General features: G+C 46.3%; 12 protein-coding genes and 2 long non-coding RNA genes across 23 annotated transcripts in view; 7 read left to right on the top strand and 7 right to left on the bottom strand.

The window, feature by feature from the left end:
- The window catches only part of LOC146208413 (uncharacterized), a 3,758-nt gene extending 2,051 nt beyond the window's left edge, over window positions 1-1,707 (bottom strand). Inside the window, exon 1 of the mRNA XM_084593451.1 lies at window positions 1-1,707. This exon is cut by the window's left edge and continues 2,051 nt beyond it. Within this exon, the coding sequence (XP_084449577.1) occupies window positions 1-114 (114 nt within the window). The 5' untranslated portion in view covers window positions 115-1,707.
- Window positions 1-51,637, bottom strand: part of LOC146208411 (uncharacterized) — a 76,088-nt gene extending 24,451 nt beyond the window's left edge. For 2 of the 4 annotated variants that reach the window (XM_084593483.1, XM_084593492.1), the window contains exons 1-2: window positions 51,036-51,637; window positions 40,062-40,291 (exon numbers count right to left, since the gene is read on the bottom strand). In XM_084593483.1, coding sequence (XP_084449609.1) covers window positions 40,062-40,291; window positions 51,036-51,099 — 294 coding nt within the window. In that variant the 5' untranslated portion in view covers window positions 51,100-51,637. The remainder of the gene's footprint in view (window positions 1-40,061; window positions 40,292-51,035) is intronic. The other 2 variants (XM_084593501.1, XM_084593519.1) reach the window with 2 other exon arrangements.
- LOC146208412 (uncharacterized) lies at window positions 9,425-12,920 on the bottom strand. The gene has a single exon (XM_084587269.1). It carries the CDS (start codon window positions 12,278-12,280, stop codon window positions 10,130-10,132), a length of 2,151 nt encoding a protein of 716 aa, XP_084443395.1. The 5' UTR covers window positions 12,281-12,920; the 3' UTR covers window positions 9,425-10,129.
- Window positions 51,638-63,311: 11,674 nt separating the features above from the next.
- On the bottom strand, window positions 63,312-80,648 carry ATPsynO (ATP synthase subunit O, mitochondrial). The gene is made up of 8 exons (XM_084593395.1): window positions 80,506-80,648; window positions 80,141-80,188; window positions 79,597-79,707; window positions 74,782-74,854; window positions 74,054-74,113; window positions 72,839-72,951; window positions 65,481-65,567; window positions 63,312-63,610 (listed from the first exon to the last, which is right to left on the bottom strand). Exons 1-8 carry the CDS (start codon window positions 80,533-80,535, stop codon window positions 63,497-63,499), a joined length of 636 nt encoding a protein of 211 aa, XP_084449521.1. The 5' UTR covers window positions 80,536-80,648; the 3' UTR covers window positions 63,312-63,496.
- Window positions 80,649-80,762: 114 nt separating this feature from the next.
- Window positions 80,763-83,714, top strand: mRpS6 (mitochondrial ribosomal protein S6). The gene is made up of 3 exons (XM_084593428.1): window positions 80,763-80,960; window positions 81,064-81,203; window positions 83,339-83,714. Exons 1-3 carry the CDS (start codon window positions 80,916-80,918, stop codon window positions 83,580-83,582), a joined length of 429 nt encoding a protein of 142 aa, XP_084449554.1. The 5' UTR covers window positions 80,763-80,915; the 3' UTR covers window positions 83,583-83,714.
- Window positions 83,715-92,587: 8,873 nt separating this feature from the next.
- Chd64 (transgelin calponin-3) lies at window positions 92,588-150,748 on the bottom strand. 2 transcript variants are annotated; one of them, XM_084593416.1, is made up of 4 exons: window positions 150,701-150,748; window positions 96,254-96,390; window positions 94,158-94,368; window positions 92,588-93,370 (listed from the first exon to the last, which is right to left on the bottom strand). In XM_084593416.1, the coding sequence occupies exons 1-4, from the start codon at window positions 150,731-150,733 to the stop codon at window positions 93,200-93,202; spliced, it is 552 nt and encodes a 183-aa protein (XP_084449542.1). In that variant the 5' UTR covers window positions 150,734-150,748; the 3' UTR covers window positions 92,588-93,199. The 2 variants fall into 2 exon arrangements, with proteins under 2 accessions (XP_084449542.1, XP_084449533.1); XM_084593407.1 differs by lacking the exon at window positions 150,701-150,748 and adding an exon at window positions 124,618-124,860.
- On the top strand, window positions 124,922-129,731 carry LOC146208408 (uncharacterized). Of its 3 annotated transcripts, none has more exons than XM_084593370.1 (2): window positions 124,922-125,043; window positions 126,517-129,731. In XM_084593370.1, exon 2 carries the CDS (start codon window positions 126,527-126,529, stop codon window positions 129,434-129,436), a length of 2,910 nt encoding a protein of 969 aa, XP_084449496.1. In that variant the 5' UTR covers window positions 124,922-125,043; window positions 126,517-126,526; the 3' UTR covers window positions 129,437-129,731. The 3 variants fall into 3 exon arrangements, with proteins under 3 accessions (XP_084449496.1, XP_084449480.1, XP_084449487.1); XM_084593354.1 differs by lacking the exon at window positions 124,922-125,043 and adding an exon at window positions 125,928-126,054; XM_084593361.1 differs by lacking the exon at window positions 124,922-125,043 and adding an exon at window positions 126,044-126,166.
- Window positions 132,130-147,112, top strand: LOC146208407 (uncharacterized). Its single transcript, XM_084593342.1, has 2 exons — window positions 132,130-132,298; window positions 142,537-147,112. The coding sequence occupies exon 2, from the start codon at window positions 142,566-142,568 to the stop codon at window positions 145,470-145,472; it is 2,907 nt and encodes a 968-aa protein (XP_084449468.1). The 5' UTR covers window positions 132,130-132,298; window positions 142,537-142,565; the 3' UTR covers window positions 145,473-147,112.
- LOC146208401 (uncharacterized) lies at window positions 150,725-224,302 on the bottom strand. Of its 2 annotated transcripts, XR_014704944.1 has the most exons (4): window positions 224,125-224,302; window positions 153,889-153,999; window positions 152,488-152,561; window positions 150,725-150,771 (listed from the first exon to the last, which is right to left on the bottom strand). It is a non-coding gene; the product is annotated as an uncharacterized LOC146208401 (long non-coding RNA). The 2 variants fall into 2 exon arrangements; XR_014704950.1 differs by lacking the exons at window positions 150,725-150,771; window positions 152,488-152,561; window positions 224,125-224,302 and adding exons at window positions 150,812-152,140; window positions 156,378-156,714.
- On the top strand, window positions 155,932-162,649 carry LOC146208405 (uncharacterized). The gene is made up of 2 exons (XM_084593381.1): window positions 155,932-156,152; window positions 159,666-162,649. Exon 2 carries the CDS (start codon window positions 159,669-159,671, stop codon window positions 161,685-161,687), a length of 2,019 nt encoding a protein of 672 aa, XP_084449507.1. The 5' UTR covers window positions 155,932-156,152; window positions 159,666-159,668; the 3' UTR covers window positions 161,688-162,649.
- LOC146208404 (uncharacterized) lies at window positions 164,928-171,798 on the top strand. Its single transcript, XM_084593332.1, has 3 exons — window positions 164,928-165,125; window positions 165,206-165,323; window positions 169,535-171,798. The coding sequence occupies exon 3, from the start codon at window positions 169,564-169,566 to the stop codon at window positions 171,091-171,093; it is 1,530 nt and encodes a 509-aa protein (XP_084449458.1). The 5' UTR covers window positions 164,928-165,125; window positions 165,206-165,323; window positions 169,535-169,563; the 3' UTR covers window positions 171,094-171,798.
- LOC146208402 (uncharacterized) lies at window positions 174,964-220,489 on the top strand. Of its 2 annotated transcripts, none has more exons than XM_084593318.1 (2): window positions 174,964-175,376; window positions 218,210-220,489. In XM_084593318.1, the coding sequence occupies exon 2, from the start codon at window positions 218,241-218,243 to the stop codon at window positions 220,290-220,292; it is 2,052 nt and encodes a 683-aa protein (XP_084449444.1). In that variant the 5' UTR covers window positions 174,964-175,376; window positions 218,210-218,240; the 3' UTR covers window positions 220,293-220,489. The 2 variants fall into 2 exon arrangements, with proteins under 2 accessions (XP_084449444.1, XP_084449435.1); XM_084593309.1 differs by lacking the exon at window positions 174,964-175,376 and adding an exon at window positions 214,468-214,605.
- LOC146208403 (uncharacterized) lies at window positions 182,959-204,229 on the bottom strand. 2 transcript variants are annotated; one of them, XR_014703378.1, is made up of 4 exons: window positions 203,418-204,229; window positions 202,968-203,068; window positions 196,140-196,251; window positions 182,959-183,030 (listed from the first exon to the last, which is right to left on the bottom strand). It is a non-coding gene; the product is annotated as an uncharacterized LOC146208403 (long non-coding RNA). The 2 variants fall into 2 exon arrangements; XR_014703379.1 differs by lacking the exon at window positions 203,418-204,229 and adding an exon at window positions 203,190-203,400.
- Window positions 224,303-280,959: 56,657 nt separating the features above from the next.
- Window positions 280,960-283,431, top strand: LOC146208400 (larval cuticle protein 16/17-like). Its single transcript, XM_084578482.1, has 2 exons — window positions 280,960-281,010; window positions 283,027-283,431. Exons 1-2 carry the CDS (start codon window positions 280,960-280,962, stop codon window positions 283,429-283,431), a joined length of 456 nt encoding a protein of 151 aa, XP_084434608.1.
- Window positions 283,432-288,358: the final 4,927 nt, after the last annotated feature.

Raw genomic sequence — 288,358 nt, 5'->3', positions numbered from 1 at the left:
GTTGTACTCTGCAATGCGTTGAGCCAGCTGGCATACCGGTGTTCCTTCGCTTCTGGTGCAAGGCAAGACAAATGGCGGGTGCGTTCGGGGTATCCATAGTGGTGGAGCTGTCATGATGCGTTCAGCGAGGACTACTGCTGTTTTCCGCAAATCGCCGATTCAAATGATGAGCAGGTCTCCCTTCAAGGCTGCGGAAGAAAATATCACAAGGTGTAATGATCCCCTGGGCGCAACTACAGAAGGAAGATGTGTGAGGTTACCACAATGAACAAGAATAAAAACAAATGAAGCCCAGATAGCCCAGAGAGCAATAAGCGCTTCCTTGAAGCTAACGCCGTGCAGATTGAGACTCTGAAAACGATATAACGCCTCCCGGGAAATTAAGAATGCCAAAAGCAGATCCTTAATAAAAGCTATGCCATATCACTTTGAACGTTACTGAGGCGATGGGTCACGTTTTCAAATGAATGTGTCAATAATATAGCCAACCGGAACATTTATGCAGTTCATAGAGTATTATTGTCTTTGGTTGAAGGTGATTGATATTTAGATTATTATCAATATTTTCATAGGTTCTCAAGCTAGGGCTATCGGCTGTTGACAAGAGGGCCGTGGATTTGGATTGCACATCATTCGTTGAAACTTGCGGCTTTATTCTCAAAAATTAGTAAAAATTATTTTAGCTATGCAGGGTGTATAACGCCAGTTATGCTATACAGTAGCTAATGGTTCGATCATAGGCCATATATACAGGAATGCGTGGCAAGAATAAGCGAAATGAAATAATGACACCATTATAATCTTAAGCGAAATTTTATGCGAATGGGCCGAGACATTTGCTGAGAGCTTAAGGTCGAATATATCATGCGAGCTTTGCACAGTTGCACCACTTATTTAAGATGAAGGCCTTTCAGGCTCATGTAACGAAATCCCATGTGCGAGAGTTGTGTGGGAGATTCCGCGAGATGTGTTTGCAATCCGGCCCGAACTTGCACGCGCCCCAAGGATCGAAAGCCACGCGGCAGGAGCGATGTAGTGCCGTCCAAACACACTTGCCGGAGAACGTGTGACAGATACTGCGATTTTTTTTTTCCCTGTAAACCAATTATATTGCGACGGGTATTGCGCCAAACGTCCAGGCAACACCCTGAGCCTAGAGGACTGCCCAAGTCCGAGAGCGGTCCGAGGAGCGATCTGAGCGCGGTTCCAGGCAACCAACTTCGTCGTCTACGGCAACCAGCAACCACTTCATCGTGTACGCCAACTAGCCACTGATTGTCTCCGCTTCGTCGTCAACTATAGTTTGTATCACTGCCCCCCTCCTCTGTAGCATCGACTCGATGCGATGCGGTGCTACTAGGAAGAAGTTAGCGAAAGGGTACACAAAAGTGTTACAAGGACCCAGCGGCGTTGACGAAAAGTTCAGTCATGCACGATCATGATAGCGCTTCAGCCGAACCACGTGCACGACTTCAGGACGCTGTGGCCTTTGGGATGGAGCTGGGGCTAAGGGAACTACGGCGTAGGTGACTTCACTGATAAGGCGAACAATCTCATAAGGGCCGAAGTATCGGCGTAGTAACTTTTCAGATAGGCCGCGATGACGAACAGGTGTCTACACCCACACGAAGTCGCCCAGCTCGTAAGTGATGATTCTTCGGCCGAGGCTATACCGAGCAGCATCATTGGCCTGTTGTCGATGGTTTCTGAGGCGTGCTAGTTGCCGCGCTTCCTCAGCACGCTGAAAAAAGATGTTGGCGTCAAGTCTGGCGTCAGAGCCGCATGAAGGACCAACTGGCATCATGGCATCCAACGGCGTGCTCACTTGGCGACCGAAGACAAGCTGGAACGGGGTCAGTCGCGTCGTCTCTTGAGCGGCGGTATTGTACGCGAAAGTTATATAGGGCAAAATCGAATCCCAGATGCGATGTTCTGCATCCACATACATAGAAATCATGTCGGTGAGGGTGCGATTGAGGCGCTCCACCAGCCCGTTGGTCTGAGGGTGATACGCCGTCGCACGTCGATGGCTATAGTATGAGTCAGAGTCATTACCACCCGGATTAGGCGAGCCGTAAAAGCTGTTCCACGGTCAGTGATTACCACGGTGGGGGCGCCATGACGTAGGACGATGTTATGAACGAAAAATTGCGCAACTTCGGCTGCAGTACCTTTAACAAGGCACGCGGTCTCTGCGTACCGTGTTAGGTAGTCTGTCGCGACGATTACCCAACGGCTGCCAGACGAGGACTTCGGAAAAGGACCGAGAAGACACATACCCACTTGATGGAAAGGGGTCTTCAACGGAGCGACAGGCTGAAGCAATCCAGCGGGTTTCAACGGCGGAGACTTCTTACGTTGGCAGTCACGACATGGGCGTACATAGGCCCGCACCGATGGGAGTAACCTGGGCCAATAATACTTTTGACGAATTCGTGCAAGTGTACGGCTGACCCCCAGGTGGCCGGCGGTGGGATCATCATGACAGGTACTCTATATATCTGGGCGCAACTCGGAGGGCACAACAAGGAGAAACGTCTCTTCACTGTTAGTAAAATTTCGCTTGTAGAGCACGTTACCGCGCAAAGTGAACGTTTGAAGCCCACGATGAAAAACACGGGGGATACGGGCGTCGACGCCCTGCAGGTAGTCGACGAGTGGCGCTAACTCTGGGTCCATTCTCTGCAGCTGCGCCATTTGGGTTGTACTAAAAGCCCCCAGAAAGGAAAAATCACCGGCCGTTTCTTCTAGACATATGGCGATGGGCGAGCGCGACTCCGTCCTGATTTGTATACGACTGTTACATCATACTCTTGTAATCTAAGGATCCATCTAGCCAATCGTCCTGAGGGGTCTCTGAGGCTCGCGAGCCAGCATAATGAATGGTGGTCGCTTATAACGCGGAAAGGTCGGCCGTAGAGGTATGGTCGGAACTTGGTGAGGGCCCATATTACCGCCAGACATTCTTTCTCAGTTGTTGAATAGTTGGTTTCGGAGCGGGTAAGTGTTCGGCTCGCGTAAGCGATGACCCGTTCTGCACCGTCTTGCCACTGAATTAGTACTTCACCAACCCCAACGTTGCTGGTATCAGTGTGGACGTCAGTTGCGGCGTTTTCATCAAAATGGCCTAGTATCGGGGGATTCTGTAGGCGGCTGCGAAGCTCAAGGAAAGCGGCCTCTTGTTCACTTCCCCACAGAAACGGCGTGTCATCTCGAGTCAGTGTGGTTAACGGTTCCACGATGTGCGAAAAGTCTCGTACAAAGTGTCTGTAATAGGAGTACAAACCTAAGAACCGTCGGACAGCTTTCTTGTTAGTCGGGTGCGGAAAACCAGAAACGGCAGCTGTCTTTTCAGGGTCCGGGCGAACACCTTTTGCGCTGACCACGTGACCAAGGAAGCGAAGTTTCTCAAAGCCGAAGTGATATTTCTCCGGTTTGATTGTCAGGTTGGCGTCTCGGAGAGCTTTTAACACAGGGCGTAGCTGTTCTAGGTGTTGGTCGAAGGTGGTCGAAAATATGACGACATCGTCCAGGTAAACCAAACACGACTGCCACTCCAAACCGGACACAACGGTATCCATCATGCGTTGGAACGTGGCCGGTGCCGAGCATAGGCCGAACGGTAGCACCTTAAACTCATACCATCGGGTATTACGAAAGCCGTCTTCTCCCGGTCTCTCTCATCCACCTGTATTTGCCAGTACCCACTTTTTAGGTCCAGCAACAAGAAGTATCGGGCATCTCGCAGTCGATCGAGTGCGTCGTCTATGCGGGGAAGTGGGTAAACGTCCTTTTTAGTGACGAGATTAAGTTTTCTGTAATCGACACAGAACCGCAGAGTTATGTCCTTCTTTCTGACGAGAACAATCGACGAAGCCCACGGGCTTGTAGACGGCTCAATGACATCGTCGGCAAGCATTTCGGTGACCTGTCTCTGAATTGCTGCTCGTTCCGTTGGAGAAACGCAGTATGGGCGTTGGCATACGGGGTGCGTGGTCTCGTCTGTTATTATATGGTGCTTGGCGACCGGAGTTCGGCCCACTTTAAAGACGTGGCGAAGCAGTCTGCAAACTCTGCCAAGACATCTGAAAGCAGATCCTTCTGAGCCGGCGATAACTCGGTGTTTATTTTGACAGGTGGCAGAACGTGACGAGGTCCAGTATCGTCTTGAAGGGCTCCTTCCACGGTGCACAAATGTGGACACTCTGGGACGTCTTGGAGGAAGGAGATTACTGTGCCTTTGACGAGGTGCTGAAATTCGTTCGAAAAGTTGGGGAGCAGAACGGTAGTGCAGCCATCCCGTAGGTGGACGAGACTTCGGGCAACAATGAGACCCCTCTTAAGCAGCAGCGGGATATGACCCTCCGCCATGTCCGCAAAGTCATGAAATAGGTCATTCTGCACACGCATCAGGACACTGCACCGTGGTGGCACCGTGGTGGCACCGTGACATCATCCTCCACAATACGCAGAGCATGGCTACAAGGATCGCGGGTGTCGAAGCGTGCCACTGCCCGTTTAGTCGAAAATGTGACTCGCGCCTCGTGTAGGTCGATCACAGCACCGTTTGGCTGCAGAAAGTCTAGCCCCAGGATCAAATCTCTCGAACAGTCGCGCAAGACGACGAATTCCCCGACGTAGACGAAACCGCGGATGCCAATTCGAGCTGTGCACCTTCCGGCGGGGCTAATGAGGTGACCTCCAGCCGTGCGATTGCTAGGGCCCAACCATGGCGTCACAATTTTGCTCAATTCCTGGGCGAAGGCGTGGCTCATCACTGAATAGCCTGCACCAGTATCGAGTAAAGCGATCGTGTCAGTTCCGTCAAGTGTCACGCACAAAGAAGTAGCGCGTCGGATGCTGTCGCTACCCTGCCCCTGTAAGAAATCAGCGTTTCGGTGTATCGGCGGCGGAGGAACTTCAGTTTTTTCGACAGCAGCAGCCTTGCCTCCGGAGACCGTTGGAATTAGTTTTCCCGGCGTGGACTGGGAGAACGCCGCTCAGTATGGCTGACGTCTCTGCGAGGGCATGGGGAACGGTACCACATCGGAGATGACGATCCTTAGTCATAGCACCTGTATCTCCCAGGCCTCTGACGGGCCGACAGAAGAGCTTCAATTTCGGGCAGCCGTTCGCCGTTTCGTGGACAGGGCGCATCGGGTCCGAAGCCGCGAAGTCCCACTCGGCGATGTGGGCATGCACGGTGAAGGTGACCGGCCTCCCCGCAGTGGTCGCAGATTGGCCTGCGGTCCCACGTAAGCCGCACGTCCGACTTGCGAGGGCGTGGAACAGGCGCCACAGCTTGAGCCGATGCGTCATACGGACTGACGTGGCTAACCACCGGTGTCGGGTCAATAGGACCACAGGCAGCTCCTTGACGCGCAACGGACGCGTACGTTCGTTTGTTGTCGACCCATGGAGGCATGGTAGCGACAGGATCGTACGCAGCTGCCTGACGAACAAAGGATGTGTGCGTGGGCATTTCATCGACGCGCTGCAGTACGTTGCTGACCAGGATTTCATGAGCAGCCTGGCGTATCTCTGACGACTTCGGTCAGTAATGTCACTGGCGCAATCTGAGGCAGACGGTGTTCCTCCCGAACAACCGACCGAGTGAAGTCACGTAAGGCGTCCGCACCGCCTCCATGGCAAGACGAAAAAACATCTGGGGCCAGGCTGCTGACATCTTGGTTGTACTGCCGGGTCCGTTGTTGGAGTGTCGTTTCCATGGTCGTTGCCTCCGCGAGGAAGTGCAGCTTCAGCTTTCTCGCGGCGGTCGGCGTTGGGGAAGGTGGTCAGAAGTTCACGGCAACACGCTTGCCAGGCGGTAAGGGCGCCCATTCAAACCACGTATGCGCAGACCCTTCTAGGGCAAAGTAAGCATTATTGAGCTTACGCTCCACTCCAGCCGTTGCACCGAGCCACTCGCTCGAAGGTCGCCAGCAAATCCTTAGCGTCTTCGAAGGCGTCGCCGTGAAAAGATGGTGGTGTTCGCGGGGGGGTGGCAGAGGATCGGAGCTGAGAGCCTGGGATCAGTGGTCATGTCGAGGTGGTTCGAGAGTTGCGGCTGCGTCATCCTCGTAGGGGTGGGAAGGGGCCCAATCTCAGGCGACTGTCCGCGGAGGCGGCGACTGAGTCGCTAGTGGACCGAAGTCGGATCCGTCGTGAAGCGTGTAAACGTGAGAAAGCGTACCCAGCGCACTCCACCAGACTGTAACGGGTATTGCGCTAAACGTCCAGGCAACGCCCTGAGCCTCCAAGAGGAAACGCCCTGGCCCTAAGGGCTGGAACGGTATGTCAGCGCCGCTTGCGACGGGGGATAGCCTGCCACTGAATTATTGTTGTAGGTAGTCATTGCACCCGCCACCGCTTAGGTGGCGGACGACGGCTGTTGCGGCGCGCGTCTTTCTCTCCCTCTTCTTTTTCTTCTCTACTTTCTCTCCTCTGTCCGCCCGAGACATCGGAGGTAACTCAGCTACAGAGCCAGTAGCACGCCCGTGCATATTCTTTTCCTTCTTCCTACAACCACAACAGGCAGCGGAGGTGGCTCAGTTACAGAGCCAGTAGCAGGCCCGTGCATTTTCCTTTCCTCCTTCCTACACCCACAACAACAGCTACAGAGCCAGTAGCAGGCCCGTGCATTTTCTGTTCTTCCTTCAGTCGCAACAACAACAAGAGTTGCGTGCACTGATTATAAGAGGAGCAGTGACGCGGCAAGACTAGTAGGAAGAGTACGCAGAAAGATAAATCACATTACGGAGGCATCGTGAGATGCTTCATGAATCAAGTCTGAATTCCGCGAGCAATACGCATAAACGAGATAGCGGTGCTGTCAGCACAGTGGCTTTCCGTATACTAAACAGATTACAAAGATTTCCGTCCAAGAGCCGAGAATTCAAACAATATAGAATTTTTACAATAAAGAATTTTTCACGAGACGTGCAGCACGCAACCACGTTGCAGGATGCGTGGGTGTGTGTGCGACTGATAGCAGCCATAGCTATCTTCTAACGGCTAACACTTCGCAGTATCTCTATCTAGTTCTATTCTTCATGCGAGCACTAAATAGGGGATATTTATGCTTCCAGAATGCTACATCTAAAGCACATGTGTGGCAAAACCTGCATATACAATTCCAGGAGTGCGATTACGTGCAGCAATTTATAATATATGTTTACCGCTTCTACTACGCATGGGCCGCGTCGATGACGGTTTCAAGCTAAGAAACTGTGTCGAGAAGAGGTATGAGCAACTCACAAATTTTGGCACCTCCAGCATAACGCTTTTCGCACCACAGCCGACCAACGTTGACCCGGGATGCTTCTTTTTTCTCACTGGCTCGCAGCGCATGCCCTGCATGGTCACTTCCTTGTCTTCAGTCAACGGCACAAATGGCCGGCAAACTATGTACTGTTGCGACGCGGCTAAAAAATATCGTTCAATGCTGACAATAAATGTTTTCCAATCCAAATTTTTGAGCACTAATTTTGCCGCCTAATGGAGTGTGTACAGTTAAAATTCGCTACATGAAACTTATAGGGCGCGTGAAAAAATTGTGGGTGCGAAAATTTCATCAGCCACAAAACCCTGTCAGATTGGACTACGTATTCTAAAATGTGAATTATTTACGAACATGTCTGTCAGGTAATTCTGCTTAGCGTATCTTTTTTTTTTTTCTGCCATGAGCTCAGTGGTACGATTTTCACACTCTATGAACAATTACGTCACAATGTCAGTCGTGGTACAAATAAAACTGCAAATCATATTAAACGTGTGCATAACATTTAGTTACGACAATAGTGCGACAAGATCCGTTTTTATTGTGATGTTGGTTCGAAACAGAACGGCAGCAGCTGCATCTGTCTTGTGCCAAAGCAGCCAATCAAACAGTCACCGCCAGCAAACAACGACGGTCTTCATTCTTTTTAAATTGGTTCACAGGAAGGGAAATGCACTGTATCTGTCACAACTGTGTCTGTGGACACCTGAACCGTGGTCTTCATTTGTCTTTGAATGCGTGGGTCTGTAGCGGCATAGTTATTAGAAAGTATTTCTTTGATGAAAAAGTTTCGTAGAATCAGCGTTCGTTGTAGCGACGTTCGACTGTATTTCTCAATATAGGGAGACGGGGGGCGAATGTGGTGAAAGGTGGCAGTTGCTGGCCCTGCAGGGCTGGGACGGTAGGTCAACGCCGCTTGCGGCGGGGGCTAGCCAGCCAGATCTGTTGTAGGCCGTCATTGCACCCGCCCCTGCTTCGGTGGTGGACGACGGCTGTAGTTACGGCGCGCGTCTTTCTTTCTCTCCCTCTTTTTTTCTTCTCTATTTTCTCTTCTGTCCATACGAGACAGCGGAATTACTCCGTAGCCTTCCACTACGGCTCCAGTTTCTCTCTTTCCACTTTCACTCCCACCTTCCTACCTTCCCTTACGGCGCGGTTGAGGTGTCCACAGAAAACAAGTGAGACAGTCACCGCGCCTTTCCCTTCCTATAAATTAATCAATCAATCAGGTGGCTCAGCTACAGAGCTAGTAGCAAGCCCGTGCATTTTATTTTCCTTCTTCCTACAGCCGCAACAATAACAATATAGGGACTCTCATACGCTCTCTACGCAAAACAAGAAAAACGAGAAAAGTAAAGAAATTGCAGATGGGTATTATCATCATACAGTATAATCCTGTATCAAACGGCTTCCATAGCGATGGCGTCACGTTTAACGCAATAGCGGTTAGACGACCACTCTTAAAAAGAAATATGTCATTCTCGACGTTATCGTTGTCCGTGTTATAAAGAAAACACCGACATGTCTGGCTGCTGCGAGGCAGCAAACGCGACATGGCACGGCATTGATTAACCGCAGGGTTGCGCAACGTCATGAGGGCATAATATGGATGCAGTTGCCAATTCATTTGCGATGGGAATCGAACATATTACCAGTCATCTTGAGACAGACCCGCTAGTCATAGGTAATGCATGCAGGCTAAAGGGGACTTTAAAATATGCCGGGTGTTTTATTGCGAAAGCAATACTACGCCAGGTCTATCCACTCGTCGCTGCGTGCCGTGTCCGTGTGCTTATTGAAGAAGAAGAAGAAGAAGAAGAAGAAGAAGAAGAAGAAGAAGAAGAAGAAGAAGAAGAAGAAGAAGAAGAAGAAGAAGAAGAAGAAGAAGAAGAAGAAGAAGAAGAAGAAGAAGAAGAAGAAGAAGAAGAAGAAGAAGAAGAAGAAGAAGAAGAAGAAGAAGAAGAAGAAGAAGAAGAAGAAGAAGAAGAAGAAGAAGAAGAAGAAGAAGAAGAAGAAGAAGAAGAAGAAGAAGAAGAAGAAGAAGAAGAAGAAGAAGAAGAAGAAGAAGAAGAAGAAGAAGAAGAAGAAGAAGAAGAAGAAGAAGAAGAAGAAGAAGAAGAAGAAGAAGAAGAAGCAGCAGCGCGGGTATGAAAAAGTAAACAATTGGCCAGTGCGACGTACGGGCTGCCGTACATCGATAGTCGTTTATGTATGACACGAAATGATCTGCACACACTTCGTATTTGCCCGGACTGCTGTGACTGCCACATCTGTTGGTGCAGGCAATCCGTCTTCGCAGGCGATATTCCGATCGCTCCTTGGTTCTGTCGAATTCGTGCAAGCATACCTTCTTTTTTTTAACCCGCAGTCGTCTTTTCTGGACTTCAGCATTTGCACTTTAGTTTGCGTTCGTAGGGTGCAGCCCACGACTGCACAGTAAAACGTCGCTTTGGAACTATTTGCGCGGCCCGTTGCACAGTCGACTGCTACACTGTATACAGGAAAATGGCGGACTAGAAAATAATACCCAGAAAGCATAGAGCTCTCAGCGTTCGTACAAGCTCCCTATAAGGAGTCATAGCAGCCAGAGTATTGATGCCTTATGGTTTAGCAATGACAAACTTGATAAATACAATCATACTGGCAGCAATATCAAGCCTCACCTTATATTGATTAAACATGAAATTACATGCGAGTATTAATTACGAACATTTACTGCAAGGCTTTGCTTTGTTCCCAACATCACTACCATTCGCAAGTTTAAACAGTGACGTCCCAAAAAGGTGCCAACTTTATGCAGCTATGCATCTTCGTACCACCCTCCTTATCAAAGCTGGTTGGGATAAAGTTTTATTGGCAATCAGCTTTCACGACGTCAGCCACCTTGAGGAACTTCCTAATGTGCAACCAGCATTCGCAGTCCAGTTCGTCTAGTTGCGGTGCACCGTCAGGTAGGCAGCTGCATTCCACCCGCTTTCTCACTACACCTGTCAACTTCATATACTCTTCCAAGCCTGTCAGGCACGGAAGGAGCAGGGCACTTCGGATCATCGCCTTCGCCTGATCGGCTTCCACACCAGCACTTTCCTGGACAGTGCTCAGAACGCTGGGGTGTCCGGACACTAGCTCGATGGCCTGTGCACAGTAATCACTGTGGTCGCCCAAAACGAATCGAGCGCCTCTTGCGACGAGACTGGCGTTCCGTGCTGTTACTTTCCGGATGGCCCGTAGCTCCGGGTGGCGCCACCTGTACACAGGGATGTCTACACGAAGCAGGCTGTAATTCTTCTCGATACCCAACGAGAACATGTTGAGAAAGGTATTATTGATTTCCAAGCGGCGCGCCTGGAACGATAGCTCGGTGAGCGATTGGCTCTTGATGATGACGCTTGCAAAAAGTGTAGACTTCACTGCGCTCAGTGCTAAATATCCTACTTCAATTTTTGCGAGACTTGTGTTCGTTGACAATGCGTCAACCAGGGGCCCGTCGGCGCAAGGATCTTGCTGCTGATAATCGCTATGAAATAAATCCTCGAAGGCGACCACCTTTACGTTCTTCAGTGTGCGTGCTTCCGCAATGTATGCTGCAATGGCGGCTTGAGCCTGAGTGAGGAGACGGCGTTCCACACGCATGCGCAGCGAAACCACGTGGGTACACGACGACAGCGCCACTAAGGTGCCAAGGAAAAGCTCAGTGAGGTTCGGGCTCAAGAAGCTGATAGTCAGGGACGTCAGTTCAGGGCACTCGGGCAGCACAGAATATGCCCTGGCATCCACGTTGTAATCTTCAATGCGCACTATTTTGGCCAAGCGGGATTTTCGAATGATGGTGCATATCTCTTTGATATCAGCACAAGATGGAAGGTAGGTAATTGTCACGTCCTTCAGGGTGTTGTTGAGCGCCAGGGCATGGAAGAAGGCGCAGCATTCATCGTTCGAACGTCCTACAAGGTCTAGGGTAAGCTTCGATAGCGTGGTATTTCCTTGCAGCCCCAAGAGCCAGGGATCAATGCTAGAAGCCACATTTCCAAGAAAAATAGTGATTGGGTCCAGCACAGGGGGGAAGGTTCGACGCTTTGGACACGTGATCTTTAAATTACGCAGGCTGCTGCTCTTAGCGATTATCTGCGCTAATAAGGCGTTCTTCTGAGCGGAGTAAATAGAGTAAATTTCGGTTTGAATGGCAAGCTTACTCAGCGTTTTCGCTGAAAGGACGGCTGTCACGAAGGACCGCAGTCCACTCACAGGAATCAGCTGTGACATGATTATAGTGAGCACCTTGAGCACAGATCCTTCCTTGCCCAAGTAGGCGACGAAGCAGTCGAGGAGGGCACTACTGTTCGATGTGAATACAGACGCTCCGACGGTCAGATCGCTGATGGTGTTACTCTGCAGCAGCGTATCGAAGAAGCGTTGGGCTAACTCATTACTCATCTTGAGAGCTCCAACATCCAGTACAGTAAGTGAGGTTCGGCTTTGCTGCTTCGAAGCTTCGAACGGTAGCATACTGATGAAAGATGCGCAGCTTCGCCGGAATGCAGCATTATTCTTGTCCGAGGCGCTGGCAAGCTTCCTCAAGACTTTGACCAGATTTTCTTCCCAGTACGGGATGCAAGGAATATACGAGATTGTCAGTTTTCGTAAGGTACACCTGTTTTGGAGTATGCTGAGCAGAAGAGGGTTTATACCCAGTATAAAATTCAGCTCTATGGACATGATGCACCGATGCAGCGTGATTACATCGTTTAATAGAGCGATAGCGAAGATTTCGCGCTCATTCTGCTCTTGTAGCCACACCTCTGTGAGTCGCATGCCCGGTGGACTAACAATGGCCAGTTCGCCCACGCCTTCTTCTCTTATTTCAAGGCCAATGTGCCACAACAGATCGTTGTACTCTGCAATGTGTTGAGCCAGATGGCATACCGGTGTTCCTTCGCTTCTGGTGCAGGGCAAGAGAAATGGCGGGCGCTTTCGGGGTATCCATAGTGGTGGAGCTGTCATGATGTGTTCAGCGAGGACTACTGCTTCTTACCGCAGACTTTCGATTCATGTGATGAGCAGCTCTCTCTTCAAGACTGCGGGAGAAAAGATTACAAGGTTTAATGCTCGCCTGGCAGCAACAGCTGAAGGAAAAGATGTGCGAGATTACCACAGTGAACAACAATAAAAAGAAATGGAGCCCATGGGCGGTAGGCCGGAGAGCAATAAGCGCCTCTTTGAAGTTAACACCACGCAGACTGAGAACCTGAAAACGATATAAAGCATCCAGAAAACTTAGAACGCCAAGAGCAGATATCTCCTCACATTTTTAACAAAAACTATGTCATATCACACTGACCCTTACTTAGGCGATCGGTCACGTTTGCAAATGAGTTCGTGAAGGATATAGCGAACCGGAACCTTTATACAGTTCGTACATTACTATATTTAAATGATCTTTAATTGAAGGCGATTGATTTTTCAAATTAATATCAATGTTTTCAACGGCTCCCAATTAAGGTAGCTCTCGGCTGTTGAGAAGAGGATCGTGAATTTGGATTGCACGTCATTCGTTGAAATTGCTGCTTCATTCTCAAAGATTACAATTACAACAAATATTTTATCTAGCCAATTGTACAACTCCATTTATGTTATACAGTAGCGAAAGAGGTGCAGCGGTGGCGTAGCGGTAGAACATCCGCCTCGCATGCAAGAGGACCGGGGCTCAAATCCCGGTGCCACGCAATTCTCCACCGGATGAAAAAAAAAAAATCCGCGTGTTGATGGAATTGCATAAACAGGTTTGGGGTGCGACCTGATGCCGGTGAACACCTCCGGCAACGCACTCCCTCACCAGAACAGGAGTTGGCCACCCTGGTGCAGTAATTGGCCGCAACCTCCTATGATTAGCTCCATAAAACCCCGGCCCTCAGTCACCAGCGGCTGCGGAACAACTGACCACGGCGGTCAGACCTGTGACGCAGCAGGGGGTGCTAAGAAAGTCTGGCTCCGCTGGACAGGCCGCCATTGGAAACTGACCCTGGCAACGTTTAATGCTAGAACCCTAGCTAGTGAAGCTAGCTTAGCAGTGCTGTTAGAGGAACTAGAGGGCATGAAATGGGATGTCATATGGCTTAGTGAGGGTAGGAGGCCGAATGAGGCATATACTGTACTGAAAGATGGGCATGTACTGTGTTATCGAGGCTTACCAGAGAGGCGACAACTAGGAGTAGGTTTCCTTGTCAATAAGTATATAGCGGGTAATATAGATGAATTCTATAGTAATAATGAGAGGGTTGCAGGCATCGTAATTCGGCTTAATAAGCGGTATAAACTGAAGGTTGTACAGGCCTATGCACCTACATGTAGTTATGATGACCAGGCAGTTGAAAGCTTCTACGAAGATGTAGAATCGGCAATGCGAAAAGTAAAGACGCAGTATGCTGTACTAATGGGCGATTTCAATGCCAAGGTAGGGAAAAAACAGGCAGGAGACAAGGTAGTAGGTGACTATGGCATTGGTTCTAGAAATAGCAGGGGGGAGTTACTAGTTGAGTTTGCAGAGCGCAATAACTTACGAATCATGAATACCTTCTTCAGCAAACGGAAGAACCGGAAATGGACATGGAAAAGTCCTAACGGAGAGACTAAAAATGAAATCGACTTCATAATGTGTTCAACCCCCGCCATTATGCAAGATGTAGAGGTAATCGGGAAAGTGCGATGCAGTGACACAGGATGGTGAGGTCCCGAATTAGCCTAAATCTGAAGAAGGAACGCAACAGATTAGTAAGAAAGAAACCCATCAACGAATTAGCGGTGAGGGGGAGGGCAGAAGAGTTCAGGATCTCGCTACAGAATAGGTTTTCAGCTCTAACTGAGGATGGCGACATTACCCTAGAGGCAAGGAACAATAATTTCAGAGATATCATTACTGAGTGCGCGGTAGAAGTAGGCGGTAGGATAGTTAGAGAGGATACCGGTAAGCTGTCTAAGGAGACGAAAGATTTGATTAAGAAACGCCAGAGTATGAAAGCTTCCAATCCCAACAGACCAGATCCAATTGGCCGAGATATCGAAGCTAATCAATAAGCGCAAGGTGGCCGATATTAGGAAGTATAACATGGAGAAAATTGAGCATGCTGTAAAGAACGGGGGAAGCCTTAAAGCGGTAAAGAAGAAATTGGGCATAGGCAAAAACCAGATGTATGCGATAAGGGACAAGGCGGGCAACGTCATCACTAATATGGAAAAGATAGTCAAAGTAGCCGAGGAGTTCTATACAGATCTCTACAGTAGCCAAAGTAGTCAGGACCGTAATGAGATTGGCGGTAGGGAAAAACAGTCAGACGTTCCCCCAGTGACGAAGGACGAGGTCAAGAAAGCACTAGAAACTATGAAAAGGGGGAAATCAGCTGGAGAGGATCAGATAACTACAGATTTGCTGAAAGACGGGGGGGGGGGGGGGGGGGGGGGGGGGGGGGGGATATCGTGCTAGAAAAACTGGCCACCCTGTATACGCAGTGCCTGGTGTCATCGACGGTACCGGAACCATGGAAGAATGCAAACATTATCCTCATTCACAAGAAAGGGGACTCTAAGGACCTTAAAAATTACAGACCAATCAGCTTACTGTCTGTTACGTATAAGGTATTTACTAAGGTAATCGCTAATAGAATCAGGACAACCTTAGACTGCAATCAAGCAAAGGATCAAGCAGGGTTTCGGAAACGGTACTCTACTATCGATCATATCCATACCATCAATCAGGTGATAGAAAAATGCTCGGAATATAACCAGCCCTTATACATAGCATTCATTGATTACGAAAAAGCATTTGACTCAGTTGAAACCTCGGCGGTGATGCAGGCATTGCGAAATCAGGGGGTAGACGAGCCATACGTGAAAGTGCTGGAAGATATATATAGCGGCTGCACAGCAAAAATAGTTCTGCATAAAGAAAGTAACAAAATTCCAATAAAGAGAGGTGTTAGGCAAGGAGACACAATCTCCCCAGTACTATTCACAGCTTGTTTAGAGGAAGTATTCAGAGACTTGGAATGGGAGCAGTTAGGGATAAGGGTAGATGGAGAATACCTCAGTAATCTGCGATTTGCTGATGACATTGCCTTGCTAAGCAACTCGGGGGATGAACTGCAAATAATGATTGATGACCTAGACAGGAAAAGTAGAAAGGTAGGCTTGAAAATCAATATGCAGAAGACTAAGGTAATGTTCAACAGCCTCGGGAAGGAACAGCAGTTTACATTAGGTAGCGAAATACTGGAAGTAGTAGGCGAATATGTCTACTTAGGACAGGTAGTAACCGCAGACCCGGACCACGAAAAGGAAATAACAAGAAGAATACGATTGGGATGGAGCGCATTTGGCAAGCACTCGCAGATTATGACTAGCAGCTTACCGGTATCGCTCAAGAGGAAAGTATACAACAGTTGCATCTTGCCTGTACTCACCTATGGGGCTGAAACGTGGAGGCTAACCAAGAGAGTTCTACTTAAGTTGAGGACAACCCAGAGGGCTATGGAACGAAAAATGGTAGGGGTAACATTAAGAGATAGAAAGCGTGCAGAGTGGCTCAGAGAAATAACTCGAGTTACCGACATTCTAGTAGAAATTAAGAAGAAGAAATGGACATGGGCAGGACATGTAGTGCGAAGAGAGGATAACCGATGGTCGCTGAGGGTAACAAACTGGATTCCAAGGTAAGGAAAGCGTAGCAGGGGGCGGCAGAAAGTTAGGTGGGCGGATGAGATTAACAAGTTCGCAGGGGTCAAGTGGATGCAGCTAGCACAGAACCGGGTTAAGTGGAGAAATATGGGAGAGGCCTTCGCCCTGCAGTGGGTATAATCAGGCTGATGATGATGATGATGATGATGATGATGATGATGATGATGATGATGATGATGATGATGTAGCGAAAGGTTCGATTACACGCCATATATGCAGGAATACGTCGTCCGAATAAGCAAAATGCACTGAAACCTTTATAATCTTAACATGTGCTGAGGACAGAAAGTCGACTATATCAGATCATTAACTGAAACTTTGTAATTTTGAAACTGACAAAATATTGAATGTGGGGAACGCTGTTACATAATAAATTTAGCAAGTAGTAATTTTACTCAATTGCCTGCTTCATGATAAACTTGTAACTGTGTTTATTTTCTTTTAATTGCCGTCATGTTATAGCTTTATTTTTGCTTGCCATGCGGCATTGAGTAGTATATAGGCAAGCGATTAATTACCGCATCAGCACTTGCGTTTCACTGCTGTTTTCAGCGAGCCATAAATTTGCTGGGCAAGTCAGTAAAACAAACTTGCAATTTTTTTTCCTGCGTTCCAATCAGCCCGGCTATCTCTATATTTCTGCGGTTCCCACTTGTTGTGTTTGAAGAATAATGCGTGAATCTAGGTTCACAACATGAACTTATATTACATGCAGTAGTTGTGAGGGAAGTACGGACAACGCTCTCAGGAGAAAAAAAAAATATTTTGTTCAGCCATCTCCCCTGTTTCAGTGCAGAAACCACAGCACATCGACAACGATTGTGCTCCCGTCCGGAAATTTTGGACATTTCCTGGAAAATATATTTTGACTAATTATTATTTCACGCAGTGTACAGCTTAACGATAACAATCAGTGGATGCGCAGATATTCCCTCGGCAGGCTTTTAGGTTTTGGTTGCTGGGCCTTATTAGTTAACTGTGGTAGTCTTGATTCCTCCTCCTTTGCACAGGAAATACTTCATAAGTAACCTTTTGCTGTCCACCGGAGCCTGAATCCATTTTTTGCTAATATATTCGTGTAAGTGTTTTGATGTGATTCTGTTTCCTCTCTTCTACTTTTCAAAAACACTACCGATTCATTTCTCAAAGAATATTTATCTCCCCGATGCGAGTGCAGGAAGTACTCTTAGACGAAATTTTTCGCCAAGCAGCAGACGCCGAGACCATGTCTGGGCGCTCAGCTCATGTTCAAACACGTCGCTTCTCTCCCCTTGGCACGGCTCGCCTCCAGTGCACCGGTGCCTTGCAAAGAAGTATCCAAATTTTGTGAAGGAGGCGCTCGCCGGAGAAGTTTGGCGTCCGGCTGAATTTCTGGGCGGCTTTGGCCGGGCACCCCCATCAGCATGCACATAACAGTTCTTTACTACAGCTCATGGCCCATGTCACAAAACATAAAAGTGACATAGGGCCCTGGACTTAGGAATAATATATTTTGGTTTATATCAATGCTGCGCATGATTTGTGTGCGCAGAGTCTGCTCAGCCGCAGTCGCCGTTTGATGGAGACCCGTGCGTGCTGACGCGATTGTCAGCGCTGCGTATTCCCTAAGACCTATTCGTCACACGTCAGGCAGTTGCTGTAACCTGGTGAACGAGACCAGAGTCTTCATCCTTAAAGGAGAACTGGAAGCGGCTCCACGTAGGGTGACGAAAAGTCAATAAAACTAATACATATTTAATCACGGTACGACAGAGACAAATATAGTCTGGTACCACGCTCCTCCTATGAAAATGTCACGAGCCAGGCCGGCTCGGTCGTTCAGCTTTATTGTCACTTTGGAGTTATAGACACCTCAGGAAAGGATGAAAACAAGGAAGACTTCCCGCGGCCATTGATGGCATTCCGCTGCATGTCGTAACGATGTGAAGTTACGATACATTAACGTTATGTTACGACTAAGTAACGTGTGGAAACTCGGACGAAAAGTGGAAATCGAATAATAGATAGGGCCGCCGGGATGGTGCGAGAGCGAGATTAAAAACTGCCTCGTAAATCGTTAGCTCGCTTTTGAGGATCTGTGCGCATCATGCATGCTCAATGGCATTTCCTCTACGTGATCAACGAGTTTCGCAGGCAATTTCTTTCACCTCTTTCAGGGAACCCATAGTAGCACTGCTTTCATCAAGAGTGATGGTGTGGCACTCTTGGTAGAAAACACTATCAAAGCTTTTGCAATCCAGCAAATTGATAAGCATAAAAGCGATTCCTTGAAGCTTTCCTGTTGGGGCACTTCTTTGTTGTTGTTTTCTGTCTATCGGGCGCCCGATTCGACGCCGCATTTTCGGAAGAATGGCTGACACTATGAATCAGTTTGGCCATCGCGATGTGCATCTGGTGGGCGACTTGGAACTACCAGAAATAGATTGGGATTACATCTTTCCGGATCTAGGCCTAGATATAATAATTGGTTCACAGGAAAGGAAAGACGCTGTATATGTCACATTTGTTCTGCGGACACCTGATTGATTTATAGGAAGGGAAAGGCGCGGTAACTGTCTCACTTGTTTGCTGTAGACACCTCAACCGCGCCGTAAGGGAAGGGAGGAAGGTGGGAGTGAAAGTGCCTCCGCTGCCTCATGCGGACAGAAGAGAAAATAGAGAAGAAAAGAAGAAGAAGAGAGAGAAAGACGTGCGCCGCAACCACAGCCGTCGTCCACCACCGAAACGGTGGCGGGTGCAATGACGGCCTACAACAGAAAAATTCTGTGGCAGGCTGGCCCCCCGCCGCAAACGGCGGGGACCTACCTGTCCCAGCCCCATAAGGACACCTGAACCGAGCCGTAAGGGAAGGGAGGAAGGTGAGAGTGAAGGCGGAACGCCGGGGTGGTGCAGTGGTAAGACGCCTGACTACTGTGCGGGAGTACCCGGGTTCGAACCCGAACTCGGCGGCTGCGTTTCGATGGAGGCGAAACGAAGAGGCGTCCGTGTGCTGTGCGATGTCAGCGCACGTTAAAGATCCCCAGGTGGTCCAGAATTACTCCGTAGCCCTCCACTACGGCTTCTCTTTCTCTCTTTCCACTTTTACTCCCACCTTCATCCCTTTACTTACGGCGCGGTTGAGGTGTCCACAGAAAATAAGTGAGTCAGTTACCGCGCCTTTCCCTTCCTATAAATCAATCAGAAAGAGAGAAAAGGGTGCCGTAGTGGAGGGCGCAGGAATAATTTCTACAACCTGGGGATCTTTAACGTGCACTGACATCGAACAGCACACGGATGCTATACCTAGTTTCGCCTCCATCGAAATGCAGCCGCCGGCGGTCGGGATAGAATTCAGGTACTCCGGCACAGTAGTCGGGCGTCTTACCACTGCGCTACCGCGGCGGGGTGTGGGTATTTTTTGGAACTGTGATTGTGGGATTTGTGTGTTCAGCCACGACATACAAGTCGACCATATTTCAGTTTTAGCTTCTCAATACCATGTAACAACATACCAGCTAGTTGATGATTAGTATTATAATGTTATAACTGCGAGAAAGAACAGTAGATAGTGGCTCAATGTTGCGCGTGGCACCATCATAGCATGAAGCATATTAGGAAGAAACTATTGCTGACTACACGTCTTAACTATCGGATAATGGGCTGTCAAGTATTGTTTAGTTTCCATCTGACCGCGGCCACTCCCTGTGGCTCACCGCACTCAGTCGTGCAAAATTCGCACGTGGTTGGAGAGGAATCAGTTCCGAACGATGTGCGCTGATTTTAAGAGGGGCAATGATACAGCGAAACAAGTACGAAGGGCATAAAGAGAGCGGAAAATCACATTCAGGAGGCGTGAAAAGCTTGATGACTAACGTCTGACACCCATGATAAATACGCGTCAATGAAACATAAATGCTGTCAGCACACTGCGAAGCTTTCCTTACAAACGCCCCGTTGAAACAATAAATAACTTAAATAAGCAGTTTTTTCAAGAAAATTGAAGAACGCAACCACCTTGCAGGATGGATAAGCACAAATGTGAATAGTCACAGCCATAGCTGCTAGCAGCTAACCCTTCTTCTCAACATCCTCTTTCTAGTTCTGTTCTGTAGATGTCCTCTAAAACGGAGATCTCAACCACTAGCTTCAATGTCTAACATCTAGGCTACAAGTCTGGCAAACACTGTCGCTACAATTTCAGGCGTGTGAAATTCTTCGCAATTTGTCAGAAAGTCGCTACCGCCAATAATTCAAAAGGGCCGTGTCGATGACGATCTTAAGAAACGGGGTCGAAAAGAGACATGAGCAACTCACAGGTTTGGCACCTACAACGTGGCGTTCTTCAGACTGAGGCTAACGATCTTCTTCTTTTCCTTCTTCTTCTTCTGGGAGATTGGCCAGAGTTCATTGCAGGTGTAAGAATCGAATTCATGATGTCGATTTAGACTATACGATAAATAACTTATCAATTACGAATTAATGTTGCTAAAATATATTTGGAAAAATTTTGAGGGGATATAAATAGAATTCAAGGAACGAAGGATTGAGCAAAAAATGCAATTTATGTTTGTAAATATAATACAGACTGGTCAGCGACAACAAACAGATCTTCCGATAGCAATAGCTAGGGGGAACTCACACGGCGGTTTTAGGGCATACCCTTTGACAGTGCGCCGAAGGAGAGAAGGACAAGAACTAGAAGAGAAAGGGGGGGGGGAGGGGGGGAGGGGTAAACGGCAGTCCTAGGCGAGCAAGAGGAATTTCTAAATAATTTCTTCCTTGAGTAGCATACCTGCGGCAGGAGAGGATATAATGCTGAATGGTTTCGACGTCTAACGTGACGCACAAAGATTCGACGGCGTGAATCCATAGCAACGTGAATAAATAATGATGCAAGGAATTCTACAACGCATGATCGTCATAGAGACCTCACATTTCCTCGAGTTAGAACACCGGACATTCCAATGGAAATTTAAATGCTCGAAATCTGTAGCAGCGAGTAGTGTGGCTCAGGGCTTAAAGAGTGTAATATTTGAAACCGTTCAAAACGTGATATATTTAGCAAACTAGTTTTCGGTACAACATTGGCAACATATATGTTGAGAGCTGAATTTGCTAAAACATCGGCCATTATATCAGAAGTAATGCCACTGTGCCCTGGAACCCACTAAAAACACATTTTCTGTAAATGTAAGGGAAGGAAAAAGACGTACGTTTGGGCTCTCCAGGGCTGATAAGACTGACAGACAGTCAGAGAGCATGATTTTGTGGGTAACATTACAGGGAACATTTTGAAGGGTCAAACCAATTGCAAGTAATTCAACAGTAAATATTGATGTGTAATCTGGGATTGATGCTGAGAAACTCCAATCGAGTGACTGGGAATATAGTATACCTATTGCTGTTTTTTCACCCCATTGGGAGGCATCTGTGAAAATAGCTGCGTGTCGTTGATACTGTAACAGATAATCTTCCAGGTGCCCATTTATTACAGTAGGTGTCATGTGCTTAGAATGATGGCAGCGAGTGGTCAAAGAAAAGTGCAGAAGTAGCTTGGACATAACACGTCTTACTGAGCAAAGCGAAAATGCAATTTTGGACAACAAAGACTGAGTAAACACAAACTGTGGTTGCTTATACTGTGGCCAATAATTATCAAAAATCTGAGCTCGGTGTGTAATAAAAATAGGATAAACCATTCCAGGCAGAGGCTGAAGTGCTCGTAAAAACGTTCTCACAGTGAGAAGCTTAAAACGCGAGTTCAAGTGTCGTACACAGGCCTCTAAATAGAGGATTGCATATGAAACTGATTTTGCATATCCAGGTAGAACGAAAGGAAGAAGATGGTTTACACGGTATGAAGGAGCCCTGAACAAGGGTAAACGAGGTACGCCTCAGTTCGCAGGTCGAGCCAACGTTTCGACAAGTGGACTTGTCTTCGTTTGGGCAAAGATAAGTCCACTTGTCGAAACGTTGGCTCGACCTGCGAACTGAGGCGTACCTCGTTTACCCTTGTTCAGTGCTCCTTCATACTGATTTTGCATATGAAACGTATGAAACACAAACATAGTCGTAAAGCGCGCCTCTCCAGAAGCAAAAAAGGGCGTAGAGAAAATAACGCAACCCAACTCCAGAATTGGTCTCACGCAAGTCTTATAGAAAAACAAAGAAGTATCTCTGCGCATACCGAATTTCTTGTGACTAATTCTAAACAGGCGGCCATGGGCTTGCTTTATATTAATTGATTTTGAAGTGAGGCCGCCAATCTAATAGGGAGCGGTATAATACACCCAAGCATTTTAAGGATACAAAATGAGGGATTTGTGAACCGCAATGCACAAGGGAGATATTAAAGAGGGCATGCCGGTGGGAAAACGAGTACTGAGGATTTTTTCAAGTTAAGAATTAATCTTATCTTACCCAGCCAAACTTCAAGGATGTTCAAGTAGGCTTGCAATAACTAGTATAAAAAATGAACGTCTTTCGCGGAAGAGAAAAAGGCAATATCATCCGCATACACATACAGCTTTATATTAGGATGACAGGAGGATCCCTCACTAAAATATTAAAAAGTAATGGAGACAGCACCTATCGCTGAGGCACACCTCTAGTTCGGTAATAAATTTCAGTAGTAAATGAACCTCTAGTGCAGAAAAAATTCCTGTCCCTTAAGAATTCTATTAGCCATCCAATAAAATGTAAAAACTTGCCTAATTTCATCAATTTTATTCGATAGTATAAAGGGTTATACACTGTCATATGATTTGGCGATATGCAAAGTGACCAATGCCAAGACCTCTTTCTTCTCCATCGCAATCCCAATTCTACTCTCCAAGTCTATAGGGCCATTTTTTAACATACCCCAGGCACACCAGTGTAGCAAATCTCATACCTCTAAAGTATTCTTGAAACACTATGCTCCGTTTCATACATCAGGTGCAACGCAGCGACAGCTACGCAAGTAGTCCGCAAGAAAAAAAACAGGAGGCGTATCACTACGCGCTCATTCTGTAGGTGAGTGGTTCCTGCCGAAACGGGCTCTATTCCGAGCATACACGTTTGCAATAACATGCTTCGCATGCTTAGACATCTTCACAGAGCGGATATTATAGAAAAAATGCGCACCAAAGAACCATCTTCTCAAAAAGAGATGCGCAGCGCGGAGGGCACAGCCAGCGCCATCTGGTGGCACAGCTAGCAAGGTTGCGGGGCAGCAAAACGCGGCACGAACAAAAACGACATAAAAAAGCATACAAATTAGCCGAATCCGACCTTTTCTCCCTAAAAACGGTGCTTTTTACGAAGTTGATGGCAAATGTAAAATGTATGAAGCTTGCAGACAAAGCAACTATTATTTTCTCTCGTCAAGAGCAGGCACTATTTTTTATCGCGGATGCGGAGAGCGCGAACAAGAGCTGTAGCTTTGGTAGTGTTGCACTTGATGTATGAAACGGAGTATAGTGAGCTGATCTAGGTTTAAAAAATGGCCCTTATATAAGCTGTCCAAGTCGAACACCCTCGAAGAAACCCTATCTGTACCTCACTAAAGGCATTCAGGTCCGTAACATGGGTAGTGAGGCGCCTGTGAACTATGCCTTCCATAAGTTTCACACGTTTGACGGAGGAATCGGCCGAATATTATTAAAATCATGATGAAAACGTTTATTGAGTGCAGCAATGCAGCAAAGACTTGAGTGAAGAGAATGCTGATTGGATCCCTAGTCCGGGACACCGTTGGCAAAAGCCACCGTCCTTGCTCTTTCGACGCGGGCAGCCTCCCAGCCCTCCCACGTTGCCTGATTTACTAGGTTATAGAAAATTGGAAAATGAAGTGGGGGAAGGGAGGAAGGGGGGAGGGGGGCTGCACGGTAATAATATTGCTTTAAGTGTTTTTGTTTAAACTTCTCCTAGAATTTCATTAAAGCTGATTTTACCCCTTCCGTGATATTATAATCGGAAATTGTCGCAGGGTCTTCACACAAAATCTCGGAGCTTCTTTCTTGAGAATCGAATTTTGGGTGGTACATCTTCAGTCCATACCCGGGGCGTCTCTATGTCTTTGTTTTTCAGCGTTACACAGGAGTTTGAACTTTTGTCTTTGAAGTTCAAGAACTTTACAACTATTGGACGAATGTGGTCTTTCCATATTGTGCTACATTGTGGGCTCGTTCAATTTCCCGCCTTGCGGTCCTGTAAGACTCGACGCTCTGCATTCGACCAGCATCTCCTAAATCGCACACCTGCCGTGGCGGTGGGTCTTCGGAAAACGGGCAGTCAAATTTCACGAAGTCAAGGCTTCGCTGTCATTGCTCGATGGCATCATAGATTGATAACCTGTCGTACCTTCCGCAAGGTGCCGCAACATCCCCTTATCAGAGTGGCAGCGCCAGCTGCGGCTCGCTCGCAAACATGCGTCCACATCAGTGACAAAGTCACGAACAGAAGTTATAATAGGCAAGATCCGAAGGGCAGGCAGTTATGGGAAGATTTTCACGAATTAAACCTCACCCTGCAGACAGACTCTGGCTGCCCGACGAGGGTGGGAAACAGTGTGAGCAAATACACAACCCCAGACTTAACATTTACCAAAAACATAGAGGAGCTTAGGTGGAAGAACACAGAGCTCAACTTTGGAAGCGATCATTACGTCCTCGAAATAACGCTTAAACGGGGAGTCAAAGTAAGACGAGAAAAGATCATCAGCGCAATCGAATGGGAGAAATTCAGACAAATTAGGGAATCTGCAAACATGGACGAAAATATTGAAAATATCGACGATTGGGCAGAAACCCTCATGCACCACGTTAAATCCGCTACCATTACCCTAGAGGGGGACGATGCGCCGAAAACAGTCGACAGGAAACTCCTACACATGTGGTAAGCAAAAAAAAGGTATGGAAAGACGCCTCCGGTGTCAGAGATGGAACCGAAACCTAAGGCGAAAAATAGCCAGGCACAATAAGAAAATTGAGGATTATGCACTTAAACTCTGCGAGCAAAACTGGTGTAACAAGTGCGATGAAATGGAAGGCAATATGAGCCTTTCAAAGACGTGGAGCCTGCTACGATATCTTCTTAATCCCAACAGTTTGAAAACAAAGTCAAACACAACAATAGCAAAGGCAAGACACGCGCTCGAGGGGACTGACGCGGAATTAATAACTAAACTCGTAGACACATATGTCGGCGATGCAACATCCCTCCCTCTTAGGCAATACGCGGGCCCACCGAACGAGGCCCTCGACGCGCCCATCTCAGAAGCGGAAGTTAGAGCCGAAATCCTGAGTTTAAAGACGCGATCAGCTCCCGGCTCCGATGGAATAACAAATAAAATGCTACGAAACCTAGACGACGCTTCCATAACGGCACTCACCAACTACATGCAAGAAGTATGGAGTAGCGGTCATCTTCCCCAGCAGTGGAAAACTGCCAACGTTGTGCTAATTCCAAAACCTGGCAAGCCCCCGAAATTGGAAAACCTCAGACCTATTTCTCTAACCTCATGCATTGGAAAGCTTATGGAACGCGTAATCCAAACAAGGCTAACTAATTTCATGGAGAAAGACGACCTGTGGCCGCACGAGATGGTCGGGTTCCGACCGGGCCTGTGCACACAGGATGTAATGCTCCGATTACAACATGACATAATTGACTTGAAATCCAGAGACGCGAAGGTAATTTTAGCACTAGATCTAACAAAAGCATTTGACAACGTAAAACACCAGGCAATTCTCGCGGGACTACAGGAATTAGGAGTCGGCGAGAGGACATATAATTACGTAATGGATTTCCTGACAAACAGGACGTTGAAACTAAAGTTTCAGGGCCTAGAATCTCCCACTGTCCACCTGGGAAGTAAAGGAACTCCGCAAGGCTCGGTGCTCTCCCCCTTCCTTTTTAACGTGGTGATAAGAGGCCTTCCCGCCGCTCTTAAAGTCATAAACGACCTGAAGTTCAGCATTTACGCGGACGACGTTAATCTCTGGATGAACAATGGCAGAGATGGCAGCATAGAGGAACGCCTACAGGCGGCGGCGGACGCCATTGTGTCCTACGCGGCCGAAAAGGGTCTTTCGTGCTCTCCGCAAAAATCAGAACTTTTCATATATAATCCAAAATCAATGAGGTGCAAGGGCGACTTTAACGTAGAAATTAAGGTCGACGGCAAAACCGTACCAAGAGTCCAGCAAATCAGAATCCTCGGACTTTTTATTCAAGAGGACGGGTATAACGACGGAACGATAAAAAAACTCACTACCTACGCGAGGCAAGTAACAGGAATATTTAGGAGGATTGCATTCAAAGGCAGAGGCCTCAAAGAGAGAAGCCTCTTGAGACTGATGCAGGCGTACATAATAAGTCGAATATGCTATGCCACACCGTTCCTGAACATCAAGACCAATGAAAAAGATAAGATAGACGCACTCATCAGGCGTTGCGTCAAGAGAGCGCTGGGTCTACCCATCTCCTCTTCTACGGAACGCCTGATAGAAATGGGAGTGCATAATAGCTGGACGGAACTTGCTAAAGCGGTGAGAATAGCCCAACATGAAAGATTAAGTAGGTCGAGCGCGGGTCGAACCATCTTAGAATGGGTGGGTCGAAAAATAGATAGGGGCACAGCCGACAAAATTGCCCTACCACCACAATGTCGCGAGAACATCATTGTCCGTCCTCTCCCCCGCAGCATGCACCCAGTATACCACAAGGAGAGACGGAAGAAGAGAGCAGAAGCACTGGTTAAAAGTGCAAAAGAATTCAGAGTAAAAGAAGTTGCCTACGTAGACGCTGCCAGCGGCCGATCAGGGGCGGCAGTCGCCGCGGTAGTCGATGGTAGCGGCGCACCAGTCGTCTCCGCCACCATCCGAAGCAGAAACATAGACACGGCTGAAGAGGTCGCAATAGCGCTCGCTTGCGTCGGAACGAAGGCTATAGATTGATCTTTAGCGACAGTAAAACTGCTCTCTGGAATATCGGAAAAGGCAGGGTCTCGCAAGAAGCCGCCCGAATTCTAAAAGCTGCAACTAAAATCTATCGCAAAATCACCCTAATTTGGGTCCCAGCACACACGTCCGTCCCCGGCAACGAGGCGGCCCATGATTTAGCCCGAGATCTCTACTTCCGGGCAAACGCGGAGCCGCCCGACTGCCAGGCGATGGACGAACGTTTGCAAACCTATAAAGAAATAATCGAAAATTATAGATTAGGAAGACGTCTGATGCCGCCACCGGATCCTAGCTTAAATAATAAAGAGGTCATAGCCTGGCGGCGATTACAAGCCGGAAATTTCCCGAACCCTGTCTGGTTGTTTCACACCCAGATAGATGAGAGAAAAAACGATAAATGTAAAGCCTGCGAAGCAAGGGGGAGCCTCGACCATATACTTTGGGAATGCCCTAAGTCTCCGGGCGCTAGGGACAACATTAAAAGTAGAGAAGCCTGGGTAACCCTGCTGCGAAGCGACGTCCCCGCTGACCAGCAGAAAGCCGTCCGCCTGGCGGCTGAGGCCGCGAATAACCAATGTATATTCGCCAGTCCTTAGTCGCGGAGGTTCCAGCCCCCGTTCCTCAGGCCTGCGTGCCAGGAGCGGGGAGTAGGGGGCCTCCTAAATCGGTGGAAATTAAAGCTTTAATCAATCAATCAATTCTCTTGGCGCCTTGCGCATGAGCTTTGATTTAATTCAAGTTCCTTTTTTTTTTCCTTCCTTATTGTTATTTTTTTCGTATTGTAAGAAGTGAAATCGTGTCCTGTGATGAGAAAGCCTTCAGCAATAGAAATAAGCCCCCAATTGACAAAAGTCAGAAAATCACCGGAGTTGCCGTTTAAATGCCTAACCACGCAAGGTGAACGGAAAAATCCCAACATGCCAAACGTCACCGAGATGCGAGTACACATGGGGCTCAGAAAAACATGGTGCCGAAACTCACCAGCACTTACGTAAATTACGAGTGCCGTTGCGAAAACATCTATCCTTTGTAGGCGCTTTAAGGGTTACCTACAACACCGACGAGAACGCCTCTTGCAGTGACGCGAGCTCCTACGGAGGCCGCCTGCATAAGGAAGTTTGCCGAGGATTTTATTGTCGAACCCTGACTCTCAAGTTTTATCTCATGGTTCGGTGGTTATGGATCCGCATTCAAGAAACGAAAACTTGTATGTTGTGTTTTGTAACATATATGCATGTAAAGGTTTCAAATACTGTTCTTTAGTCCTTTGTCCCCACACAAGAATTCTATTCTGCGTCCGGTTATTGCAGCAACATTCTTGCCCCCACCACAGACAGCTGAAATACTTTTCCCGCGTCCGTTATTTAGATAAACTGAAAATTCGAAATCCCTAAATATGTATTTTTGATATTGACGAGAAAGTTGTGCGAGAAAATTAGAGCGAGAACTTATGATACTGTCGCGGAGTGGTGACAAGGCCGTAGACACCAAAAGAAGACACAGGCTTGATGGCACTGAAATTAACTCTTTATTGGGCTGACTTGCGCCCGCAAAAGAACCAAGCAACTCGGCGGCGGCGATAGCAACAAACGTGCTCGTCGATCGTCGAGTAAAGAATACCCGTCGCACTTGTCAACGCTCAATTTAAAGGCTGCTCAGAACAATCTAGATTACGTCGGAAACTGCTACTTGCACAACCTGGAACATTGTAGAAACATACGCGAGTGATTGGAATCTTCCAGACAGATCTCGGTGCATCTTGCGTGACAACGAAACTGATAAAGGTGCGTCTCGCGGCATCGAGCATTAACAAAGAATACAGAACTGATATGCGATCCAGAATCAGAGTGATAAGGCCCCATGCCGGCGGCTGCCAAAAAACAAGAAATACAATTTTGGGGCAATATGCTGGATGACTACATCAAGATTATAAATCACAGAAAGTTTCCTCTTTTCATAACAAATCTGCTTTAATTTTTTTTCTAGCGAACAACACTAAATATTTTTGCCTTTTATTTGCTATTGAAAGGGGTAGGAATGAGCTTGCTTCCGCGCAAACTTGTTGTTGTTGTGGCTCTAGGAAGAAGGAAAAGAAAATGCACGGGCCCGCTACTGGCTCTGTTGCCGCGCCACCTCCGCTGCCTCCTGCGGACAGGAGAGAGAAAGTAGAGAAAAAAAGAAAAAGAACAGAGAGAAAAAGAGAAAGGCGCCTGCCCGCAACAGCCGTCGTCCACCACCTAAGCGGTGGCGGGTGCAATGACGGCCTACAACACATAAAAATCGGTGGCTGACTAGCCCCTCCCCCCCCCCCCCGCAAGCGGCGTTGGCCCACCGTGCCAGCCCCATAGAGTCAGAAATAGCCACCCTTTACCTCCGCCCCAAACTTGTTATACTCGGGGAAAACTTTCTGTGTGCTGTGCGATGTCAGCGCACGTTAAAGATCCCCAGGTGGTCGAAATTACTCCGTAGCCCTCCACTACGGCTCCTCTTTCTCCCTTTCCACTTTCACTCCCACCTTTCTCCCTTCCCTTACGGCGCGGTTGCGGTGTCCACAGAAATCAAGTGAGACAGTTACCGCGCCTTTCCCTTCCTATAAATAAATCAGTAACTTTCTGTGGCAATGTGGTGGAAGCTATGGAGCCGAAACGCACCAGTTCGCTCCGCAAAAGAATATAGCGCCGCCAGATATGCCGCAAGTGATGCTCTGGAATGTTATACCATTACGGAAATATTAACCTTATTATTGTATCAAGCTTACACTGAAGTATTAGCCAATACAGCGGGAGTTTATTACGCAGCGTTAATGTCGATTACTGCGCGGCCAGAATCTCGCAAAGCGCAAGCAGCGTACGCGGGGTCGGGTGGGATGCGTCTACCGCTTTTCCCCGCCCATTTCTGCGCGCGTTCGAAACGCGCGTCTATTTTTGACAGACGCTTCCGAAACACAACGCTGCCATGGTTAAACGCACAACTACTCATGGGTCGCAGCACAAGGACGACACTGAAGATGACAGCAAGCCTATTACAACCAGAAATAATAATCGTTACCAGTAAGGGACGAGGAAGAAGGTAAAGAACAATCTTCTATATTTACAGACATTCCAAACGTTGCCAGCCCTAAAAGAAGGGTGAGATGTGACTGTCCGACCTACTCGTAGCTGACCACGGTCAAAGGAACCGTGACAAAAAAAAAAAAATGTCGATCAAGACCATACGTGGTCAGCGTGGGATAGAGCGTTCTGAGGAGGAACTACGCGATTATTTGAAGCGCATAAAATAATGCAACCGGCAACTGAGATGAACAATAGGAACGATAGTCCAATGAAAGAAATACAGAAACAGGGGGAAAGCGAAAAATCAAACTGAAAAACATAAAACCCAGCAGCGCGAAGATGTGACTCATATGCCGGCACGATCCCAAAGGGCAAGAATGTTCCCGAATAAGAGGGTACTTGAGAGCATCTTTAGCGCTCAAGACCATTTCATTTTTGGTCAACTGAAAGAACTCGATGACAGGTGCACCCGAATAAAAAATTCTTAGGCCAATTTTTCGGCCCATAATCCAGCCGAAAAGTTCCGGAGCGGCCGCGCCGTTGCCAAGTGGCGCTTGTGGAAATCGCCCGTCTCCCGTAATTGCGCTGGTTTTCAATGAGCCGAGTCCTCTCACGCGAGGCGATGCGACCGTTAGGGATAACTGCTCCTCCCCTCCGTCCTTTCTTCCAGGGCGCCCGATCACTGGGCCGATCATGAGTCCACTGCTGGCAGCAGAGGCTCGGCTTGGAACCAGTAATGCGTCCGCGCTTCAATAAGTGCGGCTATTCGAGCTGCCGCCCGTTAATGATTCGATTATGATGGTCCCGTAACGGCTCGCGACTCGCGAGTGTTTCACCGTGTGCGATACACATCCGCTCTGAGCTACGCACCATATCGTCATTTCCGGCTCGCACTCGTATCCCGTGAAAGTTGATCGTAACGAAGGCCTCTTTATGAATATTGCCATCCATCAGGTGTTAGTTACCATTAGTCTATGGCGTACGGTATCCGTCAGTAGTGGGAACACTACTGGGATGTGATCAAATGAGAATTCAGACATTGAAACCGACAATTCTGAATATTGCGTGGACTTCGTCACTGCTAACAGCAGAGAACAAGGCGCCGGGATGAGCAAAGGGGACAAAGGCAGACTAAGTCAAGACATGGACAATTAGGTACCCGCTATACGGGCGCGAGCGGGAAAAGAACTCGAAAAGGCCTTAATGGCCAAGCAAGCATGAGGGGACGTCAGGGCGCGGCAGCTTGGAAAAAGCTGGAACGCGGAAAGAGGCGGAGTGGCAGGAAGAAAGTAGAGCAAAGGAACAAAATGTTTAATAAGAGCAATTCGCCTCTACCGACGAGAGACACCATATTGGTTCCAGCGCAAGAAGTAGAAATTGTCGGTTCAAGAATGCCCGGCGAGTCAACCACAGACATGACAAGTTTAGAAATCAATTTTTTCCCAGAAATTCATACGTGCTGGAGCAGAATGCAAGTGCTACCCGTATCGAGTGAAATGGCAGTTCTCCAAGGTCTATCTACAACCGGGACTCAGTTGGGACATATGCCGATGCTCCGGAGCAAAGGTCTTTACAGATTTCGGCACCCAGAACCTCGAAGAAAAGCACGGAAGTGCTGGTAGGAAACGCGATATCTTCGAAAGAGGCTACATCAACCGGACAAAGGATGGAAACAAAGAGGGAAAAAAGGCCAAATACCAGACGCTGCAATGTAACCAGAAAACTACAAAAACGGCGGTAGGAGACAGGGGAAGACCAAGAACGAAACAAAAAGCCAACAAGAGCCAAAGGCAACTCTGAACAAAATGGAAAGATGGCTTGGCTCTGAAGGACACGAAGGCAATGACAGCCTAACCAACGATCCCAAAGGACAAAAATGCTCCCGAAGAGACTTTCATTGCAATGACTATCCCTACTGAGAGATCTCTGAAGATGGCGTGAGAGGTCACAAGTGTTTTATCTTTTTTTTTTTTTTTTCAGGTAAATAAAGTACACGAAGAAACAAAGAACAAATGGGTCCACAAAGAGCCCACCCGCAACTTGACAATGCGTGCCCAAAGCTGTTGCCCACTGCTACCCAGTGAACAAAACAACCAAGGCAGTGGAGGCTTCTAGAGCACTGTGTATTACATGTCTACAAATTGCTCTCAATAAACTGTTTTAAAAGCATAAGGCTATACAAAAAACACTGAATAGAGTGTGTCTCGCTTTGTTTTGGTGCTTTAAATACAGCAGACTCTCATTAGGATGAATTCGGTCAAGACAAGTTCTAAGATATGATGAAGCCAGACTGGTTATTTGCCCAGATTGGTTTAAAGGTGGTTTTTGTGACTATTCGAGTCAAATATGAAAGCTCTTTAAAAAGTGTTCCTGTCGACCGCTTGCAACAGATTCGGGTTATACATCGCCGTGCGCAAACCTCCCTGCTGACATCAGTGGGGCTCATTGCCTGCTCATTGAACCCTCCCAAGTTATGCAGACGAGGCGTGGCTCCAGATGTTCCGTACTATAGAGCTAGCTTAAATCATTTTTCTGTCGCAGAGAGGATTGATCACTTGCCTAATGCTCCTGTCCGTTTTATAACTTTTATGGATAGGTATTGGTTAGCGCACGGTACTTAAAAGGCTCTTGGGGAGAGGGGGGGGGGGGGGGGGGACGTGGTACTTTGCAAAATAGATTTGTATTTCTTGTTCTACTTGTACAAAACTTTATGTGCTTGTTAGAAATCATACAACGACTGTTCTTGCTAAATTTCATGATTATATGTCCAATTATTTTGTTTTTAGATCTAGCATTTCTTCCTTGGCTCTTGTACAATGCCTGCAAAGTAGTGGTCTCTCTAATAAGAATCGAATATGTTCGTTATTCGTTTGATAATCAAACGACTGATTTTTGAAATATCCGATTATTCGAAAATATACCCAACACATCGAAAGTTTTCGATTTCACTGCAGCCTCCCCCGCACTGCGCGCTTCACCGCAGTGCTTGACCGCATCGGCTGTGCAGTGAAGCATTCTCAAAACGCGACGGGGCTGTTTAGTGCAGGGCTTTCCCAACAGCGTGCATAAAGCGAGGGACTTAACGAAACCGGAAAAACAATGCTCTTACTTCAGTGTCATCTCAAACGCAGACATCCATCGTACAGGTGTTCATCATATAAAATTACTGTGATGGAAACTGTTTTTGTAGCGAGAGCTACATTGGCCACAGTCTCACCATTTCGTCGTGCCTGTCCATGCCTGTACGAAAAGCGAAGAAAAAGAAAAAAAAGAAGAAGAAAAAGAAGGCAAAAACCTCTGTAGTTAGAGGCACCGACAACAGCGATTTTCTAGGGCAGAAGGTTTCTTCGAACGTTGTGATGGCGGTGTTCTCTGAAGTTCGACATAGAGACAATGTCATATACCACTAGAAGTCTTCTACACTCAAATGAGAATGGCCAACGAATATATTAAGTGATTCCCCTATGGCATTCCCTCTCCTTTTTCACGGCCGCCTGTGCCGACACAACATTGAGGCACAAGTACAGGATATGCACAACGAAATAGGGGCATCCCTATATTGTACTTGAACGATTCGATGGCATCCGTCACCTTGTAATCCTCCTAAGTGCATCCTTCGCAGCGAAATCGCAGCACAATTTCTGTCGACGTCGTAAATATTTTTCAGTTCTAGTCTATTTTCTGCAAATTGTTGAAGTCAGCAGGGCTGTTTCGTGGACTAGTTGATGGGGTTTGCTCATTTTCTATTTCTCTTTATTGGAGCGCTTTCTTCTGTATATATGCTTCCGTGTTCCAAATGAAATCCAGTAGCAAGTTAGTGCTTTGCCCCGTGCTTCTATCACGTCCCTGTCTTTTTTTTTTTTTTTTGCGCTTCAGGCTTCGCCAATCCAGCGAGATCGTCGTCTGAAGAGCCACATCTGCTGGCATGCCACGTCGGGCTCTGTTCACCGCTCAAAGTGGGCCCATACTTTTCATTTTTTTAAGTTTCTCACAAGAAGTTGCAAGTATTTCAGGAACCGAACAGTCAAGCTGTTATGTTTGCTGTTAGCATCTCTCGCGTAGAAACTAACGCCTGCATGAACGCCGGAGCGAAAATACTGCTGCTACGTCTTTTCACGTCTGTCATCATGGATATTGCGTTCTACTGCATCAACCTTCGTCGCGTGTCATGAATGTTCGTGGCAATAAAAGTCAAACTGTTCAGCATTCCTTCAATGTCAGATCGAAGTACCTGCTAACCGCTAGCCCTAACTTCAAACGGAAGGGAAACGCTGCTTGGCCATTTTAGGATCCTTCCTCGGGAGGCTACTCCGCTGCTCGATACAAGTCGTCACCATGTATACGTTTCAAGCTCGAAAGTAGGCCATTTTTTAATGTTACCGGCCTGGGAAGCTGAAGAAATGGCACTTCCGACGTTTCTTTTTTTTTTTTGTTGTTGTTTTTTTTTGTTTTTTGTTTTTTCGGTATATGCTCTCCGAATTCATTTATGCAACGTCCGGATCGCCCGGAAATTCCAATAAAACAATGAATACAGAGGCATTCGAACTTCGACTGTCAGGCGTCCACCGAGAGCAAGAAAGCTACTTTACACGCATACGCTTCTGGCAATGCAACCCGAATAATTTACTTCGTCCGCGTTGCATCTCAGACTGAGACTACATCTACTTCGTCAGACGTCTACAAGGCAACTGGTGCTTCGATGGAATAAAACAATCAGTACACCGACAAAAGTAGTGACGGAGTGAAGACGCTTTCATAAAAGAAAATAGCAACCAGGCGAGTCAATTTCAGGATATATCGCCGTTTTACGTGACAGCACTTACGTGACGTCATCACTTGCTTTACGTGACATGCGACTAAGCGTCTCCGAAAGAAAGGCTGTGAGATCGTTTCGTGACGGTATCTTCTTTGATAATTCGAGAAAGATTTTTTATTTTTGTAAAGATCCAATGTCACCTTTGCGACCTTACTTTCCAATATGAACAGGCTATCCATGACTCAAGAATTTCTAACACCTGTTCAACCCATAAGGCAAAAGCTCATCCAATTTCACCCCAAATGGCAATGCCAAGGCAATTTTGCCCTTCCTTCCCTCCACAAGAACTAATTTACCAACGACAGCTTGTACCCAAATACCAAGATTCCCAGACTATACGCCAAAACTGCACAACTCGCGACAAGCCTCTCCGAGTTATCGTCCGCGCCAAAATGTAGTGCCGTCTCAAAGGCGGCTACAACAACCCGCAAGACCGCCTGCTGCAGGAATTGTTTCTAATAGAAATCCGACACGAAAAAAAAAAAAGAAAGAAACGTAATTGCAAGGCATTTAAAATTTCAAGAACAGAGTTCAAGACAGAAACTGCGGTTCAACCAGGCACAGATCCGCCGCATTAACTTGCCCTGCACAAGGCGAGAGATGACGTGCTATTTGTATGGGAAAACAGGACATTTTACGTCTGCGCGCAAGTAACGCCAAGTAGTTCAAGAGATACAGGGGCAATAACATATCAATACAAAGAAATTCAAGCCAATGAAGAAGCAACGGCATCTTTCATGAGATGCATCCCGTACCTTTCACTCGTACTCGGGAATCGGAGGACAATTTGTGGATGCGCCCTGCGCTCGCGCCTGTTGCAAATGACAGCCAAGGAGGCAGAGCCTCGCGGAGACCAGCAAGACCGAATCCTGGTTTTCCTCTTGGACTCCCGCAGCAGTTTTAAAGATGTTTACGTCATCGAACAGCGCGACTCAATGGACCTCACACAGGACAACGTCCTTCTACCTTCCTTTTAAGAGATTCCACGGAGATTGAAACATTCTTGCCACGGTGCAGGTATGTTATTGAATCTACATCATGTACGCGCGTAATTTTTTTTTTTTTTTTTTTTCAGGGAGCAGTACAAAGTGATTCCAACAGCCAGTGGTGATTGAGTCGGATTCCCAGCAGACCACTGGCCAGGGAACGAAGGTTATTCACCATTCACGCTAACTCTGCCGTCGTGTGCCGTCCTTCGTTGCCGCCGCCTGTGTTCTCATTCATAATCTGTGAGTGAGAATTGGCGTTACTGCATCTTGATAATTTTGTTGTCACGAATAGGTATGGTTGTATAAATGTTTGAACAAATTCCAATTATTTTCAGTGTGTACAAAGGGAGAATGTGCAATGTTTTAAACTTGTGTATTTCATGTGGAAAAACGACCATTTTATTATGTTGTGTGTATCTCTGTATTGAAATGTATTTCTAAATTGTCAAGTTTCTTTGTTCGTTGTACTTGTGTTAAGAAAAATTATGTCAATGCACAGTCGTCAGCAAAAGTGGTATACAACACTCAGTCGGTGGCGGAGCTCTGGAAAACTTCATTCCAAGTTCATTTAGCAACAGCTATTTGAGATTGAGGCAATAGTGATGGTGCCCCATTTTATCCACATGCATGTGTCGCTATCGCTGTCCCTGACGCTGTCGACAGATGGCATTTCAAGGCAGTTTTCACGAGCAGTGTCAGCGGCTGAGTGTTGTATACCACTTTTGCTCACGACTGTACCTGTTATTCATCTTCTGTTTCTCCCCAGCGAAGGGAGAAAATGCTACATCGCACATGTACTGTCTTATCTGTTTCACTTTCGGCTTTGTCCAGTTCCTGTTCCTGTTTCATGCATCGTACTCGTACTTCTGTCTTTGTACTAGATTACTGGGATGTCTGGTCACCTGAACCGAGCGCATATATACGGCGCTCACCCACTAAACACCATCTATCGACATGGACTCTTGACAACTGACTCTCGGCCCCCTTGCTTCACGGCTGCTACTGCTAACAGAATGGGGTTGGTTAAACTGAGCGAGACGCTGATTGAACGGGCTTTTTGGTTAAACCACCATGTTGACATTGCTCAACATAGTTGCCAACAGAACATCCACATTGGGCTGTGGGTTGCATACATTGGAGATACGAAACACCCAGGCTAGCGACCCCCTTCCTACATCGACGTTCTGCCTGTCGGCACGCTGCCAGCACATCATCCACCGCCCGTGAGAGCGAGGCGCATAGGCGCCGCGTGCAGCACCTCGAGCCAGGCGTCGAAGAGGAGGGCGCATCAAGCAAGCCCACCCTAAAGTCCCTGAATAAACTTTTTATTGGGGGAGAAAAGGGGGGGGGGGGGGGGGGGGGGCTTTGGCCTACTCTCACATGTCTCTCCCTAGGCCAGTGTCACGAAATCGGCGCACATTTCTACTGAGTAAGAGCGGCGTGAGAGAAGCGCGAGAGAAGCGCGAGTAAGAGCGGCGTGAAAGAAGCGCGCGCGCGGCATCGCACGAGAGTTCCAGAATGCTGGAAAAACGTCTCTTTCTACGCGCGAGGGGAGACCGTAGCCTTGCACGCATCGGCGTCACCCCAACCTCATCACCTGGCGGCGACGGTGACTCAATTTTGCTAGTCCTTTTGAGAAAGTTCTGCCGCGCCCAACCAACGACGACGCGCGGCTCGGCGGGAGGGAGAGAGGACGGTAAAGAGCGAAAGTTAAGTGTTGTGTTGTGTTGGGTTTGTGCGCGCCGGCTTTGGCGCGTTGTAACAGACAGATACGGCGCAACCTAGATCGCGTCACTTGTGCCAGGCAGCCAGTGAGTGCGAGTGTTGCAGCGATTGTTTCTGTGCTACTGCTACTGCTCTGCTCCCGGGGTCAACCCGCTGTTCGGCAAACCTGCGAGATATGCGAGAGAGCTGCACTGGTCTACAGGACGCCTCATCGTGACTCTTCAGACGTCGGTCGCAACAGTACCCGGTGAACAATTTGGTGTTTGTTTGACTCTCTCGTGTATTTATCAATGTTGTAGAGCCTCTATGTTATTGAAAGCCTCTTTACTTGCATGCTTTACAGTATCTTTCTGTGAACCTGTCTGTGTATTTTAAGTGCTAGTGTAAATTCCTCTGTATCGTCTCTTGCTGTACATAAAACCTATTATGTTTGTCATTTCTGACTCCAGCCCTTGAACCGGCGAAAGCTAGGCACCAAACGGCCACCACCTTCTGTCACTACAGGTTGCTGAATTCCGGTAGAACTTGCCACGGAATTCGAGTGCATCTCCTTTGAGCGCGTGGATCAGCTTTTTCATTGCCATCAATCCCAACATGGCCTGGGATCCAGCAGAACCAAATGTTATATTTCCAAGATTTAATTTTAATTACGTTATGAATTATGTTTCCTAATAAGGTTTCTTACATTTTGGCTTTTATGGCTATGAGCAGGCTCTAAGAGTCAGTGTAGATGATGTTTTTGATTTTCTCTTTCATTATTTGTTCTACAGCAACCGATACTGTGTAACACTCAGCCGTGAAAATTGAGGCGCACTGTGGCAGACATATCGCTTTTTCATTTTGGTCCTGAGCTACTGCGATTCCTACCTGTGGTTCAGTTTTGGAGCCATCTGTATAAAATTCGGTGCAGGCATCGTATTTTTCTTTAGCGAAATACTCTTGTAGTATGTGCTCATGTGGTGTCTGTTTTTTGTGCAAGTGTGCTAGTGAGAAGTCGCATACAGCAAGTAGGTTGTACCATGGCGGCAGGGGGTCATTTCTGGATGCAATATTAGGAAGAGTCCAGTACTGCTAACCCTTTGCATTTATCTTCAAAACGGAATATCAAGGGCTTGATAAAATGTGGTTTATTATAGAATATGGTGTTAGATGGTCATCTAGTGACAATGGAGTAGCAGAGATGTTTCGGCAGGGAACGTATTTTTAAGACACATGTGCTCATCAGTGCAGTTCTGCGATCCATTAGAGATGGTTCATTTGATTCTACATACAGACTGGTTACAGGGGATGTTCTATACGCTCCAGATAAGCGCAGACCGAGTTTATGAACAGGATCGAGTCGTTTTAAGTATGATGGCCTTACTGAGCCATACACTATGCACCCATAGTCTAATTTAGAGCGCACTAGCGAACGATAAATATGCAGAAAGTACTCTCGGTCAGAATCCCAGCATTTTTTTAGAAAATTTTTAAGACAGTAAGTGTTTGGCAGCTTTTTTCTTTAGGCTGTTTATATGTGGCAAAAATGTAAGCTTTTTCATCAAAAATGACGCCTAAAAATTTCTGTTCTTATTTAACAGGGAGTGTTGTTTGGTTCAGGTGCAATTTAGGTTCAATTTGTAAGCCCCGTTTTAGTGAGAACAGAAGGGCTACTGTTTTTTTGCGGGGAGAACTTGAAACCATTGTTTTCTGCTCAAGCGGAGAGCTTGTTTATGGTCATCTGTATTTACCATTCACAGGTTGGTACACGGGAGGAAGTGCATGCAATTTGAAGGTCATCTACATAAACGGAATACATGATAGATTTGTGGATCACTTTCGCTGGGGAATTCATTTTTATTACAAAAAGTTTTGGACTTAAGATGCATCCCTGGGGTGCACCATTTCCTTTGATGAATGTCATAGAGTAAGTTGTGCTTAGACGGACTCTGAATGCACGGTTAGCTAGGAAGGTGCTCAACCAGTTCAGCACCCTGCCGCGAATACATAAGTATGCTAGGTCACGGAGGATACCAAACTTCCACGCGGTATCATAGGCCTTCTCCAAGTCGAAGACCCAGACACAATGTTGATTGTGCATGAACGCCTCCCAGATTGTGTTTTCTAAGCGGATAAGATGATCACTTGTTGAGCACGCTCTTCTAAAACCACTCTGATGTATATCCAGAAGTTGACGGGTTTCAAGAACAAAAGTTAGTCTAATATGTTTAAATGCTTTAAAATGATTTAGCGATATAGCTTGTTATATTAGTCTGTAACTGTCAGGGCTTAATTGTAGGGGGCTTTCCGGGTTTCAAAAACGGTACTATTATGGCTGTTTTACATGCCAAATTGTATTTTAAAATTTCAACAGGGCCTCTATGGCAGCTTCAGGGAGGTGCGCAAGCATAGCATATTGTACGTTGTCTGAGCCTGGAGCTCTTTGTTGTATCCTTATTTCTTGTTTCAGTTTCGTTTCTTTCAGTGTACATATCGCCATCGTCATTCAATATGATTCCCTATATAAGTGGCTTCACTGTGACAAATAGAGAAGGGTTTTTTGCATACTGCGCTTGCGTGGTCCCGTGTCATGCGTCTGGTCTGAATCAGACACCACATATTGGCGACGAGGATCAGTATCGGAGCCATGTCACTCGGGTGTTTCCCAGCACCGCCCCCTTTCTTGCCTGCACCCGGTGACCCGGCTGTGCCTTGGCAGCAGTGGAAACGCGTATTCCTGAATTTCCTGGAGGCCATTGGCGGCGATGAACTGAAGCCGAAGATGAACTGAAGGCATACTGCGAAAAAAAAAAAAAGGCAAAAAGGCAAAAATAGCTTTTTGATGAGCGACGGTCGTTGCTGGAACGCGTCTAAACTAGTTCGGGTTCCCTGCAATCAATCGCAGACAACAGAACAATGGGCATGGGAATTGCCTCATCACTGCTCGGGTACCGCTGGGCCTGAAAGCCGCGCAGACGCTGAACAGGGTGAATTGTTGCGATTGCCGGAAACAAGGGCTGAAGTTAATGAAGAAGTGGTTGCTCCTTTAGAGGATTCAGTGGAGCAACCTTTGCGTCGCAGCACTAGGGTACGCCGACCTGTAGAAAGATTTGGGTTTTCTTTACCTGAGAGTAAGTGTTAAGTTCGTGTTATTTTGGTTGTTGCAAATTACTATGTTGTATTTTTCAAGCGGGAGGCGATGTTCTATTCTTATTTCTTGTTCCAGTTTCGTTTCTTTCAGTGTACATATCGTCATCGTCATTCAATATGATTCCCTATATAAGTGGCTTCACTGTGACGAATAGAGGAGAGAGAGGAGAGAAAATGAAGTATAATCTCCGGTGAACTTTCGAACCTGTTCCCACATTTTCTTTGCAGGGATTGAGCTGTTAATGGATGATACATAATTATGCCACGAGGTTTTCTGGGCACTTCGCCGGACGTACCGTGCTCTGGCTCTTGCCATTTTAAAGGTAATCAGGTTGTCTGTAGTTGGGTATCGCCGGAGGATGCCCCACGCTTTGTTGTTTCTTTTCTACTTTTCACTCCTCCGTCCACCATACCTAGTGCTTTTTCCTTGCGTGTCGGAATGTTTATGGAATAGCTACTAAAGCGGCTGATATAATGCACGTAGAAAACCTTTCGTTTATTTCGCCTACTGTTAATTCTTCAGAGTATACTTTTTCTAGTGCAGCGTTTGTTATAAAAACCGACCAATCAGCGAGATGATGCTTCCAACGCTGTGGCCTTGTTGAGATTATTGGTATACAGGATGATAATTTTAGAATGGTGGGTAAATGGTCACTACCCCTAGGGTCATCTAAAACATCCCAGCTAAAATCATTGAAAATGGAAGGTGATCAAAAGGCTAGATAAAGACAGGTCATTTTGCCCGAGCGGGGGACAGGATAATATTTGAGACCTTGGCAATGTTTTTTTCTCTCTCTGCTGTCCACAATAACAACGTAAAACTATATTCGCACCGACGGGCTGCGTGCACTTTCTCCCAGTCCATTGTCCAGACAGCAAGCTATCAGGTTAAAACCGAGCAATACATCAACACCGTATCTCTCTTTGAAAAATCGTGCATTATTCGTATTGTCCATATTAACCGGGATGATAACAATGAAACATAATTATTTCAAATAGCTGATGACCAATTACAGTAGATACCTAAGGTCGCGCTCAAGCTGGAACCGGTGGCACATTAATTGTCCAGAGCGCCACTTGCGCACTCATGACATTTTTGTTACATAGCTGACAAGTTATGAATGCAATTTAGAAGACTGTGCAGATGACAGCCCTAAATTCAGGAACGTTGACATTGTTTGATCTGCTTTATTTGTCAACATGCAGAGTTTTTTAGGTAGTAAATGCGCTAGAGGGAAGTTACTGGCACTGCGATCGGCAGCGACATGAGGTGTAAGCAAAAACGCAGCGTGAATACACAGCGCCAAGCGACGCTGCCTTCGAAACGATTCTTCGCGTGTGCGTAGAAATAGTTTGGCTTAGGCCTGGAGGCTAGTTAAACATTTTTGCAGCCGATTACTGCTGGAATCACCCGGCTAAAAACTGCATTGGCTTCCTTCGCCGTGACCTCAATAGCACGCGGCTGCGGTGGGTGGCTGTAGTGAATGATTACGTTAAATGAAAACGAGAAAGCACGATGTATAAGGAAAAATAACAGTCAACACTGTTCAACTCCCAGGCCTATATGCTAGCGCATTAAATGAGGACGATTTGAATGTCTGGAAGTGTTTTCATATGGCTACTCTTTTTATGGGATCGGCAACTATAAGGAACTAGGTATTTCTAGCTCACTGTACCTGCAACTTAACTGACAGAGTTTCATCGAATAAGAAGAACTCATTGTTTTAGTTATTTGTAACTTTCGCCTAAAGTGCGCTGCCAAAGTGTTCTATCCTGCTCAATAAAAGACGCTTCGCGTCTGTTTCATCCTACGGTCACGTTAAGGTCATTCACATGAAGGCTTTTCAGAATGCTCTCATTTTGTTCTCTTTGCTCTCTAGAAGAGGTACATGAGCGCAAACACAATGTTCTCCACAATCGTTTCCAACGAAATTTATGCGATCTGCTGACATTTTTTTAATATAATTGGAACATTTTATTCAAATGCACGTCATCTTATTCTGCTTGTTTTGCACCATTCATAGCCGAATCCATTTTGGGGCACTATACTCTATATGCCATATATACCATGCATGAATATCCTGCTCGATGTGAGCTAGGTTGCACGTGGATATTTAATTCATTCGTCAGGTCCTAATGACATAAAAGAAAATTAAATATTCGGAGAAATAATGCTGCGTGACTTTGCCGGAATCCTAACGATGTTTACTCGCTTTCCAGGACCGGTGATGACGAGTCACTCGTAGAAGCTCACGAAAGTGAGAACAGAAATGCTACCTCACAAGTTAAGGCCATTTCGGCAATATCGCACTGGAGTGAGCGCTCAAGGTAACTACAGTTACCTTCGCAACAGGTTTTCTGTCCTTTCCTGTACGAACATATGCACGGGGCAGTACTGCGGGTGAATGGAATGTCACAGCGAGGCTTTTGCTGCCTTCGATGAAGACCATAGGCATACGGAATATCGCTTCAAAACTTATGCACTTGATAGCATATACAACAAAACATGCACGAGCTGCCGGCTTTTGTTGTTGCACTCTTCTTCGTGCGGCCGAAAAGCAAGCACGAAAATTAGTTGCAAACGAACTGAACTAGTTTCAATGCAGAAGTGCAACGCACGTTAGCTGTGAAGACAATCCGTCGCCAAAGGGTCTACTTGTAACGCTTGACGCCGCTGCCCTTCGCTCTCATATTTATCTGACTGCAAGAAACATGTAAAAACAGGTGCCTTTTTTTTTTTTTTTTTTTTTTGTGCCTCGTGGGCGTCCACAGTTTGCAGGAATGTCGGGAATTAGGCTTGAAAACAGCAAGCGCCTAGCATCCACTGCAGACGACGCGGGCTTTTGCCCACACCCCGAAAATCACTATACTGTCGCCAACACCACCGCATCTCCACTGACGTCACGGGCTGACGCTTGTCTATAGGATCTAAGTGCACGCAGCTTATGCTTTGCCAAGGATGCACTGCGTCCAGAGGCGCTGCATGCGAGCCCTCATCACTGACGGGAAGCTCGCCATGTTCTCGGATGGGGCCTTCGAGGCCCGAGGGCCTTTTCTTTCTCATTTTCCTCCCTTCATCTCTCTTGGGATCAGTGTATAAAAATGTCACTCGTGTATCTCTTTTCTCCTCATCGTTATCGTATAGCATCAATGTGATCTTGCGCTTTCACTGCCTGTCTTCCGTCATACCCTAATAGATCTTTCCTGGGGTATAACTGACGATGGAAAAAAGCGCAGCTAAAATCTCTATATACTGGAGCTCAGTACAATTGCAAAGGTAGAAATGAAAACGCACATACATGTGAAATAACAACGGAACAAAAAATGATAGCGAAGAAGCGGAGTTGACAAATAACAACAACGTATTGAAGAGTAAAGCAGCCTCGCGCACCACAAAAGAGCTTAACTGACTTCCATCTTTCTTGGCCAAGAACCACCCTTGATAGTGTGCCAGACTGACTAATCATTACGCAGAATACAGATAATCACAGATGACTGCATTGATGAGGACTCTACAATGTAGAATTAAATAGACAAAGGGAATCTATCATTCGAAATAACTGAATAACTGAGTTACTTTAATGGCATTTCTGGATTGCGTTTTAAGGAATTGCGAACGCCTAGATAAGTTGACCAAACAAGCAGAAAATTGGCTGAAACGCGAAACGCATAATAGCTGAAAGGGGCCCCTTGTTTGTGTGTTTAGTTGGGAGTTTAATGGCGCAAGGGCAACTAGGACCAAATAGCCACAAAACGATGTTTAACTCGTGTGTGATGTGCTGGATGTGATGGAAGATTGATTCGCTGTGTGTCAATACCGACAATAAAACTCCAAATAAACTTCAAATGGAAGCTAATAGATGGAGCTTGGCACGAACAAGAGGGCGAGGAGTTTCCTCCCATACCGTGCTTGGTTACGACGCGCTCTTGTCAGTGCCAGGTTACCCTTCCAACTAGTTACCCAGAATGAAAGTATTAAAATTTCATATACTAATTCAAATTTCGGTTGCATGTAAATAACGCACGCCGTCATCAAATGGTGTCACACCTAACAGAACCTGATGATGAAATAATATGCGATAGTCATAAAATTTTCTGAAATGACTGCGACCATGGCTTTTATAAAATAGGCATGTTTAATGAATATGGGCCCCTGATAATGGGACGCTATGGTTGTAGTAGTCCGATCGCTATGTCCCTGAAAGCAAGTAGGTGTGTGTGAGATGCGTGTACCCTCGTAATCGTGACTGCATATGGTTTCACAAAATTGTGTTTGTGATGGAAATACTAGCATTTTCTTGTTCGCGGTTCCGTTCCAGCCTTCATATGGAAGTCACGTTCCTTTATTTTTTTATAGCCTTGATGGGGGAAAGGGGCCTCTATAATCTGAAATTATAGGGACGAGTGGTTTAAAGGGAGGAAAGACTTCACGCATAATCGAAATGCTAAACTACAGCAATGTTTAGTGTCAGAAATATGGATCACTTATGAAAGCAGAGTATGCACATGGTATGCAACACGGTGCATATGCATGAACTTGCTGTAGTGTAAACAAACTAGGCGCATGTAGCTGTCTGTATACGTAAGCGCACGAGCTACACACAAGTCGGCAGGATCTCTCCGCAAGTGCCGATAATGTCGTGTAAAGCAAAACATTAAATATCTGCTTGAAAGAGTAACAACTTTTTTCCCTTGCTGATTGTTCAGGTAGCTGTTTTATTGTAAGGAAGACCATGCAGGAACTCATAGTGAAGTGTAGTTGTGTGAACGAAATGTACCTTGAAGGTTCTGAATAAGTTGAAAGCTCTCCAAGAAAGTTTCCGTTGTATGCTGGAATAATAACCAGCTGTCGAGCAAGATTCTTTGTCACGAGCCAAAATTAAAAAAAAAAATGGCTGCGCACGAACTTTAGAAACTATAGCGAATTGAAAGAAATTTATTTCACTAGAAATAAATATTGCGTGTAAGCCAGGTAAAAAGCTATAAAAGCAGCATGCGATGCCCTTGCCTCCTTGCTCATAAAGAAGCATAACGTCGGAGAGCAAATAAAGAAATAAGACGGAATGGCGAAAAATAATACAAAATACAATATCTCTCAAGCATGGTACGTAATTCCATTGATGAAACTGTGGATATGTAATTGTGTCTGGAAATGTCTCATTTCAAACCGTCGGTGATGAGTATTTAAACATCTGCTATGCCCAGTTTGTTTGGCATGTGAAGACTTTTCAGTGTTCCGATTATTTGACGTGATTAATACCATCCATCGCTAAATGGTGGCAAAACGTTTAGTAATGAAGAGATGGGGACAAGCGTGGCAGGAAGCACACATTTATAGTTGAATGAAGGCTGAGCTGTCCAAAGGTTTCGTTTGGTCACGCTGTACACTTGCAGCACTGTCGGAAGCAAATGCGGCGTTTGCCACGTGTCAACTTCGACAAAGCTACATCCTCGACCCCACTACAGCCATACTTGGTGAGAGTTAGCCGACAGGGGGACAGCAGCCGTGTGAAGTCTTCTCGTCTCGATAAGTCTATCGAAAACGCAGAAAACTTGACGCTGCGATGCAGCGCAGTCGACACTTCCGACAGTTGCAGTGTGGCTGGCAAAATATATGCAGCGTCTACGAAAGAAATTTTGCACGACCTTTAACTAACATCATTCCAGATGTCATCGCCAGCCGAATGCACTACTGCAAGTGCAAGCACACCTGCAAAGAGAGAGAGAAAAAAAAAAGGATATAGGCAACCTGCTGTAGACACACAAGCGTACCGCATTCTTGCATACTCACCGTAGCGGCAAAGTAAGCACGCCGGACTCCCGAAAAGCTCGGGAAATAAGCCTGGCGCAGCGAAGTTGGAAACGAAATGTGTCTACCCACCTTGGCTGCGGCGGAAGCACGCTGTGCCGCAGACCGCAGGCAGCGTCCGTTCTTCAGAGTTGCTGGACGGGGTGGCGAGAATTTCCGAGCGCCGTGTGCGGCCGCAAACCATATGTCGGTCAAAGTCACGTGTGCGCCCGGAAGTCCGGTGACTCGACATAGTGGCTTGGTAGCAACGGCGTTCGGAACGAGTTTTTTTGCTCAGTGACGCAAGCGGCAGCGGGCTCGCATAACCCCCCTTGAGGCAGCGAGCAAAGCTGGGTATAGGCCCTGTAGTGTTTTGCGCCAATCGTACATGACACGACACAACCCCAGGCGACGTTCAAGTTCAACCTCCAAAGATGCCCCGAGTCGCGCTGCCTAAAACCCGAAGCCCGGGAGCTTGTAAAGCCGGAGGAAGACAAAAAGGAAGAGCTGAGTGCGTGCCGCGAGTGGAGTCTTTGTGAATGCGGATGCCAGAGAATAAACCGCTCAGTTTTAGCAGAGTGTCGTCGTTATGGATTAACTCTGAGGACGACAACAACCAAGATGAGATACCCAAAGTGGACCAATAACGACGCAGCATAGCGACGGCACCACACTTCAAGACAGACGACTGGGCGTTGTGACACACCCGAGATAGAACAAAGAAACCCCTGCTTCTCAAGTCAGACCAATATAAGCATGGAGGTGCATTACTGCTTTTTATCCGCACGCAGACTGTGTCACTGACCCAGCGTTGGAAGCGATGCTATTCGAAATTCGATCACCCCACTGCTGTTAAGATGACAGCAGAAGGACAACGATGCTGCTGCTTCTTGCCGGAAAGATTTTCTACGTCTTTCTGCCACCGTTCAAAGACTAAACGACCATTTTTCACCAGGGAAGAGCATAGTCTTCGAGCCTCTCGTGTACCACTAAGCGAAGCAGAAGGAAAACGAAACAATCGATCAGTTTCACGTACGTGTAGGACAGCTGGCAGCCAGGTGCTGTTTCGTTGAGCAGGATGTAAAAAGTCCATCGGAAATTAGAGGAGGCACTGGATGATCGAGGCTAAGGAGAATCACTCTTCGAGAGTCGGAGACCCGCACTGAACCGCTTTGCTTAGCGAGGGACGCAGCCTAGAGAACGCCAAAAAAAAAGCTACCGGTACAGAAAAACATACGACAGTAGCGGTTAGGAAGGTAGTCCCAAATAAGAAGCAGCTGGCACAACCGCCAGCAGAAAAAGAAAATGCACAGAAGAAACCCTGATCGTGATGTAGAGGACAGCGCTCACATGCTGGAGTAAAAATAAATGTCCAGCATGGGGATCCGCCTATCAACACAGGAAGAAAAATGATTGTGCTCAATTGAGTATATCGCAGAGGTTATAGAGCGAAGACTCCAATGGACTAGACAACACACCTGAAAACGAGATCCAGTGCATAAAGGGCAAGGAGTGCAAGTTCCCTACAACAGTACTACATAGGACTCGATGTACTCAAGGTGGAATTCTGCTTAGACTCGGGAGCCGGAATTGGTGTGACTGGCGGGAAGGCTTGGAGGAACCTCCTGGAGTATGAGGAGAAACGAGCATACATCTCGCGTCATACGGAGTGAGTGCAGTCTTTACGGTGTTAGGAGTCTTCAGGGGCAAATATGAAATCCAGAGAGAAGTACAGTTGAAATGAAGCTTTACGTCATCCAAAGGGAGCAAACAGTGAGCTGCGAAACTTCATAGTACCCGTTTCATACAAGCTCTAAACGGAGTTGTCAACAACTCTCGTGTGAACTCTGAGAAAGAATTCCCAAACCTCTTCAAGGTATCGGAAAAACTGAAAACTTGCATTAAGCACGAAATCAAGGCAGGCTTGAGACCAGTAGCCCGCCCACACAGGAGCATCCATTTCAAATTACGAAATTGAGTGAAGGAAGGTCTAAAGGCTAGAACAACTCGACATAAGGCAGCAACAGGACCGACCACGTGGGTTTCTCCAATAGCGGTAGTCTCAAAAAGTGATCCAGGTGCAGGTAAGATGTGCATGGACATACTGGAGCCAAACGTTGCCATAAAACGAGAAAGACGCGTCACGCCGACGGCGGAAGACATCAGTACCCTCTATGATGCAAAGTGCCTCTCGAAGTCACGGCCGAATGAGGGCAACCACCAACTAGAGGTTCGCGAGACGCCGTGACAGATTACTGCGTTCGGAACTCACTGCAAACTGGGAAGATGCAACAGTTCCCTTTGAAGTAAACGCAGCATCTGAAATTTTCGAAGACTCCAACAGACTCCATTTGACGAAGAGGAGATCAACAATATAAGCGATGATGTTTTAGTGTCCGGACGTTCTATCTAAGAGTACTTGTGCTAATATCATAGAAAGAAGCCGGACTGACCTTGAATAAGTGGGAGATCGCGACTAGAGTAAAGTGCTTCGAACACACATTCTTCGAGCGAGGCATCAACACCAGGCCTTGGCTAGGTGGAGGCAGTCAAGCGCATCATTGGTTCAAAGAATCGCTCGGAAATTCGAAGCTTGGGGATGGTGAACTACTGTGGCCGATTCATCCCACAGTCGGATCAGATCGTAGAACTACTTCTGGATCTCACTAAAAAAAAAAAAAAGAATACATATTTCATTGGACCAGCAATTAAGATGGGGCTTTGAATTGGCTGCCAGCCATTCTCTCCGCTACTGCGACAAAGAAACCTGCCTCATCACAGATGCAGAGCTAGAGGAATAGGCGCAGTGCAGATTCAAAAGAGTAAAAAAAAATGCAGTATACTGTTACATTATAGTAGAGCGTTGACTCCTACAGAAAGGTGCTATCCTCAGATTTATAAGTAAATGTTGGCTATGGTATTGGCGCCAGAGGATTTTTTTTTTTTTTTCTTTTTTACTGTACCCGCCTGGAGGAGCTTTTACATTTGAGACGGACCGTAAAACTCTCTTTACCCTCAAAATCCCCAGTGAAAAACTATCAGCCAGACTACTTACAAAGTGGAGCTCAAATTAGGAAAAGACAGCCTGGCAGCCTATTTGTCAAGACATTTAAAAAATAACAGCACCCCCCCCCCCCCCCCCCCAAAAAAAAAAAAAAAAAAAAAAAAAAACAGGCTGTAAATCCATTCAAGAGTATGCACTGTTTTCAACATGTCAATTGTACCCAAAGTCATGACAATTAAGTGGAAAAGGCCTACGAGGATGGTGAGCTGATGCAGCAGCTAAAAAGTGCCGCCCAGGAGGAAGACAAGAAGACAGCAGACAAAAAAACACCTACCCTGAAGCCTTTCCCCATATTCGTCAAAAGCTGACGGTAACCGACGATGCCACTTTTAGAGGAACTCAATTAGTCCTCCCATTTAGACAGGGCACTTGAGAGTTCCACAGTCCTCGCAGCATGGAACGTCGACTGTCAAAATTTTGGCAAGTTTTATGAACAATTCAGGGACCGGCACTCCTGGATGCTGTGCAGTCTCCAACGGTAGGCCAATTATTCGACCTATTACCGAGTTAGAAATTTCCGGAGCAACCACACTGCTGCAAAGTGGGGAGACCAAAGGACGGCGATGAAAGCCATGAAGGGCCATGAACGCGGAGGCGTCAGCTGCCAGGCCAAAGCCAAACCGACTGGGAAATTGCTCTCAAGTCCTAACGGGAGCGAAAACACTTCAAAGCAGGATCAAACGATGATTTGAAAATCAAAACGACGATTGTGGTGACTGTGACGACTGCGCCGCCGCAAATGACAGGGAGCAAGGATCCTGCCCGAGGAAAAGAACGAAGGCCTAGGCATGTCGAGACGCATGGATACCATCATGCAGGAGGCACGAGTATAAGAGTAAAAAATAAAAATGTCCAAAAGGACAGAATGGATAAGCTGACAGCCGCCGAAGCCAGAGGGGTGATAGCTCGGAAAAGGTCGCACCATGGATCTGGACCCAGAAGACAGCAGGAAGGCCGAGGAAAAGAAAAAGAATCCTCCTCTACCGAAGAGCGACATCAAATTCATCATGAAGTCCGAGCAGGATTTGAAGCTAAGCCAATACTCAATTGTGATAATGGATAAATCAATCCAAGAATCAGGAGAATAAATGGAGACTGATCCTCATCAGAGACAGTGACGGTCTTGAAGCAAAAACGAGAATTGACAGAGGAGGCAGTTGCAAAATCAACACACATACGGTGCACCTGAGGACGTCATTCGGGGAGTCGTGCAAGGAGAGAATAAGCTCGTTCAGCTCAACTTTAACCGAATTTCGTACTTTTGGATTAATGCCAAAGTCACTACAGGTCCCATTTTGCTAGCTGGCTCACCTACACCTTCCTGCCTACAGTGCGAGCTAGGCCTAAAGCTAATGCGCGCCAAGTATGCTTGCTCACCGCGCTTCCGTCACGGAGAAAAAACCCGATGACGATGATCCAGGAAGCCTCTGCGTGCTGTTAGTTGACTTTTATGCAATGCTCGCATAAATTGAGCTAAATTTACACCAATAGCCGAAAAGAGGTTTCCAGGAACACAAGTCGCCCTCGCCGCAAAGCTCACCTTCGATGCCGATGAGCCTGGCTAGCGATATTCCTCGGTAGTCGCAGGTCCGTCCGTCAGTCATAGATGGAAAGGCATTTAGGCGACTCGGGAGCACGGCCACAAAGTTAGGTTCACCACCACGTTAGGCATTACACTACAAAGTTCGGCACACCACCACCACAAAGGTACAGAAGCAGTCACCGGTCGGAAACTTCCATGTGTATAGCCGCTGCCCAGTCAATTCAAACGGCAGTGCGAAGTCCTCTCATAGCGGCTGAATCGAGGCCGACTGAGGCGTATTGTTGGTTTCAGGGCAGCGGTATCCAACAGGGAAGAAAAATACTTCAGCTTTGAACACAAGTCTAACCAACTGCTGCGAAAACAGTGCAGCGTCGTTTCCTGGTCTCTCCGGCAATTTGAAAACTTCTGCAGGGGCTGCCACTGCATACGTACGCCAAGGAAATAATTATTCCTGAGCATAAGTTGCCCTCTAGTCTTCAAGTGCGCAGTAGCCTACTCCTGACGCCCTGCAGCTAGTATGGCGATAATCAGTTCCCCTGGCTCTACGTCCAGCGCCGCAACGATCAGCGGGGCTTCTGAAGGGAATGCTGTCTTTTCATCCGCTAAGCCCGACCACTTGCGCATGCGTGTTGCTGTCGCAGACAGATTCAGACAGATCTTTTTCTTTCTTTTTAAAGGCGCCTGTCTTTTCTGCGTTATCAGCGGCCGACATTGGCGCTGGCCGCGACAGTGACAGTGCACACCGCCACGCCGCTGCTCTTGTGAAGAGGCGGCCGCAGTCGCGTTTCTAAGGGCCAGACTGTGCTTTGTCTGTTTCTTGCGTGGCACGACTAAGCAATATCAAGATCTTGCTTTTGATAAGCGCTCCGCTTCGTCGTGTCCGTTTCATGCAGGTGCGCGCGTTTATCTTTCTTGCCTCCAGTAGTCGCATGCAAGCTAAAAAGGGCTAGGGCATAAGATGTTCGAGCAGTCTCCGAGCCCTCGACGTTTTGCGCATTAAAATTTTCGGTTTCGTGGCGCCAGGATGCACCTTCTAGTGAGTTTTAATCGCAAGCATTAATTGTAACATAATTTAATATGATCTTGAATGTTGTGTAGCATGCCGCTCAGCATCAGCACCAAGTGATGTCAAGGTGCGAGGAACCCAAACCAGGAAGGCATATATATTGCCACGAACCTTCTCATCTTTATTTGTTGCTGCTGGCAGCCGCCTGCGTGCGGCCTTATAACTGTTCATGCAGCACATAAAGCTCTTGGGATTGTTTGCTTATTTAGGCTTGGTGTCGCCGAGATGTAGCTTTTATCGTTTTCTTTGTCTTTCAAGGTGCTCCGACATGTAGCTGTTCCTAGACACTAGCCGCCCGCGTCTGTTTCCACAACGTTCCAGGTTTTTTTTTTTTTAGTCACCTTTTGCGTCTTTATTCAGATGTTTCTGCGACAACTCTAAATTGAGAGCTGACAAGTGCAAAGGTCATTCGTGCTGGTAGGATATTAGGAGCATCCCCAAAGGTGGAGTAGATTTGTAATAAGGAACTAATTACTGATTAACATCCACACAAGCGCAGCCATACAGCTACAAAAGAAAGATGTTCTACTTCGTACTTCGACGGCCGGCAAGCCCGTTTTCTGGTACCGTCAACGCCAAATTGCTTCGTTATGTTGCGGGCGCAAGACAGCCCAATCAAATGTTTATTTTAGTGAAATGCCAGGGTTTTTTATTGTTGCCTACGGCCTTGTGACTGCCATGTGACAATAGAAAGATTTAGCATACCGTGATCCGCGATCCGCCACCGTGACCCTCTACCACTCGTGGGTGGGGCGCACATGCTGATTGGCTCCGATGCGGCAGGTCTGTGTGCCGACATCAAGTATGTGGCGCCATCTATCGGCATCAAAGTGATCTGCGCATGCGCAGTGGAACGCGCGGTGGCGGATCACAGCAGCGGATCGCGGATCACGGTGTGCTAAATCTCTCTAATATGATGTCAACTGACCGTACTTTGATGTCTGCGGCTGTCAAACGTAAGCAAGGATGGCGCGAAGGGCTTGCTGAGGAAAGCAAATGGGGGGAGGCTTGAAGGACATATTTCGCTATTGAGCACATTTTTCAATGTGGGGTAGCTTCAGCGAACAGCGTAGTGCACCTAACAAATTTCCACCGAGTACCGAATTCCTACCACTCATCGATTTACATCGGCCTGCAGATAGTGAGCGCCTTCGCCGCTTCGGTTACTTACTACTACAACTGTTAGCTTTCAGAAAATCCCCCGTCCACAGTGGTGAAGAGGTAAAATCGATCGTCTCCTACGCCCAGGAATGCGGGATCGAATCCGGCCTGCGGCGGCCGGTTTTCGATGAAGGCGGAAATCAAGGCGTACCCGTGTGCTGTACGATGTCAGTGCGCATTAAAGAACCACAGGTGATCGAATTTTCCGGAGCCCTCCACTACAGCGTCCCTTACAGCTTGAGTCGCTTTGGGACGTTAAACCCGATGAATCAACCGAACGAAACTTCGGTGATTGAGATGAATTCTGGTTGATGACCCAGTAGATTACAACCCTTGCCAGCAGGCCCACACGTTAGCGGATATAACGGTCACAAAGAGAAAGAGTGAGAGACAGAGAGAGAAATAAGCAGATAAATTTCGATGCTTTCTCATTTTCAATGCTTGAGTTTTTGCGTCCTTCTTTTTGGCCATGTTTTGCTTGAGAGGTTAATTTAGGAGGTATTATTTATTGCTTACAAATACCTCTATTTCTGCTAATACGCCTAGCTACAGCGCTGTAAAGCAGTATATGAACAGCAATGTATAGGACACAGAAAACATTGGCAAGAGGTTTGATCACTTTTGCATCACACCCAATCTGCCCAACTATCTGCACTTCCTAGAAATTCCTTGCACGTACATTCACAAGATTCACAAGATGGACCGTTGGTCCACGGTTCCTGAATCCCGTGTTCACCTCGTTACTATGCGACGTCCGCTGTCGGCCCGCGGATCGGTCAGACGAGAAATTTCAAGCCTCTTTTACCCGGCTACGTTTCCTTGGAGGCGAAACGGAGAGGCGTCCGTGTGCTGTGCGATGTCAGTGCACGTTAAAGAACCCCAAAGAACCCGTCGAAATTTCCGGAGTCCTCCACTACGACGTCTCTCGTAGCCTGAGTCGCTTTGGGACGTTAAACCCCGCAAACCAAACCAAACCAGCGGGAAGTAGCGGCGACCCGCGACTGTGCGCGTCAGGTCTAATTGCAGCCAGTACACACTTCGAAACGCTTTGGCTGGCGTAAATTGTCTCCCGCTCTCAGTGTGATCGTTTTGTTTGTGCCGAACAGCGTTTTATGGCACAGTATTTGTGCATATTGCAGTGCATGCCCGAGAATGACGCGTGACCTGATGAATTATTTCATTGCTCTTGTTGAGCTATTCCCACTTATAGGATGCCTGCCATAACGATCATTTGGAGAACCAGAACAAGCAGTTTTTATGGCAAAGGTAAGAGATCGATGGAGTAACGTTGGGCGAACTGCTCCCGACTATCGCGCCGAAGCCGGCTGAATTCCGTAAGACAGAATTGGTTTGTAGGGTAGGTTTTGGGCACCGCAATCCCACACCCAGTCTTTCATCGAGATCGACATTTTGGGGCATACTGTAGGCAAATAGCCTGTCGTCTTCTTCATGGCTAGGACAAGTGTCATTGCAGCCAAACGCCACTTATACCGCCTCATTAGTATGTTACAACATTGAAAAGTCGCTAATCTCCACATTGGGTCGTTTAAACAGAGGTCAAATGACAGCGAACATTGAGCTGTCCTTGGGGACTGCTGCTTCTTCGCCCATGCAGCAAACCACCATTGTCCATCAAGTGACCAAATGAAGGCTGGAGGGAAATTGCTGTCATCGCTGCAGCACTTCCTTCGCAAGGAGTTTCCAGGTGAGGCCGCCATATTGAGCCAGAAATACAATGAATTGGTTTCTTGCTAAACGTGTTATATTGAGCGAATCCCGGATTATATGAGAGCGCGCTTTTACTGGCGTCGTTTCGTTTAGAGGTCTAGCTGGCACAACACCTGAACAGCAATCTATTTTGAATAGAAGGTGAGCATAGTGTAAGACGCAAGACAGCACATTGTTGCACTGAACCGTAGCTGAACTGAAAGTAGGTGCTGGGGTTCGCATCATATATTCTTGTGTGGCATATGCAGATGCCTGCTTGAAGATGTAAGATGTTCGGATCCTCTTGTAAGGGATTCGGATTGTGCAGCATGCGATGTGGACATGTGCTTTACATTTGAGAGCGACGTGGGAAATAAGCGAGCAGATGTAACTATCACCCATTTCAAGCAAATGTGCAAGGACGTCATAATAAATCTGAGTTAAAATATATGTTGTGGCCCATAGGACTCCAACCACCTAAGCGCCTTCTAAAATATGGTCAGAAATTTGAAAGGTACCACGTCGTTACTGATGTCAAGCCTCGAACCTGCGGCAAAGTGAAGCTCACCAGATTCACCCACCACCTCAGCGGTCTTGAATGCGACTTGAGCGTCGGCAGCGCGCTGGTACGTACCGCACGACATCCTGTCTGTAATTCAGGCTCACTGTTCTCGTTGAACGGACATAAAGAATAAATTAAGAATTGGCATGGATTGGTGGACTACCACTTTTGGGTGACAAATAGGAAAGATCACCGGAGAACTGGCATCTTAAAAACTAATTTTGTATCGTTGCCACCAGCCATTTCTCTAGGTGCATATGTTGGTGATATCGGGCACATGTGTTGCATAATACTTAAAACGAAGGATTATAGGCTGGAATACTCGGTAATTGCTGTATAGGCAGTGTTAGCACGCTTTCTTCACATAACAAATATAAAAACGAGCCTAGGAAAATTGAGCCAACATTCGATATTCACCAGCATCAATATATGTAGCGCAAGGAAAACGTTTAACACTTTTAATTGCAAATTTGTGAATATTAGAGGGTTACGCTCCTACTGCTGCTATACTCTGAGATAAGACTGAGTTGCTTACCTTTGGTTCCTTCTCTTACTTTACCAACTGGGAATCTCATCGAGATGCTTCTCGACATTTGCTTCCAGTATAGTTTCAAAAAAAAAAAAAAAAAAAAAAAAAAAAAAAAAAAAAAAGCATAGGGAGTCTATTTTCGCTTCCTCTACATTCGATGTTGATGGATATTAAAGGCGCAAGGGCGTCTCGGGCCAAAGCCTCTACATTTCTCAATTCTAGGCATATCACAATTCAGAAGGCTGCGGAAGGCTATACCACGGCCGCTCGATGGAAGCGCACTAGGTGCGGCCTGCTAAGTCGCCCGAAACCGGCGGGAGGCGCCTACTTCCCGTCGCCACCGTTCGGGGACAGCCGTGCGCGGAGAGCTGCTCCTGGCTGCGCTTTCAGGGAGGCGTCGGCGTGGTAGAAGCCTTTCATTTTAAGGATATAAGAGCTCCGCTTCACACAATTAGGCAACACGAATTAGTATATAATGTCATGTCTAGTGTGACCATGTCAGCACTTAGCGCTTGCTCGGCAACGATGTATACGGTGGGTCAAGGCCACTCGATTGGAGAGCTCGCAATACCGTGAAAATCTAATGAAAATAATGACAATCTCACCTTGCTGTGAACAACTCCAAGCTGTTCAGCTGCCATGGTAGCCTAATGTTTAACCACTTAACTACGTCGCGAATTCCGTGTGTCATTTTCATACCATTTACTCATTCCTGCATACAACTTTCATACACAAATTGATGTCAACCTGTTCTAAGCAGACAGCGCTATCCAATAAAAATATATTGTCCTACTGTAAACAACCTCTGTGAAAATGCGACATGTAACCAACCTTTCTATCTCATTCTGAGAAATGTTACGTTGGAAATATGAAGATGTTTATTAGGTTAAATCTACATGATAACTTGGGATCTTCGACTCAGTTGGAGACCTTAAATTTTTTGCGCCAGAAGGCTATCCGTCATTGCTTCCCGCATTTTGCATTTTTGAGCCCTGTTACAACTAAGCGCGCTTCATACAGCCGGTCTGCCTCAAGCTTGCTACGTATATGTGCCGAAAGTTTTTATTACTATTTTTATTGGCTTCTCGCAAACCCGTACAATTTTTGCTGGTTTGTAATTTTCAATGGAAGAACGCGCATCGAATGTTCCTGTTGTGAAACTCTTAGCAGCGATCTCAACAATGTTCACGCTTCAGAGCGCAACTGCAGCCGAGATTCAGCGAGCAGCCGAGTACGCTTATTAAGTGGCCACACAAAAAAAGGAAGAAAATTACCAATCGCAGATAGGAAAGCCTTTCATGAGAGCGGTTTACGCCATAGCCATAAATGTCGCTCGACTGTTGAGTTGACATTTCCAGCTCAGCTCGCCATCAGTGGGTGCCGCAACTTAACAATATCTTGCATAGCGCCTCAGCATGGGCACGATCATTGTTTTCCTAGATTAGCTGCGGGTACTGTGTACAGTGAGAAAACAATGATAAAATCAAAAGTTTACACAGCTTGCTACTTCGCCGGACCTTTTCAGACTTCATCATCCGGTTAATGAAGGTGCTCGTAAGCTGACAAAGCTTGATTACTTCCTTTGCGGGGTACATCAAGCCTCCATTGTCCTTTGTTTTCATCAACCTGTAACTGGTCCAGTTGACTCATATTTCCTGGAACAGACATGCCGCCTCAAAACCATTACCTAATATCGCATAAATTAAGCAACAACCTGGTAGTGATAAACAAAACTTGGAGTTCCTAAATCTCCTTGCAAAGCCTTGTTAGAGTACCCGCTCTTTGCTACCTGCTTATTCACCGTATCCCGTAATTGCTGCCTCTGTCGCATATCATTAGAATGCAGCCTTAAGCCACCGCATTATACGAAATAGCACCCTACACATAGAAGCCCCTCTTTACTGAAGCCGTACGAACGTGCCCTATAGGAGTATAGTGTGCCTGACTTGGGATCTAAGGGTCCGACTTTCAATAATTCCCATTTCACCCTTACATCTTATTGACCCTCTCTGATTTGGCAGCTCCTGCCACGTTGAACATGTCGTGTTCTCATTGCGCCAAAGGTGTCTGGCCATATCACCAACGAACGTGCCTCTTTCAAGAGAGGTATTTTTCCTACTTTCCGCCGACAAAGCTGGCGCCGAATTTTCTGTGGAACGTGGATTTTCAGTTTATCGCGTCGACTCAAACAGTCTCAAGAGCATAAACAAATGTTGTATGCACAGGCTCCTTCCTTTGCTTGCAAGGCCACTCAGACTAGCGCGCGGCAAAATTTAGAACAAATTGTATGCTTATATTAAAAAAAAACGCTTCGTATCGTTTTCTGATATGTCCTCGCAACATAACCTGCCAGAAAAGCTTCTGGTGCTACTTCATCGTGTTCATCTGCTCCACAACACATCGTTAAAAATTCTAGTTCACTGGCCAGCTCCCTGGTAACCAAATAGGTTAAACAACGTGACGGGAACACAGGAAAAGAGGACGACACAACTAGCGCGGTTGTGCCGCCCTCTTCTCCTGTGTTCCCGTCACGTTGTTCGCACTGTTAACCTATAATTAATCACCAACAAGTCCAATCTGCTGTCTCTTCTAGCAAATTCAATGGCAGCTGATAGGGTATTATGCTTCAGCATCTGGACTTTTTAACCTCAGCGCCACTTTCATTTCAGAGGTAGCGAGTGCATTTCCACTCCTCGCTACTGCCTTTGTCTGAAGCGAGCTCAGCAGATAAAATTTGATGGTCTCTTAGATGTCTCTTAAGCGGAGGATGGCGAAAGCCTACCCTTGTCCTATCATTTGCCTCTCGTCGTTTGTCACAGTTCGTCATTTCAAGTCGTCGTTTGATATATTGGTCGTTTCCCAGTCATGATGAGTCTGCCTGCGTAGTCATTGTAGCTCTTACCACTCATAACTAAGCAGGTTGCTCATTTAAAATCAGCAGTGGTCATTACATGTCAAAATTTCACATATTGGTCATTTCACAGTCATTAGCAGTAATAATGAATCATGCCTAGTTATTATAGTCATTACCACACATCGCTAAGCACTTGTACTCATTTCTAATCAGTTGCGGTCATTACAAATCATTTTAGTCATTATTACCCATTATTAGTCATTAGCATTAGTCATTACTTCTATCAATGTCTATTTAAAACTTTTATTGATTACCTATCACCATCAATCATTTTCATTCTTAATCTCCCTCCTTGCACGTCCGCTTTTGCGACTGACACACCAGTGCACAGATGCGACGCAGCCACAGCTTCTGCGCACAGATTTTCACTCCGTGAGCCTAGAGCGGCTTTCGCCTTAAAAAACAAACGCATCCCGTCTCAACGTTAACGTGCTTGCACACACGCACACTAAAAAGTTTGCATTTACACGCAGACACGAGGCGAACGCGTCCAGAAAGGAAGCAAACCGCGCGCTCAGAGCAGGCGACCCCGGCAGCGACGTGTCCCCGAACAGTGGCGCCCTCAGCAGAAATTGCGGGCGCAACTGTAAACTCCCCAAGGACGCGCTTGTCCATTGACGGCGGCGCGACGCAGCAGGCCGCACCCAGTGCGCTTCCATCGAGCGGCCGTGGCTATACTTTCGGTATATTTCCACACTGTTCCTTTCCCACCGAATTTATCCAATTTTTACCTTCTGTGTTTCCACCTGTTGCTTAACGCTCTTTATTTCTTCGTCCTTGTGACCAGCATACGTACTAGTTCTTTTCCTCCACTGTGAGTCAACGCTTTTTAGGTATAGGTATTTAAACGCTTTAGCTGCCCATCTGTTGCTGTTTCCTCAGGCGTTCCTCATAAAATATTTTACTCTGAGCTTCCCGTACTTCGAAAGATGCCCAGCCCATATCTCTCTGTACCGCCTCATTGGTGGTTTTGCCGTGGGCACCCAGTGCTAATCGTCCCACGGCTCTGATTTACTTCTAATGTCGACTGTACCTCTGATTTTAGGCACAAAACCGCATTTCCGAAAGTAAGCCCGGGCACCATAATTCTTTTACAAATACCCCTCAAAACTTCATACCTGTTGTATCCCCACAATGCCCTATGCTTCATTATCCTGGCATTTCTTTGCACTTTTGCCTTAAGTGATTGCTGATGCTTTTCAATGTATGCTAATCCTTCGTTTACCCATACCCTGAGATATTTATATTCTGCGAGGACATACCGTGGCGCCACCTCTCAGAAGCGCCCGCCTAGTGGGATAATGCGCGTTGAATTGCTACTGTAGGATGCTTTCCTATGCAGTTCAGTTGCGCGTTAGCATTACGTTCATTTATTTTTATTATACACCTCGGTCTGGCCTTGTAGAAGCTTATTTTGAGGTATGAGACCCGCTCGTTTGGCAAAAGAACACTTTACCGAATCAGTCATCGACACGAACCGGCTGCAGCATTTCTGCTGTTAAAAAAAAATAATAAATAAATAAACGTTACTACACAACCAGTCAGATGTAAGCAGTCAGTGCACAGATAATGGGATATGACTGTCAGGAGCCTGACAGGTGCTGAGCGCCTTCGCATAGCGCAAACGGAAGCGGCACCGGCCTGCTCCCTTGACTGTAGGGATGACATCGATTAATGTTTTAGCAAGTGTGAAGACGTAAGTACGTTCCACGCAGCGAATTCTTGCGCACTGATTACCGTCACTCTTGGTTAGAGCGGACATTTGTTTTCCTCGCGCACGGGTGTTTTTTCTTTTTTCTTTTTTTTTTACGCATATCTCGATCAGCATATTATACCATGCATACAATGCTCTATATTTCGTTTATCCACGGACTCCGCCATTTGAAATTACTACAGTACTGGAAACGCTGCCTGAGACAACTCACTTTGCATACCGCTGCCCGCGGCGGCAGAATCTTTGTTCACTCCAGTGAAACTTTCGTGTCAACGCGTTCATTTAGAATAATTCGAGACCTTCTGGCCTTCGCATGATCCCTCCTTTCCTTTGGAGGGTACTTCTCCATGAAGAAGCCAGCATCTTTCCCATCCTTCCAGCAATAGTATCGTTGGCTTCACAAGTGATAAGCGCAAATTAAAACGCGCGCGCGCCGTTTTTTCTGCCACTCATCTCTATGGACGAAATCTCATTCGCTGAAATGTCTGCTGCGCACATCACGAGAATGATCGCTCGGTGATTTTCCCATTCAAATTTTGATCAAGGAAGGTTCAGCGAGCTTATGTTTCGGGTAGCAATGGGAGCTTGCGCAGGGTTCCGTTGCTTACGTCCGGGTACAGAGAAGTAACGGACCGTAGCCAGTCGAGGAAATGGTGCGGCAAGATCGGAGGATCACGTTCGACGAACTCTGGCATAGGTTTCTGGCGTTTCTAGAAGCACTACTCGTAAGATTTTGCAAAGTTGAAATATCGGAAAGTGTGCGCAAGAACGGTTTCGCGAATGCTCACAGCAGACCATCAACGGCAACGCGTTGATTCCTCCCGCGAATTTCTTCGTATTTATGGAGATGAAAAGGAGATTCCATTGTTAAAAGTGACGAAACCTGCAGGCATTCCACTTCACACCTGAGACCAAGAATAACGTGAGTTCCGGCATTTCTCTTCACCCACGCCGCGAAAATTATAGCGAACACAGTCAGCCGGCAAAGTCATGGCAACTGTCTTTTGGGATGCATGGCGGCGAGCTGGTATGACATGGGCATACAAAAACTGCCCCAAAATCTGCAAAAATGCTGACCGGAACGGCGATTATATGGATGGTCTGCCTTTTAAGTGATTTGTAAATTGCTTAAAATAAAAACTTCTTTCAGTTTATAAAAGAACTAGAGACCTTCACGAGATGGCTCTCGTAGTATGTACTTTTGGAAGTGCAGACTATTCCTTCCCAAATTCTGGAGGGCACTTCACTTTGCAAGCCTTCCTGTTGCTCTAATGCCTTTCAAGCACTCTTACATGCGTCACCCTCAGATGCTGACACTTGTCTGAAATGTCCTCGTAGTCATCTTCTATGGCACATGTGCCATTTACTTGTGCGAGAATTGCAGTCTGTAAGCTCCTTGGGAGCATACAAGATCCACATCTGCAGATACGAATTCCTCAAGAGATTCTGCTACCTCTGCAGTCTCTTATGCTCACCCAAGCTTCATCTTCAAGGAAGCTTTCCACAGTATCCATATTTGGGCCCTCCTTACATCATGTCACTACATTTAAAGCCTGCTTGTCTGAAACAGCTTTTCACAGCTTCACTTCTTCAGGCCATTCCAGACACTTAAAATCACCTGAACAACCAACTTCTCATCAATTACTATTGTACAGCCTCGCTGCCTGTCGAGCAACAGGCTTCTGCCAACCTTGTTTTGTACAGCAACTTGACAGAGTGCATAATGCCTTTGTCTATTGGTTGAAGGTAGGTCACTGAGTTTGGATGAAAAAAATAACTTTGGTGCTGCAAGAAGTATTGTCCACAAAGAGAAAGACATGAGGATTCTGAGCTTTCATCTTGTGATCAAATTTTAACAGCGAGGAGTTAAAAATGATGGATGTCATTCATGCATTTAAATTTGCTTTGTAGGGGACAGTAATGCGATGCCAGTGGCTGAAACAATGAGGTCGTTTTCATTTTCCAATTGTGGGGAAGCGCTCCTTCTCAATTCCTGACATATTGCAACAAAAAGAATGCTGATATGCAACAGAATTTAGCTAAGGGAATCTGAAATTCATCATGTACGAGTGGGTACGCTTCAGCTGCATTGACCGAGCACAACTGGGTTGTCTCTCTTCTAAATAGTGAACAATTTACTTTACGAACCTGAAAAAGTTGTCCTTAACAGTCTCTTGTATGCAACGTTGTTAACATGGCAAACATAGAAAAACCAACCAAACCATTTTCAAATGACTCTTATAACCGAGTGTCTCTTGTAACGAGATTTACCTGTATTAAATATATGCCTACCTGAAAAGAAAAAAAAAAAAATAGTGAACAGCTAATTTTTTTTGTAATGTCATAGCAAAGGCGTGCAAATGGTTGTCCAGCATCCCATGAAAGAACATTCAGGTGAAAACGCAGATTACAAGCATGGGTACAGATTTCTCGCTAGCAGCAACGTCGGCTTTTTATGTGTCAGGCCCAGCCAGGCCACGGGCAGCCAGTGCCCACAGAAAACACAGCAGAATGCCAAAGACATGCTCATGCATTTCTAACCTTACTTACCCCCTTGGCGACAACTGAGCAATAAACAACTCGTTCATCACCCACTAACTCTATACACCACAGAAAACGCTTACACCAAACAATAAATAAACTTTATAGGAAATCAGAACAACGTTTCAGGCAGTCATCGTGTTTTGTATTCACTCTACTCAGCAACACCACTTGCGACATCACTGGGCAAAAGGTTTCCGTGTCGACTTGGAACATATCTCCACTTGTCAGGTCTGAAGTTCGAACAAGAATCTAAACCTATGTTCAAACCGCCTGCTTCAGGAGGCCAGTGTATGTCTTGACCTTGGTCGCAATGGACATGTCAACAAACTTGTCGCCTATGCTGACAATCATGCCACCCATGATGTTGGGGTCCACCTGCAAAAGTGCATGCCACATCCGTCAAGACATCAAAGGGTACAGCTGCTGGTCAAAAGTAACGAAACACAGAAATCATTGGGTAGCCCCACGGGGGAAAAACTCCAGAGATCATATTCGACCACTTTATCCTGTACCAGCATGCACTGCTTCGGTTTGGTTTGTGGGGCTCAATCTCCCAAAGCGACTCAGGCGATCAAACACGGTGCAGTGGAAGGTTCAGGAAATTTCGACCACCTGCAGTGCTTTAATGTCCCCTGACATTGCACAGCACACTGGCGCCTTGCTTTTCACCCCCATCGAAATGATGGCAGCCGCCACGCGCGATTCGATCCCGCATCCTTGGGCACAGAAGTCAAGTGGCCCAGCCACCGCACCACCATGGTGGGGCAGTATTTATTTGTTAATTACAATTAATTACCAGATACAGTACAGCCTAAGAACAATGTACACATAGCAATCAATTTTACAAAGTATTTCAAGCCCCGAGTTTGACAAGTTACAAGCAAACCAAAACAGTGTACACATGAACCTCAAACCCACAAAATATTCAGCTGTAGAGGTCGCAATCAAAGCAAAAGTGTAGGTTCGCAAAGTGCCGCAGCACAAGATGCAAGATGTCTCCGGGGTGAAATGGACGCTGGGGAGTGAGCCGCCAGCAGCCTTGGAAACCGGAAATGCTGGACGCATTCAATTTTGCACACTAATCTGAGTTCCAAACTCCTGAGTAGTGGTGAATGGAACCGGTTTTTGCAGTGTGCCCAAGCAGCTGTCTCAACGTTTTCTCTGAATGTAGGAACGAAAATCTGGCCGAGGCAAAGAATTTTGGTGCGAGAACAGCTAGGCATATACATCAACCTCTCCCCACCCCCCCCCTTCGTTCATCCATCAATCATCAACGAAAACATGCGGTCAGGCGCGATCATGATGTCGGCCTTTCTTTCATTCCCTCAAGAAGCCATTTTCTATCATGCGTGTTCCATTGATTTGTGGCAGTGGACGGTGCAGGCCCTAATCGCTGCATCATAAAGCGAACATACTGAACACCAGGTTTGCATAGCCGTATGAGCTGAGCAAGCTGGCACTCCTGTCAAGAGCACAGGCAAGCTCGCCCCCCACTCCTCACCACCCATACACCCACTGCAGGACCTAACGTCTAAATACAGACAAGCTCTGATGTTACCGCTGGGCATCATCTTGGAGCACTGCTAAGAAATGCGCTGTGGATGGCAACAGCGATCCACAGCGCAACACGGAGGGATGCGTTAATGGCTATCACTTTTTTTTTTTTCAAATTCTCAGCGGCAAAAGTTCTGAGTGAGTTCATTACGAGACTAAATACAGTAATCGAGGCGCCTGCTAACCCTCTATACCATGCGCACCAATAGTAAACTATGTAGGTCAACGTTGCGCTCTAACGTTGGGATGCTACAGCATATCAAGCATAAGCATTGCTTTGCGGTGCAACTTCGCGGCTCCACGGTGCAGTTGCTTCATTAGCTGGCTGCAAAATTGGGATCGAGCATTCCAACAAAGCACCAAAAACCTTCCAATTAACTGGGCTAATATAGACTGCCATTTCGAATTGAGCGGTTAAATTTACACAAGAAATTACGGGACCACAGAAATTCTTGAAATTATACAGAACTTCAAATTGCGCGAGTTTTAATTATTGAGGTTTTACTGTACAGTGCAGAACTGGATTTATCCCAGCAAGCAAATCACGGCTCTACAGTATGAACCCTTGCGTAGAGTTCTCATGCTGTCGCCCTGTGTCTCCCTCTGTCCACTTATTTGCTGCACCTTGAGGGAAGGAAGTTCCATAAGCAGTAAGCAGACTCATGCACAGGTAAAAGGACACAACGGTTACCTTCTTGGTGAGTAGGAGCACTTCTCCCTTCTTGAGGAATGCCTTCAGTGCTGTTTCAAGCTCCTTTTCCATGGTGGCATCCAGGGGCTGAAACAACAGAGCCAGATACTCATCCCCAAGTGCCCAGAGATGAAACGGCACACCTACAGACAATGGCATCTAACCAATTAAACCACACTAGCCTCTGCACTGCAGTGCGACAGGTACGTCAGATAAGCTTAGATAAGAGGACAATTGTCTGCGAGGTGAAATGGACGCTGGTGAGACGGAGCAGCCAGCGTCCTTGGTAACCGCAGGTGCCAGGGGCATTCAATCTTGCACACTATTCTGAATTCCAAACTCCTCATTGGTGGTGAATGGAATCGGTTTATGTAGTGTGCCCAGCTAGCTCTCAGCATTTGTTCCAGGCTGTTACTACTTGAACAGCACAGACATCAAGATATACACAGAAAAATAACATCTTCAGCCAAGTTTTTTCTTTTTTACTTGCTCATTCATTTGTCCAGCAGTTCTCATTCACAATAAAGGACAAAATTAAAAAAAAAAAAGGAGCGGGTAGGGGGGAGTGGCAGACCATGATTCCCAGCACCCTGTGTAAAGCTCGACACAATAGTGAACAAAATCAGCTTTTTGACATTTCACTACACCTAACAAGTTGCCCGTCGAAATTCTTGACTTTATAATGTCATCTGATATTTAGCTTCTTTAAGCAAAAATAAAAGCTTCAACAGTGGACTACCTTTTGTCACAAAGTGAGAGTTCAGAGTGCCAGTAACTGCAGAATTACTTGTGCCCAACTAAGGCCTGGCTTTTTTCGACAGACCTCTCGTGATCCTCAACCAAACCACTGACACAAACACATTCTTGACTTTACAGGGCCTGTCCACGTCCTCCTCTCTGTTTACCCTAAATCATGCCACTTGCCCAGCACTCCTCAATGTGTCAGTCACTGACTGGCATGACGCATTTGCCCCTCGCTTCCACTGTCTTGTCAATGCAATGCATTGACAATTTGCCTTCCGTGCCTCGTTTTTCATGGAGCAACACGACCAGCAGTCGTATTTTTCAGGTGTGACCCCGGAAGAGCGAACAAGTGGCATAACCAGCACGTGACACTGAAGGAAAACTCACCAGTCAGTGGCAATAGGTGGAGGAAAGCGCTTACATTCACATTTCCCAAAAACGAAGCTCACAAGCAGTGCCCCAAACGAATTTTGTACCAAGTGTGTACTTCAAAATGAGTAACTGAGCTTTCAAGACATTAAATGGAGCAAGGTAAAACTGACATGATTGCTTAGTTAACTTCGGATGTGGTTACAAATTTATAGTGCACAGTGCTGCTGAAGTAGCGTAGCAGCTTGTAGCATTCACCATCATCATCAGCAGCCTGAATATACCCACTGCAGGGCGAAAGCCTCTCCCATATTTCTCCAATTAACCCAGTTCTGTGCTAGCTGCATCCACTTGACCCCTTAACCTCATCCGCCTACCTAACTTTCTGCCGCCCCCTGCTAAGTTTACCTTCCCTTGGAATCCAGTTTGTTACCCTAAGCGACCATCGGTTATCCTCTCTTTGCACTACATGTCCTGCCCATGCCCATTTCTTCTTGATTTCCACTAGAATGTCAGTAACTTGAGTTATTTCTCTGATCCACTATGCACGCTTCTTATCTCTTAATGTTATCCCTACCATTTTTCGTTCCATAGCCCTTTGCGTTATCCTCAACCTAAGTACAGTCGCCGACAGATTATTCGGACCTCACGGGGACCGCCGAAAAATCCTAATAAACAAGTCCGAAAAAACAAAATCAGAAAAAAAAAAATGAAGAAAACTATTTTTATGCACTGGCATGCCCTATGCACTTATTCAGGCCCCGCAATTGACTGGAAAAATTCGTGAATACGCTGCTGGACGCTCCTCCGTTTGCGAGCAATCAGATCGGCTTGAATCTCGGAAAGGGTCGTGCTGTCACTGTAGGCAGCTGCAAGCATCGTCACCGCATTCACAAGGTCCGCGTGCGACGGCAGCAGAACAGGTGGTGCATCGTCCTCTGACTCAGATTCGTCGTCAGGCGGGACAGCAGACACCTGACGAATTATCTCGTCATCGTCCAGCTCCGCGCATGTGAGTGCTGCACTGTCGGCATTTGAAAAGTTCTCAAAGGTGACTGCGTCTGGGATCACCCTGCCGCCACTGCGCAAGTCTTGCAGCACATGTTCGCTATCTGTGGGAAGCATGTCGGACAGGAGATCCTGGGCCGCGGCATCCGCTTCACGAACTCCAACAAATCCAGCATGCCGAAAGCAGTTTCGGAGTGTGGCTGCAGTCACTGCCTTCCAGGCGTCAGCAAGCATGCTGATCGCCGACAGCAGAGTTACAGCATACTGCTTGCCGGCGTCAATGCACAGAACCATGCGGCTCAGCAAGCGTGCTCTGTATAGCACCTTCAAATTTTTAATCACACCCTGGTCCATGGGTTGAAGGACGCTCGTTGTGTTTGGTAGCAGGAATTCCAACTGAATGGATTTTAAGTCATCAATGTGGCCATGTGCACTGCAATTGTCCACAAAGAGTAACACCTTGCGATTTTGGGCCTTGAATTTCCAGTCCAGCTTGCGTACATAGGCAGCGAAAAGATGCTGCGTAATCCAAGCTTTCGAGTTGGCTTCATTATACACGGGCAATGTTTTTACCCCCTTGAAGCATCTCGGGCTCTTTGATTTCCCAATCCCAAGAATCGGGAACTTTTCGTTTCCCGACATGTTGCTGCCAACCATCACTGTGACCCGGTATTTGCTATGCCTTCCGCCGTGGCAGGGGTCGCCAGACACGAACAGCGTCTTCTCGAGTAACATCTTATAAAAAAGGCCTGTTTCATCACAACTGAAGACATCAGGCGAAAATCGGTCCAGCAGCGACTCCAGTCTGTCAGAGCGGTAATTTGTTACAAGAGACTGGTCCACGGCACCACTCTCACCGCACATCTTTTTGAAAGTGAGGTCGTACCTCTTCTTAAAATTACGGAGCCAGCCATCGCTAAACTTAAAGCCTTTGATGTTCATTCACAGTGCGAGGGACTCCGCCTTTTGTTTCAGAAGATCGCCAGACACTGGCATCCTCTTTGAAACTGTCGCACACAGCCACATGTGGAGCGCTTCTTCGAGCTTCGGGTGGCTGCCCTCTCTGAAATTTTTTCTTTCCAGCAGTGAAGAAGACTTCAATGATTTGTTCAAAATTTTCATTTTGTTTTTCATATAGTCCAACACAGTCCGCTTCGAGATGCCGAACGCCCGGGCAACTTCGCTCTGCAGGCGGCCATTCTGCACTTGATGGATCACGGCGATCTTCTTCGCCATTGTCATCATTGCGTATTTGCCGAGCTTCTTAGCTGAATTCCCCGGCGCTGACTGCCCCGATGTTGGTGCCATTCCCGTGTGCTTCGATGGTCTCACTGCTAGGCGAACACAACACACAAGGAACACAAATAGAATGAACACTGCACACTATAACTACACCGCACGCCGTCACAAAGAAGAAAGAAGAGACGACCGGGCCAGCGGCAATTGGATTTGACCTGGATATGGATGGGCCAGACCGAAACTAGCCATTGTGCCGGAACACACAAAAACGATGATGATGAGCGGACTCCGCTCCTACCGCCACCTCTTGGGGTGGTAAGGAGGCTCATTCCAAAACCGAAATGGTGCTTCATGCTTCGGTCAGCGTCAGTGTGGGTAGCTGCTGTCGATCGAGTTGGCTCGAGTAGGGTCCGAAAAATCAAATGAGAGGTTGCGAAGTGTCTGAAATTTCGGTATTTGTTATGCATTACGGTATGGGAAAGGTGACGGTGCCGCGAAGCAGTCCGAATAATCGAGTATGTCCGAATTTTTGGAGTCCGAAAAATCAGTCGGCGACTGTAGAACCCTCTTGGTTAGCCTCCACGTTTCAGCCCCATAGGTAGTACAAGATGCAACTGTTGCATGCTTTCCTCTTAAGCGATACTAGTAAGCTGCTAGTCATAATCTGCGAGTGCTTGCCAAATGCGCTCTATCCCAATCTTATTCTTGTTATTTCCTTTTCATGGTCCGGATCTGCGGTTACTACCTGTCCTAAGTAGACATATTCGCCTACTACTTCCAGTACTTCGCTACCTAATGTAAACTGCTGTTCCTTCCCAAGGCAGTTGAGCATTACCTTAGCCTTCTGCATATTAATTTTCAAGCCTACCTTCCTACTTTTCCTGTTTAGGTTATTAATCATTCTTTGCAGTTCATCTCCTGAGTTACTTAGCAAGGCAATGTCATCCGCAAATCGCAGATTACTGAGGTATTCTCCATCTACCCTTATCCCTAACTGCTCCCATTCCAAGCCTCTGAATACTTCCTCTAAGCAAGCTGTGAATAGTACTGGGGAGAACATGTCTCCTTGCCTAACACCTTTCTTCATGGGAATTTTGTTACTTTCTTTCTGTTACTTTCTTCTGTTACTGTAACTATGGTTGCTATGCACCCTCTATATGTACCTTCCAGCACTTTCACGTACGGCTCATCTGCCCTTCGATTTCGCAATGCCTGCATCACCGCCGAGGTTTCTACTGAGTCAAATGCTTTCTCGTAATCAATGAATGCTATGTATAAGGGCTGGTTATATTCCGAACATTCTCCTATCACCTGGTTGATGGTATTAGTAGCATTAGTAGCGTTCTAAAACTGTAAAGAAAAAAAAAAGGAAAAAAAAAAGCATTCAGGCTAAGTGGCTGGTACCGTCAATGAGGTTTCAGCAAGACAGTGCAAGAGCGTTCTGAAGGAATGCAGAGTAAGCTGGCTAAACGAATAAAATCAAAGGCTTTAAGGGGGATGAGGGGATCGGAGCAAACATTATTTTTTTGACTGAGAGAGATGACATTTGGCAGGCTGGCTTGAAATAGCATCAAACCAAAAGCTACAAAGTTTCAAATGATAGCTTCAGTAGTTTTTATTTCATCACTATTTATATGCTAGTCACATGTTGCTTGCTCGTGGAAAGCCTAGCATGACAGCAAAGTGGGCTACGGGTCTGCAAATGTTCTCAATACTTACTAAGAAGTATGGTCTAAATCAAGATTCTCCTTATTTTTATACTTTTCTGCTCTTTTCCTAACTGATTCAGTGTGCATCTTCTCTTTTATGTTTAACATATCATGCTCTGATTACTCTAATAAAAATGGTGAACCTAAACGGCAAATCTGAGGCTGTCTTGACGCAATGCCAAGCTTTCTACAAGCAAGGTGATAAGCTCAAAACGAAGTTTATAGAAAACAAGCTTGAAAGTTTTAAACTGGCAAGCTCTATCTAAAATGCTCCTGCACTGTAATAATTTGGTGTCTCTGGCAGCAGGCGATTTCTTAACCCTTTGTCCCTTCAAGAGATGGGCTTTGTGTGCCTTCTTAATTGGCTGGGAGTCTATTCTTCTGGAGGAGCGGAAATGGCATCTTCCTGTGAGTCAGTCAGCGCGAACTTGCACTCTGTTGCTGAAACTGCGTGCAGCGATTTGCAAACACTCAATGCTGCTTGAAGCAATAAAACGCAGTTTCCGCGAGTAATGCAGTAATGACAGTCGTGAAGGCTGATGCAAGTCACACGGGAAGAAATTTAAGAGAACATTACAAGAGCTTCCACGAATGCATCCCCACCACCAACCCCTGCGCCGCGGTGTCATCATTGAGGCCACAGCAGACGCTGCTCACATGTGCCATTTTCAGCCCGATCGCACGCTCTTTGTGGGCCATGCCAATGACAACGAAGGGCATAACATTACCGCTGCTACTCCGGTTGACAATGGTGAACAAATGGCTAAGCTAGACTGTCCACGACCTTGAAGCATCTTCTACGCACACGAAAATCCAGTTGGTTGCAACAGCAATGCCTGCATGTGTATGCATCATGCTGAAAAACAATCACCACAGTATAGCTGGTAACTATTTTCATCAAAAAAAAAAAATAAAAAAACGAACATTTGGACTCCAAAGAGATTGAGAGATTAGTCTTGAAAACGTCCATGTTCCTACGAAGCGCGCAACGATTCCTGAATGAAGCCAAAAATATTGAGCAAGTCTGAATTATTGAAGTCCAAAAAATTAGTCGGCCAATTTACTGCTTCAGAACGCTGGAAAACTAATCCGCACAGGCATACTTGTGCTCGCACATGCCAAAGATAGCCTCACAACCGTGCAAGTTCTTTGCAACCAGCGATATCGTTGAGACGAGCAAATCCAGAAGTCACCTGTAGGCCTCCCAATAGCTTGCTGCCGCTGTTGCTACGCGTTAGGCCGACGTGCAATCGATGTTTCAGAGCAATTGAGAGTACCAAGAAATAGCCACGGAATGCTCTCGGCGCTTCAGAAAAAGTCGCTTGAGCGGAGCGGCTTATCTAAAGCAGAAGTTGCGACGTTTGACACACCGAAGTGATCACTTTTGCATAATGAGCAACAAGCCACCATTCAAGGGGCTGTCAAAAATAGGGCCTTCGCTTCAAACTGAGTACAAGATGAGGACAACGCCATATGAAGAACTAGAAAAGCATCTGTCTTGGTGGTTTAAGTGTGCTCGCAGTGCCAATTTTCCAAAAAGCTGTCCCATTTTGGACCAGAAGGCACGCGCAGCAATAGGGGCACCTGCAGAAGATTTTAAGCAGATGGCATTTTTAACACCTTAGAGATGGGCCTTTTCTTTAAGGTGCTTCCACTAAAAGCTCTTGCCTACAAAGGTGAAAAGCCTGAACAGGTGACTGACTTGCTGCTGCCCAATAGATATTTTGGCCCACGCCTGGGAACAAGGGCAGGCAAGGAGTGTCACAAGATGTTTCCACCACGCAGACTTCATTCAAAGCCCACAAACCAACGCCCCATGAAGAGGCAAGTACTACCCCTGACAATGCTCAAGCTGACACTGCATTCACTCAAGCAGTCCGTTCTCGCTACAGGACCTAACGCCGCCACAAATGTAGTTGTACTTTTTAGTTGTTCAGCACTACTCTGAGCACAGAGAGTGCATAATTTCTCCCAAGCCTTTGAACGCGCACACTTCGTAAAAATAGCAACTCAGGCTGCCAGGATCGATTACATTTTTTTTTGTCTGAGCAGCCACATCAGCAAGGGTTGGTGGTGCAATTTAAATAGTCGTGCTTTAAGAAATAGGCACACTTTGCCTAAATAAAACTTCTGACAAATGGAACGTGTTCTAAATTCCTTTCAAGTTCTGTTTCAAGAGGAGTCCACTATATCTGCTTCAAATGCTGCTGACAGGCTTGGGACACATCTGTATGCTGAACATATTTCACCCATGCCGCTGCTTTGGGTTCTGAACACGTCTTCACTTACCTTGGCAGTGACCACCTCGCAAGGCACCTCCCCTCGTACGGCACCCATGATACGCGAGAAGGCACCAATCACTGGCATCACATAGCGGGACCGGCCATTCTCAGCCAGGGCACCTGTATGGCAGGCCAGCCGTACCGCAGAATTAGGCATGGCACGCGGCAATCAACACCGTCAAGCTTCAGTTTGCTTCCGAGGGGGAGCATAGAGGAAGGCTTGAGATTGTATTTCACTAGAGAGGATTTGTTGTACCGACGTTACGCCACATGTGGGCATTACTGCAAAAGCCAAAATTCGATGCCACAGCCTTGAGCCAGCACCCAATGCCATTACCACTACCAAGCCAATGTGGCAGGGTAAGTCTAACCTCAGATAGCTGCTCAACTAGGCGGCATTTTGAAACTGATGCCTAATAATCAGAGAAGAGAAACTGTGAAATTGCCATCTATACTTATTGATATCTCCTGCACGTTACCAGCAAAACCGCGAGATGTCAACAGTAATAAACTGACCAGTGATAACAAAAATAACAAATATATTAACAATTTCCACTTTAGATTTATAACACTGCCTGTATCTACCCCATCACAACAAATAGCTCAAATTGCCAGCTTTTCAAAGGCATACAAGAATTATGACATCAACTTAAAACAAAATAGTTTCAATGTACAGCTACAATGGTCTAGGATCAAAATGTTTGTGGGTGGAAATGGTTGCCAAGCATGTTTGCACAGTCAACCTTGGATGTCCCACAGCAAGCATGCTTGTTAGGTTATCTAGCACACGCATCTGAACTCAGCCCAGGAACAGCACAGCTGGCTGACTTGGTTTCGGTGTGCGGTCAGTGATTCCCACATACTCAGAGCACTTGTCTGGCCCTCAAGACTTTTGTTTGTTAGTTTTCCATTGTGGTCATAAGATGCAACTTCAGCTGGAAGAAAACCTCATTTCTTTTTAAGATCCTTCTATCATGCAGATTTCTGCAAAATTATGTCAAGTGTATTTAATACATTTTATGTACCAAATATTGATGGCTGTTTCAGTTTCTAGAGTTATGCAATGTCAGAGGTCTGTATGGGGTCACATGAGGCAACCCATATAGACCATACGAACCTCCTTAGCAAATATATATACTATATATATATATATATATATATATATATATGGACACATGTGTGTATGCACACGCACACAAAAAAAGGCAGTGCCTGTTCGTACCAATAAGGTTTATAGTCAGGCTGCTGAACTGCAACTTTTTCAGAGCATCTTGGAGGGCGTCTGGAAAAAAAAGATAAACAAATTGCAATAACATTAGCATACACATCTATTTTTGTTAGCTGGAAACCTATCAGATTAATCTTAATCTGAATGGTATCAATCAAAGTGCAAAAAACAGTTTATCAGGCACTTGATAAAGATGCAAGAAGGTGAGGATTATGGCGTTTTAAAAGTTCGGAGGTGACTCAAGCTATGTCGGAGGGCTCAGATTTTTTTTAGGCAGCCCGATGATTTTTAACTTGTGCTGATATACAAGTGCCCTGACTGCGACTGAACCCATAGCCCTGGAAGCAGCAGCCAAACCCTAACAGATCTTTCTTGCCCAGAATTTTGTTTGCACACACCATTCTTGTAAGTTTTCCTGCTGAAATTTTTTTGCAACATTTTTTTCTTCATAAAAAAAATCTTCTAATTACAAACAGACTGCACCTCACCACACAAAATGTATATATGAACATTTAATGAATATTTAATGTCATGCTGGCCAAAGTTTGACATTTTCTTAGACTGACGAAGAATTTCAGCTATAACAAGTCATAACAAGCTGCAATACAACTGTGACTATAATTTTGCTCTGCAGTTTCTTGCAAGGTTTTCAGATACTTTGCCTTGGTATCCGGCAAATTTTAACTGACATTTAGAAATCTTAAAGTTCTCTTGGAACGCACCTCTCTTGACGAGTTTGTTGACCAGAGGGTTTTCAACGAACTGGGCAAGCTTGGTGTCTTGCTCCATCAAGCCCTACAAGGAACAAAACAGTAACCATTCAGCTGCCTCGCAGCAGGTTCCTTTCTCAGCACAAGTGACACAACAGGCCAGTTATAATTTCTATGCCATGGTGCGATGACTACGGCTGCACATACCCAGTCACTGTGAAAACAACTGTCATTTTACAGACATTAAATCGAACAAGTAGTATTAGTCGAACAGCAATGCCGTTCCAAAATAACTTATACCCCTGTCACACGGGCAAGTTTAATGACACTTTCACAAAGTGCATTTACGCAGGAAGAATGACACTTTCAGTGCTTGCTGTCACACGGCAAAATACAAGCGTCATTTTGAAATGACAGCAAATGGCGGCAGTGCACATGCAGATGCTGCAGCCTTCTGCAGAAATTGTTTTATTTTCACAAAAATACCTTAAAACGCAATTTATAGCAAGTGTACTGTGATAGTCAGCACTTCAGCCATCGACATGCACCAGTGTGTTGTGCGACGAAGACAAAGAAGTACGCTGGGCTCGCCGTTGCAAGGTCCTCTCCTCACAGCTCTCCACCTGAGCGTCAATAAACGCCCTCTTACAATTGGTGGAGGTGCCGGAAACGACCCCATCCAAACTGGAACTGCGAAGCCGTACACTGCCCTCTACGACCGCCATGCAAGACGAGTCCACTTCGACGCTGCCGGCCGTTCCACCCACGATCATGTGCTCTGGCGTCGTGCGCCAGCGTGACCCTTGCCTCTTCAGTGGCACGGCCGATCAAGATGTCGAGGACTGGCTGTCATCGTATGAAAGAGTAAGCAGCTACAACAAGTGGGATGACTCATACAAGCTCAGTAACGTCATATTCTATCTGACGGACGTGGCGAACCTCTGGTTTCGCAACCATGAGGCTGACCTGTCATCTTGGTTGACATTTAAAAAGAATTTCGCGGAAGTGTTCGGCCGCCCGGCAGTGCGTAAGCTCCGTGCCGAACAACGTTTACACGATCGTGTTCAGCGCGCTGATGAGACCTTTACCAGCTACATAGAAGACATCGTTGATCTCTGCAAACGAGTCGACCCGGCCATGCCGGAAGCGAACAAAATCCGCTACATCCTCGAGGGCATTACTGAGGACGCCTTCCAGATGCTGGTAGCGAAAGATCCCACCAGCGTTAGTGAAATCGTCAAGCTTTGCCAGAGCTACGACGAGCTCCGCAAGCGGCGCGCTTCTAGGCGCCGCTCCAGTGTGTGCGACGAAGGCGTATCCGCATTAGCCCTGGGTGGTTCGCCAACTTCTGAAGGGAGCCCGCTGAATCAACAGATCAAAGATTTTATTCGTGAAGAGGTCGCACGTCAAATTTCACTCCTTCCCCATTTTCAAGACTCAGGCCGCCTCGTTCCTGAACTGACTCCATCTTTGGCCCCTACTATACGCCGTGCCGTGCAAGAACACGTCGCTGATGTCTTGCCGTCCAACCCCGTGCTGCCGCCTGTGACGGCACCTCTCACGTATGCCCAAGTAACGGCTAGGCCACCACCTTCGCCCACGTCTGGCTCCTATGTGCAGGTCCCTGCCTACCGTTCACCGCCGCATGCTGAGCCTTCGTTCCAAGCCCCACCCTCAAGGTTCCGTCCACATCCTATGAAACCTTGGCGTACTACGGACAACCTTCCGATTTGCTATGCCTGCGGTCGGCCGGGCCATGTTGCACGCCTTTGTCGCCAGCGCCTCCAACCTTCACAGCCTGACATTCGACTTTACCCGTACGATACAGACTCACGCTCGCAAATGATTCCGCCCGGTTCTCAATTTGTCTCACAAGATCGCCAAACCTATGCCACTCGTTGATCACATTCTCCTCGGCGCCCCGGGGCCCCGCTGTGCTTTCCGCGCCATAAGTCGCCAGGATGGCTCCTTTTTTTTACCCAGGGGGAAAATGTACTGTGATAGTCAGCACTTCAGCCATCGACATGCACCAGTGTGTTGTGCGACGAAGACAAAGAAGAAGTACGCTGGGCTCGCCGTTGCAAGGTCCTCTCCTCACAGCTCTCCACCTGAGCGTCAATAAACGCCCTCTTACACAAGCATAATTACACCAAGCTAATATTCAGAATTTATTCATGCATCTGAATGCATACTTTTGACTAAAAAAGCATTGTTATGTCACACTGATATATTTGACTGTGCTTTTTGCTAACGTGGTTACTGCTGTTCACATGCTAAGCAACTTATGTTTATGCTATATAGTTACGCTGCGAAGCTCGGTTACAGCAAACCTAGCCTTGTGACTGATTTGCATTGTTAACAGAGAAAATGACAGCGCTTACATACAGAGTGGTGTCACCAGTGCTCGAGTGAGAAAAGTGCAAGAGCTTGTCTGATTCAGAGCAGCGTGCATTTTTCACACGAAATCACGTTTTAAGGCCAATACATAATATAATAGGCAGTGTCTCAGTGCCTGTCCGACGGCGCTTCTATGCAGCCTCAACTGTCCAGCGGCGCAGCAACCATGTACGGCAGCATCGTCACGTCTTAAACCATGTACTTTATGTATATTCTTGCACCCTTAGCATCAGTTGTGACGGAAGCTAGTTTAAATTTACCTGCTTGATTACTTTGAAGTAACATCCATTGCTTATGACCTCCTTTGAACTCTAACACTAAAAAAGGCATTTTAGCTTGTAGTGATTGCTTATTTCAGACACAAAAGTGATCTTCAGTTTAAGGGAAGCATATTGGAGCAATGTTTATAATACCCCTCATAGATGAGCAAGTTTAGCATCACTTTCAGCTGGTGACACTCGCCTTTAGTGTCATTTGCATCGTGTCACACGATGAACCTTAATGACACTCGCTGCTGAACGCACTCGGCACGAAGCGAGTTCGGCAAACTCACTGCACTTTATCCGGCAGCCGAACGTGTAGTCTCAACAGCAGGGCATTCACATATTACTTCTACATTTTAGAGCGCAGCTCTTTGGCACCCATTCCTGGGCTTCGCATCAGCGTTGTCCCTCTACTCTCACTCCCACCTTCCTTCCCTTATGGGGCGATTCAGGTAGCCACGAAAACAAATGTGACCGATATTGCGCCTTTCTATTGTAACCAGCTCCCCTTTCACTCCCACTTTCCTTCCTTCCCTTATGGCATGATTCAGGTGTCCACAGAAACAGGTGAGACAGATACTGCGCCTTTTCATTCCTGTGAACCAATTATGAAAGGCACGCTTCAGAGCTCAAGTGGAAGACGTGACCACACAGGGTACACACTGCACAGATAATACATGAATAATGCGAGCGCCCACACCGAACTGTAGGGTAACATGGGCAGTAACCGAGAATTCAAACACTCACAGAGAAAAGCATCATATTTTGACGTAGTTTGCGTATATACAGGTAGTTTGATAGTCCAAATCTCTAGCCAATCGTCCATTGACTTTCGAGGAAGGCCTGGCCCGGATCTAGCCCACCCTCATTTTCCTTTAAAACATACTGCTAGAAATCCGATGAGACACTTGCTAACTTTGGCTTCAGCGTTTTCAAGTCAGTTTAAGATATTTGCGAAGGCTCTTCTCGTCTGCAGCTTGTGGCATTAGTCTCTTCGCCACGCAACGTTCCTATGGGCCCTTGCGCTGCCTCAACTTAATTGCTCTCTTCATTTCTCCGACCTCAAAGCTTCCTTCATGACAGTCAAGAACTGTTAGTGGAATGTTTCTTCAAGGAATATGTGTGAAAAATAAAATAGTGCTCTGTAATTCTACATTTATGTCTTACTCAAAATCTTTGAAATTTGTATAGCAATCATAATCAAAAATAAATCGGTATGCTCGTTCCCAGATATGCCAATTCCCTGAAACCAAGCCGACACTGGGGGTGCGTCACGGTCAGAAACGCCCGACAGCGAAAGGGTTAATTGCAATAGTGGACAGCAACCTTTGTGTAAAAAAAAAATGTTTTATCTAGTGTGGAAACAATAAGGCTTCCAAATTCAGATCCTCCTATTTCACTGAAGCGCTGCTGGTACTGACCATTATCTGTGCGTTGAATCAGCTCATGCTACCGTTGGGACCTGTTTCTCGACCTCGGCTCAAGCAGCGCTAAGCATCCAAAGTGGCTTTCTTTTCTTATTTACATGAGCATTTACTTACAACATAGTTTATAGCTGCTTTCACGCGCTGCGACGGACGGCCAAATTGTGGTGTCGGCGTGGCTGCCACGAACGCCACGCCGGAGCAAGTCGCGACGGCGGCCTTCAGAGACACACGGACACAGACGCTAACCGACGCTGAGAACTACAGCTCCTTTATTCTGTGCGCAGCATCTTAAATAGACTGCCGGTAATACAGCATCCCATGAGGTGAGTAATCTTTTGTCAAGGAAACCGAAACCACGATACAACACAAGTCTCCCGAGCTCGTGAATTCCAAGTGGCAATGTGAATGTACTGCGCAAGAAAACATGCCAGAGGAGGTTTTCGTCAGCTACATGCACCGCAAGTATGGCGGCCAGCAGCGTAGTTGGCCGCCACTGAATACCACCTATATTTTCTACTCTGTGTGTGTATGCGTGTCATGTGATGCACCTAACGTGCTTGGTTTCTTTGTCTTATATGAGGCCACCAGTTCTCGCTAACTGGACAATATTACAGAGAGCAACCTCATGCAAATGAGAAAAAGATGTCTTTTGCAATCACATGACCACATCTGTTAAAGCGTGAGGGCAATAAACTTGCATCCAATGTATGATCGCGGCTAATCACCGCAGCATCACTCACCTTAAGCCTGAGGAGTTCCTTCTCGACTGCATCGAGCTTCTTCTCCTTGGAGGCAGCAGAAAAGAGTGCCGTCGCATACCGGCCCTCAATGCCAAACACTGCTAATGGGGGCTGCAAAAATGCGAGACAGCACTCTGCTCAGACAAGCTTCACAAGTAGGAAAATTTTCAATACAATTATTTTCAATAGTAATAGATTATCTCGACGGCCAGAGCTCGTTTCAATCCTTACCAAAGCATTTAGTTTCAATACTATAAAAGTGATCGCTGCACTGACCTTGGTACGCACAAGAACTGCAAGTGAGCATACATGTACATACTTACACAACGCTGCCTTTATGCCGCCTGGCACTGCATTTACAATGTTCTTATTCGTTGCTCGGTGCAATGGTCAAAAAGTGCCGCAGTTTAAGCAGAGAGCGCTGAAATAAGCACGCGATAAGGACGAGACACGCAGTAATTCTTAAATACGGATGGCCACATTTAAAAAAAGCACCAAAGCTGCTCACTGCTATTCACAATCGGACCCCACGTTTCATACTCACCTTGATGAGACCGGCATTGACCGCACCGGTCGTGGAGAAATGGCGAGCCTGAAAAAATAGGCCGTTGATGCAAGAAAAAAAGAAAGACAGAAATAAGGTTAGTAAGTCAAGTATCAAATGTTTTTGCAGTTGTTAACACTACTTATACATCGGTAGGGTAAGATTTATAATTTTTATTATAAAGCACGAGGAAAAAACCGGATGGAAAGAGGCTTAAACCCACTCAAAATTACTGAAGTATCCGGCTAAACTGTTATTATTTTAGTTGCTTCCTGCAATAATGTGCATCGAACAGCGTTTTCAGCTCTCCGGTTACTTTTTCCAAGATGTCATTACTATAGGGGAACAAAATTTTCAGAGCTTACCAAAGTCAGCACACGGCCGCAACCCGCCATGTTGTGAAGGTCAAAACGACGAAGACAACCATGGACAACCTAGCAGCCCTGGCGATAATAATAATAACTACATTACCGCCTAGCGGAATATATTTTTTTTTGTCAGTTCAGTAAATTTGAGCGTATTTTTGTGTTATAGACCGAGACACACTAAAGTGAATCTGATCTATAATTTTGTGTAAACAGACACTCGACGACTCAACCACTCAGACTCAACCCCCGCGCCGTGCTTGCTTCTTGCTTGCTTCTTGTTTCCCCCTTTCTCCCAGATGGTGCACGTGTAGCACGGTGCGCACGCATTTCGCATGCTGCCGCTCTGCCACTCCAACAACGCGCTTGATTTTGTGGCGTCTGCCTTGCGCACCTGAACGCCTGCAAACATGCCAGCGTACGAAATGACTATGATTTTGCGTACTCTGACAAAAGTAAGTTGGCCAAATATATGTGATCCGCGACGAGGAAGAGGGCATAGTGTCGCGATTCACATGTATGCTCTAATGAGCCCTTCGTTTCCATTTCTGCTTTCAGCCGGAGCAAGCAAGCGCTCTCAAACGCACGGGCGAATACTTACTGAAAAATGGAGCCATTCTACGTTACATACAAAACCTGGGCACGAAGGAACTTCCCCTTAAGATGTCCAGACATGGTCAAAGAAACTGGCACGGCAGGTTCGTTGCAGATCTTGCTCGCCACTTTGTAGCTGTGAAATTTGCATGTAGCACGTACTCTGTTAGGCTGCATTAACGCCTGCGTTTTCCAAGCAGTGACTCGTCTTGCATATGATGATCGTCCTTCTCAACAATGTAAGCTGAACGGTATGCGAAATTTTCGGCATAGATTTAGCATCCGGAGCATGCATGTACAATGTAAACGTGGTATTCAATAACTAAGTATTAGTTACGAAATAAAAGTAATTGTTCATTGGCGTCCACCAAAGCGCGGCTCCTACACCTTAACAGACTTCCGTCAAAACACTCCATTGTTCTCATTTGACTGCTCTAAATATTTCCAATATGTAACTAGACGAATTTGCACTCGTATATGTGCGGTTATTTTGTGGCCTTTGCGTCTTCTGTTGCATTGAAAATAGCTGTTCAAGTTCAGTACGTTTCATAAAAACTGTTTTATGACACAGTGAATTCTTTTTGCTGCTTCCCGAATGTTTTTACTGGAAGGTTCTTATGTACAGTGTTCTGCAACTTTATCGGAACCGTCTTGGAAAATTTTCCCACCAGTCGAAGCAAGAAAATTTTCCAAGACGGTTCCGATAAAGCTGCAGAACACTGTATGTATATGTGGCTTACTTGTGACATCTTAAGTTACATCAGGCCCCCTTGCTTCCAAAGTGCAGGTCAGGGCAGGTATGGATAAGCATAATGTACAAATTTGTGGTTGAACTTAAATATTGGACGGCATAAACTGTGGAAAGGGAGGTGGTAGGTAGGACATTCTGATGTAAGGAGTGGGGAGTATGGAACAGGAAGCAAAATGATGTTCTAGCAGATATTGAGGAAGAAATATGCTCGGGCCTTTAATCCGAAATGTGGATAATTGGTGGTTTCCAAGAGTAATGGAGAGTGTTGCAAGAGAGAGCAAATGTAGTTGTGAGGAGCTGAGTAAAGCGAGTGAATTGGATTAGGAAGTTTTTAAGGTTAGGGTAGCTGCACACAGGGCAGGACAAATTTGGTTAAAATTCAGTAGACGTCTGGCCTGAATTGGATGTAGTTAAGCTGTGTATGAAGAGGAATTCAAAACAAACTCGCAGTACAATCAATAGGCAGAACATATTGACAGCCTAGTTAGGCCAAGTCAGCAGATAAACACAAAAGTAAATGACCGCCAGGAGTAAGAGGCAGGCCACTGTGGAAAAAAAAAAAGCAGCAACGTGGTTCTGCTTTTTTCTGCCTCTACCACCTGCGACAGTCGGTACACTGTAGAGCCGCCTTCTACAGTTTACAGGTGGCAAAATGGAGGGAGGAAATATCTCCCCCTTCCTCTAGCTGGTGGGAGAGAAAGAAGAGTGGAATGCAACGAAAGACTTAAGTACATGTAGAGAAAAATTTGCTTAAATTGCAGCATCCTACTGCAATGAAGTTAGGCAGATACAAGACCTCTGGTATGGTGGAAGTGCCATAGCACACAAATGCTAAGAATGAGGAGGCAGAAGGAAGATAAGGAAAATAGCAAATGAAAACATTTCATAATTGCTACTTCCTCTTCATGTTCTCAATCATCCCTTTCATTGCATAGATTCTAATCCTCTTAATATTTTTTTTCCCACCTCCAGGTGCAATCTCTACCACTTCACATTCTGCCAGTGTATGTACAAAAAAAAAAACAGAAAAGATTATAAACTTATGGTACAAAGCTCAACAAAAGTATTGAAAATTGAGCAAGACCCAAATGGAAGTTGCTCAAAAAATGCTAGGCAATATATTGATAGAACAGTAGTCAAGATTTACCAGCATGAAGGAAAGTGATGCACAGAGAAGAAAGAGAACATATTGTCATTACTGTGACCTATGTTACAGCGCCACATTGTTTTGTTTGTTTGTTTGTTTTCATGTGTGTGCATTTTTCTGTTTTAAAATGCCATGTCTTTTCAACTGGTGTGTGTACGTTCTCCTTGGCAAGTTCCAGTGTACCATTGTGTACAATCGACCTGCAGTTTTCATTTTTGTGCTGATAGCAAAAGAAAACAGTCTCGTGAACTCCGTGTGCTTGTTAAACAAGCGCTACTCAAGTAACAACCGAGGCAGTACACTGTTGTACAGAGCCTTTGTTATTTTTTTTTCCCTCACAGCTACTTTCTGTACCGCTTCGACGGCCCGCCAGATCTTGTAGAATCAATGCGAGGCGAGATAAAGCGAGACGTGGACGTCATTCGTGCCACCACCATCGCACTGACTCCGCCAAGGACTATTAAGTGTACCCTCGAAGAAGAGATGCAGCCGCCTGCCTACCGACCGAGTGTGCAAGCGCTCATGGCACAGAGCCAGATGAAGAAGAAGCAGACTTTTCAAAAGCACACCGACGGCCCAGTCTGAAGAAACAGTAGATGCATATATGGTGTGTTTCTCTGTGTAGTATAGTGCTTGTACAGTTGCAGTCGTGCTGGCAATTGCTTGGCTCAATTTATTTCGGCTCCGTGATAAATAAAGTCACGCAGAAATCAATAATTGGGATGCTGTAATTGGTTCCAGATTGTACAGCTTACCCGTAGCACTTGCTACTAGGCGAAGGCAGGTATAGGGTACATTTTGTTTTATAGTTATTTGGTTGTTTGTTATGCAGCATTAGACAAGTAGGTAGGAACACTGGATGGAACCCTTATTTCTGTTTCAGACTATAGATTCATCATGTATAAGCTTCACTTGGGCATAGATTTAACAAGTCTCATTTCCGGTCAAATGACTATGACCTGAGTGAAGCATATTAGTGCAAATTTTAAGGACCATAACATAAAAGGACAGAGCAAGCACCTATCCTGCCCTTCTCTCGCCCTCACTGTTTCCCAGAGAAAATCTGAGGAACACTTTAACACCACCTTTAAAGGTGTAATGCAGCAGCGTTAATGCTGTCATCTGCGGCTTCCTTTACGGATCCTCGTTCGAGCACATACACTCTGCTACAGTAGAACCCCGTTATAAAAAAATCAGTTGTAGTAAAGTTAAATGGCAGTCCCAAATGCCTTCTACAAGGACTGTACTTTTTATTTTTTTCATTTATAGTTAGGAGCTCCTGGCTGTAGTAACATACCTCTCATGGAATGATGGTGTCAGGGCATGCACACATAGTAGAATCAGGTACATAGAACAAGACTAAATGGCACCTGTAGAGTTGTCTTAACCACCAGGCTCATGAGCAGTGAGGAGAAAGCTACTTTTCAAAGGCCTTGGAGCCACGAGGCAACGCACAAATAAAACAAAAGTGACTGCAAACAAAGAAAGAAGGTGGTGCGGGCGGCCAAGAAAGTATATAGACAATAAAGATGCAGTGGTGCCAGGGAATGAGGGAGGGCAAATGTTCGCAACATTATGCAGCATGAGGCAACAGTGGGATTCACAGTAACATTCAGGTGTTCACTGTAAAATGTGACGCCTTTCCTATAAACCTCTACGGCGTATCTCATAGCCTGAGTCGCTTTGGAATGTTAAACCCCATAAACCAAACCTTTCCTGTAAACAAAATTTTTTTGCAGCAATGGGGAAAAAACAGACACTTTGACAATGCGTGTGCATTCCTGCGGCACTTTATTATAGCAGGTCTTTCTTAAATATTGTCACCGAAATAACACTTAAGTTGCAATAGGTGATGCCATCTTGACGTAAAGCTTTGATTTTCACATGGAGTCAAACTTCTTAACTTCAAAGCAGCACTATATCAGCAAATCAAGGACTAAGTGACCCTGAAATGTGATATGCAAAAAAATAATCATTATATGAAAAGACAAGAAGAGGCGAAAAGTCTTTCTGAGTTTTTCATTCATAAAGCAACACTATTATGCTTAGCAAAATAATTGGCACCCTAATCTGTGCTACGCTTACATTGTTCCGCTGCAGGAATGCATGCGTGCTGGCCAGATTGTGAGGAAACTTAGTTTTAATCACATGTGTGTTGCTGTGCTATCGTGCAGGACTGCGAGTAGTGACATGCGGTAACTGAAGTAGCACACATAGTTCATGCTGGTGACATCGCCGTGTCCCGCAAAGATATAGTCAGTACAAGATATACTTCTAGTAGTGGCTTAAAGTGGGTTTTTCACAGTTGTGATTTCAAGTAGTTCACACGTGAAGGCTGTCAACCTCTGCTATTTCTTAGCGTTGACATTAAAGTCGCTGCAAATGATGAGGGGAGCGTCCATTCTTCTTCCGTGGTTAGTGTTCTCACCTGGCGCTTCCACAGGCTGTCGTGTTCTTGTCGAAAGCTTTCTCGGCGATTGGCAGTAGCACTGGTGGAAGGTTCCGCCAGTGGCCATGTCATTATGTAAGCTCGTGGCGTCTTAGCAAAACAGGTGGCAGTTTTACAAGTGCGATGCTCAAAAGACAAAATTATCGCTCATACACTAGTATAGGAGGTATCCACTGACCAGCCGTGAGCGGTGCATTGTGGGTAATTGTGATGCAGTCGGCCATCTATGTGTCCACCGAAAGAACAGGACGAGCATACGTATCAACAGCAGTCATGGAGTTCCACAAGCAGTGGCATCTGCAGCTATGATTTATTGCTGTAATAGTCATACACAGAGCAAGCAACGGAAGCTGAAGAGCTACGCGAAAGACTGCAGCTTTTTTAAAGCGACAGAACACTGGCCAAAATATGTCATGAGATTATGGTGAAGATGAAAAAAAAGCCTTGCCTCATATAGTACAGATCGAGCACTATGATTTCAAAGAAAACAGGCTTCACAATTTTAATTTGCCATTGAAAATCGCATAAATACTACTGAGGCGCTATCTAGCGAAGAAGCCCTATTACTTTCGGTGTATTACCCAAAGTGACAACATGTCAGCAAAATATCGCTAATTTTCGTAAATGCACACTGTTCTTTTTTTCTTCTAGGAGGGCTTGTCATAATTTATTATATTTTGCGCTCTCTACACTGCGTCCAATAAAAACCACCCCTCCTTTCGCCCCGCGAGAAGCATGCTTTCAGGTTTTGCCCCTAGATAGCGCCACGGTGTTTTGAAATTCTGTGAATGAAGCGATGATAGTGCCCACAAAAATTTTCGGCGACGAGGCGTGCGTTATTGTGCCATAACAACCTTGAGTGTGAAACTGAAAAGGACGTTACCCTAAGCAAAAAAATGTCTAATAACTGTCTGGCGAGTGAAATTTATATTTGTTTTCTGTACGTCTTTTTTTGTCGACCACCAGTCATTGCGGTCGCTGCTCATGGTTTCCAGTATCGGACTACATAAAAACGGGCGCATGCAGATTGAAAAATTCTCGGTAAAAATTTTCTACAGTGTTTGTGCCAAAACCAGTGCGGAAAAAAAAAAAATTTGAGTCATGGCTGGCACAGTTCAATTGCATGAGTATCACGGAAGATGGAAAGTCTGTGTCAGTAATGGGTTAGGATGGAAACTTCCAGATGTGCTCTGGCAGCCAGCTGTATCCACGATCCGTGCACGACTGTTCTTCACGCACTCGCAAGCCGTATTCCAGGCAAAAGAGCAGCGCGGCAAAGTGACAACATGCTTCACCGTTTCCAGCCACGTACATGCCGCAAACACCTTGTCATGTTTTGTGGCAGTCCAAGTTTGAAAGGAGAGCTCAACGAAATCTGTGTTTGGCATACTTGCCTCATTCGATCAGAAGAAGTTGAATGAGTGTTTGCATCGTCTGTGTCGGCTGTGAAGAAAATGCCACCTGTGGTGACATCTCATTATGTTTAATGTTTGACCAAAATTGCATTGTATTTGAAGGGTTTTGTTTGTGCATCGCAAAAGATCATGTCCAGCCTGCAACGCAATGAGGTGGCACCACAGGTGCCCTCGCTGTGGCAGCAGCTTCTTTCCACCTTCTTTTAATCGAATCAGGCAAGTATCCCAACCAAGTTTTGTATAAAAAATCCAAATGCCATTTCTGTGCAAAATTAGAGCTACAAGGATTCAGCGGATTCAGCAGCCTCTTGGTTCCAAGCATTCTACGGCACGTGTGCAATTGTGCAGCATACGGGTTAATCTGCTTCAGCCATGAGTCTTTAAACCAGGTGCTTGTAATGAGTTGTGTCGATGAGTTACCTGTTGGCTTTCAGTTGGTTTCTTGTGATAAAGCCAGCCCAGAGCACAAGAAACTCGTGAATGTCGCATATATTTGCGTGGCTACAGGTCGACGCCTACCGTGCAGTCGCATTCACCGATTGCAAATTGGTCGGTGCCACACAGTAGGGCTTTTTTCTTTTCTTTTTTGATGTGCCGGCCTCTGTCTGCATCGTGCAGACTTTGCAGATAGTTTGGACTGTCGCTCATGATGCTGATTTAGTTTTCATTACATCAGTGCTGGCATGGTAGAGTGACAAAAAAGACACGACGCACATGAGCAAACGAAGCCGCAGACCATACTAGTCTGAACATGACGCAAAGATGGCGTAGGCTGCGTACTGACATCAACTTTGACGTCACGTGAATTAGAGCTGTGCACGAGCTCAGGCCGGACCAGATACTCCGATCACGAACACATGCAACATTTGCGAAAGTGCGATTTAGACCTGGTTGTTCTTGTTGCAGTGTGTACATGACTCATAGCCCGACAGCCTGCAAACCTAACTGCATGATAAGGGTCTAGAATGCACAGAATCTTCCCGCGTCCTCCGCATGCAACAGTCTTTACCGGCATCTCACCGCCTTTCCTCCCCGCCTCCTTGCCGTGAACGGATCTTTGGTAGCCGTCAGTGATCCAGCAGAGGGGCAGGATGTGGGCTATTTAGTTTAGAGTTTCGCATCTCCATTTTTGATAACAGCGGTGCAGATGTTTAAGTATCCGTTTCAAGATTCGTGCCACGCTGTTGTGTACCACACATCCACGGTACACACATCTCTATTGTGACCTACTCCTACCTTGACATGGCCTCGTCTGAAGCAGGACATAGCTCAAAGCATATGCGTTGCAAGAGTTTCCTTTTGTTTCTCTTGTTGTGAAAATTTTACGTAAAAGGCACACGGTGTCCCAGGCGAGCTCGCCGAGTACTTGGCCACAAATTCAACCCCTGGTTTAGGCTTAAAGCTAGCACACTTATGGAGAACCAAGCAAGCTGCTTACCGAAAACTTGGTTTCCTATCAAAGAAGTGTTAGTCACTCCAGCCAAAAGTTGTAGCACCAAAAGAAACTTCAGCGCTACCAGGTTCATTATCCAAGACCACCGTAAATGCCTCAGTATCAATAAATAGCTCATTGTTTTTGCACAATTAAGTTAAGTCTACATACGTCCTGTCTCCTTATATACATATTCAGCAAATTTGTCATTTCAGACTTGAGAACTCAACATTTTAATATCTTGATAAACGTATCACCCAGAAATTATTCTCTTTTATATCACTTTAACTGCAATGATAGCATGACGGGCTGGGTATGGCTCAGGCCTTAAATCTAAGCGCCTGGTTTCAAGATTTCAGTATTGAACTAACCTTTAAAAGGTTAATGAAGCAAAGGGTTAATGCAGCTAAGGGCTGCATTAATGATTTCAGGCACTGTACACAAATATGTATGCTACAAACTCTCTGGCTTTTGTAAGAGCCTATTTTAGCTACCGCTATTTTTCTTTTCAGGTGAATTTAACATTCTTTATCTTGCTGTTAGTGCACTTAGTTATGCCTACCAGTCCCTATCCGAGTCTGACAGGGCCAGGCTCAGGCCTGTAGAGTCTGGCCCGGGCCAGGCTCTGGCTCAAAATTTCGGCCCGTGCACACCTCTAACGTGAATACCCAAGTGCCACCATCTAGTGGCATTAACATGGTGCAAACAAAATTGCAGCGTGCATTAACTGCACTAAGTGGCGTCACAAGTCCATCCTTGGCGCCAGGCTGGAATTTTTTTAAGGTTAACAAGTTAATTTTGTACTATCGCAATGCATTATTGGAAGCAGAAAATTAAACAGACCGTTCAGTTAAACACTTATTCACCTGTCATTATTTTGAAGTAACACTTTCTACAATAACATGAGTTTCTAAACATACTCTGATAGCAACTGGTTGACCTTGCTTTGCAAGGATAAACTGCCCTGGTGGACGGAACTGTGACGGACAGGAACTGAAAATTTAGCCGTTAACTGCATCCCTGAATTTGAAGTCAATAAACTAACATACAGCATCCTCAGAGCCGTGCCATCACCAGCAGATTTTTCTGGTCTGAGTTACTTTAAAGGGATTGTACTAAACTCCTTAATGACTAATCTCTTAATTTGCATTTCTATAATCTCACACATACTCGTTAACATGCAGTGGTAAGCTAACACACCATGTGACCACCCTACATAAAACACCATCAGCTTGGCCACACCTGTTGAATGGAAGAGGCTTCTCTTGTTTCCCTCTACCAATCAAATGGATATACCATCCGTGTCCACTCGATCCCCACAAACTTCCTAATCTCATCCACCCACCTAACTTTCTGCCCCACCTTTCTAGGCTAGCCCTTCTTTGGAATCCAACAATCCTAGCAACCATTTCTTATCTTGTCTTCACATTACATGCTGCCCATGCCCATCTCATGATTTTGCCTAGAGTGTAACTTGCATTTGTTCCCTGGCCCACTCTGCATGCTTTATGCCACTTAACGTTACACCTACCAGTTTGCATTCCATAGCTGTGCATTGTTCTCAGTTTAAGTTGAACCGTTTTTGTTAGCCTCTATGTTTCTGTGCCATAGGCGAGTACCATGCAAGATATAGCTGTTATGTACTTTCCTCTCGAGGTCGCGAGTACTGCTATGCAGCCATTCATGATATGAGGACATTAAATGCGCTTTGTCCCAATCTGGTTCTAGCTATTCCTCTTTCATGGTCTAGATCTGCAGACACTACCTGTCCTAAGTAGATGTATTCCTTAACCACATAAAGCACCTCACTACCTATTGTAGCAAGACAGTTGAACATTAGCTTCCTGCATTTTAATTTTTAGATTTACTCTCATGCTTTGCATGTCTAGGTCTTTAATCATCCTATTAATCAACACCTTACAGTACTTTCACACGCTGCTCATATACACCTTAGTTCTGTAAAGTCTGCTGAGGTTTCGACAGAGTCAAATGCCCTCTTGTAATCTATGAGGGCTACCTACAGTGGTTAGTTATAGTCTGCACATTTCTGTATTAACTGATTGGTTGTGTGGATATTGTCTATTATCAAGTTTCCTTTAGGAAAGCTTGCCCTGGTTCTTTGATTGATTGGAATCTATGTATGTCTTGATTCTAGTAGCAATTACCATAGTAGACAGTAAATAACAAGTGTAAGCTGACTGGTCCATTATTTCTTAAGCCCTTGACGTACCCGTTCTTATGAATTGCTTATGGATTTCAGTATTGAATTAACCTTTGAAAGGTTAATGAAGCAAAGGGTTAATGCAGCTAAGGGCTGCATTAAAGATTTCAGGCACTATACACAAATATGTATGCTACAAACTCTCTGGCTTTTGTAAGAGCCTATTTTAGCTAGCACTATTTTTCTTTTCAGGTGAATTTAACATTCTTTATTTTGCTATTAGTGCACTTAGTTATGCCTACTAGTGAACGCAGGAAAAGCTATTTCGCAAAATATTGAGCTTGCTAGCATGTTTCCTGCCATCCCTTTGGCGACTGATTTTCTACCTCTGATCTTTTTTTTTCTGGATTTCTTCTGTCTGCATCTTCGGAAAATGAAATTATTACACAACTTCTATAGTGTTTATTTCATAAATCCCGATATGTTAGTATTATAATTTCCAATCGTCTTGTAAGAATTAACCAATTCACTTTATTGAAACCTGGGCTTGCTATTTGAGTCAAACATTGTTTTTTCTAGCGAAATGAGAAATGTTGCCTAAAAGGGTTAACTGGCTCATTGACATTGGCAAGGAAATTTGCTGCGTCTCTCAGCGAGACCCCCATTCTTTTAGACAAGCTCAATTTTCTTGCTATACCTCCTTATGCCAACTAACTTTTCCTTATTGAGTAACTTTCATAGCTGTGCCAGTTCAATCCTGTCTGTTGGTTTGCAGGATTTCGTGCTTTGTTTCTTGATCAGATTTTTCATTGCCTTAGATAGTTAACCAGAATCCCGTCTGAGTACCTTTTAACATCTGCTATTACTGTACATTCTATAATCTCAAATTATCGTTCATTGCTCTACAGTAAGGCCATGCTCCTCTGTTAAATCTGAATATCTGTTCTGCAGAGAGATCCTAAATACCTGTAGTTTCGCTCCAGCTGCTAATTTGTGAGTGGGTTTCTTCCTTACATCGCCTCCTCAAGTCTAGACTACCTAATTTGAGACCTTGCCACCTTGTGGTCACTACACACCACCATACATTCCCGATGACTGCCATATTCTTCCTGCACGATGCTTGCGTTGGCTAAACAATGTGAAATCTATTTCATTTTTAGTCTCTCCATTTGAGTACTCCCATGTCCATATTGATTTCTTACATTTGCTGAAGGTATTCATGATTTGTAAAATATTTTTCTTTGCGAACTCTTCTAGTAACTCCCGGACCTGCTATTTCTAGAGCCCATGCAGTAGTCATCCACTGCCTGGTCCCGGGCCTGCTTCTTTCCTGCCTTGGCATCGAAGTCACCCATCAATACAATACACTGGATTTACTTTAACCTTTGATTCTATGCCACCATAGAAGCATTCTATGGTAGGTGTTGCCTAGCTTCACTTAGTACCCATTTTAATTACAATACCTGCCACTCTTGTTAATGCTAAAAACTCTTCAGTGCAACTAGCTCTATGCTTACTGACCAGGAGCAGCACATATAGTTTAGTCTCCACTAAACCTCTCTGGAAAATGAAAAAACTGATCACAGTTTTGAAGTCAATGGCACTGTAGCTAGCCTCTGGAACCTACACTGAAAAATTGTGTAGACTCACGGAAGCTTACTTGAGGAATCACTTGCTGACGGTGACACCTGCATTTCCTTCTTTAGCCTTTTCTACCTTATAAAGGCTTTGTTTTCAAGAAAAGCATAGTCCGTCGATCAATAACCACCAATACAGGCCTTTAATCTTTTCTCAGCATCAGTTTTTTTTGTTGTCCCTCCGTTTGCTTCCACAGGTTTCTGTAGTTGCTTAGTAGTGTGCAATCATCATCAAGCTCAAAGGCAAGAAGCTTCCAAATAGTAACTTTATTGCTACCACACAAACACCTTCAGTCCCAGCTGAAGGTTTGAGCGTATAGCTTTCATAGGCTACGCTAGTTTTTTTTTATTTTGCATTTCAATATAACCCAAACACGAGGAGAGCACCCCCGATTTATGTCCAGTATTGGTCAACATTAAGGGAACACAAGAAACCAGGTGGAGCAAGTGTTGGTAAGGCAGCCTCGGGCAGTTGAAAAGAACGAAAACAACAGGCTAAAACTGTAGTACTTTATTCAGTACGAATACGAAAATAACAGTTTAAAATGCGAATATTCTTACAGGTAACAGGCTGCCGCATTCGTGCCAAAAGCCCACAAAAACAATGCGTGCAAGCCAGGCTTTAAACCGCTGAAATTTGGCTTTAGAACAATGGGCAACCTGTCAAAACTTAGGTACAGACATGTGGCACTTGTGTATGAAAAAAAAAAAGGAGAGTAGTTTCAATACTTGCAGGCATAACGCTTGCACTAACCCCGCTGTCATGGTTCTGTGCTCAATGTTGCACGCTTGCATAACAAGAGGACGACAGATTTCATTCTTTGCTAAACTTCTACATCCGCAAAAAAGCACCGTAAATTTAGTCCAGAACATGGCCCGTGCCGTCCAGGCCATGTTCGTGGGAATTTCTAGAAGCTCGTCTAATATGCGTGCACATGATCAGCTCTTGGAATGTACAGCAGGGCAGTCTCGATCAACAGAGTACTTAACCTCCTGTCACCCTCTCTCCCCACTGAGAGATGAAGGGTTTGTCCTCAGCCTGGTCATTGCTCGAACAGTACAGCAGTGTTTGGGCAAGGGCATAGTTTTGTTCGTGCCACTTGTATCCCTACATGTGACGTGTGTTACCAAAGTTGATTCCACTTTGCGTGGCACCCTTGTTAGATCCGTACTGGAGGCTGATCACATTCTGGCCGGCCTTGAGCTGTTCCTCGCTGAAGTTGCGAACGTTGGCTTCTGCTTCCTTCGGTCCCATGCCCTTCACACCAAACTTTGGGGCCTGCAAGCAAGCAGTCAATCAGGAGTTGAGGACATGTACAGATAAGACATATCCAGCATGACTAAAGATGCAATAGCACAGATGTACAGTATGATCCACTGTTAAAGGAAATATGGGATCACATGGCCTAAACACTTTGCAAAGCGTTGCCAACAACTGGCGAGAATGGCTAACAGCATGAGCATTCTTGGAAAGAGCAGTCGGTCGTGCTTACCACACATGCACCTTGTGCGATCATTTCTCGCCGGCTCTTTCGGGAGTGCTTTGTAAAGCCTGGCAACCACGTGATCTCATTTTCCCTTTATTGTGGACAGTACTGTACACAAGGTCAGCAGGTACCACTTGTCCTTGTGGAGTGGCAAGGTGAAGGTCAAGTGGAACCCTGCCTGTGTGCTGCTGGCCTTCGGTAATGCCCGAGCTAATATGTATCCACTTCGCAAACCTTTCCGTTAAGCCATGCTGAATGATTACAAAGAAATAAGGGTGCATGAACAGACCACTCCGAGACCACAAATACGCCTGAATGGGTTTTAAGAGAACTAATGGAGAATGACAACTTGGGTTTCAGCAGCATTCAGAAGTGGTGTCTAAGATTGACTATATGTATAAGAGTAGTATTCAGTTTAACTATCGCGATATATCCGCCGCACCAAGTTGCTAGCCATCATCAGAAGAGAAAGTGGATTGAACGAAATTATGACAAGTTCCTGCACAGATATTTGCTTATAGTTGTCATCACTCTGCTGTTGCTTTAAGTGGCCGGGATATGAGCTTTCGTGTGGCCTACCTTCCTGGCCAGGGACTGCAGGCAGATGGAGACCGACAGCAGGTTCTGCTTTTCCCAAAGGTCAACCGTCTGGAAGGTCTCCTGGGCAGGGACGCCCATCTGCCGTGCATGCTCCAGGAACAGGTTGATGTTCTCCATGCATTTGAAGGCCATCTTGGAGTTGTTGATCTTCTTCTCGGGGATGCTGTCGGGCTTGATCGAGTTCACCAAGCTGCGAACAAACCGGGCATAAAAATACTCTTCCAGCCTCCACTTGAACAAACAGTACAGATTAGTAAATACGGTACCTCAAAAGGGTTACCAAGATCAGTTGCATTCAGTTTCTTATTAAATAATATTTATTTGGTGTAATGAGCAATGAAAGGAGGATTTAAACCACTGCACCAGAATTTTTGACATTAGCAATTATAGGACACAGAAAACCTGATTTGAAATCTTCGTAAGTGCTAAAAATGAGCATATTGTCAAGCGAGAATTGCCTTCCATATGCCTAGTCATGAAAATCCGTCCCAGGGCTCGGGCAGAATGCCTCGACTTTAGTGGGATGTGCGCTAGAGGACAAGCTACTCCCCTTTTACTCTCTTATAGGCATATTCGCGTTTATAGAGTTTATGAAGAAGAATGGCCATACAGCCTAGCGTCTGGGATCGGTGCACAAAACTGCATAGACATTGTTGCAGTTTGGCTGTGGAAAGGGCCAACAGTGAAACAGTGCAAAAGTCATAAGCACAAGGAAAGGATAATACAGAACACAACAGACGTCTAAACCAACTAGCCCATCGGCATCATGTTGAGAAAAAGCAGAACACAACAGACGGCTAAACCAACTAGGCCATCGGCTCATGTTGAGAAAAAGGGTCAGTTTCAGTGATGCCAACATGTTATTTTTTAACCATTTTAACGTAAAAGACCCATTTTCATTGAAAACTGTGTCTTTGGACCACAGAAAACTATCGATACAGGTCAACTTCAATTTGTCCCCAAGTCATTTACAGCCATTACTGTAAGGATTAAACCTCCACAATATCAGACTTCCCATGCTCCACTTGGCTACTGCTAAGTGTGCATCATTTAGGGATTAAAAAGGCACTGCATATTAGGATGAGAATTGCCTAAATTATTCAGCACTTGGTGTCATCCAGTGTATGCATATTACTATCGACATGATTTCTTAGGCAGACACGTCCAACACTTTGTCAGCAGAGCTGTTTGGCCTGTAAAACATACTACATGTATCTATAACCATGATATTAGCAGGCTACTGAAAAAGCAATAGCAGATAGCAAATTCAGAATAAAATGTAAGTACAGAGAAGCTGTTTGCGATCGTAACTTCTACTTAAAATATGTGTAAATTTACTTAACAAGGCAATTCCTCCTTTGGATGTAAGCCAGCCAGGTTGTCATTACTTGTGAGGCACTACCTTCAAAACCCTACTTTTGTTCTTGAAAAATTGCATATTTAGAGTAATGCTCTCACTCTACCCATCGCACCGCCTGTCATATATGTTCTGTACACTCAGTAATGGATGAATTTGATCTGCCATTGACTATGGAATCCTTCTTGGAATTGGTCTAGCGTGTGATTACACGCACATTTTGTCATGGTAACTGCAACTTATAATCAGAGCAATCACAATGCAAGTGTGCATATGGGGCTTTGCCGGATTTCGAAGGTGCATATCAGTCACATTTCCACAACCAGCTCTCAGACAGATGCGTGCAGTGTTAATGCGTACCAAGACAGTAACTTGAGTCTCCACCCCCAACAAGAGAAAGAGAGGGTGACACAGAAGAAAGGAATGTCAGATGGATTAGCCCAACAACGCTTACATAACTTTAAATGTGTGAAAGTGGGTAAAAGGAGCAAGTTAAAGAAGAAAGAAGCAATTGCCGAGTTGAGTTCGCAGTACGAAATGTGATCTTGCTGCATCTTTGGTCTGAAAAACAGTGTCTTCAGGCTTGAGGCATACCCGAAAGAGTAAACGAGTTGGAAAATGTTCTAGAATTTATTTTCTGCAAAGCTGTAGGAGATAGCACGCATGCTGCCTGATGCACCACCTGACTTGCAAATGTGCCACAAAGAGGTATACTGACTGGCAGAGGAGGACACCGTCCTTCAGCGTCTCGTAGAAGTTGTCCATGTCACCTGAGGTATTGATGTCCTTGCCCGTGACCTCCTTGACCCACTCGAGCAAAGCACCTGCCAGCTCCGGGTCATACTTGGACTGGATCTGCGTCATCGCATGCACAACAAGAAAAGCACAGTGAAGTGTACAGCTGTGACAACTTGGCAATGACCCAGTGTGATAAAAGGGGACTAACATGGAAAAAGTAATCCAAGCTATCAAGTGCAACTCTCTTTGATAGCTGTGTGGTTATATAGTAAAACTAAGCTGGAGCCTGTAGCTGTTAGCTTCATTATAAAACTGCTTGTACCCATCTCTAGGCACGCTGTTCAAAGGCAACCATGTGAAATCTGAAAATTTTCACGAGTAACACAAAACAAACCAACCTATAGTACTGTGATGCTCTCATTGTTTCAAGGTGGACCACATCATAAACCCCACCAAAAACACCAGTCTCTGAAGAATGCATGACAAAGACGCTTGCGGAGCGTGCTGACGTTTGAAAATTTGAGCGGAAAAACCGTGGATTTCCACGGTGTGGCAATGGCCCACACCCTGACCAGATATTCTGCAAATGCTATTTCACTGATGAATTCTATGCAAGACTGCTTAATGCTCGTTCTGTACTGGAGAGTGGAAGCCCGAATAAGAGTGTTTTAGAAGGGAAGAATGCAGGCTTTCAAGCTTATAAGTAAGCAAGCCTCTCTCAATGTGGTGCAACTTCTTCAAGATGACTTTGCCATGTGGTGCAAAAACACTAAGCCAACCATTCAACTGGCACCAAAGAACCAAGAATATTTGGAGAACATGCACGAACGATCCCAACGACATCATTTTAAAACACCCATAAAACATCCATGTGAGCATGTACAAGAAGTGATCAGTCAGTAAATATTAACTTGAATTTATAGTGTGACCAGAGCGTCAGTGCGCATCACTGAGATAGCAACAGGTAACATTCTGTGAACATCCTTAAAAACAAATTAGTAGACAGGCTCGCTGTACCATTAAAAGGACAAATCAACCACATGTGGCTTGTGAGTCTATTCAACTGATGTGTGTTGTAGTAAATAAACCAAATGAACCCATTAATGGACTTCAGAAAGGTGCATTCTTTAGAAGCATTTGTTTACCGCCCTACTCATTTTAATGATATCGTGCAAAGACAGTACTTCTTAAAACCAATAATTAGTGTGATGTGATCACTTGGTTCTCTCACTTTGCCATCACAAGTATATAACAGACACTACTTAGCTCAATGGGCAAGTGCCACTGGCACTAACTGGACGGCCTCGTGTTTTGGAATATAAAAGTTATAAAAGCTCCGTGAGAGTCGTGTGTGTGTGTGTGTGTGTGTGTGTGTGTGTGTGTGTGTGTGTGTGTGTGTGTGTGTGTGTGTGTGTGTGTGTGTGTGTGTGTGTGTGTGTGTGTGTGTGTGTGTGTGTGTGTGTGTGTGTGTGTGTGTGTGTGTGTGTGTGTGTGTGTGTGTGTGTGTGTGTGTGTGTGTGTGTGTGTGTGTGTGTGTGAGAGAGAGAGAGAGAGAGAGAGCTTGCACATGTAGATATTGCATGGGTTCTTCATAGTGTTACTTAGGCTCAGTGTGTTGTACGTGTTCCATCGATTGAGTTGAAGTTGATTACTATGGGAAACTAGGTATAATGCTGCTTGCTAAATTCACAATAAAACATTGGCAGCTGCCAAGGCTCTATTATAAATCATCATGCAGATCTAGACTACGCGGTCTGGACCTGCCCTTCACATAACCCAAATAGAAGCGTAGATTCCCAAGACCTTATTACTCAACCATGATGCAGAAGGGCAGCGCAAAGTCATCGGTCTCGCCCTGACCGCTGCCGAGCCCCAAGGGATTCTGGTCGACGGTTACGGGAATGGGCTTAGGCTAAAGTCTTCTTCCTCGTCATTTTTTACAGGTGCGTCATTTTTGACAGGTGTGAACAAAAGTTATTTCTCTCTTCACCTTTGCAGAAGATTTGAGATCACAATATTCCCTCTCAGTAGGGTAGGGGACAGCCTAACTGCTGATAATATTCATGTGCAAAAAAAAAAAATTCTAGGGGTCACTTTGGACCACTAAAGTGCGATGAGGGGAAATCTTTTGGTGGTCCCTAGCCCTCCACTACCGGCACCTCTTTCTCTCTTTTTCATACCCACCTTCTTCCCTTCCCTTTAACGCTGCTCATTCCTGTTTTACTGCTTCTTCTGTGCTTTGGTGCGGCGTTCGATGAAGCGCCAAATTAAAGTGAGTAAATGAAGGACACAGCACAGACGCTTGGGTTGGACGCCAGGCGGGGTCAGTTTGTGTATGCGTGAATCGGCCATGACCAGACATGATGTCATGATGTCACCATGTGATGACGTCGCAGTCATCTGTCATATCATCATCAGCTATCTAAAGTTCTTCACTGACAGCTTTAAAACAGCGGCGGCGGTCTCTAAGGCTTTCGCCTTAAAAATTCACTGGGTGGCATTCTGTACGATGCCCTTAGTGGGGCAATGGGGACATCTGTTTGGCATACGAAATGGACAAAATGTGCATATGCAGATAGACACGCAATGTAAATTTTAAATATTAATCTTGTGAAAGTCATTAGATCTGTTAATATCTGAATGTAAGGCGGTTGTCTGGGGCGCAAGTACGACCTTCCTGCCGACCAAACTTCACAAGGAAGCCGTCGCGGTCGCTCATGGGAACATCAAAGTCGGCTGCTGAGTCCAAGGTCGCGGCGGCCACATCTGAATGGAGCCTAAATGCGAAAGCGCCCGTACACGTGTGTCCTGTGATGTCAGTCTAAATTAATCCGCAGCCTTCAACTGCAGCGTGTAGTCCCGGGGAGTCAAAGCCTACACGCAGAACAAATAAAAAAATCGTAATACTGTTATTTTCCAGATTTTTCTTTTGCCTGACAACGTTCTCCCTGCCGGCTTTCTGCCAGTCACGCGCGAGTGGATTGAACCACCCGATTCTGAATTTCTCGCGGCGCATTTACGCCTCGATCGGTTTTCACGCACAACGTTTTGCGCCTTTTGTTTGGAAAGAACCTTCCTTTGGAGCGCGCATGTAGTGCGAAAATTATAAAACGAGAATTCCTTTCCGTTTCGTATCCCTCTAATGCACCAGAATGACTTGCACCTTGATAACGTGGGGAAGTGGAGTAACTTTTGTATGAGTGCAAATCAAGTACTCATTTACACGTCCGAACCATCCCTCGTGAACGTTTACGTACGTAGGTGACGTACGTAGGTTTAGGTACGTAGGTCTCGATGAAAACACTGCAAGCTGCCGACCTGACGAGACGGTACAAGAGGAGCTCACTACAACGAGAAACTATCCGGGTCCGACGACGCCCTCCCAGTAGCTCATCTATGGACGGTCGGGCGAAAGGGAACGCGCGCTTTCAGCGAAAAGAAAAACCAGCCTTTCTGCGGCAGGTCAACAAGGAAAAATCTGCAGCAAGCCATCAGCGGAAAGGCAGTTCTATACACACACCCGCGACCACGTGGTTTGCACGCGGGCGCCAAGCAACAACGCCCACCGCGCGGCGCAGTTGCCCCGTCTTTGCACATATTTTGCCGCCTCTACTCAGCAGCCAGGGCATCTGAGAGAAAAAGAAAAATGCGCAGCTGGCGCGCGGCATACTTCGCCGGATTGCGTGTCCGACGGCGCGACGGGCATCAGGGGCGAGAGAGAAGGGGGAAGCATCATCTTCCCCGCCCGTTGCCATATAAGGAAACGTCGCGCCGTACCGGCAGCAGCAGTCGATGGCGGCGGCAATGCATCACATGCAGGCTGTGTCGTTCACGCCGTTGCGACACGCGTCGCGACCACGGCTGACCGCGCCCTGTGCAACGCGGCGCAGGCATCGTCCTGGGTCTCCCAGTCGGCTTGGCTCTACGGAGATGAGCCCTCCCCTTACGACGAAGCTCGCTGTTATAACGAAATCATTTCGTTGTTGCTCGGCATGCATTGTATACCTGCTTTCAAGCAAGAATCGCTTTTCGAACACTGGCCCCACATGTAAAGACGGCCTTGAAAAATTCCACTCATGTCGGGAATGCCTGTCGATGCTGACACAGCCCGGTTGTCTCGCGTTCGGATCGTTTACTGCCCGTTCCGCGGCGGAGAGTGAGAGCTGTCCATCGTTAAATGAACGGGGCCTGTGGGTCAAGGCGGACCATGTCCGAGCGCAAATGGCTCATGGCTAGGCAGCTAGGCCAACGACACAGTCAGTTTCACCGGAATGCGGTGCGGTCCTCTGTCCATGCAGCTAGGCAGCCTCGCGAGACCAGAAGAGCGCGCGGCTCTCGGAATTTATATATATAGTCCAGTCATTATATTATATATATATAGGGAGGGGGTTGAAGCTCGAATGGGTCCGGTAGGGCATAGACTTAAAGTAGGTGACACACGGTAGAAAAAACAACACTTTATTCCGACGTTTCGGCCGGGGTCAAGGAATGTAGACTTCATACATTCCTTGACAAAGGCCGGACCCCGGCCGAAACGTCGGAAAAGTGTTGTTTTTTCTACCGTGTGTCACCTACTTTAAGTCTATATATATATATATATATATATATATATATATATTGGCCTGTTTTATTTCAGTGATTTATAACAGCTAACAAACGGCGAATTACAAAGGGCTAAAACCGGCACTATGGCTGTTAGCACTACATAAAGCACTTTTATGTGGTACGGCTCAGAAATGTGGAAAGTTTAAGTTGAACGTTTAAAAATAGCATCAATAGCAAATGAAAGAGCTGAAGTTTGTACTTAGTGTGGCACCCGTTCCCCCTTCGGTGTACTTCGGTAGTCACCAGTGTAAACAAAAAATAGTAGCAATTGAGCCAAACAACAGCAAGAGTACACCAACAACAAGCGTAAGAGTACAGTACACCCTCTTACGGGGTGTGTGGGGAGATCACTGCCATAATTACAGCCCGCCGCATCTACTGCATGAGCACACTATTCTAGTACGTACCGCAAGAAACATACCGGAAGACCTTTTCTCACCTCCAAGGAGAGGCGGGAGCCGAGCTTCGATGGAGGCAAAGGGCCTGAAACTATGCTACGTATAGCGACACGTTAAAAAGCCCGCCCCCAGCTGGTAGAAATTAACCATGGCCCTCCACTACGGCGTCCCTCACAGCCGATGCAGCTTTGGGACGTCGAACCCCGCAAAACAAAACATCACGCCACTATATCTAATCTAAAAAGAAAGAAACGAACGTCCTGTCCGTCCGACGTATATCACTAAAGGAGTCCTGTAACTTTACTCGGATGACGTCGATGTCCACTCCAACATGGTTAACATAGGATGCCAATGGGAAAATATAGGAACAAGCATAGGACCGGCTGCGGTACTCTAATGCTTCCGACACACGGCTCTTAAAATCCAGAGTTGACCAGCAGCGGTACGCCTTAAGTAGTACTAGTAATAATAGTAAGTGGCTGTTCTATGTTGCTTTTTTATATACATAGCAAAAGAAGTACAAAGCCGAGACAGCGCAACTGGAGTACTAGTAACAGTAGTAAGTGGCTGTTCTATGTTGATTTGTTTATATATATACATAGCAATAAAAGTACCAAGCCGAGACAGCACGGCCAGCCTATCGCTGCCACGTGACTCGACCGCTTCCCGCCAAGCGCGTTCCCCCCCTCCGGCAAAGGGGCCGTGCCTCTCGTGTCGGGCGGAAGGGCTCGATCGCGTAACTTATCTCGTCAACTAGCATAAATAAAGCAAGAACTGACGCCGGGGAAGGCGACAGTCTCCTTCTCAACCGGCGCTGCAGAAAAATAAGCCCAAGGGTAGAGAAGGGATGAGGAGGAGAGCTCGTCCCAGCTCCCGCTTCTGGACCATCTCTCCTCAGCTTCGCCTCTTCCGACCGGGATGTAGACGCTTCGCTCGGAACCGCATCCTGCAGCGGCTAGCGATAGCAAGCCCGAGGACACGAAAATGGCGTTCGCAACAACATTACTCGAGAAATAGAAGGCGCGGAGCTAAACATTAATTAAGGGAGCACTGGAAAAACCATGTTGCACCTCGTGAAGTTTTAGCTGAAATTTGCATTAGTGTCAAATTCTTTGCTTTCAATTATTTTTAATAAGTACCACAATAATGAAACTTGTCCAGCGTCATGCTTCAAAGTCAAGATCTCGAAACATGACCACTCGCGCTTCATCGGCAAAACAATTTTTTTGGGACCGCTGGTACTCTTGTAATCGTCAAGCTTTGGAACATACGAAAAAAAAAAGGAAAAAAAAAAAAGAAAACTTCGAACACTGAATTCCTTCTTTAAAACGCCCGCACAGGTAACCAGCAAGAGTAGGCACAGATTTGGTCAAAGTGCTGCTACCGCAAAATGCGTACAGTCTTCTGTTTTGGCCCCGCCGCGGTGGGGCAGTGGTAAAACGCTCGACCACTGTGCTGGACCGGAGTACCCGACCGCGGCGGCTGCGTTTCGATAGAGGCGAAGGCGAAACAAAGAGGCGCCCGTGTGCTGTGCGATGTCAGCACACGTTAAAGATCCTCAGGTGGTCGAAATTACTCCGTAACCTTCCCATACGACTTCCCTTTCTCTCTTTCCACTTTCTCTCCCACCTTCCTCGCTTCCCTTACGGCGCGGTTCAGGTGTCCACAAAAAAAAAGTGTGACAGATACTGTGCCTTTCCCTTCCTGTGAACCAATTGTTGCTATTATTATTATTATTATTATTATTATTATTATTATTATTATTATTATTATTATTGATTTGCCCGACCAGATAACGAGAGTGCATGGTCATCCGCGTCTTTTATGAATGACCGCTAGAGATATGGCCTAGCTCTTGGGTACAAGACGCATTTTCCTCTTTTTATTGAGCGGGCGCTCGGGTGATGTCCGGTCCTGCTATCGCATGCAGAACAGTCCCATATAGAATCCAAGAGCCATCTTGCGCGTGATGCAGGCGCGCCATGTTTATTTTTTTCGTCGCCGGCGGCCGCTACAGGCACCATGGACACACTGCCAGAGTCTTCATGGGAGAAAGTGAGAGAGAGAGCAGACTATGCGGAGCTAACGGACGCGGAGAAAGGGAAAGTACGACGTCCTTGAATCGGCGCCTCATTCGCGCATCCAGTTTCCGCCGACGCTCGCTAGCGAAAGGGCTTCTCCGTCCCCGAGTCGTGGAGCCTTGGCGGTGGTGGCAAAATCGCATGTCTGCAGAGCGTCTCCACTCGTGCTTTGGTACGCGATGAGTCATGCCGCTCCCTCACCCCCAAGTCGACGCTATCTATACGGCTGGCTGCTCGGAAGGTGTCTACGTAGCTGCAAGCGCAGGAAACGCGTATTTGCAAAACGGATTCAACACGCGTTCCTCTTGTACCGGACGTGCTACACCCTCCGCAGGCGTCGCAATGTGTGCGGTCGCAGTAGAGTCAGAGGAAAACTTTCCAGTGACTTCAGGACGAGGCAAGAGACTTGAATTTGCACGTGAGCTGTTCGTGTCCCAAATGGGAAAGACTGGAAGTGCCTCAGTGGAAAGACACGTAATGGCTTTCGCCTGCGGTTCCTTTTTAAGATCCTCATTCGCGCTACTACACTAGCTTCGGCACTCACCTGATCACGAACCCCTTAATATATGCCTTTATTACCTACCACATGTTCATTAGCGTGCAGTTCGTAAGCTTCATGTGAAAGATCATCTGATTATCAGACGCAGATACCTATACAGCCCCGCTTTAACAAATCCGTACGGAAGTGCCTGCGTGGTGGACTAAGAATAGCAAGTCCGGACCATCCTCCCATCTCCAATCAGAAACCTGAGTCGGCAGCACCTGCCATGTCATGTCATCTCGTGACGTCACGAAACCGGCTGACCAATCAGTAGCAGACATGCGCCGGCTGCCACTACCACCTTCCAGAGCCACTCCCGTGGTTTTTTGCTCACATCGCCGGCAATTAACGCCAGATTTTCTGCGCAGAACGGGCAAGGCAAGGAAGGAGAAATAGGTAACCATGGAATCATGAGTGTCGTGCGGGCCTGCGCGCGACACTTAACCAACGCTATCGCTACTATATGTTCCTCGCGACGGTGGACGGGTCGTTCTATTTCATGGCAACCCGTAGTAGGCACTGCTAAGTCAACGCCACCTAGACAATGGTACAGGTGATTCCGCCAGAATACAGGCAACGGCCGCGATCATCGACCAATCGCATACGCCAACGGGCTTTCCTGCGGGCTCGCCAACGATAGCTGCTTTGTCGGGATATGACGCAGAATGACCCATTCACATACGCAACGCAGCACACAAATGATGAATAGCGCTCGAACCACGGGCGGAATCTAACGACGATGCTGCCCCGATATAATGACCCGTACAACAAGGATTTGCGCCACAACGGATATGCAAGACGTCATGCAACTATGCCGAGCCGTGCACAACGCAAGGCTGGCATATGCGCTCACTTGCTATCCTAGAAAGCTTCGCGTGTTAATGAATATAAGAGAGATGACGAAATCTCAAAGGCGGCAGGGTGGCAATTGCGGCAGCAACAACGCATGAAAGAAGCTGTTTCTCGCTCGGTCGTTCGGCGGCCCTGCTTTCGTGGAAAGGCGCGCCGCAACTCGGCGGCAGGGGAGCTCGGCTTCGCCGCCGCAGCTGTGGCCAGTTTCGCAGCTGCAAGCCGTGCACGGCGACGACCATCGCCGCCAGTCGCATAGTTATGAAGTAACGCGCGTGTGCCGCGGCGAAAAGGCTGACAACTTTTCGTGGCTCTGCAGCGGAAGCCAGGGAGGAATTCCCAGGGGAATAGGCACGCCTCTGTCACCGTGCCATGACGTGTATCGATAGAAGCAGGGACGCGGTGAGGTGAAGTAGGGTGAGGTGGATGAGGTAACTCATTCTACACGGGACGGGGTTAAAGCTTGACACCTTCCATTTCCTGCCTAGCCTCCGATGTAGAACCACAACATTTTGTCGCGAGACGGCACCTAGCCGTGGAGGTCGCCTTCCGATGGAGGAGAAAAGCAAGGCGCTTGTGTATAGCGTGCGACGTCAGTGCTAAAGAACCCCTGGTGGTCGAAATTTCCGGAGCCCTCCACTAATGCGTCCCTCGTAGACGATGCCGTTTTGTAAAGTTAAACCCTACAAACCGACAAATTTCACCCTGTCGTGACGCTGGGGCTATGTCGACCCGGCCTTCACTTGGTAGCGTGCAGAGACTCGGGGTTGAAGTAGGATTGAATCTTCGAAGTTGGTGAAATATGTACAAGCAGGTTTAATGGAACTTTGAGAAAACTTATTTACAATATTTACACGAAAAAAAAAAGGGTACATCAGCAACATGGCAAGCGTTAAGAGTTCATAGCGAGAAGCGACTGGATGAGCCGTTTACCCAGGGCTCAGAGCGACATTTCGTGCTCTGCAGCGTCCTTAAAACCCCCTATGTCCAGCCCCTCTCTGAAGATGCTGACCAACCAAATCCAGGGCACGCCCCTCAGATATCGGCATCCAATCGAACACATCACTGCACTGATGGTCTGAAGCACTGACTGGCCCGGCATTGTTTCGTTGGGCGTGATCACTTGTTGGCGGGAAAAGCTTGGGAACGGCGAGGAGAGGAGGTACATTTCTATTCTTCAGCAAAGAAACCACAGGCTGGTTCTGACAAGTGGGTTTACTTCTCAGAAACCCAAGTGCACGTGGGCGCCGCATACGCTCCCAGCATTGTCCGTTTTCGACAATTGCAAATCTTTCCTACATTCCTGGGAAATCACTTAATGGCTGTATGCGTCATGCTCCTTTCTTGTCCTGCACGTCAGCGGGCATGTCACTCTGTCGTCTCCTTTGGAAAGTAGGCATTCCTCACTGGACGATAGGGCTTCTCGACTGGAAGGGTGAACAAAAGAAAGAAAGCACTTCCTGCATTTCCCGCAGGGGGACGTTTCTTTGTGTTTTTCCAGACGTTCTCTTGACAGGGTCAATTTGGCATTTGCAGGGTGTCCACAAAGCAAAACAGGCTTACAAAACAGGATTCCTGGAAACAGGCTCACTTAGAGCCATTGGACCATCACCACATATCCACAACACTTATCCATGCCCACAGGCGAACAATAGAGCGCGCAAATGCGGATGCACGGTCGTAACAGCCTCCTCCCCCGCCAGAAGAGTCTCGGAGGGCAGCAGTCGCAGCTGCTGCATGAAGAGACGACTTAATGGCCTGCACATGAACGCTTGAAGCTCGCTGTTGCTTGTCGCGTTGTCTTGATTGTCGTAGGCCAAATTGCTTGAGCTGCCTCTGAAACTCAACCACATGTCGAAGCAAGCACTCGGCTCCCGTCTGAAGAGACCAGGTTAAAAGAAAACTGCCATTGTTGTTCGAGAAAAGCCCACTCTCAAGACGTTCAGGACCCACGTATTCCTAGAAAACCAAACGTGCTGCTTTACATAGTCACACATATACAAGTGCACGAGAAAAAAAAAAAAACCTGATTATCAATTTGGATACGTGGTGAGGAACACCTCGGACCGCTTAGAAAGAGCGGCTAAGCGCGTCCGCATTCCCATTTAACTTCCCCTTTTTGTATCTTATTTCAAAATTGTACTGCTGTAAAATCAAGCTCCACCTAAGAAGGCGACTGTTCTTCGATGTCGCAGTTTGCAGCCAAGCCAGGGGACAATGGTCCGTCTCTACGGTGAATTTGGTCCCTCCAAGATAGCACTGCAATTTTTGAATGGCCCATACAATGCAAGCGCACTCTTTCTCTGACGCGCAATAAGCCCTCTCTCTAGAACTCAGTTTTCTGCTCAGGTAGAGCACTGGGTGCTCATTACCGTCGTCATCTCTCTGGCAGAGAACAGCACCTAGCCCTCGATCACTGGCATCACACTGGACCGTGAATTCTCGGTCATAGTCTGGAGCTCGCAATACCGGACGGCTAATCAGCACAGCCTTCAGGTTTACGAAGGAGGCTTCCTTTTGTTCGTCCCAGACTACATTTGTCGGTTCTGTCCTGCGGAGAGCGTCGGTCAGAGGGCTGGCCAAAGCTGAATAGTTAGGGATGTAGTGATTGTAGTATCCAGTCAGACCCAGGAATGCTCGAATTTCCGTCTTCGTGCTCGGCCGCGGGTAGTCTGCTACCGCAGAAATCTTAATCTCGCTGGGTTTCCTGAAACCTTGACCTACATTGTGACCCAAGTAGTCCACGGTCGCCCTTGCCAGGCAACATTTCTCGGCCTTTACGGTTAGTCCAGCTTGACGCAAAAGGCTCAGTACAGCTCTTAGATGTACCATATGGTCCGCCCATGAGTCGGAAAAAACCGCAATGTCGTCTAAATAAGGCACCGCGAATGTTTCACACCCCTTTAAAACCCTATCCATGAGTCGGGAAAAACAAAATGGAGCATTTTTGAGCCCGAAACTCATCATTGTTGGCTGGTAGCTGCCCGTCGGAGTGACGAAAGCCGCGTATCTGCTGGCGCGTTCAGTGAGCGGTACTTGCCAGTATCCTCGAGTAAGGTCCAGCGTAGTCACATATGCCGCTCTACTGACCTGTTCTACTCTCTCCTCAATATTCGGAATAGGATACACTTGATCCCTGGTGAGAGAATTTAGCTTTCGGTAGTCTACCACAATCCTAGGGTCTTTACCTGGAGCTTCTACTAAGATCATAGGCGAAGCATAATCGCTTTCCGAGGGTTTTATTACTCCCAATTCCAGCATGCGAGTTACTTCCCTATCCAGAATTTCTCTTTGCCTTGGAGAGAATCGGTAGCACCTTGCTCGCACTGGCACGTCTGAAGTCAGCTCAATATCGTGCTCAGTCAAATCAGTTCTGCCTGGCCTGTCCACGAAGCAGGCCTCAAACTCTGTTATTATTTCGCCCAGATCGGACAGCTGGGATTTCTTTAGTTCTCCTCTCTGCTCCGTCTTTTTGAGAAGTTCCTGAGCGTTGCTTCCTTTTCCACTTAGGCAAATCAAGTTGTCCCCCATCTCCTTGGGAAGGTTTAACGTTAGATTTACCACGGCTTGCTCCATAGCTAAGTCCTCTCGGGTTCCACTTAAAAGTCTCGTGAGATTACTAGACACTGGAAGCAAGAGGTTATTCTCAAGAACGTCCTCATTCCGCGTCTCATCAAGCGCACTTTCAAGTTGACTTATTTGAGATGCCTCGCTCTCAAAGTTTTCTGACCTGCTACCTTCCACATCGACCACTGTTTTAACTGCCGTTTCCTCCGCTGTGGATTTTTCTGGAATGAGCAGTGTAGCTAGTTCTCGCGCCTTTGAACGTGTTAAGGCTTGCACAACTCTGTCTCCGAAAAGGATGCCCCTCTTTCGCAGCAGCATGTCCGATTTGTTGGAGAACAAATACGGATAGCACTTAGGAAGCTTTCCTGAAACGGCAGCCTCGGTTGTTAATTCGCCGAAAGGGCCCTCGATGACCACGTTCGCGATCGGCAAGCACACACTCTGTTCCTCAACTACCTGTCGGATCCATGCACACTGTCCTGTATAGTCGGAAGGCGATACATACGCCGGATGGACAACATCCATCGTTGCGGCCGAATCGCGCAGTACCTTGAAAGGCTTCCCGTTGACTACTAGGTCATGCAGGTAGGGTTCTAAAAGCTGCATATTTTCATCGCAGTCCCTGACATACGAGAAAGCAATCTTTTCTTTCCGGCAGTTGACGGCAATGTGACCCTGCTCATTACACCTAAAGCATGTGAGCGGCTTCCTAGCCTCAAGCTTATTCTTTGTGTTCTGCACGTTGGTCACTTCCCCACTTTTCTCACTGCCGTCCTTTCTAGGGAATTTGCCTGAAGAAACCTTCATTTCTTCGTTTCCAACTCTAGCAAAGTGCCTTTCCTGACGGTTTTTCACACTGAACTTGGGATTGCGGGGCCTATCCACTGCTGGGTTGCTGAATTGTCGGCGCGAAGCATACTCCTCAATAAGTTCGGCAGCTTCAGTTGCCGACTTAATTTCGCCTCGGTCCTGTAACCAATTTCTTTCTTTTTCTGGGAGGCAGTTATAAAACTGCTCCAAAAGAATTCGCTCGACTACAGCGTCCCTATCACTGTAGGAATCAATGCTCTTTAGCCACTCGCCCAAATTAACTCTTAAATTGTACAGGAATTCAGGGTAACTCTCGTCCCTGGACTTAGTAGCGTTCCGAAAACGTTGTCTGAACGCCTCGGCGCTAAGCCTATACTTTCTCAGAAGGCAAGCTTTGACCTTCTCGTAGTTGTCCGCGTCCTCCTTGCTTAGCCGCGCGACAACCTCCGCTGCCTCGCAGGGCAGAACCGTCAATAATCTCTGAGACCAAGTGTCTCGCTGGAAGGACAGTTTTTCGCAGGTTCGCTCAAAGTTAGCCAGATACAGACCGATATCCCCTGATATCACATATGGCTGCATGTACTTTGACATCTTGAAATCTGCCTCCTTGTTGAGAAGAGGTACCGCTAGCTGGGGACAATTGCCCGACCTCTTGCTCAACTCTAAGTCTAATTTCCGGAGCTCAATTTCTTGGTCCAGCTTTTTTGCTTCTCTTTCAATTTCACGCTTCTTTTCCTCTTTTTCCCGCTCTTTCTGCTGTCTGAGCTGTTCCTTTTTTTGACCGATGAGGTTCCATGCTTCACTGAGCTCCTCATCATCGGCTCCCAAATCTGTGATTGCCTTTATAATCAAAGGTTTTCGTGCCAAACCACTTGTATCAATTCCCAATTCCTCACACAATTGCAACAGTTCCGGTTTCTGCAGCTTTTGTAGGTCCATGATCGCTCCGAGTGTCGGCTACTTCCAAAACAACTGTGCAAACTACCAAACCTAAAGGCGTTTCCACACTCTCTTTACCAGTTCTAAAATCTAACCCTGTTCTAGAACCTGGTCCACATCAGAAGAAAAGCCAAGCACTCACCCACACATGCGATCGATGTTCCGAGCTGCTCTCTTGTTGGCCGATTGTTGCGCCTGCTTGTTGCTTGAGATGCCACCTCCGATCACCAGATGTTGTGGCTTGTAGATTCTGATCCACCTCGAATCACCAGATGTTGTAGCTTGTAGATCCAGATCCCACCTCCAGTCATCAGATGTTGTGGCTTGTAGATTCAGATCCCACCGCTGGACACCAGTTGTCGTGACGCTGGGGCTATGTCGACCCGGCCTTCACTTGGTAGCGTGCAGAGACTCGGGGTTGAAGTAGGATTGAATCTTCGAAGTTGGTGAAATATGTACAAGCAGGTTTAATGGCACTTTGAGAAAACTTATTTACAATATTTACACGAAAAAAAAAAGGGTACATCAGCAACATGGCAAGCGTTAAGAGTTCATAGCGAGAAGCGACTGGATGAGCCGTTTACCCAGGGCTCAGAGCGACATTTCGTGCTCTGCAGCGTCCTTAAAACCCCCTATGTCCAGCCCCTCTCTGAAGATGCTGACCAACCAAATCCAGGGCACGCCCCTCAGATATCGGCATCCAATCGAACACATCACTGCACTGATGGTCTGAAGCACTGACTGGCCCGGCATTGTTTCGTTGGGCGTGATCACTTGTTGGCGGGAAAAGCTTGGGAACGGCGAGGAGAGGAGGTACATTTCTATTCTTCAGCAAAGAAACCACAGGCTGGTTCTGACAAGTGGGTTTACTTCTCAGAAACCCAAGTGCACGTGGGCGCCGCATACGCTCCCAGCATTGTCCGTTTTCGACAATTGCAAATCTTTCCTACATTCCTGGGAAATCACTTAATGGCTGTATGCGTCATGCTCCTTTCTTGTCCTGCACGTCAGCGGGCATGTCACTCTGTCGTCTCCTTTGGAAAGTAGGCATTCCTCACTGGACGATAGGGCTTCTCGACTGGAAGGGTGAACAAAAGAAAGAAAGCACTTCCTGCATTTCCCGCAGGGGGACGTTTCTTTGTGTTTTTCCAGACGTTCTCTTGACAGGGTCAATTTGGCATTTGCAGGGTGTCCACAAAGCAAAACAGGCTTACAAAACAGGATTCCTGGAAACAGGCTCACTTAGAGCCATTGGACCATCACCACATATCCACAACACTTATCCATGCCCACAGGCGAACAATAGAGCGCGCAAATGCGGATGCACGGTCGTAACAACCCTCACCCGTGCCGACCTCCAGTTCAGGCAGGGCTTCCAGAAGCCATGGCTTAGATCCTAGCAAATTTCACGGGCTGTATATTATTTGCAGACTATGCTACAGTGTACATGTATTGGCTCGGTTGACTAGCTCGCACACAATCGTGCCAAGGCAGCTTTGCGTTCCCATAACAACAAGAAGTGCAAGAAATGAAGTTGATAAATGCATTTGGGCTCGCTGGTTCTTCACCAACAGCAGAGCACGCAGACGGCGAGAAAATCGACAAATGACTGCGTCGTCGCACCTGCTGTGCTGGGTCGCACTTGCCAGAGACAAAGGGGGAAATGGAGTAAGGGGGAGGAGGGTGCCGAGCTGCGCGAAATACGTTACTATCCGCCGCCACAACCGTCGCAACCGGTCCGGCCCGTACGTCACCAAGGCAGTCAGCCAATGGAAAGCCGTGAATCAGCGTGTTTTGCGACACTTCCGCAAATGATGCATTCGTTAAATGCGCAAACAGAACATTGCCCAACGCATATATCAAGTAGATGTTGCGAGACAATGGAGCACGACCGAGGTCGATACCTGCAACGTATACTTTTCGCCCGGGCAGGGCTGCTTACGCAAGGCCGCGTTCTTCGAAGCGGTATGCACCGTAGACCTGAACAACATGCACGCGGCGCGCCGTGGGGATCTCGCGGAAGTCACAGCGAGAGTTCAGTGAGCGCGCGCGTGCCTCACATCCTCCATCTTCCGGTGCCAGTGCTCGCCTGTGGCACGCACCACTCGCTGTCAGACCCGGACTAAGCTATTATCAAAAGCAGTATGTCACTATCGCATAACGCAAAGCTTCGCTTAGAGTCTACTCCGCCCCATTTTTGGTTCCCTTCAACTTGCGATCTTACACAATCCTGCGTGGATACATTTGCGCGTCGTTTAAAAAGCCGGACAATTTTCAGCGAACGATAAAGTTACTATTAATGACAGTCAGGTTTTCTGGAATCGACAATGAACAGTGCTGGCGCGGTTTCACGAGCTCATGGTGCGACAGCACTTTTATCAAGTGCTTCGACGAAGTTGGCCAGGACAACCCTCCACACACTCTATACACAATTACGACATAAAGGGGGCGATGGTCGTTCTCGCTGTTTCCAGCGCATATTCGCTACCTCTTAAACGGACACGCAACCTGCGCGAGACTGCGTTCAAGGGGAGTGCATCGCGCACCCCGGAAATGTACGCCAAGCGGGTGCCCAGAGATGGTCACGCCGACCAGAGCAGTACTACAACGCCCTCCCACCGCTATGCGCGCTCAGGCATATCCGATCGAGTGGGAGTGCGCAACACGTCGACGAGGGTTATTACTCGGCGTCTACGCGTGGGCCTCACTCTGGCGGCGTCCGGGAGAGGAGGCCGGTGGAAGTATAAATTAAGGACCCTAACCGGAACCACGAGACACAGCAGGCCGCGTGAAATAGCGGATTGCGAAATGCGCGCACTGCCGTTGATGACAGTGGATGATGGCACGCGATGTCATCATGCGCTCGATATACAGCAGCCATGACTGTCAGGTAGCCGCAGATATGACCTGGCGAAGAAGACAAGTGGATGGGACACTTGCTCCAACAAGACTGTCTCTAGAGCGTCGGTGCAGTTTATCGAAGTTGATAAACGGGCCGCAGCACTAATACTGCCCCGCTGAACCATCGTTACCTCCGCCGGTCGTATTACATTAAGAGCGGTACAAAGGTACGGAATGTAGGCAATGTCCTCCAACGGCGTCAGTTACTCCTCCTCGACAAATTGTCTAATCCTACCCTCACACCTCACTTCCACATCACACGTTCGTCAAATTCCCCGCACCATGCCCTGCCGCCACAGACATCTTCCTTTATAAATCATGCACCAGTGTTTATCATATGTAATCCATAATTTTGTCGCTCAGCGTTCCTTCATAATCTTCCTTCTCCACGGCATGCTGCGCTGTCCTCAATATAATTTAGAGACTTCCCATTACCTTTCGAACGTTTGGCACCAACGAAAGAGGTGCGTGCCATGGCATACACCGCAAGCAAACTGGGCTTGCGAGGCCAATAAATGAGTCAAACACGTGGTTCCTTTCGATCTGCGCAGCATTTAGATATAACGCAACAGCAGCAGCTGTTCCAAGAAGCACCGTGAATATAAATGACTCGAATTATCCACTTCAATCTCGACTTCACAGCTGTGACAGCACAGTCGTGAGGAGGCCCTCTCTGCCAACGCCCACTCGACCGACAATAAGGAACCTTTCGGGGCGCCGATTTGTCGACGAATTACAACACGGCGGCAACGGAAGAAAGACTGCCGCTGCTTGCCGCCTTTCTCGCGAGCGCCTCCTTTGAAGAAGATAAACGAGGATACACCGCACTGTCGACGTGCAGTGAAGGTCGGCATATGACAGCGGCGAAGAAGCGCGAAACGCAGTCCAATGAGTGGCCCGCCGCCCAAGAGTGTGACAGCCTCTTCAAAAGAGAACGCGTCAGCGGGATGAAGGAATGCAAAAGCGGTCGTAGAGATAAAAGAAGATAGGACAATCGGAAAGTCCAACGGTCTTTTCCGCCGGTGAAGATTATCGCGTTGGGCACAAATTGCTACCGACGAGTGAATACTGTCGAAACAGCGACGCTGTGTCAGTTCTGTCAACGAGGTTGCCAGACTTGGTAAGAAAAAAAAAAAAAATCCGTACCTTTGACAGGTCATATAAGAGCTCGGGGATACAAATATTAATACAAGGAGTGTTGGTGTTCGGTCACTCTTCCTCCCCATCCAAATTTTAAAGCCTTTAAGTAGTACAATGACTAATATATTGTTTGGGTACGGGCTCTTTATTGTTCTGCCGGCGGCGTATACAGTAACACGCCTCCGAACAATATTTCATGGCTACGCCACTGGCTCCGAATAATGAGGGACTGCTACGTTGTATACTATTCGCAGGTGAGGATACCACGCCGAAAGAAAAGACGCGATCGACGTCACTGTGAACGAACACCCCAAAAGAAACCACGCGGGAAATATCCCTCGGCTTGCTCATCGTGGGATTTTGAAGTGGCTGGGATGAAGAAGAGTTGACTTGGTGCATGCAGCTTCGCGCGCGCAGCCTTCTCTCAAAGATGGACCAAACCTTGCTGCTCAAACGACTCGAGGCCAGCCACATGCAGGGACACGGACGTCACCCAAGCCTGAGCATCACGTTCCAAAACAAACAGCGCCGCTACAAAGTACAAGACATGCTGCCAGGAGGAGGTCACGATTGAATTAATCAGGTCGGCGCCAGTTGAGCTTTTTCGTTCATTACATGTTTCTCCCTCGCGGGCTGCCCGCGTCGTTTCTACTTTGCGCGCTTGCTTAGGCGCACGACGACACACTGAACACGGTGTAGCCGGTAGTCAAGAATAAAACGGTCAATAATAAATAAAATCCTCATCAGGGGACGCGGTACCGGTACTACCCGTCCAGACCGCGCAGGAGGAGGAGCGCGTGTCGACTTTGACCCGGCCGGAGCGAACCGCGAGGCGGAAGCGATCACATACCCCCTTCTCCCCGACGTCTCCGGTCCGACCTGCGCCGAACCAACAACCATCCTGTAAAACCGGCACGCGCAGCCACGCTGCGGACAGCGGGCCCAGAAAACCCGTTCGATGAGACGCGCAGCCGCAGCATCACCCGCCTCCCGCGCGCCCACGTAGGGGCGGCGGACGCAGCAGAGTGGCCACTTTTCTTTGCTCGTTTTGTTTTTTCCTGCGCCCCCCTGGAGAGAAGCACCATTCCATACCGCACCCACCGTAGAGGAGACGCGGCTACACTTGCGGGGAGCAGCTCCTCCTTTCGCCTCAGGCAAAATCCTGGACGGAAGGAAGCGGCTCTCTGAAGTATAGGGACGCCCGCTGGCTGAAACTACGGCAAAAGTCTTATGTAGTCGTCACTCCATCCGGATGCGTCGTCATATCAAGCTCTCAGAAGGCGCACAAAAGGAAATCGACGGAAGGGAAAAAAATCTGTCAATGAGCTACGGCTCGAAATGGAGATCACACCCATATAATAGCGCACAGTCTAACCGTGAACAAGGACAAAGACAATGCGGCTAGTGATGGAAGGGGATGTGGTTGAGCAGCAAAACTATAGAAGACCAGGTGAGCTGTGGAGAAAACCTGCACAAGTTGACGCTATTCTCAACGAAAGATGAAATGGATTGATAAAGATTATGCAGAGCGCTGAAGTAATGGAGGTGAGGAGGAGGGAGTGGGGGTGATTAAATAATAAAAATACCAGTACAAAGAAAGGGTCACATCCATTTGCGGATAGCAGGATCTGCGGCAGTTATCACCATGATTCGAACGGACCCCCCCCCCCCCCCCCCCCCTTCCCTTTGGTTCCGCTGTAACTTCTTCGGTATCTTAACGTAACTAACTTGGGCGTTTCACAGCAAACCTCTAAAGCTTTATGCTGACTTCAAGGCACTTCGCCGTCATTTCGTGAGCACGACCCCTGCGTTTCGTGCGAACAATGCACACGATTAAATAAAACGTGCGTCGACAAGTGACGGGCAAGCCACAAGCTGGCGCCCTTCACTTCACCATCATACGCGGAGCTGTAACAGCAAACGGGGCCAGCCTACAATGCGCAAGCAAATCATGAAATGTTCGTTATCAGGGCAGGGCGCGTATCAAAAATGGGCGCTAATTAACAGCTAATACACGCTGATTAACTACTGATATGATAAAAACGCGCATTTCCACCCGTCAGCGACGCCTCCCCACACAATCAGTGCCCGTGACCCAGATATCGACCCGAGAGGCGTATGCACTCCGGCGTTTTTTTTTTTTAACAGAATCCCCAGAAATAATCAAGAGTGCGCGATATATGTATCCGCTAACGTCGGCAGTGCAGTTGGTGGGCGTGTCCGCGAAGAATGCGTCTGATCGCTCTGGAATGCCCCCGGCGTAATCACCGTTGAGCCGTTAAGTACGCAGATGACCGAGGGAAATGGCAGCGGGTGCGAACACCGCAGCCAAGGACGCCCGAGAACAATGCATAATGCGACAATAATCACCCGCTTCGTTACACGTGCGGCGCTTGCGCCCGAACGGCGTACTATACACCGGTCCACGCACGCGCAAGAACCAGTCGCGGATAAAACAACGGCAATTACATCATTTTCGTGGAATTTGGCGACCAGCCTGACGCTTTGGCGCCCTAATATAGAAAATGACCGGTTCCGAGCGACGAGAAAAGTTTATATAGCGCACCTAATTACTGCGTGAAAGCGCGCCGCAAGTCGGCATGCGCCATTTCCGTGCCTTTAGTATATCTCAATGCCAGTCAAGGTCAGTCCACAGTGCTTTGCGAACCTGTCACCAGCCGTCTATCCAAAACATAGGAAGGGGTGATCGCTGATTTTGCCCACACCCGGTACATCAGCGGTTCTCGTGGCAGTGCTCTTATGAATCTCCGCATCCAAACCTTCCCTCCTTCTCAGTACAGCAGTCAAAAAAAAAAAAAAAAAAACAGCATATATTCCTGGTCTTCCCGTCACAATCGACCGTATATTAGCCCCATTTTGCGCACTGCGCAGCTGTACAGCACTCCCTATACCCCACCCTCCGCATCTTTTTTTTTTTTTTTAAACCTACGTAACTGCGTCTGTTTAGACTGCATATGTTATACAAAAAAAAAAAAAAAAGTGAATATTTCGGTCAGCGAGCGTAACTTCAGCTCGTTCCCTGGAGTGGCCTATGTGGGCGCGCCTCTCTCAACAGAGATATGCCACTGGTAGACAGCGAGCACTTAAAACTCCTTGACCCTATATGCTCAGGCTACGGACACGTCAAGGCGGAAACCCAACTTTCAGGCCTACATCTCGATTAGCCCGTTACTAATGACTGGTGGATTTATAAGGGAAAATATCACAGCATAAGAAAAGTGAGCAAAGACCCCTTTATGAGCGCCCAAACAAACTGCATGGCCTCTATCTCAGACACATTATGTGAGAAATGAATACTAAAATAAAAATCCACTGCACCTGCTGCCGAGGCACGTACGTCACGTATGTCACATATCTCCCATTATGACAACTGTCACCACTCTCAGCTGACAATTGACCTTTCTTTGAGAAATGTGTCGCGATATGCGGTTTGCGTGACAGTGCTATGATTTTATGTTGCGAGGATAAACTAACATGTAGTGAGAAGCGAGACAGGTTGGCGCGGGGGGGAGGGGGTAACCCTTATTCATCCTACGAGACGTTTCATACACCTCCACTGGCCCCGCCTTTTGGACGAAAAGCGCTCAAGAAATGCACCATGCGAATGTGACCGCCTCCGTCTGTATGGTACGCACGTGATATGAGATACAGAGTTCACACACAATATTGATTTCCCGGAGCTTCTCATGCCTAAGCAAAGCTATACCGGTCGCGGAACTCTATGCGTGCGGTTCTGAACATATCTAGAGACTCCACGTGCCTCAAAAGGATGCTAGCGACACTGTAAAGTTCCGGCCAAGTCGTCTTCGTAGACGGCAGCGCGAACCCGTCGCCACAAAGGAAATGGACCGGAAGCAGCAGTTCTTTCGTCACGGCCTTATAATATGGCACCGCCGAAGCCGCACAGATACGGAGCTGCGCTGCTTCCTCCCGCAGACATCCGCAGCTCCGTAGCAGGCGCCTGTACCACGCAGGCGCCCGCAAGCTGCCAACCTACGCCGTCTTCTTCCCCCTCATCCTCTTCCTCGGTGTTTTGCGTGCAAGACTACTGTAGCGCGGTATACGGCCTCATTTCAAGACAACCGCCGCACCACACGGTGGCACCACACCGACATCACAAAATCCAGGGGATGCTAGCAGAAAATTAAAGTATACTCCCTCTGTGTGGAGTAATGCGGCACCCCCGAGTACTGGAGTACTGGTATCAGCACACTCCCACCGCAGTTCCCTGCGGCGACGGCTGGACATCCGTACGATTACAGCCATCAGGACATTATTTCAAATTATGTGGTTTGCAGTCCTGTCACTACAGCTAATCATATGGCACAGTGCCAGTCTACTCTGTTCATTAACAAAGACGTCGTGTAAGTCAACCCTGTTGCGGATCAGATGCAAATCGGGAAATTGAAACTGCGGCAGAAGTACTAACGCAGTATTTTTCTTTTCCCCTCTCATCACATATCAGATAATTTAATCACAGAGAAGCGTTAACGTCCATTCAACTATTCCTCTACAGCAATGTCCTCAAAGCGTACTGCCTACTCAATGCACAGGCGAAGATTATCGCCCGCAGAAACGTATACAGAAATCAGACTGTGAAGTGACCTCTGAATGCGCGTGCACCTGTCACGAAACATAGCGGTCAGGCAGGTGTCACGGTCCGCGCGTGAACAGAGCAGATGTCATTGCGGCTTACGCGTAGCTGGCGAGATGAAATAGTTCTGTGCAGTATTTGCCGCCAAAAATATTTCTGGCTACGCCACTGCCACCTTACACCAGCTGGTTTGCTTTTAGTTCACCTAAAGTACACTATAACCTACGGTTCTTATAAAACTCCTCTTTATCTCAGCTACAGAACTCTCAGTGATAACTCTTGATACAACTTAAGTGTGCCAAACCCCAACAAAATTATTCCGCAACAGAAAGTAGTCCACTGTTAAAAGCTTTTCTGCTAGCGTGAATAAAAAGCTAGCCATCAGATAATGCATTATAAACACATGCATTTCGATGCATTTGGCTTGTTCGGTACAGTCAATATATATAAAAAAACTGATTTCGTGTACTGTTCAATGGGGTAATATACAATCCGCGTACGACTGCACATAATTAGCAACTGCTGTTTCCTCTTTTTTGTCTAGGATATCCTACTATATAGTGCCCCCTGGTGCAGCTAGTCCAGTTGTGCGCCCCCGCTCATGCATGGTCTGGCCTCACTCGAGGATGCCACACGACGGCGCGAGGGGAAGTCGCCAGCCACGTAGCAGCAAATAAAGCAATCGTAGCTACAGAGCGCGGCGCGAGAAAGAAAAACAAAATACATATGAAACATTATCGCGAAGGGGCCTTCGGAGGGAGGAGACAGCAGGAATGCGAGACAAGAAGAATTTATGTCCGAGCGAACTCGTGCTCTCTTCTCTAAACAGGTCTGCAGAAAGAAAGAAAAGAACGACCGTGCTAAGCGTTGTTTCTGTCTGGAGTAAAATGAGCAGGAGCTGCTGTACAAGAAGGTGCCGTACTACAAACACGTTGCGGCTGCTCGTCGGGGAAGCGAGTTGAGTGTGCCTACGGAGGCAAGCTTGACCGCGTCCTCGGCGCTCTTTGTTTCGTTACCTTTGATTCTTTCTCAGCACTGAAGGCCGAATGAACGCCACGGGAGGGCTGTTTTCGCACAGGTGCTACATTTGTCGGGAATCCAGGCACCTCTTTTTGTCTGGCGCCCGGTTGGCGACTGGCCTCCAGCTGCGAGCCCGCTTACTGGCATTCCCGTGCGCACGTCCATTTTATAGCCTTTATATACTTCCTTGCGGCGACTAAGACAAACGAAGGAAGGAAACTCTTGTTATACGTTTACAGTTATAGGAACGGAAGTAATTACCCTTCACAATCACAACACAGTGACAACAGCGAATGCTGACACTGTTTTCGGGGCAAGTAAATATAGACAGGAAGAAGCCAAACAAGATGGCCGGGATAAAGGAGGAAAGGTTACGTCAGCATCGAAAGGAACAGGCTAGCAAACCGGCGGTCATCATTTGCCACTGCATAAAGGTGTGAACAAAAGAAATAAAGAGGGGAGGAAGGGGGGTGCGGCACACTGCGCTAAAAAAAAAAATAAGGAAGAACACATTCAGGCGGCTGAATGTCGCTGATATGGTTACGTGTGGGGAGACATCATCATAATTGCTCTTAAAGACAACTTTCTATGGCTATGCTGCAAAGGCTATGCGGGAAAGAGAACAAAACGTAAATATGTATCCTGAAGACTGTAGAGAGAAGCACAAGGCGCTGAAGGCGACGGGAACAAGGACAGCAAAGTATCGCAAAAGAATTGCTATTTGGCGTTTGAACACCATCACGCCATCACATCCCGCGCTCATGGGTTTGGGCGGCTTGAAAAAAAGGGACTGTCGAGGAGCGGGTTCATGCATTGACAAAGAACGGCCCCTCGAATCGTTTTCAGTCTTCGCTTTTCGGAGGAGGAAAGGGGGGAAACTCATTTACTGTCCGGGTTACAAGGGCCAGTCTCCTTCCTCCTCTTGCCAAAGCTTGGCTCTTCTAGGGCACACAGCAATAAAAAGTTGGTATGAGAGCCAATTCCTCGCTCGGTCAACGCTCCTGGCCCGGCGCAGTGCGGGTTGTCTCCCTACAAGCGGCGGGTGCGTGCATTCGCTTGTGGCAGTTCGGTAGCAGAGCAGTGAGTTCATGTAGTTTGAAGCTCAGCGAACCGCGCAAGCGCTTTTGAAGTAGCGGACACCGGCGTCGCGCCCTGACACAGGAGAGCGTCATCGATCATCGGCTGATTAGCCTGGAGCCGCACCCGAAGGAGGTGTCTGGCGCGTCTATGCTGATTGTTCCTCCGGAGTCGGGTACGTATCTCCGGGCCCAACAAGCGTCGACTGCGCGTTCTCACGGCACAGTGTAAAAAAGAAGAAAAAGAAGGTCAAGGGAAAAAAAAAAGATGCAGATGGCTCCAAGATCCACCTGAGCTACAGAAATGCCGCACTGCAGGCACTTGAAGTAAACATTTAGTTGGATAGGAGATGACTGCCCGAAGAGGCACTTAGTCTTGTACTGGATTAAGACGCGACAGCGACAGTGCAAACGGGAATTCATCAAGTCGACGGAGACACATGGCCCACACCACCGAGAGCTGTTGGCATTCATTGCTGCCACAGGCCTGTATCAATATATTTAAACCCTTATGCCGAAGGGCGAACTAGCGCAATAATAAAAAAAAAAAAAAAAAAAAAATCCGCCGCTGGGGATGGAAGTTGAACCCGCGGTCCTGCGCTGACCAGAACGCTGCAACCATTGGCCAGGAATGTGCGGTGCGTATACTATGGCGATAACCAGCCACGTTGGTGTAAAGAGGGGAGGGGTGCATGGGGGAAATCGGATTTTGTTGGGAGCACAAAAAAATAAGTGACCCACTCACCCCGACCCTATTCAGTTTTTAACTTCGGGAGCACGCGGTGTTCTGTTCGGTATAGTCAGTAGTTTCAGGCAACGAAGCCCACTGTGCGTGAGCCCACGCGAGCCGCTTTGAAGTACCCGAGAGCTTGAACGCCGATCCCAATTATGACACGCTAAGTTTTTTAACAAGTACAGTTTAAATTAAAAAAAAAAGCCAAAGAGCGCCTCCTGATTGCCAATGGCAGCGCATTGACCCGCGCGATGAGAATCTTGCGCCTCCAACGACTCCTAACAGCCATGGCCGAATGCTATATATCGCAGGACGTGAACGGGATATCGAAGCCAGCCGTGCACGGCTTCGGATATCGGTTTACACCTGTCCGCAGACGCAAAGTCCGTGCCGATGACGCGTGCTGGTGGGGAATTTCCCAGGAGTGGCTGAGCGGCGATGAAAGAAGTCACTCACCAACTCTCTAGGTTAGATCTCATTTATCCGTATGAAAAGAAAGGTGCGCTGCAGGCGAAAGAGGCCACCACTCAATTTTGATATAGCCGGAAATGGCTGTCTAAACGCGGCACGCCGGCGGCAATGAGCCACACTGACGACCTGGGACAACGAACTAATAAATGTAGCTGCACGCGCACTATAACGAAGTAATGACGCTGCAGCTCGGCGATGGAAGTTCTGTTAGGTCGGCGCTTAACAGCCGCGACGGGGTGGACGTGGGACACGTTTACGAAGGTGTGGCTTAATTCTAAGTAATACGCATGTCGACTTAAGGGGGAGGGGGGGGGGGGGGGCAAGCACGCGTTAAAGCCAAAAAGGCTACGAGTGCTAGGCGAACTGAAACTGACTATCCCACACAGCTCTGCAGCTCGACGTTATGCGGCTCAAGTGTGGGTGCTCACGGAAGGGGTTGCGGAACAGCTGTGTAGCTCTGTCATTCCCTCCGACAAGTAAAAAAAAAAAAAAAAAAAAAAAAAGAAGAAGAAACGTCGAAAAAGTGCGACTGCTTCTGTCCGCTAACTCCAGTGAAAAGCGAAATAAAAAACTACAAAACCATTCGGCCGCACCGCATCTGGCCGGGTCACCGTATTTAGCTCCGGCAGCCACCAGCAAGCGACCAAAACTGCGAAGTCATCCGAAACGTCACGCAAGGAGCTTGCCATAAGGACGCCATGTCTGGCCACAAGACACCGCACGTTCCGCAAAACCGAACACAAATTACGGAGGCTGAAGTTGCCGAGTCACCGACACGCGCCGTATACAGAGTAGATTAACGGTGAAAGCCTAGACCGCCTCTTACGTTGTCACCCGCCGCCCCGACACCATTCTGCTCACGCAGATGTAATCGTCGCCAAATTGCTGAGGGTATGTATTTATTGTGCAGCGAGACAGGAGAGACCTGCCCGTTTAGCGTGTCGCTTGAGCGACTGCACAGTTTTCCGAGTAAACGACACGCTGTCTTGCTGACCGAACTGTCTGGGCGTGAAATGTGTTAGCGTAATTAGGATCTGATAGCCCGACACGTTAAGGAGAAAAATAAATGGGGCAGAAGTACCGCGAGCATGCAACCAAAGGCCGCTGCTTCAGTAGGTCTTCCGAATTTATCATAACCCCTCAAATGAATAAATGAAAATAAAAATGAGGTCATGAACAAGCACTAATATACCGTTTATTTGTTCAGGTGTGTGTGTGCGCGCGCGCACGTGGGATGGAATAGCCCAGATAAAGTGTTCGATCTGAGAGAAAGTCTGCATAAATACTGACCACACAAGCAGAATCCTGTCATGTGGGGCTTCTTGCTATCATCAAAAAGTGCGCGACCACAATTTTTTTTTTTTTTTCACGGTCGCACCATGAGTTCTTGTATCAGAGAATTTCATTTCTCAACCCCGGTGTGCTTCAGTTCAGAATCTGCAATAAAGCCCTGTATATCAGGCGCGATAGATTGTGCAAATTTCAAGTTTTACTCGCTGACCGCAATAGCGGATAAAGCCCTCGCACCTTTTCACATGGAGGATTGGCTTCGGACGTGGGGACCTTAATCGGACGTCCTATAGACATCGCGATCCCCACTTCCGAACAAATTACTCAAACCGATGAAAAACTGTCGAAGTTCATAAATGAGGAAAGCATGCCTTAATATCGTCATCACCATCATCAGCCTGACTGCACACACGACAACTGCCTCTCGCACAAGCCAGTCTTTTGCTAGCCGCACCCACTTGATCCTCACGGTGTTCCCAATCTCCACCGCCAAATTCTGCCACCCCCGGCTACGTCTGATTTCCTTTCCTTTTCCTTTAACCCGACGATTGGTTACCTTGCCTTAGTGTTACATGTCCTGCCCATTTTCGTCGTAATTCGATATTGTTCCCTCACCTACTCTGCACGCTTCCTCTCAACTCATTTTCCGTTCTATATAGCGCTCCGCATTGTCCTGAATTTAAGTTGAACCGTTTTTATACTGTTTTTGTTAGCCTATACTTTTCTGCACCACAGGCGGCAATTCATGACCCGAGAGCGCTTGCCAAATGCGCTCCATCTCAATCTTATTCTAGTTATTTCAATTTTGTGGTCACTCACTGCAAAACCTAAACTCACAGCGAAACGAATAACACTGTACGACCCGCATGCGTGCGCAGCACACAAGACAGCTCTCGTCGGGCGCGCTGGTGCGTCAGTTTCCCATAAAATGCGTGATTTAGCTAGCTAGACAAGCCGTCAAATGCGGGAAGCCCGTCTCCGCGTACTTTCGTTATTTCCGTCACATTGCCCTCGCATGTGTGACTTGGCGGCAAAATGCCCATCAAGAACAGGCGACGGACTTCACAACAGGTGCAGACAAAAAGCGCGAGGTCCAGCTAGAGGCACCGCAATAATGCATATTTCATTCGCGCCGGCAAGTCGGCGCAGAAAAAAAAAATATGCAGCACGGCCACCTGCTGCGCCGTATTGCTGTAATCTCGCTACATTCTCTAGCTCCGTTGACACGGAGAACCCATCACAGACGAGCGCAAGAACTTTCACGCCCGCATGAACATCCATCAGAAAAGGTTCAGCGAATAAGTTTACCTTGCTGTGAGCTTCAGCAGCCAGTCCAGATTTGGTCGCACGGTTTTCAGCCATTTCTTGCGTAGAGACACTTATTCCGGAGGCAACCGAACGCTATCCGCAGTTGAGGTCCCGAGGCAAGAGATAAGACCGTACGGACTAAAGGACGCAAGCAGTTACTTTCGAGCGCGGCAAATGATGAGACCTCAGTCACGAAAGCGCGCACACCCTCCGCAGCGTCAAGCCGGCGTTTGATCAGTTTGATCCCGGCGGTTGCGGCGGTCGTCGCAGCCGCCGGCGCGCGCGCCGCTAGCGCCGCTCCTTCCGTTTAGCAAAGGTCACGTGCTCCACGTCACCATAGCAACTGCGGCTTGTGGGCGTCGTCTGCTCAGCCTTGTTGGGCCGACTGTGCCCGTTATCTGAGGTGGTACACTGACGCTGCAGCACGTGAGTAGTTTCGCGTTTGTAACAACTTCTACAATTCTTTGCTTTCAAAAGCTGAGCTGCGTTACCTTGAAAATTAATGCATTTAGCTTGGAAGCTATCCGAAAGTGCGCGCGGCGGTGCGCAAAAAATTTGAACGAATTGTATTCGTATTCCGAAAACTTTGTAGCTTTTAATAGCAGAACGTTACCGCGGGTCTAAAATAGTTGAGCTAGTATACATACCAGCTACTATGCAGATATTGATTTGCATGCGAATGAGTGTGTGGCTGTCGACACCAACGGCATACTGGCCTTTCGAGCTTTTCGCGTTGTCGCAGTTGTCTGTATAAAGTTAAAGTAACACCTAAAGCATATGCGCTTCGCAGTTGGCGAATCTGGGGAGGTCAACTGCGAACGTATTTCATAGCTGATGAGCCTATATCGAAAAGTGACGTACTTCATATTAGGAGGATGGGAAACCGACCTAAACTGTCATTAAAAGTTCCAGCATTAGGCGACACTTGCATATGACACCCCGCGCATTACATATCGGAATTTAAAAAAAAAAAAAAAAAGCAAGGCTAAGATTTGCTTTGTTTCTTCCTTATGATGAAAGAAGCACGCTCGTTTTAGAGACTTGGACTAAACCACCACGAAACACGCCAGCCCGTCAATAAGTGAAACCGAAAGTGAAAAATAGTACAGAAAAAGAATTGATGTCAGTAGTAGCAAATGGGCATTAAAAACAATAAATTCTTTTAAATTACTCTTTCTTTAATATTATCGCTACGAATCTGCAGTTATCAACTAATTCTGCGCTGTTACACAAACGATCGTTGCGCCCCATAGCAGCGAACGCAAGCAAACGAAAACGAAAGTATGGTACCTGCCCCGCTCACGCCCGCTCACGCCTCCCTCAGGCGCCTTGGTTTGGTTGGCATCAGCTTTCACATGCACAGTCGCCGACGCCCAGTTAGTGCGCGCCGCATGAAAACCGCTCGTGAGCCAGCACATGGGCGCAGCCTTCGTCAAGGTAAGGAAGCTAATGAATGGAAACCCTGTTCATGACACTGTTCAGCTGGAATGTCAGCATAACTGTGCGCCCGGTACGACCCGGAATGCAGCATCTGTGCGCGGCCGCAAAGGTAAGCTCGAAGACCAAGCACGCAGCGGTTTGCGGCCAACTTTACGTATGTGAGTGCGCGTGTATTTACGCTAGTCCGAAAGCGCTGCGAAGAAACGCTGACCGACGAGAATCATAAGCCATGTGTTAAGATACAAGGGGTGTATTTTGGCTGCGTTTGAGCATTTCAGTCTTGTTTTTGTACCGGCATTAGCATATATACTGCACCCTAGGTTCTCGAATACTGGAGAAATAAAGCGCCTATCTGTCTTTGGAAGTACGAGGGAACACGTACGGCTATCATGCCTGGAGGTATCTGTTATTCTTTCATGAAGGCGAGGCAATATAGTGTGCGTATTCTGTATTATGCAGGAATCCTGAGATGGCTGCGGATCGGTGCTTGGTGGAATTCTTCGCTCTGGAGCTGAAGCGGGCCGGTGGTGCCCTGAGGGTATCTCAAGATACACTCAGAAGGTACGAAAGGAGCATGCCAACGATGCTGGCCGAGTTCATGAATTCCAAGTACAACAGATCGCTGACACAGTTCTTCAGATATCACAAAGACTCCTTCGGCTTTTGCGAAAACTTGGTTGGTCTACTTCCTCAGTTCGAAGCTAGGAGCATTCTGGCGCAACCAGAAAACTTAACTGTTGTGCAGTTCTTTCTGGACCTCCTCCAGAAGATTGGGGCGTCGCGGGAGCAGCCGTGTTCAGTACATGTTTTGTCCAAGTATGTCCCATACATGGACCATGATGCCAGACTGTTCCTTCAAAAGATGTATGCCAACAGCCTGAATGTGTTCTTCACCCTCAACAGCCTCCACTTTCACATGACAGCACCCGACCGAGGGCTTGTCTCGCTTAGGCAGCCCCTTGCGGCATCAAACTGTGTTGCCGTGCACCTTAGGAAGTGTCTGCACAAAAACAATGCTTTCGATTTTTCAAGCGGACTCAACACCGAGGAATTGTTGCACCAAGCGACAGCAACTTGGCTTCCTGAACTGAGGTTATACTTCGGTGATGGCAGCCGAGCAAGCAAGTTGAACAGCGTGCTGAACTCTTACCCAAATGTCTTCAAGTGGAAACCTCATGGCAAGATTTGGCTTCGCAGGACGTATGAAAAGTGGGACAGGAATTGGAACAGTGCCGAAGAACTCCTAGCTGCTATTCACTTCATGGAACTGCTGAAGGACATCGGTGCCACGCCATCTAATCCAATTTGCTTCAACTACATCCTCTGCAGTGCAGAATCTGTGCCTAAAGAATGCTCAGCTTACATCAACCATGTTTTCCCCGGTATTGATCTGATTGATTTGTTCCATTTGCACCCTGACAAGTTTGATCTGTCTACAACCAACTGTGTTTCACTGAAATGTGGAGATCGGGCAATTGAAATGAAAAAGAGCCCCGATGCTCTGTCAGCTTACTATGCCGCTCAGCTGTTGAAATATGCGCCCAACTTAATGCCTGACACACTCAAGATCTGCACAGAAAATGCTCCTAAGGCAGTGAAAAGCTACTGTGGGTCTACTGTCCGACACAGACTTCACACAGTTCTTGATGCTGGAAGGGAGCTGCTCACAAACGGTATTGTAGACAACATGATGGCTGCTGACTTGCTCAGGTCTATCTATAGTTACCCTGTGTCTAGATCCGACAAAAGAAGCAAAATTTCCAAGGAGTGTACGGCGTCAACAGTGACAAATCCCTCTACGCCAAAAAAGGCCGCTGTGAAGCCTTCTAAAAAATCAAAACAATCTTCTTCCTTGGTACAGCCACAGCTGGATGCATCAAATCTTAAAACTGAATCAGCTGCACCACATCCAACTGCAGAGAGGTTGACGGTGGCTGAAAAAGAGAAGCCCCACAGCACCACTGCTAAAGCATTAAGCTTGACTGAAATGAAGCAGGATGCAGTCACACCGAACAGCTTGAAGAGGTTTCAGTCGCATGTTAGCCCAACTACATTCAATGCTCCACCTCCTAATGCAAGAAGCTTGTCAGAGTCTGAAGAAACAAAGCTACAAAATACTGTGGCTAAATCATTAAGCTTGACTGAAGTGAAGCAGGATGCAGCAGCGTTGGATACTTCGAAGAGGTCCCAGTCACATCTTGGAACAACTGTGTTGACCATTCCAACTCCTGCTACAGGAAGCTTGACAAAGTCCAAAGGCTCGAAGCTACAAAACACTCGTGCTAAAGCATTAAGCTTGACCGAAATGAGCTGGGATGCTCCAGCATTGGACACCCCAAAGAGATCTCAGTCATTCGCCGACATAACTACATTGATCACTTCGACTGCCACTGCAAGGAAGCCACAGAACACTCTGCTTAAAGCACTGAGCGTTACCGAACTGAAGCAGGACACCGCAGCATTGAGTACTTTGAAGAGGTTACAGTCGAAGCCTGATGAAACTACATTGATGTTTCCAACTCTCACTAGAAGAACCATGACTGAGTCTGAAGAGTTGAAGCCATGGGACACTCTGGTTAAAGCGATAAGCCTGAGTGACTTCGTGCGGGACACTGCAGTGCCCGATACCCTAAAAAGGTCCCAGTCACACGTTCGCACAAGTATGGTGATCCTTCAAACTTCCTCTGCAGAAAGCTTGACAGAATCTCAACTGGAGCCACAAAGAACCATGGCTAAAGCACTAAGTTTGACTGAACTGGAGCAGAATATTTCATTACATGATGAATTAAAAAGATATCACTCACTTCCTTTTGCATCCTACAGCACTTCACTGCCATCACACCTCGTGCCAGCTGTATCGAATGATGTTACCAGGATCAAAATGCAGGACGGAAAGTCTGAAATACCAGCAAAAGCGAGCTCCAGTCCGTGTCTCATAGCAAACGAGTCTAGAGGATTGGCGCCATCCGCAGAGAAGAGCTCCTCTTGTGTGGAGCTGCATGGTGTTGAGCCAAGGCTTTTGGCAAAAACAGTTACACACAGAAGCCTAGCAGGGCAAAGGCAACAGCCAAAACTATGCAGGGGAATGTTTGCCAAGGTCGGTGAAGAGAGAAAAGCAGCTGAAAAAAATCAAGTGAATGCCTGCGGCGGGGCATCTAATTACACGTACAGTAAGATGGAGCATGTCGTGTCGGAATTTATTAAGAAACGACTAGCAGCAAGTCCTGCTCATTTAGAGGATATGAACAGTCTATCTGATGCAGTGAACAAGAACTTTGGTGTCCTCCCCAAGTACGAAATCCACTTGGCATTGCTTTGTAGTGAGGGCATACTCAGTTTTGATGGAAAGCATGTTTTGTACAATGCTAATTGGGTTTGATATCTCATTTCTATATATATTTGATAGGTATAGCAATTTTACATTTTTATATATATGTATCCCTATTGTTGCTGTCAGTATTTAGCAACGAGTGGACTTCACAGAGCTGTGAAGTTTTGCAGAAAAGTTCTATCCTGTTCCCATTCTCTACTGATCTATATTGTGCCACACTGGCAGAAGTTTTTATCAGTCTGATGTTCAACTGTGATGTGCTGTAAGTGATTGATACGAGCAAATTTTTAAGTTGCAGTATCTTGTGTACAACTTATATTGAATAATAAATTTTGTTTTAGAATGTTGTGTTCTTTATGTGGAAAAATTACATCACTTCACTGGAACATGCATGCAATTTAAACATTGCAGAAGTACTTGGTTAGACCAAAAGATAAAGAGCGATTTTGTTTCAGTGTGAGTGAAACTTTGAAGTATTTCGCTGTATGAATTGAAAGGTACATACGATTTGCCGCCTACAAATAGCTTCACTGCATTCAAATCTAACCTAGAACTTCACACCTTCTGGCCGAGAAACTGTAGCGAATAATAAAGACAAAAATTGGTTGCATAATAAATTAAGCTTGCCTTCCCAGCATGCCATTTCATTTGTAAGACCAACTTTCAAAGTGCTCCATTGGCTGCTACACAAAGCTTGCATGTATTTCTTATGCTTTGTTTTACAATTGATCAACGGCAGGACAAGACTCTGCTTTTTGAATGAGGGAAGTGGCCACATTGCTCATAAGTGGGACAGTGTAACCTCAAAAACATTCCGAATGTTAGAACTGACATCACCTCAAGACATCAAACAAGGAGCTTGTGCATTATAATTGCATTAAAGAAGGAACTATGCTTGCATCCTAGGCATATACATAGAGTTCGTATAATAAGCATGAGCTTTCGGATTGACTGGCATAATGCTGAAAGAAGGAAAGCCTAATGGGGGATGGTATGAAATCGGGTGGTACAATGTGGTTAATTCCACCATAGTAAGTTTGTCACATTTTGCACATTAGAGGAGCTATTAACAAAAATTCAAGCAAAAGTTTACTTCTAAGTTAAAATAACCACAACTCTCCGATGAATATAGTGCTGTTCAAGGCTAGCCCTACCTGACACAGATATGAAGCCCTGCTTTTAAAAAGCCATAGTCGTGTTCTTGAATGACCTTGGGGAAGCATGTCCAAATTTGTATCCAAAGGCACCAAGTTCAATTCCCATGATTGCAACCTCTGTAAAGCTCCTGCCAACTTTGTCATGCAATGCGTTCTCGCGATGTTACAAAAGCCACCAACCAATTAGTGGCAACCATATGTTGCCTGGTAACTATATATCACAGGCCAGAGGTATGTGCACTCACAACACCAATTACAGGGTTTCCTGACGAAGGGGGAGGCTCCAACACTGTTACTTTAATAATTTCACGGGAAGTGTGTAGCTGTAACCATGTAGTTTAAATTTTATTCTATGATCAACAATTAAAGCCGGTTCATTATTAGGAAAGTTATGAGTGTGAAACTAGGAAAATGACAAGAGGCATAAATACTGTTGGCGCAGCATTGATTTTACTCCAAATCAACCATCTCCCACAAGAACGTTCTATTAAAATAGTTCTTCCTCTTGTACCCACATTGTGAAGCACAATTAGTGCTATATGTCCAAGAGTTGTCACTAACCATAAAATTCTGTTACAAAGGTCAATTTGCACACAGGTTCTTTGCATGAAGAGATCGTCAAGTACAAATTAACTGGATCGTGCAAGAGGTTGAATAAAAAGCTAGCCACGGCTACAGTACTGCACCCAATATTGACCTAGGGGGAACTGCTGTAGAAAAGCTTTTATTTTTGAACTGCACTGCCAAAACTGCACCAAGTTTGCAGAACATACAAAGGCATAAGCTATCATGCAAATGATCTAAAAGTGAGTAGATTCACCTAAATAGACCAATGAGAGTTGACACAAGATACCGTCAGGGCTGGGATCCTTCAGGAGGTTCCAAAAGTATTTGATGGTCTTCTTGCCAGTTATTTTTTTGTTGTTATTTTTGGAAAATAAATTTCATTTCAGTATTATACACACCTAATATCTGAACAATAACTAGCTGTCGGACTTTTCAGGTTTTATTTCTTGAAAATTTGGCGGGGTTTATTTAATGAGCGGAGTGTTTGGTAATTACCTTCAACAACAAAAAAAATTTGCATGGATAAAATAGCTTTTTTTTTTTTTGTTACATAGATGTTCCGCCTTTTTGTGCCAGCACAAGCAGTAAATAATGCAGAAGATTATTACTAGCTGTACTTTTAGGAGAAAGTGCTGGTGGCATAGAATAAAAATTCTGAACGTATATAGCCATCAAACATAAGTGCAAGCGAAAGTTTACTTCCAAGACTGCCCAATTTTGTTAGGTTGATTGAGGAGGCAGAGCATATTTTAGTAATTATACTTCTATGCATGGTTTCACATCATGCAATAACCTATATAATAGCGTGAGCTGATAAATACATTTACAATATTAAAGTATTACAATATTATCAGCCGCAAAAGTTTACGCAAGGTGAGTGTTAATTTTCAAAAAAAAAAATAAAAATCAAATCCCCGGATGGCGGTTTTAAACGTTCTAAAGTCCCTAGATCCGTTTTTTAGGGACTACGCGGTTCGAGCGCGCGAACTGCTGTTGTCAGCGGACAGAACACGTGCACAGAGATAAGCGATACAACGAAACGCAGACAAAACCTGCTCTCCGGACTAACGTGGGCCGGATTTCCATCGATATGAGCGGACAGCTGTGCCGGCAACTCCTGCTGCGGTCGGGCGGACGTGCTCACCATCTCCCAGCACTTCGAAAGCTACAGCGGAGATAATCACAGGTAAACTTTTGTCTGAAATTGTGCCCAAAGGTGATGTCATGAAAATTCAGTTACTGGGAGAAAGGCTTCTGAATTGCTTTGTGTCTCGGCAATGACATGCAAAAACGGCCTGGTTTCGGGTGTGCAGGAACTAAGTTGCTGCTGATATGGCTCATTCCGTCCTCATATCTTTCCGGTCCTTGCGTAGCGTTGTTGCTTTCTTCGCATGAGAGCGACGGGAGTCCACATGACGATCACACGTTTTTTAGTCGTGGCCTCCACATATACACTGGTAATACATGATCCCCGTTAGAAATTGAGGCTGATAAGCCCTGTTTCAAATTGCTCCGCTGCAAAGCACTGCAGGACGAAATGAGTATCGCGACTGCGACTAGATGAGGTCGCGCGTCTACCAGTCGCGCGACCAGAGGAGAGGAGCTCGCCACTATCGATGTTCACACTTGCGACTGTCGCCTTCTCGTTCGTCAGGCACAGTTGGGGCGAACGTCGGTAGCGGCCGCTTGCCAGACACAACTTTTTCAGGCGAGCCCGTGCGCATGCCGCGCTCTCGCGTTTCCAGGAGAACGCCAACAACGAATAGACTGTGTCAATCACAGTGGTGTCAATATAAAATGTTGCGCCTGCGTGAAAAACCCATTTCTCAAAAGTTCATGGTACCTACCGGATAGTCCGAATATATTTCCAATCTCCTCCAAGGCCATATCCTTCTCCCTGCCTTTGAATTCCGGGTTCAGTTTGTTGAAAAGGTAGGGGTATTCTCGTGGAATGGATACGTCGGACGTATCGAATGGATACGTCCGACGTATCCATTCGATTCTCGTAAAGATACGGCGGACGTCGATATACAGGCTCATGGCTGTATGCACGTCGAGCGCGGCCACATTCCGTGCTACGCGTGAATGGATATCAGCCATATCAGCTATCCGCGACTCTCGATGAGGTGTTACGAAGAGTGCATCCGTTCTAACATAGATCACGGTCTTCACTCAGGATTGTGTACGGCAAGCATCGCTGTCACGCACATAGCTGCAGGCGATGCTACGTACTGCACCAGCTCTACCAGCTGGCATCGAGATACGCACATTCACGAGCAGCTTTCGCTTCGCACTAAACTATCACCTCGATCTGCCCGTAATGCGAGCGAGCTATTCCTAGCATTTACGCTGTCTTAGGTCCTGCATCGACCTCCGAAGGTCTAGCGCCGGCACAACACACACACACCTCGCCGTGCAGAACATTCGGCAGTCCAAAGTATGTATATGAAATGGCATTATGCTCGTTCCTCTTAGCAGACCGAGGGAAAAGGATGTTTCTAGCTAAATTATTCGTTTAAATTCTACCTCAGAGCCGTGGAAGAAGACATGCCGAATCTACTAGAGGCCTGCGCTGCTACTGCGGCGAGCTGCACATCGACTCGTCGAGGCGAAGACCTACTGCACCGCACCGCAAGAGTGCACAACCGGAAAGCCGGAAGCGCGAATGATCCGAATTCCCTGTGAACAGCAATGTTCTTTGGTATTTAGGGGAAGACTAGACTAAAGTGCTTAGCCTGCATCTTTTTCTTGTCGTTGAATTTTGCGTACATGTAGTTTAAACCCCCGCATGCTCGAAGTTAGCCTGACCCGACTGAACGGCCGCGCAGCTGAAACGATCGGGATCGATATGCATGCATCGCCGGACTTAGGTACGCGGTAGAAAATGTGCGCTGCACATTTCGTTGCAGAAGCTGACTCTTGGAATTTTGCAGAGTGGGCCATGCAAGTGATCGTTGCTACAACCACGCATCCATATTCCAAAGGCTGGCCTACCCCGAGGCGCATAAATGTTCAACCGTGGACGTATCAATGATCGAAGAGAGGACAGATTTTCACAATATTGGGCGCGAAATCGATAGCTACCAGTGCTCAGTGTTAGAGAAATTCTGCCTTGATCATGCGCAATTCAGTGTTTCAGGTTTGGTCAGTAGCTATAAGTTTGAACAGTTCGCCTGTCAAGTCAGCGGCGCCAGCGATGGACCGGCGGAGCGATTTTCCACGCTACACCGCTGTCTTGCTAGAAAGCCTACCTAGGCGGCGTTTGACATTCAGCTGCTTTTTGTGGGCCCCGTAAATGAAAGCAACGCCTTCAGAAATGCGTTAAATGCTCAAAAATGTATTCTCTTCAACAGTTTCACTCCAGGCTGTCAAAGCAGGCGGACGTTGATAAAACAGTTGAGCACTCCAGTCTTTAGAAATCTGTAGAATCGCCTTCAGTTTGTAAAAGTATTGGAATAGGTCACTTTCCGATCGCTGGGACATAGACCCTCATGACAGCGCTTTCACGTGAATAAGGACCACACCAGACCAAAAGCTTGTCTCATATAACATAGCTAACTAAGGTATACCTTACAGCATTGTGTTGATTTTTATGGTGCATAAGCGACTAATGCTGCCATGCACCAAGAACAAGGTTTAATGTATTTATTTTGTGTGTAATGACTAAAATGTTTTTTAGGATGTAGCTTGTTTAGGAACATTTTAGGAAACCAAAAATGCAGGAAATTTGCACGTCTCTCCTAGGATCATGCTGGGATGGAAAGGGATCTGTTGCAAAATTGTACAAAATGTTTCCTCTTATTTTCTCGACTCTGGCGCACGTGTAAGATATGGTTTATTGTTAGTTCATCTCCACACTCCTTGCATATTGGTTTGTCCTCTTTCATAAGTATGAAGCTGTGTGTGAGGTGTTGGTATGTGTTTTTTGAAGATGGCCTAAAATGGCCTCCATGTTGTGTTTCTGATTACTGCATGATTTCCATTCCTTAATGACAGGTTTGACAAGTATAGTTTGTAGTTTATTTCAGTGTTTCAAAAATCCTGCCATTTCACTTTAACTTTTTTTGTACAAGCTTCTTGGTATCTTCATGCAGCATATTCACCCTCTGTAATTTAGCATTGTGTCAAGGTAACCTGGTTATTTCTTTTCATCACCTTTTAATCCTTGGAAGTCATAGAAATAAATGAGATCCACAATCATGAGCTATCTAGGGTATGCATATGTCCATCGCTCAGTGGAATGGTGTCAGTACGCTCTCAGAACAGGTCTTGTGGTAACAACAACCATTGTCTGAGGTGGTCCTTTAATGGGCATTGAAATGCTATGTAACTACAGGTACTGATAAAACTCTTGATCATGTTATGTGATGATGCGATCCTTGCATGCATATGGGTATACATTTCAGAATCTGCAGTGCACCACTTGACCATTTGCCACCAGTTTGTGTGAAAATGTATTTTTCATGCATGTTAACCAGTATTTAACAGATGACCCCTGTGCACAAGCCAAAAGTGCCACGAGCCAAATCTCACGAGGCCACACGACATGGCAGGAGCTGTTAAGTCAAGCTTACAAAGTTATATTTGAAATATGTTCTGGGATGTTTCAGCTCCAATTAAGAAAGGTTGAGGCTTACAGAGGTCTATGCCAGGTTGTCTATCACCTTACAAGGCAGCCTACGACCGTATGCTAATGAGTATATCTGAGACAACAGAGACATGAATTAAGGAATTAGTAATTATGTTTGTAGCAAAGGGCATGTAAATTAACGGGAATCCACAGTGGGATCTGCAGACAAAAACCATTAACGCTGGCACACCATACCCTTACAGGTGGAGATTAGGAGTCTCCCTAATTTTTTTTCTGTTCAAAGCTTGTCATTTCCTTCATTCTTCCAGATGAGGAAGATGTGAAAATGATAGCATCGAAAATTCCAGAGACCATCGTTAACAAGGATGCTGATCCCAACAGCGTAAAAAGGAATTTCAGAAAAGATGGGTGACTAGTAATGCTGGCAACAGTTGAAGCTAAGTGGAAAGGCATGAAATTGAAATGCAACATATGCAGACATATGTTGCGAGACGACCAGTCTGTGGTGTGCGACATCTGTCTCCGTTAGTTTCATCAAGTGATTGGCCGAAGCAGATGGGGCTTGTGGTTTTGTGATAAGTGCAGTGTAGTAGCATAGATGCAACCTTGCCCATTAATAGTTGGAGTGGAGTAAGTGCATTGTTTTGTTTTTGTAAGATGTTCATGGTTTCCATGCAAACATTATGAGAATTTTTTTCCTAGAGAATATTTGCTGAAATGTGAATATAATGTGCAATAAAACTAGTGTTTTCTTGCTATTTACTTTTCCTTGTATACATTAGTTCTGTGAAGAAAACCACAGGCTAGAAGGAAATGTAATGGCATGCATTTTGATACTTGGCCCCGTTGTGCTGGCTCAGTAGTTAGAGTGCTTGGCTGCTGAACCCAAAGATGCAGATTTGGTTCCAGCCAGAGCAGGAGCATTTCAATAGAGGCGAAACAATAGGCCGTCATGCACCGTGCGGTGTCAGTGCATGTGAAAGAACCCCAGATGGTCGAAATTATACCGCAGCCCTCAACTATTGTGTTCCTCATAGCCGTAGTTATTTTGGGATGCTAAACCAGATATATATCACATCATACTCTGAGTAAGATGCTATTCATGGTCAGTTAATCATACACTAAATGATCAATTTTTTTCTGCATGGTACAGCAGCTGTTGTACAATTTTACTTTAGCCTTCATGAAGAATATCACACTGGCTCCACATGGCCTTCTGTTGACCCTTGATATGCGTCACAATCACACACCCGAGTATGTATTTGTCTAAAGGCACCTATGCATGCAAGGAGGGGACCGTTACTTTCCACTTGTCAGAACTGAAATGCATGATCCACATCATTTCTGTAATTCAACTGCTTGCTATTTGAACTGTCCAGCATTGATGCAAGTTTCAAAGAACTGCAATTAGCAAATTAATCTAAGCAGCAAACCATGCCAAGAACTGCTTCGGTTTCATCTTTAGCAACTGTTTGGGAACTAAAATTAGCCAAATGTTGCAAAACATAGATGAGAGGTTACAAAATCTAAAAAACAATGCAGCCTACCTGTGGCATGTAGGGTTTCACATCCTAAAGTGACATATGTAGCTATGAAGAATACCGTAGTGGAGAGCTCCAGACTAATTTGACTGCCCGGGCTTTGTACTTTGCATTGACATCTTGCAGAAAACAGAAGCATTTGCATTTCACCTGCACCAAAGTGCGACTGCCATCACTGGTATTAAACATCACGACCTTGGGGCAAGTAGCCTAACGTGCCACTAAGATGTCACAGCGTGTACGTACATGCTATACATGTCAACCTTTCTAGCATTAAAGCTGTCACATGCATGGCAGATATTCATGTTCAGCTTTGGACTGACAAGTTTAAAAGTGTACTATTTGTGTTTGTCTAGCATGAAAAACAAAGGAAACTAAGGAAAAACGAAAAAAAAAATGAAGATAATAAGTTGAAAAAGCACTAGTCATTAACACATAAAGCATATTCGTTCCTTTATTAATGATAAAGTGGCCTTCAACAATAGTACAAAGCCTGAACATTTAAAAAGGTGCTGTGCCAGGCAGCTATTTTACAGAAACCTGAACCATTTCACCTGTAGTAATGCGCATCCCGGCGGTGTGGGCTGGGCACTTATTTTTCGGTCCACTCCAACATGCGAAAACTGCATCATGTGCATTCCCATTTTCCGAGTTTTGAGCTCTGTAGTACAGGCTAACAAATTGTCGATGACTTATTTTCGTCTGATTGTTGCACAGCGCGTGTAAATAAATTACCACTGCACCTAATAAACACTGACATGCACGTGCAACATCGCCGATCATAAACGGACACAATGATGTCCGTCCGGACATCGGCGCACTCATCACAGCACTCTAGTAGGACGTAATCCGTACATCACAGCATCTCATGGTAAGCACAAACCACACCTCCAGTTGTACAACAAACACGAATGACGCGATGCTTGGGCTAGAGACACGCCGGCGGTGCCCAGCATTTTCAGCGCCGCTTGTACTACGTGGAACTTGCAGCACCAAACCTCAATGCGAGCAGAAAGCGATGCGTTACGTGACGCATCTCATCACAGATGGAAGTGAGGAAACTTTGAAGAATCAAAACTACATAATTACATAACGACCATCGTAGACGTTAATCCACATAATAACGAGGACCAAATGAGCGGGCGTGCGGGCCGCGGGCTGGCCGTCAACACCGCGATTACATGCGCTTGCGCTCTGGTCCTGCTTGCCACCCTGCCGCGGTCCAACTCACGTAAACCTATCATCATGCCATCACGTAGTATATCACCCATTCTAGGCACTATTCTTGCCACTGTACTATTCTTTGTAATTTCACATTTCACGCATGCAGTATGTAGTACATACTTCTTGCACCTCGCACGTACACCTCATACCAACTTCGATTTGGCTACATATGGCTACCATGTTGTTGCTACAACCCACCTACAACCACATCTGGGGATCTCGGATCCGTCCGGCTTTCCCGACGGATCCCAAGGCCCATATCGGAGAAAAATGCGTTGGGTCCGTCGGAAGAACCCTACCGATCGGGTCCGTCCGCCGTACCTCTGAAAAATATTTCCCGGATCCGTCGGACGGATCCCGAAGAAAAACGCACAGGATCCGTCGGACGTACCTTTAAGACCATTGATCGGGTCCGTCCGACGTACCTTTAGCCACAGCCATTCTTTAATTGAATTGAGAATGTGCCCGATCGAGTACTCTAGGACCTCGCTGATTGGTTAAATGGTTTGCGACTAGTAGTCGCGCGACTGAAAATTCGAGCAGTGCCCGATCGGTCCGCGGCAGTCGCTTTTCGACCGATGCGACCATTTGCGACTGTCGCTTTTCGACCAAAACGGTCGCGCGACCGGTGCTAGTCGCAAGTGTGAACGGGCCTTAACGCTCTCAACCTCACCTAACCTACACGCTTCCCCTCTGGGCCTCAGGTCATACTTATGAATAAAGATTTAACAAATGAAAATTTCAGAATGAATGAAAAATTCGCAAGCACACGATGTCAGAAGGATGGCTCAGTGCTCTTTTTTACGCTCTTTTTTACGCAGGCTCGGGACGTGTCGAAATGTGGAGTCAGTATATCGACACTGACGATTAAAAAAAAAAAAAAACAAAAGTATTAAGGTTGGAATTTGCCACCCACATTAAAAACGACAATTCTCGCATGATGATGATGATAGGGTGGGCACCGTGTTGGTGCCCCAGTCACAAGAAAAAAAAAAAAAAAACGCAACAAAGAGTACACGATGCATGTTTTGCAGATGTGGTGCTATCTGGAAAGCAGGTTATGTACTATACCGGTGATGCATATTTCAAATTTCAATCATGTGGGTATGCGGCAGTGCACAATGCTGCGTAAATAGAAGCTGGCCTTGCATGGTCAAGTGGCCAGGGTGCACCCCAGTGTGACCGTTCCTGCCAATGTGTTTGTGCATCAGTAAGCAAAAGAAGGGGGAATGAGGGACTCGTTATGTTACATACAAAGAAAGCCAGCAGCAGCCACAGACACCAAGGAAAGCATAGGAGATCTTTTTTGGTGTTGATCAATGTGAAATAGTAATGTAAACTTGGAGATAATTGATTAAAAAGTAGAAGGAAAAGCAACCATATGCTTCCGGAAGGATCCAAACACACAACCTCCTAATTTCGTGTCCAATGCTCTAGCTACCTATCGAGCTATGGCAACGGCTGTCCAAACTTTTCATTTCTTAGGGGAGTGAGCTGATATCGTCAATTCCCCATAGTGGCTGTGTGACTTGAGAGGAAGGTCTTTACATAGATAAGTTTCCTTCTTGCTGTTGAAATGCTTTATTCTTGTAATACTGTTTGGGGCCCAGTACTGTCAAATGCTCCTTTCACATCTAGTGCCAAGAGGAGGTTTACACTGTTCTTGGAGCATGATATTTATCACTTATTTAATTTGGAGGAAGGCATCTTGTGTTGCTGAGTCCCTTGCGGTATCTCAGCATACAGGAAAAAAATATGTTCTTTTTGCCTCTGTGATTTTGCCCTGAGGTGAACAGCTCTGTCTTTCATAGTCAAGAAGTGAGAGATGGACTCAGAAGACCCATCGTTTTTGGAGTTCGCTGCTACTTATGGTGTGACGCCCTTAAATGCGATCACACTTTCATATGCAGGGAACTATGCAGAGTGAGAAGAAAGAAGGCAGCTATTAGTACAACAGCATGAAAACAACTTTAATTAATAAATTAATTAGCTAAGGTGTTCAGCAGGTGCAGCTGAGCCAAGAATGCCGGGGTTTTGTTGGTCACTGTCCTACTCGGGTTAAGATCCCCATCTTGAAGGCTGACATTTTCCGTCGCAGTGATAGTCGAAGTTGGGTGGTGAATTACTTGCTCGGCAAAACGGATCGTTTGGCTAGAATTGGTCCGGGTCTTCCTCAGCTTTAGGGTGGGATGTCTTTGACTGCTCTCGGTTCTCTTCTACGGTGAGCCTTCTCCTTCACTTTGAACCAGGAATCGTGGGTAAGACTTCGCCAGTGTCCTGTGCTTGTGCCTTTTATCCTCTCTCTCAAATCGACTAACTCGACTAACCGCATCAACCTCTTTGTATGTCGCAGGCGTTGCTTTCTCACAGCATGCCTGTGATATGCCAAACAGGAAGCAGCCAATGTATCTTCTGTCTTCCTTCTTTTTTTTTTTCCCTGAAAAGCCATACAGATGGGACTCCAGATGTGCTCAGCACACTGCAGTGATTCTCTGAGGAGTGAACTTCATCCCAGGCAGGGAACCTTGATGTCTTTGAGACATGCTAGTTAGAGCGTCCACACTTCAAGGGTTCTTAGTTTTAGAGCGCAGTTCTTTGGCGCCCGTTCCTGTGTTTCGCGTCGGCGGCGGTGTCGACCTCGTAACCAGCTCCGCCAGAAGAGGGGGGGGGGGGGGGGCAGCAACCGGAGAACATGAGGAAAGGAACAGGGGGGGGTCGCCGATGGCAGCGCTAGCAGCGACTGACTGATGCCGCTGCTGCCGCTAGCGAGTCCAGACAACGTGACTGCGTAGAACACCGTCGCCGCCAAGAAGAGGAGGGGGTCCCCCCTCTTCCTGTGTGGTGGCGAGAGTGCTCTCCGGTTGCCGAAACGCCGGCTCACTATCAGCGGATCATGGTGCGTGCATCCCATTCTCACTCGCTAGTGGCGTCAGCGGCATCAGTCAGTCGTTGCTGTTATCTGTTCATCGCGCAACATTCCTATGGGCCAACGCGTTGCTTCCCACAACCTTCCGATAACTCAATTGCTCTCTTCATTTCTCCGACCTTCCTTCATTTCCTGATAGGGCGAAAGCCGCTGCTCCCAGATAAGCATCGAAGGTGCATACAGCTGATGATTTTTGGTCGGATGCTTCTGACACATGCTGCATTTTTGAGAGAGAGAACATGTTATCAAAGCATTTTTCTCAATTACTGCATGAGTTGGTCCTCTGCTTACTCATAGTAGTTGGGTCATGACATAAGAAACTATGAGACATATAATCCTGCGGGCTACAATTAACTCATGGACAAGACTGCTCATCCCGCATGTCCTGGTGTCTTGCTAGCCACTGTGTACATGGGCGTTGGCAGGATCTTGTTTTGGGGGGCAGAGGGGACAGAAAAAGAGACACGAACCCGTTGCATCACAGCGGGAGTGATGTGGCTTAAGCGGGGGAAGCGCACCATTTCCACCCCCTGATGATGCTTACGACACAATGAAGTGCAACTGTAATGTGTAGAGCTACAACGTCTTATATACACAATGTCTTACGCTGTTCTGACCGTGATGTTCCCACTGGTCGCTCAGTCCTTGATGGCCTCAGCTCTGTCTGGGAAATCCAAGTACACTCTACATCCCCATAGTTGTGTTATTCTTGTTTTTGGCCTATTAGCTATAGTCGTAGTGATAGTCTGAAGCACACGACTACCCGTGTAGAAAGGGTTGTGTACATTTCCGGGTATATATTCCCTTCCTGGGTGCGACATGGCTCTCTAAAATACACCTACATATTCAATGCATAGTACATACCTATCGTGCTAAAATGATTGTGGTTTGTTGGATCCATCTATGTTCATAATATTCTTAACCTCAATACAAGCACAACAAAGGGTCACACCAACAAATCCTCATTTAACCATTTTTGGGCACCTAGTTCCCGACTCATTGCCCCTGCATGTTTGTTATTTACTAGTTGGTAAGAGTTAGATCGCTTGGTTCCGCAATCTGCTGCTCTCACAACCTTGCTGCAAAGTGACAATTACAATACCTGATTATTAAGTGATGTGTTCGTTTGCTTCTCTTCGCAGAACGGCTGCTACCTCTTCCTTGGCTGTCCATGTCGAAGTCAGAGCGGAACTTGCTATCGGGGATATGGCTGATGCTCTTCGTAGAGAAGCGTGAGTCGGGCTGGCCTGTGCGCGAGTTGATGACCACCCTAAGGGCTCTTAATGACGACACGCAGCTCACCCGGTACCTCGCTACAGGGGCTGAAGAGAAGTTCCGCCGTTTTGTTCGTGAAAGAGCCATTCCTTTGTGCTACAATGCCCAGAAGGACACGGTCACCTTGCCTAAAAACTCTCCAAGCACAGCTACGGATCAGTGGCTGGTCAGGTACCTGTCACAGCAAATCCAAGCATCGCAAGGTAGTCTCGAGACAGGGACCAGAACCTCTACCAAATGCCAGTCTGCTGTCCTTAAGTGCATGGCAGAACACTTGAGAGTCATATATGATGGCAACTTGAAGCTGTTCTTTAAGATGCACCCAGCAGATTTCACGGTTGACGAGAGTGGCAGTCTTGCACGACTGACTGCCAGCTTTCACGAGGAGAGTACAGCAACATTTGACAAGGAAGAGAACTTAGTTCTTTTCTTCGTTGACCTTCTGCAAAAAATTGGGGCCACAAAAGACCAGCCATGTCGCGTATACACACTGACAAAGTACCTCCCGTTCATGAAGAGTGCAGAAAGAAAACTACTTCGTGAGAGCTACCGTGACAACCTCAATGTGTTTTTTCTTCTCAACAGACGTAATTTTGCTACTACTAGAGCCGAAAAGGGATCCGTATTTCTTAAGAACTACGATCCGGACTACAGCACAGCTTTATTCTTGAAACAGCAAGCCCATATTCTAAGTGCATATACTTCTGAACACTCGCCGAAAATCCCTTTGGCAGAGCTGACCTCAAGAGTGAAGCACTCGGCATCACCGATTGCTCGCCCTTTCTTTGCTGTTAAATCCATAGAGAAAAAGCTGAGAGATTTAATCCGGCAACATCCTGCTATGTTCCACATGGATGAATTAGGGGAGAAGCTGTGGTTCAGAGAAGAGCGCCCACCTTATCCACAAGGTCAATGGGATTCGGATGCTGAACTGTTGTCGGTAGCCTTCTTCATCGATGTCCTGAAGCACATAGATGCTACATCACCGTCGAGGGCAATATGCTTCAACTACATTGTCCATGTCGCTAACGCTGCACCACCCAGCTGTAAAGACTACCTGGAAAACGTATATCCTGCACTGGAAGTCATTGGCCTGTTTCACCTGCACCCTCGAATCTTTGGCCTGTCTTCAGTCAACAGAGTCTACCTCAAGACTACAGAAGAAGCACCAAGCACACAGTTGGCATCTAGAGACATCACAATGAAGTCAAGTCATGACAGTGCTGAAAAGGAAGCCGTTTTGTTTGCAAAAAAGCTTCTTAAGTATGCCCGCGACTTGAAACCCGAGCTCCTGATCGCATGCATGGAAAGCGCATCCCTCGGCGCACGCAGGTACTTCAAGCGGACAGTGAAGGGTCGCTATCAGTCTGTAATCAAAAGGGCCAGGGCAACATTGTTGTCTACAGAGTGGGTGCAGCCCTTGAACTCAATTCAAAGAAGCATCAATGTGAAGATGACGTCTGAAGCCTCGACACAAACAATGGCTGAACCAACGCCCCTGCCAGTGACGAGTGATCCTGAATGTGCCAGCAAGAAGGAAAAGACTATACAAAATCAAGGTCAAAAGAGTGATGCACCAAGGCTCTTGGTAAGCAAGACTGCCGAGAAGAAAGCTGCTAACATGCCTGTTGCTAACGAGAATGAAGTTAGCAAAGACTCGCTCAAGAGTGCGCTGCCAATGAGTAGACACGCGACGGCCATGTCTGGAACACAGAAACCTGCAAAGGCAGAGAAACAAATTGTGCTACTTGAACAGGCCCAAGGAGTAGGAGGCCAAAGTACAGGAGGTGGATTGTTGGCGAGGGTCTTGGTAAGCAAGAGTGCCAAGAAAGAAGCAGCTATGCTTCTTGCTAATGATGATGTAACTCACAAAGACTCGGTCACGCTTGCATCACCAAGGAGCATCAACTCAACATCTGGCACAAATAAACTTTTAAAGGCAGAGCAACAAAATGTACCATCTAAACAAGCCCAAGCATTGGCAGGCAGGACTACAGGAGACAAATTGTTGGCAAGCGCCTTGGTAAGCGAAAGTGCCAAAAAGATAGCAGCTACGTCTTTTGCTAATGGAAATGTTGCTCACAAAGACATGATCATAAGAGTGTCACCAAATAGCAGCAACTCGATGGATGTATCTGGAACAAAGAAGCCTCTAAAAGCAGAGCAACAAATTGTGCCATCTGAACAGGCCCAAGCAGTAGCAGGCCAGACTACTGAATATGAATTGTTGGCAAGAGTATTGGTAACCGAGAGTGCCAAAAAGACAGCAGCTACGTCTCTTGCTAATGGAAATGTTGCTCACAAAGACACGATCATAAGTTCATCACCAAATAGCAGCAACTCGATGGATGTATCTGGAACAAAGAAACATCCAAAGGCAGAGCAACAAATTGTGCCATCTGAACAGGCGCAAGCAGTAGCAGGCCAGACTACAGGAGATGAATTGTTGGCAAACGTCTTAGTAAGCGAGAGTACCAAAAAGAAAGCAGCTACATCTCTTGCTAATGGAAATGTTGCTCACAAAGACATGATAAAAAGTGCTTCTCCTAATAGCAGCGACTCGATGGATGTATCTGGAACAAAGAAACCTCCGAAAGCGGAGCAACAAATTGTGCCATCTGAACAAGCCCAAGCAGGCCAGAGTACAGAAGGTGAATTGTTGACAAGCGTCTTGGTAAGTGAGAAAGCTAAGAAGGAAGCAGCTACACCTCTTGCTAATGAAGATGTCACTCACAAAGACTTGATCGCTGGCACGCCATCAAAGAACAGCAACTCAATGGATGTACCTGGAAGAAACCTCTAAAGACAGAGCAACGAAGTATGCTATTTGAACAGGCTTAAGTAAGAGAAGGAAGTACAGGATATGAATTGTTCGTAGCTTTGCAGTGACTTGTGAGTTATGCAGGAGCTGAATTGTTATTGGTTGCTCTGCAATGACTAATGAAACTACCGCCAGACCATCTCAACTTTCTTGTGATGTGGTTGTGACAGCAGAGCAACCGATTTACCTGGCAGTCACCTATGTGGCCATCCATGCAAGAGCAGACCCAGCGAAGAAAGTTGACAACGGAGCAAAGGAGAAGGCTTTGTAATGTATATTTACAACAGTGCACACGAGTTCACAATGGAGGATGACCGCATAAGGGCTTTTCCAGATAGTCTCATTCGAATGGCAAGGGTCTAATCGCTGCCGCTAGCTCTCTGCTCTGTGTACGACCTCCAGCAGAATTCCCATTTTAAACTTTTGGTAGCGGACCGACCGTTGCATCACCCACTTCTGCAGAAGGGTGATTCATCTCACTGCTTCACGTTGGCTTGAGTGGGCTCTGGGCATGTGTGAGTGAGCTAACACCAGACATTAGTCAACAATGTGAGCTTACGATGCATGAATCAGCTTGGCACCTGGTTTCAACTGGATGCCAGCGAAAGGAAGTCCTGTTGAAGAAATCGATCTGGCGTAACAAGGCAGAGGCTATGGGAGCAAGCTGCCACATATCATTAAAAAAAAATGAAATTAGCTAGGCTTTGAAGGTAGCTAGCAGAGTCACTGCGAAAGTGGCTAAGATGACTGTATACAAAGCAGAATTCCCTTGAAGCGGACAGTGTGCCGGTACCACAAGGACGAAATGGCACTGTAACTACCGAGAGGTAACTGAGATGCACTTGTTTCCTTATACCCGTCCATAATTAGCAGAAAGTGCCTTTTACACATACATGTTGTTCTGTGCGAGTCATTTACCGAATGCTGTCCTCTTCGAAGTGCGGTACACGCTATGTAAGCTCACTCGTTAGTGACTGCTCAAATTAAATGGGCATGCCAAGTATGGCAGTTTCTCGCCTCTTTAATTTCTTTGCTCCACTCTTGATCTAAAAGCCATTCGATTGAATCCCTGCCGCAGGGGTTGCATATCAATGAATGAAGGTGAAATGCAAAGTTGTCATGTGAGTGTACATTAGCGAACTGCAGGTGGTAGAAGTTAATCATGAACCCTGCACTACACCATTCCTCATAGCCCCAGTCACAGCTCAGGAATGTTGCATAAGCTGCAGATTAACAAATTTACTCACTCATTTGCAAACTGCAAGGTGCAAAAATGAGCCTGCCTAGAAATCATTGATTCCCCAGCCAGCAGCAATGGGCACATGGGTGCCATACTGTTCTGAAAAACTTGTACTGCAGCAATAATAATGTGCAGCATTTTGCGGTTTGTATCAGAGTGCGAGATGTGCTGCAGTAGTAGTTCTTCTACACCCGTATTTTAGTTATAGTATCAGTAGTGGCGATAATGTTTTCAGGACATCTTACCTCCTGGGACTGTTACATTTTATTAAGTGACACAGGTGAGACAATTACCAACAGGTATAATGTAGGGCTAATCCGGCATTCCCATGTGTTCCAACTAACTGGAATCAAGAACCAAAAAATGAAAAATAAACTTTTGGCAAGCTAAACCGGTCTCAGACTAAATTCGTATCTTGCGACAAGGTAAGCCTCGCATGTATCCTTTTTCCCAGCTACACCAGTGCGTGTAAACTTTGCAAAAGGTCTGTTCAAATCACCTACACTCCCTACACTAGTTCTCTCCGTGGAGCACTTCGCCATTCGTTTCACGAGTGTAGCCTAGCGCTCTTTACACGACGCCGTTCTTCTCACACAAGTGTAGATGTCGTGCAGTCCTAGTTGAGAAAACTTTTACACTCTCTCGACTGACAATGCTGATTGCATGCAGCCAGTGCCGCAGCAGACAACAGCGAGAGGTGTGCAGGACTTCGACCTTCAATATGTCAGTTTCAAATGACGGCAGCGTGTTAGGCGTTGTCAATGGCATAAACACATTATTAACGCTTATCGTTGGAGAAGACAACCAACAACTGGACTCAGAGGATGGATATATGTACGCTACGCCAGGTAAGGTTTTGCTCAGTCAACAAGAAAAGAAACGTGCATGTGCACGGTGGAATGCATGCGCTTCTTGCGCTGACGCTGTGCTTGCTTGGGTACTTCTTTTTTTTTACTCGCCTAGTTTGCTTCTTACTTTTTTTTTTCTTGTTCCTCGTAAATGAGCTTGGTACTAACCAAGTTTGTAGTTAAATAGCTTGGCATGTTGCTATCCAACGTTTTTAAATATGCTGGCTTTAACCAGCCATGTGTGCGTCGCCTCTTCTCCTTACACCTTTGGCAGGTTTTATTCAAAACTATGACCCAGATTTTAACTATCCGGACTTATTTACCGGTGGCTCCCAAAACATCGATATTTATACTCTATGTTGAGCAATGTCGGCAGCTCGCCAGGCTAACCAGCTGGCTGATTGCCGAATGTCTACGCCGCTGCAGAGCAACGTTTGCATAACCATTTGTATAACGGTTTGTGTATAATCGTTGGTAGCAGGTCACGGTCCATTTTCCTTCGTAGCTCAGAGGATGCACGGCAAATGACAGGTGTAACAAGCACGCGTGCGTGTCGCAAATGAAGCAGAAGGCTTGCACGAGTTCTGTACTTTAGCGTTCGTTTCTATTTGGCGCCAGTGTCGCGCTATGCCTGCACGTCTAAACTGACACTACATGAGTGTATAGCACTTGCTGTGCACTGCATGAACAAGTGTAGATCGTGCAGGGTGAATCGAATATCAACCCCACGCTGTAATATCCACACCACAGAGCAGTGAGGCATTGAGGAATAGCTCTGGCCCTGCTAAAGAAGCGGCGATAGTGATCTGGATTGGGAAGGCCGCCAAAGCTCAAGGGATCCTGGCCATCTGATTCACAGTCCTGCCTACATTTAACAATTAATAATAATTTCTTCATCAAATTATCGATCATGATGGTTGCTGCCTTGTTCAGGTCAGGTATCTGCGTCTTCCCTGTGTCAGCAGCCAGCAAAAGAAACAAAAATTCCATGGACCCTGAAGCATCAGCAGTGGCGAATAGTTTTATTTATTCTTTATTCAGTGACTGCCCCGCTTAGCCCAAGGGCGCTACAGCAGGGGAGTTAAAGTTGGGGGGAAAAAAAAATAAAAAATCTTCATTTGCACAGAACACTTGCTGACCTGAAAGCTCATTCCATTTGCTGGTAGAACAAACAAAAAATGAACTAGCATACACATTAGTTCTGGCACGGTATTCCAATATCTTAACAATGATCAGTGCGAGCAGAGACATAGCGTGGCTTGTGTAAGTATATTTCCTTGTGAATGCCAGTTTTCCTGTAATATATTTGATACAAGAGCTTGAGGCGTAATTTCTTCCGTCGCAAAAAGAGTTTCCGATCCTAATTTATTCATGTCGGTGCAGCAATCAGTTCTCGAGTACCAACACTACAAATCTTGCTGCTTTGTTTTGAATTTTTTCAATTTTATTGCTTAGTGTCATTTGCCAGTGGTCCCCCACAGCACAAGCATATTCGAGCAGTGGTTGAACGTATGTTAAGTACGCTATTAATTTTAGACAAGATGGCGTGTTTCTGAGATTATGCTGTATGTAGTTTAAGGTCCTGGCAGCCTTTGCAACCACTGCATTAACATGCGTATTCCATGAGCAGTCGGCTGCGAATGTCGCACCGTTTTTCGTGTCACTATATTTCTGTAAATGATATAGTTTAAAGTTAGCTGATTTTCTTTTTTACGTGCAAAGGAAACATGAACTCATTTTTTGGTGTTTAGTTTCATTGAACACCATACAAAAACATTGGATAAATCACTTTGCAGCTGGGTAAAAATCACCATTCTTTATTTGCCTGTATAAAACACAGTCATCGGCAAACAATCGTATACTAAAATTGATTCCTGAACAAATATCATTAATATATATTAAAAACAAAAGCGGCCCCAACACTGAACCCCGGGGGACACCTGGTGTTATAGTGACAAAAGTGGATTTTTTTCTGTTTAATACCACGCGTTGTCTGTGAGACAATAGGTAATCTTCAATCCAGGCAAATACTGTGCGGCTAATATTTAATACATCCAGTTTCCATAAAAGCAAAGGGTGTGAAACAGTATCAAACGCTTTATGAAAATCATCCTTGTGGAATCCATGTCAGAAGCCAGTAAGTTGTTTGTAATCAAATGTGTCACTATCTCTTTATATAAAATGTGTTCTATTATTTTGCATGGTATGGATGTAAGTGAAATGTACCTATAGTTCGCTACTTCTTTTTCTGTCTCTATGCTAGAAAAGGCCATTACAATGCCTTATAAGAAGTCAAAATGAACTTCTGTTGTAACAGAGCCAAAACTGGATGCAACAAATGAAACAACTAAATCATCAGTATCGCATCATACTGCAGGAAGCTTGTGGTTGAAGAGAAGCCTCGCAGCGCCCTGGCTAAAGCATTAAGCTTGACTGAATTGATGCAGGATGCAGCAGCAGCGGTGGATACTTCAAAGAGGTCCCAGTCACATCTTGGGACAACTGAGTTGACCATTCCAACTCCTGCTATAGGAAGCTTGACAAAGTCCGAGGGCTCGAAGCTACAAAACACTTGAGCTAAAGCATTAAGCTTAACTAGAATGAACTGGGATGCTCCAGCACTGGACGCACCAAAGAGATCTCATTCATATGCAAACACAACTACATTGATCACTCCGATTTCCACTGCAAGGAAGGTGATAGAGTTTGCAGAATTGAAGCCACAGAACACTCTGCTTACAACACTGAGGGTGTCTTAAATGAAGTGGGAAAGCGCAGCACTGAGTATTTCAAAGAGACTACAATCGCAGCATGATGCAACAACATTGATCATTCCAATCACAGTGCAAAGAACTGTAACGATGTGAAGAGTTGAAGCCACAGGGCACTCCGGTTAAGCGATAAGCCTGAGTGACTTGGTGCGGGACGCAGTGTCTGATACCCTAAAAAGGTCCCAATCAACATGTTCGCACAACTACGACAATCACGCAAACTTCCTCTGCAAGAAGCTTGATGAAATCTAAAGAACTGAAGCCACAATGCATTGTGGCTAAAGCACTTATTCTGATTAAATTGTAGCAGGATGTGCCAGTACATGATCGATTAAAAAAGACCTCACTCACCTCTTTTTGTATCCTCCAGCACTTCCCTGCCATCCCAGATTATGCCAGCTGTATCAAATGATGTTGCCGTGCTGAAAAAAAAAAAAAAAAAAGAGGATGGAGGGTCTGAAACATTGACAAGAGCAAACTCCAGCCTGCATCTCATAGCAAACGAATTTACAGGATTGGCATGAGTCTCAGAAGAGTTCCTGTTATGTGTAGCTGTGTGGTGATGGGTTAAGGCTTTTTCAAAACACTTGCTCAGAGAAGCACTGATACTTTCAGCCTAGCGCAGCAAAGGCCGAAAGAACATAAAAAAATATTTGCAAGGCCGGTGAAGAGACAAAAACAGATGAAGCGAATGAACGTCTGCGTTGGGGTACCTGATACAAAACGTTGACAATTTTCTTTGAAAACATAAACTGGGCACCGTCAGCGTCATCATTTATAGATGCATTTTATACATTCAGTGCAGGAAGGCACTTGAAAACGCATTCTAATAAAGTACAAGTGCCTTGGATTGCTCTTCACATACTACACCTGAAGCATAGTATCAAGCACAATTCATGCTTCAGTTCCTTTATCAGCCATTCAATGCTACAGTCTATGTATACTGAGCTAAAAAATAAAATTACATGATATAAATACCATTTTTTTAAACATTAAGATGCACCATTTATTTACAAATGTGCCAAGTAAGTTTTGAACGCATAAAGCACATAAAAAAGATCCGATGACCAAAGTTAGGTTGAACGATGCTAAGGCTAGCATATTACAGAGACTTTCCAACACATATTTTGTATCTGTATTTTTACATATTGACAATCTAGTGCACAATTCTTATGCCCTAGGTGCGAGCTACAAAACCTGTTCATTATTGTAACTAGGCATTATTTCACCCTTGCTAAATTTAATGGCATACCAAACAACAGTCTACTAGGTACACAGAATGCTGCTCGAAATATTTTTTTATAATATTCAATGAGAGCCTAAAACAAGCTATCCTTCCTTACGACTGAAAAACGGCTAAGGTCATCCTCATTCACAAGTCCAAAGATAAGATGCCGGTTGTTTGCATCGTACATCATCAAAACATCAAACCTGTCTGCAATAACTGGTGCCAGCATAAGCCTATATACCTCGAAATTTGTCCACCTGATAGTCAGGAGAGAAAAAAAAAGTCATTAATGTATCCTTACAAAATTACGTAACCAGTCAAATGAAAATCAGAAATGTTTAATTATGTATTGCGGCAACGTGGAACAAAGCTCTGTTAATTTTCGACAATCTTCACTCAAGTCCAATACAAGTTTGCCAGCACTGCAAAATGCCTTAGTTCACGCAGAAAAAGATTCTTCATGGGATGCATGCAACCACTTATGCACTGCGTGGCACACCTCTTCAGAATGGAACTTCTTGTCATCCAGTGCTCCCTTGAGTGGTCCAGACACATGAAAGTCACTGGGGTATGGTCCGACGAGTATGGTGGATGCAAAAAACAATCAAACTTAAGGTCTGCCATTATTGCAACTGTAGTGTGGATACTATCGGGCCGTGCACTGTTACGTTGCAAGAAAACATCTGCAGACCACAATCCGGCCATGTTTTGATTTGATTGCAGGCCGAAAATGATTTTTAGGAAGCCAAATCGAGTATGATGCACAATTGATAATGGACCCTTGCGAAGTATAGCCCTAAGGATACTTTTTTTCCCCAAAAGAGTGTCAAGATAACCTTCCCTGCCGACGGTTGTGTTTGGAACTTCTTTGGTTTGGGTGATAAGGAATGGCACCATTCCTAATACTTACTATTTCTGGTTGATAGTAGTGGACCCACGTTTCGTCCATGATGACGATGCTTGCAAGGAAAGCATCACCGTTGTCTTCAACATGTCACAGAAGTTGTTGACGTGCATCCACACACCACTATTTAAATTCTAGCGTTAACTACGAAGGCAGTCATATTTCAGACGCTTTGTGAAATACAAACACATCATACTCAAGCTGGTATGCTGAACCATGAGTAATAATAATAATAATTGGTTCACAGGAAAGGAAAGGCCTGAACCGTGCCATAAGGGAAGGAAGCAAAGTGGGAGTGAAAGTGGAAAAGGAGCCGCAGTGGAGGGCTATGAAGTAATTTCGAACACCTTGAGATCTTTAACTTGCCTGACTAACACTGCAGCAATTGTAAACTGAACTAAGACTAATGTTCACAATTGCCACAGTGTTGTCCAGTGTCACTCGTCAGTTTTTCCATCATGACAGATTCAACGGTTTCTGGAGTCACAACACAACGTGCCCGCTCCGAACGAAAGCATCAGCTATGGATATTATGTCCTCTGCAAACTTCTTTGCTCACTTGTACAGCTGATCCCATGACAAACATGAGTCTCCATATTGGGGTTTCATTCTTCAGTGATTTTTGATAGGCTTCGCACTTTCGCTGTAGATACCGAATAACGGAATGCTGCTCCTCTTTGATGCAATAAGTAGTTAGTGGGGCAGCCTTTTCGCACTGTTCCTGGGCTGGCGTTTCTGCATATCTGCCATACTGTCGCATAGTGAACTAACATCTGGCACACTGTTAGAAACATGTCTACCAAACTACCAAGGAGGCTATATTTTGCTTTTTTAGTACTTTTATGGCTTTCATTTCATTGACGCTCGCAATAATGCCGATGACAAGCAGGTTGACAAATTTCGATACCTGGGTGTTGCAAACGACTCCAAGCTAACGTGGAATGCGTAAGTTGACTACGCTTCAGCCTCAATGAGAAAGCTGTGGTTATTGAAACACCACACATGAAACATTGTACAAATGCACAAAACTTTCAACCTTCACGGCGCTCGTTAAGCCGCTGCTAAACTACACTGTCACTTTGTGAGGCCCTCACACAACGAAAGATATAAAACACATTGAAGGGGTGCAAAAGAAAGCGCTTAGATTCATTTGCAATATGCTTATGGTACAAGAATCTGTATCTGACTTTGGAATACGAGCTGGGCTCCTAGCGCTAGAAATGCGCTGTAAACTATATCGCCTGCAAATTATATGCAACATTATCAACAATCATGTAAAAATCGAATTTCATACATGTATTTCAACAAATCAAGGCATACGAGAGGCAAGCTCAGCAAAACGATTTAAAACCAAATAACACAACTATTCACTCTTCCCAAGAACCATAATCAAGTAGAATGTCTTACCATGTGAAGTTGCTGATACGCACTGTGTTGAATCGGCAATAAGCTTAGCTGGTGGCCGGCACCTATGGGGACCCTGGAGTGACTCTAAGGGACCCCGCCTAGGTGCTCCACCTGAAAGGCACATATATATTGACAATTAAATTGTTTATTCCTCCTTCTCAATCTGATGCAGTGCATATTTTTATGCTTTCCTTTTATTTCGTTTCACCATATGTCATTCCTGGTTTGGGTTTTTTTTTTTTCTCATTGCTGACTGTGTACATTTTCTCGTGACTGCCTGTCAATCACGTGTTGTGTTTTTTTGTTTTGCTTTAACTGCAAACAGCCAATGTTCAGGAATAATGTAGCCACTCTTGCCGACTGCCAAGAGGCAGTTTGCAGCATCTAATAAATAAGTAAATAAATAAATAGCCATACTCGGCAATTTGGGAGACACTCAAGCTTTGCCTTTAAGGGTATAACGTGACAGCGTTAAAGGCTCCCATCTGCAGCTCCCTTGTGAATATTTGTATGCATACTTGCACTTCCTTTCTCACTTTAACAATATTTTAATCTATGCCTCCATTACCTCAAGCATACAGACGCATTATGTTAAAGACCACCTGACACAGATATAAAGTCCTGCTTTAACCAAACCCTCTTAAGAATGTTCTTGCATGGCCTACGGGTAACGTGTCTAACCTGAGATGCAATGGGTGCTGAGTTTGATATTCATCTTGCATGAAGAGATCATCAAGTACAAATTAAATGAATCGTGCAGAAGGTTGGATACAAAACTGGACAGGCTGCAATACTGTACCCACAATTGACCCAGGAGAAGCAATAGTAGAAAATAGCCTTTCTTTCCTGAAAATTACAGTTTAGTGTTGCATTACACTGCAACACAGCTTCCAAAAAGATACTAAGGTATGTTATCATACAGATTATCCAAAAATGGGTTGATTCACCTCAGAGGCTCAATAAGGGTTGACAGATACTATCAGGGCTGGGTACTATACTTTCCTTGGTCTTCTTGTAGCATGCTTTTGGTTCCAAATAAATATCACCTCAGTATCAAGCATACAAACCAAATAATTACTATTCATTTTTTCCGTAGTGGCATAATGCTATTGCAAGGTGGTCAGATGTTCCCTAGAGTTTATCAGTTGTCCATTTTTGCCAGCACAAGCGGTCTATTACCAGTAAGTGATGCAGATGTGGTCATATATACAAGGTGTGCTTTTAGAAAAAAAATGCTACTGGCATTACAAGAATGTAAATGAAACAACATCAAAGAAAAATGCTGTCAAAAGTTTATCTCTAAAAATTGATTTGTCACTTTATTGTTCAATTGCTTTGTTTGAGTGACAATGCTGATGGAACTCCTGCTGAAGTACGTACATGGCAGCCAGAACAAGTCACATTTTCATAATGCCAACGCAGGGTTTTACATCAAGTAGACGAAGCTGAGAAAACTACTTAACCAGATAAATGCACTAAGCGAGTGATGCCAGTTAATAAAGTGTGCTTCGCTTGCAGACATTGAGGTGGAACATCACAGTCTACAGATGCATGCACCATAACCATTCCTCTGGCTTCTGCATTTAAATTTGATATTCCTCCTAAAACGGAGTATTACTCATACTCCATTATCAACTACCTTAAATATAGTTGCGCTTATGTCAAGATGTCTGGATTTGAATTCTGTGTACCTTTATTGTTTATTTTTTTGTTTACACCAGTCACAGTTGCAGCTGTGCTCGAAGCAAACCCAATTGGACGACATATATATGCAACTCCTTAAAGGCGCCTTTTCCATTTAGCTAATCAAGTATAGTAGTCGACGCGATTGATATTGTCCTCAATTGTCAAATGGTTTCATAGAGAAGAGAACGCTGTTATGGACATATATATGCGGATACGAGTTATCGGCAGCAAATGTTTACGAGGCGCGTGTTAATTCTCGTAAGTTATTATTTGTTCTGCACACACGCGTCCGGTAAACCTTTGTTACGCGAAGTATCCAAGCGGTCGCGCACTTACTGACATCTAGCTGGTGATTGATAAAAGAAACCTGCCTACAGCGCCGATATTATAAGCATACGCCGCTGGAAGCCGTGCACAGATACGAGCGAACACCGCTAAAGCGCGCGCGCTGGGTCGCCATGTACCGAATTTTCATCGACGTAACCACACATGCACCTGTGCCGGCAACTCCAGCTGAGGTCGGGCGGAAGTGCTTGCCATCCTCCAGCACGTCGACACCTACAGCGGTGTAATCACAGGTAAACTTTCGTCTAATGTAACCATGCTGGCATGTAACACCAGTCACCAGGAAAACTGCTTTTCATTCGCATAAGTATGGCATACATATGCACACGGCAAAACTCTTTTGCACACTAGTATGTGCTTGAACATACGCATCGACGCGGTTCGTTTTCTCAGCGGTGGCATGCAAAAGCGATCCGGACTTGATGTGCAGAAATAGCTAGAAGTCGAACCGACGTTACCGTCATCCCCAAGTTGATACGGCTGTGGTTACAAACTCGCAGCATGACGAAAAATGGTGCACAAACTGCTTGGACTCTTCTATTCCGAAACTACCCAGCATCCACACAGGTCTCCAATCTCCATGGCCTCGCGCCTCACGTAGCACCGTTGCCGTCTTTGCGTGGTGGTGAGAACCAGTGTTATCGCGCATCTTTCGGTGTGCTTCAGCCTCCTACGATTCACGCCCCTTCAGAAACAGGCTGATAAGGCCGTAAGACAAAGGTGTATAGAATCAACTAAGGCAATAGCATTCTTCGAAATCACAAATTGCTCCATTGCTGCCAAGCATGTCGTGCCACCCAGTGCCACCTAAAAGAATAAAATGATAATCTTACATTCGCGAGCGCTAGATGTCGCAAGGGCGCCTCTTGGCAGACGATGTCCATTTTTTAAACGCAGATTCGGAAAGCCTCGTAGATGTTTCATTAATCCATGGCGGAAATATGTTGATAAAAAAAAAGAGTGGTCTGGTTCCAGGGGCATTACGATCGTTGTAATTTCCTGCCACCCAACTATAGCCACCATAACCCAACCATAAATGCTCGCAAGGTTTTCTCATGTGGCCCCATCTAGAACGTAAGTTCTGTACTATACCAGTGATGTGTATGTCGAATTTCGTTACTGTTACTCTACTGCTACTGTATATGCTGTATACTGTAAAGGTTACTGTATATGGTAGCATATACAGTAACCTTTACAGTACCTTTGGTAGCATGGAGGAAGAAAAAATCTAGGAGGGAGCGCCGCGGCGGAAAAGTGAAGCCTAGTCATAAAAATATAATGGAAAGATTCGCGGGAAATTAGCCGTCACGTGATACGGCAAGCGGTAGCCGGTAGCTGGTTTTGGTTGCGGTTTCGCACGTTTCGCTCTGAAGGAATCATAGAGTTTCTTACTCTTACCTAGAGGGAAAGCTATGCTGCCGTCTATGGGCGTTTACATGGAGTTTCCAGACGGCCAGTTCAGCCACCATGGGCGTTCAAAGCATCATGGGCCGGTGAGCTACCGAGTGCAGAACTACAACTTTTGGCCAAAACTAATACAAAGATAAACGTTGTTCTACCGTAAATAATGTCCTAAGATTGAATATTGTGACTATAAATTACAAAAAGAGAGAGAAACAGAATGCCAGTGTGAGATTTATCCAATATAAGCGATGGCCCTTTCTCCTATTGGCTTAGTTTTGAGCAGCACAAATACCAATATTTCGCACTTAATAGACAAACTTTCAAATAAAAAATGTTATGAAAATATTTGTCGTTGTGCCATCACTTAAGGAAGTTTTTAGTGGCGTTTCGGGAAACAGAAACCATTTATTGGCGAAGTCTGCTTTTGCGCCTTCGCTGCTATGGCTTTCGTGGTCTATGTACGCACCTTCAAATGATGATGATGACGAAAAAGAAACATCGCAGTAACGCCACTCTACGTACTCGAGAAAAACCGACTGTCCCGCAACAAGTAGCACACCGGCCCATGATTCTTAGCGCTCCCATGGTGGCTGAAGTGCAGCGCCCTCAGCTTTCCCTCTAGTTAGTGTAAGGAACTCTATGGAAGGAATGCCTTCGCGTGGCCTTCGCTACGCGACGCCTGCACTAGAAACCTGAGGCGCGCACTGCGAGAAGGCGATGGATGAAACTATGGGCTGATCCCGTGGGGGCTGCTGCCGCCTCGCAGTGCACCCGTGTCTTTCTCGAAGTATAGCTAGGTCCCCTCAGCTGCGCCATATGAAATGCTTGCAGGGCTCGGCGCACAAAGACGAAGCACGCGAGAACAAGAAAGACGAGGGGACGAAGCGCTGATCATCGCTTCGTCCTGTCGCCCGTTCTGCTCTTGTGCTCTGTCTTTGTGCGCTGAGTCCCGCAAGCATGGAATCAAACCAACTAGTCCAACAAAAAGTACTACCATATGAAATGCTGCGTGTCGGGATGCAAGAACTACATGGATATACCTCTCGGGGCTGTGTACTCTTATGCGCACTCCTCGAGAAACGAAACATGTGTTTGTCAGGGCATGTGCATGTATTTTTCGAGACGAAAATCGTTTGATACATTTAGAAATGCAGACCTCAAATACACATTGTTACGCTGAAGCCAGTTCCCCAGGCATGCAATGTTATGTCGAATTCGTAGTCTCCCTGACGAAATCAAAGATGAAAAGGCCACCTGTAGTTCTCACTAGTGTGCCTATAAACACGGAGTACAATGCAACAATTGTAAACAAAGTAACTTATGTGTTACGACGAGACGCACAACTTTCGGCAGACCACTCCGGTAGGCTTTCCGCGGGGATATCCAAGGTCACTTATACATACCATGTACCCTGCTGCTTTCGAGTCTGGCAACTATATTGAGTGTTTTGTGTGTTTTTGATTTATTTGTTATAGACTTGTTTGGCTCCGCCGCTTCGCGAGGCGTTGGCGACCCGTTAAAGGGTACAGCCACCATCACCACCGTCACTATCAGAATCTTTGTTCGCAAGATAGAGAAGGGAGCGGCGTCAGAGGAGGTTGGCTTGCGGAGGCTGCGCTCTCCCTCCTAGTTTTTTTCTTCCTCCATGTTTGGTAGCATATACAGTAACTCTAGCGCAAGTAGCTATATACGCGGTACGCGGTGATGCTGCCCAACCAGAGAAACTGTCCACGGCCGGTCTCGAGGGAGAGCGAGCGCGCTACCTCGAGACCGGCCGTGAACTGGCAACACGTTGGCCTGGCTGGCCCATTAGGCGAAGCTTAGCTTGACGCTGGCCTGGAGGCAGTGTCCAAGGGGTATCGATGTGCAAATGTAGGGAAAATGAGGATCTCGTTATGAGGATCTCGTTATGACGCAAAGAAAGGCAACCGTAGGCGTGTGTGTGTGAGAGAGAGGTTTGGTTGGTTTGTGGAGTTTAACGTCCCAAAGCGACTCAGGCTATAAGAGACGCCGTAGTGGAGGACTACGGAAATTTCGACCACCTAGGGTTCTTTAGCGTGCACTGACAGCACACGGGCGCCTTGCTTTTCGCTTCAATTGAAAAGCGGCTGTCGAGGCCGGGATATATATATATATATATATATATATATATATATATATATATATATATATATATATATATATATATATATATATATATATACCGCTCCCTACCGCTGCATGTGTTGTTTACTAATTGGTCAGAGTTGGATCGCATAGCGCTGCATTCGGCTGGTCTGGTGATCCTGCTGCTAATTGACTTAGTGCAGTACCTAGTGCGTTTCTTTTGCTTCTGTTTGCAGAACATGTCGACGGCGGAGCTGAACTTGCAATCTGGGATATGGCTGATGCTCTTCGTGGAGAAGCGCGCATCCGGATGGCCCGTGCGCGAGCTTATGGCTACCCTCAGTGCTCTTGTGGACGACGCGCAGCTCGCCCCGTACCTCGCTGCAGGGGCCGAGGAGAATTTCCGCCGTTTTGTTCGTGAAAAAGCCACCCACTTCCAGTACGACGCCCAGAAGGATACGATCGCCTTGGCCAATGACTCGCCAAGCACAGCCGTGGATCGGTGGCTGGTCAGGTACCTGTCGCAGCTGATCCAAGCGTCGAAAGGTAGTCTCGAGATAGGGGCAGAAACCTCCGCTAAATGCCAGTCCGCTGTCCCCAAGTGCATGGCCGACCACTTGAGATTCGTGTATGGTGGCAACTTGAAGCTGTTCTTCAAGACGCACCCGACATACTTCACAGTTGACGAGAGCGGTAACCTCGCACAACTGACTGTCACCTTCTACGAGGAGAGCATAGCGACATTTGCCAAGGAAGAAAGCTTAGTTCTTTTTTTCACTGATCTCCTGCAAAAAATAGGAGCGACGAAAGACAAGCCGTGTCATGTGCACACACTGACGAAATACCTCCCGTTCATGAAGGACGCCGATAAAAAACTACTGGGCGAGAGCTACCGCGCCAACCTCAATGTGTTTTTTCTTCTTAATGGTGGCAATTTCGCAACCACGAAAGTCGAAAAGGGATTCGTGTTTCTTAAGAACTACGATCCGGACTACGGCACAGTGTTATTTTTGAAACAGAAGGCCCACATTCTAAGCACATGTGCATCTGGACACTCGCCGAAAATCTCCTTGGCAGAGCTGGCCACAAGGGTGAAGTACTCAGCTTCGCCTATTGCTCGCTCTTTCTGTGGCGTTAAATCGGTAGGGAAAAGGCTGAGAGATATAGTCCGGCGATTCCCCGCTATGTTCCATATGGATGAATTAGGGGAGAAGCTGTGGCTAAGAGCAGAGTGCCCACCTTTGCCACAAGGTCAATGGGATGCGGACGCTGAACTGTTGTCAGTGGCCTTCTTCATCGATGTCCTGAAACACATAGATGCTACATCACCGTCGAGGGCGATATGCTTCAACTACATCATCCGCGCGGCTAGTGCTGCACCATCCAGCTGTAAAGACTACCTGGAAAGCATATACCCTGCTCTGGAAGTCATTGGCCTGTTTCACCTGCACCCTGGAATCTTCGACTTGTCAACAGTCAACCGAGTCTGCCTCAAGACCACAGATGAAGCACCAGGCGCAGAGGAGTTGCCTGCTGACACTGGAACGGAGTCAGTTCATGACAATGCTGAGAAGGAAGCCGTTTTATACGCCGAAAAGCTGCTCAAGTACGTGCCCGACTTGAGCCCCGATCTCTTGATCATATGCATGGAAAGCGCATCTCTTGGCGCTCGCAGTTACTGCATGACGACAGTGAAGGGCCGTCCACAGTCCGTAATCGAAACCGCCCGGGCGACACTGGTGTCTCTTGAACGAGTGCAGGCCTTGAACTCAACTAACGGAAGCCTGATTGCGAAAACGACGTCTGAAGCTTCGACGCAAACAGCGGCTGAATTAACGCCGATGCCGGTGACGTGCGATTCCGGAGGTACGAGCAAGAAGAAGAGAAAAAGAAAGAAGAAAAAGAAGAAACAATGTACCAGCCAGAAGAAAAAGACCGTACAAGATGACGGTGAGAAAGCTAATGTGCCAAGGAACTTGCTAGCCAAGAGTGCCAAGAAGAAAGCTGCAACTACGCATTTTGCTAAAGAGAATGTCGCTGACAAGGACTCGGTTGCGAGTGCGCCCTCAAGAAGCAGCAACTCGGCTGCCATGTCTGGAACGCAGCAACATCTAAAGGCAGAGCAACAAACGGTACTACCTGAACTGACCGAAGAGGTATCAAGCCAAAGTGCAGGAGACGAACTGTTGGCAGCTCTGCAACGACTAGCGGTCCTGTCGCCAGGGCATCTCGAGGCTGTTGTGTCGTTGCGGTTATGACGGCAGGGCGGTCGAGCTCCCTTGTAATGTGCGCGGTATCCACATAAGAGTGGACCAGATAAAACAAAAAAAGTCGACGGCGCGGCTTAGAGGGTTTTATGCGGTACATTGTTTACAGATATATTGAATATCATTGATAGAATCGCAGTAGTTCGGAACGGAGGCCGGCAGCATAAGGTTTTCTCGAGACTGGTGATGTGAGTTTACACTATGCTGGTCAGCTCGGCTCCTGTCTTCAACAAGTGGAACATGCCAGCGCTTCGAAGTTTTGTTGAAAAAGAAGAAGCTTTGACACAACAAGGCGGAAATCAGTGCGAATAAGTTGTCGCACCCATTAAAAAAAGTCAGAAATTTGGACGTACCCGAAGGCATCTGGCAAAGCCACTCTGGAAATGGCTATAAAGTTGCTCTTTATATACAAAGCGGAAAACCCTTGAAGCCGACGATGTTCCGGGATCGCGAGGACGAAATGTGGCCTCTATAACTACAAAACACTGTGTGGCGACTGAGAGACATCTTGCCTTGTACCAATCCGCGCTGCGCGATAAGTGCCTTGCGCATCGATATCATTATATGAAGGATTGAATACCGTCCTCTTCTGTAGTGTGGTGCTTGCTGTGTAAGTAAACTTGTTAATAGCGGTTCAAATTAAACCGCGCGCATCACACATAGCGGTTGTCCACCTCTTTGATTTACTTCTCGATCTAAAAACAATTGCATTGAATACTTGGCTAAGTTAACCACGAACTGCACTACGCCGTACCTCATAGTCGAATCACAGTTCTGTGACGTTACATATATGCCAGAAACGAGCAAATTTTTACTCGTTTACAAACCGTGAGGCGAAGTTTAGTGTAATGACACGTTTTATAAACCAGTCTGCCTGTGAATTGTTGAGTTCACTAGGCGTTATAGCAGTGGGCACATGCAACAGGCCAGTCAGAGAATATATATATATATATATATATATATACATGATACAGAAGCAATATGTGTACTGTTTTGCGGGTTTATATAAGGATGCTAGATACACTAACGGGTTTAAGACGTTGAGCCGAATTAGTTTTCGTATATATTAACGCCAGCAGTGGCAATCTTACTTAGGAGAGGAAAAAAAAAACAATTGTTAGCAGATAGAATGCAGTGATATATCTGCTTATCCGAAAGTCCTATCTAATTGAAGTCAAGAATTAAAAAAAAAAAAAAAAAGAAGATGCCAACTGCTGGCAACGTAAACCGGTTTCATGTGTTCTTGTTTTTGTGTTTTTTTTTTCACCTCGGTATTTCTTACTTTGTAGCTAAATAATTCATTGTGATCACTAGTCTAATTTAAAAAAAATAATAAATGCTTTCAACATATTCCCAAACAGCACCTTCGAAAATCTCGGAAATAACGAGGCTTAGCATTACGTGTATCTGTGCAAGTTTCGCAGCAAACCCTCAATCTCAACCCATGTCAACCCCACGCTGTAATATCCCCACCAAAAGAGCAGTGGGAGGCAATTGATAAACAGGTATAGCCCTAATAAAAGTTTAGTGTAATGACACGTTTTATAAACCAGTCTGCCTGTGAATTGTTGAGTTCACTAGCCGTTATAGCAGTGGGCACATGCAACAGGCCAGTCAGAGAATATATATATATATATATATATATATATATATATATCTGTATCATGTATATATATACATGATACAGAAGCAATATGTGTACTGTTTTGCGGGTTTATATAAGGATGCTAGATACACTAACGGGTTTAAGACGTTGAGCCGAATTAGTTTTCGTATATATTAACGCCAGCAGTGGCAATCTTACTTAGGAGAGGAAAAAAAAAACAATTGTTAGCAGATAGAATGCAGTGATATATCTGCTTATCCGAAAGTCCTATCTAATTGAAGTCAAGAATTAAAAAAAAAAAAAAAAAGAAGATGCCAACTGCTGGCAACGTAAACCGGTTTCATGTGTTCTTGTTTTTGTGTTTTTTTTTTCACCTCGGTATTTCTTACTTTGTAGCTAAATAATTCATTGTGATCACTAGTCTAATTTAAAAAAAATAATAAATGCTTTCAACATATTCCCAAACAGCACCTTCGAAAATCTCGGAAATAACGAGGCTTAGCATTACGTGTATCTGTGCAAGTTTCGCAGCAAACCCTCAATCTCAACCCATGTCAACCCCACGCTGTAATATCCCCACCAAAAGAGCAGTGGGAGGCAATTGATAAACAGGTATAGCCCTAATAAAAGTTTAGTGTAATGACACGTTTTATAAACCAGTCTGCCTGTGAATTGTTGAGTTCACTAGCCGTTATAGCAGTGGGCACATGCAACAGGCCAGTCAGAGAATATATATATATATATATATATATATATATATATATATATATATATATCTGTATCATGTATATATATACATGATACAGAAGCAATATGTGTACTGTTTTGCGGGTTTATATAAGGATGCTAGATACACTAACGGGTTTAAGACGTTGAGCCGAATTAGTTTTCGTATATATTAACGCCAGCAGTGGCAATCTTACTTAGGAGAGGAAAAAAAAAACAATTGTTAGCAGATAGAATGCAGTGATATATCTGCTTATCCGAAAGTCCTATCTAATTGAAGTCAAGAATTAAAAAAAAAAAAAAAAAGAAGATGCCAACTGCTGGCAACGTAAACCGGTTTCATGTGTTCTTGTTTTTGTGTTTTTTTTTTTTTTCACCTCGGTATTTCTTACTTTGTAGCTAAATAATTCATTGTGATCACTAGTCTAATTTAAAAAAAATAATAAATGCTTTCAACATATTCCCAAACAGCACCTTCGAAAATCTCGGAAATAACGAGGCTTAGCATTACGTGTATCTGTGCAAGTTTCGCAGCAAACCCTCAATCTCAACCCATGTCAACCCCACGCTGTAATATCCCCACCAAAAGAGCAGTGGGAGGCAATTGATAAACAGGTATAGCCCTAATAAAAAAGCGGTGATAGTGACTTTGGTCGGGCAGGCTACCGAGGCTAAAGGGTTCTCGACCGTTTGATTTCCCATCCTATTTTAATTGCTAATAATAATTTGCCTGAGTGTCAGTGAATCAATCAATCAAATGCGAATAAATCCATGTGAGTAGCACTTTCGCGAGCAGCGAACATGGATCGATGATGCCCGATAACGTGTCCACTTCGGCCGCGTTAGTGCTGGAGCACTGCATATAGTCTTCAGGTGAAATGCAAGGTATCAGACCGCGTATAAAATCGCGCACGCACAAACGCATGCACGCACGCTTTCGGGCCCTCTCGGCATAGACGCGTCACCTAGCTCGCTGCCACCAGCACGCATAGACAGCGCTATCAATTCGCTCAAAACTTGCCAACCAAATGCTTCTCACGCATTTCGGCGCAACCCACCGACAGTAATGGCAGAAGTAGTTTTCGCCGCGCTGCATGGTAAGGTGCATGCACATTTTCGAAGTTGGTGCTTGGGATAAAACGCACGCATACGTGACTGAGCTCTATGCTTGCGTTAGCGAAAGCAGCACGCTGCACTGCCTACAACGGAAACGGCGAAGCAGCACACTGCCCTGCCTAGAACGGAGTCGGCGACAACCAGTTACCCGGACGGCAGACACGGACTGGCTCTTAAAGGTAGCACACCTTCGTTTACTAGCAGTACATGTTTGTGGGGCTCTTATACCATCATACTTGTGAAGAATAAGCCTCGAATTTTCAGCTACTAGGATGCATGGCGTGTTCATTCCACGACACTGATGCAGGTTACACGGGTTATTCAGTGTTGTGTGCTGGTTTCACGCTCGTGTACCAGCTCGAGAGGTCGGTTTTAATCATTGTCAGAGGAATTTCACCTTTACAGTAGAAATCTTGCATGTACTATCGTGTATTGGGATTCCCATTTTTGCTTCGGTTGCTTCGTTTGCTGTGCAATGTATACGTAAGTAACTTGTTGTACAAAAGTGGGGAGACCGCTCGAACCGCTGCACTTGTTTTTCTTTGTAAAAAGATGTACCTGAATAATTTGCTCGGGCAAGAAGGCAAGCAAGCATATTAGTTAGGCTACCCTAAGCACAACTTAGAAATAACCGTTTCACTGTCAGAAAAAGCTGTCGTTCAGTCTTGTCAAAACGCGGAGTCTCTCCACTTTTACGCAAGGGTTTACATGCGCATCTTGATTGATATTACAAAAAAAAAAAAAAATGAGTAAGGGAGATAATGCATAGCACATACTCTGGTGACATTTGTCTTTGGTTCCAGTCGCAGCAGCCACATATCAATGCGGGCTAAATGCCAAAGAAAAGTGCGTTCAGATTAAACGCTAGCAGCCTCATGTAGCGTTCGCGAATTTGTAACTTATGTGATCGTTCGTAAACCAGTAAGAGTCCGTTACCACGAAATAAAAGAAAGCGATCAAGCATCTACGTAGTAGTACTAAATTTGTGGCTGTCACGAAAACCATGCGCAGACGCGACGAACAAACAACACAAAAACGTAGTAAAAAAAATAAGCAGGAGAACAAAGGTGATTTAGGCAAATTTGTAATATAGTGCCATGTATCTAAGCTATTACACTCTCCAAGCTTTGGCCACAAGATGAGGCTAAAGGTAATATATTCGCGAAAAAAAAAATGCAGTTCGTAATGTTTCACCTGCCCGTTAACTGAGGCAAAAAAAAAAAAAAATCTGTTTGACAAAGCTCTCCATCGAGCAGCCGCTGAACTGCTCGTGCGACGTCCGCTAGGTCCGAAATGGGTCTTCACTACGAGCATAAGCAAGCTAAGCTAGCACAAAAGCATGCATGTTAGCATTATTTTCGGATTACAGTACACCTTTGCTCATCGCTCTGCAGTGAGACATGGCTCCGTCTTAGCGACTGCGCTCATGCCGTGTCTGAGCGTCGCCGCTTGCGACCCACCAATCGCGAAGGGCCGTATCGCTGGTATCGCTAACCGACCTCGAACGCAGCCAGCTGACGCCAGGACATCGTGGAAGCTCGATAGATAAGCGAGCTTGAGTGATCAGTAAGTTTGATCGCTGCCCGTCGAGCCAGTGACTTCGACTGACTCAGCAGCGCTTCTGAGAGTTGGCGTTCTCTGCGAATAAGGGGCCCTTACAGGTTCTTTTCTTTGCCGGAATCATAAGGGCCATTTTTTAACCTACACTAGCTACACCAGTGCATCAAAAATCCATTGTAGGTATAGGAGATTTGCTATACTGGTGTAGCTGGTGTAGGTTAAAAAAAAAAATGGCCCTATAATTTTGAGGCGAAAGCTTTGTGTGGCTCATCGGCAGCAAAGCCCGGCATTGTCGTGCACCAGATGCAAGGAAGTTATAAAAAAAAAAAAAAAAGACTGCGGTTTTTAATAACCTCTTTGGCCAGAAGTAGTCGCGAAATCTTAGAATGGTCAAGAAGCGGGACTGTGACGTCATTTTCCCCAGGTACTAATCAGAAACCGCGACAAATATGAAAGCCTCTTGACTAACGTGACCTCAAAAAACAACGAATAACTTGGGTGGCGGCGCACTGTAATTATCAGTGGATTTTTTAGGAATTCGACAGCATCATGTTAACTTAATTAGGATCGTTTCTGATGGATTAGTTGGGACGTTAAGCCCCACAAATCAAACAAACCAAACCGTTTCTGATGGATCAAGAGCGGATTACCATGAATTAAGCTGTAGTGCGGCGGATTATGGTAGACTATAGTGTGGATTGTGTGGGGTTGTAGTGCATTAGGGGATTCTACATGGTGGATCAAAGTGGACTGCTGTGGACCAAGGTCTTGGGTTCAGTTTGTTACTGCGGGTGTAGGTCAGTTAAGTTGGATTAGGGTCGACTAAGCATTCGTTATAGTGCATTAAGAATTCGGACGAAGCGTCACTACGGCTGATTACGGTGGTTTGAGCTGAAGTGCGATGTATTACGACTGCATTACATAGCATTAAATTGGAATACGGCGGTTTGGAGAGTTGCGGTAGGTTCCGATGATTGCCATCGAATACGGTGATTAAAGTTGGATTAATTAAGGTTACCTACAGTAGATGAAGTTGAATAATAGTTGATGAGTGGGTGGATTAAAATTAATGCTGACTTTACAATAGAGATGGCTGTAATTGAATTACAGTAATAAAATTGCTGCAATTTATTTTTTTAGGTATTTCTAATGTAATTAATCAGTTTTTGATCTGATAATTTAGTAATGTAATAAATTGTTTTAGGATACTAATTTAGCAACAAAAGTAATAAATTGCTTTCGAAATGAAAAACTAGACTGCAGCTGTGCTTTTTAGTAGACAACACGCTATAGAACGTGCAGCTGAAGAACGACGTGCTGCAAGTCTCAACTATCTACATATTCCCCAGGCAGTAATATGTAAGGCGTCAAGGACATCCAAAGGATCAGATGCAACACAGCCAGAGTTCAAAACTACTTGGGAGCGCGCAGTGGCACTCCCCCGTTGCGTCGGCTAGGCCGCAGTAGTGTCTGGTTACGTTTGTCGCCATAGGAGAGAAGGAGGAGGGGGAGAAGGGGACAGGCGAAAAGGTACATAGCATGAGCATGACTGAGCTCAAGGTGCCGAGGTCGATCCCTGAGACCATGGAAGCAATAAACTAGGTGTTTCCGGCACTTCAAACGGCGGAGACAGCTCCGGGCCAGGAAGGCACTGGTTTCACCGCTCGTTTTTGTCTTGAGCGCAGTAAAAGTGACAAGCGTTCGACCATGCTTGTTTTGTCGCCGTTGTCTGATTTTTGTAATGGCGCGTGCTGTACGAAAGAAAGAGGGTATAGTTGTCTAGGACGGAGTTTTGCCGAGAAGACGAAAGAGTGTGCACCTCATGTCTGGACATTATTGTGAATTTCAGCGAATTATGATGTAATTTAATTCCCTTTCAATATTAATTTTGCCATACATGCTTCATCGCACGTAAGTCGTAACACCTTTCCGTAATCTCTTAAGTGTCGTTTCTGTCAGCATGTATTGTATCTGTCCTGCGTGTGCCTATAGAGCACATAGAGAGAGCAAAATTCGTCATGGCGATATTGCGTCCCAAAGCACAAATGAAAATGGCGCGAATTTCTCTGTACTCTCGAGAATGCCATGATAAGAATGTGCCCCAAAGCAAGGAAGATAACTACTATATTCGTTGGGCCCGCGCCAATATGGTATCCAAACCTCGCGTGTTTTCCTACGCTCCCCATCGCGACCCTGCTACCCCTTCCCTTTATGTATAACAGCCAGGCTCACTGTGCTATTAATCGTCGATACATATTATCGGCTGTGTTAATCGTCAGGCGCATGCCCACACACTTTGCTTCTTTCCCAAATAAGAAATATAAATGAACAGTCAAAAACGGAAGAATTTTGGGAGACCACTGTTGAGCTCACACCCTTCATGAGACTAATCCGACTGGCCGAACACGTCGCCCGGGTCAAGGCTCCAGGCCGTCGTGTCGGTGGATATGTTGATGCCTATCCTGTATCTGTTGGGGATTAAAGTTTTACCACCACCACCACCCGTTAAGCTCTCCTGTATCTGTTGGAGATTAAAATTTTACCACCACCACCCGTTAAGCTCTCGCACACACGCGAGCGCATGCCTTGCGGGTCCATTCGGCTCTTCGTCTTACTGGATCTGCCTGTATCGTCGCCTGAGTGCTGCCGGCAGGAACCAAAGATCCCCACGGGAGGAATAAAACATTTTGTTTTCATGTCCCGCCTCAGCCTGTCTGTGTGTCTCTCGCGGGCAGACAAATCGCTCACACAGTATGGGTTTAGTAACGAGCTTTCCGAAGCAGTAAATTTCATTACAGCTCATGCACTCTTCTTTTCCTCTTCTTTGCAGAAGCGGGGCTATCCCGTTCCTAACGAAGCATGTCAACGGCAGAGCTAGACCTGCAAGCAGGACTGTGGGTGATGCTGCTGGTGCAAGAGCGCGAATCCGGCTTTCCTGTTTGCGACCTGATGACCACCTGCGGTTCTCTTGCTCACGACAAAGAGCTGGCCCCGTACCTCGCTCCAGGCTCCGAGAGCAAGTTTCGCCGCTTTCTTTGCAAAAGGCCTACCTACTTCCATTATGACGCTGATAAGGACACGGTAGCTGTAGCTGAGGACTTGCCGAGAGCCGTGGATCAGTGGCTGGTCAGGTACCTGGCACAGAAAATCCACGAATCGGCGGGGAGTCTTCAGATACGGAACGAAACATGTAGCGAAATCCGGACTGCCCTTCCCGAGTGTATGGCGGACCATTTGAGAATTGCGTATGGTAACAACTTGGAGCTATTCTTCAGGGCGCACCGAAAAGATTTCACGCTTGACGAGAGCGGCAGTTTTGCGCGATTGACTCTCAGCTTTCACGAGAAGAGCATAGCGGCATTCGCTAAGGAGGAAAACTTGGTTATTTTCTTCATTGACCTTCTGCAAAAAATCGGGGCCACAGAAAACCAGCCGTGCCCCGTGCACATTGCGGCAAAGTACCTCCCATTCATGAAAAGCGACGAGAGAAAACTATTTGAAGTGACCTACCGCGGCAACCTGGTCGTGTTTTTTCTTCTTAACAATGGCAATTTTGCCACTATGACAGTCGAAAAGCTATCCGTATATCTCAAAAACTACGATCCGCGTTACGCCGAAGCCTTATTCCTGAAGCAGCTGATCTATATTCAAATCGCACGCACACCTGGACACTCCCGCAAGGTGTATTTGCAGGAGCTGGCTGCAAGAGCAAAGTACTCGTCGTATCCTGTCGCACGAAGTTTTCATGACACCGCTTCGGCACAAGAAAAACTGAGAGCTATCGCCCGGCGTCATCCCATTATCTTCCACATAGACGAACAAAGCAACGAGGTTTGGTTGAGAGAGGAATGCTCATCTTGGCCAGAAGATGAATGGAATGCGGAGGCTGAGGTCCTGGCAGCGATCCACTTCATCCACGTCCTTAGACACATAGATGCCACATCATCGTCGAGGGCAATATGCTTCAACTACATCGTCCAAGCGGCTAGCACAGCGCCACCGAACTGTAAGGTCTACCTGGAATGCGCATACCCCGCTCTGGAAGTCATTGGCTTGTTTCATCTGTACCCTGGCATTTTCGACCTCTCCTCAGTCAACCGGGTCTACCTGAAGGTTGTGCAGGAGGTACCGTCCGTAGAAGCATCGCCAGACGACAACGGAGCGCGGCTGAGAGGTGAAAACGCTGAAGATCAAGCGATCAAATACGTGGCAAAGCTGCTCAAGTATGCGCGCGACTTGAATCCCGAGCTTCTGGCCGTGTGCGTAAAAACTGCACCTCTCCGTGTTCGCAGTTACCTCATGGCACCAGTGGAGGGTCGTCTGCAGTCTGCCATCAACTGCGGCAGGGCTACGTTGTCTAGTGAAGAGGAGGCACATTCATGTGATTAAATGCCAATCACGGATATAACGGATATAATGTAACTTTCAGAGCTTTCGTACGAACCGCAGTTGAACCGTCGCCCAGCGCCAGTCTGCAAAGAAAAAGCATGCACGTTCGAGGAGGGAGGAGTAAGTTTTTAAGGTTCAAGTCCAAGAAGGTAAAGGCCACATTGTGTTTGAAAGGAAAACAAAGCCTAGGAGGGAGCTGTTGGAGGAAGACGTGTGACATGGCTAATGAGATGTGCGCCATCACTGCATCGAAAGAAACCAGTATATACTTGGAGGACGCATCTGGAACAAAGAGACGTCTAAAGGCACAGCCTTCATATGTCGTCAAGAGACCAACGTATATATCGAGTTAATAGTTGACTTTTGTGCAATGAGGTTAGGTGGAGACTCAGGCCAGTGCTAGGGTGTTGTCAAAAATAGTGAAGAATAAATAAGCAAAGCTTAGAGGCATTCGAAGAAAGTGACAAATTAAATGTGAGCTTTTGATTATAAAAGAGGGTATTCGACAATTGAAAAGCGCGATGTGACCTCTTTATGGAGACAGTGATAAGTCCTTATTTTTGCAGGCAGTGTTATGCTTGTATCTAGTCGTATTTTGGTGATTAATGTTACATTAAGTAAGTACCATCACCGCTTACTACACAAAATGCATTACATGTTGGCACATCTGTTGGTAAAGGATCAAAATAAATGGGCAATAGAAGACAGCATTTTGATTTCTTTGTTAATTTTCGCACAATACGCATAGTATCGCAACTCCGGATTATATTGCTTCCCGCCCAGCGTCCTGCGCGGTAACCCGCCGACACAGGTTCAGCAATACAAAAGCGCGCTCTATTTTTCAGTTACTCGTGCACTGCAAAATTGCGCCTCTGTTCTCGGCCGATCATCGTGCATGACGCCGTCTTGCGAAGGAAAGAAACGAAAGTACGAGTTTCGAAAGAGTTTTGCTGCGTTTCATTTTAAGTCCTTCTCGCTTGACAATTCGCAGAGTGCCATTTTGTCGTTTCCCGATGCAAGCAGTCGAAGCGCCCCGGATGACGCTATGATTTTGAATAAATTATTCTCACTTTACACCGAACATCGGGTGATAGTTACGACATGTGTTTTCCGAATTCTCCCGGTCGAAATATTTTCAATGGATGTCGTAACGTGAAGTTTAATTTTATGCACAGTTAGCTTATTAACGGTATTTAAAATCGTAGTTAATACCTGCGATTAGTGTAGTGCATCCGTACTCGGCACAAGATGTCCGACGATGTATGGCTTGATGTCGAGTAAAAATAAATTTAATCACAAATGGCTAATTAACGGTAATTAATTAGTAAATAAAATTATTCAATTGCAATTTTACTCGACATAAGCTATCCAACGATATATGACGATGTGCTGTGCAGTTCAATTTTTAATCTCACGTAACTAATTAACCTTGGAATCCATTTTGTTACCTTAAAGGGCCACTGTCCAGGGAAGGCCCTTTTAAGCAAAGGAGCCCAGTGTTTCGATCAGGTACCGGAGATAGTCTCTGCAAAATGCTACAGTGACACGCGCGCCGCAAAGCATCGAAAATACAATTCAAAGCTCTCTCATGCTCTCCTTCGGGAAGCCAGCTTCCCCGTTTCCTGCGCTGGCCCGACGAGCCACAGTAATGACGTACGTACCGCGAACGACGTCCATTGGTCCGTCTCGCTAACTGACGGGAGAAGGATGGGTGTCTACCGCTCGCTGCGCGCTTTTCCCTCGCCGCAGCCAGACTGAATCCAGCGGCGCGTGCTCCCTCGGCCGTTTTTTTTCTTTTTTTTTTTTTCGCGCTCGCGGAATGCCACACCCCACCTCCCGCCAAACGCGGAGGAGGAAGGGGAATTTGTCTTGCGGAGGCTAGACGACCTCGGGCAGGAGAGCGAAAAACCTTTGCGAGGGAACGGAAGGAGAGAAGCATGACAGAATCGGGCGATTGCGGTGGCTGTAACTCCGTTATTAGTTACTATTTTCAAAAACATTTTGCGGCTTTGCGTTCTAGGGGCGAAGTCTCACAGTCACCGTGGAAGAAAATATTTTCGACCGGAGGGTGGACAGTGGGCCTTTAAGCGACCATCGGTTATCCTCTCTTCGCACCACATGTCCTGCCCATGCCCATTTCTTCTTCTTGATTTCCACTAGAATGTCAGTACCTTGAGTTATTTCTCTGACCCACTCTGCACGCTTCCTATCTCTTAATGTTACCCCTACCATTTTTCTTTCCATAGCCCTCTGCGTTGTCCTCAACTTAAGTAGAACCCTCTTGGTTAGCCTCCACGTTTCAGCCCCATAGGTGAGTACAGGTAAGATGCAACTGTTGTCACTTTCCTCTTGAGCGATACCGGTAAGCTGCTAGTCATAATCTGCGAGTGCTTGCCAAATGCGCTCTATCCCGATCTTATTTTTCTTATTTCCTTTTCATGGTCCGGATCTGCGGTTACTACCTGTCCTAAGTAGACATTCGCCTAATACTTCCAGTGCTTCGCTACCTAACGTAAACTGCTGTTCCTTCCCGAGACTGTTGAACATTACCTTAGCATTCTGCAAACTGATTTTCAAGCCTACCTTTGTACTTTTCCTGTCTAGGTCACCAATCATTCTTTACAGTTCATCATCTGAGTTACTTAGCAAGGCAAGGAAGGCTCCCGTGTGCTGTGCGATGTCAGTGCACGTTAAAGAACCCCAGGTGGTCAAAATTTCCGGAGTCCTCCGCTACGGCGTCTCTCATAGCCTGAGTAAATTTGGGACGTTAAACCCCACAAACCAACCAATCAACCAACCATTGTTTTAGGCGCCTAAGTGTAGTGGCTTGTTCTCGGCTTAGTGTGTCATGTGGAAGTGCGTACTTTCTACGCCTTTCCCTACACGCTCGTATTGTAACAGTGATTGAAAGTTGCACACAAGCATTTTTCACTCTTCAAAACAGTCGGTAGCGTATGTGCAGGCTTTCCGAAGAAGCAGTTTAGGTTGAAAGCGATCTGGTGCGACTCACGTTGGGACCCTGAGTACTTCTCTTTCTGCGCACAGGGCTGCACAAGGGGACAATTACGGCGTAGTCACCAGCGTGATTCTTCAGCCCGTTCAAGCAGAAGTGGTTAGTCTTAATAATCTGTTCGACTTCGAGAAAGCACAGTGATTTCACGCCACAGCCTCGAAATCGAAGCAGAGTATATATAACAGCACTAACAGCACCAAACGAAAGCTCCGCCGTGAGCCGGGATAGACGCACTATTGTAGACAAGTAACTTTTCCGGAGTTATAAGGTGTTTCCAGTTGAGAATTCCTAAAGTAGGGAGCCCGAAATAAAAACAAATCATGAACGAACTCTTTGCCGCGGCGGACGTAATTAATCGTGGAAACTCTGCATTACGTCTCGTTAGCTAAAATACACAAACATTCTAATTAGGTAACGCATTTGGGTGGTTAATACCAATAAGGAGTTTCAAGCCGTGGGCAAAACAGTGCATTATAAATTTTGAAACGATGAGTAAGTCATTTTCTAAAGCCCTGCTGGGAGAGGAGAGCCGGTGCTTCTCTTCCGCAATAAACCGAAACTGAGCGCATTAGACGCCCGCGAATTTCGCTGGAAACGGCACGGTCCTGAAGACGTGTTGCAGCGACTACGCTGCCTGTCTGTTCATGCACTTCATTTTTCTCCCTCACTCTCATGAATAATGATCACGCAGTTGGCAATGACTGTACGTTTCCTTGCACCATGAAGCGAAGCGATAGCATGCATCAACAGCGCCATCAATTATATAACCATGTATCCTTCCTCCATGACCATGTAAGATGGACAAATAGACAAGAAACAAGTTAGTATAGCGAAGGGTTGGTTGGGAGGCTGGTGGTGTAGCACAAGGGAAACGGGAAAATACGAAACCAATGGCTGATTAGACACTCAAATCAAACAGAGAAATGAAATTATAGGCTAGGCGGCGCAAGCTGCCGTCCAGTACAAAGGGCAAGGTCAGCAGAATTCATTAATCCATGTGGCGCCACCACTTGATCAATTTGAGCTGAATGACGGTTGGTGATCCCTCCAAAATGCATTTCGGCGCCTGTCGGCTCCAAGTGTAGGGACCGTAGTTAACGTAGTTCGATTGCGTTGATATTAGCACCGCTTTGTCGGGAAATCTTCATAAGACGTGGACGGTTGAACTATAGTGAAACGCGTTTGCAACGCATGACAGCGCTTCCCTCCCGCAACGGCGATTAAACTTCCTGCACAGCGCTCGCTGGAGTTCGGAGTTCGACTTTCACAGGTGAGCGCTCGGTTTTTAAGCAGTGCGTACGTGTCAGACTGTGAAGATTTATCTCGAAAGTGGCTTTAGAGTTGCCTTCATGACAACTCACGTGAGTCGGCTGGTGTTGAGTGGAGGTCTCGGCCGGTCGGGGTGCGTGCTTGGTTACGCTGTTGTCCAGTCCGTTCATTCCCGAGCCCCTGAGGCAGATATATATTGCTTCGAGGCGTGTGTATTTTTCAGCGTTATACTGTGTTATTACTAGGGCCTGGAATTTCAGGCGCTTGTCTAAACATGCCTAAAAGGAGGGTTTTTGCACTTGTCTGACGTTTTGTCATATTTAAGGAAATACTGCATATTTAACTGCATTTGCTGCTTATAAATGCGTAAATCTTCAATTTCGGTCCTCGGTGCCGTTGTTCATTTTTGAGACATCTGTCTACGTATGGTGGAAGACGCGCGCCGGTGCGCGGGACCTCGCCAAACGTTTCTCGAAGTGTGTAACCCGATACACAAGGCAGCGCCGTCCAGCCGGGGACTATCGCGTCATCGCCTCAACGCGCTGCGTCCAGCCGGGGGCCGTCGACTCAACGAGCGCGAGATTTGCACACTCGCGCGCTCACTGCTCACTCGTCAATCGGTCGACTCTCAGCCGCCTGCACCGCCTCAAATAATGACCACTTATTTCCATACTGTTTCCAGAACACGCGACAGCTGGTTCACAACCTTTGCTTCATCAGTGCTCTTCATTTCATTTGTTATTGACGCGCCGAATGAAAAGGCATTGAGAGGCACCCGTTGCAGGCGGCAGTGGGATTAGCAGTATGGAGAGATTTTTTTTTTTTTTCGAAATGGAAGAACTGTACTTTTTGGCAATGGCAGTGGGTTTCGCAGTTTGGAGAGGTTTTTTTCTGATGATGGAGCTGTTTTTCTTTTTTTTTTTCCTTTTGCAGTAAAGCACAGTTCCATCATTTGAAAAGAAAAAAGAAAGAAACCTCTCTAAACTGCTAAACCCCCACTGCGTGCAACGATCTCCTCTCGATACAGGCGTGCGAAGCTTCAGTATCAAGTTGTAAGTGATGCCTTGTAGCGCAACAACTCGCTACCAACAAGCACATTGCAAACCTGAAGCGAACGAAAGAGGGGACATCGCAGTTCCTACTGGCAGGGGCTTTCGGCGGTAGTTCAACATCAGAGAAATCGTCATTTGCCACATAGTGGGGTCAAGCATTTTTGGCGGCAGATATCCCGTGGGGGAAACTGACCAACAGTGATTTTGGTAGCTTTCTGGAAAATTACACCAAGCAGCATGTTCCAGGTGAATCAACGCATACTTGAAAGAGTATTACGCGGATGCTCTCGCCCAAATTAGAGATCAGATTGGGGACAACAACATTTGGCGTCAGTCGACGAAACTACGGATGCTCGGACTATAAGTAACCAATTTCATTATCAAAACATTGAGCCTAGAGAAAGCCAGATGAGAAATCCAGCTCGACGCAGATGTTCTTGATCAGGTGAGCCGTTGTAATAATAATTGGTTCACAGGAAGGGAAAGGCGCAGTATCTGTCACACTTGTTTCTGTGGACACCTGAACCGCGCCGTAGGGGAAGGGAAGAGGGTGGGAGTGAAAGTGAATAGAGAGAAAGAGGAGCCGTAGTGGAGGCCTACGGAATAATTTCGACCACGTTGTTACGACTGTGTCCAAATGTGTCCCTATATTTTCCCTAAGTGGACGCGTTAGTATCTAGCACAAAACAGGAGGGCCTATGACGAGCTCAGCTCGTCACAAGCGATCGGCACTTTTTTTGCTTATGACGAGCTGAGGTCGCCAGCTTTTCACAATGTATAAAGAGGCTTTTGGCGAGCCCAACTCTTGAAACGGTACTGTACCACATAAAACATAGATGGCAGCACGGGTCCCATCGTTGGCGTTTTTCTTGAATGCAATTTTGAACAGTAGATGGCGGAATTCCTGCATCCCGTTTCCCGCGTTTTCTAAAACATGGCATCATGCGTGCGTGGATTTGGTGCGGGAGATTCCTTTTTTTTTATTTAATACCTTCGTCGAACACCGGCTAAGCAATGTCAGGATTGAACACACGCTCACCGAACTCATACCGACCAAGCAAAGAAAAAACAGCATCTTCATGTTGAACATCTACAGTAACCCATCGCGGAGACTCCAGAGGTTTAAAGCCATTCTTAACAAGGCAAGCACGACGGCCGGCCAGAGCACGCTGATCGCATGCGGCGACTTTAATGCGATGGATCCGGCGTGGGGCTACGTCAAAAGTGATTCGAAAGGCAGAAACCTATCCCAAGACGCGGCGGAACTCGACTATACCCTCATAACCGACCCGGCTTACCCAACGAGAATTGGCAACTCCGTGTCCCGAGATACCAGCCCCGACCTCACGTTCGTCAAGAACAACGAACCGATCACGATCACGTGGAGGAACACGGGGGTGGACCTCGGTAGCGACCACATGATATTGGAAATCGTCATACCGGAGCAGAGCAGTACCAAAGTCAGGAAACATACGTGGATCGATTGGTCTGCTTTCAGAGATAACAGAAATCAGGAAGCGGAAGAGACCGAAATCGACGACATCGACGCGTGGACCAACAAGATCCTCCAAGATGTTCGAAACTCAACCAAAGACATAGTAACAGATGGAAACAACAACGCCTTAATCGTAGGCTACGAAAGAAAGTCGCAGAACTCAACAGAGCAATCGAGGACCACTGTCGAACGCTATGTGCGCAACAGTGGAACGAGATATGCAACGCTGCCGACGGCCAGATGCACAACGGGAAAACATGGAACTTGCTGAAGCATCTGCTCGACGAAACCAAGACTAAGTCACACCAAAGGGACCGACTGGCGAAACTCATCCATCGAGAAGTCACTAAACACGGCGCCGATAAGGTGACGAAACACATCAGCGACAGATACCTGCCGACTACGCCCACGGAGTGCCATGGGCCGTACGGGGGGCTGCCCAACGCCCGTCTCGACAGAGATATAGACGTAGAAGAAGTTCGCACGGCACTGCAGGACCTCAACAACAGGTCGGCGGCCGGGCTGGACCGCATCACCAACAAGGCGCTTAAGAACCTCGACGACAAATCCATAGAAAGCCTCACGAGTTATTACAACAAATTCTGGAAAACGGGAACGCTGCCGACGCAGTGGAAGAAGGCCAAGATCATCCTAATCCCCAAGCCGGGCAAGCCATCCGACACGGATAACCTCCGACCCATATCGCTCACATCTTGCGTGGGCAAGGTGTTGGAGCACGTCCTGCTCAACAGGTGGCAAGAATACCTCGAGAAAGAAGATCTCTACCCGGAAACGATCATTGGCTTCAGGCAGCATCTAAGTACCTAAGACGCCATGATACAGCTCAAGCACCAGATCATCGATGGCAAAACTGGCGACAACATAGCAGTACTGGGACTCGACCTACAGAGCGCCTTCGACAAGGTGAAGCACTCAGCGATCCTATCCCAAGTATCGAAACTCAACATGGGAGAGAGATCATACAATTACATCAAAGACTTCCTCACGGACAGAACGGCCGAGCTCAAAGCGGGGGACCTCCAAGCACAGGAGAAGAAGCTGGGAAGCACAGGCACACCTCAGGGATCGGTCATCTCGCCGGTGCTTTTCAATCTCGTGATGATAGGAGTGGCCGAAAGGCTCAAGAACATGAAGGAAGTCCGACATACGATATACGCGGACGACATAACGCTGTGGGTGGAAGGGGGCAGCGATGCCCACATCGAATCCACCCTACAGGCGGCCGTCGATGCGATCGAAGACCAACTCGACGGAACGGGGCTCAGATGCTCGCCGAGCAAGTCGGAGCTCCTCGTCTACCCGCCCGTCAAGCACCGCAAACCTAAGAGCAGCCCGAGAGAGTACGAGGCAATCAAAGTCAAGACCAGAGAGGGAAACGCGATCCAAGAGTCAACAAGATCAGAGTGTTGGGGATGACGATCGAGACGCACGGCAGAAACGGCGAGACCGTCACCCGGCTCATTGCGAAAGCGGCGAACGCCACGAGACTACTCAAACGAGTCACGAACAAGAAAAGTGGAATGAAGGAAGAGAGCCTGATCAGAATGATCCACTCGTTCGTCATATGTCACGTAGCGTACGTGGCGGCCTACCACAAGTGGAACAAGAGCGAGAGAAACAAGATAGATATACTCATCCGCAGAGCCTACAAGACGGCACTGGGACTGTTCGAAACAACGAGCACCAAACGCCTCCTGCAGCTAGGGGTGCACAACACGCTGGAGGAGATAGCGGAGGCCCAACATGCCGCACAGCTCGAAAGACTGTCTACGACCAAGGCCGGCCGGAAAATCCTGGACAACCTGGGAATTGGATATCAAGGCAGGGAGCAGACGCAGCTCTCCGTCCCCGATGAGATCAGGCGCAACATTAGAGTGGACTCGGTACCGAAGAACATGCACCCGGAGTATAACAAAGGGAGGAGAGCAGCGAGAGCCAAGGCGCTGATAGGCAGCACGCGGCCGACACACACGCACGCTACGTTGACGCGGCTGAGTATGCCAAGATACACGGGTTCACGACGGTCGTCGTCGACGCGACCGGTACCGTTCGCACGACCGCCAGCACGAGATGCACCAAGGCAGAGCAAGCGGAGGAGGTGGCCATCGCCCTGGCCATCGCCGACCGCGACTGCCACACAGTGCTATGCGACTCGAGGCAGGCGGTGAGAAATTACGCCAAAGGCAGGATAGCGAAAGAAGCTGTGCGCATACTGCAGGCAACCAAAAACGACAAAGGCAGCAGACAAGTGAGAATCAAGTGGTTCCCAGCGCACGCGGGCGAGGCGTCAGACCGCAACGCCAACCACAACGAGACGGCACACGCTGAGGGGCGCGCCTCGGTCGACTGGCCGCTGTGGTTCAGCACCAAAGACCGCATGACGGACTACAACGAAATAACCAAGGTGTTCCGCCTAGCTCGCAGAACTCTTCCACCCCCTTGCTCGGGGCTCAGTCGAGAGCAAGCCGTTTTATTCAGACAGCTACAGACGGGCTCACTCCCCAGTCCGTTGCTGATGCATAGAATGTATCCCGAGACGCACCCGACAGACAAATGCAGAGTCTGCCGAACGGAGACTGCCGGCTTCGCACACATGCTGTGGAATTGTACCCAGTACCAGGAAGAAGCTAAGTCTGGGAGGATCCCGCCGCGACTGGAAGCAGCCGCAGGGAGCGACAATCAAGAGGAGCAACTCTGGGCCGTCCAGCAGGTCATCAAGGCGCTGGCCCGGCAGGGAACCAGCGAGCCGGCCACGGCGAGCGGGGACCCAGGCGGGGACCCAGGCCAGGGGACGTAGGCCCCGTCCGGAGCGCGCGTTCTACTGCAGGCCCCGAATAAACGTTTTACCAATCCAATACAATTTAATACTGTGAATCTCATCAGGGATTGTAACAGGAAGGGCTGTGAGCATATTATACTAAAGCACAATAATTCATGGTGTAGAGTGTTACATGCAGCTTACAACAATTGAAGAACACAGGATATATCACATATATTAATTACATGACTACGGATGATACAGCGAGGGGATCAATATTAGTTGTAATTGACAGTCAAGGCACAATCAAGGTTTAAAAAACTAAAAAAGGAAAAAATCGACTATAATGAATTCACAACTTGAATCAGGCACGAACAGGCAAATAAAAATAACAAGAGAACAAGGAAGCATAAAAATAAGCAATACAATTGTTACTGAAATGGGTATAATTCATCTGCAACAAGGGAACAAAACTCAGCTAAAGACGTGCTGTTAGTAATGCGCGTGTGTAGATTGTTCCATTCTCGTGTTGCCCTTGGAAAAAATGAGTATTTGAAAATATCAGTATGAAATGAGAATTCGCCTAATGTATGCGTAAGGTTATAACGGGTTAATCTGTTCGAGGAAGTCGGCATGTACTTTGTATTAGGCAGTTTTAGTTGATTGTGTATTATCTGGTATATTATTTTAAGTCTTGCAAGATAGGCTCTGTTTTCTAAGGTTAGTAGTTCTGCACGTTTGAGTAATTCTGTTGGTGAGTCTGTAATAGAGTGTTTATTGTATATAAATCTTAGTGCCTTTCTTTGTACTGCCTCCAGTTTTTTAATGAGCTGTTTAGTAAACGGGAACCAAACGGGATTAGCGTACTCTAGTACCGGTCTGACAAGTGTTTTATATGCAAGTAACTTTGTTCTAGGTGGTGCTAGTTTAAGACGCCTGTTAATAAAGAATAGCTGTTTTAGGGCGGTTGACGCGATGTTGTTAACGTGAGAGTTCCAGTGGAAGTAAGAAGTTAGTGTCACACCAAGATACTTATGCTCATGAACAGATCCAAGGGGAATGTTGTTAAGGGTGTACTGAAATGCTGATGAATGCTTTTTTCTTGTTATAGATAAAAGAACAGACTGTTTAAAATTGATATTCATTTGCCAGTCCTGGCACCACTGATATACTGCTGTTATGGCGTTGTTTAAAGCGTCGTATGATAGCGCAAGTTGTTGTTGTTGTAGTGGTTATTTATTGTATGTACAAAAGGAAAGAAAAGATGTTTGCCAGCCCCGGTATCTACTATCTCATATCTGAAGCACCTGAACTGGGGCGGCGGAAATAGAGGGATAACGAGGAGAAGGTAGAGGAAATCAAAGAGGTGAGTGATAGGGAGAAAGAAAAGGGTAGGTAAAAATAAAAGAAATATATACACTATGGTACAGGCGCAAGTGATGACGATGCCGCTTTTTTTTTTTGTTCTTCAAGTGAAGAGGATAGTGATGACATTTTTACCGACAGCGAGTCAGAAGCGGAAGACAGAATTTATTGATGACGATGCCGTTTTTTTGTTCTTCAAGTGCACTCTAAGAACAGAAGGAGTACTAGAACTCCATTTGGAGGAGTTTTCGCTTGTCCCATATACGACTCCTTTTTCCAGAGTAAAAGAACTCTCTCTAGCCATAGAGTAATCGGACTCCACTGATGGAGTACTGCGCTACTCCTGTGAATAGAGTAAAGGTACTCCTCCGAAAGGAGTAAAACTACACACTGTAGTAGCGTCCTGCAACTCTTCCAGGAGGAGTTCAAGGACTCCACTGATAGGAGTGCCTGTACTCCTTCAAGGAGCTTTTACTCCTTTTGATGGAATTTCATGGCCTGTTTTACATATCCTACCATTTTTTAAACCAGTTCCAGCCATACGTTTTGCAGGACTCACTTTGGCCATACCTTCCTCTGCAAAACGGTGCACAGTATTTCCATACACACTGTTCAATGGTGAATGTACAAATTTTTTCCACACTTCTTGCACCATACACACAACAGTCTGTGATGTGAAATCGGTGCTTCAATAAATAGGGATGCAAAAGCACGCTGATGACAGCTTTTATTTTCTCACAATAGCTGTGCATGCCAGCAATACATTTGGGATATGCTCGGTGAGGTCTAGGCCCATCAGTGTTTTCGACAGCACAGTCTACTTGGCATTAGATGCCCAGAACACTGCTACAAGCCAAGTGATCCTGTGAGCAAAGTTTTAACCAAGTGATCCTGCCGCTCGACCACATCGCAACTTGCGGAGCCGAGTGAAGCCGCTCAAGATATCCTTGCATTTTCCAGGTGCCTGCATATAGAATGAAAACAATGCAAGGGAGGTTAAAGCAAACCATTATAAGCAACTAAACATACTCCTAATCTCAAGTTTTCATTTTAACCTACAGCTAATGCAACAAAACAAGACTTGGTGTGAAGGCCTGGGGTCGCCACCTAGGTATGCCCTAGCAGTGGCACATCATGACCAAGTGTAGACTTTTCATTCCAAATCATTAAACAAAGCTAGTGATCTAGAAATCCACATACCTCATTTATTCTGACTGCCAATTTGCTATACCTCAAGTGGGAATACCACTATGCTAGTTCCTTAGAGGCTAAACACAAGCCTGGCCGGCACTGGAGAGTTTGTTGCTCGAGAATTGGCTTTGGATGTAGAACACATGCAGCTGTACTGGCGAACCTGCACTCCCTCTGGAGTTTACTGAGGCCGCTTCTGCAGAGTGGCATCCATCTATAACTAAAAACAGTGCTGCAGAATCTGAATTGGAGTATTGCAAAAGCATGGAATCTGCTGTTGGTTGCTTCTGTTTGCTTAATTCACTTATTGTTTACCCATTTTCTTTGGTACTTTCAAATTGTGCACCAATCCCTTCCTATGCCCTTCTTCAGCTAGACTTCCGGTTGGTAGTGTGACGTCACAGCCTCTAGCTCACATTATCCACTTCTTGTTTATTCATTTTAGTCTTTGGTACTTTCAAATTGCACAATCCCTTCCTATGCCCTTTTTCAGCTCTATTTCCAGTTGCGTGACGTCACACCTTTGACGCCACTCTAATTGACTGCCTTAACTACTTTAGTCTTTGGTACTTTGAAATTGCATGCTAATCCCTTCATATGCCCTTTTTTAGCTCGACTTCAGGTTGTGTAATGTCACATACTTGAAGTCACCTTAATTCACTGGTTTAATTATTTTAGTATTTGATACATTCAAATGTGGCACCAAGCCATTAGCTAATGAGACCATTTTTGCTTTTACTGTTTCATTTTTTGCCTCTAATTAATTACCTAATTACCTTAATGGCCTAATTCTTTGCACACATTACATCACCCTCTATCGATTAACACCACTCATTAACATCTACAATTTCTCAATCACACACAACTGCTACGGACACGATTTTGCATGTTTTGCCTCTAATTAATTACCTAATTACCTTATTGGCCTAATTATTATTTCGGACACAACACTACGTCACCCTCTATCAATTGGACTCATTAACCTCTACCACTTCTCAATTACTCACAACTGCTGCAGAGAACTTTTACATTTTTTGCCTGTAATTAATTACCTAACTAGCTTACTGGCCTATTTTTCGGCAGCAACATTATGTTAGCCTCTATCGATTGACACCACTCATTAACCTCTCACGTTTCTTAATTACTGGCAACTGCTGCGGACACGATTTTGCGGGTGCGGTCTACGGACAGAAATCTGTGAACATAGCGAAGTAACGCTTTCGTGTTAATAACTTGAATGAATCCTTGAGTTTAGTTATATTTAGAATCCAGGAGAAGAAGGCTTTTGTGTCAAATATCAAGAAGGTCATAAAGGCACGTTCGGTGTGATGACTGCTCCTGAACCAGGCTAGCTTCAGCGATATAGTGAATAAAATCATGAAGCAGATATTGCAGTTTCTTGTTTTTTATGCCTTCCATGACCTATACTGATTTCTGACACAGCCATTGCTATGGCATTGAAATTGAAACAGATGATGGGAGAGATTGTATTATTTAGCAGCCATAAACAAATACTATGTGGTAATCCATGTATAGTCATGCACACTGTTACAAAGACAACACGCAAAAAAATCGGGGGTCCTTTAAACTCTACCTTAAGTGTATGATGGAGCACATTGGGGCTTCCGTGTGGATTCTCATTCATGTACAGACACTTCACTACAGGGTAATTACGTAACCCCACAATTTATTCTATTATGTTGTGCATACTCATTAACGCAGTTGTAAGCCATCACATTATGTTAGACCACATAAAGATATAGAGACCTGCTTTAACCAAGAGATCTGAACCTGCCTGAGTCACTTGGGGATGCCTGGTTGACTGGATCCAAAGAACCTTGGATGCAGACAAAGACATGCTACCCCTAGGTCACTCGGGCACATTTAATGGCTTGGTTAAAGCCAGAATTCCTATCTGCCAACTTAAGGTCTATTCACACTTGCGACTACCAGTCGCGCGACCAGAGGGGAGGAGCTCGCCACTACCGATGTTCACACTTGCGACAGTCGCCTTCTCGTTCTGTTCTCGTTCCGAACGAGTTGGGAGTAGGAGAGCTGCTGGGCAATGACAGTAAACGTCGGTAGCTGCCGCCTGCCAGACACTTCAGCTTTTTCAGGCGAGCCGGTACGCATGCCGCGCTCTCGTGTTTCCAGGAAAACGCCGACGACGAATCGACAATGTCAATCACCGTGGTGTCAATATAAAATGTTGCACCTGCGTGAAAAACCCATTTCTCAAAAGTTCATGGTATTTAGCAGATAGTCCAAATATCTTTCCAATCTCCTTCCAGGCCATATCCTATCTCCCTGCCTTTGAATTCCGGGAGCCGTTTGTTGAAAAGGTAGGGGTATTCTTTAATTGCATTTAGAAGGTGCTCGATCAAGTACTCCGGGACCTCGCTGATTGGTGAAATGGTTTGCGACTAGTGGTCGCGCGACTGAAAATTCGAGCAGTGCCCGATCGGCCCGCGGCAGTCGCTTTTCGACCGATGTGACCATTTGCGACTGTCGCTTTTCGAACAAAACGGTTGCGCGACCGCTGCTAGTCGCAAGTGTGAACGGGCCTTTAGCCGTGTCATGTAGACTCGTGACATGCACAACCACTGAGCAGTGTCCAGCCATGTCACCAGCCAACCACCACCTGCTATAGATATGCCCATGATTTTTGCTCAAAATGCCTATATCAGACTATATCCAGAATAAAGCCATGAATGCTGTGGCATTATTATGATGTCTATGCAATTTTAAGTTAATACTGCCACTCAGGCAAGACCATGACAATGTAAATATTGAAGTGACGCTGCTTTTGTAGTAATGAAATCTATCAAATGACAAATTACATAGGGAAGCTAGCAGCCAGCGAAACTAGAGAAAGCATAAGCAGCGGTTTCAATTTTTATTCATGTTTGTCTTGTTTGTACCTACTCGCAGCCAGACATGGCAGGATTATTTTATGCTCGCTGCAGCCCTCCAACTAGCAGACAATGGAGAGGTGATATAGAAGTGAGAAATTTATGCACTATTTTTAAACTGACTAGAAGGACAGGAGTATCATGCGACATTTCTTTTATCCGAGGGCATCATAGGTGCTCTTAGCTGATCCATGGTGCCCACCTATGGTATCTTTTTCTTTGTCAGCTGTCGCTGCTTATATACGTATAATATGCATGCGGCACTCTTTCCCACCAGGCAACTGACAATTGCAGATTTCGATTTCATAATGAACTCACTGAACTCGGATTCTCTATATATCTTTCATTTGTCAAGTACATAGCCTCAGCTTATTTTATGGTATCATTTAATGACCTTCTCGAGTGTGACATCAGATCATAGCCCTCAGTACATGCTCAGGCATGCGCATTCATGCAAGCATATCGTCAGTGTGTGAAGCACAATCTGGGTGTATGGTATTTTATTTTTCAATGCAGTGGAAATGAGGACATGCTCTGGTAATAGCTCAGATATATTTGAGATGTACCACATGCATGCACTATCATGTTTCACTTCAGCCATCAAAAAGCAATGTTTCTCAAATGGGAGTCACGATTTTAGGAGTCCAAAAACATATGTTAAAAAAAATTGAAAGGTCATGCAATAGCTTTGACCCAGCTAGACACAGCTTTAAATGGCTAAAAGGGCACAGGTTTAAAGCTGATTTTAGTTTCTCAAAGCTCACCATAAAAGGAGTGCGGAAACAGGGAGCATGAGAGAGAGAGCATCAATGGGATTTGTCGATGCCAGCATCGGTGATGCTCGAACTTTGGCTCCATTGCTGGATGGGAATGCAGTGCAGTCTTAGGAATCTATCAGGGGAAAAGAGGACACTATGTGGTAGAGCTGACACGACAGTGTGTCTGTTGCATGCCGTCATCCATGCATAACGTCGATAAGAATGTTTTAATATGCAAGCGCCTCTACCCTAAATAAAAGTTAAGCTGCACACCGCAGGTATGAATTCATTATGCAATTGGGGCTGGTACCAAAGCAGCCAATGGTGTGTGCTGTGCCGTCAATGTGGAGAAACCGCTAGCATGACCAACGTGACAGTCCTTGCATGTTGGTGTCCATGCATGATGCATGACGGGGAAGATTGGGAACGAATAAAGTCATAGATAGTGCATGCATTGGTCATTTCTCAAGTATTTGAGTGTTTTCCAAAACACGTCCTTTTTCCACTTTGCAGAAAAATGAAATGAAGATGTGAAAAATGAGTGCACTCATGATACTGATGTACATGTACGAATTAATGTGCCTTCCTGACTAAGCACGGGGAGCTGCAATCCACGCTAATGCCCGAGAAAGCCCTCAAATAGCAAGCTATGTAGAATAAACCGAGTATGGACTTGAGATGAAACGCATTTTACAAATCAATCGGATTAATGCGCATAGTATGACGCAAACATCTGCACTTTTAAATGGTGAGAAGAGATATGTTGCCCCACATACACAAAATAAGTAAACAATGGCAATGGAAAGGCACACATGATGTCCATCACGAGTGGCAGAAATAAGCACTATCCTTGAGATTGTACGATATGTCGTGTTCAATGAAGTACCGCACATGCTCACCACTTCCATATCACCTCTGTTGTCTGCTAGCTACCCAAGCGCAGCCCGCACTAAATCGTCCTTGTGAAAGTCTGGCATCCAGCAGCATATCGTCGAGAAAAAATGAACGCATTCTGGAGCAACCAAAAGTAGCCCCCCTCCCCCCTACACACCGAAAAATGCAAGAGCTGGCTCCACGCTCGGGCGCCCCGTAGGCTAATGAGATAACTTAAGTGCAGTCAAAAGGCAGACAGTATGCAGAAACTAAAATAAAAAAGAAGAGTAAGTGTGACAAATGTCTCAAACGTAATTTATATTCATTATTTTACCTGTTTTTGCTGTGCTTTTGGTCATTTATTTTTAATGTGACAGTATTGAAGGCCCCATGCTCCCCAAAATTTTGCATTATTGTTGACAATGTCGTGAGCAAATAGTCATAAGCAGGGTTCTAGCATTTGGTAATAAGCAGGTGACATTTTTGTGGGTCAGGCATTGAGTTTTGGTGTTAGTTTGTGTGGCATCATGAGGCCGCATGAGATGTCGAATTGCTAGGAGCTCCTTGTGATTGAAGAGTGAGATGGCAATCAAGCCCCTCCGAGTCGCACTTTTATACAATTGTTAAAGCAAGTATATATATATATATCAGGTTGTCTTTCAGATAATGTGGTAGCTTATCACTGTATGCTAATAAATGTTTGAAATAAATGGATCAGTGACGAAGCAACTAGCAGCATACCCTTAAAGGCAGACTTTAGGTATCCCTGCAGGTTTTAAGGTTAGGTTTAATTTATTTTTCAGAGATTTTTAACACCTGCTTTCCTTCCGGACTTGGTTTCCATTTGTAGCACCGCGTCGATTTAAGGTGGTCTCTGTTCCTGCAAGGGTGGAAAAACGAGCTAGCTGGTAGTTCATCTCTGGGAAAAAATGACAGCACTCTCTTGAGACAAGGACAAAGCGCTGCGTGTCATCTCTTTCTTTTTCAATGTCTTAGGAGTGCGGTTTATTTTTTTCCCCAGGCTCTCTATTCTGACTGAGTTTTTTCATTCCACCCCAGATGCATTACCTACAGCAATGAAGAAGATGAATTTGTTTACGCATTATCGCCTACTGTTGTTTTTATTTTTTTTTTAACCTAATTTAACAGCTGCCACATGTGTGTGTATTCGATATGTCAGACTAAAGAGAAAATCCTCGACAGCTTGGTACCAGTGAGTACTTATGGAACTTGTTGGTACTGGTTTCACTACTTTTTTCTAGCTCTGAAGTAGAGCCCACCTATATTGGCCTCAGCTATAACAAATGCTTATTGTGATCGAGGGTGGAGCTACTGTCAAAATATGTGTTTATAGCCTTGAGTTTGAGACAAAGAGAACTACTGAGGTCACCCTGCTTTGTTATAACGAACAACAATGCACCATAAAGTCACCCTACTGTCAAAACATGCATGAAGATCAGAGTACATCCTAACTCCCAATATCATCCTCAAAGAAAGTGTCGAGCATGTAAAAAACAGTGCAAGAAACTATAAATCAGAAGCACTAGTAAAGTTAACCACTGCCCGAGCACATGCTTACAGGCTGCAAGGTCGATCAGTTGGTCCGTCAGTGTGCCGGCTAGGCAAAACTTCTGAAGTGTGAGCAGGGTCAGGGTAGCAGCAGCTTCACTAGTGCTATTCTACACTGGCAGTGATCAACCACTAACAGGGCTTTGATAAGTTTGAATACGAGCCACGAAGTATGCTTTGTTAGCCGAACTGGTCACATGACAATGTGTCACCTGCCCAACTGGATCTGCACCTTCTCAATTACTGGAGCGTGCAGATAGCACACAGAGCAAATAATCTGCACCTCTCCTTTGTAGGTAGAGCAGTGCACACTCATCAATTGAAACTAGACAGCAGCCGATGGTATTATGCTAAAGAGCCACTTCCTACCAGGCTTGTTGGTATGTGCAGATCTACTTGTGCAGAAAGGTTGCTTCAAAAGTAGAGCAACGGCGACTGGGTATCAGTTTATTTAAAGCTCGATGTGCAGCTAGAATGCTTTAAACAAAAACTATGCGTACAATTGATGTTCTGCATGTACATGTGCTTGGTTAGCCTTTAACTGTTGAGGGTTGACGACAAAAACACCGACCCACCTAACCACCAGCTGTCGTGAACACCTCAACTGCTTAATTATTGCATTCCTAAAGCGGCACACCCACAACCAATGACTGCATCAGGCGCCTGAATGCTTGGATATCTGACTTTATTTGTATTTAACAGTAAACAAAAGGACAATGTGAAGGTGTATGTATCTATAGATAGCTCTGTTGCTGACTTTCAGTGGTCAGTTTAAAGAATGTGTAAAGGCCAGCACTTTTCACGTGCGTATGTCCATAAAATTTAGTAAGGTTTACATTTCTCATTCAGAACTGATACTGGTGTCTTTCTAATGCACCGTTAATGTGTGGTAAAAACTGCAGATTCAGTTCTTACAAAATTAATGCAGTCATGTGATTTCTTTCCCAGCAGATGGCTGCGGTTTCACCCCCAGAGCACATATATGGCAATTTTGCAGTGATCTTAACTGAAGGTGTAAGGAAATAGCATCATGAAAAGGCAAGCAATTAACTGAAAGAGCATAAACAAGACCACTGTAAAGGCAAATTGCTTTACGTTGCTAGTGGGGACGCAATAAGTATGCTTATTACGGTTGCCTGTGCATAGTGTCACTTTCCCTAGTAGCCTGAAACAACAGACGGATGCATTGCTACAGACAGACAACAAATATCTTTCAGCAGGGTGGCAAGAAGGGAGAGGTAGACTGCAGACTATCTTTAAATAATGCAGTCTAGCACTTTGCCAAGTGTAAATAATACTGAGAAAGGGCAACCCTTTTATGCAATACATTTTCTCAAAAAGCCTAAACGACCTGATCATCCATACCAAGGAAATATAGAGTGCCTTTTACACTCGACTAAGGGCTACATTTATGTATGAGCCGCTCCTTGTAAATTTGGAACCTGTTATTTGGAAGGAAATGGAATCTGCATAGTACAGTGGCCCTGCATACACCCCGAGGTACTGCCCCTGCCTGTTGCCATCATTATCGTCTAGCTCTGTGGCATATAAAGAACAATTCGGACACATCTGTACTTTGCGCATGGCAGCAGTCAACCGCGTAATGACACCATGAGGTTAGCTTGGAGTGTCACTTTAGCCTGTCTGTTTGCGTATTTTCAAATCTTTGCATGTGATGTCCCCAGATGCTGTTGTTGTTCAAAGGTTCAAATATATGGGTATTTAAGATGCAGAGCCTGTAATTGATTACTTCATATACCAGGGAGATGAGGAGCCAGGTTTTAGTACTGCAGACAACAATAGCAAGAAACAAGAATAAGAGCTGGAGCGGCCCTTACCCCATCGGTAACATGCCGATGGGAATCTCAAGAAGACATCGGACCCGCCACATGCCCGAAGTGTTGCACACCAGCTGCAGAAGTGAATGTTCGCCACCTGCTGTGCACTTGTGCAGGGACCATCAAGGACAGATTCAGCAGGAAATAGGACTAACTGCAACAAGGCAAGAGGACTTCTCCAAATGGCTCAACGACAACGATAAGAGCAAGAGCCTTCTTCGGTTACCTATGGAAAACAATTTAGATAGGTTTTTATAATATGCCTTATGGCGAGCTTGCGGAATAAAAAAAAACCTAAATGTATGTGCAACTAGCCAGATATAGCATCATACTGTATTGCACAGCTGATTCCACCGAATATATTTGCGAAATTGACTGATAATTGCTATTTTCATGCAAGATCCACACACTGCCAAAATAATGAAAAAAAAAAGAAGTTATATCTAGCAGAGTGTGAAAGTTTTAGGACTGCCACCACTTCCTTTTTTGCATGATGCTTGCCATACCAAATTCAGTAAGCACCCTGACCCTGTCAAGCTAACGTCTAAGCTCTCTGGAGTGCTTATGTTCTTTTGACCGAGTCATTGGTTGTGGATAAGCCACTGTAGCAACGCAATACTATAGTAATCGAGGTGTTCACAACAGCTGGTGGTAGGTAGGCTGGCATTCTTGTCATCAATCCTGAATAGTCAAAGATACTGCGGCAATGCTACCAAGCACATGTGCATGCAGAACATACATTATACATGTAATATTCGTGTAATGCGCTCCACCAGCCCAACAACCTTTAAGAAAGGTGATATCGGATCGCTGTTGCTTGGACCACAAAGCGACCTTTCCACTCAATTACGTCTGCACAGACTAATAACACACTGCTCTACCTACACTCTGCAGTAGTGGAGAAGGCAGAGATCCAACTAAGAAGGTGATGCATAGTTGGACCAACACAGCATACTGCGTGACAAGTATTCAAACTAATTAAAACCCTGTCAGTGGTTCATTTCCTGGCAGTGTAGAGAAGCTGCTGTTACCCTAATTCTGCTAACACATCAGCCCTTACGCACATACACACTGAGTGGCTGACCTCGTAGCCTGTGGGCATGTGGTCAGGCGGCAGTTAACTTCACTAGCAATGCCTACCGCCTTATTGTTTCTGCATACTAGACACTTTCTTTGAGAGTGATAACGGAAGGTAGGATATGCTCTGATGTTCATGCATGTTTTGACAGCGGGATGACTTTATGGTGCATTGTTGTTCAATATAACAAAGCAGGGCAACCTCGGTCGTTCTTTTTATCTAAAACACAGGGCTATAGACATAAGAAAAAAAAAATATAATACCACAACATTAAGTGATAAGGCATAAACAAAGAGGCATGTCCTTCTTCATTACTGTAGGTCATGCATCTGAGGTGAAATGAAAAAGCTCAGTAAGAACAGAGAGCTTGAGAAAAAATAACAGCGCATTTTTGAGACATGAACAAAAAATGACAACACAGCACTTTGTCGAGTGTGCAATCATTTTTTCCTTTCCCAATATGAACCAGCAACTAGCCCGTTCTTCCACCCTTGCGAGAAATGAGACTACCTTAAATTCACACAATTATAAATGAAAACCAAATCCGGAAGGAAAACAGGTTCTAAAAACAGCCCTCGGATAAATAAATTAAAATTAAGACCTGGAGGGATACTTAAAGTCTGCCTTTAAGGGTATAATGTGGTAGTTTGACTGTCTCCAGTCTGCATTTCTACAAGGTGACCCTCCTTTTCGTACCTGCATACTGCTATTCGCTTCGTCACTGATCCATTTATCTCAAACATTCATTAGCATACAGTGATAAGCTACCACATTATCTGAAAGACAACCTGACATAGATATATATATACCTGCTTTAGCAACATTGCACAAAAGTGCGACTCGGAAGGGCCCATCTCACCCTTCAATCGTAAGGAGCTCCAGGCAATTCGGCATCTCATGCGGCCTCATGATGCCACACAAACTAACACCAAAAATCAATGCCTGACCCACAAAAATGTCACCTGCTTATTACCAAATGCTAGAACCCTGCTCGTGACTTTTTTGCTCACGACGTTGCCAACAACAATGCAAGATTTTGGGGAAACGGGGCCTTCAATACTGTCACATTAAAAATAAATGACCAAAAACACAGGAAACACATGTAAAATAATGAACATAAATTACGTTTAAGAGACATTTGTCACGCTTACTCTTTTTTATCGTTAGTTTCCGCATACGTGCCACCTTGTCACTGGGCTTAAGTTATTATAGCCTAAGGGGCGCCCGAGCGTGGAGCCAGCTCTTACATTTTTGTGTGTGTATGGGGGGGGGGGGGTCATTTTTTCTCTGATGATATGCCACTGAATGCCACACTCTCACAAGGATGATTTAGTGTGGGTTGCGCTTGGGCGGCTAGCAGACAACAGAGGTTATATGGAAGTGGTGAGCATGTGCGGTACTTCAGTGAACAAGACATTTCGTACAATCTCAAGGATAGTGCTTATTTCTGCCAGTCGTGGTGGACATCTTGTGTGTCTTTCCATTGCCATTGCTTACTTATTTTGTGTATGTGGGGCAACATGTCTTCTCACCATTTACAAGTGCAGATGTTTGCATCATACTATGCTCATTAAATCCATTTATTTGCAAAATACGTTTCATCTCTCAAGTCCGTACTCAGCTGATTTTACTTGACTTGCTGTTTGAGGACCTTCTCGAGCATTGCCGTGGGTTGCAGCTCCCAGTACGTACTCGAGAAGGCACATTAATAAGTGCACGTACCGTCTTTGCCAAAAGTAACCAGGCTGCATGTTTTGCTCCTTGCTTGTATTCTGAAGCTAACATGGAACCCCTGAGGATCATAACTTTTTGGCAAGTGAAGACAGGAGCTCTCATTTATGTTGCACCAATTTACAGCATCAGAAGTTTTATGAATTCTCTGCTAACCGACTGAGAAGCGGAACACGCAGCCTGGTTACTTCTGGCAAAGATAGTACATCAGTATCATGAGTGCATTAATTTTTCACGTCTTCATTTTTCTGCACAGTGAAAAAAGGATGTGTTTTCGGAAGCACTCAGAAATATTTGAGAAATGCCAAATGCATGCACTATCTATCACCTTATTTTTTCCCAATCTTCCCCGTGTGAGCCATCATGCATGGAAAACAACATGCAAGGCCGTACTGCCACGCTGGTTATGCTAGCAGTTGTTCCCCACAGTGAAGGCACAGCACACACCATTGGCTGCTTTTGTACCAGCCCCAATTGCATAATGGATTCGAATCAGAGGTGTGCTGCTAAAGTTTCATTAAAGTAGAGGCGCTTTCATATTAAAAACATTCTTATCACTGCGGACAGGAGACTATGCACGGTGGAGCGTCGTCTGAAATGCAGGCTGCAATATCAAAGGACACTTTTTTTTCTTTGCAGGGAGGGGGGGGGGGGAGGGAGTTGATTGACTCAGTGGCCGACCCTCAGACGAAAGCGCTTGATGAAGATGCTACTGCACAAAAGCAATATAGAATAAGGCATGTTTTCTTCAGCATAAGGCACGGTCAGTCAGCTTATCAGCTTTAGCTTATCGACGCATGATTTTTCGCATTACACTGGCGACGACGCCAGCACGACCAGCACCTATCACCGTAGTGTGAGGTTTTCGGCCCCGCGACACCGACGGAACTGATCAATGGAAGGTTGTCAAGAGGTACTGCTTTGTTTAAAAGTTTTGTCTGCTCCTTTAATGTTGCAAGGTATGCTCTCGCCTCAAGGTAATGCTTGCTTACTCTTAGTTTTTGGACCGAAAGAGCAACGGCAATACTTCAGCAATCAGGAACATAATGCTAACCCCTCCCCACTTTCGTGGCGCGGGTACACGGCGGGAAGAAACGGACAAGTACCTTTTTATATGCGTGAGTGCTTGTTGCTAAAACAAGCTAAATCTCATAGCGTAAGAATAATATGCTTCTGATTGTATGCTGAATTATACAGCATGAGCCCGTCCATTTCAGCTTCCTCGGCAATCTCTAGACGAAGCCCAAAACAAGTCCGAGGATCACTAAAGTCGCATATTATAGTAAAGGCTTTTCAAAGAAAAGAGAATATGCGAATAAAATATTTTTGCTGAAAAAAAAAAATCTGTGACCACCATCCAAGCATGAATGCAAAAGTGCAGCCTACATAGACTACATCGCGAATAGCAGACGACATGGGAATGATATCTCATGACGTGAGCAGCCAATGGTTGCCAGACCAGAAAGCCAATTTCAATAATAATAAAAATTATTTTTAAAACTATCTGCTGCACCGAATGAGCTCAAATTTCGAGGATTTATAATTTAACGTGTGAGGAGTGAAATGCAATAACTAGTTTATGCTCAGTTGTTAGCTGTCGTGACAACCTTAATGAATCAAGTGAAATGTGATAGTGCATGCATGCGTTACATCTTAAAATATTTCTGAGCAATTACCAAAGTATGTCCTTTCCACTGCGCTACAAAAGTAAATACGGAACACTCGGACCGTGTGTCGCATACTGACGATATACTTGCATGAATGCGCATGCCTGAGTGCACAGGGAATTGAGGTCTGCTCTCACGCTCGAGAAGGTTCTCGAACAATGCTGTAAAATAAGTTGATGCTAGAACTTGACAGATCAAATATAATTTGAAAATCCGAACTCATTAAGCTCAATATGGAACGTACATCTGATCTTGTAAATTATGTGATGGGAGACAATGTCACACACATACAAAATATGTATGCGGCGACAGTTAAAGATGTAATAAATGAGCACTGCAGATCAGCTGAAATGAGCACCTGCCTGCACATTATTAAAGACACCCTAAAAACAAAAGATAATTTCACCTGAAGCTCTGCGGTCCTAGTCAATAAAAACAGCCGCAGACATTCCTCACCTCCCCATCACCTCTCCGTTGTTTGCTAGTTGGATGCGAGCAGCCAACATAAAATCATCCTGGCAAGTCTAGCAGCCAGCAGGTAGCCCGGAACTGTCCACCTGGAGAAAGACTAACGCCAGAGCAACCCTAGTAAACAAATGGCTGGGCTTTACTCAGGCGACCTGCGGACAGTGGATAATCTAAGAGGCCCACTGATATACACAATGACAGTCAAGGAAAGAATACATATCATCAAATATAAAGCAAAGTCAACTAGTGTATTACAAAAAAAACAGCATTGAAGAACTGTGATTGAGTCCCCTTGAGTACCATTACATGTTTGGGAACAGAACAGATACAGTGACTTATAAACAAGAATCACTGATTCTCATGTGCTGCCAAGCAGAAGCAGACCTGCTGGAAGGGCACAAGATCAACCAGTTCGCTATTTATTGCCATTACTTAACACAAGACAATGACAACAAAATTATTAAACCAAGCATTGGCTGAAGGAAGTGCTTGAGAACTCTACACTCAATCAGTGTCACATGCTGCATGGCAGCAATAGCAATAAATCAGTTGTCAAAATAAGGTAGTGATCCATTTTATGCAATTACCTACACAGATCATTCTCTTAAGATTAAATAAGGAGTGCAACAATTAACACACATAGCATGGAAGGTAATAGTAGGCCTGTAGTAACTGCACTTAGCCACAAAGTGAATGGTCAAGAGGTTGTACATGGGTTGAATAGCATGCCCACATCTGCTATGCTGTTCTTTAAGGATGTTACTCCACATTAGCACACTTCAGATGAACAGGCAGCATGAGTAGACAAACGGCCTTGCTCATATTTTATGTTTTGAAGACTGTCCTATACAGCAAACAATTGAAGAAATGCAATTTAAAACACTGGCCAAACACACCCATTTATGGATAGTTCATTTCTCACTTTCTGATGTGAACGCTTTTTCAATCTGTAAAATGGACAGTTATCAACATGCATTGCTTAGAGCTTCAGCATGGCTACGGACCTATAAGGCTGCCGCGATACCTCAAGCGAAAAGGTTCTGAATTAGAGGGACATCACTGGACAGCGCACTACAGAAAAGCAACTGGAGTGGCTGAGGCTTCAGAGGGCATAATCATACATACTTACCGGGATGAAGACCAAATCAAAGATGCTTCCCACTATCTCACCAAAAAGCAACCAAAAAGAATTTACAAATTGTTGCCTCTGTTAGTGACAGCCTGTTCGTAACAGGGGGTGAGATAAAGGCTGCCCTGAGCCTTAATGTGTCAGATAAATTAATTAGGCAAAGGCATGACAAAGCAGGATTCAGATAGGATGGCTACACAAAAGCCCTAACTTTAAGGCATTACTGGGTGGGCCTGTACTGGGTGGGCCTAGAAACAAAAAGAGTGCTGCCTAGTTGCTAAAAAGTAAATGAATATACTTTTGTATTTTGACCTGTGGCTTGCTTTCTTATATACCATGTTTGTTTTGCTGCCAAGGCTGTAACTTTCATTAAATACTGCTATTTTAAGGTATGATCCTCTTTATGTCAATGGCCTCAGGCCAAGCACACAAAAATCCTTAAACATGTGAAGGGGGGGGGGGGGGGGGAGGTTACCACAAAGACAGCCTCTCACCTCTTCCCTGCATTGATGGTCAGCTGAGCTCCCAAGCTTATTTTGTAATCATTACAACCAGCTCCTTTCTCACCTGCTAAAAGGACCTTGCAAGGATAGAAAAAGTTGTCGGGTTAATGGTTATGATTCATGATTGACAGTGCTTAATTGACCACACGAACAGAGTAAACACATAAAAGACGAACACAGGCTCTGAACTTTAAGATTATTCTGGAACCACCGATACTCTGCTTATATACCCATAAAGGCACCGACTAGTGGTGATTTTCGACACTTGTGACAAATAAAAACAAAAAGAAGTACCGTAAGAGCAAACCCGAACAAGGGGAGAACAAAATAGGCAAATCATTTTTTAAGCCGCCAACACGTGGAACAACGGACTAATAACAGAAAAAAAAAATGCAATGGTAACAGAAAATGGGTAACAGACGTAAGCTAACAATTAACACAGCAAAACGCACGAGATGAAGTACACTAAAACTGAAAGAAAAAGTGCATGACAAGAAAGATGAAGCCAACAATTGACCGCTAAATGCAGAAGATGAGCACTAAATAGCTAAAACAAAGCAAATGAAGGAAATGCTCATGAGCAACAAGGGTGAAGTCTACAATTACATTGCGAAAGGATGAAGATGAGGTGCATAAAAAGAAACAATAAAGATAAAATGTCAAGAAATGAATTCAACAAATGTTATAAAGCTAAAACCAGGCTAGATTAGAGAAGTCCATAAAGAAAGGCAATCTTTTTTTACAAGAGTGAAATGGAGGGGGTGCTAACACAATCATCCTTGAGCCTCAAAATCTTGGCAGCTTTAACTATTTCATGTGTCAGCTTATAACGATGTGTTTTTAACACAGTTTTTTTTTCGAAGATTGGGTGGCATGGCTTCTTTAAGTCGGTTCCTGCAGTGGACGGGCAGATTCCTGATAAGTCATTTTAATGCTCCATTAGCCTTCATCGGCCAGTTTGGTCCATGTATAGCTTACGGCAAGTGAAAGGCTTAGAGTGAGCGCCTTCCGCATGTGCTGCTAAGGGTTTTCTGTGCTTCTTAGTGCGGCCTCTTTTTTATTTATTTTTTTGCTTTTCTTTTTCATTAAGGATTCACCAAAGCTGCAATAGTTGCTCGAGGGCAGAAAACAACGTCAACTCCTGCTTTCTTTTCACTCGTCGTAAAGTTGTGGGAAGTTTGGTGCATGTAAGGAATCCCTGGAACATTATCGTGTTGCCTATGTGCTTCAGCACTTTTTCTGAGACAGTGGAAAGGACTTGTAACGTGTACCCTGATTGCGTGAGCCTGCATACCTTTTTCAAGAAGCTTTCTTGTAATTTGTGCTCGCATGACTTGTTCAGGGCATTGACAAGGGCAGACTGGATGATATTTCTTCTAACCAGCTTTGAACGAGCGGAGTCATATTATAGGAAGGGCTAGTTGCCCCTTGGTTCAAATGCCCAGCTCACGTGACTGGGTGTGCAGATGCTTAGTTCCAAGAAGCACATGGAATCATTGTCTGGCATTTCTTGCTTTAATTCAAGGGGAGCCAGGATACTCTTAAAGACACTCAAAACTTCAGGTACTTCATGAAAAAAGGTTTCTACGTCACGGTCTAAATTAACTAAGAAGTCGTCCTTAAAGCAGAAAATTTTTTGAATTCGCGAGTTTTCAAAGTGATTCCTGAGACTACTGTCATGCATAACTAAGAACAGATCACTGAGCAAGGGAGTAAGTAATACATGATATGATGCAGATCCCGTGCTTTTGGATAAGGTGTGAATCATTCCTTTCTACAAATGTTTATTTTAGATACACAGAAAACAATTCTAAGAGACCATCTACAGAGACACCACACTCACTCTGGGAGGATATGGTTCCATGTCTGTCAATAGCTTTGCGAACGCATTTCATGAGGTCCATCTTGAGGTATAGAATAAAACAAGCCTTTTGCATTTATAGAAAAGGCATGATAGGCTTTGTTTCTTTTCCCGTTCAAAAACCTAATGACTACATCTGCATTCTTTACCAGAAAGGGATCATCGATAAAAAGCAATTTCAGGTTGCCATGCAAATACATAGTGACGTCTTTCTGCCAGATATACCTCTCGTGCCCTCTGTGCGTTATTGTTTCGGAGGATACCTGGCAGAAAGACGTCTCTATGTATTTGCAAGGCAACCAGAAATTGCTTTCTATCGATGATACCTTTCTGGTAAAGAATGCAGATGAAATCATTAGGTCTTTGAACTGGAATAGAAAGAAAGCCTACCGTGTTTTTCTACAGATGTTAAAATTATTTTATTCTATACCTCAAGATGGGGGACCTCATGAAATGCGTTCGTGAAGCTATCGACAAACCTGGAGCAGTATCCTTCCAGAATGAGTGTGGTGTCTCTGTAGATGGTTTCTTGGTTATGCTTTCTGTGTACCTAAAATCAACATTTCTAGAATGGAATGGTTTACACTTTATCCAAAGTCACAGGATCTGCATTGGATCATGTATTGCCCCGTTATCAGTGATCTGTTCTTAGCTATGCATGACAAAAGTCTCAGGAACCATTTCAAACACTAACAAGTTAAAAATATTTTCTGCTTTGTGGATGATTTCTTAGTTCTTTTCGACTGTGACAAGGAAGCCTTTTTTTCATGAAGTACCTGAAATTTTTAGTGTCCTTAAGAGTGTCCTGGCTCCCCTTAAATTTATGCACGAAATGCCGGACAATGATTCCATGCACATCCTGGAACTAAGAATCTTCTTTACACCCAGTTATGTGTGCCGGGCATTTGGACCAAGGGGAAACAATCCCTTCCTAACATGCAGCTCCGCTCGTTCCAAAGCTGGTCAAAAGAAATATCATCCAGTCTGCCCTTGTCAATGCCTTGAACAAGTCATGCGAGCACAAATTGCAAGAAAGCTTCTTGAAAAAGGTATGCAGGCTCACGCAATCAGGGTACCCATTACAAGTCCTCTCCACTGTCGCAGAAAAAGTGCTGAAAAACACCAAGTGCAAAAACACAACCACTGGCTGAAGTGCACAGGCCACGCAAAAAGGTTGCAGTGATTCGTTGCATGCACCAAATTTCCCACAACCTTACGATGAGTGAAAAGAAAGCAGGAGTTGACGTTCTTTTCTGCCCCTGAGCAACTATTGCAGCTTTCATGGATCGTTAATGAAAAAGAAGAGATGCCGCACCAAGAAGCACAGAAAACCCTTAGCGGCAGTGTACAGAAGGCGCTCACTCTAAGCATTTCACTTGCCGTAAGGTATACATGGACAAACAAGCCCTTTTTGATGCATCAATGAAAGGCTAATGGAGCATTAAATGACTTCTCAGGTAATCCCCCAGGAATCTGCCCGTCCACTGCAGGAACTGACTCAAAGAAGCCATGCCACCCAATCTTTGAAAAAAAAAGAACAGTGTTAAAAACACATTGGTAAAGCTGACACATGAAATAGTCGAAGCTGCCAAGATTTTGAGGCTCAAGGATGATTGTGTTAGCACCCCCTCCATTTCACTTTTGGAAAAAGAGATTGCCTTTCTTTATGGACTTCTCTAATCTAGCCTGGTTTTAGCTTTGTTACATTTGTTGAATTCATTTCTTGACATTTTATCTTTCTTGTTTGGTTTTATGCACCTCATCTTCATCCTTTCGCTATGTTAATTGTTGACTTCACCCTTGTTGATCATGCGCGTTTCGTTCATTTGCTTTGGTTTAGCTATTTAGTACTGCTTGTGTTCTGCATTTGGCAATGTCAATTGTTGGCTTCATTGTCGCTGTTCATGACGCTTTTTTTTTCAGTTTTAGTGCACTTCATCTCATGCATTTTGCTGTGCTAATTGTTACCTTTTCCTCTGCTATCCATTTTCTGCTCTCCTTCCACATTTGTATTTTTTTTTGTGCTTATTAGTCCACTTTCCATGTGTTGGCGGCTTAAAAGATAACTTGCCTATCTCGTTCTCTCCTCGTTCGGGTTTGCCCTTTCGGTACTTTATTTGGTTTTTATTTGTCACATTAGTTTTTGTTGCCACAAGTGTCAAAAATCGCCACTTGTCAGTGCCTTTATGGGTATATAAGCAGAATATTAGTGGTTACAGAATAAAATTGAAGTTCAGCACCTGTGTTCGTCATTTTTGTGTTCTTTACTCTGACCGTGTGGTTAAGAGCTGTCAATCATGGCTTACAAGAATGGGCATTTTCTGCCGCAGCATTCTTTCCCTATCCTCACGGCGCACATTGTGAAAGTGCACCTTGAAAAGCTTTGTAGCCCATTACACTAGCTTGGCTTCCTAAGGTCGCTGATCTGAAAGTCACTGAAAACATTTCAGGCATTAAAAGCCAATTTGCAAAAAAGGGTCCTGCACACTGCAAATTCTGATGAGTTATGGAAAGCCATCAAAAGTGCGTGGAAAGAGCTGAAGCCGATGCAAAACTGTCGTGCCAGTGCTCTATGACTCCTTGCCATGCCAAGTCTGCTGTCATAGAGCTCGGTGATGACTTCCTCCGCTACTCAACTTCCTGTGTGCACTCAACATTGGTCCCCACCCTCATTTTCTTTTTTTTGTGTGTGTGTGTTTCAGCAAGCACGCAGCAGGTCACTGAAATGTTTCCAGATTTTTTTTTTAGATGTAGGACATTTTGCACTATTTTGCACAGCAACAAAGAATATTCTTTATGACTCGACAATTAATTTTTGAGCCATTCTTAGCAGCTTCTCTTTCTTATGAGCATGACCTAAATAGCAACTTTACTTTTTTGAGGTTTCAAAGTGGCTTTATAACAGCATGTCTATGCTGCAGCTATAAAAAGAGTATGCATACTGTTTATAAGTGACTTTTCTGCAGAAGAAAAAAGTATGCCAGGAATTTAAAAATGAACAATTCATTTTCTTCGGATTAACTCACGATTACTTCCTTGATTGGCTGCTACACACGACACTAATCTTCAGAACATAAAGTGCAAGCAAACACATTCGCATACTCAAGCTGCTTGCCCATCTGAAGTGCCCTAATATGCAATGACGTCCTCGGACAGAACAGCCTAGGAGACCATGGCAACAGCTGACCGCACTTTGTGGGCATGTGCTTAGCATAAGGCCGCGGTTCCTCCACTTGTACAGCATAGGTAGGCAAATAAAGCATTTATCACCATTAATCATGGTAGTGCCTTTTGAGAATCATGTGACGGAAGAACACACTTACGAGCTTAATGCTGTTCACAGGACGCCTTTAGCAACCAAGCAAGCATCCACCCTGAGCAAGCAGCTGTCTTCCAGGAGAACATTTTCAAAAACAGTGTACACCTGGAAGTGCAAGGAACAAAACTAATGCCTCACTCAACCGGACGTAAACGTGACTGCCGATGCATATTTGTGATGATAAAAAGTGGAAGTTATTAAAGTATGTATGCACAAGAACACATACTTCTGTGTCTACGGAAGAAAATTAGCGGTTACAGCACTGCCAAAACAAATAGCGCCTACGCGCCTCCCATGTTCGAACAAGCGACAATGCCACTGCTCCCAGTACAAGAAAATAGCGCTTGGTAAAACTGAGGCTTCAAAATATGTGCTAATGAACAGAAGTCTACACGCTTTTGCGTGTATTTTAAACTTGCAGTTGCGGAAAAAAAAAAATAGAAGCGAACCTTACCTGAATGACTCCACTATTGTCCGGAGACCGTTGATGCCGTTGGCGAGCGAGCATTGAAAGCAAGTTGCAGGTCATATCCTGTGTGCGCGCTGCAAATGGTGAACACTGCGAAGGCTTGAGGCTTGCGATGCATTTCATAATGATATAACAGGGTAGTTTAAGAGGTCAAGCCGGCGGTAATAAAGGATTGCTAAGCGAAATACGATGTAACTGACAGGCCGCAAGAACAAACAACGCACAGCTAACGCAGCGCTTGAACTGAACAAGGAGAGCAACAGTTGCGCAACGCAAAAAAAAAAAAGAAAGAAGAGGGAGCATGAGTTTGATAACTATCAAGTATTTGTGAATGCATAAATTATTTTCAAATAATAAAGTTCATTTGTGAAGTTAGATGGTCGTAGGTTATTCATTTCTTCCGGTAAATTTGGTTTGAGCAGTTGACAGTTTCGTAGTTGAAAACAGTAGCAGACGACACGCCTGGAAGCCTTTACCCTTGATAGCTGATTACTACTATTTAATGCGGTATCACGCAGACAGGAGGAAAAAATGAAAAAGAAGCCTGCTTCAATGTCCAATACGGACACTTGTGCTGCCCGAGCAACAATAGAAACATGTGTGGTACGGAAAGTTATAATTTCTTTATCGCAGGAGTAAAACAACCTTTAACGCTATCTAAATCTGCAGGAGTAGAATGTTCACTTTACTCATTTTTTCTTGGAAGATTGAAAGGCCATTTCACTCTTCCTCGCATATGGCAGGAGTAAAGTGAGATCTGCAGGAGTAATTAGGCTGTTTGACTCTTGAAATAAGAGTTCCAGTTCTTAGAGTGTGAAGAAGATAGTGATGACATTTTTACCGACAGCGAGTCAGAAGCGGAAGACAGAATTTATTTTTTATTTCTCAATGCTCCTAAAAGGTGTAAGGTATGGAGTATTGCACAAGGGGCAGATAATGACTAATAAAATATAATCATCCACCAGAAATTGCTTCTGTGATTTTTGTGTGTGTGTTTCAAACACGTTACTGAATCTACGTAATAAAAAGCATTTGGCAATTGGAAACGTAATTTTTTAATTTATTTGGCCCTTATAGGGTTAAATCTCCGACAAGAATTGCTGTTTTCCGCTCCGCAGCACCTGACGTTCCTCTGCCGCCACAACCTGTTTTGACTCGATGGGACACGTTGATAAACGACGCTCAGAAGAGGTCAAACCTGCCTGAGGAAATCAAGGATCGAAGCAAGAGTTATATATTGTTACGACGTTTATTTACACAGATGGTAGGATACGCTGGAGATTAGCACACCACAGCGGACAGACCCAGCTTCCTCGTCCTCTTCTCCTTATTCCGCCAAACCTCATCTTCCTTCAATAAGGACCGCGGGAAGTGCGTGACACTGCTCCCTTCGCAGACGATGCCCGCCGGGCGAGTCAAGGTTCGTCACGTTGATAGAAGGGCTTCATGCGGGCCACGTGGACTACTTGAGTCTTCCGAGAACGACGTCCTTGGGTGGTCACGCGAGAGACTACAAAGTTTACTGCGCTGAGGCGTTCCAATACAACGAAAGGGCCAGTATAGTGGTGCAACAGTTTCTGGCACAAGCCGCGCTTACGCAACGGCGTCCAAAGCCACACCAAGTCACCAGGGACATAATTAACATCTTGATGACGCTTGTCGTAGCGTTGCTTGTAGCGTTCCTGGGAGGCTAGAGTGCGAAGTCTAGCGAGTCGACGAGCTTCTTCAGCCAAAGACAGAGTATGCGCTAGTGAAGTTTCAGCAGGGAGTGAGAAAGGCAGAAACGTGTCCAAAGTGCTTCGTGGAGGTCGTGCATAGAGAAGAAAAAACGGACTGTAGCCTGTCGTTTCGTGCTTAGCAGTGTTAAATGCATATGTTATAAACGGAAGGACTTCATCCCAGTTTTTGTGACGGGAGTCGACATACATTGCGAGCATGTTGCTAAGCGTCCGATTGGTGCGTTCGGTAAGACCGTTTGTTTGTGGGTGGTAAGGAGTTGAATGGCGAAAATGGGATGAGCAGAGGCGAAGAAGTTCTTCTACAACTTCTGCCGTAAACTGTCGGCCACGATCACTTATTAACACACGAGGAGGCCCATGTCGAAGAATGATGGACCGTAGGAGGAACGCCGAGACATCAGAAGCAGTGGCTGACGGTATAGCAGCAGTTTCACAGTACCGCGTAAGATAGTCTACGCACACTATGACCCAGCGGTTTCCGTTGGGGGAACGGGGAAACGGTCCTAGAAGATCAATTCCCGCCTGTTCGAATGGGGTTCGTGGTGGCGTTATAGGCTGAAGATGACCCGGCGGTGAGCAGGTTGGGTGCTTGAAACGCTGGCACTGGAGGCAGCTGGCCACATAACGTTGAGTAGTTTGACGCGCATCTTCGGCCAATAAAAACGTTCCTTAGTCCTGTGCAATGTTCTTGCGAAACCCAAGTGTCCAGCTGTGGCATCGTCGTGCATTACCCGAAGAACCTGACACCTAAGACTTGTAGGAACTACCAGAAGAAGCCGCGCACCTACTGACGAGTAGTTCTTCCTGTATAGTACACCGTCACGAATGCAGAATGTGGTCGTAGGGTTCCGGGAACTTGCTGCCTCAAAAAGCGGCGCCAACTCGTCGTGCCGCTGCGCAATCTTGAATTCACCAACATCAGGGAAACTTGTAGAGATAGCAGCTATATATTCATCCAAGACCTCATTGTCGCAATCAGTAGTTTCAAGTGGCAACCGTGACAAGCAGTCAGCAACACCGTGCTTACGACCACTCTTAAAAGACACAGTAAAATTGAATTCTTGAAGGCGCAAAGCCCACCGCGCAAGGCGTCCACAGGGGTGCACGAAGGTTTACAAGCCAACATAAGGAATGATGGTCCGTCACAATTTTAAATGCACATCCATAAAGATATGACCTAAACCGTTGCACACCGAATACAACAGCTAAGCATTCCTGTTCAGTTACAGTGTAATTACGCTCAGCCTTGCTCAAAGAACGGCTTGCATACGCAACGACATGTTCATCGCCATTGTGGCGCTGTATGAGCACAGCACCAATTCCAACTGCGCTGGCGTCAGTGTGAAGTTCTGTTGGAGCTGATGGACAGAAGTGGCGTAGTACTGGTCCTGATGTCAAAATAAACTTTAACTGACGAAAGGCGGAGTCACAATCGGCAGTCCACTTGAAAGGCACATCTTTTTGCAGAAGACAAGTAAGGGGATATGCTAGATCAGCAAGATCAGCAAACTTCGGAACAAAACGCCGAAAATAGGAGCAAAGCCCCCAAAAACTCCTGAGCTGTTTTAACGATTTCGGCGGTTTAAAACAAGTGACAGCTTCGATCTTTTTCGGATCAGGCCTGATTCCATCCTTGTCTATAAGATGTCCAAGTACCACAGTCTGGCGTTCTCCAAAACGACATTTCTTGGAATTGAGTACCAGACCAGCTTTCTCGATACACTCCAAGACAATCTCTAATCGACTGTTGTGTTCATGAAAAGTTGTCCCGAATATCACTACATCGTCCAAATAACACATACAAATGTGCCACTTCAGCCCGCGCAAAACTGTATCCATGAATCTTTCGAACGTGGCTGGAGCGTTACATAATCCAAACGGCATCACATTAAATTCATACAGCCCGTCTGGGGTGATGAATGCCGTCTGTTCTTTATCTTCCGGGTGCATGGGGATCTGCCAATAGCCTGATCGCAGGTCAACTGAGGAAAAATAGGAGGCGGAATGTAAGCAATCAATGGCGTCATCAATACGTGGCAGGGGATACACGTCCTTCTTGGTAACAGTATTCAAACGTCGATAATCAACACAAAATCGCCATGTGCCATCTTTCTTTTTGACTAGAATCACAGGGGCAGCCCACGGACTAGACGATTCCTGAATGATGCCCTTATGCAGCATGTCACGAACTTGTTCTTCGATTGTTTGGCGCTCTGATGGGGATACACGATAAGGCTTCTGGCGGATTGGGTCAGCAGTTCCTGTATTGATTCGGTGCTGGGTACGGGACATGGGAATCCGTGGTGGCGAGTCCCGAGAGAAATCGAAAGCCGCAGTATGTTTTGCCAGAACTTCCACTTAACTGTGACGGTCACTTGTTGGCAGGGATTTGTTAATCATGGCAAGAAATTTTGTCTCATCTTCTTCTGAGCATGCGGTAGGCTGGGAATTGTATGTGCTGAGCACGGCCACTGATTTTAAAGTGTCTTCGTCAAAGTTGGCAAGTTTTAGACCACGTGGTAATACAACAGGTTCGTTAGAGCAGTTAGTCGTCCACAAAGAAGAATGGCCATTCATGACTGAGATGATGCAGCGGGGAATCAGAATACTTTTCTTCGCGCAGTTGAGGGTGAGTGGTTCAACCAAAGCGTCGAACGCATCACTGGCACAGCTGGAACTAACAACTCGTATAAACTCTGCTGACATTGCAGGAATGACTATGTCTTCCGAAACCGAAAGCGGCCTAGGATGGGTCCGCGAATTTTCACGCAAAGCAGATTCAATTCGAGTGCTCACAGAAATGTCTCCATTGCGAAAGTCGAGAGTGGCCCCACATTGCTCCAGAAAATCGAGTCCAAGAATTACGTCATGCGTTGATCGAGTAAGTACTGCGAATTCAGTTCGGAATGTGTGGCCGGCGATAACAAGATTCACGGAACAGACTCGAAGTGGGTTAAGCGGTTCGCCACCAACACCACATAATGTTGTCGTACTATCCCAAGCAAACATAATTTTACGACCGAGGCAGTTTTTAAAAGCGAGACTTATAATAGAAATAGTTGCACCTGTGTCCAACAACGCCATAGCACGTACACCGTCCACAAACACTTCAATTCGGTTCTTTAACATCGAAACTGGCAGAGGTATGGGTAAGCTAGAATCATTTGCGACCTCACCTCCATCGGCCGCACTCACTAGTTTCCCGGAGGTGGCGAACGTCGTCGGGGAGAAGGGGATTGTCGTAGGCGCCGAGATGGTGGTGTCAGGCTACGGTCAGAGGCCGGTGATTCGTTTCGGTTCAGCACCATTCTGCGTTCTTGTCGGCTAGCTGTTGATCTGATACTCATTCCGGCCAGGTGTTCTTCTATATGAATCATCATTTTCAGCAGGAAGCCTTGTACGGGAGTTCACCCACTGTCGGCGATACTGCTGGTACGGACGACGGTTGCGGCAAAAGCGGGAAATGTGGCCGATCATCCCACAGGCATAACACACTGGCGGCTCACGTTCATTCGATGAATAAGGTTCGTCGTCGCTTGTATTAAACGTTTCATGCTCTGGATGTGGTCGACGAGGAGGACGAGAGTGCTCGCTGTTGTAGGCGTTGATGTTGAGAGGCTGGGTGTTCGGGCGATGAGCAGCAGAGCATCGGGTGTCCGAAGGAGACGTAGCAGAGGGATCATAACAGGTAGAAGATGGGCTGTCAGACGAAGAGGTGCTCCTGTAGACGGGTGTAACGTGACCCCCAATACCTTGATGCCTCCGAAGCTCTTCGCGGACGATCTGGCGAATTGTATCTGCCAGGCTTGTCGTTTCAGACACATCCACACTAGCGACAGTTGTCACATTAGGCAGCCGACCAAACTTCGGAATGATACGGCGTCGCTTCAAAGATTCAAACGTGCGGCAGTGTCGTCTTACATCAGCGGTGGTATTCAAATCGTCCTTGCAGATAAGAAAGTTGTACACGTCTTGCGCTATTCCTTTCAGGAGATGACCCACTCTGTCTTCCTCAGTCATCCGAACATCAACTATTCTGCACAGCTTGAGGACTTCTTCTATGTAAGTTGTGCAGGTCTCCCCCGGTACTTGCGCTCGTTGAGCCAGAGTCTGTTCGGCGCTTTTTTTTCGAGCATCGGCATCACCAAATCCCGCTCTCATTTCTTCCATGAAGCAATCCCAGGTGGTAAGAGATGCTTCATGGTTGTCAAACCATGTTAGCGCAGTTTCTTCAAGAAAAAATACCGCATTCGCCAACTTGGTAGTCGCATCCCAGCGGTTGTATTTGCTCACCCGATTGTAGTGGGTGAGCCAGTCATCCACGTCTTCCCCGGGCTTGCCATAGAAGTGCCGGGGTTCCCGATAAGGCTGTGCGGTGGTCGGATGAGCTGCTGGCGTGTGCTGCGTTGAACCATCTGCTTGCGCCATCTCCGTCCGAAGGGGGGGTAGCCCAGCAATTCTTCTGCTCCAGCGAAGTAGGAGAGGTTCCGTGGTGATCTGTAGCCCGCAAACTCCACCACACTTGTTACGACGTTTATTTACACAGATGGTAGGATACGCTGGAGATTAGCACACCACAGCGGACAGACCCAGCATCCTCGTCCTCTTCTCCTTATTCCGCCAAACCTCATCTTCCTTCAATAAGGACCGCGGGAAGTGCGTGACAATATGTTCAAAGAGGCGAATTCGGAAAGAGACCTGACACATACGCCAGTGCAAACTGCTCGGCATTGACGGAAATGATGCAAAAAGGCTGAACTCTCAATAGATGGATTATTAATGCGAAAGCATTGCTTCGCTATGTTCACAGATTTCTGTCCGCAGACCGCGTCCGCAGTGCGCGCGTTCGCAACCTGTCAGCAAAATCGTGTCCGCAGCAGTTGTAATTTAGAAGTGTTGGAGGTTAACGAGTGGCGTCAATTGATAGAGGGTGAGGTAATGTTGTTGCTGCAATAATTTGTCCAATAAGTTAATTAGGTAATTAATTAAAGGCAAAAAACGTAAAAGTCCGCAGCAGTTGTGAGTAATTGAGAAGTGGTAGAGGTCAATGAGTGGCGTCAATCGATAGAGAGTGATGCAATATTTTGTCTGAAAAATTTGTTAGGGCAATAAGTTAATTAGATAATTAATTAGAGGCAAAAAATGTAAAAGTAAAGGCGAAAATGGTGTCATTAGTCAGTGGCTTGGCGCCACATTTGAATGTATGAGAAGACTTTATTTGAAAGAAGGGATGGCTCTCAAATACTAAAATAGTTAATTAAATCAGTCATTTAAAGTGACATCAAGGATCTAACGTCACGCAACCTGAAATCGAGCCGAAAAAGGGCATAGGCATAGGCAGTGATTGGTTCGCAATTTGAAAGTACCAAATATTAAAGTAGTTAATTAAGGCAGTCATTTAGGGCGGCGTCAAGGACGTTACGTCACGCAGCCGGAAGTACAGCCGAAAAGGGGCATAGAAAGGGATTGGCGCGATTTGAAAGTACCGAAGACTAAAATGGGTAAACAAGTGAATTAATGTGACGTCAAGGATGTGACGTCATGCAACCAGAAGTAGAGCCAAAAAGGGCATAGGAAGGGATTTGCACGCAATTTGAAGGTACCAAACACTAAAATGGGCAATCATCATCAAAACGCTTTATTTCCACCGAAATGAGACTCTCTTTTTGGACCCCTCCGGCGCGCAGGCCTAAGGGAGCCATACTGAGGAGCCTCGCAAACTAAGGTCTGGTGAAGACACATTGTTGCTTCACGGCCTCAACCGCCAGGCGGATGGCTTGTTGCTGTTGAGCGCGGTTCTCGCTCCGCAGCAAGGTCTCCCAGGCTTCTCTATCTATATTTTGCTCGGCGCCCGGACTGCCAGCACATTCCAAATTATGCGGTCTAGAGTGCCCCTCTCCCCGCATGTTATGCAATAATGCTCCTTCTCTTTAGAAATTTTCACGTATACCCAGAAGGGGCTTATATGATTTCCCCCTTGCAATCGTCTCCATGCAATTGCCTCCTCGTTTCCGTGGGAACGGTCGGGCGGCGGATAAAGCATCCTGCTTAGCTTATAATGTTCCGTGATCTCGTTGTATGTAATCAAGCTATCTTTGATGTCTATGCGAGAGGGCTGCTCTACTGCCGCCCGGTGATAGAGAGCTCGGGAAAGCTTGTGTGCAGCCTCATTTCCTGCAGTAGACTCGTGCGCTGGAATTCATATTATTTCTATATTACGTTCTATCGGCCTCGCCTCGAGGACGCGTTTGGCCTCTTCCGAGATTCTTCCTTTCCCAAAGTACCTCACTGCATTTTTGCTGTCACATAAAATTGTCCTGGCCTTGGTACCGACGCAAGCGAGCGCTATCGCCAGCTCTTCCGCCGCGCTGGCATCTCTCGTGTGGCTCGACAACCGCGGATACAGCCGCCCCGTGCTGTCCGCACGCCGCGTCTACATAAGCCACGTGGTCTGCCGGTCGCTTCCTCATCTTTCTCTCGCAGGCCTTATCCCTATGTTCTCGCCTTTCTTTGTTGTACTCGGGGTGCATGTTTCGCGGCATAGGTGGGACGCGTATCTTGGCCCTGATTCCTGGTGGGATGTTTACCATCTTGTGCATGCTAATTTCTGGCCGGATTCCTACCCATTCGAGTATTGTTCTGCCTGTTTCAGACTGGCCGAGCCGTTCCAAGTGGGATATTCTCACCCCCTCTGCCAGCTCAACCCATCTGTTGTGAACTCCCATTTTCTCAAGCCGCTCCGTCGACGTGGATATAGGAGGTCCCAGAGCTCGCTAGACGCATTTCCTCAATATTCTGTCTATCTTCTCTATTTCTGTCTTGTTCATGTTTAGGTAGGACGTCGCGTAGCAGATCCGACTTATTGCGTACGCCTGTGACATTTTCAGGAGATTCCTTTCTTTTAGTCCTGTCCCCTTTACTGCTACCCTCCTGAATATTCCTACTACTTGGTCTGCATATATGACTAATTTCTTTACGATGTTGGTGTTGTTGCCCTCCTTGTTGACAAACATGCCTAGGATTCTCATTTCCTCGACCCTGGGTGCTTCCAGGCCTTCCACCCACTTTAATTTCTACTTCTCTCTTGTTCCTGCTGTCGCTATTATATACAAAAAGCTCTGACTTTTGCGGTGAACACGCCAGGCCTCTTTCGGCCGCATACTTCACCACTATGTCTGCTGCCCTTTGCAAACTCCACTCAATTTCCGCGTCGCTTCCGCTATTCATCCAAATGTTTATGTCGTCGGCGTACATGCTGAATTTTATATCAGGAATCTTGTTTAGCATAGCCGGGAGACCTCTCATCGCTATGTTAAATAGGAAAGGGGACAGTATGGCTCCTTTCGGGGTACATTTGCTGCCCAGCCTTATGCTGGGGGACTCTGCGTCCTGGAACTTGATCACCGCCTTCCTATCTCGGAGGAAGTCCTTGGTATGTTCTCTTGCCCACGTTTACTTCTTCCAGACCTCTGAGCACCGTCTCGTGTCGGACATTGTCGAAGGCCTTCGTGAGGTCAAGACCTAGGGTCACCTCGGCATCTAATCCTTTCTTGTCTATAATGTCATGTTTTAGTCTGAGCATTATATCCTGCGTGCTGAGCTTAGGTCTAAATCCCACCATCTCGTGCGGCCACGTGTTTCCATCTTCCATGGATCTCGTTAACCTTGTCTGCACTACAACAAGAAGTGAATGTGACGTAGAGGATGTGATGTCACGAAACCGGAAGTCGTGTCGTGTCGCATAGGAAGGGATTGGCGCGCAATTTGAAAGTACTAAAAACTAAAATGTGTAAACAATTAGTGAATTAAGCAACTAGAAGCGACCAACAGCACCATCCGTGCTTTTGCATTACTCCAACGCAGATTTTTCAGTGCTCTTTAATTTTTGAAGACAGTCGATACAAGCAGCACTTCGAGGACTGGGAAAAGGGCGCTCTGCTTCTTGAAACTACTGGTAAAAAAAAAATAGCGGCCTAGAAACCATTTCCCAAATCAGAGGCATTCTACGCGGAGGCGATACGTATATGGCACCTGGCGTCATGGAGGAGGAGGTAAACTTTATTAAAGAAGAGGTCGTAGGCGCGGGGTGGGTTGGCGTTCCCGTCCCCGCGGTGGGCTCCTCTTCTAGGCCGGACGCCAGGTGGCCGACCGACGATGTCGTTCGGCGACCTCTTCGGCTCGCTCCGTGACTCGGAGTTGAACCTCCGGGTCGGAGCTGAGCAGCGCGGCCCCCCACTGAGATTGGGTAGAGAGCTGCAGACTCTGTGATGGCTTGTCTTGATTACATGAGTATAGGATGTGTGGTGTGTCTGCCTTTTGATGTCCACAGAGAGAACAGACAGGGCTGAACTGCTCTGGGAACCATATGGAGTACATGTACGGATTAAAGAAAGTGTCTGTTTGAAGCTGGCGCCAGGTGACTTGTTGTGTTTTACTTAGTGATCGATGTGGTTCTGGGAAGATTTGTCTTTTTTTCTTGAAGTGGGTAGTAATTTCTTTGTAGGTTGTCATCCGCTCCCTAGCCGACCTGAGCTCAGGGCAGCGCACCTCCCGGTTAACTACGAATCCTCGGGCAAATTGGTGCGCTGCCTCGTTCCCAGGATGGTCCGAATGGGCAGGGACCCAGATCAATGTGATAAGGCGGGTATGGGAGATTTTTTGCAAGATTTTGATGGCTGCGGAGTGGGCCCTTCCTTTTGCAAAATTTCGAATTGCAGTTTTAGAGTCGCTAAGGATGTATTTGGCAGTGGTGGAGGTAATGGCTAAAGCTATGGCAGCCTCTTCGGCCTCCTCCGGAAATTTTGTTTTATTGATTGTCGCCGATGCGAGGGGAGAACCTCGATGATCGACAACTGCCAGGGAAAAGGCATCTCTGTCCGCATGTTCTGCCACGTCCAAACGCGCGTTAATTGGAACGCCACGCGACAGGAGCGATGGTGTGCCGACCAGACTCGCGTGCACGTGCCGAAAAAAGTGTGATAGATATTGTGCCTTTCCTTTCCTGTAAACCAATTATATGTAGCACTGCAAAAAACGCCGATAAGAGGCAAACCAGGGCTAACGATGGCGATGAAATGCAAATGATAGGAGAGGAAGGGTAGGTTGTCGCCATTCTTTTAAAAGGCATCTAAGAGACTCCTCTTGTTTCGGCCTGCAACCAGATTAACGCGCACCGACAGCGCGTCACTTGGGTTCTGGCGTGACTAGGCAGGCACCTCACTAGCGGCAATCGGTGCATCGACACGCCTGTGGCCGAGCTGGGTCGATCTGATAACTTCACGACACTATACGATAAGGAGAGCTTCGCGCAGTGGCGTCACACACCGAGGAAGCTCGTTCTTGTTTTCACTCCTAGCAACACGCAGTGCGACCTCTAGCTCGGACGACGGCTAAGCATCCGACGAACGCCTGACTACGTTTCAGCTTAACGACAGGTAAACGTTCATTTAAACGGTGCAATTCTGTAAGGACGGGCATCTTTATGCGCCCAGCGATTTGGCAATGCTTCGGGAGGCATAAAAGTACAGCAGACTTGCACTTTTTTTTATTGCGTAAGCTTGCTATCAGGCATATTATAAAAAGCCCATATAAATTGTTTTCCGTAAAAGGCTCCTGCTCTTATCGTTGTCGGTGAGCCATTTGGAGAAGTCCTCTTCCTTTGTAGCTGTTAATCCCACTTCGAGCAGAATCTTTGTCCTTGATGCCCTTGTCCCTGCACGAGTCCATAGCAGGAGGCGAACATCCACTTTTGCAGCTGGTGTGGAACACTTCGGGCATGTGGTGTGTCCGATGCCTTCTTGGGATTCCCATCGGCATGTTACCGACGGGGTAAGGGCCGGCCCAGCTCTGATTTATTTATTTATAGGAAGGGAAAGGCGTGGTAACTGTCTCACTTGTTTTCTGTGGACACCGCAACCGCGCCGTAAGGGAAGGGAGGAAGGTGGGAGTGAAAGTGGAAAGAGAGAAAGAGGAGCCGTAGTGGAGGGCTACGGAGTAATTTCGACCACCTGGGGATCTTTAACGTGCGCTGACATCGCACAGCACACGGACGCCTCTTCGTTTCGCACGCCACTTCGTTTATCCTTCCAATCTGATTTATTTATAGGAAGGGAAAGGCGCGGTAACTGTCTCACTTGTTTTTCTGTGGACACCGCAACCGCGCCGTAAGGGAAGGGCGGAAGATGGGAGTGAAAGTGGAAAGAGAGAAAGAGGAGCTAAGTTATGAGGGAGGGGAAAAGTACACGGGGGAGTGAGGGCACTTGTGAGCATTGGGGAGGGGGGGGGGGTGCATTAGTGTTCGGGACTTCGTGTGTGAAGTAGCAAACTTTTTTATACTGAGCGTTCTGAGAATGGTCTTGTGTATACAGTGTGTCTGGATGCGTATCTTTTTTTATTATTATTATTCTTAGCCGTTCTCGGGTGTGGCCATTTTCTGTAGGGTGCCTCGATGCGCGTCCGCGGGACATAGTCACGCATCGAGGCACCCTAATTTTCTGTCGACTGGCGCGCCGTCACGCGGGCGTTTCCTTGGGGACTGCTGGGTCCCATTACCCCGGGGTAATGGCTGGGGATCTCCGCTGTCGCGCCATGCTGCGCCTGCACGGTAGCCACGACAGGCCGCCTTCGGGCGCTAGAGGATATAGCTATTTTCACCGCCTCTTGTGCAGGAACGACCTTATTTGCGTTGTCGTTAAAATCGACGCGTTAATTATGGGATTTTGTTTTACATTCACGTTTATTGTGTTGGTGCGCAGCCACGCCAATGCTGCTGTTTCGGTACTCTACAGCTAAACAAAACAAAACAAAACAAAAACATTTTTAAACAACTGCAAACATTACTCGTATGTGCACGGCTCATATATAATTCTGGCCAATTCCAAAGCGCTTTTAATGCTTTCTGCCAACGACAGCGAACCTCGCCAATTAGGCTGCGCTGTCGCCTGCGGGTGGTGCGCCAGTCACATAAAAAGAAATATCGCTTTGTGTTCATCTGTAGTGCCAAAATAACAGCGGACAAGTTTTGTTGCTCATTATTTATAATCACCGTCTCATTATGATCGCTTTTATGCCTGGAATATCTATATAGTGCCTATTAAACTGCTGCGCCAGCGTGTCCCGCATGATACGCCTTTTAAATCCTGCACGTACATAGTCGGAAATGCCAAAGAAGGAGCAAAGGAATGCTAGCTGGAGCATAACTCAGTTTCCATACACTAAGTTCAGCATCCCGAAATGGCATCGGCTATGATAAACGCCGTAGGGGAATGTTCCGGAAATTTCGACCAGCTGGGGCTCTTTAACGCGCGCTGACATTGTACGAGCTCTACACGGACACCTTCCGCTTCACCATCTAAGTGCGGCGGTCGCTGCCATAGTCGCACCTACTTCTTCGGGCTAAGTAACCAAGAGTGCTAACCAATGAGCTACCGCTGTGGTGAGTGAGTGAGTGAGAAGACTTTGTTTACACCAACATGGATCTCGGGGCAGGGTGACTCAGAGGTACGTTGCAGAGATTGCAAGCCTCTGGGTCCCCTGTCAACTCATTACGCAGAGTAACATGAGGAAAGAAACGATTGGCTTGTAATTTTCGCCAGGCCCTGCATTCTGAGGGTATTAGGGACCTATCCGGTGGTGGATAGATCCTTCTGTTTAGTCTGGGAGTTTCAGAGAGCTCCTTGTAGGTGATGAGGGTGATGACACACACACACACACACACACACACACACACACACACACACACACACACACACACACACACACACACACACACACACACACACACACACACACACACACACACACACACACACACACACACACACACACACACACACACACACACACACACACACACACACACACACACACACACACACACACACACACACACACACACACACACACACACACACACACACACACACACACGCGCGCGCGTTAATTATGGGATTTTGTTTTACATTCACGTTTATTGTGTTGGTGCGCAGCCACGCCAATGCTGCTGTTTCGGTACTCTACAGCTAAACAAGACAAAACAAAACAAAAACATTTTTAAACAACTGCAAACATTACTCGTATGTGCACGGCTCATATATAATTCTGGCCAATTCCAAAGCGCTTTTAATGCTTTCTGCCAGCGACAGCGAACCTCGCCAATTAGGCTGCGCTGTCGCCTGCGGGTGGTGCGCCAGTCACATAAAAAGAAATATCGCTTTGTGTCCATCTGTAGTGCCAAAATAACAGCGGACATGTTTTGTTGCTCATTATTTATAATCACCGTCTCATTATGATCGCTTTTATGCCTGGAATATCTATATAGTGCCTATTAAACTGCTGCGCCAGCGTGTCCCGCATGATACGCCTTTTAAATCCTGCACGTACATAGTCGGAAATGCCAAAGAAGGAGCAAAGGAATGCTAGCTGGAGCATAACACACACACACACACACACACACACACACACACACACACACACACACACACACACACACACACACACACACACACACACACACACACACACACACACACACACACACACACACACACACACACACACACACACACACACACACACACACACACCGCCGTGGTGGCGCACCACGGCGCTCGACTACTGTTCCCAAGGACGCGGGATCGAATCCCGGCCTTGGCGGCCACTTTTCGATGGAGGCGAAAAGCAAGGCGCCCGTGTGCTGTGCGATGTCAGTGCACGTTAAAGAACCCCAGGTGGTCGAAATTTCCGGAGTCCTCCACTACGGCGGCTCTCATAGCCTGAGTTGCTTTGAGACGTTAAACCCCAGAAACCAACAAACCAACCAAACCACACACACACAACACGCCTTGTGTATATGTGCTATATGTCTGCAGAAGTCAACATCGATTGCCTGTTGTTCGAACGTCCCCCTCCCTGTTTCCCATTCCCTTTGCGGCAGTCGACTAAAATGTCCTGTACTAAAACAATGCTTGCATCATCCGCAAAACGCTACAGCGCATGCATAATTTGTCCTGTTCTTGTTTTTTTTTTTTCTTCTTGCAGAACTGCAGCCCGTGCACGCTCTTTGCTGACCATGTCGACGGCAGAGCTGAAGCTGCGGTCGCGGCTGTGGCAGATTCTGGTAGGCGAGCGCTCACCGAACTTGCAGGTTTCGGAGCTAATGGCCACCTGCAGGGCTCAGGTCGACGACGGGGAGCTGGCCCCGTACTTCGCGCCCGGTGCCGAAGACTTGCTTCGCCGTTTTGTACGCGGAGAGATGCGGTACTTCGTCTATGACGCCGATCAGGACACGGTCGCCGCGGCCAACGACTCTCCAAACGCCGTCATGGATCAGTGGTTGGTCAGGTATCTGGCGTTGCGGATCCAAGGAGGTCTGGATTCGGAGCGCGAACTGTTTTCCACATGTCTCCGGTCTGCAGTCCCTGAGTGCATTATCGACCACTTGACGAGCATCTATAACGGCAGCTTGGAAATGTTTGTCAAGGCGCACTGGAGGGATTTCACAATCGAAGTGAACGGTTCCATATGGATGACTCTCACTTTCCGTAGGAAGAACGTTGTGGCATCCATGAGAGAACGACACCTGGTTCTTTTCTTCGTCGATCTTCTGCAAAAAATCGGGGCCAGAAGAGGCGACCCGTGTGATGTGCACAAGCTGAGAATGTACCTCCCGTTCATGAGTAGTGACGAGAGAAGCCTGCTGGCGGTGGACTACCTCGAAAACCTGAACGCGTTTTTTCTGCTTTACCCCTACAATTTCTCAACTACAGCATCCGACAATGAAAGCGTATTTCTCAGAAACTACGATTACAACTACAGTGAAGCGTTATACCTGAAACAGCATCTCCAAGCCGGATTCAAACGCAAGATTACTATGGTAGAGCTCACGCTCAGAGCAAGGTATTCGCTATCACTGGTGGCTCCGTTTCTTGCCGGCACCAAAATCACCGTCGGCAGAGTGAGGGGCATTGTGCAGCGACATCCGGCCATCTTCTTCTCGGATGTTCAGGCCAATGAGGTCTGGTTGCGACAAGATCGCGACTTTCTGTTGGGAGGGCGGAATGCGGAAACTGAACTCTTGTGTGTCGCCTACTTCATCGATGTCCTCAAGTATATAGGTGCCACATCACCGTCGCGGGCAATATGCTTCAATTACATGCTGCACGCGGTTAGAGCAGCGCCACCGGAGTGCAGGCACTACTTGGAAAACGTTCATCCAGCGCTGGAGGTCATTGAACTGTTCCACATGCATCCTTGCATCTTCGACCTGCACTCAGTCAACCGGGTCTGTCTCAAGAGTATGACTCTCTCGGCAGCGGCCACTAATGACGACGGAGAGGAGTTAAAAGGTGACAACGCTGAGGAGCAAGCTGTCGACTACGTGGCGAAGTTGCTCAAGTACGTGCGCGACTTGAACCCCGACCTTCTGACCGTATGCGTAGAAACGGCGCCTGTCGGCGTTCGCAACTACTGCATGGCATCAGAGGCGAATCGTCTGAGTATCGTCGAAAGCGCTAAAACAACGCTGTCTGCGCAAAAAGCTCAATTCTTGAGACCTATTTCTCTAAAGGTATGCGCAAAGACTACATCTGACGCTTCGACTCAAACCGGGGGTGAACCGGTTCCACAGCGAGTGCTGTGCGAGCCTGAAAAGGAGGAGTTTACTACGAGGAGGAACGAGAATATTTATGAAGCTGAGGGTCAGAAAGCTTGCGGTTTTGTGATGCCTGGTAACATGGATGCCGAAGAGTCTCTTCTCAACGCTGTAGCCGTCCCCGAAGTGCCTGCTGTAGAGGCCCTGTCAGAGCGTGTCATATCGGGGGCTCCTCCAACGAAAACGTTTGACAAGGGCGAGCCGTCATCATCCGGTCTTTCTGAAGCGAGCCACGGTGCAAAACACAGCCAAGGCGCTGTGTTATACGCTGTCCTGGACCGAATTTCAGCGATGGAATCAGTCGAGTCGGATAGTGAGACCAGGTCACAAGTTACTAAAGCAGCGAAATTGAAGGGCAGCTCCGAGAAGGCGAATGAAATCTCTCTGGTCGAGCCAGAGGTAACAGCCTTTGAAGAGGTCTTTGGATCGCGCGTGCGACGAGCAACAAGCCCGGATGGTTGGGTGAAGTGACATTACGTGGAGACTTGCTTTTATGTTAATTTCCGGGGCTGTTTCCTGTGTTCCGTCCATGCGTACATAATGTTTCATACTTTGCATCACTTTTATTAAAATGGGTCCTGAGAAAGGCACCTGCCAGCATTGTTAACTGATCCACAACTATACGCCTAATCGGTTTGAAGCACATAAAGCGAATTCTGCTGAAACAAGCGTTGTTTTTTTCTCTGGCTTCCATTAACCCAGTGAAAAATCTATTTGTTTATATATATATATATATATATATATATATATATATATATATATATATATATATATATATATATATATATACATTCATATACGTGCATAAAGTGAGCAGGGAGATATGAGAAAGAGGAGCGGGAGTCTAGAAAAACGGAGCCGAAGGCGGTGTCTACTAATGTGCTTCTGTCGTCTCTGTAACATCGTATACACAACAGTGTTTATTACGACATCTGTAACGACCCTAGGAGTCTCATGGAAGTATATTCGTGATGGCGTTGAGCGGCATTATACTCTACCTACCTTTTCTGAACACTAAAGTCGAAATGAATCTGGGCACAACCACTATGGTGTCTTTCATTTACCTGTGCCACAAGACGATAAACACCACATTTAAACGCGGCACCTATAAAAAAAAAAAAAAAAAAAAAAGACCGGGGGGGGGGGGGGGGGGGGGGGGAGTCTTGACCTCCGCGTTAAAGGATATATCGCAACAACGTTAATGGATGCCGTCTGCGCTGCCCCTAATTTCCCTGATGGGGCTGGGGCAGGTGGGTCACCGCCGCTTGCGGCGGGAGCTGGCCTGCCGCAGAATTTTTGTCTGTTGTGGGCCGTCATTGCACCTGCCACCGCTTCGGTGGTGGACGACGGCTGTTGCTGCGGCGCGCGTCTTTTTCTCTCTTTTCTTTCTTCTCTATTTTCTCTTCTGTCTGTACGAGGCAGCGGAGGTGGCTCAGCTTTTCCTTTCCTATAAATAAATAAATCAGGTGGCTCAGCTACAGAGCCAGTAGCAGGCCCGTGCATTTTCTTTTCATTCTTCCTATAGCCACAACAACAACAACCCTAACAGCGGAACCTTTTTCGTGGACATGCACCTGCTACTCCTGTAATAACTAATTTGGCTTCTATTATCCCATACAATCATAATACAGTCGTAAGCTACTACATATTATACAGGGTGTTCTTTTTCTGTTTTTAACTGTTTACAGGTCGCTTTTATTCCCTGTGAGATACGTCAGTGTCGTTTATGTAGGTGGATTGCATAGCAACGCGGACATTATGCACATTATAGAGCTGACTAATTAAGCTATTAACTAAAGTTAACTAACGAACTTTTATTTTATTTTTTTTTTTTTATGTTAGGGGCCAACATATATATTAGGAAAATGAAGGCCGCCAAAATAGAAGCCGAATTCAGTTTTAAATTTCCTTTATAGGCAGTGCAGTTCGAAATATTTAAAGTCGAAAATATGCCCTTTTAGCTCGGAAAGCTTGCTTCCCGTAATGCAAATTTTTAAAGTGGCGTCGATTTATCTTTTGTACGCTGTAGAAACAGTGAGCATTATTTCCCTGACATTACCACGCCCAGCGATCCAGTTTTCAAAAATGCGTATTTTTGACGCTAAATATTTTGAACTGCATTGCCTTTAAAGAAATTTAAAAACTGGACTGAGCTTTCCTGTAAACGACCTTATTTTTCTTTTTATAATATTGGCCCCTAAAATAAAAAAGTTCATTACCTAATTTTACTTAATTGCTGAATTAGTTATATCACGTACATAATCGCGCCTTGAACAACCCACCTGCAAAGACAGCACCAACGTACCTCTCACAGTGTTTAAAATAGCAATCTGTAAATGCGAAAGACTTCCGGCATATATAGAAATCTCCGCTTTAACGAAGCCGTTACGTGTGCTCGTGACGTCTAGCAAAGCGACGACCAGTCAGTGCAAGGAAATGTCACCTGGCATCAACAAATGCCCGTAATTTTTCGCTGACAGTTCCGACGCCGAATTGAAACACGTAACCCGCGATATACATAAGCGTTGCGATCTAAATATGGATTGAACCTACGCTGCGGGTACTATATATGACCGGGAGAGTACTAAAGGCAAGTTTAAATCTAAAAATGTGGCAGGGCCTTTCTTAAATAAAAGAAAGAAAAAAAAAAAAAGAGTGCGTTGTTGGGCGAGTCGGTCAGACATATCTTCAAAGTCCTTGTTTTTGTGCGCGTTGCATGCTTTGAAAAGGGAAAACAAATTGTGGGGGTTTAAACCTAATGATAGAGCGAAGCTGAGAGTGTCTGCAGCGATATCCTTTAACACCGTCTTTTCAGTCCGATATTTTTTCCTTTTTTTTTTTTTTTATTTTTTATAATTGGTTCAGAGGAAATGGAAGGCGCAGTATGTCACACTTTGTTCTGTGGACACCTGATGGGCCGTATAAGGGAAGGGAGGAAGGTGAGAGTGAAAGCGGAAAGAGAGAACGGGGTACCGGTAGCGGAGGGCTCCGGGGTAATTTCTACATAAGTTAGGTTTCGGGAAAAGGAAGACACCTTATATAGAAAGAGTGCATGCAACGCTTTGCGGATAGCAATATGTTCGTATCAATTAAACAGCTCGCTTATTCGCCCTGAAACTTTCAGAGCGAAAAAAAAAAGAAAAGAAAAAAAGAAGCCTCTTTCCCGTAGGTAATACTAGTTGCGTCATCTGGTGAATATCTGCGGCACGTTTATAAGAAATGGAAGGCACATGAGGGAAAGGAAGAAGGTGGGAGCAGTAAGGGAGCAGCGATGGGAACTCTATATGGTGATGGGAGTGAAGGCGGAGATAGTGAAAGTGGTCCCGTAATGGGGGATTTCAGAGTAATTTCGGCCACCTGGGGGCCTTTCGTGCGCTGACATCGTACCCTACATCGTACCCCAGCTACAGAGCCTCGTGCATTTTCTTTTCCTTCTTCCTACAGCCACAACAACAAGCTTTCGCTTCAATTGTAATTTAGTTTATAAGAAACGAAAGGCGCAGTATACGGTCACTTGAAGGTAAGCAGGATTGCGCAACGACCTCTTTACCTAGCCTATAGTTAAACTTTCGCTTCAAAATCTAAACTGTATGTAATTTATGCGCATGAAACTATCAGATCTTGTATTACACTTTTTATCTTAATTTCGCGTCACAGCCCCAAGAGCCATATTCACCGCTCGTTTATTCATGCCTCTGCAGCCAGTTTCGGTACTTCTTTGGCCTCTAGTAGTAGCCTGCTCGCGCCCCAGGAAGTACTTGTGATAAAATGGCTGTTTTGTCTTTTCAGGCGCAAATAACATCGAGCAGCGATCAGACACTGCTGGGCGGTGGCTGCGGTAACGGCTGTGTCCGGAGCTTGAGAGAAACGGTGGAAAAGACCGGTGCTTGCTGCTCCGGCACTCCATGCTAGCACACCGGTCAGGATTACGTACACCTACTGTTTAACGCTCATCAGTTGATTGCGTTTTGTGCTGTAATAACCGTTTTTATTTCATTCTTATACGCGAAAATTTGACTTGTGCGGCATTGTTTCAAATCGATATCTTGAATATGAAGTCAGCAGCTTTGCATGCGTTTCGTGATATTTAAATATCACGCGCAAATCAATCCCCCCTCCCCCCTCCCTCGACACACACCTCGTTCGTCCGAAGCCCTGAAGAGTGCACGGCGACAGTTGTAATTTGCGTGGTTACGTGCATTCTACATAAGTACTCTGGACGGCTCGTGGCGCTGACCGCTGCAAGTCTTTTCTCGTAAGTGCTAGACAATCAGCTGTCCGCTGGCGAAAGCTGCTGGCTCACCCTCGCACATGTCCCACGACCCAAGACTCCGAATTCACACGTTCTTTTCAGCGGCTGCGTTTTTGAAGACTCATGAAATTCCGTTGCGTTGCACCTATCCCATAGTACCCATGCATTCTACTGCGTCACAACACAATTATTCGCGCAAAACAGTCACCGCGCACAGAGCGCACAGCCTTCTCCACAGCACACCGCGCAGTAGTGCACCGCGATCAGAAAAGGACCACAGCCATATCCTACAGTGGGGTGGGTCAGGGAGCAGCGTGCAAGCGAATCGGAGGGGCGCTGAGTAGAACACCTTTCCGAGACATCCTACTTCGCAGCCGTCTCTACCTCTGTCGTAAATGGACTAGACCTAACAGTGACGTCAATTGTTAGCTTGCGACATCTGTCGGATCGTTTTCATACCAAATAGTCGAACCAACTTGGCGCCAAATATGAAGCATAGCAGATGCTTCTGTGGCACACATCCTGCTGATGGATTGACCTTGCTTTGAACTTGTCGCAAGCCCGTTGTTTCCAGCGGATGTCACGTCTGAAAACACTTATTACTCTTTTATTCATCCTCCCTTCGTTTCATCAATAATGTCTTATAGTTCATTTTCTTCCCCTGTTCACCGACCCGTCGTGCACAACAGTGCGATACAGGGTGATTGTTAAAGCCTCCCCGTAAGGCGATTTCCTTTCTTCGGTAATGAGAAAGGGAACAATAATGATCAATATCCGGAAAGGGCTGATCGGGCGAATAAATTGGACTTTCTTCGACAGAAAATGCGCTCCTAATTATCCCGCGAACAATTTCCTGGCGTCGCATCTAGAGGTCCTGCTCCTTAAATCAGTCCCTAAGTATAGAAACTTTATTATCCCAAAGCATAACTACTTCATAGGCGTTGGCAAACATTTAAGGCTAATCAGGCGTCCGCTCTTGCGCTCGGCCCTACTTTGCATCCACGACGTGTTCGGGGTCGACTAGCAGCGGTGAAAGAATCCGTGCCGCCCTCTTTTGTTGTACGCCCTGCTGTTCCGTGTAGGTCAGCGGGCCCAGGTGTCGACAACCCTCTCACAACGACCGCATGTGCGCGACCCGAAAGCCGTCACTGGCTGACCCGCTGGCCTCACTAGAGCCGCGCACAACTGGAGCAGTCCGCCGCGAATATCGCGGTTTCGGTGTTTGCGGATCACGGACCGCGCACCCACGGCGGTCGAGGAACTCTCGGCCCGCTTCGCACAACAGTCCGAACGCTAAGCGGAGCGGACGCGCGTTTTCTCTCGACTCGGTCAAGGTTGGCCGGTTTTGTTCGTGAGAGCTGCGGTCAGCTGACGGGCGGCAGTCGATCATAAAACAACTCTGCAAAACCGCGGAGGAGAACACTTCACAGTTGCACTAAAATAAGCTCGTCGTTCACTTGTGCCTAATTTTCAGTACCGATCTGATAGACATTATGAAACAACGATAAATGCTTCATTTTATTTGGAACAAGTATCGGCATTCTGATAGCAAAAAAAAAAAAATAATAATAAATAAAAATAAAAAAAAATATTTGGAGGGGGGGGGGGGGGGGGGAGCCAAGGTCAAGGGCGTGTTCTGTCATGGCGCGAACAGGGGAAGCAAACGTTACGTAAGAGCCCTACGGCGTCACCAAGAAGCGGAAACACGTAGCATCCCTCCACATCACCTCTCTGCTCCGATGCACGCTCTCTCGCGCGTCCTTACGTAACGCATCCCACAGCAACAGCCAACACAAACCCTTAGCACTAGCCTCCGAAGCTTGAACCTCGCACTCACACAACGCCGCGAGCTTCCCGCCTACAGAAGGGGAGGAGAGAGCGCGGGTGCGATATCGGTCAAGGCTACGTTTGGCCAACGGCTGCTCCATTTCGCGCTCTCGGGCAAAGCGAGCGGCTCCAGTTGGCGCCTTGTTCGCGCGGCAGCGAAAGGGAAAGCCGCCATCGCTCACGCTGGAGGTCACTGCCAGGAAGGAAGACGGCCCGATGTGGGTTAGCGGCAGAGTCCACCTGGCACCCCGCCTGGGGAGGAGCGCGGAGGTGCGCACTCCCCCACGGCAGCGGTTGCGATGGGTTCGTCTGCGCCGCCGCGCTCCGAGTCTGCACGCTTTAGTGAAGAACTCTCTACGATCAGCTTCTGCCTCGTATTTAATACAGTCGCAAGGGGCATAACAAGCGCATCTATCGTTAGTGATGCAACTCTGTGTTCGTTATTGCCACTACTGCTCTGAACAATTACATGAATGACTACTGTAATGTGCGACAGTAACCGTATTCTTCGTTTTCTAAATAATTATTTGTATTTTGCAACCTTATGACGGCTTCAGTCTTATTTCTTCGGTTATTTGCTTCTTTGAGGTATACCGTCTGCGCGACGTCAGCGCCATGGTTTCGCTGCGGTCTTTTTTTTTTTTTTCGGTTGTGGCTCGAATGAGTGAATATCGAGTGCAGCACTGCAATTTTTTATATTTTGCCTGTACGCGAAAAAGGTAGTTGTATATTGGACGATTGGACTGCTTACCTCATGCTAATTTAGTGATATAAACAATCGGATTGTTATGTCCCATACAGCGGACATCGATGTAATATGAAACATGGCTAAAGCAAAATAGATCAGGCACATCACTACAAGTTATTTCACAAGCTGCGTAGAAAGCTAACTGCAATGCAACCACAGTGGCTGGGAATATAATGTGGGCCCGAGAAATGACCAAGGCCAAGGTTTCGTGGTAAAATATTACGAATAATAAAACGACAACAGGGTTGCCCTTTTACAACTGGCAAGATGCTGCACTCAAATTGGTATTGGCAACGCCTATCAATGTATCAACTGTGGGCCTATATGGAGCGAGGTTTCCTGCAAAAAGGACCACTTATTCATGAATGTCTCGTAACACGTATTGATATATATATAGCTACAATATGCCGGTGGACACCACAACTTTTTCTGCGGTTTAGTTTGAAGACATAGCGTTTTCTTTTTCGCACTTTAAAGCTGGGTTCACAACTACAGCACTGTTGTTGGACCGCATTTAGTACGTTGCGTACCGATGCAGGCAAGAAAAAAAGTTGCCAAATTTTGACAATGTGATTAAACGTGTAGCGTCGCTCCATAGCATATCAGCGAAGGACGACGGTGGCAGCCGCATGCCGCCGCTCCGTGCACTGGGCGCCTCGACGTAGGTAACGTAGGGGAGGCCGCCGGCTGCGGGGCGCAGGCGAGTCCACTTCTGCAGCGAGCGGCGCGTGCCGGTCGGTTTGGGGACGCTGGGAGGTGTGCGTGTGGGAGTTGCGCCGGTGTGGCCTGGGGAGTGGTCTGGGGACTCCGGGGCGTGGTGGGGGACGTCGGGGGTGTCCGCAGGGGAGGTTCGGACGGGCCGCGCCGGTCGGGCCCCGGTGGCGGCAACCGCCCGTCACCCCGCCGTCGGCTCTGTTTGCCGCGGAGGGAGTGAGAGGCTCTGCCTGCACCACCGTCTCGGGGGGCGGGTCGCGCCGCAGCGGCAGCCACCACGCGGGGTGCCGGTGGAGGCGGCCCGCGGTCACTCGCCTCTGGCATCTTCCCTCCGCGCCTGCTTGCTTTGGGCTTGCGCAGCCAGCCCTGATCCGATGAAAAAAAGAAAAAAAAAAAAAAAGAACGGAAGGAAAGAAAACAACGCGGAAGGATAGACAGCGGCATGCGGGAGGAGGTGGTGCGGCCAGGTGCCCATGACCCCTACCAAAACAGGAATGAGCGTACCGCATTGCGAAGCGATGGCGAAGCTCAGGAAGTCAAACATATTGCCCCCTAATTCCGCCCACTTATTGCGCCACGCCCCAAGACGTGTAGTGCGTGCTGGATTTAACTCTCAGCACCTTGTTCTTAACCGGGTATCAGCGCTCATTCGTTGGGTCAAACATACGACAAGGGCGTTAACACTGAATTGCGAAAATCTGGATTCCATCGCTCGAAATGCTTCATATTCACCGGCTGATACTTTCAAGTGTGCGAAGACGTTTTGAAGGTCTCAGAGATCGCATTCGTAAACACTGGCCGTCTTCCGACACGAACCAGTCAGTTTTGCCATAATATCGCATTGGTACGGTCTTTGTCAAAATTGTAAAGCCCAGGGGGTTGCTTCCGAACCACGTCGTGCGGCTTGTAATGCATTTACAATGTTCTAAATCTCTTGTAAGATTTTTTGTGCTACCCCCTCCAATGAGAAGGGCTCCCGTTAATGCTAAATCAGATCCACTACACTGCTCAGAAGTAGACCCCCCGGGCTCCACACTTTTCAGGGTATTAAAACAAAATTTAGTGTACGCTACGTTTCGCACGCCAATGTACTACCCAGTAGCTCTGAATTGAACGTCCAGGGCCAGTGTTGACAGTTGACTTGAATAAGCTTACTGCAGAGTTATGGACGGGTTGCAGAAACCGGGAAGTCAGATACCGCGTCAAGCAAAAAATTACTTCACTATAGCGGCCTGAATTAATTTGGGTCTCAATTAAGTTATATATGCGGCCCCACAAATGTAGTGCATCTTCTGCAGTGCACTGCTTGAGGGTCGAAACGTCGAAACACACGAATGGCTTTGAACACAGCTGTCGCGCGCGCCAGCCGGTCTGGGAGAAGAACCGTCGGTTGCGTAGGTCTCTCTCTCTCTCTCTCTCTCTCTCTCTCTCTCTCTCTCTCTCTAAGTTGGCTTCAGCACTGCACTCAACTACTGTCTGTGGCCCGCACGAGCCGCGCCACATGCTGAATTATATATATATATTCGTTGGTGTAGCTGACTTCCAGGTTTTCGTAATCCGTCTACAACAGTCATTTGCGGCAGCCAGAGTAGTCTGTGAGTAAAAAAATAAATAAATATTCACTATTATTATTATATTATAATTACTTTACATTACTTATAGATAAGCAACAAAATCGCATAAACTGTACGCATGCAAAGCTCCGAAGAAGTTTTGCTAGTCTTTGCTGACGATTTATCAATTCTAGCTGTTAAAATAGGCGGAGTCGCCCCAGATTTTAACGCCGTAAACTGTATATCTGCCCACAAGAAACCTTCCTGCGCACGACAGTATTTCATAGTCTCGGAGGCCATACCGCCAACCGATTGTCAACACTTGCAGAGCCCCAACCTCTTTAACAGTTTCACAGAGGGCGCCAGCTACCCGCCGCAGTTGATCGAAAACCACGGCCGGTCTCGAGGGAGAGCGCGGCGGCCGTGCAAAAACTCCACTACCTCTTCACAACCCTCCACGAGGGCGCGAGTCGTCTAGGCAACGTAGGGAGCCTACCAGCGGCATATGTTCGCGACGCCGCAGCGCAACATGTGCCGTAAACGTAAAAGAAAACGTAAACGTAATAGGATGCCTTATTTGTTTGTACCGCGTCGAATGAACGGAAAACACTGTTCGATCTCCAGTGCAACATTCCAAGAAAGTTGATGTGGTTAATGTTGTTGTCCATGGCCTCTTGAAACATGGCACACACGGCCAGGGCTTAATTCAGAGGGTCTTGTGGGGTCTGAGAGCCCCACCAACGTTTAAGAGGGATCTGAGACCCCTCACTGACAAATATTGTATGAGGATTGCATGAATACGAAGCTGGTTGCTATTTATTTTTTCTTTTCAGTGGTTGTCAAAACATTCCTTCTGTGTTGCTCCGGTAATTTCTCAGTAAGGTTTAATAAGAAGTCATTAACATATTTTCTAAAACCCCAGAAAGAGAAAAATGATTTATCCCCTTAAATTTGAAGCAGGCAGCCAGCCACTTTCTCTCCCAAGCTTTATTTCCCTCTCCTGTTCTCGAACCATTAGAGACGCCCACTCCTATGCACAAGACTTTAAGCACTGCACATATCCATTGCGTCAAAAGATATTGGCAACGAGTGGGAAATTTGAAAAACGTATTTAGCTATGCAAGACGATACAGCATGTTTGGTTTGGTTTCGTTTGTGGGGTTTAACGTCCCAAAGTTGGACGTTGATGGACGCCGTAGTGGAAGGCTCCGGAAATTTCGACCACCTGCCACGGGATTTTTTTAACGTGCACTGACATCGCATAGTACACGGGCGCCTTGTCTTTCACCTTTATCGAAAAGCGGCCGCTGCGGCTGGGATTCGATCCGGGCCGGATAAGAAAATATTTGTAATAAAATTGCGCGCACAATGTTTTGAACAAAAAGATCTGGAGGAATTTGAAAAATTTAACATGTCACAATAGCAGTTACTATTATGTAATCATGAAGAATCCCGCCCATAATACCGAATGCAAATCCATTGGCTCTTGCAACGATACACTGCTCATGACAAGGGGATGTCCTAGCCTTGATAGAGGGACCTGCGAACGTTCGCCAGGAAAGGAGAAAACGTTCTATAGGCTCAACTTCCGACAACAGCGTCGTTGATAAGTCACTCAGCCTGGTTTTGCGCCAGCGAACGTTCCACTTATATTGTGAGCACTGTGTGGCGCTTCATCTCTCACACGGGTGAACGCGCTGCTTCATCTTCATCCTGCTCTCTCTTGTAAATACCCATCGTCATCGCGGAGTGTGGTTCACTACATTGTGCGGCCAGGGCTTCAGGTTTCCAATAAAACCTGATCCGCCAAAGTGCTTATAATTTGTGGTGTTAATTAAGGGATCACGTAGCCTGGCTGATATTTATGTTCGAACAGCTGAAACCGGGAAATCAAGAGCAGACTGAAATTAAAGACGGGATATGGTACAGATGCGTAAGAGCCGGTCTTGCTCAGAAATCGCCTGCATGGCCTAGACGAAACGGTCTTCTTTCAGAGTGCGCTAAACAGAAAACGAAGCAAACGGCTCAAGAATCTCGTTTGTAAATTAAATTTCAAGCGTGACTAAAAATGACAGAGTCTGCGAGTTATAGTAACGTGTGACACACAGCATGAAATTTTGTGTGAAGCCAGTCCAAGAGCAAAAAAACAAAAAACAAAAACGTTACGTGTATAATGTAGGAATATAATCCGGGATGCGGACGGAACAACTCCATGCATGCCAGATCTTGAAAAAAAGTGCCACTTGTCGCTTTTTCGCAGCTGACGGAGGCATGCACCTGAGAGAGAACAGATGGGGATATTTCTCCGGGTGATCAGGAATATATCTTTTAAAATGTTTGCAGGCATGTGTTTCGCATGAGAGGGAAATATGTGGCTTTGATAGAAGTCAATTGCAGCCCTCGCGTCATGCTAAGAACTGCGATTGACACCAATCAGTGCTGAAAAGGTAGTGTTAGTTAGTTGGTTAGTTAATTAGTTAGTTAGTTATATGGTGTTTTATGGCGCATGTAGCGTAACTTGTGGCTGTCGATACCGTGGTCAATGATTATATAACCAGCCTTATGGCTGGTTTGGACACAAAAGTGGGATCACTGACATCAGTGACCGTGTAAAACTACCCGAGGAAACCTTCTGTGAGTAATTTGTAGCAGGAACTAAAATCGGGAATACAGGCTTCGTGAAGCGCGCTTTTTTCCAGCGATCTCCACTATGCCACCAATTTCTTTTTTTTTCTTCATTCAGACCCCTTTATCCACAGTGCATGCCAAAACATTCAGAGTTCACAGGAAGTCCATAAGTTCCGTTGACATTGTTAGAGGAAAGTACACGCAGGTAGCGCGACAATTCACTGTCAGGGACGTGCACAGCACCAGAACGCATAAGGGAACACCACAAGAACCGTAACAATATGACGTCAGCTCTTTGTATGGGGAGTATGCGCCTACGCATTACAGTGGCGGCCATTTTGTGGTGCATGTAACACGACGAAAGGCTGCAAGCTTGTCTAATCTCTTTATCATTGTCTGCTCCTGATAGCACCAGAAAATGGCGTCCGTGATGTCACTCGAATACCTCCTATCCTGCGCAGTCCAACTTATATCCCGCGCATCATATCCCGCGCAGTCCAACTTACGAATGCGGCAAAAGGCCTGCCGATAACAGAGGCCAATGCGTATCTCACTTACTGCTCTCAGCTCATGCAGTCCCGCAGGGGTGGCGCAGTGGTTACGGCGCTCAATTACTGTGCCCAAGGATGCGGGATCAAATCCCGGTGTCGGCGGCCGCTGTTTGATGTAGGCGAAAAGCAAGGCGTTCGTGGGCTGAAACGAGAGAAGCGTGGCTGAACCTCACGAGTAGCGTAGCCAAGCTCACTCACCCGAATGTCAAGGTCCACTTTTCGTTAACGGTTAACCACATGGTCACATCCAGTGTTCTCAGCAGTAAAACGCGCCCGTCTTGCTGCGTCACTCATATCTCTCTTTTCCAACCGCTCGGCACGTTGTTCTTCACTTTCTTCGGCCCGCCGCCTCTTGTTTTCATTCCGCCGTGCAGCAGTGGCTTCGGCCTGAGAGCAGCAGCACCCGACGCCTCGCCTCCTGTCATTCTTCTCTCTCCCGGCATACGGTGTCACGATGCCACTACAGTGAACTAGAATTCTAGTTCACTGTTGTTGTTGTTGTTGTTCTCCTCTAATTTGATGGCACATACCCACACAGGGGGATCGGCCAAAAATTGGGGTGCAGAGATATTAGATTTTGAGATCTATAACTACATCGCAAAAATATAGTTCACTGTATTGTGCCACGCTGACGGCTTGAAAACTCTTCTTCTTCCTCTTCTTCTTCTCCTGTGACGTCACGTGGTTTGCGCATGTGCAGCTGTCTCCGAAGACCTCTGGCGCTGCATAGTTATACACAACACACACAGAAGAGATTAAAGCAAGACGTTAACACCGATGATGCGCTCGTTATCAACTGGCTGATATTTGTGATACAAAGAAGAAGAATGCATCACGAAAAAAGCGTAGGGTTACAATCTCTTTAATCTCTTGTGTGTGTGTGTGTTGTGTTTGTGTATAACTATGCAGCTCCAGAGGTCTTCAGAGTCGTCTAGTCAACTAGCCCGCTCGCAAGTACTACTGCGCAGCCGTGGCTTCTTCTAAAGACGGAGCACACGCGAGACCCGGAGTTGACATATAGCCTAGTGAAGCTTTTCGCTTCAATATACCATACCAAGACTTCAAACCGCCAATTAGGGACACAAGTCAGTGGCAATAAGAATGGAATATACCGACCAAAAACAGCCTACATGCCATAAAGTCAACAATGACAAGCAATACTATACCAAAGAATGAGACAGGTTTAAAGGAGTAGCTTTGTATAGGCTCAAAAAAGGGAACATTCACACAACACATTCATATCTTATAAGTAATATGCTGTCGCCGCATTACTGTACAGGCTGTGATCGGCTTATGTCATCCATGTTTTATTTGTCTGTTGAATGCTAGAATCAGAAAAAAAAAGTACATAAATCAGACACCCATACTCAAATACTTCTCAGTGCGAGTGGCGGCAGCTTCACTGCTAGAGGCCTCAGGCTCTCTTCGGCATGAGCTGCGCATGACCGTCAACAAGATCAAGCTTTCAGTTTAAAAGCTTGGAGAAACACTGGATGGCCAATGGTCACACCAATGGTCAAGCCATTGCATAGGTCAAGTCAAGGTCAAGCCGGCGAGGTCAAGGACACTTCAAGGCCAATAAAAATTTGATCCCGTGATCGACTCTGGGCTCGCTGAGCAACCGAAGCGCGGTGTTTACGCGACAGGGCGTGACGTCACGCCGTCCTACACTGAGTACGGAAGGAGCGCCGATGCGCCTAGGAATGCTAGGCCGCGACGCCACGGCCTCCTAAACAGAATACATAACGGAAGTAGCGCCGGCGCGTCAATGAAGTCCACATGTGTTCACGCGCTAGGTCGTGACGTCACGCGTTCAAGCGAGTATAAATAGCAGCTGCGGAGATGCCTAACAGTCAGAGCCATGCAGTCCGGTACCGAACAAGTGTGTCGCCGCACAGTGAGAGAGCCAACGACGCAACGGCGATGAACCATGGGATCACGGCGCCAGCGAGACGGACGCGCCGAGGCGAGAACTACCCAGCGGTTTGGTTTGTTGCGCAGTTGAAGCAGTCAGCAGAGAGAGGTTGCAATTTCTGGTAATGTTCTGTCATCCCCTCCTGTCCCACCTTCGTTAGCGTGTCCCGCGTATTTCACTAGCAGGAAAGGTCTCAGTCACCCTAACACTGCTTGTCCTTAGCCCCTCCCCCCCCCCCCCCCGTCAAAAAACAAAACAAAAAACAAATATATATATATATATATATATATATATATATATATATATATATATATATATATATATATATATATATATATATATATATATATATATATAACACAAATTACACACAGCATCTCTGATTTAGAAAAACCGTTCTTCAAGGCTAACGTGTTCAGGGACCGAGAAGGCAGATATGGGTGAAATGTGGAGTGATGCTTGGGGACACAGGCAGCTGCATTTTCGCTAAACAATGCTAATGAAACAAAGGCAAGGGAACGGAAGAAAGGAAGAAAGAGCTCCTGCTTAGTATACGCTTGCAGGCTTAAAGATTGTATAGAGTACATATGTTACCGGCAGCAAATGTATAAGAAGGATGGGATGTCAGGGTATAGCCCCTCTTTCTTGGTGGAAATCCCGAGTGGAAAAACTGGACTCAATACCATTATATTTATCATTAAATGGGACCGTTCCCACTATCACTTTTTCCAAGAGCAAACCACAGATCCGCTCCTAGCTATAGCTGCATTCCCGATTACTGCATCTTCTCGCCACGGTGCATATGGTTCAGTGGTTATGCTCAACTGATGATCCCGAGGTCACGGGTTCAATCCCGCTGCCGCGTTTTTACGGAAGCGAAACACAAGTCATCCATATACTCAGCGATGCTAGTTAAGGAATCACAAGCGGTATAAACTGTTACTTTGCAATTAATTGTGGCAGGTATGCTGCGTATCACTTTTTTCGCTATGCGGCCGTTCGGCAGCGTTTAGCACGCAGCGCTCGACAGCCAGCATGACATCCACGTCGATATATACTCTGCATCGGCGCTAGAACGATGTGAAACAGAGCACCAGCTCTGGCTCTGTCACACTAACACTGCTAACGCCCCGCACGCTCAGAACGACATGGATTTTGCTGCGGCTTCCGGTGCAGCTCGATAACCTCAGCAAGGCGAGCGCGAACAACCAAAAGCGCAAACACGAAACAATATCGCGACAGACGGAGCACGAGCTGTACCGGCTTCGTTTTTGGCCTGTTCTTTTTCTTTTTTTTTTCTTGGCCGCTGCAGCTTAACTCGAGACCCAGCAAAGTCGCCACCTTGCGGCTCAGCAATGAACCTTACTCAGTGTGGGCGCGCGTCGCATTGTGTGTCAGCCAGCAGTGATTTAGGTTCGCGCATGCGGCGTGTACAAGCGTGTTTTTAGAGCGCAGCTCTTTGGCGCCCATTCCTGTGTTTCGCGTCGGCGTCGGCCTCGTAACCAGCTCCACCACCCTTTCATCTCCCCAGCTCAGTACTCCTCTCCCTTCATGGTGCCGACCGCGCGTGTTATCTAACTGCTGCGCGTGCTCCCTCGCCTCTTCCTGCGTGGCGGCGAGGGTGCTCTCCGGTTGCTGAAACGCCGGCTCGCTATCAGCGGATCACGGTGCATGCATCCCAAGCCGAAACGCAGAGTCACGTTCTCCTCACTCGCTAGCGGCGTCAGTGGCATCAGTCAGTAGCTGCGATCTGTTCGTCGCGCAACGTTCCTACGGGCCCAAGCGCTGCCTCCCGCAGCCTCCCGATAACTTTATTGCTCTCTTCATTTCTCCGACCTCAAAGCTTCTTTCATGAAGGCCAAGAACTGTTAGTGGAGTGTTTCTTGAAGGAATACGTGTGAAAATTAAAAAAAAATCTGCAATTGAACATACGTGTCTTGCTCGAAATCTTTGCCTCAATCTATCGAAAAGGTTAAACAGCTAATGAGCTGTGCTCAAATTCCGCATTAGGAAGAAGCGTAATCGTCCCAAATTTTTTGTTTGTTTCTTGGCTCCGGAGCGCTTTTGCTTACTTATCTACCTCTTGCAAGATAAATATGGAAAGATATCATCCAACGCAAAAAAAAAAGAAAAATACTTGTCTATATCGAGTGTGTAATGCTTGATAAGGACACCATCAATCAGTCGGTCTTCGGCGCTTGTGATTATTTGACGTGCGGCGTCTCAAACGAAGTGATGTTACCGTTGGGCGCCGTGTCAAAGCAAAACAGGCCGCTGCCGTCAATACAACGTAATTCAAACGCTCAGAAATCGTACACTCCCGTTTCCGTTTAGAATACCACAGCTTCCGAAGCATGCGACAACAGTCTGTTGTACAGCAGAATGCAGAGAACTTAAGACGAAGAAGGAGGAAGGAACACTGAAAATGACATTGAACTGGTTGATTTGACTGAATGTGTTGACGCTGTTTCTGTTGATGCTTTTTTTTAACTTCTGTATTTTCATTTGCAATCCCAATAAATAGGGCACCGGGGCAAAATTTACCCGCAATAGAAGGCTAAATGGTTTGGGAAGAAGGTGGCGTCAGTAATAGTCGATACAATTTTTAGGTCAAATGCACGAAGCCACTAGCAGCCGTATCAATGGACTGTCATTATGAAACCTCAGAACTGTAGATGATTTTGGCGTCGAAAGAAAGAGACAAGTTTAGCAAAAGGGTAATGGACATCCGAAACAAATTTTCAGGAATCTGCAAAAAAGAAATCACGTTCACTTTTGAGATGCCATGATGTTACTCTCCAATATTTTTGTTTTTAGGATTTATATCAGGGCCACATTTTCAATTTCAGAAAGGAAGGTATACTTGATATGAAAGAAGCTGTTATTCCACATGTACACAAAATAGCACGCAATTTGAAAAATATATCGGGACGTTGGCGCAGTTTTCTGTGCGTCATGTGAGCTGAACGGGTTCTACCGTATATATCAGTAGAAACCGTCATGACAGGATAATAAATTTTATAGCCCATTTAGACTGGAAGTTTACCACATGTCGAAGGTAGTGAAATGCGCATGTGCCTTAGTTTATGAGATTCCAATCTCAAACAAAAATGTATGCCTATAGGTCAAACTAGTCGATGCATAAAATGTTCGTCTGCGCCTTCTATACGTATACTCTCAGAACCCATGACTACTCCAACCTGAAAAATATCGCGATTGTGGGAAAGAGCAAACGAGAGAGTGCAGTCATTTATTTGTGAACACAATGATTTTTGTTTCGGTAAAACAATAAAAGAACAAGAGAACGAATGGATGCATATTTCAGATACAAAAGACAATTGCTCTCTCAACCTCCTGTATTTCTCGTGATGAAGAGGTCTCGTTTCTTATAACTCCTAATCTTTAAGCAAAAAAAGTGAGTGGGGGGTCACTTAATTGTTAGGGATTCACCACATGATGTTGACTATGTACCCATTGAGAGTATTTTTGCAAAATATCTCGGTTCTTATGTGTCATGTGACGAAGTTTATAAAATGCTTCTTTCCACTCTATTAGTTGAGAGTCAGCGCTCGTCAGCATGGTTTTATTCCTTCGTCCTTCGTTTATTTTCGCGATGTGCCATCCACAAATAAAATATATGTTTAAAAACAACAAAATAACAGTATATGCATTGTAATGAAATACCTTGTTAAAAAAAAAAAGAAAAGAAAAAGAAGTGATTGCTTTGCGGCAGAGCATCTGCCTCGCACTTGGAAGACTCTAGGTTCGATCCCCGGCACTGAAGGAATAGCCACCAGCCTTCTAATGACAACACTATTTCCCCTAGTCACTTGCTCGGCTCTAAGATGAAACGCCTGGCAAAAGAAAGCTTGCTGACGCTGTTTCTTGTCTACTTTCAGTTCACAATCCCCGTCGGCGTGCCATAGCAAGAGAACGCAAGGAAGAGAAGTCTTACGTAAAGCACATGTTAACTTTACTCGGCTCTTATTGCGCTCTTCTATTTTCCTGTTCATTTATCTGATTTGCTATTTTTCCTTGCTTGCCTAGAGTCAATACCAGTCTTTTTTGCGCTTCGAAACCGCGCAGGGTGAGTAAAGAACGGACGAAAGGACACACAGGGCCGAGCCGTTCGACGAGAGCGGAGGTCACGAATCACTGCTGCCTTCCACTGCGTCGACGGCGGGGACTTTTTGAATGGACGGAACGATCATTTGAGAGGAGAGAAGGCGCGCGGACAGACGCTCCGTCTCCCTAAAAAAAAAGACCGTGCAGCACAGTGAAAGCTACGTACAGAGCTGGAACCATTCAGTGATAAGCAAGATTTACGAACCTGCTTTACGTCCAAGGACAAGTAGTGATTGACCAGGGCCGATGTTTCAACCAATCAGATTATCTTAAGAATAGTAGCCGCCAAGCACGGAATATTTTTAGGTGCCGACTTAATGAATTCGGCCTCCTTTTAATGAATACCGGACCTGCTATAGCTTTCACAAGGCTGAACGCTTTTGGAGACAGAGACTGGACTAAGGTAGGCGAGGAGGATTGAAGTGGGAGGTTGCGGGCACGTGTGCGGGGACGCACATTATGAGGAGGAACGGAGACTGTATACTTTGTCCGTCTTTTGTCGGCATGAAAGAAAGTGAATTAAGGGGCGACGTGTAGACGACAAGTGGCGAACGCACTCAAGAGCGTTAGTTGTGTGTGTGTATTTAGAGAAGACGACGAGAGAGGGGCAAAAGTGGTGGACCCGTCAGCTCTTAAAACGGCTTTCTTTTTTACGCTGCATCTCGCACTACCGCTGTACTGTGCAGTGCGGCACAGTTACAACACTGGTGAGCCGCGCAGGGAATTTGGAAGACTGAATTTGCCGCTATTTTAGTCTTTTTATTATTTTTTTTTCTACCGAAATGTGTACGGCATAGGATACGGCCTAAAGCACTGTCTGTAGGCGCATTGAACTTGAATGACACGGCACGTGTGCATTATAGGGCCCGTCATGGATGCGTTCAGCTCGTATGTGTTCAAGATGCAAGGTAGCTGGTACAGAAATTCCACAGGGGCTACGCTTCGGTTCAAGTTGATTTGGCTTGCGATCAATTACAAGCATAGCTCATGAACGCGCTCTTTTTACATATAAAGGCGGACATGCGACCCTCCTCATATATCTCGGTATAGATTATGCGCACTTTAGTTTGCATTCCAGGCTTTCCGAGTGGAGAAAAACAACTTGTTCGCACATGGTTGCACATAAAGTTCTTTATTTTTATTTCCAGATGTAAACAAACTCGAAGTGACACAAACTAAAGCATGCGATGAGCGGTTTTCGTTATGGTTCTCAGTGTCATGGAATTATCTGTCTCATTTCGGGCTCATATAGCTTGTAAAGCTGCGTTTCTCTGCACATGATAATTTAAATGCACAACTTGGAACATTTTCCTTTATTTAATTTACATGTCGGGGCACTGTTTCTCAAAACAGCACTATATTTTTTTGTTAATCTGTCAGTTGCTCCGCCGAGCGCTACGAAGATTTCACAGTTCTTGCAATATAAATATTGTTAGTACTCGGAGCAGCTCTAGTCTTGTTACTATTTATTTATTGTTACTATTTCTTTATTTATTTATGCTCTTGGCGCATGATAGCCTTAGTTGCTTATGAGCCATAAAACGCAACACAACACAATATTAATTTATTTAATGTTTTTGTATCCGACTCATAGGCTTGCGAATAACCCTTGCATAATCAAAGCTGCTGAATTGACATAATTTTCAGCACTGTTTCTTTATTTATGATAAGTTTATTTTCCTCTCTTGTTACTTAAACAATGATCACTAGTACCACAGTGCGAAAAAAAAAAAAAAGTGCCGAAGAAAGCGCTTTTTTAGCCTACTCCTTCGTTCATCTCACCGAAGGCGTCGGACGTTTGTCAGGCACGGTCGTATACGACTGCGGCGCGAGACGGGTCGGCTGGCTTCTGCCCTTTCCATGCAGTGCACCGAACTAGAGAGTTAAGTGAGCGAGCCGCGCTGAGAGAATGCCGCGAAATGACAGGGAAGCGCGCCGCACCGAGCGGCAGTGGACGGGGTACTTGCGCTAGTTCAACACGCCGTACACACCGTGGCGCGCATTCACGGGTTGTCATCCACTCAACTGCAAGTCGGCCGCACCGTGGGATGGCGTAAGAAAACGTGGAGAGCGCAGCAAACTGAACGAAAGCGCTCGCTAAAGCGCGCAACTATTGTGCACAAGAATGGATGGCTCACCAAAGGAGCCACCCATTGTCGTCTTCTTGTAGCCCTGTGGTTTTCTCGGATGCCACGGGTATCGTGCGGTCATTCGAATCGCCGGTCGATGATGGAGCGTGTAGTATCAGGTTATATGGACGTTTTTCAGCTGCCTCGCGAGAAAAAAAGAAAAAAAAAATACTTCGTGCAAAGATCTGGAGAAGTTATGAACAAGGACAGTTGACTACCCTGTTTTAATTGCACTGTAAGACTAGAACGAGGATACATTTTTTGTTGCGAAAGCAACACTGCGACAGCCAAAGCGAGACCCCGGGTGGCCGCAGCTACGTCGCGAAGAGGCGCAACTAGGAGCAGAAGAAGAAGACAACGAAGAAGAAGACAAAGAAGAAGAAGGCGAAGAAGAAGACAAAGAAGAAGAAGGCGAAGAAGAAGACAAAGAGGAAGAAGAACGCTTGGTCACCCGCAGATAATGCTTTCTCTCCACATTCGGTTCAGCAGCGTTGAACCTAGCTGTCTTTTTTTTTTTTTTAAATTAAGGTCTTCACTGATGGAATATTTATGATCGATGAGATTCGGAAATATATCCCGTAAGTGCGGTTTATGGATGTCTTACACAATATTTGTCTTCGGTTACTATGACTTGGTTATGGCTGCACACTATATATGGTCCGAACAGTGGGAGGGTGAAGCTTTGGATGCTTTTCTGGCCTCGTGAGCGCGCTTGCGCCGTGCGTGCACGCTTGTACGTTTGAGAGAGAACGAGACAGAGAATCGGACGAGAGGGCGTGACGTCCAGGCGGTGTATGTACAGGAGAGCAGGGAGGTAAAGTGAAGCAATTAAGGAGCCGATCGCAATGAACAAATGACCTGGCGTTTTGCCCTGTTCATCCTATGACGTATAAATGTTCAGTGCATTTGTTTATTAGATCTCCTGATAGGTGTCAATTTACCAGCAGACAGATACTGGAGCAGCGGTTTCATATTACCCACGAAACGTTACTTGCTAGCTGCGAATCCCTATTCATTCAGATTGCGCGATAAAATTTTTACAGGACTGACGGCACCTTGTCAGGCATCATACTCCCAGCTCTATCTTCGCATATAAAGAGGCAGCCGACCCAGAGTCACTCGCAATCAACAAGAAACCCGCAGTAGTTACGAAACGTCTTCACATACTTTCGTTTGAGGTCAATGACGGCTTAATTATTCTAACATATCACCATACCTGTTCAGAGATATTGCCGACGAACTGTTAATACGTGGCATTCTGACCTAACACCATTATGACGTCGGAAAATCAGTTGAATCTTGCTATTGCAAGATGAAGCGACTCCGTGATCTCTTCATTGTTTGGGCTTGCTTGCCACTGTGTGTAATGAGGATAACAAAGCGGGCTTCTAGTGCGTCACCGATGAGCGTTGCGGAAGTCATCAAAACGCGTGTATCCAGCGCCCATCACGTGCGGAGTATACACGCAGATTTTCTGAATATGTCAGCTTGCATGCCAACGCGAATCATATTCAGAAAACTTGCTTTGGAAGAAAAACACTACAGAGAATAGGGAGACAGGTGTCGAGATTTTTCAGACCCATGTTTAGGGGCTGAAGCCAATACGGGCCGTCGCAAAAGGGGGCCCCTTAGGCAATCTTGTCATGCGATATATGTGTTGTGGTTGCCTGCTTTGCAAAGCTGACTGGTATGAGGGCTACAGCACTTCTCCGCATGACGGAAGTGTCTTGCAGGGAATGCTTACTTCAGACTGAACATTTTTTTGATGGTCGCCTTGTGGCCAGTGAAATTTGTTTTGCTATTTCTTTCTTAGTCCTCTTGGCGCCGCAAAACCCCATGTGGCTCGATGCCGACAAGCACGCCGCGGTCACAACCAAATGCATTTAACCGTACGATCAGGCTTCGAGAACGAAAACTGAGTGGCGCGTTTAACCAGAGCAGCAGAACTCGGCGGAAGTGGGAAAAGACATTTAGAGGAGTAGCGATTTGTCGCATTAAATCAGTATGAATGTATTAGGCACCGTTACAAATTGGTATTATCAGTGCGACTGTGGAGTTCATCGGAGGTTCGTTACATCCCATTGTACGAACATCTTGCTTCGATAAAACGAGATATGAAGCTTTTATACGAGCTTCCAAAGGAAATGACTGTTTTTCGTTATACGCATTATTTCGGCGTAGCGAGTTTCGAATATATGTTCATTTTAGTGATTTGATTTATTCCCCGAAACAGGCAAAATTTGACCGAACGGACGGCGAAGAATGACCGCAGATCTGACCATGTTTCTCTGGTAATTGCCTATAGTTTCGCACTTCGTTAAAATAACGTCTTCCGAGTGGTAGTTTATCAGACAACACGAGAGGGTGTGCGCGCTTTGCGAACTACCAACAGCACTCATAGCCGCATTCGATCCTCCCACCGCCTCCGTCATGCCAAGGATCATCATGACTCTGTTGCAGGGAAAAAGTTGGCGGACAGTTTATGAGCACGTCGAGTGCCGCTCTCAGAGCAAACGAGCTGGATTTAGCGACGGGAACAAACAAACAAACAAAAAGCACAGAGCAAAGTGAGCGAAAATCGGCTTCGAAAAAAATATTAATATCGCACAAAGAGAGAAGGCAGTGGTGGGTTGAACTTAGCAATAAGTCGCTCACCGCGAGAGGAAGGAGAGAGGGAAAGAAAAAGATCAACAAAGCGTCTGTCTCCTCTCTCTGGAGCGGGGCCGATTACATGCGTTGCCGGGGCGGCCGCTCGCTCCATTAGCATCGCGCGACGCCGGCCCGACGGCGTGGGAAAAAACGCACAACCGCCTTCCACCGCGAACCGGCTCAAAACCGAACGTCGTTCCTTCCGAAAAGGTGAGAGAGAGGCAGCGCGCGCCGTTACAAACGCACTCGCATGGACGCTGGCTTATGAGCACGGCATCCTCCTCTTTCCTTCCCCTTCGAAAGCGTGGCGCTCACCTCTTCGCCCTTTCCCTCATCGACGCGGCATTCTTGGTCCAAGGGTGGTAGGGCGGGGGTGGTGGCGGCGTGATTTACCTTCCCGCTTCGCCGCCAATTTTCTTCTTTCTGGATCAATAATTATTATCTGTCTTACTCGTCGAGAGGAGGGGGTGACCTTTCTCCTCTTCCACCTTCCCCTATACTTCGTTCTTTCTTTTTTCCCCTGACCCCCGGTTTGCTCTCGTTGGGTTTCTTTTCTGCCTGCCTGCCTCTCCGCTGCAAACTGCGTTCTTCCGCACAAGTTCCTCGGCTCTCGCTCTTTCCTCCGGCGGCTAGATGGAAGGTACACTGGAGGGGAGAGAGAGGTCACGACTTGTCGGAATCCAAGGTCACGGTCTCTGGCGCTCTTGCCGCGCCGCCGCGGGTCAGAGGTGACGCCGCGAGGGTAGACCGCGTGCGCGCGCGTGGAGGGAGCGTGTGGAGTGTGTACGGCATGGTTGGTGGCGGCATCGGCCCTCAATGTACGACGGCTGCTACCCCCTCGGACCCTGCCGCCGACCACTCCCTCGCGGACCGCTGAGACCGGCCAAAAACAAGAACGACGACAAAAAGAATAAGAAGACAGCCGAAGCGTAATGCGGCAAAAGAGAAATAAAGAAAGGCGTACGAGAGATGATCGAGTCGCTGGCTGTGCCGGTGCCTGCGAGGCTGAGCCCGGTCGCGGTTATGGCGGTGGTGTGCCGTACCATGTGAGGCCCACGCTTGTCTTGGACCGCCTGCGACCGGAAAAGGAAAGACAACCAAGGTAAAGCCCCCACTTGCGAGGGCGAAGCATGCGGCACGGCGGTCAAACGTGGGAATTTTTGCGAGACCGCGCGTTCGAACATGTTTTGTGGGACGAAAGCGCCCCTGACCACCTCGGTTCGTTACGCGGAAAGAGGAATGCACTCATCGTCTATTAAGGAATGAACGAGGCAATTGGAAGGTGGCGAGAGAGAGCTGACGAGAATGATGCTACAGCCGGCGCATCATTGGAGAAGAAAAACCTACTTACGCGCGTAAGTAGGCTTTCCTTCTCCCTAACGCACCTGCTAAGCATTCTAGGATTTGTTCGCTATACTTTTACGAGAGCTCACTTAAGACCAATACCACTGTTCTGTTCATAACAGTCGTATGAAAACATTCGAAAATTTCGAATAGCAGACTGAATATGTCTCTATTCGAATCGCTCAACGGATCTAATAGCGCATATGTTCAAGATCATTCGATACGAATCAAATACGTTGCCAAGTTTTCGAACTTTTTCCGAATAATGGCCCCGAAATTTGAATACGGCACGGCTTTCTTCAACGTAACTTTCAAGACTGCGGCGTCGCACAACATGATCCAGGGGGTGGGACGGATTTTTCAGCATGCGTGACACGATCCATTTGATTCGCCTTATTCATATTGTTCATACATTCCTCCAGAGACTCCGCGATAGGCGGACGCAGACAGGTTGCACACCCGCTTTGATTCTTGATACTTGAAACCATGTCTCATACCTAGAGACCTCGGCCCTGTTCTCTAATGAGATGCATGTCTAGATTACTTTTCACTCACTGTACAGTAGCATAAAAATTAGTTGTGGTTTAGCTCTCGTTAACCTTATAGTTAAACTGCGAAAGCAACGGCGTAAGCTTTTGCCTGCTATACATTATTCCCCTATCACACCCTATCAGTGTAAGGTGCTACATTATTGGGGACACTTGAGCTCATCTTTTAAGTGTATATGACGCGTTTCGCGTCGTCTCTGACGCAGGAATAGCTGCGCCAAAGAGCTGCGCTCTAAAACGCATGCACCGGAGGGGAAATGTGTGAACTCCTGTGACAATGGACAGCTACACCGCCTTCCTCTGCGACTATCTCAGTGAGATTGGACTTCACTCCTTCTTTTAACTTTCTATCTCCTGCATTCAATTCCCCCTTTGTCAACCTATGCCTTATGGCAAACTTTTCGAATAAAAAAAAAAAAAAAAAAACAGATCACCGATCCATCTACAATCAAGTAACCAGGTCACACGGGAGCTATGGGGGCCTTTTCAATGGCTTTGATAGCAGATAAAGATGGTTATGTGACCACTCGTTCGGTTGAGTTGACTAGGAAAGAAAAGTCGTAAGGTTGAAAGTTGGGCGAGTTGAATATGGTTCATTTTGACTCGCCCAACTTTCAACCTTGCTACTGTACATTTCTTCTACAACGGGCTCTGTTACGTGTTTTAACTCCCACCTCTCCAGTCCAGCCTCGCTGGCCACCTTAATAGCTATTTATGTGGTGAAAAAGCGCTCGTGTTGTGCCCTTCTAATCTTGGTCCTCGTTTTTTGCGCTACCTTCAAAATGAAAGAAAAGTTGTTTTCATCAGAACTTAAATACAAGGCGGTGTGAAACCTGTCTCGCTGTTTCTCGTTTTTTGGTTAAGGCTTTTCTTTTCATGATTTTATCCCATCCTATTTGCTGTTCGTGAAGGTGAGATTGAAGTTTAGTTTTAAGTTCACGCTTGTGTCTTGTGCTGTCACTTCTGTATTTTGTTAGCTCATCTACACATTATGACGTTCATTTCACTCTCCATGGCGCGATGACCACCACAAGTAAAACGGTTGGTGTAGCTTTCCTGGTGCTCAAGCCAGCATCAGCACCAGAGGGTCACTCCCGCGAGCGAATCTGCTGTCATCATCGTCATAACCACCATCAACTTGACTACACCCCAACCTCCTCCCTCTACTGTACGGTGAACCATGAAGGAAAGGACATCTGCAACGAACCTGGCTCTGTGCCGACTGTACCCATCTAATCCTCGCAAACTTCTTAAGGCGGGGGTCCCACTCCGGCAGCGCGAATGTGCCATTTTAGGCAATGTTTGCGTGAGCATTCTGCGCGTTGTTCTTTTTCGAACATCACAATGTAAGCGTCATTCGAAAGCTTAATATACTCTCTCTCAAATGATGTGCGCTGCTTTAGTGTGTCAACGTTATCAACTGCATGAGAGGTGGTTTTGCAGATGACAAATTCGCTAGCGTCGTTGATATACCCTACTTCGGATTAGTTTGCTGAAGAAACTGCTGCACTTAGAACAGTTTCCTTTGGCCTACACATAAAATGGGTACTTATATTATGAAACGTGAAGCGTAATTAGTTTTAATTTAATCAGTCTTTGATCGGCAGCCTTTTAAACATGGTAAAGTTTGGCTATTTTGGGCACAAATATCTGCGCTTTATCAACGTGCACAGCAGTAAAAATTTTACCACTTCGGGCGCACATTATAATAGTTGAGTGTACGAAGTTTCATCGAAATTTATTCGCTAGTTCGTTTTTAATTACCTTTCCAATTTGAAGATTTCCGTAATACTGCCTCACATCGCATAGCTTGACCAGAAAAACCGCTCATTCTACAGCCTAGGAATCATGCATGGCGAAACTAGAATAGTCGTTATTTGTGAACCATGATCGCAAATTGCGCTTTATACAATTAGCACTATTATACTGAGCCTTCAAATATAATCAATTTTTCGTACACGACATTCAAACGAGAAGGCCGTCATACTCAACAACGTGAGCCTTGTTTGAGTTGGCTTTTTTTAATATTGTATTACTGTAAAATAAAGTTAAAATAAGAAGCACAAACCATGGTGATAATTAGTACTTGCACCTGTATTCGGTCATTAAAGGTTTTTCACTGCTAGCGCCATCTAGGTAAAAGCAGCAAAAGTGTGAGTTAATTCAATTGCCAGGAGAGGCGCGCGTGACTACACTTCTTCAAAGTACTGAAGCTAGTCAAGAAACCTAGAAGTCAGCTTCTCTGCAGTGCAAAAACCCCTTCACCATTCCAAACCTGTTTTGGGGGCACAAAACAGGTGCAGTGCAGGAGACCTCTACTGTGGTAATAATGGCCACGTACATTTCCTGCACCCCTCTTCTTCTTGTCGCAATTATGGGATTAAGAACCCCTCCGTTTGTGAGTGCCATTCATAACACCTCCCCTGCCCCTACCTCCTCCAGGCTCTCAATAGTGAAGGAATTCTGCTCAACACGTTCGCGCATGACATCAGGCTGGACATAGAAGTATTCTGCGCTGCACCCAACTTCTGCCCTCAAAACAGGTTTGGCTGCCATGGTGAAGGAGTTTTGCTCTGCTGACTTCTAGGTTTCGGCAACCCACCTATACTACTTTTGTGCTGTGAAGTGTCTTGCTTGTTGCTATTTGCATTGCTGTTTGTGAGGCGAGTGTCACACTTTTCCAAAATTCATTGCCTGTCGAAACAACTTCTTTCTGCAGCAGATCCGGTTTCAAACATCCCATAGAGGAAGAATTTCGACAACTCTCTCACCTGGTGCAGAGGCTACAATTCATGATATAGAGGAAAGCAGGGAGTGTCAGTGGAGTGAAAGGAATGAATGGATACCTGGAGGCACCACTCGATTGAGAACGTGGTGCGAGACACCGCTGGTTCTTAGCACAAGGAGACGCATCTACTCAAAGTGGAAACACAAACAGTTCATTAGGGAAGGACCACGGAGTGAAAGTTTTTTTTTAGGTGACAAGACATGACACGCACACTACGTGCGTGCACATGTTTTGCGCGCATACATTGTGGTTTATGCGGGGGCTATTCGCTCGCACGAAGAACCTGCACATGGTCACCGCATCACCCTTTGCACCCCTGCATTGTGTACGAACAGTGGACGCTCGCCTGCAGTGCTAAGCCGCTAACCTTCACGCCCAATCGCTGAGGGGCTTTGCGCTATTTTGTGCTTTTCTGAATATGCTTCTGGCCCTGTACTTTTTTCCTCACGCATTCGTATTTCGCCAGGCGCTTCAGGCTCGGATAGCAAGTGACACGGCTAGGAAAATCCAAACAGAATGCGCAGAATCTTCCGGTAAATTTACATGTATCGGGCTTGCTTTTCGGCTGGCGACAAAAGTGCAAATTTATCAAAATTAAGACATGCCTTGACAGATTGCAGGTTGCTTGGACGATGTTCTTCATCCGTGCGCGCAGTTGGTCCAGTGGTATTTCTCGCAAAATGTAGACATTATGTGTTTGACAGCGAGTGCTACGGATATCGCCACGTTATGCTGCATGGTGTGCTGGCAAAATGCTCGCACATGACATCACGATACGCCAGCTGGCATACCACGCGTATGATCCACCGTTTAGATGCTATGTGCGTCATGCGACTCTCAAATATTGGTCGAAAAAGGAATAGGACAGTAGACCAAAATAAATAGTTTCGGCCGGCGGTATCGAGTGGTTGTCTCCTTCACATCTCCGTTGGTGCGTGCTCTGTTCCCTAGAGCTTTCAGTGGCACACGTGTGCTTAGTGCAGCTGTCCTCTCGGAAAGCACCGTTTTGAATGTAGCTTCGCAGCCGCTACAAGAAATACAACTGCAAAAGGACGACGTCGCATACGGAGTACAGATAAAAAAAAAAAAAAAAAAAAAGAAACGAAGGAATTCGACGCTGCTGAACCGAATGTCGAGCGTTAGCTGAAATGAGAACGTACACTGTTTTGGTTCAGTGCTTTTCATGCTTATAAACATTACAAATATGTGCTCATAGATAATCAAAAACCAGGCGTCATCACCGATAATCACCGTAATGAAACGATAATGAAACGTAACAGCCGTTGTACGTCTATCTAATTGTATTTGGTCACTTACGAAGCGTGTATGGACATCTTCGCAAAGTTGGGACAGTTCACCACACTACGCTGCGTGGAAAGAGAGAAGTTTCGACTGCAGACAGCGTAACATAAACAAAGTGACGCCGAGAGGGCAGCTGGGCGCATTTCACTGTGACAAGAGAAAAGTGCTTGCCTACATGTAAACCGAATTACCGGATTCCTTCGGCGCACACGCAGTGGCATTAGTGGGGCCAATTAGGGCTAATGCGCGTGCACAGCCGGCACTCTCTACTTCTCTGTGCGTCTACGCTATGCTCAAAATAGTAAGCCTCGAAGCCGTGGATTCATGTTTCAAGGCCAGGGGTCTGTTTTAATATTATTGTTATTATTATTATTATTATTATTATTATTATTATTATTATTATTATTATTATTATTATTATTATTATTATTATTATTATTATTATTATTATTATTATTATTATTATTATGCAATGCACCGTAAACGCTTTCGCGGACATTTAGTGCATGTGGTGGGTTGACGGAATGAAGCGCGTGTCTGTATCGGGCGGTCGTGCAGAACAGAGTACTGATATCCATCGCGGCACACGCACATCGCCACTGTTTTTAGACTGCCGCAATGAAAAAAATCGAACGTATTTATTAGCACAATGACAGCCTCCCTTTACAAGCGCACATGGTCATCCCCGATTAGTCATCGCAGTGAAATTCCAAGCTTTTTGGGTGTTTCTTGCACCTCATTCCGGTTTTGTACCGGAAAAAAAAAAGTAAATAAACGTCGCGTTTGGTTTTGACATAGGACATCGTCTTCTTCACACCTTCGAACACGTCAGTTAGTTTTAGTAAAGTAAGTAGAGGAGGCTCAGAATTTTTGCCTCCGAATGGCTGAATATCGATTGACACCACCGAAATGAAATATGCGACGATGTGTGGAGCGGAAATCACATGACAGTCTGATTCGGCGCGCAGTTTTGACGTCGAGGTCACCAGCGGCATTTTTCTTTTTTTACTGAAAGCATTTCCGATAACAAACATGCAAAGCAGTAAAAGAAAATAAAACGAAAGACTAACGCTAGTTGTAATCCTTACTGCTTAGCATCAAGGAGCCACGTGGTCTTACTCAAAAAGATTCAGAAATATAAGCATAGTAGCACAGCTAGCAGTGCGAAAGCAATTCCAAGCAAACACGCAGAAGACACGCGGCAATATCTACCAAGGCAGCAGTTGTTGCTTCCCTCAGGAGATAGGAGCCTGAGTCTTGCACGAAGGTGCATTCACGAACTGGGCTGAACCTGTTCAATCCGTTTCGAAATGATTTTTGATAACAATACCACGTCAATTCGATGTAGACAGCTGTATGTCGAGACCTTGCGGTGAAACCCACAGTTGACCGCGTCGAGTTATCGCTATAGCTTCGTTCCCACGTGTAGCGAACATCACCCATTTTTGCTGTGCACAGATAACAAATGGCGACCACGCCTTGCAGACAACTTTTTTTTTTTTTTTTAGTGATAGGAAAACAAATTTCCACTCCTTTGCAATGATAAAATCGGAAATAAATGGGAGGGAATGGAAACATAATGTTCAAAAAACAAAATGACTTGAAACAGCATCGCCGCAGAAGAAACTGCATAAATATTCGCAGCATCTGCCATTTTCTTGGTTTAGAGAAATTGCTTCAAGGGTCTATCAACTTGCATCTTGAGCGTTCGCGAGCATACTTCAGCCGACTGATTGGAAAGTCATTCTAAGAAGTTCTTGTGTGGACAAAAAAAGGAGGATAAGGGTTAGGTGCAACAACTGGCCCTGAACCAGCTCTGCCATTGTTCAACTCTAATCCTGCTGAAACGCTGCATGGCATAGTGAAACAACAAAACATTGGGGTGAGGTCAACGAATTGCCACCATGATTGATCTCATGATAGAGGAAGAGAGAAGGACAGGGACTGGTCATTTTGGGCAAGGGCTAAAAATATACAGGCACGAGGGACAGGCAAAGCGCTTTGTCCCATGTCTCTCGACCATCCCTGCCTCTTTTTTGCGCTTTGTCAAAATGAGCAAACTCCACCAACTAGCCCAAGAAACAGCATTGCAGAGAGACAGTGTGCCTAAAGCTCATAGCCGCTTTTTGTAAGCCTACAAAAGCTAGTAAATTCAGACTAGATTGACCAAAATTGACCAAAATAATCTGGGCATGCACTGGGAAAATGTTTTGTCTAACATGAAAATGAATACATTCCGATGCCTGTGCTGCTTAGCATTCGTCAAGTTTTTTCTCTCAGTGTGGCTATTGAAGAAAGTATAAAGGCATACCACTTCCCCAAAGTACATCCAAAATTGCGTCATGTTGGGGGTAGAAGTGGCGTGGGGTGAAGGGAACTACTGGAATACATAAGCCCCGACTCCAAACACACATGCGTCATGCACTGCCGCGCTAACGTCGTCGCACGCGTCAGCCAAAGCCGGTCTGCGCATGCGTGCATCGCGAGCTCTGATGCTGTGATCTGTCCCTGCCAGATATCTGGCGCGTGCTACACGCGTCGAAAACTAGCGAGGGGTTGGGACCGCGCGGCTGTCCCCTACTCCGTTCTTCTCGTCCTGAAGTCCACTTAGCTCCCCATGCTTCTTTTCTTCACAGAATAGTTTTCTTCACGGTTTTCAAATTTTCTCAGTCCGCGCGAGAGGGTGAGCGAGCCAGCACCACGAACATGCAGGTGCATTCCCCTTTTGCGACGCCTGCCGTGACGGCGGCGTTGACGTCGCGGCGCATGGAAAGTGCTTTGGAGTACCCGCTTTATTTATGGCAGTTACGAAGGTTTACCTACAGAAGGAATGTGAGGATTGACAGCCATGTTTGTCAGTTCTTCGATTTTCCGTACTGTTTCCTCGGGCTGTTTTTCTTGTTTCCATCAATGATGAAACAAACCCTTCACACATTCGTGGGGACAGCGTTTGCAAACGGTGTAGGTTCGCCAGTACTTGTCTAAATGGGGCGATCCCCCCCCCCCTCCCCTTTTTCATTGGAACCGCAGATGAACCAAAAAGGGTACCTTATTGTACGATCCCCAGACATGTCAAAAGAATTCCGGGGCTGGCAAATTTCAAATTATGAAATCATTGTCAAGAAACACATGTGCTAGTTGCAAAGCGGCGCATATTTAGATAACTGCTCGTGATGTCGCACTTTTCTGGTCGTCTTATTGCTCAGAATATGTTTTATTTATTTTATTTACATTACCCCTCAGGGAGGCATTACATATATTTTGAATATATTTCAGAAATATGTTGCACTCACGCTCTCGAGTGCTGCTAGTATGGCAGTCCGCTTTCTCAACGCACCTTATAGCTAAAAATGTCGCGACAAGAGCGCAGACTGACTTGAAACTAGAGCTCGCGGTAGTTATTGTAGCTGGAGTACCATTACCAATGTACGCTTACTACCAGCGCTGGTGCATTCGCCTTCAGCCCACCTGCTAATGTTGCTGTATATAGCACAAGGAGCTCAATCTAAAACATCAATCTATTCGTTGTGTCGTCTTCTGACCTTGTGCTCCCGTCCACGTTCCGCGCTGTCACCTCAAGATGCATAAGCAACACGCCCAAGCTGCTATTCTAAATAAAAACAAAAATGGGGGAGGGGGAGGGGCGGTTAGCTTACCGTCAACACTATATAGCCTCGTGTGTTTAAATGGAAATGCCTCCACCCCCCCCCCCCCCCCACCCCCACCAGGGAAAAAAGAAAGCGGTCAGCGCGTTATGAAAAGGAAAGTACGCACACCCACATATATCAAGCGCGCGTTTTTTTTTTTTCTACTTTTATTACAACAGAAAAATTACCGACGATTACGTTACTTCCTAATGCGAAATTTGAGCATATCTCATTGGCTGTTCCAGCTTTTCGATAGATTGAGGCAAAGACAACTTTTTTATTTTATTTTTCACACGTATTCTTTTAACAAAGACTCCACTAACAGTTCTTGACTGTCATGAAGGAGGCTTTGTGGATCAGGAGTTCGCGTAATGCAGCGTATGGACCTGTAGAAGCGTTGCGCAGCGAAGAGATAGCAGCGACTGACTGATGCCGCTGATGCCGCTAGCGAGTCAAGTCAACGTGGCTCTGCGTTTCGGCTTAGGATGTATGCACCGCGATCCACTTACACCGGAAAACACCGTCGCCGCCACAAAGGAAAAAGGTAGGGGGGGGGGGGGGGGGACACGCAGCGGCGAATGGTGGCAGGAGCGTGCGCTGCCCTGGCTGCGGAGCTGGTTACGAGGGACAACGCAGACGGCGACGCGAAACGCAGGAACGGGCGCCAAAGAGCTGGGCTCTAAAAAAAAAAAAAAGAAAGCTGTTCAGCACGCCAAATGGCCACATCAGGGCAGCGCGAGGAAGTACATGTCCGGACAAATTCTAGGGGCAGTAAGTAACCGAAGGGCGTCTTGCATTATTCTTTTGTTGCACATACAACCACAAAAACGAATCCTTTCACTCCAAAGAATGCCTCTGTGGCAGCCAGTTATGCATTTTACCGTGGTTAGCACGAGTGATTGCCGTTCTATGCTTGTTATGAAAGCAGGTGATGCTGGTAGTGAATAAATAAATAAGTAAATAAATATATAGAAAGTACACTGGATTCGCAATGCAGCAAAGACGTACATCTAACCAATGAAGAGTACAGAGGAGATTCAAAGGGGAAGGGTCGAGAAGGAGCGGTCTAACGCGCTTGCGAAACTAACCCGCTTCTACTGGCGACGTTGCCTCATAACTGTCTGCTACCCTCCCCTCTCCAATTCATTTCCCCCAAAATTTAGCCTGAATGCATTGCGGCAGCTGCGTGGTGCTTACCCTTTTGGTAGGTATTTCACACCTATTTCGCAATGCCGACTGTCCTCTCTAAGGTAAAATGAAATTGGCCATCGCCCTTTTCTCAGCTCATTAGGTTACCAACGTCAGTTTCTATGGTTAGAAAAGCCCAAACTAAAAAAAAAAAGAAAAAAGAAAATGATTACTGTTGATTGAAACCGACTTTATTGCAATTTTATTATGTGCAATAACGTTTGATAAAAGTTGTTCTGCACCAGAGAGCTCGCAAGAATATCCTACTATAAATGCCATAACTTCAAAAGCGATAACAGCTCAAAAGATGGGTATCAAAGGAAAGACAATACAGGTGTCGATTTCAGCCAGAGTTCATGACGAAACCACCAAAGATGTATACTTCGTCTCACAAAATGTTTTTAGTACTGTGAAAGGCCGGGGCGCCATGGACCAAGAGCACTTGGACACTTGCGCGCGAGCGAGGCAAACGCGTTTCCCTTTTTGTTTTTGTACTTTGTAACTAATGTACAAAGCTCCCCCTGTAATTTCTTGTTATAGCTCCCCTCTGCACTTCCCCTCGCTTTCCTCTCCCCATCATTTTGCTTTCCCGCCGGCTGCAGCTTGGGCGCTTCAGATTTTAGATAGCAATTGAAGGGGCCGGCAGCACTCTTTTCCTTCCTTTTGTTTGAATAACCACTATCCACACCACCTATAATAGGCAATTGTGCTCCCACTGTCGCCCTTGCCGATTCGAGGGGTGCGTCGGAGCACAATTACCTATTACAGTGCGCATTTGAATGGGCCAGGGAGCCCCTGCCTTTAGCAGTGGTGCAAATCTTTTGTGAGTCAAAATATAGTATACAAAGGCCACATAAATATCTTCCATCATATCGCACCTTTCCATTTTTGGTATACACTTGAGCTATCCTGAACATATATCGACGATGTATCATCAACTCGCTCAAGCTTCCACTCTATCCAGAACAGTGAACAACAAAACGAGGTGGTACTTTTCATTTACGTTACGCACATTCGGTCATGGCCGAATCGAGCGGCGGCGGTCCGCGTCGCCGCTCAAGTTCAGCCGTGGTAAAGCAAGCTAGCACCCCGCAGTCCTGCTATCCGCAGTAGTCAAGCTAAGAACAGGTGAACGCTTCCCCCTGCGCACGGCTGGGAAAAGAATGGGGCTTTGAAAACCCACCCTCCAACAAAAGAAAGCTTCTCTACAAAGCAATGGTTGGCCCCCTCAGCCAACTGGGGGCAAGGCCGATAGGCACTTTCTCAGTCCTGAATCAGTGGCGTAGCCTGGTGGCAGAATTTGAACTAATTCCAAGATGGCCACCGTGGGACCCCCGCCTTAATACCAATTGCTCATTTATGTCGCCCTTGATACGTTTACTTTCCCTTCAAACTCAGTCAGTTACTCCGACCACTGGTTATCTTGCCTTCAAATTACGTGCCCTGGCCATGGCAGTTTCTTTTTGTTTTCGACTACAATACCATAAACCCCCGTTAGCAGAACTCTAGCGTCTTGTCTCTGAACGTTACACTTATAAAGGCTTCTTTTCCGTAGCCTTAGTTCCCAATTTAAGTTGAACCTTTTTCATTAGCTTCCACGCTTCTGTCTCATATGGGAGTGCCGGTAACATATAAACCTGTTAAACGTATTTTCTTATAGGGGCACTAGTGAATTGCCATTCATAACCTGAGAATGCCTACCATTCTTATTGGATTTTTTTTTTTTTTTTTTTTTTTTCACTGTCGTGGTCCGATTCCGCGGTCACTACCTGTCCTAAGTAAACAAGCGTGTACTTTCCTATTTTTGACTGTCTGAATCAATAATCATCTTTTTCAGTTCTCCTTCTGAGTTACATAAAAGGCAATGTCGTCAGCGCATTGCAGATTGCTGAGCTGTTCTTTATTGAAATTTATCTCCAACTGCTCCCAATTCAGACCTCTGCACGCCCCCTCCGCACTGTGTGCGAGACCATGGCTTGGCAAGCAATATGAAATATAATTAATTTTAGTATCCCCTTTTTGGATGTTTCATGCCCACTTTGAGGCGAAAGCCTTTCTAGACAAATGTGGACAGGATTTGTGCGTCCGCTAAGGTTTTCACACCGTCATTGTGGAGAATTGAATTGATTGATGAGTAAAAGAATGGTTGTATGAGGTTTATGGTGAAAAGTGTGCATGTACGTACAAAATTCTGTTGGAGTAATTAGTTAATTAATTAGAGTAAAAAATGCTAATTAGACGTCAAAATAGCCAAGGACGTGAATATATAGTGTGTAGAAGTCGAAAGAGCCACGTACGTCGAAATTGTGCAAAATAAGTCGGTTGTGCAAAAAACGTGGGAATAGAAAGGTAAAAGGAGCAAGACACGGAAGAGTAGACAGATAAAAAAAGAGAAAAGAAGAAAAACAAGAGAAAAAGAATAAAAAAGACAAAAGAAAAAATCGAGTGAAAAACCAGAAGATGAGTGCAAAGAGTCACAGGAAAGGCTTTAGCCTTACCGCACTTAAGAGAGATCTAAGTGTGATGATGGTGATTGTGGCGAGCGTGCGGGTGGCTCGAAAGGAAGTGAAGTGTGGCCGCGTGCGGGGCGTGCCAGTGCGCGTGAGTTTGTTCCGACAAGCGAACGGGTCGGACGTTCCTGGGCGTCGCTGGCGGCGGAGTTCATCGTCCTGGGCCTGGCGTTCAAGGCCGGCTCGCCAGCACCTGTCGGGCACCTGGTCCGAGGTCTGGTACTGCCCAGCGCTTCGCCATCCGGCGAACAGCTTGCGGAGACAGCTCAACCACTCCAGCGTGCCTGGCCGCCGCACTTGTGCTGCCGCACTGGTGCCGCACTTTGCAGTACCCGGGCGTGACGCGGTACCCCGCGGTACACCGCAGTACCCCGGACTGTGAAGCAGACGCCGGATACAGACGCCGGAGCGTGGCCTGCCGCGCTACCGAGTCCTCGGGCGACTGGAAGTCCCAAACCAGAAGTAGGACGGTTTTGTGTTGGGACATATCCTATTGGGAGAAGCTAGGCTGTATGCATGTCTGTGCCAGTTACATTAATTGGTCAAGAAAAGAAAAGCGTCCGTGTGTCTGTGAACCTGCTCTGCTACCTGCCCAGAGCTCCTGAACGGACCTGGGCCCATATATACCATCACAATTTGGCGAGCCTGCCAGGATCCTAGAAATTAGTAGATTCAAGGAACTAATCATTCAGAGAGAGGGCAGAGAGTCGAGGACGGGTTCACACGCATCGCGACGTTTGAGCAAAGATGGAGCTCGAGGCGTTGGTGCTGATGAGCGAGCAGCTAGGTATGACGCTTAAAGAATTCCGCGGCTGGTACGAAGAACAGCTTAGCATTGACAAAGAGGAATTAGAAGCGGACTGGGCAAAAACGCGAATGGATGGGCGGCTTACGCCTAATGCCGAACCCAAGCATTTGCATGAGGTTACAGAACTCCGTGAAAGAGAACAGTGGTTGAAGGCGACCGAAAAAACACTTAGAGCTTCGAAAACGCGTGACAGCGGAGGAGAAAAACGCCTCGTTTCATGGTGTTGGACGTTACATAGATAGAGCTACTGGGTTGGATCAGAGCAGCCCTGACAAAGTGACCCTACTGTTTAATGAAGCACCTGGGGCATTACAGGCCGCAGCACCTGCTAGTAGTGTAAGACCACATCTAGAGCATGAGTACAAAGCTGTGAAAGACCTTACGAAGCCTTCAGCGCTACATGTGCTCTGTTTTGACATAGATACAGTTGGACACCGTCCTAATATGTTCACCTCTGTTCTTAACGAGGTTAAGAGCTCCATAAGGACATATGTCTGCATGGAAAGGTGCCTTACTGACTGTCACAGTAATACTGAAAACGTAAGCACCTTGATAAAGGATCACAGGGAAGGACTATGCATCCATGAGAAGGTTGAGAATAAAGTCGTTGTGAGCAGAAATGTGAGCATGCGTGAAGATGAGAAAATACATAACGAGAGTTTAAGAGTCAAGACTGTGGCTGGCCTAGGTTATATAAGGCTGCTACGAAATGTTGAGCGTGAGAAGCTCGCAAATGGACTGTTGAGCAGCACTGGAAATTCTCCGGAACGTCGAGATGGCTATCTTACTTTAGATACAGCTGCAGCGACTCACACGCCTGGTGAGGATCGCCGCCGGAAAGGTGGGCGACCGAGGCATACCAAGAAAAGTACATATTCTGATGTTTCTAGACTATCTGGAGAACAGGCGGAGGCGAAAGACTGGCCGCAGATCTTCCATGTTCCCAAAGCCGTAAAATCAGTGATGGTTCATCTCAAGAAGAATGTTGGTGGCCGGAAAGAACACCCCCTACGAGAAGCAAGCTGTGCGAGAAAGTGCAGAAGTGCGCGAAGAACCTCGACGTGCAAAGCTCATTTCCGCAAGCACATTCGGTTTAAGCCAAGGACGGAAATGAAACCACATGCCATAAAACAGTGGCATCGTACTCACTGCCGGAAAAAAAACAGCTTGTGAAATAACGGAGGATGTTGCGTCTTAGAATTATCGAGAAGTCGAAATCTTTCTACCATGCGCCAATTGTGTTTGTTAAGATGTCAGACAACGCATATGATTGTACAGTAACTTCCGGGAGTTCAATAACGTCCTGAAGTCTGACTGTGGGTTCATTCCGCGCATTGATGCCGTCTTCATCCTTGCAGGACAGAAAACGTTTTTCTCCAAGTTCAATTTTACGAAGGGTACGTCATTGGAAGGTCACTATGGTTGCTGGAAGCAGGAAAAAAAAAACGGATTTTTCCAGTATTTCTGGACTGTACCACTTTCGATATATGCCTTTTGGCATCAAAACACCACCACTACCTAGAAAGGGCTCGCACAAAACAAGACATACTACGACCGCAAGAGTCGGCCGGGGAAGCTACAGCCTGGAGAGAAAGTGCTCATCTTCCTGCTGGCCGATTCAAACAAACTATTCATGTAATGGCGAGGTCCATTTGAAGTTGTGGGCGTGGGAAACGAGGTTAACTACCTCACTGACTTGGGAGGTGCAAAGGAACAATTCCACATCAACATGCTGAAAAATATGAGAAACTGCGTACCAGTTTCCCCACCGTGGCTGTCGCCGCTGTAGAAGGAAACATGTCAAACACACATCCCATCTGTCGCAAGAAATGTGACTACAGTGACTGTATCCCGCTATTAAGTTTGTGCCACGCAAGGACTACCATTGATGCTTAGGTGTCGCAAACTATGGGAACTTGCTTCCACATGAAGTGCGAAAGAGTATGTCAAGGAAACTGACAATGTGGGCGCTGACTACGTAAGCCGTGTGTGAACTTGAGCCTGCATTCTGCAGCCTCTTGTGTTAGTGTTTAAGTCCTGTGTCTATGTTACATGAGCAGCGTGTGAAAGGTGTGGGAGTGTGTTTCTGGTGTCCGAACAAAAATTTAAAAAAACAAACTCGTGTGTTGCATTGTGAAGTTTTGTGTGCTTCTGATTTGGGTTTATTATTGTTGTAGTTTGTTCTCTCCCCGCCACGTTTTCCCCCTCCCCGGCGCCAGAACAGTTGCAAGAAACTGTCTTGAAACGGGGGGAGGTTGTGATGATGGTGATTGTGGCGAGCGTGCGGGTGGCTCGAAAGGAAGTGAAGTGTGGCCGCGTGCGGGGCGTGCCAGTGCGCGTGAGTTTGTTCCGACAAGCGAACGGGTCGGACGTTCCTGGGCGTCGCTGGCGGCGGAGTTCATCGTCCTGGGCCTGGCGTTCAAGGCCGGCTCGCCAGCACCTGTCGGGCACCTGGTCCGAGGTCTGGTACTGCCCAGCGCTTCGCCATCCGGCGAACAGCTTGCGGAGACAGCTCAACCACTCCAGCGTGCCTGGCCGCCGCACTTGTGCTGCCGCACTGGTGCCGCACTTTGCAGTACCCGGGCGTGACGCGGTACCCCGCGGTACACCGCAGTACCCCGGACTGTGAAGCAGACGCCGGATACAGACGCCGGAGCGTGGCCTGCCGCGCTACCGAGTCCTCGGGCGACTGGAAGTCCCAAACCAGAAGTAGGACGGTTTTGTGTTGGGACATATCCTATTGGGAGAAGCTAGGCTGTATGCATGTCTGTGCCAGTTACGTTAATTGGTCAAGAAAAGAAAAGCGTCCGTGTGTCTGTGAACCTGCTCTGCTACCTGCCCAGAGCTCCTGAACGGACCTGGGCCCATATATAACATCACACTAAGCGCATCAAACGAAATTTTCGATTTGCTCGAGAAGTCATTCATGAGGCATATGATCATTGAGGCATATATGATCACGAACTCTGCTGATATGTCCCGCCTGCTATAAGTTCATGGCATAGTCACCCATGGCCTGGTCTATAGCATTGCTTATTGCCTATATATATTTTCATTAAATTCGTCCATCGGTACAGTACGGCACAGTGTTTTTACTTTACCCATTGCCGATTCTGCGCCTTTATAAGCGTTCGACTATCTGGTCATTATGGCTAGATGTAGGTGCGTAGGCCTGTACCACGTTCAAATTATAAGCCTTATTAAGACTGATATGACGCCTGCCCTGACCTCGTTAATGCTATAGGACACATATATGTTGCCAGCGATAGGCTTATCGCTGCATATGTAGTTCTCACATGTCCACTATACCTTGATATAGAACAGCACGTGCTCGCTCATTTGCACATACAGTATATACGCCTCACTTTTCCGCTTTACCTCGCTGAACGATACGATATGTCACTCAATTCCCGCTAGTTCCTTGAACACCCAGTCTGTGCTATAGGTTCTGTAGCGTCAAATTTTGTAAGGTTCAGTTTTCAATGGTGGCCTGTCCGCGGAGCCAGAGATTCTTGACACCCTCCGCCGCGTTACAGATCTGACAGTAGCTGTGGTCATTTAACTGCTTCGTAGCCGCTGGGGACTAAGTACCGGAGTTTTATTGAAGTCTTCATATAGGCAGTTGTGGTCAGTTACATTAGGGTGGCCGAATATTGTCCTGGTAAGGGAGTGCGTTTCCGGTGGTGGTCCAGGATCAGGTCGCACTCCCGACCTGAGTATATGTAAATCTATCCACACGCATTTTTTTTTTTCGACGGAGAAGGGTGCGGCACCGGGATTCGAGCCACTGTTCTCTTGCACGTGAGGTGTATGCCCTACATCCTGACCAGCACTGCTACAGCTTCTCCACAGCATTTAAAAAAAATTGTCACGAGTGTCGAGGGACGACAAATTGTCTTAAGGAACATTGTAAAATCACGGTTCTCCAGAAAATCTGGCTTGGGCTTTGTGAGCGAAAGATCACGGCCATGTCACTGGGGTTTGGTAGTTGGAAGCTGACATGGATGAACAGTGATCGGTTTTCGATTTAGTGACGTCACGACATCACATGATATGGCCGAGTTGGCCGGAGGGAGCTGCCTACTTTGATACCTCTTTTGAGATGGAAAGCTTAGTTGAAAATTGAACCCTCCGGAACCCTGAGATCGTGAGTCAAACACGATATCCCTATATATGCCCCGCAGACAAGGTCGTACGTTAATCGTGGCTCGGCTGACTTAGGTTACAGTAAAAGCGTGTACATAAGCAAGCCTAAATAAAATACTCTGCTAACTTCAATGTCGAGGGGATGATTATTTCGTTGCGAGCTTAGTTTATTCAAAGCGGGCCCGGGCTTTATATCCCAAGTCTACAGTAACCGCCATACGCAAAGCTTACGCGAAAGAAATTAGTCCGCTGCTAAGGGTTTTCTGGTTACTTAGATGAAAAGATAACTCAGACCAAATTATATGCTCTAGATTTTGAAGCCCCCTGGCTTGTATGGTCAAATTTCGATAACTGATTTCGTTTACTGGGGAATAATAGACGACGCGCACGATGGCCCATTGTTCGTAGCTGCTGTTTTTTAAAGTGGTATCCTGTACTCTAGGTCACATAGTCTTTCAATGTGCTATATCCTACGGATACATGTTAAAGGGTATATATGTTTGATAACTAAATAAACGATAAGTATACATTACAGCAAAGTGCGAACGAGAATGCGGATCGGCGAAGAGAGCCGCGAGAGTGTTTCAATGTGCTATATCCTACGGATACATGTTAAAGGGTATATATGTTTGATAACTAAATAAACGATAAGTATACATTACAGCAAAGTGCGAACGAGAATGCGGATCGGCGAAGAGAGCCGCGGAAGCCTTTTTTGGCTCATGGGTTAAGAAAATGTTCGCAAGTGTTCGCATGAAATGTCCATAGGAAATATTCGCACGAAAATTGACACAGAAAAATCACCTGGAATCTCTCCTATCCACAGCCGAGCGCGCAAGCCACTGCTCCACGCCGGGCTCGTGAGAAGCAGGCCAATGTCTATAACACTGCAGTCAATTATAATGATAATGATCATAGTACCAATGGTAATGACACTGCATTTTGTGATAGTGCAATGACATTGGTAGTAGAGATGACAAACACGGTGCATTTAGTTGACAATCGTGGTAGTAGCGATAGTAAGAATGATAATGATGATGATAGTACTAATGACAATGCAGTTGAGTACTGTAAAGTGGATTTAGCCCTCTCTTAAGCAGACCTGTAAATGTTTTTCTCTCTCCATGAACTAGCTGCTTAACGAAGAGAAAGGGCTGATGCGACGCACCATATAAACTGAAAGCGGGCATTTTATGGAAAGATTACCTCGGCATCTCACATGTCCAGTGAGTATATGAGGATATATGTCAGCTGCGTATACGTTGAGGAGCATCTGTTTGGTCATGACTTAGTTCCCAGATGCTTTCGCGGGAGCAAAATAATTAAAAACGCCGTTATGCTTACGTCTTCAGAACGTCTCAGGGATATTCAGTCTCGGAGATCATTCATTCTCGGACGAAAGCCCTCACATAACTTTTTTTTCTTCCGGAATGGCTGCAAAGTGCGGGGTTCCGTCTTAATTCCATCGGAGGAAACGGCGCTTGAATACAAGGCCAAGCGGCCTCAGAACTGTGATCGGCAGAAACCGAGCACCTTGCGCCTGCCAGGAGGAGCACGTTCTCTGCCTCCCCCCGTTTTTCTTACCATTAATCACGACCGCTATACATCGTCCCGACGGCCACGTGCGCGTCTAATAAAATGCCGACTACAGAAAAAAACGTTGCGAAGCATCTCTTTTCGTTTCGAAGTAGGTTGAGCGGTCTAGAGAGCTTTAGCGCAAGAAATATCTTACTATTGTTCTATTTTTGAAGTTGCTTTAGATACGTTGGCCCGTAAGAGAACACTGCAGCATGACTGAATGGACAATGCACCTGTAATAGAATAATGGTGAGAAACAGATCGCTATTAAGCAGCACACATTGCTCTTGGATGATTCATGTGTTGATTTCGAGCGGACTGTCTTGTTATTTGGGGCCCTACGCTGCGTCTTTTGTTTCAGCAACGAATAGAAAGAAGTAGATCATTCTGCGCGAATTTTGTATTGCGATAGCAATACTGCACCAGGTTTCGAGCCGTCGCGTGGTCCCGGTGGAGGACACGCTTGACCGTGAACAGCCGAGGAGGAGGAGGAGTAGCAGCAGCAGCAGCAGAATAAGAAGAAAATGAAAAGAAGAAGAAGGAGAACAAGAAGGAGAAGAAGCTTACGCTCTCGCGTCATACTCTTTAAGGATGAGCTTAAGGGTCCCCAATAATGTAGCACCTTACACTAATAGGGCGTGATAGGGGAATAATGTAACAGGCAAAAGAAGCTTCCGCCGTTGATATCACAATGCAATTAGGGTTAACCAGAGTTAAACCACAACTATTTTTTTATTATATTAAGTGCGTGCATTCGTTCTTCAGTCAATCCTTCTGCAAACAATGAGTCTATTTACACGCGTGAAAATACGATATAGTTGTTGCTGTGAAACATTTTGCCATAAAATAGCGACCATCATCCCGCCTTCTGTTGCCCCAAACCGCGAGACTGAGCTTTATAACTACCCTATTCTACTTACAGTACTCTTGGGGCTGCTCCCGACGAAACTCCTGTCTCTTTACCTATATGCCTGGTCCATAGGTACTGATGTGTCGCTCTGACGACGGACGGAAATTCTGGGAGTTTTTCCTTCGACGAACGAGGCGCGTACACGGAGAACGGAAACGACTTCGGCTAGCATGTAGGTGCCCAATTTGTATTGGGCTCGATTGTATACACGTGACATGAAAAAAAAAAAAGACTTCAAAAGGAGGGTTTCAACGCTACTGAACCGAATATGGAACGAAAGCATTAGTTGCGGGTGACCGAGCTTTCTTCTTCTTCTTCTTCCACGGTGCCACGGTAACACGGTGCCACGCCGACGGCTTAAAAACCTAGCGTATAGTGTAGCTTTCGCTACAAAGTTCACGTTTCATGCTGCAGATAATGCGTTAGCATTGGTGTTGCCCTCGGGCTGAGCAGCTACGTCAACTCATGTGCACAGCCCGTTCCAGCGGGTGGCGGTGTGATCTTGTCCATCAATAACCCTCCCACATGCCGCGCGCACCACACCCTCTTGTCTATCCCAAACCACGGCCGATCTCGAGGGAGAGCGCGCTTCTCTTCGCGCGCTCTCCCTCGAGACCGGCCGTGCCCAAACCCCTCGATTCTGATTAGTGACCGCTACTTTCCTCTCGCCCCTAGTCACCTCCCACCCTGTTTCTCACTTCCTTTTTACTTCTCCTTTCCTTCCCTCGGAAGTGGAGAAGAGAATGACACTCTCGAATTTGACTGCTCTCCACCCATGCCTCTTGCGCATGCCGCCGCTAACACCGAACTCTTTGTAATAATGAGCGTTACAATGATGACGCATTAAATTGGTTTATCCACATGCAGTCAGGTATCTTCCAGCCAACACCGTAAGGTGGTTCTCATGACGCGGCAGTGAATCCATGAGTGTGAAATGGCAGATGAACAGCAGGCGCGCGATCGATCGTTAAAATGGACCCGCGACGCAATGGCAATCGAGATCGATGCCATGGTTGGAGGACCTTCCTCGATCTTGAGTTGTATCTGTTTATAGAGTGGAGTTTATAACAAAGTTTGACGTTTACTGAGCGAAGTACACTGTGAAGCCCGTTTTGTGAATTTAGGGTAGATTATAATATAGTATATATAGCAAGTATTAGTGAACGCCATGATGCTCGCATGACGATAACATAGTCCAGAAACATGTGCGCAAAAACACGTGCCTTGTGGTGGATGGAAAATAAAAAGAGAGGTAATTTATGGGAGAAAAGGGGTTGGCAAGAAAATAGAACAAGCATGTTTAGTATTAGGCGAGAGGTCCGCTTCTACCGCACCACCCGGGGTACACCACCACCACACACGTAGCGGCCCCTGATCACACACAACGATGCAAAGCAGGCGTCCGACATCACGGCGACAGCCACGGGAAATATGGTAAAAAACGACGCGTCGCCCCGCCCAACCCACCCGCTGTTCGCTATCGTTACGACGCAACGTCAGACTCTGTGACCGCCGCTAGGCGGCGGCGCTTTTCATATGCACCGAAACATATCGTTTCTATAGTTCCGTGCACCATGTGGCATTGAGTAGAGATGCTCGGTATATTATTGCGCTCAAGGAAGAACTTCGTAAGGAGGAATAGCTTCACAAGTTTGTGACGCCATTAATTATACAGCGTACAAGCTCTTCTTCCTTAAATGAACTGGTTTCGCATGAAATTACTACTGAAAGCTGCTATCGCGTATCTCAATTGGTATTTGGATCCTTCGAAGCTGAGATGTCGAAGTTACCTTCACCGGAACCAGCACAAAATGGCGTGACGCGACGTATCTGCGCGCATCCCGCCTGGTATACGTACGGGTAGAACAACTGATTCAATCAATGATGCCGCAATTCTCCTACCAACAAGTCTATGTCGACGTAATATGTACTTGTGAGCTCCGTCACGGCCATCTATAAGTGCCTGCAAATCGGAACGAAGATTTGAACTTTATTGCAGTGTAAAATTAAGGCCGAAAACAATACAAAATAAATAAAAAATTAATAAGCTATTGTAAAGTGCGCTCTAGCAGTTGTGAGTCGTGACTGGTAATAAACATTCCCAGCATCGTTGGCTTTGCAAGCTAGACGAACTCAATTTAAGCTCGCTTAGCTTGCAAACTAATAGAAACACTCGCAAATATCAAGAACTGCAGTCACTCGTCAGAAGCGATAAAGGACGTATACTTCACTTACCGACACCAGAGGGACATCTACCATTTGTATTCCTCCTCTCTCTCCCTTCTATGAGAAGCAGCAACACCCTAAACAGTGTTGCACGCAATTTCGCGTTCGCGCAGTGCAGAGTGTCTGCGCAGAATCCCGGCGCAAACACAAAGACCAGCCCTCTCCCTCAAGACGCGTGAAATCCCGACGTCCCATAATTTTGGAGCGAAAGCATCTCCGGTCGGAATCTCTTTTCTTGCGCGGAGAACAAAACGTGGGGAGAGAAAATAAATAAACATGGCGCCAGGGGGAAAGCTGCGCTGTAGGTATAGGAGGGGACGGTACGCGGGCACAGCGTGAGACATGACACACACACATTCGCCAGGCAGCTTTAGTGGACGCGCCGTCGGACCGCACTGTCCGCTTTATATCCGCAAGAAGTGCTCTGCAGACACAAAAGCGGGAAATGGAAAACAGATTATTCAGCAGCACTAGAGCCTCGTGCAAAATGTGACAAAAACTGTCTGTCTCGTATACAAAGTGGCCGGTCTCTAACGTAATAGCGTTGCATTTCATTTTATTGCTGCGCTTTCCTCTTTCCCCGTAGGGTGTGAATAATGCGCAATGTACACCCTGGAATATTCCAGAAAAAGAACAACAACAACAAAATAATCGCCGGCGCGTTGGTGCGTGTCTGTTTGTGCTCAGTGTAGTGTGGCGAAAGTGGCAAGCGGTTAAAAGGAAGGTAAGTTACGTGATACAGGACGTAACCTTCCCCTGACAATTCCATGGCTTCCTGGGTCGTAGTGCAAGCTTCGTAAAGAGGCTTGTTTAATATTGAACGCCTGCGAAGAAGTCTCTCCGCACAATGAAGGTTAGAAAAGTTGTAGAGTTTTAAGACAGTTAAACCGAGTAGACGTGCGAAATCATGCCTTAATGCTAAACCACGTGACTTCCGATGTCGGTGCGAGCTTCCAAACACGCTTGTTATTATATCACCGCCTGCGAAGCCGTCTTTCCGCGTAATCAGAGTTAAAAAAAGTTTTAGGATTTTAAGATAGTTAAACGGAGTAGACGTGAGAAAGCATGCTTTATCGCTAAAACGTGACTGCTGATCTCAATACTACATGCTTGTCTAGGGAGCGAGATCTTGTAGTTGGCATTGATACTCAAAATGTCAGATATCACCCTGGAAGATCAGGGGTATGCTAGGCTATACATTAATGGTTATGGGTCGAGTTGCTACGCTAGGTTGCATCACGCGAGCTTCAAGACTCGAGGTCATGCAAGGTCATTCAAGGCATGCAAGTTTATACAACCTATATCATTCTTGGTTCGGTTTGACAATGCGAAGCAGTTCTATATATCGTACTGAAAGTCGGCCCTTTACTTTTGTAGCGAAAGCTACACTGTGGTATGTTTTCAAGACCTCGGGTGGCCGCAGCTACGTTCTGAAGAGGCGTAGCTACAAGAAGAAGCCTGAAGAAGACAAAGAAGAAAAGGAGGTGAAGAAGAAAAAGGAGGAAGAAGAAGAAAAAGAAGAAGGCGAAGAAGACGAAGAAGAAGACAAAGAAGAACAAGAAGGTGAAGAAGAAGACAAAGAAGAAAAAGAAGATGAAGAGGAAGCACCCCATCTCGCGAAAGCGAGTGTGAGCAAAAAAAAGAGTGCAAAATCGTTCCGTGCGCGACGCGATAAGGCTGCATGCTGGCGGCTGTTCAAAAGCAACAAACTTTTGAATGGTTCGTGTCAGTATTGTAAACTGCTCTTCCTTTTGTTGAACATTGCGTTAATCTTTTGTATATTAATTTTTAGGCCTACCTTTTTGCTTTTCCTATTTAGGTCATGAATCATTCTTTGCAATTCAACCTCTTAGTTGCTTAGCAAGGCAATATCATCAGCAAAACACAGATTACTGACGTATTGTCCATCAACCCTTCTCCCTGACTGCCTCCATTTCTAGTCTCTGAGTACATCCTCTAAGCTAGCTGGGAAAAGTACTGCGGAAATTCTTAACACTTTTATTTCATCATAATCAACATAATCACCATCATCATCAACCTGACTATACTCACTGCAGGGTGAAGGCCTCTCCCATATTTCGCCAGTTAACCCGGTTCTGCGCTAGCTGTATGCACTTGACCCCTGCGAACTTCTTAACCTCATCCGCCCAGCTAACTTTCTGCCGTCCCCTGCTACGCTTTCCTTCCCTTAGAATCCAATTCGTTACCCTAAGCGACCATCGGTTATCCTCTCTTCGCACTACATGTCCTGCCCATGCCCATTTCTTCTTCTTGATTTCCACTAGAATGTCAGTAACTTGAGTTTTTTCTCTGACCCACTCTGCACGCTTCCTATCTCTTAGCGTTATTTCTACCATTTTTCGTTCCATAGCCCTCTGCGTTGTCCTCAACGTAAGTTGAACCCTCTTGGTTAGCCTCCACGTTTCAGCCCCATAGGTGCATACAGGTAAGATGCAACTGTTGTATACTTTCCTCTTGAGCGATACCGGTAAGCTCCTAGTCATAATCTGCGAGTGCTTGCCAAATGCGCTCCATCCCAATCTTATTCTCCTTGTTATTTCCTTTTCATGGTCCAGATCTGCGCTTACTACCTGTTCTAAGTAGATATATTCGCCTACTACTTCCAGTATTTCGCTACCTAATGTAAACTCCTGTTCCTTGCCGAGGCTGTTGAACATTACCTTAGTCTTCTGCATATTGATTTTCAAGCCTACCTTTCTACTTTTCCTGTCTAGGTCATCAATCATTATTTGCAGTTCATCTCCCGAGTTGCTTAGCAAGGCAATGTCATCAGCAAATCGCAGATTACTGAGGTATTCTCCATCTACCCTTATCCCTAACTGCTCCCATTCCAAGTCTCTGAATACTTCCTCTAAACAAGCTGTGAATAGTACTGGGGAGATTGTGTCTCCTTGCCTAACACCTTTCTTTATGGGAATTTTGTTACTTTCTTTATGCAGAACTATGGTTGCTGTGCAGCCACTATATATATCTTCCAGCACTTTCACCGGCTCGTCTACCCCCTGATTTCGCAATGCCTGCATCACCGCCGAGGTTTCAACTGAGTCAAATGCTTTTTCGTATATCAGTGATTGTTATCTATAGGGGTTTGCTATGTTCCAAGCATTTTTTTATCACCTGATTGATAGTACGGATATAATCGATAGTTGAGTACCCTTTCCCAGAACCAGCTTGATCATTCGGTTGATTGAAGTCTAAGGTTGCGATTACCTTACTAAATACCTTGTACGTAACGGATAGTAAGCTGATTAGGCTGTAATTCTTCAAGTCATTTGTATGCCTTTTGTTATGAATAAAGATAATCTTAGCGTTCTTCCATGATTCCGCTACCGTCAGTGTCACCAGGGCCGGCTTGTACGATAAAGTCCGAGCTAAGTCCAGACTTAAACGGTGTCTTTAGTAAGACCAGACTTCTTTAAGACGGCTCGGCCTCCGAACGCTTCGGTTCGGCTTGTGTTCAAAAGAGTGGGTTCCCGGAACGCCCTCAGCAGTCATTTGGGGCATAATGGCACGAATTTTACGCAGCGAAAGAATGACGGTATGTTTACATCTTCCAGCGGGGACAGGGCCAGCGCATCCCTGTATTTCCCTAATTTTTCTACTTAGGTACCTGGCGTCCTTGTGTCTTAACTAAGACGCCACTAGAGTCATAATCGTGGAAGCGATTTATTCAAGTCAGGACTGAAGCCCAGTCTCGACTCAAATCTTAGGCGGCCATGCTAACGGCCTATCCTTAAGATTCAGTTAAGTTCGAACTTAGTTAAGACAGTCTTAAGATTGTTTCGTGCAAGCGGGCCCAGGAATTCGGAATACAGGGTGGCCAGTTTTTCTCTGTAATCTATATATCTTATATATCCATTCACCACCTGTCATAGCTTTATATGCCCATGATGTTTCGCTCATAGCCACAAAGCAGACAACGCCGGCGTTTGATTTCCCGAAGAAAGGGACCTTTAAAGGGAAACTGCACCGGTTGTAGATTTTGATGAGTTTCGAGGAATCAAATAACTACAGCTTCCAGGCTAAGCATGCGAGATATCTTTGCGCTAGCATTTCAAACAATGGCGCGAATAGCGATTTAAACCGCTTCGGCTATCATGCTTCTCCGCACCACACAGCGATGCGTGGGGGGCACATGATGGCATCATTGACGGCACCGGTATGTTTCCCGCATAGAACGGCTTGGTTGGAAGAAGTAAAAACAAAGCTACCAAAATTGAAGGCCCAGAAACATTGTAAGAAATATTACCGTCCGTGACGTCATCATCGAGCTTCTTCGCAGTCCTAAACATATATAGCTCTCCTCAGCAGCGCAAAGTTAGGTTCAATACATTATTTCGCAAAGCAATGAAGGCAGCCGGAGCTAATCTCCTGCTGTAATTGTAGGAGACTTAAACGCCTGCCACCAAGAGTGGGGATATAATAGGCAAGATCCGAAGGGCAGGCAGTTATGGGAAGATTTTCACGAATTAAACCTCACCCTGCAGACAGATTCTGGCTGCCCGACCAGGGTGGAAAACAGTGTGAGCAAAGACACAACCCCAGAATTAACATTTACCAAAAACATAGAGGAGCTTAGGTGGAAGAACACAGAGCTCAACTTTGGAAGCGATCATTACGTCCTCGAAATAACGCTTAAAAGGGGAGTCAAAGTAAGACGAGAAAAGATCATCAGCGCAATCGAATGGGAGAAATTCAGACAAATTAGGAATCTGCAAACATGGACGAAAATATTGAAAATATCGACGACTGGGGAAACCCTCATGCACCACGTTAAATCCGCTACCATTACCCTAGAGGGGGACGATGCACCGAAAACAGCCGACAGGAAACTCCTACACATGTGGGAAGCAAAAAAAGGTATGGAAAGACGTACGCCTCCGGTGTCAAAGATGGAACCGAAACCTAAGGCGAAAAATAGCCAGGCACAATAAGGAAATTGAGGATTATGCAATTAAACTCTGCGAGCAAAACTGGTGTAACAGGTGCGATGAAATGGAGGGCAACATGAGCCTTTCAAAGACGTGGAGTCTGCTACGATATCTTTTTGATCCAGACAGTTCGAAAACACAGTCAAACACAACAATAGCAAAGGCAAGACACGCGTTCGAGGGGACTGACGCGGAACTAATAACTAAACTCGTAGACACATATGTCGGCGATACTACATCCCTCCCTCTTAGGCAATACGCGGACCCACCGAACGAGGCCCTCGACGCGCCCATCTCAGAAGCGGAAGTTAGAGCCGAAATCCTGAGCTTAAAGACGCGATCAGCTCCCGGTCCCGATGGAATAACGAATAAAATGCTACGAAACCTAGACGACGCTTCCATAACGACACTCACCAACTACATGCAAGAAGTATGGAGTAGCGGTCGTCTTCCCCAGCAGTGGAAAACTGCAAACGTTGTGCTAATTCCAAAACCTGGCAAGCCTCCGAAATTGGAAAACCTCAGACCTATTTCTCTAACTTCATGCATTGGAAAGCTTATGGAACGTGTAATCCAAACAAGGCTAATAATTTCATGGAGAAAAACGACCTGTGGCCGCACAAGATGGTCGGGTTCCGACCGGGCCTGTGCACACAGGATGTAATGCTCCGATTACAACATGACATAATTGACTCGAAATCCAGAGACGCGAAGGTAATTCTAGCACTAGATCTAATAAAAGCATTTGACAACGTAAAACACCAGGCAATTCTCGCGGGACTACAGGAATTAGGAGTCGGCGAGAGGACATATAATTACGTAATGGATTTCCTGACAAACAGGACGTTGAAACTAAAGTTTCAGGACCTAGAATCCCCCACTGTCCACCTGGGAAGTAAAGGAACTCCGCAAGGCTCGGTGCTCTCCCCCTTCCTTTTTAACGTGGTGATGAGAGGCCTTCCTGCCGCTCTTAAAGTCATAAAAGACCTGAAGTTCAGCATTTACGCGGACGACGTTAATCTCTGGATGAACAATGGCAGCGATGGCAGCATAGAGGAACGCCTACAGGCGGCAGCGGACACCATTGTGTCCTACGCGGCCGAAAGGGGTCTTTCGTGCTCTCCGCAAAAATCCGAACTTTTCATATATAATCCAAAATCAATGAGGTGCAAGGGCGACTTTAACGTAGAAATTAAGGTCAATGGCAAAACCGTACCAAGAGTCCAGCAAATCAGAATCCTTGGACTTTTTATTCAAGAGGACAGGTATAACGACGGAACGATAAAAAAACTCACTACCTACGCGACGCAAGTAACAGGGATATTTAGGAGGATTGCATTCAAAGGCAGAGGCCTCAAAGAGAGAAGCCTCTTGAGACTGATGCAGGCGTACATAATAAGTCGAATATGCTATGCCACACCGTTGTTCAACATCAGGACCAATGAAAAAGATAAGATAGACGCACTCATCAGGCGTTGCGTCAAGAGGGCGCTGGGTCTACCCATCTCCTCTTCTACGGAACGCCTGATAGAAATGGGAGTGCATAATATCTGGACGGAACTTGCTGAAGCGGTGAGAATCGCCCAACATGAAAGATTAAGTAGGTCGAGCACGGGTCGAACCATCTTAGAATGGGTGGGTCGAAAAATAGATAGGGGCACAGCCGACAAGGTTGCCCTACCACCACAATGTCGCGAGAACATCATTGTCCGTCCTCTCCCCCGCAACATGCACCCAGAATACCACAAAGAGAGACGGGAGAAGAGAGCAGAAGCACTGGCTAAAAGTGCAAAAGAATTCAGAGTAAAAGAAGTTGCCTCGTAGACGCTGCAAGCGGCCGATCAGGGGCGGCAGTCGCCGCGGTAGTCGATGGTAGCGGTGCACCAGTCGTCTCCGCCACATCCGAAGCAGAAACATAGACACGGCTGAAGAGGTCGCAATAGCGCTCGCTTGCGTCGGAACGAAGGCTAGATTGATCTTTAGCCACAGTAAAACTGCTCTCTGGAATATCGGAAAAGGCAGGGTCTCGCAACAAGCCGCCCGAATTCTAAAAGCTGCAACTAAAATCGATCGCAAAATCACCCTAATTTGGGTCCCAGCACACACGTCCGTCCCCGGCAACGAGGCGGCCCATGATTTAGCCCGAGATCTCTACTTCCGGGCAAACGCGGAGCCGCCCGACTGCCAGGCGATGGACGAACGTTTGCAAACCTATAAAGAAATAATCGAAAATTATAGATTAGGAAGACGTCTGATGCCGCCACCGGATCCTAGCTTAAATAATAAAGAGGCCATAGCCTGGCGGCGATTACAAGCCGGAAATTTCCCGAACCCTGTCTGGTTGTTTTACACCCAGATAGATGAGAGAAAAAACGATAAATGTAAAGCCTGCGAAGCGAGGGGGACCTTCGACCATATATATATTTTGGGAATGCCGTAAGTCTCCGGGCACTAGGGACAACATTAAAAGTAGAGAAGCCTGGGCAACCCTGCTGCGAAGCGACGTCCCCGCTGACCAGCAGAAAGCCGTCCGCCTGGCGTCTGAGGCCGCGAATAACCAATTATATTCGTCAGTCCTTAGTCGCGGAGGTTCCAGCCCCCGTTCCTCAGGCCTGTGTGCCAGGAGCTGGGGCTGGAACCGCCTGCGTGCCAGGGGACCTCCTAAATCGGTGGAAATTAAAGTTTCAATCAATCAATCAATCAATCAATCAATCAATCAATCAATCAATCAATCAATCAATCAATCAATCAATCAATCAATCAATCAATCAATCAATCAATCAATCAATCAATCAATCTACGCAGTCCTTCAGTGAGGAGAAGCTCGAATTTTAATCGTTGATTACTTCATCAGTTTTAATAATAGCACAGAAACTCTGCAAGCATTACCGACAGCTTTTGGAGATTGAAATTCTTGAATATCGCAGAATTCTCGAAAAGTGATGCAGCTGCGCTTTAAGTCTATAGCGTTAAAGCATAGGAAAATCCTGCAAATGCTTACAGCAAGTGACCCCTCCCGCTCAGATACTGTTTTTTCTTGTTTTTTTTTTTATCAACATACGTTATCGTATGCTGATAAAAATTATGGCTGGTTTGGCTAAATTGGCGAATCATGTACGCTAGCACACCGCGTTCCATTTCGCTTTCGGTTCGAAGTTATAAGATTCGAGATGTGTGTTCTTCGAGCGCAGATGGAAGTTGATGAAGACGTCGGCATGCAACGCACAGTGCGAGAAGGTGGCAGTTGAACACGAGAGGTGACCAATTGCGGCGATAGCACGTATCGCTCTCGTGAAGTGGCTAGCTAAGCTTATCTGACCGCTGCTGTGGGTTCGAAATCCCAGCTCGTCGCAGTTTGCTACGTTTATTCCACTTCCTTCTGCGGGTCTATAGCCGCTTTCGGACTAACATGCACATAACGGCTTATCGTCGGTAAATTGGAAAGCTCGAAAAAGTTAATTGAAGAAATATGGGAGAGGCCTTCGCCCTGCAGTGGGTATAGTCAGGCTGATGATGATGATGATGACGATATATAAAGGCTGAGCTATACTTTGAGACGTTCAACGCCATAAACCAAGCCAAACATGATGTATTCAGTGACGCCATTTGTCACCTCACTGTGATTGTCTAACTGCACGTGCGCTGTTAGCCACTCACAAGAACTCACAACAACCCACATCCCCTTTCCACAACCACCCACATCCACTCCATTAGCCCTCGCTTATCCACTCACAACCACTTACTCGTATGAGTGCAATCATGAGTGCGTCAACCTACGCATGCGAGTGTCCGCTTCTCTGACCTAAGGCTATGTGCCGAGCTCAAAACCTTCATCTGAAATGTCGACGACTACAGGACATTCCAGCGTTCCAATTCACCTAAAAGAAGACCGCCAGCGTTAAAAAAAAAAAAAAAAAGACGCTTCAGAAATGTCCATTTATGTCTGTCATTTCATTATAGGCGAAGACGTAATCTGGTAGCATGTTGTGAAAAAGTGACATTCTCGGGTACTTCTGCACAAATCTCACCGATCGCCTGTAATTTTAGAGCGTGGGCTCTATTCTTCCATGCCAAACCTCAAGGTCATCTGGCTCCGAGCATCTGACCTTGAACTCTGGCGTTGTGGCGCAAACGTCGTCTGGTATCATTTGCGCCTCGCCATAGCCGCGCCGCTAAAAACATCGCCACGACTGCGATTCGAACCCGCACCAAAAAGAACAGATAAGCTTCCTATAGGCCCAGGCACGAAAGCACTATGCTAAAATTGCAGTTGATCACGCCTCGTGTAAACCTGCAACACTCTCGCTGTGCAGCAAACATCGTCGCCTTCGTTAAGTTTCAACTGCAACACACTCTCGCGCTATTCAGTGAACATCGTCGCCTTCGTCAAGTTTCAACTGCAACACACTCTCGCGCTATTCAGTGAACGTCGACGTCGACGTCTTTATGAAGGTTCATCTGCGCCACTCCTTCATCTATATTTTCCCACGTAAATACGCAGTGCACATAAGCCATCTGTACAAGTGCGGGCGCGGTCCACAAGCGTAGTGCCAGGTGAATGCGCCAGGAGGCGTGGAGTAGAGGTATATCAACTCCTGCTGAAAACAAAGACCGCAGCCGTGGCGGACAGGCTGCCGAGACCATCAAGCAAAGACGAGTCAAACTAACATGTTGCCGAGAAGCCCAACAACCGTTGATGAGTGCCAAGATTGAAGATGCAGCCGCGGCTGCGCCCGATGGTTTACGCTTAATTTGGTTCAAGGGTACTTGAAATTTTATCATTTTTTTACTTTCTTTTCGTCTGTCATATGACTGGCTCGACTGACGTCGTTTTATTATAGAGAATACTACTTAGTCTAGTAGTCCAAAAAGATTAAAGACGCCAAAAAATGAATTGGTATACATCGTACCGGCCGCAGTCAACATTCGTAATCGTATTATTTGACCTGCCCATTATTCATTTATTCAAAATACCTTACAGCCACAAGTATCGAGAAAGGGTTACTTTTACAGTGTACTTATACAATACTTATACGCTTATACAGTGTACTTACACAAACTAGAATTAAACATAGTTATTAGACACGAACAAAATGCCGAGACAGCAAAATGCTGTAACTGCTCAAAAGCAATTCAAAAGTACAGTTCATAACATTAAAACTTTACATTCGAAAATACAGCACAGGATCGGAAAAGTGACCATCAAACACAACGCAAGAAATGTGCTAATAAATAGAGCAGAGAAATATAGAGAGAAAGGGCAAAATACGCAAGCGAAGTAAATCTGCGTGTCAACTGAACGAAATACGTTGTATAGGCCATAAACGCGTGGAATTTTGATCAATAATGCCATTGCGAGTAACGGTTGAACAACTTGTCTCAAGATGTGTCGCAGTTAGCAATGTAGGCGATAATGCGAGGAAAAGGGATATGGCCCGAGACAGCGCAGACGAATTGAATGCCCGAGCAGTATACCACTGATGCGCGTAAAACTGCCGTTATGTAGTTTATCGTATGTAGCCGTCGGGATGTTCGTGAGAATCACTAACTGCAAGGGAGCGAGGGGCGGTGCTCTACACATATATATGAAGTATAGCAAAGAAGAGAGACTTGAAAGACCTTAAATCAAGGCTAACTTCACGTTTTATTTGTATTATAATTTATCATAATATATCATAATTTCTGAATATGAGCTTTGCGGCTCAATTCTGAATGGATGTTGATGAGGGCTACAAACAGATGACGTGAACTTGAGTCAGCTAACTAGTAAACGCTCAGGCAGGCCAATTGGCGATGTTAAGAAGGTGAATTTCGTAAATATCGACGCAAATACACAATCGTTTTAAAAGACAGCGCAGGCACGCTGTGATATGGGAAGACCAGTCGAGGTTTAATTGCTTCGAGGCGAACGCCAAGGTAGTTACAGATTGAGGCTCGGGTAATCGTGGTGTTGTTAAGCTGCGGGGTATACTGGAAGGAAATATGCCACTCGAAGGTAAGCGCCTGTGACGTAATAGATGATGCTAGCCATCATCATAACCCGTCGTCACCTCTCTCAATACCAAGGTTGTATTGCAGATCGTCCACTCATCTCTGACTATAAGTGATATCTATTAAGTAAGACGCCACTCGCCGGTTACGTTCGATCAAAAACGCAACAGGCCGATAATTAAGATACAGTGAAAAGAATCGGAAAAAGAACTGTTACGAAACCCTTTACCAAGACCTAACAAGCCGTTAGGTAGTGCATGGTTACGGCGCTCGACTACTGTGCCCAAGGATGCGGGATCGAATGCCGGCCGCGGCGGCCGCTTTTTAGTGGAGGCAAGAAGCAAGGCGCCTGTGCGCTGTGCGATGTCAGTGCACGTTAAAGTATCCTAGGTGGTAGAAATTTCCGGAGCCCTCCACTACAGTGTCTGTCATAGTTGCTTTGAGACGTTAAGCCTCACAAACCAAACCGAACCTTTATCAAGGCCATCATTTGCACGTCACCCGACGTTCCTTAGCGGCCGTCTTCACCAGCCACCGTGTACGCAATGCAACGGTCTGTATGCATCCATCGCCGCGTGCTTACGGCGTGCCCCGTGGGAGGGGCCCCTCGTTCGGCGGGCGGTCTAAGGATGGACTCGTACATAAGAGCAAGCCACGCCTCGTAGTACCCGTGCACTGTAGCATGTTTACGTTGCGTATACATATTCACGCAGTGCGCGAACAGGGGGCGGGTGCACGTTTCTTGGAACGGCATGCTTCCCCGCGTATGGCTGGTGTATACTGTATGGGCCCCGTCAGCGGCCAAAGGGTTGCTCAACGCGGTGGCTCAGCGCTAATGGTGGTCGGCTGGTGTTACCCGAGGTTGCGGAATCGAATACCAGCCTCAGCGACTGCGCCTTAGTATATAAGACTGCAGAAGACGCCCTTATGGTTAAAAAAAAAAAAAGGGGGGGGGGGGGGGTATGAAATTAGTACGACAACGTTTTTGGGCGCAAGATGGCTGCCCTTATAAATCTTATAAGACATTTCGAACGCCTCATCTACGGTATTTGTGCGCGGCATATTTTGGTCACGAGCTGCTCGATCTGTTAGCGCCGATTGCCTTGAATCAGTTTTTGATGCCTTAAGGGAGTCAAGAATCGCTTGAAAGGGCATCATTGGAGGCGGTGGAAGCAGATAAGAAAATAACCTAAATAACGCAGCCGGAGCACAAGACAATTTACTCTTTGTAAGTCCCAACCAACCTTCCACGACGGAGAACATTTGCTTCAATATCATGTATCCAGCTGTCGCAATGGGCTATCACGTGGCTGTGACAATGCCGTGATCACAAAAGAACACAGAGGCGTAGAAGCACTGAAATTAACTCTTTTTTTGGTTGATTTGAGCCAGAAAAAGGACTAATTAGCAACTCCGCGGCGGTGATAGTAGCAAACGCGATGACTGGTCGTCGAATTGCGAATGTCCGTCGCGATGCCAACGCTCAATTTAAAGGCGGCGAAAAAACATCTAGATAAAAGCCACACTGCGACTAGCACAACCTAGAACATTGCAGCAACACACGCGAGTGGTCGGAGTCTTCGAGACACGTACATTTCGGCGCATCTTGCGCGACAAAGAAACCGATAAAGCTGCGTCTCGAGAAAACGAGCGTGAACAAACAAAGAATACAGAATTGATCAGCGTGCCAGAATCAGAGTGATAAGGCCGCATGTCGGCGGCTGTCGAAAAAATATACACATTAAGATTTGAGTGGTTTACGGCACTACGAATATGTGCGACACGCACGTTAAAAGGAAAAAAAAAGAAAAAAAAAAAAACAAAGAGAGCTTCGCCGTATGCACCTCTAGTTCGCAAATCCAACGCCGGCCAGCTCTTGCTACTCAGCAGTACATTAACTTTACCAGCTAGATGTTCCTGTTATCACACCGAGTTCCTGCTGCTGCTTTCAGTGAAGCTCCGAAGGTATGTGAAACAATTAACTGAATAGCTATAGCTCTCAGTGGTCTCAGTTGGAATTCCGAGGCTAGCATTGCGCCTCGACCGATTCTGGCTACCACTTGGTGAGCGCAAGGATGTAGATTCGATTCTAACGTACTCACGGAACGCGCGGGGCCGATAAGATGGGCGGACTCCTTCCGCTCCATGAAAAACAGCGCCACCATTCCATCCATGATCCAGTCGTCCATGTAGAATTATTCCTCCAAATCATTCCGCAACCACGGTGGCTCTATAGTTCATAATCTTTATATGCTTTTAAACATTCGCGGAGAGGACAAGGAATGCTGAGAAAAAGAAACAGAAAGCGGAAAGAAATAAAGAAAGGTCAAGGGCAAGCGCGTACTCTCTTCCTCCCCTCTCCCCATTCCATTTCAAGAGACGAAGTGGGGATGAAAAGGTGGTCACGACGAGAATACTCCACACGACTTTTCTTCCGTGCAATTTCATTCATTCGGGGGGCCCTTTCGACTTTCCAGAAGGCTTTACGGGGCAAAAGAACTTACCTATTAAACAAAAAGGAACCACGCTTTCATCTTTAGGCATGTTGAGACGCGGTCCATTCAAGAAGAGCGCGATCGAGAAATCGTGCGCGGAAGATCACGGGGGGTACCACGGGGAAGGCAGGTCGAGACGCGATTGGGGGTTGGGAGGGGGGTTGTAGAACACGATCGAAGCGTAGATATCCCACCACTGGTATGCAAGGAACGACGACGCTTAGTTTTTCCTTCCGCCGGAAAACCACCGCGGTGGCGTCGCGCAAGCATTGCATGCCTCTTCCACTCTGGTGGTTGGCTGAAAACGTCAAGGTTTGAAAAAGGGAAGAGACAGTGGGACGGGTATAGCTGCACGCGCCTGCAAAGAGACCTCGCACGCGAACCCTCGTGACATGCGTGCTGTGTTCTTTCGGGATCTGAGTGAGATGCCCGCATCCTCTATGAACAGCGAGAGAAAATGAGAAAAGCTGTGCACATGGCAGCGCATCGCTCAGGTGGTTATCTCCTCTCCATAATCCTCTCCTCTCTACAGAGCCGCATCCTCTCGAGTCGCCGAGCGTCTGCCGCAGACTTTGGGCTGCAGCGTTCATGCAACACGCACGGAAGGATGGACACAACGACGTTTACGCGGGGTCGACGCAAAGTACAGAACAAAAAATAAATAAAGGAAAATGTGGAAGAGGAGACGCAATTTCGTATTTGCGGCTGGCAGTGCTGTCCGTTTTCGTTATTTTTCTCTTCCCTTCCTTACCCGCAATCTCGCAGTCCGCCCAACTCGGTTTCGCACCCCCTCCTCCTCTTCACCCCGCTCATTTCTCTCTTTCTCTCTCGCCTCTTCTTCCCTCCCTCTGCCTCCATAAGACACACGCACAACGCCGCGCAGTTCCGAGAGCACAACGGAAATTGGTCGGTCCTCCCAGGGTGGCGAGAGGGCACAACAAACGAACACCGACTCGCCGGTGCGCATAGATGTTGCACGCGAAGGTGCTGCCGCATCGTGGTCGTGCGATTTGCGCTCCTCTCTCTCTCGTCCCTCCTCCCCACCGCTCACGTGTATGTGTGTGTACATACACTTGACACGCACGCAGGCAGGCTAGGTATGTGCGTGCGTGCGAAGCTCGTTGTTCGGCACAACTTTGTGCTTGTACTCTGTTTTGTACGACCGTGTTGTGCGTGCGTAGATTCCCCCCTCCTTCTCCTGTTGATTGCGGTGAAGGTGGCGAGGAGGTGGCACATTTGCGCATTTTCGCGTAGTGCACTGCTTGCCCGTCCGCTGCTGCTACACGTTCAAGTTATCAGTGGTGGCGGGGGTGGTTTCGGCTTTCTCTCGATGAGAGACAGCAAATGAAACAAAGGAAGAAGAAAAAGTGGCAGGGGAAGTGGTAGGGGGGGGGGGGGCAGTGGCGGGGGAGGGCTTATAAAAGGGAGTAGCCGCGCTGGACGTGGACGTCCAGAGAAAAGGAGGAGTTGCGGCTGCACTGTTCTTGACTTTGGGTCTGCTCGTCAGTTTACGCCACGAGAACCGAACTTCAACCACACTGTAGTGTTGTGCTGTCGACCAGTGCTTTCCGCCTGTGTGTCTCGTTGAGGAGGACTCGCATCAGTTTGCGCAAGATGGGGCTTCCGACCTCCACAACGATTCTGACATTGCTCTGCCTAATCAAGGTCAGTTTAGGTTTTTAGGTTACTCGTATTTATGCAACCGGAGAGAGTCTTTCTCTTTATGGAACGCGAGAGATGCGGAAGTAGCCTTCGCTGCTAATTAGTTCGGAAATGAAACTCGCCTCCTCGTTTTCTTGTTTGCATCTCGTGGCAAAAGCACAGAATTTTTCTTAGGGGTATACGAATAATAAGCGCTTTTCAAGAACTTCGAAATTATTGCCTAAATTATAATAATGCGAAACTGTTCGCCTTGTTAACAAATATGATTGCACGCAGTTTAATGGCTCTATATGGTGCTATGAGTTGCTAAGCGTTAAACGACTCAGAAGAGTCTAGGACGCTAGTTCGACTCGAGGTACCCGTGAGTCACGTGCGCAAGATGCTTACTAACGAAATCGTGGAACTTGACACACGTAGTGCAATTGTCAGGTTGCTAGAAGTGCAGAAATTTCAAGTCATCAGAAATAGCAAGAAATTGAGGCACGTTTTGCGAGGTTGTCGCCTAGATAGAGCAGAAACGAAAGGACGTCCTAGGTGTCTTGTAAAATAAGCATTTGCTCTATAAAATAAAGAAAAAAGAAAACCAGGAGTACTTAATATTATTGGCAAAGAGAAAACGATATGGCGGCAAACTATTCTTACTTTGCTTTTTCTTTTAACTAGCAAGGCACGCAGAACTGCATTGTCTAAAATCTTTCAATAGGAATACAACCGACTGAAAACACCGTCGGTTGGTACGGGAAGGTGGCAGTAATATTTCAAATTTCTTGCTGCAGTTACTTCCTTTCTTTCTTAGTTCCCCCTTTAATGTCAACCACTGCGCCACCCGCCGGGGACGCTAGTTACGGCGTAGTGGTTACGGCGCTCGACTACTGTTCCCAAGGACGCGGGATCGAATCCCGGACTCGGCGGCCGCTTTTCGATGGAGGTGAAAAGCAAGGCGCCCTTGGGCTGTGCGATGGCAGTGCACGTTAAAGAACCCCGGGTGGTCGAAATTTCGGGAGTCCTCCACTACGGCGTCTCTCATAGCCAGCTGAGTTGCTTTGGGACGTTAAACCCTACAAACCAACCAAACCAAACCTTTAATGTCAATAATACAGACTCAACAACATTTGCACCTGCCCCAATCAAAACTTACGATGACTGGGAAGCTCTTGAACAGGCCATATGCATTACGTCAGAGGTATTTTGCAACGCAGCGCATTTGCACAACTGTGGTCGCCTGGCAACCCTTTCGTTCTGACAGCCTCTGCTTGACAGCCGACGCGCACGGCTTTCGCGCGGAAAGTGTCAGTGCGCAGTTGCGGAAGTAACACCAAGAGGAAAGGTTGCGCGCGGGCTCGCCGAAACTATTGCGAATTCTGTCATCGCTGTTGCGGAACCTCTTTCACCTTCGGAATATAAGCCTTATGGGCCTTAGTGCGATAGGCTATCGAAGAAGAGCCGATTGCTTCAGACATCCAACATAATGGCACACATATCTTGGCTTGTCGTCATACATGTGTTGCAAATTCGCACCCTTGCTATAACTTCCTTTACGTTCCAGTGGTTAACATATATCGGTTGTTTTGTCTTTGAAGACTACCGATCTTGACTTTCATTTCCTGCACTGAGCGTAGCTGTAGCTCTCTGCAGCTGGCTACTGTTGAGCATAACCTCATCAGCTGACGAGTTCAAGTAATGAGCGGTATAGTCAACGCGTCATGGTAACCGTAAACAGAAATTTCTCGTTGTATACACGCATATAGCTGACTGCTTTACGTGCCTATAAGCCGATATAAATTTTTTTTCTACGATTACACGGTGTACGGGTCCATAACCGTATCCTGTAATAGCGAACAAAAGCAGTGCTGTCGTACAGTGTCTGAAAGAGCGCCTTATGATATAGTGAATTTGTACGCATCTAGCTGCCCTGTTACCACCCCTGAAATTCAATAGCAGCTATAATAGCACATAAATCAGCTAGTGCTGTCGCACCCAAGTCTCACATGTCTTTCTCGTTGTCCGCACTACGTGCAGGTGTCTCTCATTGTGCTGCTGACGGCTGGGGCCTGCCATGCGGCCACCGGCGCCGACACACCATCGATCCCCGCAGGCAAGCGCACCCAGTATCTCGTGCAGGACCACGCTGGGAAAGGTTCCTACAAGTTCGGCTACGACACGGGTGAAGGTGCGCAGCAGCAGAACTTTAGACAGGAGGAGCGCACTTCGGACGGCACCGTTCGAGGTCGGTACGGATTTACGGACGCAAACGGCTACCTGCGCGTCATCGAGTACATCGCTGACGAGACGGGCTACCACGTGATCCACACAAAGACCGAGTTGCCGCAGCACAGGCCCCGGTCGACGGTCAAACCGCACGCGCCCTTCCTGGGCCCACTGCCGCCTTTCATCCCAAGGCCTCAGCCCGAAGAGGAGACCTGACACGCGCCCGCTTCGCAGAGCGCTCCGGGATCTTCCGCGCCAGCCGGCTTCTCTTCCGGCAAAAGCGCCGAAGAAAGACGCGCCGGTGTTGCTACTGCTGCCGATGGCGATGATGCTGTTGTAACCACTGCGATCGAAGGTGGCTTTGGAACTCTGAAATCTCCGGGAGTCTGCCGGAGCCGCGGAAAGACTTTTCTGTTGCCAAAAGCGAACTCGTCGTCCCCTGATGGCAAGCTGCCGGTGTGTGTACGGGCTTTGCCTCTGGAGCAGCCCGGTGGCAACGCTCCCTGAGACGCGGTTGCAGTGGTGTATATTGTTAGTCTCTCATACGGTTACCTGTGCGTAGACGAGGTTAGTGAGGCGCCTTTAATGTAGGAGCGCTGCGTTATTGACTGTTGTGATTGGGTCATCGTAGCGTTAACTATACCACGACTGACCATATGTTCGTGCGTCGGCCCAGCGGTGTTGCGTAAGAAGTGTTCTGAATCAGCCATTGCATATCTGTTTCCTTCTGTTCTTAGGCTATGTAACTAGCCAAAGTTGTAAGCTCGCCGCTGTCCTGTTCTCTTTTTTTTTTTTTTATGTTTTACCTTGATGCGCCGAAAAGATTGCTCAACATGAAAATGGCTTGGCAAACTGACCACAGTGATCTCACAAAGGGTGGAACAGTGCGAAAGCAGCTTGTTGCAATGCGTGTCCTGTTGACATGCACTGATGAAGTTAACCACACTCTTCTAATGCGACAATTAAGTGTAATAGATTACATAGCATGCGTCCTTTCACACGAAACCATGTGGCGTTGTTAAACGTAGTTCCCGCTCGATTTTTCCGAAAGGCTATTACCGGTCACCTGGTCACCTCGGTTCCGCATTAAAACTTCAGATTGAGTTTCATGGGTCAGCATGTCTGACTCTATGTATGGGATGGAAGTCCAGGAGGGTCGAATATAGGTTGAGGTAAAAGCCCGTAGACTACCATGATTGGAAACGAATGTCAATAATAATAATAAAAAAACAGCGCAATCAATATAGTCTCAATCTCGTATTAGATGTAGCTTTCCTTAAAGATTAATTTGCAAGAGCGAATAGACAAACAGAGCACAAAAGCTTGCAGATTATCACAACTGAAAAATAATAACAGTCGAAAAAGTCAGTTTTCACATTTTGTTTTCATTTTTTTTTGTAGTTGTTCAGTGTATGCCATCGTTTCTGAAGTGCATTTAGTGTTTTTAATCAAAAATTAGTTCGTCTTAAAAGTGCAATGTCACTGTATCAAAGGCTTCTTACGTGTGATGTCTGCCTGTTTTCTCCAGCTTCCTTGTCGTGTTATTCTCGCTGCATTTTTTTCCTCTATTGCCTGTGATGTGTGTGATGCTTGTAAAGTGAGAGAAGCTCGGGACCCCTTCCTTCCTTCCCCGTGTGCTTCTTCTCGTTTATGTACAAAATGAAAGCGGTGTGTTTGACATGAACGTGCAATGACAAAGTGCACAGTGTTGCTTCGGCAATTAATTTATTCCCATATTATGAGCAGGAGCCGAGAAGGCAGGTGATACAAAAAACTAAACGCTTGAGTGCGTTTCTTTATGTGATATATCCTGTATACATGCCATATATATATGTCGCTTATATGTTGGTGAAAGTTATACTGTCTGCATTCCGCCAACGAGGCAGGCCTGGCAAGGAATAATAAACTGTTACCGTAAACCAGTATATGCCTTGTTTGTGTTCATTTGTTTTGCTTCTTTCCATTGTTCACTTCTCGCAAAGACGACGTAAAGCTTTTGCTCTCACCCTGATACATCTGAGTTGTTGAAATTTGTATGATAAAGATTCAAGGGGGCGTTCTAGTCAGCTCTGCTAAATTTTCAAAGACAAAGCTTGAATGCATGGCGAGACAAAACTCCTCAAACGCATAGCACTAGACGAATTGTCCGCATTTACTCTCATAATGAACGCCACCTTCCCACTAGCCTCAGGAAAAAAAAAAAAGGAAAAAAGAAAAAAAAAAAAACGAGAGTACTGTGGAACAACACGTTTACTCTCATTATCATTATCAACTAAATGCACCGTCGTTATCATTGCTAAAGTCATCATTGGCATTATAACTAATTGCAGCATCAGTGTCGTTGCTAATATCATCCTCACGGCAAACAAGGAGGATTATGATGCGCGTTTCACGAAGTGAGAACTCGATGCTGGTGCGACTGTATATGACAGGTTGCGGGATGCGACCTGGTTAAATCGGTCTTGGAGTACTTCCATGTAATAAAGGAAAAAAAGAAAAACAAGTCCCGAGCGTGGAGCAGTTGGTTAAGCGTTTGGTTGGGTATCGAATTCCCGGTGGAGGCAGGATTTATTTATTTGTTTTTAAATATCTTTCTCGCGATAGACTGGCTAATGACGTCACTAGGTGATGACGACCCAATCTCGCGGTATCCCACGGAATCTCGCGAAGAGTGACACTTCTCGTCACACTTCGCGAGTATAAGCCATTAAAGGCTTTCGTCTTAAAATCCTTCCTCGTGTAAATGCATGTGTGCCCTTTTCCTTTGGCGTGCAGTATGTTGCTGATGACATTGAATATTGGTGGGCACCCGTTTTTAGAGGCCATACCAACTATGCAATGCCTTAGAGCTTCAAATGTCGAATGTGAAGGCTAGTATATTTCACCCAATGGGACGAACTGAAAGAATGTAGAGATAGGAATCCGATAATCCTTAGCAAATACCTCTTGTCGCAAATGAGTGTATTCCGTTCGTTCAGCCATGTGAATGATTCTAGTAATTTGTTGCACTAGGGTTTCTAGCTAAAACTCTGCGAATTGTGTTAGAGCGAAATATAATTCGAATGCGCCTTACTACATTTCGATACCTGATTTATACATACGGATTTATATATATAAAAAAAAAGTCGATGATTATAAGGCTCTCAAGTACGGAAACCATGTTAAGGGCGAGTTTTGCAGTGAAAAACATACGGGCACAAAGAACACGATACACAAGGGACACCCCGCCGGGGTGGCGCAGTGGTTAGGGCGCTCGACTACTGTTCCCGCAAGGATGCGGGATCGAGTCCCGGCCTCGGCGGCCGCTTTTCGATGGAGGCGAAAAGCAAGACACCCGTGTGCTGTGCGACGTTAGTGCACGTTAAAAAACCCCAGGGGGTCGAAATTTCCGGAGTCCTCCACTACGGCGCCTCTCATAGCCTGAGTCGCTTTGGGACGTTAAACCTTTCAAACCAACCAAACCAACACAAGGGACACCCGCTAGACTGCAAATAGATTTTAGTGGACACAAAAGCACCAAACTAAATTTGTGACATACTGAACCGGAGCCGTGTACACAATTCTGTTTGCCTGTGACAAAATATATACAGGTGTTTACGTACATAACATACATCATGGTTGTTGGCGTCGTTATTCATTACACCAGCTTACTTTGTGATCTGGATGTTTTAACCCACAGCGCCCCCTCCCCACAAATTAGCGAGTAATTTAGGGGATTAAATTAATAATGCAAGAAAGTTGTTTTTTGGAGACATGGAATATAAAGCGGTTCAAACGAGTCATATTGAAAATGAGCAGCATTCGACAAACAGTGCAGGTAAATAATGAGGTGCCAGTGTTTTGACATAGGGTTTTCTTGGCAGGTCATCTGATGAGAAGAGAGGAGTCGCTGGAGAATGATTTAATGTTGGGAAAGGTTGAGGGTCACCGGAGAAGGGGTAGGCAGCGAACGCGATGGTTAGATGGCATCTTCGAGGCGCTGCAGATGAAGTTATATGATGTTAGGAAGATAGTGAGAGACCGGAATGCGTGACATGATATGGTCCATAAGGTCACGAAGAGTAGGACACGACTGAACGACTAAACTGAACTGAACTGAACTGAGTGTTTTGGCAACTTGCGAACAGCGACAACTCAAAACAATTAAAGACTGACATTCATCACTCACGATCGTATAAGGCACAAGCACACAATAGACGTGCCCAACAATGCGTGCGATATGAGCATATCACAAATAGTTCTAGTAACCAAAAGAAAGGTTGCGTCAGAGGAGGTGACGTAGCGTGAAAAACGAAATTGATACTAAATTTTGAATAAGCGCCAACCGTAAGTATTGTTCTCCTTAAAATCTCTGCCAGTGATGATCGCGCTGCCCATACGAAGACAAGTCCACTTGTCGAAACGTTGGCTCGACCTGCGAACCGAGGCTTCCTCTCCTCTATACCTTGGTTCAGCGCTCTTTCAAATCGCGTAGCTATGCATCTCCTTTCTCTCGTTCTACCCTAATTTTCTCCTAGCGACACAATTAAACGAAGCCTTAGTTGTTAGGTAGGGTGATACAGGATTCAATCCTGGGACCTGTGTTATTTCTCTTATAAATAAATATCAAAGCAATGTACTCTTTTCGAGAAGTGACTTGGCTATTTTAGTAAGAGGGGTCAACATACGGCTAACCTTCGGCATAGCTCATCTAATCTATAATATTCCAAAGGTACGCCGTATGGCTTATGAATAATCAGGTTACAACTAAGGACTTCGTTAAAAGTTTCAAATTAAACTCAACCTCATGAAAGCACAATAATATTTATGACTGTAATTTGGGCTATTCAGACTACTTCAGGAGTAAGATGTCGCGCTAAAGGTGCATAATAAAGAACCCCTGAACACTTTTATAGGTGCCCTCTGTCTATAGGGCTTGTAGGTTTTATAGGTGAACACTTTTATAGGTGCCCCGTAGCGGGCAGAGTTAGGGCGGTCGACTCCTGTGCCCAAGGATGCAGGGTAGAATCCCGGTCGCGTTGACTGCTTTCAGATCGAGGTCGAAAGCAAGGCGCCCGTGTGCTGTGCGCTGTCAGTGCACGTTAAAGAACCCCAGCCCTTTACTGCGGCGTCTCCCATAGCCCGAGTCGCTTTGGGACGTTAA

Source organism: Amblyomma maculatum, chromosome 1 (genome assembly GCF_055883805.1).
Source record: "Amblyomma maculatum isolate TAMU_Amacu chromosome 1, ASM5588380v1, whole genome shotgun sequence".
NCBI classification, from domain to species: domain Eukaryota; kingdom Metazoa; phylum Arthropoda; class Arachnida; order Ixodida; family Ixodidae; genus Amblyomma; species Amblyomma maculatum.
The sequence above is the reverse complement of the archived record's forward strand: the minus strand, read 5'-3'. Positions and strand labels throughout refer to the sequence as shown.

What these genes read in the sequence shown, in the direction of transcription:
- LOC146208407 (XM_084593342.1), top strand. Translation starts at nt 142,566, where the DNA reads ATGTCGAAGTCAGAGCGGAACTTGCTATCGGGGATATGGCTGATGCTC.
- LOC146208400 (XM_084578482.1), top strand. Translation starts at nt 280,960, where the DNA reads ATGGGGCTTCCGACCTCCACAACGATTCTGACATTGCTCTGCCTAATC. An exon ending in CATTGCTCTGCCTAATCAAG is followed by an intron (nt 281,011 to 283,026) that starts GTCAGTTTAGGT and finishes CACTACGTGCAG; the next exon opens with GTGTCTCTCATTGTGCTGCT.
- LOC146208402 (XM_084593318.1), top strand. Translation starts at nt 218,241, where the DNA reads ATGTCGACGGCAGAGCTGAAGCTGCGGTCGCGGCTGTGGCAGATTCTG.
- LOC146208408 (XM_084593370.1), top strand. Translation starts at nt 126,527, where the DNA reads ATGGCTGCGGATCGGTGCTTGGTGGAATTCTTCGCTCTGGAGCTGAAG.
- mRpS6 (XM_084593428.1), top strand. Translation starts at nt 80,916, where the DNA reads ATGCCAGCGTACGAAATGACTATGATTTTGCGTACTCTGACAAAA. An exon ending in TTTTGCGTACTCTGACAAAA is followed by an intron (nt 80,961 to 81,063) that starts GTAAGTTGGCCA and finishes TTCTGCTTTCAG; the next exon opens with CCGGAGCAAGCAAGCGCTCT. An exon ending in CAAAGAAACTGGCACGGCAG is followed by an intron (nt 81,204 to 83,338) that starts GTTCGTTGCAGA and finishes TTTCCCTCACAG; the next exon opens with CTACTTTCTGTACCGCTTCG.
- LOC146208404 (XM_084593332.1), top strand. Translation starts at nt 169,564, where the DNA reads ATGTCAACGGCAGAGCTAGACCTGCAAGCAGGACTGTGGGTGATGCTG.
- LOC146208412 (XM_084587269.1), bottom strand. Translation starts at nt 12,280, where the DNA reads ATGACAGCTCCACCACTATGGATACCCCGAAAGCGCCCGCCATTTCTC.
- LOC146208405 (XM_084593381.1), top strand. Translation starts at nt 159,669, where the DNA reads ATGTCGACGGCGGAGCTGAACTTGCAATCTGGGATATGGCTGATGCTC.
- Chd64 (XM_084593407.1), bottom strand. Translation starts at nt 124,671, where the DNA reads ATGGCTGAAAACCGTGCGACCAAATCTGGACTGGCTGCTGAAGCTCAC. An exon ending in CTGCTGAAGCTCACAGCAAG is followed by an intron (nt 96,391 to 124,617) that starts GTAAACTTATTC and finishes GCGATGACGCAG; the next exon opens with ATCCAGTCCAAGTATGACCC. An exon ending in GACGGTGTCCTCCTCTGCCA is followed by an intron (nt 94,369 to 96,253) that starts GTCAGTATACCT and finishes GTTTGTTCGCAG; the next exon opens with CTTGGTGAACTCGATCAAGC.
- ATPsynO (XM_084593395.1), bottom strand. Translation starts at nt 80,535, where the DNA reads ATGGCGGGTTGCGGCCGTGTGCTGACTTTG. An exon ending in AGGAACTCCTCAGGCTTAAG is followed by an intron (nt 74,855 to 79,596) that starts GTGAGTGATGCT and finishes TGTTCCTTGTAG; the next exon opens with GGCTTGATGGAGCAAGACAC. An exon ending in CAACAAACTCGTCAAGAGAG is followed by an intron (nt 74,114 to 74,781) that starts GTGCGTTCCAAG and finishes TTTTTTTTCCAG; the next exon opens with ACGCCCTCCAAGATGCTCTG.